The 228,114-nt window shown below is 51.5% G+C and overlaps 10 protein-coding genes, 1 long non-coding RNA gene and 1 pseudogene across 20 annotated transcripts; 7 read left to right on the top strand and 5 right to left on the bottom strand.

Moving 5' to 3' along the window:
* The first annotated feature begins 2,650 nt into the window (after positions 1-2,650).
* LOC131199499 (olfactory receptor 52K1-like) lies at positions 2,651-5,390 on the top strand (annotated as a pseudogene).
* A 473-nt stretch (positions 5,391-5,863) lies between these two features.
* On the bottom strand, positions 5,864-24,150 carry RRM1 (ribonucleotide reductase catalytic subunit M1). Its single transcript, XM_058185259.1, has 19 exons — positions 24,022-24,150; positions 22,816-22,904; positions 21,845-22,022; positions 21,151-21,251; positions 20,283-20,342; positions 19,245-19,284; positions 16,829-16,991; positions 15,612-15,753; positions 15,372-15,455; positions 14,544-14,705; positions 13,683-13,762; positions 12,575-12,776; positions 11,824-11,973; positions 10,805-11,026; positions 10,205-10,281; positions 9,938-10,073; positions 9,214-9,309; positions 7,834-8,022; positions 5,864-7,399 (listed from the first exon to the last, which is right to left on the bottom strand). Exons 1-19 carry the CDS (start codon positions 24,038-24,040, stop codon positions 7,217-7,219), a joined length of 2,373 nt encoding a protein of 790 aa, XP_058041242.1. The 5' UTR covers positions 24,041-24,150; the 3' UTR covers positions 5,864-7,216.
* Positions 24,151-26,250: 2,100 nt separating this feature from the next.
* On the top strand, positions 26,251-41,530 carry LOC131199466 (sodium-dependent proline transporter-like). The gene is made up of 15 exons (XM_058185260.1): positions 26,251-26,350; positions 29,780-30,014; positions 32,046-32,177; positions 32,593-32,747; positions 32,924-32,976; positions 33,834-33,972; positions 34,127-34,261; positions 35,101-35,204; positions 35,418-35,542; positions 35,888-36,000; positions 36,694-36,828; positions 37,767-37,866; positions 38,908-39,026; positions 39,156-39,329; positions 40,062-41,530. The coding sequence occupies exons 1-15, from the start codon at positions 26,315-26,317 to the stop codon at positions 40,212-40,214; spliced, it is 1,908 nt and encodes a 635-aa protein (XP_058041243.1). The 5' UTR covers positions 26,251-26,314; the 3' UTR covers positions 40,215-41,530.
* Positions 41,531-41,657: 127 nt separating this feature from the next.
* STIM1 (stromal interaction molecule 1) lies at positions 41,658-112,704 on the bottom strand. 4 transcript variants are annotated; one of them, XM_058185255.1, is made up of 13 exons: positions 112,412-112,704; positions 82,103-82,233; positions 71,919-72,033; positions 66,740-66,851; positions 64,479-64,594; positions 53,893-54,070; positions 51,492-51,669; positions 50,439-50,606; positions 48,468-48,568; positions 45,974-46,212; positions 44,967-45,047; positions 43,381-43,765; positions 41,658-42,649 (listed from the first exon to the last, which is right to left on the bottom strand). In XM_058185255.1, exons 1-13 carry the CDS (start codon positions 112,539-112,541, stop codon positions 42,157-42,159), a joined length of 2,427 nt encoding a protein of 808 aa, XP_058041238.1. In that variant the 5' UTR covers positions 112,542-112,704; the 3' UTR covers positions 41,658-42,156. The 4 variants fall into 4 exon arrangements, with proteins under 4 accessions (XP_058041238.1, XP_058041240.1, XP_058041239.1 ...); XM_058185257.1 differs by having other exon boundaries at positions 43,696-43,765; positions 112,412-112,702; XM_058185256.1 differs by lacking the exon at positions 44,967-45,047 and having other exon boundaries at positions 112,412-112,703.
* On the top strand, positions 95,157-96,892 carry LOC131199500 (uncharacterized). The gene is made up of 2 exons (XR_009155348.1): positions 95,157-96,233; positions 96,693-96,892. It is a non-coding gene; the product is annotated as an uncharacterized LOC131199500 (long non-coding RNA).
* A 1,898-nt stretch (positions 112,705-114,602) lies between the features above and the next one.
* Positions 114,603-131,149, top strand: RHOG (ras homolog family member G). 4 transcript variants are annotated; one of them, XM_058185300.1, is made up of 3 exons: positions 114,603-114,757; positions 125,696-125,925; positions 128,509-131,149. In XM_058185300.1, the coding sequence occupies exon 3, from the start codon at positions 128,544-128,546 to the stop codon at positions 129,117-129,119; it is 576 nt and encodes a 191-aa protein (XP_058041283.1). In that variant the 5' UTR covers positions 114,603-114,757; positions 125,696-125,925; positions 128,509-128,543; the 3' UTR covers positions 129,120-131,149. The 4 variants fall into 4 exon arrangements, with proteins under 4 accessions (XP_058041283.1, XP_058041285.1, XP_058041282.1 ...); XM_058185299.1 differs by lacking the exon at positions 114,603-114,757 and adding an exon at positions 115,201-115,407; XM_058185302.1 differs by lacking the exons at positions 114,603-114,757; positions 125,696-125,925 and adding an exon at positions 115,194-115,407.
* Positions 131,150-133,277: 2,128 nt separating this feature from the next.
* On the bottom strand, positions 133,278-144,365 carry PGAP2 (post-GPI attachment to proteins 2). Its single transcript, XM_058185291.1, has 5 exons — positions 143,976-144,365; positions 143,633-143,885; positions 142,070-142,176; positions 135,539-135,647; positions 133,278-134,511 (listed from the first exon to the last, which is right to left on the bottom strand). The coding sequence occupies exons 1-5, from the start codon at positions 144,144-144,146 to the stop codon at positions 134,381-134,383; spliced, it is 771 nt and encodes a 256-aa protein (XP_058041274.1). The 5' UTR covers positions 144,147-144,365; the 3' UTR covers positions 133,278-134,380.
* Positions 144,366-144,532: 167 nt separating this feature from the next.
* On the top strand, positions 144,533-178,410 carry LOC131199460 (nuclear pore complex protein Nup98-Nup96-like). 3 transcript variants are annotated; one of them, XM_058185249.1, is made up of 27 exons: positions 144,533-144,799; positions 148,746-148,848; positions 149,787-149,888; positions 149,989-150,168; positions 151,963-152,102; positions 153,607-153,714; positions 154,667-154,850; positions 155,253-155,413; positions 156,148-156,285; positions 157,059-157,143; positions 159,947-160,039; positions 161,801-161,941; positions 162,150-162,283; positions 162,833-163,020; positions 164,108-164,224; positions 166,707-167,002; positions 168,442-168,555; positions 169,569-169,707; positions 170,367-170,544; positions 170,957-171,106; positions 171,967-172,143; positions 172,468-172,630; positions 173,397-173,820; positions 174,950-175,173; positions 176,367-176,636; positions 177,845-178,002; positions 178,090-178,410. In XM_058185249.1, exons 2-27 carry the CDS (start codon positions 148,773-148,775, stop codon positions 178,393-178,395), a joined length of 4,446 nt encoding a protein of 1,481 aa, XP_058041232.1. In that variant the 5' UTR covers positions 144,533-144,799; positions 148,746-148,772; the 3' UTR covers positions 178,396-178,410. The 3 variants fall into 3 exon arrangements, with proteins under 3 accessions (XP_058041232.1, XP_058041234.1, XP_058041233.1); XM_058185250.1 differs by lacking the exon at positions 144,533-144,799 and adding an exon at positions 145,032-145,188; XM_058185251.1 differs by lacking the exon at positions 159,947-160,039 and having other exon boundaries at positions 144,534-144,799.
* Positions 178,411-181,224: 2,814 nt separating this feature from the next.
* LOC131199475 (nuclear pore complex protein Nup98-Nup96-like) lies at positions 181,225-185,437 on the top strand. The gene is made up of 5 exons (XM_058185272.1): positions 181,225-181,535; positions 182,691-182,932; positions 183,054-183,208; positions 183,327-183,438; positions 184,479-185,437. Exons 1-5 carry the CDS (start codon positions 181,264-181,266, stop codon positions 184,694-184,696), a joined length of 999 nt encoding a protein of 332 aa, XP_058041255.1. The 5' UTR covers positions 181,225-181,263; the 3' UTR covers positions 184,697-185,437.
* A 1,690-nt stretch (positions 185,438-187,127) lies between these two features.
* On the top strand, positions 187,128-203,399 carry CHRNA10 (cholinergic receptor nicotinic alpha 10 subunit). Its single transcript, XM_058185015.1, has 6 exons — positions 187,128-187,169; positions 190,298-190,531; positions 192,375-192,529; positions 200,054-200,586; positions 202,811-203,038; positions 203,093-203,399. The coding sequence occupies exons 1-6, from the start codon at positions 187,128-187,130 to the stop codon at positions 203,344-203,346; spliced, it is 1,446 nt and encodes a 481-aa protein (XP_058040998.1). The 3' UTR covers positions 203,347-203,399.
* Positions 203,400-204,988: 1,589 nt separating this feature from the next.
* ART1 (ADP-ribosyltransferase 1) lies at positions 204,989-212,069 on the bottom strand. Of its 2 annotated transcripts, none has more exons than XM_058185281.1 (5): positions 211,963-212,069; positions 210,778-210,855; positions 209,038-209,782; positions 207,943-207,981; positions 204,989-206,002 (listed from the first exon to the last, which is right to left on the bottom strand). In XM_058185281.1, exons 2-5 carry the CDS (start codon positions 210,844-210,846, stop codon positions 205,899-205,901), a joined length of 957 nt encoding a protein of 318 aa, XP_058041264.1. In that variant the 5' UTR covers positions 210,847-210,855; positions 211,963-212,069; the 3' UTR covers positions 204,989-205,898. The 2 variants fall into 2 exon arrangements, with proteins under 2 accessions (XP_058041264.1, XP_058041265.1); XM_058185282.1 differs by having other exon boundaries at positions 210,668-210,855; positions 211,963-212,033.
* A 1,630-nt stretch (positions 212,070-213,699) lies between these two features.
* On the bottom strand, positions 213,700-227,432 carry LOC131199462 (short transient receptor potential channel 2-like). Its single transcript, XM_058185253.1, has 13 exons — positions 227,137-227,432; positions 224,959-225,651; positions 224,047-224,259; positions 222,730-222,894; positions 221,447-221,621; positions 220,454-220,657; positions 219,029-219,191; positions 218,700-218,792; positions 217,810-218,002; positions 217,030-217,157; positions 216,583-216,652; positions 215,690-215,822; positions 213,700-214,745 (listed from the first exon to the last, which is right to left on the bottom strand). Exons 1-13 carry the CDS (start codon positions 227,161-227,163, stop codon positions 214,288-214,290), a joined length of 2,715 nt encoding a protein of 904 aa, XP_058041236.1. The 5' UTR covers positions 227,164-227,432; the 3' UTR covers positions 213,700-214,287.
* Between the last annotated feature and the right edge of the window lie 682 nt (positions 227,433-228,114).

The raw sequence follows: 228,114 nt of genomic DNA, 5'->3' as shown, positions 1-228,114 counted from the left end.
ACCTTCCGCCGCGAGTTGAAGACATACCTATTTATTCGCGCAGGACTGGCATAGAAATTTTTAGTAGTTTTTAATATTTGGATTTAAATTTTATGGGGTTTTATGGTTTTATATGGATTTTAATTTGGCCTTATATTTAATAAGTTTTTTAATTATTGTTTTATTGTGCACTTTTTATTGTTTTATTTGGCTGTGAACCGCCCTGAGTCCTTCGGGAGAAGGGCGGTATAAAAATCTAATAAATGAAAATGAATGTTAGAATAGCTGGAAGAGACCTTGGAGGTCTTCTAGTCCAACCCCCTGCTTAAGCAGGAGACTCTATACCATTTCAGACCAGTGGCTGTCTTAAAAACCTCCAGTGATGGAGTGCCCACGATTTCTGAAGGCAACTCCTGTTCCACTGGTTAATTGTCCTCACGGTTAGGAAGTTTTTCCTTAAACTTGTCTTACTCTTAACCTAGGTTGATTTTATGTGGAATAACAGCCCAGAAAATGAATGAGTAACTGGATTAAGTGCAAGAAAGGAGACCACATCGGGGTTTTTTTTAGCAAGCAGGATCCTATGACCATGACTGAGGGCAGAATTACAGCTGGAAGTCATTGTGGTCATTAAGCAGGTCCCCAGGTGACGAAACTGACCTTACAACATTTTTGCTGCAGTTGTTAACTTCCTGCGATGGAATTTCATTTGCCTCCACAACATCTGGAGGCAACTTCCATTCCACTGATGAGTTCTTACTGTCAAGAAATTTCTTCTTAATTCTAGGTTGGGTCTAGGTTTATTTGCTTTTATGTTGGTTTTTTTTAAGGGACTACCCCAAAAAAGAGGTCAACTTATGGTCCAAAGCAGCAGAGGGCAGGACAAGAAGCAATGGATGGAAACTAAGCAAGGAGAGAACCAATTTAGCATTAAGGAGAAATTTTCTGACAGTGAGAACAATTAACCAATGGAAGGGCTTGCCACAAGAAATTGTGAGTGCTCCCTCACTGGAGGTTTTGAAGAAGAGATTGGGCAGCTATTAGACTGAAATGGCATAAGGGCTGCTGCTTGAGCAAGAGGTCAGACTAGAAGACCTCCAAGGTCCCTTCCAGTTCTGTTATTCTGTTTTCCACACATGCCCATAACAGACCTTGAATTTCCTCCCAGAAAAGATGGCCCGTCCTGCTTTCCGCATAGGTCCCACCTCAGGAGCCCTCATTACCACAGACTCCGAACAGAAGTCAGAGAGGGGGGGGGGAGCGGCCACCTGGGAGGCAGGCAGCGAGGAAGGCACCAGGGAGACAACAAAGTTGAAAGACATCCAGAAAAGTTTTCTCCAACAAATTAGGGCCCAAAGGAGAGGCTGGACCAGTGGGCCTCAGGGATGGTGGCAACGGTGGCAATTGTTGCGCCAGCCCTGGGCGGCTCTGCGGGATCGTCCATCTCATTACAGCTAATAGGCCTCTGGGCTCCGTGTGGCTCTCGGGAGGGGGGAAGGCTCTTTGCTTTGTCCAGGGATGGGAGTTTAAACAAGGGAAGCCACAGGGGGAAACCAGAGTTGGTTGCCCTTCCAGAAACTCTGCCTGCAGGAGTGAAGTCAGGCCCCGTCCTGTGTGCCAGGCCCACCTAGGGAGGAAGAGTCTCCCTCTGTAAGGAACTAGATACAGAGAGTCCTCGACTGATGACCGCAATTGAGCCCAAAAGTTCCCTTGCTAAGCTAGATGAGTCTTCAGTGAGTTTTGCTCCAATTTATGACCTTTCTGCCCACAGTTGCTAAGTGAATCACCGCCGTTCTTAAGCTAATTACATGGTTGTTACGCGAGTCTGGCTTCCTCATTAACTTTGCTTGCCAGATAGTCATGTGACCCCGGGACACTCCAACCGTCGTATGTATGAGCCAGTTGCCAGGCCTCTGAATTTTGATCACGTGACCAGGATGCTGCTGCAACGGTCATAAGTCACTTTTTAAAGTGCTGTTGTAACTTTGAACGATCACTAAATGAATGGTTGTAAGTCGAGGACTACCGATATACCAAAGTTATTCTACCTGCAGGCTTTTCGTGTTGACCTGAGAGCCAGCTCCAGTGAAAGGCCTCTTAGAAGACCATCGCAAAATGCAAAGAGGGCTCCCCTCCCCACCACAGGTGTCCCTCTGGGGAAAGGGGCTCTAAGACAGGGGTCTCCAACCTTGGTCCCTTCAAGACTTGCGGACTTCAATCCCCAGAGTCCCTCAGAAGGGACCAAGGTTGGAGACCCCTGCCCTAAGACGTGGGGGTGGGGGTTCTGCTGCCTTCCTCCTGCTGGCCATCACAGCCCCATGGAGCTCCAGGTTCAGACTGGAGAGGCCCTCAGGCTTGGCAAGGCAGCTCCTGGTGCTGATGATCCAAGAGAAGACTTCAGGCATTGGAGCTTAGGCAGAAGGAAGGCAGTTGGCGTGGCTCGGCCTCTCTCGGACCTTGGTGAGTAGATGCTAAGTGTTCGCTGGGAGGTTTCAGGACCTGAATGGGGGAAACTGGCAGGGAGGGGAGGCTGCTGGCCAAGAATCCTTCTTGTAGGCATCCGGTTCTCTAAGATTTATTCTTTGAGGGGCATTTCCGCCCTATCTAGCTGGCTTCCCTGGGCCCATTTCTTGAAGTGGCCCAGCCCCAGTTACCTGAGCAAATGCTGAACACTGCAATTCCAGGAGACCAAAAGGAACCAACCCCCACACAGACCAAGCCTTTTATTTTTAAAAAATCTGGAACGTAATGACTAAAGAGATAACAGAGTTGGAAGGGACCTTGGAGTTCTTCTAGTCCAACCCCCTGCTCAAGCAGGAGACCCTACACCATACATTGTAAGCCGCCCTGAGTCTTCGGAGAAGGGCGGGGTATAAATGTAAACAAACAAACAAAAAAATTCAGACAATAGGTTGTCCAATCCCTTCTTAAAAGCCCCCAGTATTGGTGCACTCATAACTTCTGGAGGGAAACTGTTCCACTGGTTGATTGTTCTGTCAGGAAATTTCCCCTTAATTCCAGGTTGCTTCTCCTCTTGATTAGTTTCCATCCTGTTTCTTGTCCTGCCTTCAGGCTCTTTGGGGAATAGGCTGAGCCCCTCTTCTCTGTGACAGACCATCCTGTACTAGTAGACTGCTAACATGTCCCCCCCCCAGTCCTTTTCTTCATTAGAATTCCGTTTCCTCAATTGTTTATCCTGCGGTTTAGCCTCCAGATCCCTGATGGCCCTTGTGGCTCATCTCGGCTCACCTTTCTGGAGTCTCAACACCTTTTCTCTTCCTTCCACTGAAGTCCTGACCTCATTTGACTCAATGCAGTTTCCATCCTGCATTAAGGGTTCATATATTCTCCATTATCCTTTCTCAGCTATCCCTTGTTTTCTTAGCAGGTAAGGGACTTCCTCACGTAACAATCCAGATAAGTCCAAATTTCTGCTCAGAGAAGGAATCCATAGAATGGTATTTAGGAAAAGTTGCAGGCAGCCCTCACAATCAGAGATATTTTCCAAGATATATTCAATCTCGGAATACTGATCAAGTCCTTATTAGGGTCCTTGGTGCTGGCTGAGCTTGGTGGTTTTCATAATCCACTTGGTGGATCAGTGCTAGAAGGGAGTTTGGGTTTATGGAGAGGAGGAGGAGGCGGCGGCGGCGGAGGACTGTGGGATCACTTCAGGTCCTTGTTCTGCAAGGCTTTACCCAACTTGGGATTGACCAAAAGGCAACGGTTCTTTTCAGACTCAAGACACATCATCCATCTGAGGTCCATCAACCTGCCAGCTATGGGAGCAGAGATGCAGAAGAGCACAGCCAACGTGTCCTACGTGGAATTCACCCTCGTCCCATTCCCAGGTCTCCAGGAGCTCCGGCCCTTCCTCGCCATTCCTTTCTTCTGCCTGTTTCTCTTCATTGTGGCCACCAACTGCATCGTGATCTACACGGTGAAGACGGAGGAGAGCCTCCACTCTCCCATGTGCCTGCTCATCGCCTTGCTCTTGACGATCAACCTCTTTGGGACTTTTGCCATTTTCCCCAGAATGCTCTTCAGCCTGGTGCTCCCTGCCAGCCACATCTCCCTGACCGGGAGCAAATGTTCTTCCTTTACTTCACGATCCTCCTAGACTGCAACGTTCTTCTGATGATGGCTCTAGATCGGTTCCTGGCCATTTGCCACCCGCTGCGCTATGCAGAACTCATGACCATCAAAGTCCTCAGATTCTTGATGCTCCTCTCCTTGCTGAGAAGTCTTGGTACTGTTGGACCAGTGGTGTTGTGTCTCGCTCGCTCCCCCTGCCGCAGCCGGGCCCCTCTTATCTCCTGCCGGACGCTGATAGTTCGGAAGAATGTCCTGGCATGCCTCCAGCCTCCAGCCCTGGCACCATGCCCGGACAGGCCGAGCAAGACGAAGGGCCTGACGTGCCTTCAGCCCCCAGTCCTGGCACCATGCCCAGGCAAACGGAGCAACTAAACCCCTCCCCCACAGCATGTGAGCCTGAAGAATGTGAAGCCAGTCATGAGCTCAGATTACCAACAGCTGGAGGCTGGCGAGATCCTTGCTTCCGGAGAATTGAGAGGCGACGTCAGCAAAAAGAAGGGAGGGGCAGGCCTGGATAAGTGCTGAGTCATGGAGCCACACCCCATGGCCTATATAAAGGATCTGCTTTCTGGCATTCTCTGAGTCAGGCAGTCTAACTTGGATTGCTGAAGTCACTTCCTGGTCTCCTGCCTGCCCTAAGAACTCTGATAGGACTTTGGCAGAGCTGCAGAGGCACGCTTGATACGGACTTCCCCGACCCGGCCGTCAGCGGAGGAGTGGGACACGACAAGTGGTGGCCTTGGCCTCCCAGGTGCAGTTCTGCCGTTCAAGTGTCATCAGCCATTTTGCCTGTGAATACACGGCCGTCATGAGGTTGTCCTGCAGCAATATCTCCGTGAACAAGAGGGCAGGGATTACCATAAGGTGCTTTGACTTTCTCTTTGACCTCAGCCTCCTCCTGGGTTCCTACAGCCGTATTGTCCACACGGCTCTGAAGATCAGCTCTGGCAACGTCCGTCACAAAGTCTTCCACACTTGTGGCACCCACTGGATCGTGATTGCCATCAGATACTCCTCTCGCCTCTCTTCATCCGTCGTCTTCCGACTGGCCAAATCGGCCTCGCAGGATGTCCACAACCTCATCAGTGCAACCTACCTGCTCTTCCCCTGGACCCTCCACCCTTTGATCTACGGTGTGAGAACCAGAGATCAGAGCCAGTCTCCTGAAACTTTTCCAGAAAAACAAACTCTCTGGGCTTCCCAAATCTGGGTGAGTTACCCAAAATTGCATACCAGTGGTTTTTCTTTGGTGTGGTGACAAACAACCCATGACCCTCCCCAACAGGGACAGTGGACTTTGACCCGTTTCTAAAATATCTCCAAAAATATCTCAAAGTATTTCTATTAAGATGAAACAGAATAAAATGAGCAACAGTAATTTGCTGAAATGACATCTATTAAATTTATTTGCCACCCCTCTCATTTCAAACAATTCTGTGCTCCTTGCAGCCTAACTCAATGCCCAGTGCTAGGAGAGGGAGGGGGGACAGTGGGGTCCTCAGTGCTCTCTGAGCTTGGATGTTTTCTTGCAGACGTTTCATTACCAAACAAGGTAACATCATCAGCGCGTGGGTCAAATAAGTGCCCTCTTCTCTCTTTTATTTTGTAACACCTTGCCTTTTGTTTTCCATCTTCCTGCTCAAGAATATTCTTTCAGGTACGTTTCTTCTCAGATCTGACAAATAGGATTCCAGTGGTGTGGGAGACGGCAGGTCCTTGCCCAGAAGCTCCCGTCTTCCCCCAGGGCTGGCCGGGTCCAAGGGGCAGCCTGTTCTTTGCTTTCAGAGATCTGTGGTTACTTACCATCTGGCCCTAAAACCTCTGTTGCTTCTCATACGGACTATTTGAACCTAAACAAAGTTGAAAGCAAACTCAAGACTGGACTTTTTAAGATCCACTGAATCCTGTGCACCAGTTACAGAATTGGAAGGGACCTTGGAGGTCTTCTAGTCCAACCTCCTGCCCAAGTTGGAGACCCTACACCAAGAGTGTTCAACCTTGGAAACTTTAAGACTTGTGGACTTCATCTCCCAGAATTGCCCAGCCAGCAGAGCTGGCTGGGGAATTCTGGGAGCTGAAGTCCACAAGCCTTAAAATGACCAAGGCTGGATACCTCTGTCCTATACCATTCCGGGGGAAATGGCTGACCAGTTTCTTCTTCCAAATCTTCAGTGTTAGAGCACCCACAACTTCTGGAGACAAGCTGTTCCACTGATTGTTCTCACTATCAAGAAATTTCTCCTTAGTTCTACGTCGTTTCTGGCCTTGGTAAGTTTCCATTCATTGCTTCTTGTCCTGCCTGCTTTGGAGAATAGGCTGAGCCCCCTCTTCTCTTCTCTTCTCAAATATTGGGAGGCAGCTAGTTCATCTAGGACTTCTGCCAAAAGGGCATTCAAAGTGATCTACCAGCGAATGTACGCAAAGGTCTCAAAGACGGTCCTTTAATCCTCCCACTGGAGTCTTTATTGATGTATTCGACAAGCCTCAAGGATTCAGGTCTACATGCAGAGTAGCCGAATACAATAAATAGTCAAAACGGAAGCCATGGATTATGTTAGAAAACTACACAGTGAAGTCAAAGAACATCCTTTGGTTCAATCCCAGCAGCCCAGCCTGGCAACCGAGTACAGTCGGGATCTTAACGGAGCAAAGTTTTCCAAGGATTTGTGACTAGGCAGAGAGGGAGAAATTGTCCTAAGAACTGATTTCTTCCCCAAAGAGGGAGCCAGGGAGACATGGAAAAGGGCGGACTGGAAGGGGCAGCAGACCCTCAGAAGGGGTCCCAAAATGGAGGAAGGAGGTCAGGCACAAGATGTGATTGTCAAGGCAGCTCAGGCTCGGCACGGCTGAACCTGCCTCCCTGGGGGTGAATAAGGAACAGCCCCTCACACAGCTACTCAAGAGCACTTACAGATTCTGGCTACAGCTGTTGGACCCCCAGTTCTTCCCTTCCCCCTCCCCCTTGACCTAATCCCCCAAATCCTACCTTGGCCGTTTTACAAGGGAAGGCAAGTGCAGGATGGTTACCCGATTCCCTGCAGGCACAGCACCATGGCCTGGCAGCCCTGCAGAGTGACCTAGAGCTTCCTAACCTAGCTGGGGAGGGGGGGCTGGGGGAGGTGGAAGGAGGCCCAGGGTCTCCTTAAGACCCACACATCAGGCACTCATCCCGGTTCTCCAGGGAGCAGACCATGGCCGCCGTGTTCCTCTCCTTCTCCTCCTCTTCCTTGGAGGTCTTCTCCTTCAGCTTCTCCTTGTTGAGGGTGAACTGGATGGGGTTGGCCGCCGGCTTGGTCCGCAGGTAGTACATCCCCGTCTTCAGGCCCTGTGGGAGGCAAGTGCACACCAGCTCAAAGACCCAAGGCCTCGGCCTCAGATGGAGGCATCCAGGCTAGAAAGCAGGAGGCCGTGAGTTTTAGTCCTGCCTTAGGCACGAAAGCCAGCTGGGCGATTTTGGACTCATCATCAGGAGACTAGGAGTTCTAGTCCTGTCTTAGGCACGAAAGCTGGTTTAGTGACTTTGAGCCAATCAGGAGGAGACTGGGAGTTCTAGTCCCGCCTTAGGCATGAGAGCAGGCCTGATGGTGCCCAGGTTCAGCTAGTTGCTCTTCCTCTCTGAGCCGGGTTACTTTCTTGCAGATGTTTCATGACCCAACTAGGGAACAGCATCAATGCTGTTATACAGTTGGTGGAGATGCCTGTTCAGAGGGGGGCAGTTAGCTACAGGAGGTGCCCTAAGAATCTGCCCTCCCCGCTCACCTGTTTCCAGCCGTAGAAGTGCATACTGGTCAGCTTGCCGTAGTTGGGCTCCGCAATGTGGATGTTGAGAGACTGGCTCTGGTCGATGAAGGCCCCTCGGTCAGCTGCCATCTTCAGGATGGTCTTCTGCGAGATCTCCCACACCGTCTTGTAGAGCTGCTTCAAGTCCTCGGGAATCTCCGGGATATTCTGGAAGGCAGAAAAGCAACAGGATGAGTCTCTCTCGGGGCTGTTGAGAGCTGGTAGAAAGCTCGGCTCAAACCAGACAGAGCAAGAAATCCCAGCAGCCTCTCTGCAGGAAGCCAGGGAGAGAAAATCTGGCACAAAGGCGTTTTTAGCCTGGGCAACCAAGGAGGAATGTCTTTTTTTTTTTTAATTATTGATTGAATTTCTGCACTGCCTATCTCAATTTAGTGACTGGGCAGTTTACTCTATCATTGCAACCAGCCTGCCTTCCACTGACGACTTGTACGCTGCACGAGCCAAAAAAGAGGCTGAGAAAATATCTGCAGACCCCTCACATCCTGGACACAAACTGTTTCAATTTCTCCCCTCTGGACCCACTATAGGGCATTGCACACACGGGGATAGTTTCTCCCCCAGGCCATCACTCTGCTAAACACCTAATTTCCACAGTACTGTCTTATGCCCAAGGATATTCAACCATGTTGAGTGGCTGTCTTATTTTTTATCCTTCTCATCTGTTCCACTGCCTTCTCTTATTGATATCATCATCATCATCATCATCATCATCATTATTATTACTACTACTTTGTTGCTTTGCATGTACACTGAGAGCTTCTGCACTGGAGAGAAATTCCTCCTGTGTTTAATCACACACAAATAAAGAATTCTATTCAATGAAGAATTCTATCTTAAGATCACATCAATACATGAATAAGAGCACAGATTAAAAACAGGACAGGTTAAACCTTACAAGTAAACATGGAAATAAATTAAAAATATAAGCCCTGCATTAAAGGGTCACTCTAACGAAGCTCAGATGAGCCCTGATGCCAAAGCTGGTCTTTAGCACACCTACACCAGACTTCACACAGCCGTTGAGGAAACTCACAAGCCTCGACAGGAACAAACACAATTGAGCTGTGGTCTGCATTTTTTGTCTGCTGCACAACAGCCCTGCACTGTGCAACCTACACAACACCCCTGGATAAGGGAAAGACAATTCCACAAGAAAACAGTGCTGGATGAGGTTTGAGGTGTAAGGGGACCGTTTCCTTGCAGAATCGTGTATCATTTCCATGATGCAACTGGGGGTGAGCTCAGCTGTGCCCCACAGGTAGCAGCTCTGGGCAGAGCAGAAAAACGGACAGGGCTCCTGACCAGCGCAGGGGACCCAGGATCATCAGCTGGACATACCTGGATGGAGCCGCTGAAGGCGATGATCTGGTTCTTCATCTCCTCGTTCCACAGGCCCCTCTCGGTCAGGTCCTTCAGCAAGTGGGGGTTCACTATCTGCAAACCCAAAACCCCAGCAGTCACTTGTAGGTACCTTAGGCGCCCCCTTTCAGCCCACCCACAGCCCATGTCCGCTGCCCTTCCTACGTCGCCACACAGGCCCTTCTCTGATGGAGGCAGCCGGTTTTTGCTGCAGGCAGTCCTCGACTTATGACCATTCTTTAGTGACCACTGGAAGTTTCAACAGCGTTGAAAAAAAGGAACTGGCAACCAGACACAGGATCAAAATTTCAGTGCCTGGCAACCCCCCAGCTGCAGAACATCCCCAGAGGTCATGGGAAATACCCTCTGTGGCTTTTCCAGCCGGCTTCCCACAAGAGAGGTCAATGGGGGGGGGGGAAAGAAGACTGGATTCGCTTAACATAATTCACAACAACCATGTCCAAAAAGGTCAGAAAATCAGGTGCAGTCCACTTAACACACACACACCGTTGTTTAACAATTCTTAGAACTTCTGACCAGTTGTGGTCGTTGTTCAACCTGCTGCATTCTGCACGCAGCAGCCTCCAAGCCCTAATTACATGATGGCCGTGTCCTTTATCCTCTTTGCGACACCAGGACCCTCCCCACAGCTCTGGGCCCGGGGCCCCCTCCCTCCTTCCAAGGCTCTCAGGACAGCCCTTACCTGAAACTCCCCTGAGAGAACCCGGCGGGTGTAGATGTTGCTGGTGTAGGGCTCCACGGACTCATTGTTCCCCAAAATCTGAGCCGTGGAAGCTGTGGGCATCGGGGCCACCAGGAGACTGTTCCTGACTCCATACCTGGAAGAGACGGGCAGGAGAAACGGGGGGCTGACGGGGCCCAGCAGGCACCAAGGGCATCCCAGGAAAGGGGCAGGAGCACATCGCCTCTGCAGTAGGAGGGGGAGGCGGGAGGAGGGTCTTGTACTCACTGTGCGATTTTGGCCTTCAGAGCGCTCCAGTCCCAAAGGCCCGTGGGGGTCACGTCCCACATGTCATACTGAAGGATCTGTGGGAGGGAAGGCAGCTCCCTTCATTCCGGAACAAGCCAGCTCACCCACACGCTCCCACCCCACTCCCACAGAGCAGCGCCTGCCTCTTGCCCAAGGGAAGCTAAGAGGGAGGGGTCTGCCGGTCTGACTGGACACTGCAGATTCTCTGGGTTTGAAAAGAAAGATAAACCCGCTTTCTGAGCTTGGCTGTTTTCCTGCAGACATTTCATGATCCAACTAGGTAACATCACCAGTGTTGCTGCTGCTGATAGCACCGATTACATTCCCTAGTAGGGAATGTAAGGTCTGCAGGAAGACAGCCAAGCTCAGAGAGCACCGAGGAACCCCACTGAATCCAGGTTCTTCAGAAATCTGAATTCCCCGTTCAAAGCTCACCGATGAAGGAACCAAGTAAGAGAGACAAAATGCCTCTTTTCAGTGGGACTCTGGGGTGAAGAAGCTCATCAGCCTTAAAAGCAGCCTCCTGCAGCCTCACAGACCCAAACCCCCCCACCCCGTCCGAAGCCCCCTTCCACTTACTCCTCTGCTGACCGGGCTGCCCTGGTAGGTCTCGTAGGGCCCCTCTTCCCTGGCGAGCTGGCAGCTGGCCTCCAGGGCCCAGTAATAGATGGTCTCGAAGATCTGCTGGTTGAGCAGCTGGGCCTCGGGGCTCTCGAAGGGGAACCTCATGAGGATGAAGGCGTCGGCCAGGCCCTGCACCCCAATGCCAATGGGGCGGTGGCGCTTGTTGGAGGTCTCGGCCTGGAGACGTGAGGAGGAAGAAAAGGCGGGGAGGCTCGTGAGGATCTCCAGCTCATCTCCACCCTCCTTGCCTCTTGCCCTAAACGTTGTAATCTGAGGGGAGCGAGGAAGCCGGTCTTCTCCGTGGCAGCCCCTGACGTCTGCCCCCTGACGTCTGGCGGACTTCCAGCCTTTGGGCCTTCCGTGAGGCCTCAAAGACCAGCGCTTCCCCCAAGCGCTGGAAGAGGATTTCAGGGTAGTAGGTTGCCCTGGAGGCCCGTGGAGATTATTCTCAGCAAACCAGGCCATGGTTGTCCCAAAACTGCTTTTTTTCCCAAGAGGCAACTGGACTTTCTTTGTTTTTCTTTGAAGGCGTTTCGCTTCTCCTCCAGGAAGCTTCTTCAGCTCTGCAAGGAATATCAGTCCTTCCCTTCCCCACCATCCAGTCAGAGCTGAAGAAGCTTCTTGGATGAGAAGCCAAACGTCTTCAAAAGGATAAAACCAGGAAGTCCCGTTGCCTCTTGAAAGAGAAGCACCTTTGGGTTGCCCTGGATTGGCCCCTGGTTTTTTACTGTTTTACTGGGTTGACTTTTAGTTTCAAAATGATTCAATATTGTTTTTAATTTTTGATGAGGAGCCACCCAGGGTTGGTTGAAAGATGGGCAGCTCTATAAAGGCTTCAGATGAATAAATCTGCTGGGGATTTCCTGAGAACCAACTGGCGCCTGTTTTCCCTGCGTCTACACTGTGGGCACCTCGCTTAATGACCGTCACGACATGCGACCCAGCCCGGGTGCCCCCTCCTGGCCCCCACGTACCTCTGCCACCGGGTAGTGGTTGATGTCGATGATCTTGTTCAGGTTCCGGACAATGACCTTGGTGACCTCGGCCAGCCTCTGGAAGTCGTAGGTGTGCTCTGGCGTCACGTACATGTTCAGGGCTATGGAGGCCAGGTTGCAGACGGCAACCTGGAAAGTGCAAGCAGAGAGAGGCTCCGCTCACGGGAGGGAACGCCACACAAGCCTCCTCCTCCTCCTCCTGCCGCCTGGAGACCCCCACCGCAACCGGAGCCCAGCCCTTGGACCTCCCAGTGTCCAGATTCTGAGCTCTGGCCCAGGTAGTGGGTCCAACAATTTATTTCCCTTCATGTGGGTCCACTGCACTTAAACTCCTACCAAACTACGTTGGTCAATGCCCAGCTCCTCGAGGAACCTAAAGGACTGTGGGAAGAGGAGGGGACTCCCTGTCTTGCTTCTCCCTCTCTCAAAGGAAGGCTTTCCCCACTCACAGCTGCTGGCCCCACCCTCAAGTTCTTGGCCAGGGAATGAATTCATGAGCTTTGTGATAAGAGTGTCCTAAGATCCCTTTCTGGGTGCCTGGACGCCCTTCTGGGTTTGGCTGAAAGGGACAGGGGAGGGGAGGAAGGAGAGGAGAGGAGGAAGGGAAAGGAGGCGAGGGAAGAGCAGGGCAGGAGGGAAAGAAGTGGAAGTGGAGAGCACAGGAAGGGAAGGGGAGGAAGAGGGGTGGAAGGAGGAAGAGGAGCAGGAACAGGAGGAGGAGGCAGCCCACCTCATCTTTGCTGGTGTACTCCACAATCTCGGTGCAGAGGTTGCTGCACTTGATGGTGCCCAGGTTCTGCTGGTTGCTCTTCCGGTTACAGGAGTCCTTGTAGAGCATGTAGGGCGTCCCCGTCTCCGTCTGAGATTCGATGATGGCGTACCAGAGCTGCTGGGCCTTCACCACTTTGCGCACCCGGCCTTGCTTCTCGTAGCTGGAGGGACAAGTGCAGGGCTTCCAGGACCTTCCCCCCGGCCTCAGCCCAAACACACAACCGGCTCCCCAGCGAGAGCGAAGGGTGTGCTGAGGACCTATGCCAGATGGGCCGAGTTGGGAGACACCTCCCCTACTCTCTTCCAGGCCCAGTTCAGGCAGCTGTAAGAAGCCTCATTCAGCTAGTGCCTACTAATGGACTTCGCTGGTTTGATGTCCTTATTGTCCAACTTCTGTTCCACCACAGCCAAGTAACTCTCAGCTGCTTATCCAGAAAACAGGAGAGTTGAACACTCCTCTGGCCCCATGATACCTGCCCCACTCTCCTCCATCTGGGGGCACCTGCTCCCAACACAAAGCATCCACCTTCCACCCAAGCCCACCGGTCAGGCCCCTCAATCACCTCCAGCATGGGGATAACTAGCAATCCCACCCACCTCCACCAAATGCAAATCCTCAGCCCCCAAGAGCTTCCCCAGTAGTGGCCCTGCAGCCCAGGGTCCGTCCCCCCCCCCACGTCCCCTCTCAACCTGTTGGATGGAGCCCCTGGGAGACCCCGAAGGACAGGGGGAAAAGCTTTACGGATGTCTTCCAGAACTGGAGGACTTCTTCAGACAATCCCACCATCTCTTCTTCCACATAGAATCCTTTCTATTTTGGGTTAAGTAACCATTTGACATTTATTGCTGCATTTGTTGAACTACCTCTGGGTGGCTTCTCAACACAGAGGACTTTACAAATATGGTTACATTTAGTTTCATCCAACACCAGGGTGGCTTCCTTGGGAAATCCCTGGTGCCGAGGGATTGACGAATGCTAATTTTCTGATGCAAATGCATCCCAAAACCTCCTGCAGAAACCCTGCCGGTTCCATTTTGCACCTCCCAGCCCAGCCAGTCCTTCCTACCTTTCGTAGAGCCGCTCAAACTCTTCTCCCCAGACCTCATCCAGACCGGGACATTCGTTTGGGCACATCAGGGACCAGTCCTGTTGAAGGAGGGGCAAAGCTCAACTCTGGTGGACTGGAGACCCCTCCCAGAAGAGACTCACCCTACGAGACTCTCCTGCTGCAGCCCAGGGGACCCTCCTGCCCTCGAGGAAGGCGAAGGGCCCACATCTAATTGTTCTCCCTGTCAGGAAATTTTTCCTTATTTCCAGGCTGGCTCTCCCTCTGACCAGCTCCCACCTGTGGCTTCTCGTCCTGGGTGGGTGGGCCGAGAGTGAAGGACTAGCCCAAAGTCACCCAGCTGGCTTTCGTGCCCAAGGCAGGGCTACCACCCACCCGATTTGACCACCTTTTGTGCAACAGTCATTAAGTGAACACTAAAGTCATAAAGCAAACCCACTGTTCACTATGGGATGTTTTCACTGAAAGGGTAAGATGAAGTCTGGTGGCCCGGCAAATGTGGGCAGCTATTCAGCACCTGGCATGCAGCCATGACCATGAGGGAAGGGCCACCGGTACCAGATTGTGAGTACTTTGGGGCGGGGTCAACGGAACTTTGGACGGTCGCTAATTAAACAGTCGTAAATCAAGGACTACCTCTACGCTTTTTTTGCAGATTAACCAAATGTGTTAATAACAACCATAAACAGATGTTCATGAAAGGCAGAGCATCTGATTCAATTCAAGATGAGACCACAACAATAAGCCTGACCCCTTCGAGGCCACAGATGTCAGCCTTCAGTTTTGCTGTGCAGCCAGTTTCAGGTCACAGAGGGCCCTCCCCTCCCCCCACCCAGCTGACTCAGCCGCGATCCCTGTTACCTGATTGGTCTCCACCCGTTTCATGAAGAGGTCCGGGATCCAGAGCGCGAAGAAAAGGTCCCGAGCCCTCTGCTCCTCCTTCCCGGTGTTCTTCTTCAAGTCGAGAAACTCAAAGATGTCGAAGTGCCAGGGCTCCAGATAGATGGCAAAGGCCCCGGGTCTCTGTGGGGAAGAGCAGGACAAAACCCCCTTCAGCCCTGGCTGCGTTTCTGGGGCCTCTTTCCAAACCCTTGGAGATCTTCTAGTCCAGCCCCTGCTCAAGCAGGAGACAAGTGCCTGTCCAGCCTCTTCTTAAAAGCCTCCGGTGCTGGAGCACCCACAACTTCTGGTGGCAAGCCATTCCACTGGTTAATTGTTCTCACTGTCAGGAAGTCTCTCCTTAGTTCTAAGTTGCTTCTCTCTTTGATCAGACTCCATCCGTTGCTTCCTGTCCTGCCTTCTAGTGTTTTTGGAGAATAAATTGACCCCCTCTTCTTTGTGGCAGCCCCTCAAATATTGGAAGGTTGCTATCATGTCTCCCCTAGTCCTTCTTTTCATTAAAGTAGCCATGTCCAGTTCCAGCAACCACTTCTGCAGATGTTTTAGCCTCCAGCCCCCTAATCCTCTTTATTGCTCTTCTCTGCGCTTTGCTGAGAGACATCAAGACCCTGGCCAGAGACAAGCCCTCCCTTTAGAGTGGGGGTCTCCAACCTTGGCAACTTTTAAGATTTGTGCACTTCAACTCCCAGAATTCCTCAGCAGCTATAGCTTTAAACTATGCAATCATCTCCCATGCGTGTTCTTGACCACACATGTCTCCGCCAGTGCCCTCGGGAGAAGACCACCTACCTTATTTCCCCCTTGGTCCACATAGCGAGCCGTGTTGTTGTAGACCCTCAACATGGGGACCAGCCCGTTGGAGTTGCCATTGGTCTGAAAAATCAAAAAGATTGGAGAGAGTGAACGAGATCCATCTGTGCTGCTCCTTAGCCAGGGAGAAAGGCTCCCTCAGAGGCAGCATCAGTTGCCATCCCGAGCATCCCTTGGGGGCCCGCAGGAATTCGCGTGGGCTGCCCATAGCAGACACACCCCAGCAATGTAGCTGCCGGTGGCCCGGATGCAGCTGACGGCCACCCCGATCCCCCCCGCGGACTTGGAGATGAGCGCGCAGTGCTTCAGCGTGTCATAGATGCCCTCGATGCTGTCGTCCTTCATGCACAGGAGGAAGCAGCTGGAGGGGAAGAAAAGGCAGATTTGCAGGCTCCGGTACGGCATGGTCGCCTCCAAACCCTGAGCTCTGGATGTTTTTTCCCAGCAAGAGGGCTGCGCTTCCAAACCCAAATCGAACTGCTTAGGCAATCTTGGCAGATTGTTTGTTTGTTTGTATGCCAAGACCACTAGACACAGGGACAGTGTCTTCCCTTGTGCCATAACTCTGCTGAACCCCCAACTCTCAGCAGATAAAATACAATGACTGCTAAGTTTTTTGTCTAACACTAACCCACGGGGCATGGCTGCAGGATTGTTATCCCTTTTATTATTATTTTTTGCTTCCACCTATTGGCTGTATGCTTTATTATTATTATCGTATTCTGTTGTTTTCAAATACACTGAGAGCTTGTGTACCGGAGACAAATTCCTTGTATAGCTAACCACACTTGGCCAAATAAAGTATTATGTCTCTTTTAGCAATTAAGGCCTTTCCTAATCAAACTAACTTTGATAAATTTCCTAAGGTCACAATTACAAGTTACCTTGACCTTTACAAGTGATTGCAGATTACAAGAGCCCTGGTGGCCCAGGGGTTAGAGTGCAGGATGGAAGGCTGACTCTGCCCACTGCCACCAGTTCGATCCTGACTGGCTCAAGGTTGATTCAGCCTTCCATCCTTCCGAGGTCAGTAAAATGAGGACCCAGATTGTTGGGGGCAACAAGCTGACTGTAAAACACTTAGAGGGGGCTATAAAGCACTCTGTATATAAGTCTAAGCACTAGCGTTAAGTGCTATTACAACAGGACCCAAGGCAATCACTGAAAAAGTCCTTTAATCATTCTTCGCTGCTGCTCTCAAGATGCCGGAATCGGATTACCATCCCCAAATCTGGCTTTGACCACATGAGCTGCGGAAGGAAGGGAGCTACTACAGCTACAGAAGGAAGGAAGGAAGGGAGCTACTCCCCTCCTTCCGGGAGGCTCTAAGCCACCAGAAGCAGCCGCCAGGTTCTTTGACCTTCCAAGCTGCTTGGCTTCAGCAGCTCTTCCCCCAATGAATGCTCAGACAGCCATTCAGCCCACCCACCCCTTACCTGGAGAGCTGAGGGCGATTGGTGCCGGCGTTGAAGAGGGTGGGGGAAGCATGGGTGAACCACTTCTCGGACAGGAGATTGTAGGTCTCAATGGCCGCCTCAATGTCATTCTTGTGGATCCCCACCGAGACCCTCATCAGCATGTGCTGGGGACGCTCGGCCACTGCAGGCAGGGGGGCAGACAAGGGAGACGGCTTTCAAGGGGGGCAGAGAGACGTTGCGACGGTTACATGTTTGGTTAGGTGGAGAGAGACCTCTCCCCACACTTACAGGTAGTCCTTGGTTTACAACTGCTTGTTTAGTGACTGTCCGGTTACAATGGAGCCCCCAGAAGGTACTTATGATCCGGTTCCGAAGTTCCAAGGACACACATCCCGCAGTCATGTTATGTTACATTTGTGGCACTCGGCAACCAGACCCAATTTACAGCTGTTTGCAAATCCCATGACCACAATTTGTGCTGTTTTTGCTGCAAACCAGCACTTACTTCTGGATTTGGGCAAAAATGCTCCGTAGTGAACAATGGATTCACTTAACGACTGTGGCATTCGTTTAATGACCGTTGCAATTTATTTAACCACCACTCCACACAAAAAGATCTTAAAATCAGGTTGCTCGCATGTTGACCCACTTTACAACTGTTGAGACTTACAACCCAAATGGGCAGGCCCCGTTATGGTCATAAGTTGAGGACTGGCTGCATTTCACCTGATTTGGGTGCCTTTTGAGGCCACAGATAAGAAAACTGATGCAAACACTGCTCTGAGGATGCAAAAAAACCACCCCACACGCCAGTGAGCGATGGGGTGAGGTGAGCCTCTGGGGCAGCCAAGAGTTAAAGGGTCCCTTTGGAGCTGCCCAGAGGAGCCACAGAAGAGAAAGGAGAGCTTCCAGAAGGGCAGGGAGGTTCCTCCTCCGAAGAGGCTGAGGCCTGACCAGGGAATAAGGACAAAACATTCGTGTGAGTCCGCTTGAGGAGGGTCCTTAAAACGGACCTTGCCTAAATCGAGGCTAAAACATATGAAGAACGGTGGCAGGAACTGGGCCTGGCTAGTCTAGGGAAGAGAAGAACCAGGGGAGACATGATACCAGTGGTCCAATATTTGAGGGGCTGCCACAGGGAGGAGGAAGGGGGTCAAGCTATTTTCCAAAGCACCCGAAGGCCAGACAAGGAACAATGGATGGAAACAGACCAAGGAGAGATTCAACCTGGAAATAAGGAGCAATTTTCTGACAGAGAGAACAACCAATGGAACAGAAGTTGCCTTCAGAAATTGTGGGAGCTTTCAAGAAGAGCCTGGACAGCCATCTGTCAGAAATGGTGTAAGGTGTCCTGCTTGGGTGGGAGGTTGGACTAGATGATCTACAAAGTCCCTTCTGACTCTTATTCTGTTAAATGAGTCTAAAACCTGGTATTATCAATACTTCTACCCATTGATTTACCACAATTTGTTCACTGACTATTCAAAGTTACAACAGCACCGAAAAAAGTGACTTACGACTGGTCCTCACCCTTATGACCGTTGTAGCATCCCCACAAGTTGCGCAACTGAAATTTGGGAGCTTTGTCCCCCACATGTATTTAACATGGTTATATACTGTATTTTAATTGTATTTATTTATTATTTATTTATTTATTTATTTTATACTGTATTTTAATTGTATTTATTGTATCATTGTGTATTTTAATTGGCTGTGAACCGCCCTGAGTCCTTCGGGAGAAGGGCGGTATAAAAATTTAAATAATAAATAAATAGGGCCATGAGTGACCTTCCCAGTCAGCCTCTGACAGGCAAAGTCAACAGGGGAAGCCAGATTCGCTTAACGACCATATGCCTCGCTTAACAACTGCAGTGATTCCAATGACTATGGCCAAAAAGTGGTGAAATTGGGTGTGACTCACTTAACAATCCCTTCCTTAGCAACAGATATTATGGCCTCAATTGTGGTCCTAAGCCAAGGACTACCTTCACGAGGGATGCATCCACCAGGTTGGGAGGAGAGCTGAGCTAGCCCGTTTCAGAGAATTTCAGAAGCTCAGCAGAACCTATTTCAGATGTTACAAAAAGGCAGAGAGTTTCATGAATTGCAGTTCAGCAGGCGTAAATGGCCAACTGGGCAGAGTCAGCAGGGGAGGCAGGTTGGCTACGAGGGTCCCATGGGAGAGAGCCCACCGCTACCTAGTCGAATAGGCAGGCAGGTCAAACTGGTGCATGGAAAGCCCATTGTGTTTTTTGAGAAACGTTTTGAGGAATCTGAGTTCAACAATTTCTCGCTTGGTGGTTTCTTGGAAGAGTCACTTTGATATCTGGCACTTCTAAAAGGGCTGCTCCACTCCTGATTTTTTTGCCAAGTTTTATCAAAAGTTCAAAAAAGTTAAGAACCATTGTACAAAGAATTGAGCCATTGTACAAACCTTTAGAATTGATTTTCAGAAGATAGGAACGCTCCAGGGTCTGAAAGGTTTTTAAAAAATCAGGATCACCAAGGGACAATGAAATAATACAACCATTTATCACCAACAACATACTTTAAATCTATTGCCATCCCCAAATGTGCCTGCAATGACTGCCCCACATCCTCTGCCCACCCACCGACCACCTACCTCCTGGTGGCCTGGACCCAGCAGAGCCCAAAAGGAGGCGCCTTTAAAGCTCTACTTAAGGCACCCGGCAGCCCCTGTGCTCTTTTTCGGCCTAGAAAAGCTCTTTCCAGATGCATTTCCTCAACTGTACCCCCTCCCACCAAAAAAAAAACACCCGTAAAACTAGGCTTATAAATCCTTTTTTTCTAGCAAGGATGGACGGCTGCATAAATGGTTACGTGAACCGCCCTGTTGGCTGGTACACCAACAATGTTCACCAGTAAGTAACTGGAACTATCAACCTCGATTCTACTGTATTTATCCTACTTAGAATGATCAACCCCCTGGTTTGGAAAGAAGGTAAAAGAAAGATAAAAGGAAAGGAGGAAAGGAGAAAGAAAAGAAGTAAGGGAGGGAGGGGGGAATCCTTTATACATAAGGAAAAATGTCCTGATGGTAAAACCGTCGAGAAAAGAAGGGTCTCCCTAGAGAGGTTGCGAGTTCTCCACCTTTGGAGGTTTTGAAGAAGAGGCTAGATAACCTCTGGTTATGGAGGACTTAAATAGTTTTCCTGCATGTTACATAGAGTTGGACTAGATGATCTTCAAGTTCCCATCTACAACTCCATGATTCTTCCAACTATCCTCTCTCTAGGCTAGAAAGCAGGAGACCAAGAGTTCAAGGCCCACCCGAAAGCCAGCTAGATGAATTTAGGCCAATCCCTCCTTCTTAGCCCAACCCACCTCAGAGTGGTTGTTTTGGGTGTGAAACATGGAGAAGGAAGGAGTATTGTGTATTTTCACCCCCTTGAGTTATTTGTAAATATAACAGAGGACACGATACAAGTAAATAAATAAAGTTTCACCTTACCTTAAAGCCAAAATAATTGTAGGAAAAATCCCGATCATAGATTATTGCAGAGTTCAGTCGCTGCAGAAAAAAACAACAGGTCATCAGATTCGACATTGAGACTGTTTGGCCCTCAGCCAGCCTGAGCTCAAATATGCAGCAAACTTGTTCATAAATACGCTAAAATTCAAAGGGTCGTGGGGGGTGGATGGGTGGGGAATCTAATCTGACTCCTGAGTGGCAAACGGCTTTTGATCATCTCTGAGTGGGAGAATGCCTCCTGGCTTCCAGACTCTGTGTCGCTGCTCTTGGAGCGTTTGCCAGGCCTATGCAAACAAATGAAGACCCCTTAAGGAGCCCTAAGGAACCCAGAGCCTGTCTGGTGCCAGAACTGGACGCAAGGCCTTGTCAGAAGAGCAACACCAGAGGAAATGTCGGGATCTCAAAAAAGAGGCACCAACCCCAAAGACCATGGCAAGATCAGTCTGTCCCATCTCAAGACTAGAATCCCCCAGCACTAGGACCTGTTTCTCCAAAAGAAGCAGATATTTATAGCTCAGGGTTGAACTGGGGAGGGGGGTCCTTGGCACTCTCTGAGCTGGGCTGCTTTTCTGCAGACCCAACTAGGGAACATCGTCAGTGCTAGAGGGAGTGGGGGTTGCTCTCTCAACAGCCTAAGCAAAGAACCACCAAGAACACTCCCACCAACACTGACGGGGCAATCCCCTGGACCTAAACACAGAGCAAATCCCCTCCTCTTCTGGCAATGACGATGTTCCCTAGTTGGGTCATGAAACATCTGCAAGAAAGCCACCCAGCTCGGAGAGCCCCAGGGACCCTACCTTTGTCTCCACCTGCCTAAAAGAAGTTTTATTCAATCAGCACGTACATCCTTGTTGGCTTGTACAATGTCCAAGGTTTCTTTGGAGATCATGGGCGAATGCTTGCTGTTGTGTGGATTCACGTAGTTATAAAGGTCTTCCATCACATCTGGAAAGCAACAAAGGCACAACAGATCACAGCACGGCCATATTAGCCGTGGCAGAAGGAAGGCAAACCTATATGGCAGTCCAGATGCAGAGGGTCCGTTTTCTACTTATCCATCTTTCTGTTCAGAGCCAGTCAGCATTCAGATTAATTCACTTCTTCCTGAATACAGGTAGACCTCAAGCTATGACTGGTTGCTTAGTAAACATTCAAAATCACAGCAAAGAGCTAGAGCGATTTTCCACAAAATTGCCTTCTCAGTGATGGCACCGGTCAGGTTAGAAAAGCCCAGCTGATTCTTTGTTTTGGCAGGTGGACAGAGACTGCTTCATTGCAGCACACCTCTTAGTGTCTCTTAAGAGCATCTTAAATGACCTATTAATCTTTGCATCAGTTATTATTTTATTGCATACTTTTAGCTTCTTATAGTATACAACAGTTCACTTAGTGAGCATTCAAAGTTACAACAGCAGTGAAAAAAGTGACTTACAATCACCTTTCACACTTACAACTGTTGCAGCATCCCCACAGTCATGTGATCAAAATTAAAATATAGTAACAACATAGTGTCCCCACCCCTCCCTGCAAGCACTCACCGCTAAAGACTTTCTTCGTTTCTTTGTGCAGGTTGGAGACTGCAATCCGTGCGGCCAGGATGGCGTAGTCGGGGTACTTGGTTGTGAGAGTGGCTGCAGTCTCAGCCGCCAGTGTGTCCAGTTCGACCGTGGTCACCCCACTGTACAGACCCTGGATCACCTTCATGGTGATCTGAGCCTGGCCAAAACAAAAGAACTCTTATTCATGGCAAATTGATTTCCTAGCGTGTAGCCTTTTAGCAGCCTACAAAATCTTCCTCTGGAGCCACCCTGAAACATAGTGCAGTGATCCTCGACTCACAACTATTTATTTAGTGACCATTCCAAGTTATAAATGCACTAAAAAAAGGTGACTTATGACCGGCCTTCAAACATACCATTGCCACATCCCAATGGTCACATGATCAAAATTAATCTACCTACCTATTTCTCTACCTATCATCCATTTCAGTATCTATATCTCTATCATCTACTTTTCTATCTATTTCTCTATCCATCTATTTCTATTTCTCTATTTGCCTGCCTGCCTACCTACCTATCAAATTATGTGTCTGCGTTGGGCAGCTGTATAAATTTGTCAAATAAATAAAAGTCTGAGTAATGATTAAGGCCATAAGCTAATGAGGGGATGGTTTCACACCTATAAAGGTATCCTTCATCCCTCCCAGCTGATCCAAGCCACACCGAAGAGCAGATGTCCATCTAAATAAGAAATAATCAGACAGACTCTGGTGGCAAACTAATCCCTTCGTCTCAGTATTATTAAGAGTGTTTTATCTAGGATAAATCTAGGAAATCTAGGATAGGAAAATATTTTTTTTTGGGGGGGGGGGGGTGTTATTTTTTATTTATTTATTTCATTTCTATGCCACAAATCTGAGAGTCAGGGCTCCCCTTGCTTTCCCACCAGGCCTCACAGCAGCCTCTTCCCAGCAAGGGTTCTCAGACGGGGAAGCCGAAAAGAAACTCACAGGATCCACGAAATCCAAATTGAGGCCGTAGCAGAGCTTCTGGATCCGGGAGGTGATCTTGTCGAACATAACCCGCTCGTGGCGGCCATCTGCCAGGGTGGAAAGGGACAGGCGTGAAATCGTTGGGAGTGGAAAGGGGAGTTGAGGCAGAGGAGCAGAGGGGGGAGAAGAGGGCAGGAGGACCCCCAAGTCTACACCACATTCCCTTGTTCATAATGGCTGTGGGGGGCTGAACAGGAGGGAGCCACACTCCTGCCCCCTCCCACTCTTTGGAGACAAGCCCCCCCCCCCCGGAGTTACAGGAACTCTTAAGGCCAGCAGACCTGGATGGGCCACCTCAAGCCTTCCCCCATCTTAATGCATCTTGGCCCTGCCTTCTGGTCAAGCCTTTCCCTCTTCTAGGAGTTTCTGGGGGGGCTGAACTTAGGGAAGGGCTTGGGGGTCTTGAGACAGAGGAGGAGGGGGCTCACTCCTTCTCCTTCCATTGGACTTTGGGAACAGGCTGCCCCCCACCCAGGAGACCCCCGTGAAGCCCCCCTCAAGTCCTGCCCCCCCATCTGGAAGACCTCGGCCCAGCTGGTCAAGCCTTGTCCTCTCCCTGGGGGGAGCTCTGCACGAGGGAGATGCAGCCCCCTCAACTCGGGGCTCCGGGGGTCTTGAGGTAGAGGAGGAGGGGGCCCCTTCCTTGCACTTTGGGGAACAGGCTGCCCCCCCCTTCGAGGGTCACAGAACAGACCCCTGGGTGCCCCCCCTTCCCTCCCCCGCCTAGAGCACCTGGCCCTGCTAGACAGGCCGAAGTCCGCCTGGTGAAGCCTTTCGCTCTTCCAGGGGCTGGGGGGGGGGGCTGCAGGAGGGAGATGCAGCCCCCCCAACCGGGGGGGGGGGTTCAAGGCCCGGAGGGGGCGCCTGAGGGGCTGTGGGGGGTGCAGGCCTGACTTTGCGGGAGGAAGGAAGGTTGAGGGGGAAGAAAGACCCCCATAATTTGCCAGGCACGAGGAGGCTCCCCCAAAGACGGTTTTGGGGGGCCCACCCCATCTCGCAGGGCTGGTGTCCCCTCGCCTTAAAAGTACCAACGGGGGGGGGCTCGCTGCCCCCCGACGTCTGGGATGGGGAGGCCGGGACCCCCGGCACAAGGGACCCGCTGGGGGACTACAAAACCCATCGCCCTCCGACTAGCGAGTGCCCGGGACCGTTGGGGCGGCTCACCTCGCTTGACGACGTGCATGGTGCCGGGCCGGACGAGAAGCTCCGCAGCCGCCTCAGCCGATCGCCCGCCAGACGCTTTCCCGCCAGCGCCGCGGCCCCGCCCCGCGTGACGCCGACTCTGCCATCTTGGACGCGGGCCCGGCCGCCCCAACAGCGGAGTTTGCCCCGCACAAAGATGGCGGATGACGGGGAACCGCCCTCCGGACTTGCGCGTGCGCAGCGCCGGGCTGGAAGCCCCGTCAAGCCCGGCTGGGAAGGCGGGAAAGAGGCGCCGGCTCCGCTGCTTCTCCAAGACTGCGGCGCAGTCAGTCCGCGACAGCGCCACCTGCGGGGCACCCCGGCCAGCGCCCCGACCTTTTCGCCGGACCGCTTTCTCCCGCCGCTGGCAGGGGGGAGACCCCAAACGCAGCCCGGACCCCGCGGGGGGGGGGGCGCTGCACCCCGGTTGCTTTCAGGAGCCCTGAAAGCGGCTCCCCACATTCAGGATGCTGGCAGAGCCCCTTTTCACTCCCTCCGGCTTCCCTGTCCACAACTGCCATCCTAACTTATTCCGTGGCAGCTTCTCCGAGACCAGCTCAAACAGGGTGACCGGCACAACAGCCAACAATGCGGCAGCAGAAGAAGCCCACCCGGGAACAATGAAAATCTATCAGGGCAACAACCGACACAGAGCAGATAGTGGAGGGCTGTAGTCGGATGGGGGATCCCTCCAGAGAAAGGGGTCCGGTATCAATCAGCATAGGTCTGGAAGGGACCTTGGAGGTCTTCTAGTCCAACCCCCTGCTCAAGCAGGAGACCCTACAAGGAAAGGCAGGACCCGAGTTCACCGGGTGATAAGGAGACTCTGGGGAAGGAATCTGGAAAGGCCCTTCTGCGGGGAGCTTGTGGGGTCGGCAGTCGTCCTTGGAAGGAGTGGCCCCTCCAGTAACCCCGTCCTGGGCCGTCCAGGGCTTGAAAGGAGTAACCAGCATCCTCAATCACACCCGCAGCGGCTTGGGAGCCAGGGCAGCTGGCGGAGCAGCTGGTTATGTTGGCACAATGAGCCATGCCATACCTGCCCTGATGGCTGCATTCTGGGCCAGCCGAAGTTCTGGGTGGTCTTCAAGGGCAGCCCCACAGGCAGGGCATGGCAACGGACCCCTTGAAAGGCAGGAATGAGCCTCCATGAACAGAGTCGCCCCAGGCCAGAAATGGGGGCCGCTGACATGTGGGTCCCTGATGCTCTCTGAGCTTGGCTGTTTCCCTGTATTATCAGCGCTAGAAGGGAGTGGGATTTGTAAGGGGGGGGGAGGAGGAGGAGGACTGTGGGGTCCTCTGAGCTTGGTTGTTTTCTTGCAGACGTTTCATGTCCCAACTAGGGAACATCATCAGTGCTAGAAGGGAGGAGGGTTTGCTCTCCGTTCGTGTACAAGTGACTTTCTCTCTTGTCAGTGTTGGAGGAAGTGCTGTTTTCTCCTTGGTGGTTGCTAAAGGAGCTGCTGGGGGGAGGGGGGGGCGCGTTGGAGTTAAGGAATTAACGCCTGAAGCTCCTTCTGGGTCTTGTGCAACAAAAGCAGCGCCTTCTGCCCGTCCCCCTCCCCCCAATTCCACGCGCGGACTTTGCGTCCCCCTCGCAGCCTCCGCCGGGGCCCCCTCCTCCGTCGGTTCTGGGGCTGCAAAAGGCCCTTCCCGGCCAGCAAAGATCCCATCCGGACCAGGCGGCGCTGGGACCCCCTGCTGCCACGCGCCCCAGAAGCGGCTCTCTTGCGCTGAGCTGCGCTTTAGGGCGGACAGCGATCCCTCGAAAGCCCCCAGGTTGGTCCTCCCCGCTAGTCCGGATGCAGAGGGCCGCTCCCCGCCCGGCCTTTGCCCCTGCTGGTCCCGGGGAAGCCGCTCCTCCAGCCCAAAAGTGAATAGAATAGAGCTGGAAGGGGCCTTGGAGGTCTTCGAGTCCAGCCCCCTGCTCAAGCAGGAGAACCGAAACTAGTTCAGATAAGAGGCTGTCTAGTTTCTTCTTCGAAACCTCCAGTGATGGAGCCCCAGCCAGTCCAGGCATCTCGTGAACCGGCGCGGACGATCCCGCGCGCGTCTTGCAACCTCCCCGCGGGAGAGGCGAGGGGCGCGGGCGACTTTGGGGGCACTTCCCGCGAGGCGAGCCCGACTGGAGTATGGCGGGCGGGGCGGGCAGAGCCTGCCGGGGCGGGCCAGGTGAGCGGCGGGTGGGGCCAGGTGCGTTGCCGGCCGGCCTATCTGGCCCCGCCTCGCCCGCCTGGCTGGCTGAACTGCCGGAACTGGAGCGAGTTGGCGGTGCCTGATGGACCCTCCGGTTGCTCCTACTGCTGCCAGCCCGGTGAGTGGGGTGGGGGGAGAGGGTGGCTTCGGCTCAGCCCGCCCTGAGCCTACCCAATAGGGTGGTTGTTGGGGCAGCCCGGCGGCTCAGCCGTTCCTCCGGCAATTTTGGTTGGGGGGGGGGGGGTCCTCCTCCCCGGAGAGCGGCATCCTTTTGCCCAGCCGCGGTGGGGCAGCTCAGCCCCCTGGAAATAGGGAAGGCTCCGAGCCGGGCGGTTGACAGAGAAGAGCCGGGCTGGGCCCGACGCTGCTGGGAGGGGAGTCACCCGATCGGATCGTTGTTAGGAAGAGCCGGTGGGCAGGTGGGTCCCGGTACTTCAAGGTGCGAATGCAACCGCGGCTGAGCAGGTTGCTCCGAGGTGCTCCGCTGGGAAAAGGGAGAAAAGGAAAGCGATTCCCTCCCCCTCCCCAGCCTGGATTGGCGCCCAAATTCACACTGGGGTGTCCAACTATAGGAATCGCTCTCTACACTGCCCAGCCAGAGAAACCAGCTCCTTTCTTAAGCAGCGGGTTGGACTAGAGGACCTCCAAGGTCCCTTCCGACTCTTAGTCTGTGATTCTGGAGCTTTTGGAAAAATAGCAGAAACTGCTATTTTTCAGTCAGATGGCCAGGACAGGGTCTCCCGCTTGGGAGGGCTCTGGGCAATGACCTTTCCGAGGTCATCAGGCAGGCATGTCCCACCCAGGGCCAGCTACCTAATGTGGCCACACAAGATTGAAAACTTTTAGAATTATTATGTGATTTATATACATTTACTATGTTGTATATTTTATATGTGTGGCCCAAGCCGATTCCCCTTCGCTCAGCGCAGCCCAGGGAAGCCAAAAGAACGGACACCCATTATAATCCGTGCATTTTACTTTGGTTATTAATTTTGGTGTTTGCTTTTTTTCCTGTTAAGAAAATGGCTGTTCCAAGCCCTTCGCCAGAGAAAGACACATTTTCTTCTGCCCCAAAGCAAAACTGGGACCTGCAGCCAAGGAAGGGGGTCACTGGGGGGGGGGAAGGGGGGAGGCCGTTTGGGCCTATGGGCTCCCCAGGAGCAGCGAGGGAGTGGGGGGGTCAGGCCAAGTCCCGGACGAGGAGTTGCAAGAGCTGCATTCAAAACCATCCAGGTTAAAATCCTTTTAGGCGCCTTTGAGACCTTTAGGAGAAATGGGCTTCTGCTCTTCTAGCTTTTAAAATACGGGTGGTCCTCAACTTATGACCACAACTGAGCCCAAACTTGCTGAGCAAGAAAGTTGTTAAGTGAGTTTTGCCCCATTTTACAACCTTTCTTGCCACAGTTGCTGAGTGAATCATTGCAATTGTTAAATTAGGAACCTGGTTGTGAAGTGAATCCGGCTTCCCAACGGACTTTGCTTGTCAGAAGGTCACAAAAAGGGATCACGTGACCCCAGGACTCTGCACCCGTCATAAATCTGAGTCCGCTCCATCCCCATAGCTGAGGGGAATCCTTCTCTTGCCCGCAAAGCCCATTCTGACGTGCCACTGATGGGCAGCCCCTGCAGGGTCTCCTTCCTGCGCCAGCAACAGCCCGGAGGGTCCCGTCCTGTCGGGCCGAGAGGGGCGCAGGGAGGGGAGGGGCCAAAGAAAGGGGAGAGCAAGGCCGGGCTCAGAGTTTTTGGATTTCCTCGACTTACAACATCCGTTTAGCGACCGTTCAGACTTACAAAGGCACTGGGAAAAGTGACTTACAACTGGTCCTCACACTTATGACCATCACAGCATCCCCATGGTCACGCGATCAAAATTCGAGCGTTTGGCAACTGGCGTGGATTTAGGACGGCTGCAGCGTCCTGGGGTCAAGTGACCCCCGTTTACAACTTTCCCAACAAGCAAAGTCAAGGGGGGGGGAACCGGACTCACTTAAAGACTGCCTGATTCACTTAACAACTGCAGTGCTTCACTTAACAACCATGTCAAAAAAGTGTCATAAAATAAGGCACGACTCCCTTAACAACAGCCTCATTTAGCAATGGAAATTCTGATCCCAACTTTGGCCGTAAGTCGAGGACTGCCGGAATTTGACCCCCCCCCACCTGCTATTTTTCTTTGTACTTGGCCTCCGGCTCCTTCTGCCTGCCCTCCCTGGGAGCAGCCGTGGAAGGAAGGAGAAGCTCCGTCCTTTGAGGTCTTCGAGAAAGACAGGGTGGGACTCCTGCCTTGGGCTGGACTAGAGGACCTCCAAGGTCCCTTCCGGCCCTAGGATTCAATGTGTATGAAGGGGTGGAGAATTTTGTTTCTGGGGCGCTTCTCTTCACAGCTCCCAATTCACACACATCTACAGATAGTCCTCGACTTACAACCATTCATTTAGTGACTGTTCAAAGTTACAAGAGCACTGAAAAAAGCGACTTGTGACCATTTTTCCCACTTACGACTGTTGCAGCATCCCCACTGTCACGTGATCAAAATGGAGACCCTTGGCAATTGACTCATATTTATGACGGTTGCAGTGTCCCAGGGTCACGTGATTCCCACTTGCGACCTTTGGCAAGCAATGGAGGAAGCCACATTCTCTTTACCACCGCGTTACTAACTTAATAACTGCAGGAATTCACTTAATAACTTTGGCAATACAGGTCGTAAAATGGGACAGAACTCACTTAACTGTCTTGCTTCCTCAAAACTTGTCTTCTGTGGCTCAGAATTTCAGCAACAGGAAAGTTGGGCTCCATTGCGATCGTAAGTCGAGGACTCGCTGTACAGGAATTTCAGGAGAAAAGGGCCAAAACTCACCTGGGGCATTTCTCTCTCGTGCTGGTCAGGCAGGCAGAAGACCAGGCTGACCAACCTGAGCAAGGCAAAGCAGGGAAGCTCTGAAGGAAGAAATGCCTTCCAAATGCGCCTTCCAGTTTTGGAGACACCAAGTGGTGAAGGCGCCAGCAATAGCAATAGACTTATATACCGCTTCAGTGCTTTTACAGCCCTCTCTAAGCAGTTTACAGAGTCAGCCTCTTGCCCCCAACAGTCTGGGTCCTCATTTTACCCACCTCGGAAGGACGGAAGGACGGAAGGCTGAGTCAACCTGGAGCCTGGTGGGATTTGAACTGCCAAATTGCAGGCAGCCGGCAGTCAGCAGAGGTAGCCTGTAGTACTGCACTCTAACCACTGCACCACTGCTGCTCAGAACTTCTCCTGGTTTTTAGCCTGGTTGTAGTTCCTCTTTAGGCTCTAAGCCAGTTGGGTGACCTTGGGCCAGTCCCTCCCTCTCAGCCCGAAGAAGGCGGCAAGGGTAAGCTCCTTCTGAACAACCAATTCAAGGGAATTGCAGGGTCTGCTCAATTTCCAGGGATCAGCACTAACTCATCCACCCCCTCAACCAGGGTTTCTCAACTTTAAAAACTTGAAGAAGTGTGGATTTCCCCAGCCAGCAAATAGCAGTTATGCTTCTGATTAGCATTGTCTTCTCTCCTTCGGTTGCAGGGCAGAGTCGCCCAGCTGAGCGGGGCTGGCCTGGAGGGATTCTGCCTGCCGGCCACCATCCTGCCCCCGATGCAGCCGTCTTTCCTGGTGGCAGGTGCCACACGGGCCCCCGAGCCCATCCAACCGCGGGAGACGTGGGGAGGGAAGTACGAATTCCTGCTTTCCTGCCTGGGATACTGCGTGGGGCTGGGGAATGTGTGGAGGTTCCCGTATCTCTGCTATCGCAACGGAGGCGGTGAGTGGACGTCCCATCCGCTTCCCTCCTTAGCAGGGGCCCATATTTCTTTCTCTGTCTCAATTTGCATTAAAATTCCCCTCCTCCTTTGGGTGGAAAAACAGCCTCTGGGTCATCCCAGATGTGCTTTTTTCAAGAGGCAACTGGACTTTCGGGTTTTTCTTTGAAGCTCTGAGCTGAAGAAGCTTCTTGGATGAGAAGTGAAGTGTCTGGGAAAGCTATCCAATTTTTTCATTTCTTTGCCAGCTGCTCTGAATTTGCCAAGCAAGCAAATTTGCTGATGTTATCTTTTTCCTCTTAATTAATGTTAATGTAGATTGTTCCATTTCCTTTTTGTTGTCCTACAGAGCTTATAGCCTCCCTTCCTTTCACTCAAGAGAGACACATTACATCTCCAATGAGAGTCTTTTGCCTTAAACTTTGGTTATTGTTCTACTCCCGCCTTTCCTATCATCACTGCAAACCCTGAGCAGGTGTGGGTGCCACCAGCATCCTTCACAACTACTGTGTTTCTCCAAGCTCTGTTCTTAAGAGAAGCTAACAAAGTAGAATATTTGCAGCTGGGTTGAAATGAGGGGCCCTTGATGCTCTCTGAGCTGGGTGGTTTTCTTGCAGACATTTCATGACCCAACTAGGGAAAGTCATCAGTTCTATGACGAGTGCTGTTGATGTCACCTAGCAATGAAACATCTTCAAGAAAACCACCCAGCTCAGAGAGCAGCAAGGATCCATCATGAAGAGAAGTTTCTTGTTCTTCAGAAGGTTGGATGGTTGGACACCTTTCTCCTTAAGACATTCCACATTGGGGCAAGAGCCACACAGTCAAAGCACGGCTGGCCTCATAAAGCTGCTCCTTGCATCCTCCCCCCTTGAGCTACCTGGCATTAATCCTCCGATTCTCCTGCCCTTTCCTTGGCTTCTTCTCTCTCTCTTTGTCTCCCCGGAACGGCTCTTAACAAGCTGTTAAGCCAAGCTTGCATGTGTGAGCAATTAGGGTGTGTGTGAGCAATTAGTGCAATGGTTCAACAACTTGCCCATTCGGTAGCATCTCCCTTTTTCTGCCTAGGCATGTACACAGCCATCCTTCCCTGCCTAAGGACGCCTCCCACCCCATCCCTTATCATTAGACGGTTGCCCTGAGAATGGGGTCAACAGCAGGCTTTTCCTCTGCATTCCAAAAGGGGGCGCTGTGGCACTGAGCAATCACCCAAGAGCAAAATCCATTTTGGGGAAGGAGAAGATCCAGGGAGGGGCCCAAGTGCCAAAGGCCTTTTACACCAGGGACCTCCAAACTTGGCAACTTGTGGACTTCAACTCCCAGAATTTCCCACCCAGCTGGGACTCCTGGGAGTTGAAGCCCACAAGTCTTCCAAGTTGCCAAATTTGGAGGGCCCTGTTTTAAACCATCCACCCTGTTACCCAGGTCTTCAAAAAGTCTTTTGTTCCTACTTTTGGGCTGAGCTCTTGCAACAAATTGCATTGTGGGGGGGGGGGACAAACTTTGTACTTAGAAATGTGGAGCCATTTCACATCTTTATGTCTGTATCATTATTCTCCCCTCCTCCCTCCAAAAAAAAACCCCCACCCATAAAATGATGGGAAATCATGGAAGTGATTCCATCCTTGTTGAGGTTGAGGTTGAGCTAAGAGGGTCACGGTGAAGTCTCACTAGAGGAGCCATGTTGGTCCTGATGGGTCGGTAGGTCTTCCCTCTGTTGATTTGGGTTCGATCCCTGGTCCAGGCTGCTTTCCTCAAGCCCTCATTGCTACAAGCACCAAAAGGGCCATTTTGGCTCCCAGGCAGCTTCTATAGCGAGTGGGAATCCATTCTCAAGGGGGTGGCGAGTCCAGGGCTGGTGGGTTTGTAGGGAGGAGGAAGAGGAGGAGGACTGTGAGGTCCTTAGTGCTCTTGTTTTCTGGCAGAGGTTTCATGACCCAACTAGCGAACTTCATCAGTGCTAGAAGGGGGGAGGAGGAGGAGTGCCCGTGTTGTCTATGAAGGGCCACACCTGCGCTGCGTTCTCTTCTTAGGGGTGTTTCTGATTCCCTACACCATCATGCTGGTCTTCACGGGCCTGCCTCTCTTCTTGATGGAGCTCAGCCTTGGCCAATATGGGGCCACCGGAGCCATCAGCGTCTGGAAGTGCTGCCCCCTCTTGAAAGGTAAGCCCCTCGGGGGCCTTTGCCTTCCAGGGCAGCAGGGCCAAGAAGCCATCGAGCCCCAGTGGAGAGCCCCCTCAATCCACGTGGGGCATCTGGGGTGTGGGTGGGGGGCCAGATGGCAGCTGGAGAGGAAAGGGTCCTTTTAGGGCCCTTTCTCGTTGTTTCCTGAGGAGGAGCCTCTCTTGCTGATGAGCGTCGTGACTCGTAAGCGGGAGACCCCCAACTCAGCTTCTGTTCCTGCTTGTGGTGGACCCCTGGGCTGCTTCTGGGGAGCCTGGGGTTGCCCACCAGCAACCTCTGCCCTTCTGCCGGGGCCCAACAGCAATGCCCTCCACCCTCTGGGGGAAAGGTACCCCCAACTGGGGAAGGGGAGCCATGGAACCAAGCTGGTTGACCTCCCCCACTCCCTGCACAGGGATTGGGGTCGGGATGTTGGTGGTCTCCTCGCTGGTCTCCCTCTACTACAACGTCATCATCGCCTGGACCTTCTACTACTTGAGCATGTCCTTCCAGAGCCCCCTGCCCTGGTCCTGCGACGCCCCACACAACCGCCCCCTCTGCCAGGCTCAGGTACCGGCTGTGTCCCATGTGGGGAGGAAGAGCAGGAGGGGCAGCAGGGCGTCCTCGGGGCTCCACATGCCGGACCTCCTCTCTGGCCAAGGAGAGTGGAGTAGCCGGCCGGCCAGCCGGCCCTGAAAGACCCGGGGAGGCCCTGCGCCCCACAAGGGTCTCTTCTTGCCTTTCAGAACGGGACTTTGGTGAGCAGCCACCCAGCCAGCGCCAGCGAGGTCTTCTGGAAGTGAGTCTCCTTGGTTGGGAGGATGGAACCCCTGGGGGAGGTGGGTCAGCCTGGGGAAGCAGGGAATGGGGGGCCGCAGGCCTGGCCTCAGCTCAGCCTCTTCAGCTGGAGCTTCTCCAACCTGCAAGCACAGCTCATGGCACAGACAGATGTACTCACACAGATACATGCAAGAGGGCAAAAGTAAGAGGTTGGTCAGAGACACCCCCCCCCCTCGTGTGGCTGCTTTGTCAGCAAAGAAACCGGGCTGGGTATGGCGGGAGGGAGGGGGACTGACTCTTCCTGCTCTCCCGTCCCCCCCCCACACACAAGGGACTGGCTGGGCCTCCTTAGCAAAATCCCTCCCGTTTCCTGGTTCCTGCCAGGGGGAGGGGTGGGGGGGATGCTCATTTTGTATAGGCTTGGAGAACTGCAGGAAGTCCTTGACTTACGACCATAACGGAGTCCAAAATTTCTATTGTTGTTAACTGAATTTTGTCCCATTTTACAGCCTTTCTGGCCATAGTTGTTAAGTGAACCACTGTGGTTGCTAACTTCCTAACACATTAAGCATCCAGTGAATCCGGTTTCCCCTCATGGTCAGAAGGTCACAAAAGGGGATCACGTGACCCCCGGGAACTCTGCGACCGTCATAAATACGAGTCAGTTGCCAAGCGTCTGAATTTTGATGTGCAAGTATTAAAAACGGTCATAAGTTTTCACTGCCTTTGCAACTTCAAACGGTCACTAAGTGAACCGTTGTAAGTGAAGGACTTCCTGTATTTGCACCCTCTGATGGGTGGGGAAGGGTCCGGGGGGGGGGGGCAGGGCCCCTTCCTGCCCATCAGCCGCCCTCCCTTCCCCTCTTCTGCTTCCAGCCAGCGGGTGCTGGGCGTGGTGCACAGCTCCGGCCTGGGTGAGCCTGGCCCCGTGAGGGGGTCCCTGGCGCTGTGCCTGCTGCTGGCCTGGGCCCTCCTCTTCCTCTGCACCCTGAAGGGCATCCGCAGCTCGGGCAAGGTGAGCGAGTCTGGGCAGGGGGGCTGGGGCTGCTCTGGGCCGGGGGGGGACAGCGTGGGGAGCCCCTCCCTGGCCTCACCCTGGGGGCCCAGCTGGGCTCCAGCTGGGGCCGGGGTGCTTCTCCCTCTCAGCCGCCCAGCCGTCTCTCCGGCAGATTGTGTACTTCACCGCCACGTTCCCCTACGTGGTCATCGTGGTGTTGATCATCCGGGGAGCCACGCTGGAGGGCTCCATCGAGGGCGTCCGCTTCTATCTCTCCGCCGACTGGAGCCGCCTGCACAGCGCCCAGGTGCAGAATCGCCTTCTCCAACCGTGTGTGTGCGTGTGTATGTAAGGATGCTGGTCCTGCTTTCTTGCAAGTGGAAGGCCTGGGGTCTTCAGCAGGAACTGAGCGAGGGGGGTCAGGTGTGCATGTGGGGCTCTTTGTTCTACCTCCAGCCCTCTCAGGGAAGGCTGAGGGGCCAGAGGGGAAGGAAGCCCAACCCTTGGTAGGCAGTCCCATCCAGGGCAGCACACGGCGGGCGGGCGGGTGGATTGCCACCTTAGCTAAGCCAGGGTGGTCTTAACCGTGTCTGGTGGGACAAACACCCAAGATTTCAAGAGCAAACCATCCGTGTGCATTTACAAACCACCAAAGCCTCCCAAGGGTGTGACTGCACTCTCTGGCCTGCTTTGCAGATGGCGTCAAGCCATGGTTTGACTAACAATGGTTTAAAAGAGAATATCTGTAGCTCAGGGTTAGGGTCCTTGGTGCTCTCCCAGCTTGGCGGTTTTCTTGCAAACATTTCATGACTCAACTAGGGAACATCAGCACCACTATCATTATTAGCACTGATGAGTTGACCCTAGTCGGCTCACGAAACAACCCAGCTCAGAGAGCACCAGGGACCCCACAGATCTTGGTGATGGTTTTTGAGTAACCCATGAGTAGCTGAGCTCAGACGCTCTGGAGCCAGAATTAAGTCTTCCGCGTTTCTGCAGGCAACAGCTGTGCCTTACACGTTGTGCCGATGCTTCTAGTAACAAGGCTGTTTATTAACTGGTGCTGGTAAATGGGGTTGCAAGTTGAGAGGTCCCCTTGGGGAGAAAGCCAGGCCCAGAACGTCTCTTTCCCCCTCCTTGGAGAAGGTCTGGAATGACGCAGCCTCGCAGATCTTCTACTCGCTGGGCATCGGCTTCGGGGGGCTGCTCTCCATGGCTTCCTACAACAAGTTTGACAACAACGTGATCAGGTGAGGCACCTGTACACCGACCGGCCCCATGGGGAAAAGGAGGGGCTTTGGGGGGTCTCCACGTCAGGTGTCACAACCTCTTTCTGCTGTGGGAAACTTCCGGGGGTGAGGAAGAGAAAGCCCTTGTGGTGTCAACGCAGGACCCGCAGCCTAGAAGACAGCCGGCCGCCCCCTTGTTCAGCTCCACAAGCTCCCCCCTCTCTCTGCCCACAGGGACACGCTGGTGATTGGCATCGGGAATTGCTGCACCAGCTTCTTCGCAGGCTTTGCCATTTTCTCCGTCCTTGGGCACATGGCCTGGCGGAAGAAGGTCTCGGTCGGAAGGGTGGCAGATTCAGGTACGGAGGCTGTTGGGAAGCCCCCTTTGGCTGGGCCACCGGTCGACTCTCGAAGGCTTTGAGATCTCAGGACCATCTTGGAACCCTTGCATGGTCCTCAAGACGGGCTCGACGGTGGGCCGGAGAGCAAAGGCCGTTTTGGCACCTCTGGGAAGGGTAGGGAGAGCAGACCATTTAGAGAAGAGGGGCTGAGCAGGGTAGCACTGGGTGAAGAAGAGCCTCACCAAGACCTCCACAGCTCCTCTCCAACTCCCAGCTCCGTTTCGCCTGCCACCGTGCCCAGGTTCCGCCAAAGCAGACGGGGTGGGGGTGGGGGCTTTGAGCGACCTCTGGCTCTTTCCTCAGGACCTGGACTGGCTTTCGTGGCCTACCCTGAAGCCCTGGCTCTGCTACCCGGCTCCTTCTTCTGGTCCATCCTGTTCTTCCTGATGCTCCTCGCCCTCGGGGTGGACACACTGGTGAGTGGCAGCCGGCCGGGGCCCTTTTAGAGACTGGGGGCTGCATAAGGGGAGGGGGAGGTAAGAGCCCCCACCAAGAGCAGCAGCGGCTTCTGCTGCAATCTGACCCAACTAGCCCCTTCAGGTCTATTGCAGGAAGGTCTCTGTCTGAAGCAAACATCTGGGCCACTGAGGTGGTTTTTAAAACAAGAAAGCTTCTTGGTTGCCTTCCTTCCTTCCTTCCTTCCTTCCTTCCTTCCTTCCTTCCTTCCTTCCTTCCATTTTTACTTTTTCTTTCCTTCCTTTCTTTCCTTTCTTTTTTTCTTTCTCTCTCTCTCTCTCCCCCACCCTTCCTTCTCCCATTCTTTCCTTTTTCACTTCCTTCCATTTTTCAAATCAAGGAACCTCTGCACTGTTGGCAATAGCGAAACAGTCATGTAAAAAAAGCAGGAAATATAACTTAAATCCCAGCGCCATCCCCATTTTGGGCTGAATGTGAAAAGGCTGCTTCCTTGTCCTCTTGCCCTTCCATTGGCTGCACCGTTGGGCCCATGCCGGGTCCGTCTCCTGGCCTCGACCGCCTGCTCCCTTGTCCACTGCCAGAGGGTGCTGAGCTTCCGAGGGGAGGGGGAGGCTCAGGGTTTGGGGAGGGGGGAGCTTTATTTTCCCCGGCAGAGCCACTGATGCTCTCCTGCCTGCCTGCCTGCCTGTCAGTTTGGAAACATGGAGGGCATCACAACGGCTGTGATGGACGAGTTCCCGTCCCTGCGCAGCTGGAGGCGCAAAGTCCTGTTCCTGGGAGGTCTTTGCTTGGCCTTCTACCTGCTGGGCCTCCTCTTGATCACAGAGGTGAGCGTGCGTGTGTGCATTTAAGCACCCCGTCTTTTCCCCACCTTCATTATTACAACATACTTCCTGTTTTGGGTTGGCAAGAGCCTCTGACTTGTTACAGTTGTAGTCCTCGACTTACAACAGTTCAGTTAGTGACCGTTCAAAGTCACAAGGGCAGTTTAAACGGTCACACTTACAACCGTTGCATCTCCAAAGCCACTGGATCAAAATTCAGGTGCTTGCCGACTGACTCGTATTTATGACGGTCAGTGCCCCCGGGTCACGTGATCACTTTTTGCGACCTTCCGACAGGCAAAGTCAACGGGGGAAGCCGGATTCACTGAACGACCGTGTGAGCCACTGCCATGATTCACTTGACAACTGTGGCAAAATGGGGCAAAATTAACTGAACAACTGTCTCACTTAGCAATGGAAGTTTTGGGCTCAATTGTGGTCGTAAATTGAGGACTACCTGTTCCGTAATCCAAGCCATCTTGCCTCTGGCTGTAAGAGGCATTGAACGAGGGTCCCCCCCCCCGGTGGGTGGCCTAAAGCAGGCCACCACATCAAGCCACCGTTTGCAGGAGCCATCTGAACGGACGGGCTTTGTTCCCTGAACGATGATGCCAGATTTGGATGCTCTGTGGTGTAACCTTTGTTGTACCGACTGAGCCCAGCATTAGGGATTACGTAGTTCTGGTCAGGCATCATCACCTCGTAAGGCAGCTGAAGGGTCCTTTGCGAACCCTCCGCCTTGCAGCCTCCTGTGCTCTGCAGGGGCCCAGGGGTGGCTTTGGGGACCCTTGCAAACCCGCTCAGGTGGAAGTCCGGCCTCTGAATTGGGGAGGAGGAGCCCCCCCCTGCAGCCCCCGGAAGGCGAGCAGCAGACCGACTGGGGAGGCCCAGGCCAGTTCCGCCCAGTTTGGTGCCAGGCATTTGTGGCTTTCCTCTTGCAGGGTGGCATATACTGGTTCACCCTCATCGATGCCTACAGCACCAGCTTCGGCCTCATCATCGTGGCTCTCTTCATGTGCCTTGGGGTCGCCTTCTTCTACGGTGAGTCCGTGCGGGGCGAGCAGGCTCTGCCAGGCAGGCAGTGGCTTTCGAGGGAGGGCTCTTCCTGTGGGACTGCCTGGCAGTGGGGCGCCGTATCCGTCTTCACCACTAACCAGTGTCAGTGGTTTGTTCATGTGCAAAGGATCTTTGGTCTTGGTCAGGTCAGGCTTCCCTTCCCTCATTCACTCCATCGAGCATTGTGGATTCTCTTGCAGACGTTTCATGACCCAAGTAGGGAACATCATCAGTGCTAGAAGAGGAGGGGGGTTGCAGGGAGGAGGAGGACAATGACTATGGGACCATTGGTGCCCTCTGAGCCAGGTTGCAGATGTTTCATTATCCAGCGGGGCAACATCATCAGTGCTGGAAGGGAGAGGGGTTTGTCCTCTCTCTTTCTCTCCTTTTTCCCCTTTAAGGCCAGGTTTCCCAACCTTCACATCTAATCTATGGACCTCAACGCCCAGAATTCCCCAGATAGCCATGAATGATAGAGTTGGAAGGGACCAGAAGGATCCCCTAATCCAGTATTTCTAAACCTTGACAGCTTTTAACGCCTGTGGACTTCAACTCCCAGAATTCCTGGCTAGGGAATACTGGGAGTTGAAGTCTTCAGTTTTATTTTATTTTTATTTTATTTATTTTTATTTATTTATTGTCAAACACACCAATATATATAAGTGTAAGCATGAAATAACCATACGAATTGGATACAACCAAAGGGAACATAAGGACAAGAACGGTAGGCACGCTGGTGCTCTTATGCACGCCCCTTTTCCAGAATTGGAAAAACCCTGCACTAACATCTGCTGGGCTGCTTCCTAAATTAATCTGGACGGACACAGCTTGATTTCAGAAAATACTAAGGACGGCAATTGCTTCCTCTTTCGCCCTGGATCAAAACAACCAGGCAGTGGCTGTGCGCAACATACTGTCCTCTGGCCGAGAGGCGGTGTGGATGCCTGAAAGGAAAGCCCAAACTAGGGGTGTGACTGGCAAAGGTGCTTCCCCACAGTTGTGCGCAATCCGTTCCTTTTTCTGCAGGGGTGGACCAGTTTTGCCGAGACATCGTCGACATGATCCAGCAGTGCCCACCCTGGTGCAGCCAGCTGGTGCCGTACTTCAAGGCCTGCTGGGTGATCTTCACACCAGGGATGTTGCTGGTAGGCCAGGCGGGGGCTTTGCGGTCTTCCTGCCCCCCCCCCCCCCGCAGCTCTTCTGAGGAGAGTCTGGGCAGCCATGGATAGCCTCCCACCCCTTGGCCATCCTTGTCCGCTCTGCTCCCTTCGCAGTTCATTCTCTTCTACATCTTCCTGGACCTGTCGGGCACCACGCTGCACTACGGAGCATACCGGTTCCCACAGTGGGGCCAGGCGCTGGGCATCTGCATGGGGGTGCTGAGCTGCATTCAGATTCCGCTTTGGGCTGGCATTGCCCTCTGCAAGGAGTCCGGGACGCTGGTTGCTGTGAGTCGGGGAAGAGAGCCCAGTGGGTCGCGGGAAGGGCCGCTGGTAGGGAAGACTTCCCGTCTCTCACCTGCAGGACAGGGAGGGAGCCGAGTTGGGCAGGGCTCCAGGTGTGTTCATCCTGTACCGCAGCTGAGGACCCCAAGGAGAAGCCTTGCTGCACAATCTAGTCAGTCGGTCACCGGGACCAAAGGTTTATTCTTCCAAGCTTTTGGGATCATGCTGGAGCGCATCGCCATTGCACTCCTGGCCTCATCAGCCCACATCCTCTGCAATACAGGCCGACCTTGCAGGGCTGTCAAGAGGATTTCCCCGATGGCAGAGCTGCTCCCCAGAGACCATCTTAAGTGGCAGGCTTGCCTCTTTTCTGGATGTTTTGGTCTGGGGTGAGCTGTTGCTCAAGCCACCCTCCGATTCTTTGGTTCACAGGGTAGATTCCGAGGGGTGGCAAGACGCCTTCAGTGTAGAGTTGCTGACATGAGGGGGCTGGGGGCAGCTTTGCACCCCTTCTGAAGTCCTTGGGTTGTAGGGTGGAGAAGAACGGTCATAAAACGGACCAAGCTTCCAGGAAGCAGACATACTGTTCTGGCTGTGTGGGGCAGCCCTTGGGGAGCCCCACGCCCTCTGGCCTCTCCCGGCGTACGTTCGCCTGGGACCTTTCCTGGTGATACCCGTGATGGCGGAGGGGGGCAGTTGGAGCTGTGTCCAGAGTCTCCTGTTCTGTCGTCACAGCGCTTCAGGAAAGCCATCCGTCCTCTGAGTTCCTGGCGTTCTGCCAGCAGCCGTGAGCTGCCCCACCAGGTCGTCGACGTTCCCTACACTGTCAACTTGACGGACAGCGACTTCGCAGGAGGTTGGCAATTGCCAGATCGCAGGGAGGCCTGATGCTGCTGCCAACGCAGGAGGAGGCATCTATGCCGGTCCACTTACGGCATGGACCCAACCAGCCATTTTGCCGTCCTTTGGAGGGGATTGCGATAAAAGCAACACTGCAGGAGAGATGCTGCTGCCACTGCTGGCTGGCAGGGCCGGCCTTGAGGCTGCTGGTGCCCCCACGCCCTCCCCCCAAGAAAAGCCCAGGGGCCGGGCCAGAGCCGTCGCTGCTCCACTCCCCAATCAGGCCATGACTCTTGGCTCCGGTGTCTTTTCAGGGCAGCTCTGCCCCATCTCCGAAATCAAAGAGGCCACTCTCCACTGGTGCTTTGCTGCCCTGTGGATCTCCCCCTCACCCACCCGGAGTATGGGAAGTCCTCAACTTAAGACCACAATTGAGCCCAAAGCAAGACAGATGTTAAGTGAGTTTTGCCCAATTTACCACCTTTCCTGATGAATTGTTAAGTGAATCACTGCAGTTTTTAACTTAGTAACACGGACGTTAAGTGAATCTGGCGTCCCCATCGACTTTTGCTTTTCAGAAGGTTGCAAAAGGGGATCACGTGACCCCGGGATACGGTGGCCGTCATAAATACACGCATTGTCCAAATTTTGATCATGTGACCGTGGGGGATGCCGCAACTGTCCTAAGTGTGAGAAGCAGTCATAAGTCACTTTTTTTCAGTGCTGTTGTAACTTCACTCATATACTGCATGGCTGTCAGTCGAGGACTTCCTATATGCCTTCTCCACTTTCCCTACATTCGGCTCACCTGGTGCCTCCTTTCCACCTTGGCAGGAGGTGCCCTGGCCTGGCTCAGCCTCCTGCAGTGCCTTTTGTGCAGCAGCACAAGACAGAGCGTCAACACAGCCGAGTTACAGAAGGACCGAGGACAGGAATGTCCATGGACAATGGGCACTTTGGGCTGACACCTCTGGATGGACATAATGCCCTCCCCCCATTTTTTTAAAGGGTCTTCTCACGGTGCTCCCTGTGCCCACCCAGGCTGCAGTACACATGAAGACTCTACACAATCTTGCCAAGTGTGCCCTCCCTCCTCCCCAGACGTTATAGAGCACCGCCTTTTGTAAAGGGCAGTGGGGAGAACCAAACTCGAAGGAGCATTTTTAGAGGACCTTCTGGAAACCAGACAAATAAACCTGTTGTGCCTGCGTGGAAAGGGCCGGGAGCCGTTGCGTGTGCTGCGTGTTGTATCCCCAGGCTGGCTTCCCTGCTGGGGAATCTGGGCTCTTTGGCATGGGATGTTCTCCTGGCTAGTGACGGAGAGTTCCGCCGGCTGAGAAGGCAGGAGCCTTGCCTAGGAAAACATCCCCGGGCCCTTAAGAGAAAAGAAAGGCCTTCTCCTCATTGGGGCCCCGGGCTGAGCTGGAGGGGGGGAAACGGTGCTTCTGGCCGCCCTCGCAGCCATCCCAGAATGACACCACACAGGCAACCTTATTAAAATAGTCTACATGCTTTATTAGATTCAAAACAGTTTTACGAAAAGCAGCTGGCTGGCCCAAGGAGCTGCCCCCCTTCGTTGCCTGGGCAGCCCCCCTGCAGCCTTGCTGGCCAGATGGCCGCCTTCCTCCTTGCCCTGAGACCAGCGAGACGGGCTCACGTGTGGCTGCTCTGGGCGGTCCAGGGTGCAGCAAGGACCCCGAGGCGTTGCCATCCTGTATTCGGCTGCACCAAGCAGCCACGAGAGCCGTGAAGCTTTGGTTCTGCTCTCGAGGGAAGGCTGTGGTCCAGGGGCGCCTGTTGGGGTTCCCCTGCTCTGACCGCACGGGGGGGAGCAGCGGGCAGAAGGGGGGCAGCGGGTGCAAGCCATGCGCAGCCAAGCAGGGCACTCTGGCCCCAGGAGGCCCCCCAGCAAAGAGCGTCTCTGTCACCACCAGGCGTTCCAGTGGAGGGCAGCCAAGGGCAGCTTGCCCAGTCCTTCCATGTCCTCCGGCTACTTCCGGGGCTTCTTAAAGATCTTAAGCGGGAACTTCTTCTTCCCAGGGCCTGAGTCAGTCTCCTCGCCTGTGGAGCCACTGTCCTCCTCGCCCGCCGCGCCCGTCTTCTTGGCCGCCAGGTGTGGGATACGGCTGTTTGCCTTGCCAGACAGGAGGGAGAGCCCGGTGCGGCCATTGGCAGGCGGCGAGGGGGTGTCGGGCTCAGTGGAGCTGGGGCTGTGTGACCGAGAGGAATCCCCTGAACGGGCCCCCACCGGCCCCAGCTCCCCCAGGCTGGCCGCCTTCTCCAGCCCCCCGTAGTGGTTGAGCGGGGCCACCTTCTTCATTGTTAGCGGGGTCTCCGACTCGACAGGCTCCGTTTGGTGCTGCTGCTGTTCCTCAACCGGTTTGTTCAGCAGGGCGGGGCGCAGCTTGGGCATGGAAATGGCTGCCCGTGGGAGGTCGCTCAGGTGTGGGATGGAGGAATCCGAGTCCGAGTGGGCCAGGTCCCTGGAGTGGGGGGAGGTGAGAAGACGTGAGTTTGTGAGCCTGGAAAGAATCGAACCCATGCACCTACATTCAGTGGCACACAGAAGCAGCTGCCTTCCGATGCCCACCCCCCATTTCTTCACAGACTGAACCAAGGCCAGCAAGCAATTTTCCTCCATGCCACCTTCAAAGACACCCCCCACCCGCAAGTAGGCTGATGCACAGAGGCGGCTGCAAGCAGGTGGGTGGGGATGGGAGGGGGTGGAATCCGAATCCCACCAAAGAGTCCTGGGGGAGGAGTCTCTGGATGGGAGGGGCATTTGCCTCTTCCAAAGGGTGCATCTGCCTGCAGACCGATAGCAGAGAATGCCGCAGCCCTTTGCAGCCCCCTTGGAGCCCACCTTGATGAAGGGCTGCTGGAGACGCTCTGGAAGGGCCTCACTCTCATACAGAGTGCTGGGAGGGGCATATAAATGCTACTGCTGTCCTTCATCCGCCCCAGGCAAATGGCCAAGCAGAGCGGCCTCAGCAGAAGCCAGGCCACACAAACCGGTGGACACAAGCCGTCCACAGCACTTTGAGCACAGCAAACACAACCACACTCCAACCCAGGGGTCAAGGTAGCTCACGGTGCAGTTAGTGGGTTTCCTGGGAAGTCACAGCAGGCACCACACCCCGTGCAGCGGCTGCCGACAACTGGCCAAAGGTTAGGCGAGGGAGCATGTGCCGAGGCAGAGCGGACAGGACGGTACCCTGAGCTCTCCGTCTGGCCGTGCGTCCCCGAGGTGACATCGGGAGGGGGCAGGTTGGGCAAGGCATCCATCTGCAGGATGTAGGAGGAGGTGGTGTGGTGGTAGAGGATGGGCAGCCCATGGCAGGGGGGAGCGGAGGGCGCTCCGTGGCCGGCCGAGGAGGAGGAGGAGTAAGGCGGAGATGTTGGGACGTCGATGCTGCTGCCGCCACCGGTGAGGCTGGGCATTCGGCGCAGAGTGACCCTGCCGGGCAGGTAATGTACCAGCGGTCCCGATTCCCCCTGGCAGGGGGCCTGCTGGTGACTCTCTACCAACCTCTGCGATCCCAAGGAATGCTGGGGGTCCACCAGGCGCTGACGAACAACGCTGCTTGGCAAGGTGGGAGCTGGCGAGAGAGAAGGGAACAAGGGCCAGTTAGGGCGAAAGAGGCTGCACCAGATGGCGCTTGTCCAGGAGGCGCTTCCTTCATTTCGGTCTTGCCGGGAGGGAGGAAGGGAGGGAGAGCGGGAGGGCGGACAGGGTTGGGGGGCATCAGAGGCTGTCCTGCTTTCCCCCTAAGCCTTCCCTGTTTCTTCTCCCACTCCCTGTGACACAAACAACCAAGGAGGAGGACGAGGTGAGCTTTTCCCCAGTCCGGCTGAAGCACACAAGACAGTGTGGCTTCCCCCTCAATTGCCCACTACCTGTCGGCCCCAGCCCCATGGTGCCTGGGGAGATGCCCAAGGCTGATGGCTGGGCCCGAAGGGGCATGCAAACGGGACGCAAGAAGTTACTTGGTGCACAAAAGATCCGAGGAAGAATCAGGCCCTGCTGCGAAGCGAAGAACCAGGAAACAGCCGGTAAGGGGGGACCTTTCAGCACCATCTTCCCCTGACCCCAGCCCTCCCCCTTCAAATTGCCCCTCCCAATGCCTGTCTCTGGGGAAGACAAAGTCTGGGGGCCCTCCTGCACTTCTTCCCTACACCGTGATAATTTGGAGTGGGAAAATCTGCTGGCAAGGAAGATCTCTTCAAAGGAGGTCCTGGTGGGAGCTAGAAGAAGAGCCTTCTCCATGGGGTCTCCCTCCCGGTGTGACATCAACCCTGCAGAGACAAGACTGGCTCCCATCTTGACCCTCTTCCACACAGCACTGAAAACCTGGCTCTGCCAGCTGGCCTGGGGACCCCAGAGTGGGGAATTCTGGGAGTTGAAGTCCACAAGTCTTAAAGCTGCCAAGGTTAAAGACCCCTGCTCTAAAGGCAAGAAAAGCAGGAGGGGGTGGGGTGGACCCCCTTTCTCTCCCTGCCCCTATCCTGGCAAAAAAAACCTATGTGAATATGGACGTCTATTCATGGGAAGGAAGGCTGCCCCCCATCCCGCCCCTCTGCTCTGCTTTTAGGGCTTCTCTCCTGCAGCGGTTCTTCGTTCTGATGGGCACCGCCCTCCGGGAGGGGTCGACAGAGAGAGGCAGCAAGGGGGTGAGGGTTAGTGGCTGTGCTAGAAAGGAGAACCGCCCAGACAGGGGGCAGGAAGAGGGGCTCGGCTGCAGCGGCCGGTGGAGTTTAGTCTGGTGGGTGAAAGCGAATCCAAGATAAGAAGGCTCAAACCGGGGTGCTTCCAGAAGGCCTGGTCGTCCGAGCTGGGGGCGGAGCGGTCACTCCACTGGCGCCCCAAAAGCAAGGCCACGTCTGGCGTCAGCAAGGAGGGCAGGCGGGGAGAGAGAAAGCGTCATTGGCATCCATGTCTGGGAAGGGCGGGGGGGGGGGCTCAGCAACCAGATATCCCCCTCGAAGGGGTCTCTGCCAGAAGACCCCTGGGCCTTCCTGCCCCCCCCCCCCAGCCTGGGCCCTGGAGAAAAAGGCGGGGCCTTCCCGGGTCAGGACCTCAAGGAGGGCTTTTGTCTCCACCCCCTCGGCTTCTCTGGGGCCCTCCCCAGCCTCCCAGGGCAGATCCAAAGGGCTTCCAGTGCCAAGATGACCAGCCTCGCCTCTACCCCAAGACCCCTCCTCTCTGTGACCCACGGCAGGTGCCCAGCTGAATTGGGTACTGAGAAAAGCACTCTGTAGATGCTCAGAGGCACTGCTGGGGTTAAGCACGAGGGAGTCAAGGCTGGCACCTTTGCTGCTTTTCTCAGAGCAAGACAAAGCACAGCTAGTCCTCGGCTTACGACCGTTCAATTAGTGACTGTCCGAAGTTACATCCCTAACAATAGTGACTTATGACCATTTTTCACACTTACGACCGTTGCAGCCTTCCCCGTGGTCACATGATCAAAATCTGGCTGCTTGGCAACCTACTCACATTTATGATGGCCGTAGTGTCCCTGGGACCCCGTGATCCCCTTTTGTGACCTTCTGATAAGCAAAGTCGACGGGGAAGCCAGATTCACTTAAAGACCGTGCGACTAATTTAACAAATGCAACGATTCACTTAGCAACTGTGGCAACAATGGTCATAAAATGGGTCATAATCCATTTAAGAACTGCCTCACTTAGAAGTTTTGGGCTCAACCGTGGTTGTAATTCGAGGACTAGCTGCGAACTTCTTCCACTGAAGATGAGGATGGGTGTTTGGGGAGGGAGGGTCGGGGGGTCCGAGGCCCGCCCCCACCTACACTGCATGGACATGGGGGAGACCATCTCTTCGTCCAGGTCGTCCACGTCGTCGGTCATGATGAAGTGGGAGGTATTGGGGCGTGGGGGCCCCCCCATCCAGCTGGGGTCGATGTTGAGGGCCGTCACCAGCGTGGGGATCCCGGGGTTGCTGACGATCTGGAAGCCGCACAGCAGCTCAATCTGCTGCCAGCGGTGGAGCCGTTCTCGCAGGGCGGCCGTCACCTCGCTCAGCGCCTGCCTGCAGGAGGAGGGGCAGGGGGAGAGGGGAGAGTCAGGGGGTCTGTGGAGACAGGGGGGGGGGTCCCCCCTGGCAACACCACAGCTAGACCTCCACTTGCAACTGTTCGTTTAGTGAATGTTCAAGGTTACAACGGCACTGAAACAAAGGGACTTAAGACCGGTCCTCACAGTTACGACCACTACAGTATCCCTTGGATGTTGATCACAACTGGCAACCGACCTGTACTTATGATGGCTGCATGGTCACGAAATTGAACAAAAATCACTTAACAAGCCTCTCACTTAGTACCAGAAATTTTGGGCTCAATTGTGGACCTACAGTATTTACCACGGTTACCATCAGCAACAGTGACAGAGTTGGAAGGGTCCGCGGAGGTCATCTAGTCCAACTCCCTGCTCACACAGGAGACCTATACTAGGGATTTGAACCACCGAACTGCCAACCTTTCTGATCGACACGTTCAGTGCCTCAGCCACTGAGCTACCTAGTCAGGTTGTGTTGTGTCTCGCCCGCTCCCCCTGTCCTGGCATGCCTCCAGCCCCCAGCCCTGGCACCATGCCCGGACAGGCCGAACAAACAAACCTCCCTCCGATAGCATGTGCAGCTGACTGTTGGAGGCGAGTTATTGGCCCCAAAGGATAGGGTGCGCAACTTAGGTGTCCTCCTGGATGAGCGGCTGTCGTTTGAAGACCATTTGACGGCCGTCTCCAGGGGGGCCTTCCACCAGGTCCGCCTGGTTCGGCAGTTGCGCCCCTTCCTTGATCGGGATGCCTTGTGCACAGTCACTCATGCACTCGTTACCTCTCGCTTGGATTATTGTAATGCTCTCTACATGGGGCTCCCCTTAAGGTGCACCCGAAGGCTTCAGCTAGTCCAGAATGCAGCTGCGCGGGTGATAGAGGAGGATCTCGTACCTCCCACGTAACACCCCTCCCGCGCAGACTGCACTGGCTACCTGTCGCCGGGTGCACTTTAAGGTTTTGGTTATGACCTTTAAAGCGCCCATGGCTTAGGGCCTGGGTACTTACGGGACCGCCTACTGTTACCATATGCCTCCCACCGACCCGCACGCCTCACAGAGAGGGACTTCTCAGGTGCCGTCCGCCAAGCAATGTCGGCTGGCGGCCCCAGGAAGGTCCTTCTGTGGGGCTCCCACACTCTGGAACGAACTTCCCGGTTTACGCCAAATACCTGACCTTCGGACCTTTCGCGAACTGAAGACGATCTTTTATTCGCTGGGCTGGCTTAAATTTTATGGATTGTATAGTTTTATTATTAATTTTAAACGGGGTTTTAATTTCTATATATTTTAAAATTTTAGGCAAATTATAATAAGTTTTTTAATTTTGCATTTTATAGATTATTGTCTTGTCTGTTTTTATTTGCCTGTACACCGCCCTGAGTCCTTCGGGAGAAGGGCGGTATAAAAATCAAATAAATGAAATGAAATGAAAAATGTGCGTCTGAAGCCAGCCACGGGCTGAGATTACCAACAGCTGGAGATGAAACGATGCAATGGATAGACCCACGCTTCCGGAGAATGGAGAGGCGACGTCAGCAAAAGGAAGGGAGGGGCAGGCCTGGATAAGTCCTGAGTCATGGAGCCACACCCCATGGCCTATATAAAGGATCTGCTTTCTGGCATTCTCTGAGTCAGGCAAAGTCTAACTTGGATTGCTGAAGTCACTTCCTGGTCTCCTGCCTGCCTTCAGAACTCTGATAGGACTTTGGCAGAGCTGCAGAGGCACGCCTGATACGGACTTCCCCGACCCGGCCGTCAGCGGAGGAGTGGGACATGACAGGTTGCCACATCCCAGGGTCCCATGGGCGCCCCTGCAACCTTCCCAGCTGCTTCCGACGTGAATGGGTGGAAGCTGGATTCGCTTAATGACCACGTCAAACAATTGCAACGATTCGCTTAGTAACTGTAGCAAGCTACATAAAATCAGGCATGACTCACTAAGCTGTGAGCAGCTTAGCAACGGAAATTTTGGTCCCAACTGTGGTCATAAGTCAAGGACTACCCATCCCAGAGGGGCCCCTCTGTGCAGCCTCAAGCAGCCCAGCTGAAATGAAGCTCCCCACCAGACACCCCCTCCCCTTCCAGGTATCGCTGCAGACTCCTGAATGGAGAGTGGGGGGGGGCGTCTCTCTCTTTGGGCTCCCCTGCTGAACACAGGACACCCCCCCACCGCAAAGGCTGATGGGAAGGGGGCGGGAGGAGAGGGGGGGTGCCTGTGGCACAAACTCACTTGGCGGTCAAAATCTTATGGTCCACATCGTCCAGGGAGGAGCTGTGGGCCACGTGGAAGGTCCCAAACAGGGTGTTGCGTTTCTTCTTGATTTTTTCCGCCTGGAGGGGAGAACCAAGAGGGGGGTCGGGTGGCGTCAGCGCTGGGGAGGTGCAGCAAGATACCCCTCCCCCTCCGAGCTCCCCCTTTCAATCAACTGGTTGTAACTTGATCTGCTGGGAATTCTGCCTTCTATCGATCAATCAATCAGAATAGAGATGGAAGTGACCTTGGAGGTCTTCTAGTCCAGCCCCCTGGTCGAGCAGGAGACCCTATACCTGGGCCTCTGTGGCTCAGACTGGTAAGACAGTCTGTTATTAACAGCAGCTGCCTGCATTTACTGCAGGTTAAGTCCCACCAGGCCCAAGGTTGACTCAGCCTTCCATCCTTTATAAGGTAGGTAAAATGAGGACCCAGATTGGGGGCAATAAAAGTTGACTTTGTATATAATATACAAATGGATGAAGACTATTGCTTAACACAGTGTAAGCCGCCCTGAGTCTTTGGAGAAGGGCGGGATATAAATGCAAATTAAAAAAAAATTCAGACAGGTGGCTGCCCAGTCTTCTCTTAAAAACCTCCAGTGGTGAAGCACCCACAATTTCTGGTGGCAAGCTGTTCCACTGTTTAATTTTCATGAAGTTTCTCCCTAGTTCCATGTTGCTTCTCTCCTTGGTTAGTTTCCCTCCGTTGCTTCTTGTCCTGCCTTCAGGGGCTTTGGAGGACAGGTTGAGCCCCCACTTCTTGGGGGCAGCCCCTCAAATGTTGGAATGCTGCCATCATGCCCTCCCCCCCCCTCCAGTCCTTCTTTTCTCTAGACTGGCCATTCCAGTTCCTGCAAGTGTTCTTCCCCCTCTTTTCTCAGTCCCCCCCATGTTGGGGGGGAGTTTCTCTTAAGGAGGTCCATCTGGCAGGACCAGGAAGAAGGGCCTTCTCCACGGTGGCTCCCTCCCTGCTATTTGAAGAACCCATTTCTTCATTCCTCCCCCCTCCCTTCAGACAGACAGAGGCCCCGTGGTGGCAATGGGGAGCTGCTAGGGGCTCCGCCCCTTCTTCATCTTCCCACTACTGGGATCCCTGCTTTGCAGCCTCTACAAAGATTCTTTCCGCTCACTGCAGAATGGAAAAAGTAAAATGGAGAAGGTTCTAGCTAAGGAAGGAAAACCACACGGTGCTCCCTTTGGAGGAAGATGGGACAGGTTCAAGCGCTACTGCCTGGCCCCAAGCCCAGAATGGCAGGTGCCGATTCTTCCAAGCCCTTCGTTTTTCACACCCACAGACAGAATCTTGCCAGACTGAAGCGTTTCCTATCTGATCTACAATACACTCTGGGAACTAGTAAGGAGGAGCTGCCTTCACCCTCTTTCTCTCACACAAAATATCCAGGCCGAGTTGTCTCTTTAATTTTCTTGAATGAAACCCCTCCCTCCTGGGGATGCCCCTCCTACCTACACTCCATCACATCCATACAGGTAGTCCTCAACTTATTCGTTTAGTGACCATTTAAAGTTGCAACGGCCCTGAAAAAGTGACTTATGACTGGCCTCACACTTAGAACCCACACAGCATCACAGTGGTCACGTGATCAAAATTTGAGTGCTTGGCAACCGGCACGTGTACAACAGTTGCAAAGCTCCTGGGGTGGTGCGATCGCCCCTTGCGACCTTGCCAGGCAGCTTCCAGCCAACAAAGTCAGTGGGGGGAGTTGGATTCACTTAATGACCGCATGATTCAATTAACCACCATGGCCAAAACGATATGAAATCAGCTGGGATTCACTGAATGACCACCTCGATTAATAACAGAAATTCTGGTCCCGACTGTGGTCCTAAGCGGAGGGCTGCCTGTGTATCAGTTGCCAAGATTGGGAGGCCACTCCCTGCTGTATGTGAGTGGTTGGAAAGGGATGCGGGGGGCCACCCCGGCACTCACCCCCTCTTTGGCCAGGAGCAGCTGCTTCTCCGCATTCTGTTTCTTGACGTTGTAGTACTGCACCTCCACCTCGTGGGTCAGCTGCAGCCACTTCTGGAGGGTGTTGGGGGCTGCCCAGCTGCTGTGGGACTCCAGCTCCTTCTCCGCATTCCGGAGGGCCATGCGCACCTGGGGGGCGGGGAGACAGCACAAGGGCCCCAGCAGGGCTTCAGAGGGCAGAGAGAGCGCACGTGCACACACACATATACCGGGCAACACTCTGGAGCAGGGGTCTCCAACCTTGGCAACTTTAAGACTTGTAGCTAAGCTGGCTGAGGAATTCTGGGAGCTGAAGTCCACAGGTCTTACAGTTGCCAAGGTTGGAGACCCTGGTCTGGAGAGAAGAGCAAGAGCAGCCGTGTTGAGGCTTGACGCTCCAGGGCCTTGACAAGGGGGAAAGCCGAAGGCTCCGCGCAGCCCCAGAGACAGCTCAGGGTTGAGGCCAGTCCGGAAGGTGGCAGGTCAAGGGTCATTGTCCAGAAGTAGGAGGTTCAGGGACCAAGAAAAGAGAATATTTGCAGCCGGGGGTTGTAATGAAGGGCCCTTGGCTCTCTCTCTATTTGGTGGTTTTCTTATAGACATTTCATGACCCAACTAGGGAACAGCATCAGTGCTGGAAGGGAGGAAGGTTTGCAAGAGAGGAGGAGGAGGAGGTCGATGACTGTGGGGTCCTTAGTGCTCTCCGAGCCTGGTGGCTTTCTTATAGACATTTCATGACCCAACTAGGGAACATCATCAGTGCTAGAAGGCAGTGGGGTTTGCAGGGAGGAGGAGGAGCCCTGTGTGGGGGGGATCCTTGGTGCTCTCTCAGCTCGGTTGTTTTCTTGCAGACGTTTCATGACCTGACCAGGTAACACCTTCAGCACTATAATCATCATCATCATTAGCACTGATGCTGTCACCTAATCAGCATGAAACGACAGAAACTTAGGAAACGACAGAGCTTCGAGAGCACAGCCCAGGTGCCCAGTAGGGGCCATCCCTTCCAACCCCCCCCCCAGCCCCCAGGCGTACCTGCTCCAGTTCCTGCTCGGCATACTTCTGCCTGCTGAGCTCATTCTCGGTGCCTTCGCGCAGCTCCCGGAGCCGATGGGCCTCTTGCTTGGCGATGCTGATCTCATCCTGCAGCCTCTTCTCCAGGGAGACCTTCTCCACCTCCACCGAGCGATGCTCCTCCTGGGCCTTCTGCAGCCTGAGGAATAGACGGGTGTGTGTGTGTGTGTGTGAAATGTGGGGAGGGAGGGGGCAGGCCCTCCTGGCTGATGAGAGCAGGGCCGAGCGGGATCTGGAGGGAGGGCAGAAGGGACGGAGGCCTCCTGAAGTGGAGGAGGAGAGCAGCAGGAAGGGTGAAGGAGGAGATCCCGGGGAGAACCTGGAGAGCCAGGGCAAAGGAGGAAGCTGGGCTGGGAGGGACCATCTCAGGAATCCTTTGGAGATCTTCTGGAACCTCCTTCCTTTGGTTTCAGGGCAGCCTCCTCTAGCAGAAGGGTCTCACAGGAGGGTGGAGAACCTCCTGGGCGGAGGATGTGGGGCAGGAGGGGGACCCCCTCTCACTCCGAGGCTGCCGGAGGGACAATTAGAAGAGAAGGGCAGAGTTGGAAGGGACCTTGGAGGTCTTCTAGTCCACTTCATCCAGCTGCCATTCTGCCAAGGAGAACTTTCTTCAAACCGCCCGAGGGCCAAGGCTGACGCAACTGCACCTCCTCTGAGTGACTGACGTTTCAAGGGCACTGAAGAAAGGGACTAATGACAGTTTTTCACGCTTACGACCATTGCAGCACCCCTGGGGCCACCTGATCAAAATTCAGACCCTCGGCAACTGGTTCATTTTTATGACGGTCACGTGATCCCCTTTGGCGACCTTCTGACAAGCAAAGTCAATGGGGGAGCCAGATTCACTTAACAACCGGGTTTCTAACTTGACAACTGCAGTGGTTCACTTAACAACTGTGGCCACGAAGGTCATGAAATGAGACAAAACTCACTTAAAAACTGTCTCGCTCAGCAACAGAAATTTTGGGGTCAATTGTGATCATAAGTCGAGGACTATCTGTATGAACACACAGACGCACACAAGTGTAAAGCAACAGCCAACCTCCGCACAGTTTTATGTGCCCGTTCTTAGTTTGGGCAACTCTGCCGGACGAGACCGATTGGAGCAAATGTCCCAATGAAGAAATGCTCCCAGCCGAGGAGGGACCCGTCTAGGGGGTTGCCTGGGGGGGTCTCCCAGTCCTGCCACCTGATGGAGGCCACAGCTTCCCGGTGATCCCATTGGCCGGGCAGAAAAAGGTCTGGGGGCAGAAGGGGAGGGGTCCCCTAGACAAGCAAGCTGTTTGATCCAGTTTTTGTTTCAGAATTGAGATTGAGGCTTAATTTTCCCTTCTCACAATTGCTGGAAAGTGAGAGGGAGCAGCTGAAGCCCCAGAAAACCCACTTCAAGCAGGGCATAATCAGACTGTGGAACTCCCTACCACTGGAAGACAAGAGGAGAAGAGGCTTTTCAATAGGACTCGTGAATGCATTAAAATAACCGTACAAGAGAGTTGGGAGGGACCTTGGAGGTCTTCTAGCCCAACCCTCTGCTCAATGGCTGCCCAATCTCTTCTTAAAGGCCTCCAGGGCTGGAGCAGCCACAGCTACCCCCCTACAGCTGCTAGAAACACCGTAAGGAAGAATCCACCGCTTAGGAGGGAGACCCTCGTTTTCTCTTTGAGATTCTCTTTGGTGCTGCCAAGAAAAAACAAGACACGGAGGAAGGTGGACAGGCAGGTCCTCCATAAAGGGGGTAAATGAGTTTGGAGACCTCTTCAGGAACCCCACGCAGACGCCTAAAGGCAGGACCACCCAAGGGGGCCAGAGAGAGAGAGAGAGAAAATCCTAAGCACCACCCAGAGACCGTCAGGAAGTTTCAAAGACTCCTTGGAGATCGGTAGGTCCAGAGATCAGCCCAAGTAATGCCTGCAAGGCTCCCAGGCTACGGAACTGGCAGGTGATCTCTCTCAATCCAGGTGGAAGACCGTAGTTTCCACCAGCCCCAGGACACTGTCTTGGGTCAGGGGTGGGCAACTAGGGTGACTTTGCAACCCATGGACTTCAACTTCCGGAATTTCTGAGCCAAACCCCTGCAAGAAAACCACCAAGCTCAGCGGGTATTTAAAAAACCCTTTCTCCCGTTATTGATCACATCTCTCCTGGCAGCATCTCTTGGGGATGTGCTGGAGCAAGTACAAGCAAAATAAAAAATGGGCTCCCTGACATACACGGAGGCCCACCACACTCACCCTGTGGGGAATTCCTCCAATGTTTCTCAAGGGAGCCGAAGCGCATGCAGACTTCACCCGAGTGCACAGAGGGAGGGAAGGAGGGAGATCAGCCCCTGTCTCCAGCTGGAAGGAGGAACCGGCCCACCCACCTTTCCTGGAGGTCGTGGAGACTCTGCTCAGCCCTGTGAAGGCCTTCGAGGTCCTTCATCATCTTCTTCATGTGCTCTTTGGAGTAGCGGTTCTGGATGTAAGCAAACCAGCAGCCTCCCACGCCAATCACAATGGACACCACCAGCATGAAGTCTTTCAAGTGGTTATGACGGGTCACTGGGGAAACAGAACAGAAGTGGAAGAGCAGTCAACACGGAGACCCGCCCAGCTCCTTTCCTTCCCCTCCTCAGCCGGCTTTGATCTGATCTGGAGGCCAACGCCCCACTGGGCTTCCAGATTCCAGGGGAGGGGAGAGGAATTCTCAGATCAGGGATACTCGTCTCTCCTGGAAGCGTTCAACGCAAATGTCTGAATGGGCCAGAACGGGCAGGCAGAATAAGCAAGCCTGCCTCTTCATGAGGGTCTCCCTGCAGCACCAGAGATCTAAGTAACGTAACGGAATCACAGAGTTGGAAGGGACCTCGGAGGTCTGCTAGTCCAACCCCTTGCTCAAGCAGGAGACCCTATGCCATTTCAGACAAGGGCTGTCCAGTCTCTTCTTAAAAACCCCCAGGGACGGAGCACTAGGCCTTGTAGCCTTGCTTGGGGGACATTTGGGCCCTCATAACCGTGGGGCTGGCTGTCCCCATGAACACCCAACCCCTCAACTCTATTAACAATCCACCATCTTGGAACTGTAGTTCTGTTCTATTCTAGAATTTTTTATAAAATGGTTTTATAATTTAATTTTTTTAAAATCTTAAATTATTCTAATTTTCAAGTTTAATTTTATCAGTTACGTTGTACGCCACGGAGGATCCCTCTCTGAGGGATACGGGCAGGTGAGAAATATGAAATATAAATAAATACATATCTTTGACCCCAAACACTTCTGTCAAAACCCTTCACAATTTCTGGACGCTATCAACACCCCCACCCGCTTCTTCTCTGACCCCCTGGGGCTTGGCTGTGACTCCTAAGCCATCTTCAGACATGCAGCTCCACAGGTGAATTTTCAGGGCTCCCCCTTTGGGTTTTGGAGAACTACAGGTGTGTGGCTTTAGCTGAATTAAAAGCAGCCACAGCAACTCCAGAGGTCATGCGAGTTTTGGCCAAGGCCCTCAAGAAGTCAGAAAGCCTCACAGGTGTCAATCAGGAAGGAGTATCTCCATGAAGAGATGGGTTGCAAATAAATTTAATCAATAAAATAAACTTACAGCCATGGGTTTGGAAGTAGCCAAAAGTTTAGAAAGAGATTGGGAATGTTTTCAGTTTGCAGCTAGATAAAAATCTCTGCAGAAAGAAAGGAAGGAGATGTTCTTCTCAGAAAGAAAGAAGTTATTGTTCTTTCAGCAATCAACCTTTGGACCAAGTCATAGGGAGCTATTTCTTCTTCATTCAGCCGCCTTATTCTTAATGAAGCAGGATAATCGCCTTCCTTCGGCAGCTTCAGGATTTCGTTTTCCTGGAGGGGTGTGTTCTGTTTCCCTTCCCCCAATACTCCCAGCAAAGAGTCCGTCAGAGGCCTTCCTTTTTTTTTTTCCCTTTTATTTACATAGATACATGTCCTGGCCACGTCTACCCACGGGCCTGCCAAGTTTCTGGAGATAACGAGGAAATTATAGATAAGGCCAGAATTACTCACGAATATATTCTTTCCTCCATTGAAATAGTTAGCCGCCAATTCATTGCTTTGTCCAAGACAAAAACCAGGAAGTCCGCCTCCTATTTATAGTCTCTGCAGATGTCACTGCATGACAATTATGACTTGGCTTTGTCCCAACTCTTCCGCTGCTGCGCGGCGACGTCACGTGCTTGCATCGCTCAAAACTGTTCTTGGGCGTTGCCAAATCAGAAGAAGGCTCCATGGAATCAGGCTGTGCGGCCTCCTCCTCCCTTTGAGTGGGTGCCAGGGAGGGAAAGGGCTCAAGAGAAACAGGGCTTGCCAGGTCTTCTCCCTCACTTTCTGAATCATCCAAGTCCAGGAGTCTGGGTCCAGGAACCTGGGTCACAACACTATCCCTCACCGCAGGGCCCTTCCCCCGGGGCTGACGATTGGGATGCGGTCGGGCTGGGTTCTGCTCATGGAAGGCCTGCACCAGGTCAGAGGCATGAACGTCGGAGGCATCTACCCAGGAAAAATCAGTCCCGTATCCCTTCCACGCGATCAAATATTGGAAACGACCCTTCAGCCAGCGGGAGTCTCGTACGCTGTGGGCTTCGTATTCCTCCGACCCGTCCTCGGCGAAAGTGACGGGTGCTGTTGGGCACTGAAGGGGACTCGGTGTGGCCTCAGGAACCAGAAGGGACCGGTAAAAGACGGGGTGGATCCGCATGGATCGTGGCAGGGTCAGTCGGTAGGCTACCGGGTTGATGACTGCCTCGACAGGGAACGGGCCGATGAATCAGTGGTCCAACTTCTTTACCGGGAGGTCGGACGGGAGGTGTTTGGTGGAGAGCCAGCGGGGGCGTTGCCCGTCGGGAGCGGTCGGCGGGCCGTTTGTAGTCCTCCTTTGCCCGATTCAGCTGCTGACGTACCAACTGTTGGACCGCATGCAATTCCGTCAGGAAGGTCTGCGTTTCGGGAACAGGAGAGTCCGGTGGTGCCAGAGGGAAGAGCCGCGGATGGTACCCCACATTGGCAAAGAACGGGGTCATCTGAGTAGAGGTGTGCTGAGAGTTGTTAAAAGCAAACTCCACCAGGGACAGGTAATCGGCCCAGTTGTCCTGTTGCTGGTTGATGAAGCAACGGAGATACTGTTCCAGTATACCGATGACCTTCTCTGTACCCCCGTCGGCTCCGGATGGTGCGATGACGACAGACACACCTGCACCTCCAACGCGGCCATCAGGCTCTTCCAGAAGCGAGCTGTGAACTGAACTCCGCGGTCCGAAACCACCCTGTCCGGTAGACCATGGAGGCGGAAGATGTGCTGCAGAAAGAGGCGGGCGTTTTGCGGCTGTGGGCAGTCAGCGGCATGGGATGAAGTGTGCCATCTTGGTGAGCATGTCCACCACCACCAGCACCGTGGTGAACCCAGAGGACGGCAGGTCTGTCAGGAAATCCATAGAGATCGCCCCAGGGTCTGTCGGGTGTCGGCAAGGGTTGGAGGAGCCGGGAGGGGCCCCGTGGCGGTCTTGGCTTGCCGGCACGCATAGGATGTCACGTAGGCATGTATATCATGCCGCGGGGCCACCAAAAGGTCCGTGTCACCAGGTGGAGGTCTTGAAGAACCCAAAATGTCCTGCTGCAGGGTTGTCGTGGCACTGGGTCATGACGAGGGCTCGGAGTGGTCCTGTGGGCATATAATCGCCCCACTTGAGTAAGTCCTCCTCCAAGGTCCAAGGAGGCGTGGGGCCACCTCCGCTCTCCTTTGCTGCGACCAGGCGTCCTGGCGCTGCGCCTCGCACCTGGGCCCGCAAGTCCACTGGCTCCGTGCTGCGGCCAAGGCTTCTGCCGGCAGCACTGTCCGTGGAGGAAGGGGTCCTTGGCGCAGAGGTACTCTGGCTTCGGGACAGGGCATCCGCCCTCCGGTTGTGACCGCTGGGAATGTAGGTCACGCGGAAGTTGAACCGGGCAAAACAACGACCACGGATCTGCCGCTGGTTAACTTCCGAGCTGTGGTGAGGTGCTCGAGATTCCGATGGTCGTTCGGACCTCCACCTGATGTCGGGCCCCCTCAGATGGTGTCGCCAAGCCTCGAATGCAGCCTTGATAGCCAGCAACTCTTTTTCCCAGATAGTGTAGTTGCGCTCGGAAGGTTGAGTTTCCGGGAGTAGTAAGCGCGGGGAAAAAGTGTGCCACCATTCGTCGGAGCCTGTAGCAGCACCGCTCCCAGAGCCACATTGGACGCGTCGTTTCCACCACAAAAGGCGGGCGGGTCGGGATGCCTCAGGGACGGGTTCCGTGAAGAAGGCTTTCTTGAGGGCTGTGAATGCTTCTTGCTGCGGGGACCCCACGGAATGCAACCTTCTTCCTGAGGAGCTGGGTAAGTGGAGCTGTCAGTGTGGCGAAGCCGGGATGAAGGTCCGGTAGTAGTTGGCGAAGCCCAGTAGGCGCTGAACATCCTTCACCCGACGAGGGCTTCCCAGCTACACAAAGCTTCTACTTTACATGGGTCCATGGCTGTGCCTCGGGCGAGATGATATGCCGAGGAATTCTATGGAAGTCCGGAAGAAGACGCATTTCTCCAGCCGCATTGAGTTGTTGCTCCATAGCGTTGCAGAACCAGACTGGCGTGTCGAAGGTGGCTTTCCTGGACCGGGAGTAAATCAGGATGTCGTCGGTAGATAACCACGAACCGATCCAACATGTCTCGGACCACGTCGTTCATGAAGTGCTGAAAAACGGCAGGAGCATTGGTCAACCCAAATGGCATGACAGTGTATTCGTAGTGTCCGTATCGGGTGCCGAATGCCGTCTTCCATTCGTCTCCTTCGTATCCGCACCAGGTTGTAGGCCCCGGAGATCGAGCTTGGTGAAGATCGTGGCCTCCGCAACCTTTCCAGTAGCTCCGGGATGGCGGCGGGGGTAGCGATTCCGCACCGTAATGGCGTTTAGCGGCGGTAATCACAGCATAGCGCAAGTCCCTGTCTTCTTCTTCACAAAGAGGACCGGGGCCGAGAGAGGGACTTTGAAGGCGGATGAACCCTCGGGCCAGGTTTTTGTCCAGGAAGTCCCTGAGGCGGCCAACTCGGGCTCCGACATGGAATACAGGCGTCCCACAGGCAGTGGTGCGTTGGGCAGAAGGTCACGGGCAATCGTGGGGCCGATGCGGGGTAGTCGGTCCACCTCCTTCTCGCTGAACACGTCGGCGAAGTCCGTCAGCTCAGGAGGCAAGGTGATGGCAGCAGTGGGGACGTTCTGGCCGGCACAGGTGTGGCGGATGTGATCGACGCACTGCAGACTCGGGAAAGAGATGGCGTTCCGCGACCAGACCACCTGAGGATCGTGGGTCCGAAGCCAGGCCAACCCAAGGACCAAGGGAAAATGAAGGTCCACAGTGACATAAAACTGGATCGTCTCCTCATGGTCCCCAATAGCCAGGCACAAAGGCTGGGTGGCAAATTTAATGGGGCCGGACACCAGTTCTCGTCCATCAATTGTCTCTACCCGCATCGGAGGGTCCACCGGAACCACGGGGACCGCAAACTGGGTCACAAAGGCCTGGTCCATAAAGTTTGTTGTGGCCCCTGGGTCCACCAGCGCATGCGCCTGGGGCCCGTCCGACTGGTTCCCCAACCATATCCCTGTGTCCAGAATCAGATGCCGAGGGGCCCAGAGTCTACTTCCATAGCGTCAGTGGGGGCTTAGTACGTGCCCGACCTAGGGTTTCCCAGTCGGGCCTGCTCCGTTCGATTGGTCACGCTGTGATTCGGGGACGGCGTCGTGCCCCGCTTTCTGGGGCAAGAAGCGGAGTGGCGGGCTCCCCACAGTACAGGCACAATCCCCTTGGCGCCTCGGTTCCGCTCCTGGGCTGTTAGGCGAGGTCTGGCGCTCCCAACTCCATGGGCTCTTCCATGGCGGTTACAAAGCGTGGGCGACCCTGGGTGCTGGTGGTGCAGGAAGTGGGGTGCAGATGTCGACGGAGGGTCCCGGGGTGCGGCGGGACGGTCGCCGTGCAGACGGGCATCGAGGCGGAGACAAAGGGCACCAAGTTGTCGAGGGTCCGCGGGCGCCCACGCCGGGCCAGCTCGTCTTGCAATTCCTCTGAGAGTCCCTCCTGAACGCGCCCACCAGCGCTGCATCATTCCAGTCAGAGTCCTGGCACAAAAGACGAAATTCGCGATGTACTCCTGCAGGGGCGTTTCTTGACGGAGTTCCTTAAGGCGCCTGGTTGCCGCCAGCATTCGAACGGGTCCTCATACATGGTGCGAGGTGCTGCCAAAACGCTGTTGGTCCGCCAGCAGGGGCTGTCCTGGAGCAAGAGGGGCGTGGCCCATCGAGCAGCCGAGCCGGAAAGAAGGTTAATCACGAAGGCCACCTTAGCCCGGTCGTCTGGGAAATCCTCTGGCCTCATAGCCATGTAGAGCTGGCACTGTCCCAAGAAGGTCGGGAACATCTCAGGCTGCCCAGAAAACTTATCCGGCACGGTTATCGGGCACTTGCGACGAGGAGGAGGAGTGGGAGGATGGGGGGGGACTGCAGGCACATTCCTGGCAGCAAGTTGGCCTGCCAAGTGAGCCACTTGCTGCTGGAGCTGTTGATTAGCCGCTTGTAGCTGCTCTAACTGCTGCTGTACCTGCTGCTGGTCCATCTTTGGTGGAAGATGTTTTAGTCAGGTCTTGGACAAAATGTTCTGTTTCCCTTCCCCCAATACTCCCAGCAAAGAGTCCGTCAGAGGCCTTCCTTTTTTTTCCCTTTTATTTACATAGATACATGTCCTGGCCACGTCTACCCACGGGCCTGCCAAGTTTCTGGAGATAACGAGGAAATTATAGATAAGGCCAGAATTACTCACGAATATATTCTTCCCTCCATTGAAATAGTTAGCTCGCGCCAATTCATTAGCTCGCGCCAACTCATTACTTTGTCCAAGACAAAAAACCAGGAAGTCCCGCCTCCTATTTATAGTCTCTGCAGATGTCACTGCATGACAATTATGACTTGGCTTTGTCCCAACTCTTCCGCTGCTGCGCACGGCGATTACGTCTACGTGACCTTGCATCGCTCCAAAACTGTTCTTGGGGCGTTGCCAAATCAGAAGGAGGCTCCATGGAATCAGGCTGTGCCGGCCCCTCCCCATCCCTTTGAGTGGGTGCCAGGGAGGGAAAGGGCTCAAGAGAAGCAGGGCTGGCCAGGTCTTCTCCCTCACTTTCTGAATCATCCGAGTCCAGGAGTCCGGGTCCAGGAACCTGGGTCACAACAGGGTGTGTGTGTGTGCAGAAGCCCCCAGGGATTCTTCAGGCCTTAAAGAGGATCCGCTGGTGCCCGAGGAGATCTGTATGAGCTCGGCCCACATCTGGTGACCCACAATCGGATTCCTCAGGCAGCAACCTCTGTGCTAAATCTGCAGGGCTCTAGCGATGCAAATACAGGCTGGGCCAACCTGGAGATCAGGTGCCGCATGGCAGGGATGTTGGAGCAAACCCCAAGGAAGAAGAATGGACCTTTTTGATGCATCTTCAGGACCGTTTCCAAAGGGTTGCTCAGGGTTGAGCCAGGAAACCATTGAATAGCATCTTCCAACTGTCCAGGCCCTTCCCTTTAGACCTGAAGCCAGGTGGGCTCATCATGCAGGTTCTTCCACCAGGCAGGGCAAAGCTCCCTTAGGTGGGTGGGTTCTCCGCAGAGGGAGAGGCACCTGCCAGAGCCAGGTCCTGTCACGGGGCTCCAAGAATCACAGAGCTGGAAGGGACCTTGGAGGTCTTCTAGTCCAACCCCCTTCCCCAAGGCAGGAGACCTTATACCATTCTGGACAATCTTTTCTTGAAGACAAGAATGTTCCAATGATGGAACAGCCATCACTTCTGCTGAAGGCAAGTCATTCCATTGATTGATTGTTCTCACTGATGGGAAATTGCTCCTTTCTTCTCTCCATGATGAGTTTCCATCCGTTGCTTCTTGTTCTGTCCAAAGCCTTTCGTAGAACCCTATGGCTGGAAGGGACCTTGGAGGTCTTCTAGTCCAACCCCCGCCCAAGGCAGGAGACCTTATGGCATCCCAGACAAATGGCCGTCCAATCTTTTCTTAAAGACCTCCAATGACGGAGCGCCCGCCACTCCTGGAGGAAAGCTGTTCTGTTCAATAATCAGGAAATTTCTCCTTCGTTCCAGGTAGGACCTCCTCCTGACAGTCTTCCACCTGTTGCTTCTTGTTCACATGTTGTGAAACACACACACAATATGAGAGAAGGTTCCCAAGAAGCAGCCCAGCCCTCGGCTTGCCAGCTTGCTGGGACCAGTTTCAACTCCTCCTCACAATGGAGCAACCTCCGTCAAAGGCGGCCGATGTAAGCTCAGCCGGGGAAGATGGACGCCTTCCTTCCTGGCTTGTGGCCGAGCAGAGGAAACCCCAAGGAGGAGGAAGCGGCTCCGACTGACCTTCCGTGAAGGAGCATCTGAAGCAGAGATGCTCACCTAGGTTGGGTCTCCGTCTGGCGAGAGTCCTGGAGTTTTGCTCTGCTCCGCTGGAGTCCTTTGTGAAAGTACGCCTGCTTTTGCCAAGGGTGCCAGGGCGCCAGGCCGTTAGACAGGCAGTCCTCGACATATGAAGGACTGCAATTGAGCCCAACCTTTCTGTTGCTAAGCCAGGCACTTGTTAATAAGTGAGTTTTGCCCCAATGTACGCCCTCTTTTGCCACAGAGTGTAAGCGAAGTTGTTAAGTGGATCTGGCTTCCCCACTGATGTTGCTTCTCAGAAGATGAGAAAAGATGACGTGACTCTGGGATGCTGCAACCGTGGTTAGATACATGCCAGCAGCCAGGTGCCCAAATTCTGATCACACAACCAGTTCTTTCTTTCTTTCTTTCTTTCTTTCTTTCTTTCTTTCTTTCTTTCTTTCTTTCTTTCTTTCTCTTTCTTTCTTTTCCTTCCTTCCTTCCTTCCTTCCTTCCTTCCTTCCTTCCTTCCTTCCTTCCTTCCTTCCTTCCTTCCTTCCTTCCTTTCTAGAAACTGTTGATGTAGATCAGGGGTGTCAAACTCAATTTTATTGAGGTCCACATCAGGGCTGTGGTTGACTTTGGGGGGGGGAGGCAGTGGTGGGGCGTGGCCAACTGGGTGGGTGTTGCCAGCTTGATACCACTCCCCAAACTGCTGGCCTGATACTTCCTCTTCGCATTGGGTAGACCAGGCCGAACCAATGAGGGCCGGCCTCTTACATTTTCCAGAATGGCCCCACGGGTCGGATCCGGCCACATCGCTGGCCTTGAGTTTGACACCCCTGATGTAGATAGCTAGAACAGTGTTTCCCAGCACAGGGCCCTTTAAGACGTGTGGACTTCAACTCCCAGATTCCCCAGGCCAGCTGGGAGAATTCTGGAAGTCCACACGTCTTAAAGGGCCCTGTGTTGGGAAACGCTGGTGTAGAGAACCGAGATGAAATGCTCCAGCTAAAACAGCAAATAAACACATGAAACAAAAAAGAAAGGACCAAGACATCCACTCATATTTTAAACAGATCGTGAAAGCAGTGAAGGACTCATAAGCCATTGTATACACAACCCCACAAGGAGAGGAATCCCTCGGCATTAGAAGAATATACAGTAACTATCCCATTAGAGCAGGGGTCTCCAACCTTGGCAACTTTAAGCCTGGCGGACTTCAACTCCCAGAATTCCCCAGCCAGCATTAGAGGGCTCTCTGTCCTTCCTCTAAACTATTCCTTTAAATCTACAAACACACACACACACACACACACAAACACACAGAAAGACACTAAATTAAGTCTGAAAGCATCAAATATGCCGTGAATGAGTTCCAACGGATTAGATTGCCCGTCCTTTTCTCAAAAGCCATAAAGAAGAAACTCCACCCTCACCAGTCCTGTTTACTTCTGTACTGATGGCCTCATGATGATAAAATAGAAAAAACACACAGGAAAAACGTGAGTTCCAACACAAATACAAAGACACACCTCAGATAATGCAACTAGGAAACAAAACAAGAGCGAAATTCCCGTTGCGTTTACAGGTAATCCTTGATTTACGCCACAATTTCTGTTGCTAAGAAAAGCAATTGTGAGTTTTGCCTCATTTTATGATCTTTCTTAACACCATTAAGTGAATCAGTACACTTATTAAGTTAGTGACGCCATTGACTTTGCTTGTCTGAAGGCCACGAAAGGGAATCGCGTGACCCTGGGACTCTGCGACCGTCGTAAATATGAACCAGTTGCCCAAGCATCTCAATTTTGATCCCATGACCCTGGGGATGCTGCAGCGGTGGTGAAAGTGTGCAAAACGGTCACTTTTTTCAGTGCCTTTGTAGCTTCGGTCACTAAACGAATGGTTGTTAAGTCGAGGACTCCCTGAATAGGGGGTTTAGTCAAAACCAGCTTCGTAGCTCCCTCCCTTAACTGCAGGATAGGCAGTGTGTAAATTTAATCAATAAAATCAATCAATCAATAAGAACTCCGAGCCACAGGTTGTCCTTGACTTACAACTGGAACGAAGCCTGCCTGTCACTCTCGCAGGTCCTTGACGGCCGTAAAATTTTCGCAACCTTTTTTGCAAAAGGCAGAAACCCTGTTTGCCACCTAATTGCGTTCACAGCTGGGCCCGTCCCCAAGACAAAGAGGTCCCACCACGGAGGGGCAGCCTTCAATCGTTTTCTCCTCCCCCTCCCCCACCCCAGCCAACACAGAAGAGTCACAGCGGGGCTGCAAACCTCAAAGAGTTGTGATCACACTCACAACCGGTCACACTTCCTCAGAAATGCCTCAGCCAAGCCACAAGGAGGGAGGTCACACTGCTTCAGGGCTGCTGGGAAATCTTTGCCAGCCTTCCAAGGGCTTGAACTAACGTTCCCACAGCTCTTTGGCCTGCTTAGCTCAGGATGATGGGAGTGAAAGTCCAATTCCCCCCTACACACACACACACTCCCCATCTGCCTTCTAGCACCCTGGGACCCTGGAGGGTCACTCACGGAGAGGCGGGCCGAAGAGCACGGTGTCCAAGGCTTTCAGCTGCAGCTTCTGCCGGTGGCTCCTGTCGGTCATCTTCAGAACCGTCCCTGTCATGGTGGCGTTGGTGATGGCCAACCTGGAAGGAAGAATGAGAGAGTTGTGGGAAGGTCAGACTGAAGTTTCCCTCAACAGAATCCGCTCAAAAGAATATCTGTAGCTCAGGGTTCAACTGTGGGGGGGCCTGGTAAGCTTGGTGGTTTTCTTGCAGATATTTCATTACTCAACTAGGTGACATCATCGGTGCTAGAAGGAGGGGGGGTTTCCAGAGATAAGGAGGAGGACTGTGGGGTCCTTGGTGCTCTCTGAGTTTGGTGCTTTTCTTGCACACGTTCCATGACCAAACTAAATAACATAATCAGTGCTAGCGGATTTTGTAGAACCAGTTGAGCCATGAACGTTCTACGCAACCTTCTAGCACTGATGATGTTACCTAGTTCGGCCATGAAACAACTGCAAGAAAACCACTAAGCTCAGAGAGCACCAAGGACCCCCAGAGGATCCGCTCAGGTGCGCTGCTGGTCACAGGAACAAGATTAGAAGCAGTTTCCTGGTTCTTCTCAAGGTCTTGAAGGCAACATCTGAATGGACTTCATAACACAGGAAAGGTCCACGCTGGGGTCTGTGCAGAGTTGCCAAATCCAAGACCTCCAGCACCTCAACTGCATGGAAGAGAGAAGACAGGTGGGGACGTAACGATGGAGGAGATGCAGATCCAGCCAAGCCGGTGTGGCTTCCCGCTGGATAACCTCCCTCACTAGGAAAGGAGAGTGGTCCGAGGCAGGGCAATTATTTTCCAGGGGGAGTTGGCTGAACCAAAGGCAGCCTTGGGGCTCCAGACCACACCCCAACCCTGCCAGATCTTCTGCAGTCAACTGGTCTTGAAGGCACCTTCTCAACTGATGGGCCTGAAGATGTCGTGGCTTCTTTCGGGAATGGAGAGCAGCAGGTTGCAGGACTCCCCCTGAGAACCTCCAGCCTATCCCCTTTCCTGTAGGATAAGGGTGTCCAATCTTGGCAACTAAGACGTGTGGACTTCAAGTCCCAGAATTCCCCAGCCAGCAGGATACCCCCTGCTATAGCAAAAGAGGCTTTTTCCTTGCCCTTCTTGGCAATCGCACCCACCGTGCAGCAGTGCCCACCCGACTTTCTCAGTCTGTTCCCTTCCATTGTGCAAATCCCCAACGGAAGTCTGGAAACAAGAGATTCTGGGACAGGCGTGCAAGTAAATTTTGCACGTTTCATGTTCCTTTATGAAGTTTAATCGATCTCACTGGGGGTTTCTGTGCTCCAAAGCTCCTTTAACCTCCAAGCCTCCTTTTCTTCTTTCTCAGATCCAGGAAAAGCAGGACTTCATAAGAGGCTCCAAGAGGGGCCAAAGGTAAGGAATTCTGCATTACGTATGAAAAGATCACACAAATTTTGGGGAATTCGATTTTTTTTTAAATCCATCCACCCAAGGATCAAGGTTTGTTTTATATGGGATAACACCAGATAGAAAAAAACAAATCTTGTTTACTTTCATATCCAACTGTATTTGCTTTTGGTATTTATAGAGACTTAGTATTGTTGCTGCACTAAAGGAACAGCCCTGATCTGGAAAATGAACGGCACATTTCTCGGCAAAGGGAACTTCCTTGGGCAGCCACAGGAAAGGCCAAGGGTTCAAACTCTACACGTGGGCAACCACGGACAAAAACCAGCAAAAGAAGGGAAAATAAATAAATAAATAAATAAATAAATAAATAAATAAATAAATAAATAAATAAATAAATAAATAAATAAATAAATAAATAAATAAATAAAAGCCAGTCAGTCCAATGCTTAAGGGGCTGGTCCGGAAACCCGGAGACGGAGAGTTCTAGTCCCGCCTTAGGTAGGAGAGCTGGCTGGGAGACTTTGGGCCAGTCGCACTCTCTCAGTCCAGCCCACCTCACAAGGCTGTTGTTGTGGGAAAATAGGCGGAAGAAAGTTGGATATCTTTGTCGCCTGGAGCCATTTGTAAAAATAATAAAGCTGCGATAAAAAAATAAATGAAATAAAAGTAGCACTGGTTCGAAAAGAGAAAAAAAATCATGGTTGTTTTGAGAAGCAGCCGGGGGTCTCTCAGGAGTACCAGCATCCTCCCAAAAACCCCGTCTCCCCCAAAGCCACAACTCCCCAATCTCCCCCCGTCTCTGGGTCCCGACGTCCTGAATCCTGGGCCACGGAGGGGCAGGCTGACCTGGGCATGGCATGGCCCGTGAGCTGAAGCTTCCGGAAGGTCTCTTCATACTGGGGGAGCTCCACGTAGGTGATCAGCCACTGCACCACCTCCTCCACCGTCCAGTTGTAGACTGCAGAAGAAGCCGAGAGAGAGGGAGAGAGAGAGAGACAAAGTTTTTCCACTTCCTGCCGTCCCTCGGCTGAAGCCCCCAATTCTCACAGTGGTGCCTATGGTCTATGTGCTTTTACCAACCATGTAGTAGTATGGCTGTAATATTATTATTGTTATTATTTATCCTTTCTATTATCTTTTTTACTGTCCTCTGATTGATATGATGATGATGATGATGATGATGATGGTGATGATGATGGTAATTATTCTCTTGCTTTGTGTGTACACTGAGAGCTGCTGCGTGAGAGACAAATTCCTTGGGTGTCCAATCACACTCGGCCAAATAAAGTATTCAACTGACACCCAGAGTGATGCACAACCTGGCGGGACCTTCGGAGTCCATGAAAGAAGGGGGCCTAGAGAAGGGGACACCACCGGGCAGGCCCCTAACCAGAGTCAAGAGGGCCATTGTGCCCCATGAGGAGAGATCTGCCCCCCACCTCTTGGCAAGATTGGTTCTGCCCACTGGCCTGGGGTCTCCACGGGAGGGTGTGCCATGCTGGGAGGTGTTGGTGGTTTAAGGGAAGATTCTATCTTCACCCTGCCGTATATTGGCTTCTTCGTATCTTTGTTAATTTTAATGGCAATACTTAATGTTGGGATGTTCTCAGAGCTTGGTTGTTTCCTTGCAGACGTTTCATTAACAATCTAGTCCAGGGGTCTGCAAACTTGGCTCTTTTAAAGACTTGTGGACTTCAACTCCCAGAGTCCCTCAGCCAGCAAAGCTGAAGTCCACAAGTCTTAAAGGGACCAAGGTTGGAGACCCCTGATCTAGGTAACATCATCACCCTAACTGTAGCAAAGAAAGGAAAGGAAAGGGAAGGGAAAGGAAAGGGGGAGGGAGGGAGGGAAGGAAGGAAGGAAGGAAGGAAAGAAGGAGCAGATTGCCACTGACACCTTGGAGATCTTTTTTCAAGAGCCTTGGGGGAGGGGGGGGGCTTGCGGGGGTCTCCCATCCCAGACGGCATTAATTTGGATCACTGCCTTGTTCAGCTCTGCTCTGTAATGGCTTGCTGTGAAAGTATGTCGATGTATAAATTCCTTTCTATTCAAATGAACAATGCAGGTGCTGCATCACTGGAGGTTTTCAAGGAGAGACTAGACAACCGTTTGCCTGAAATGGGATAGGTCTGGATCTCCTGCTTGAGCAGGGGGTTGGACTAGAAGACCTCCGAGGTCCCTTTCAACTCTCGCATTCTATGTTCTAGAAAAGCAGGTTGGACCCCAAGAGTCAGGGCAGCCTCACCCCAAGGAGAGGAATCGGGAAAGGGCCGATACTGCAGATAGTCCTCAACTTACAACAGTTCGTTTAGCGACCATTCAAAGTTACAACCGCACTGAAAAGGGTGGCTTATGAACGTTTTTCACACTTACGACCGTTGCAGCATCCCCATGATCACGTAATTGACATTCTGATGCTTGGCAACTGATTCATATTTATGACGGTCACAGCATCCTGGGGTCATGTGATCCCCTTTTGCGACCTTCTGATTTAATTAACAACCAAGTTGCTAACTTATCATCAACTGCAGTGATTCACTTAACAAACATGGCAAGAAAGGTCATAAAATGGGACAAAACTCACTTAACAAACGTCTCCCTTAGCGACATAAATTTTGGGCTGAATTGTGGTCGTAAGTCAAGGACTGCCAGTTTTTCTGCCCAGCGGGGCAGAGCCTGGGAGGTTGACTGCCCCTTTCTGACCTTGTCATAAAATAAACAAGCATTTGTAACTAATTTGGGGAGGAAAATAAACCTAAGAATAAACGGAGCAGCTGCCTTTCAAGGCCCACAACTGCCTTTGTTTACTTTTCTAATTGTGCAGCTCATTTAGAAAGGAAAAGTCCCAGGTTCCAAAGGCTGCCTTCCAAAGTGAATGCTGTGCTCATTCACAGACACACACAAACACACACACCCTTCCCAACACGAGAGAGAGAGAGAGAGAGGGGGAGGGAGGGAGGCTTTGCCCAGTCCCTTTGCTGATCTTCTTGCTGGAAGGATGAATGCCTGGGGGCGGGGGGGGAGAGAAAGGGCTTTCCAGCTGTTCTGCCCCCTCTGGCACAGCTGGACAGAGGCTACGAGGGCTTCCGAGGAGGAGGAGGAGGAGGAGGAGGAGGAGGAGGAGGAGGAGGAGCTGAGCTTTGGCAGAAAGAGCAGAATGATGGGGCTGCCCAGCTGCCAGTCAGCCGAGGGGTCACTGGTCACTCTCTTAGAACTGCTCTGGCCAGGCAGATCTACTCAGGCGGGGCTTAGGAGGCCAGCTCTAGGGCTGAGCTGCTGGGGGCCTCACCTGCCTCGGTCACCAGGCTCAGAGAAGCAAAGACCTTCCCCCTTCGGTCCTCCTAAGGTCTCTATAAACACATGAAATTCACCTTCACGAAGGAAATTGGGGGGTGGGTGAGATTGCTGGGCTGGATCGGTACCAAGATCTACATCACCCAGCAAAGTCCACCCACCCACCACGAGGAACAGGGAGCACTCTGGGAGCACAAAACATCCACCTGTCTATCCATCCATCCATCCCTCCATCCATATCTATCTATCTATCTATCTATCTATCTATCTATCTATCTATCTATCTATCTATCTATCTATCTATCTATCTATCTATCTATCCATCCATCCATCCATCCATCCATCCATCCGTCTAATTTCTATATTTGCCCATCTTAGTCAATGACTAAAACAAACTTTCTTCAGATATTGGAAGAGTGATATCATCTCCCCCCCCCGCGTCCTTCTTTTCATTAAACTAGACTTAAGACCCAATTCCTGCAAACCCTTCTTCTTCTCCTTCTCCTTCTCCTTCTCCTTCTTCAGATGCTTCAGCCTAGGGTCCCCTTTGGCCATCTTGGTTGCCCTCCTCTGCCCTCCCTCCAGGGCTTCAGCATCCTTCCTGTAACGTGCTGACAGGAGAGGCCCTGGAGCAGACGGCTGCAAGCCGCCTTAGAGCCCCCCCCCCCCAGATAACAGGTTGCTCCAGCGGCGCCTGGCACTTGACAAAAGGAAGACAAAACAGGATAAGGGAAGAGTGTTGGCCGAGAGCAGCCGTGTTATCTAAGGAAGCTCTCAGCACCCATGTCAGCCTGACGCCTGCATGGAGGAGGGCTTGCTCTTTGTTCCTGGAGGGCCTCCCTCTGTCTTCAGAAGCCCCTGGGCACGGTGCCTGGTCCAGGGAAGCCTGACCGGCTGGGTTGGGCAGAAAAAAGCCACCCCAGGACTTGCCCGATGCAAAAGAACTTATCTGTGGAACAGATTTTGAAATTCTCAGAGGTCTCACTGAAGAGGGAGCCTCTCCCCTGATGCTCACAGTCCTTTTGGCATCACCAGAAATGATGGGGAGGGGGTGCCCTAATGAAAGGGCCACCCCTAGGAGAGACCCCTTCTCCTCCTCTGTCCAGGCTCAGCCCCTCCCCTCTGCTCTGCATGAATCTCTCACCAGGGGCCCCTAACTCTAAAGCTGCGGGACAGAGCCAGCCTCCGTGGCCAGAGGAAGAGAGACCCCCCCAGCCCTCCTCAATCCCCTCACTCCTATCTACACCCCCCAGCCAGCTGCTCCTGTGCTTCCTCTGGCAGCGGGTCTCCAACCTTGGCAACTTTAAGACCTGGAACTCCCAGAATTCCTCAGCCCCCTGTGGAGTTGGAGTCCACAGGTCTTCAAGTTGCCAGGGTTGGAGACCCCAAGTTTCTCGGCCTGTCCATCTCCACTAAGAAGACCCCCAAAAGATCTTGAAAAATATTTGTTATTGGCACGTTCTTCCCTGTTGCCCAGCCAGCTGTGTTGCCAAACCGTTGAAAAAAACACAACCACCTCCCAATGCAATTGCCCAAAGTTTCAAAACAAACAGTTGTGTGATGAACGGAAACAAGTCAGGCTGTCCTGCAAGAGGTTCCCTCGAGGGAGGAGAGAAGCGGGTCTGGAGGAGGCAGAAGCAGCTGCTGGGGAAACAGAGTCAGAAAGGAGGAAGAAGTAGAGGAAGCCAAGGCCCAGGAGAGGGAGGGAGCAGGAGGAGGGCAGGGGGCAAAGGGCGGGCAGGAGTTGAGAGTGACCTCCCTGTAGGAAGTTGCCTCCTGCATCTCATCAGCTGGAGAGAAACTTTCTCTCCATGGACTCTTCTCTGCTGCCAATTCATTTTCATTTTGACCGTTAATAGTTGAGATTCTTGTAGAGAGCCTAAACTTTATATTCATTTGAACTGCCCAGATTTCCTAATTTTCCCACGCGCTTGACGTGGGTTTCTCTTTCTGCAGAGACCAAACTGGGTAAGTAGAAGAGAGTATCTGCAGCTCAGGGTTGAACTGTGGGGTCCTTGGTGCTCCCTAAGCTTAGCGGTTTTCTTGAAGACGCTTCGTGACCCAAACTAGGCATTGCCAGTGCCTATGGTGTCATAAATCACATTCACACACCATTCAAAGAGACAACAAAAAGCTACAAAGGAAACAAAAGGACCAGAACAAATCCTTTCCAGCAGCCCACAACCAGAAAAGCAGGGATTAACACCAGACAACAGTCCTCATGAAGGAATGATGAAAGAGAAACCACACCCACGCTACTGTATATAAGCAAGATTAAACCCCATTCCATTCTAGCACTGATGTTGGGTCATGAACAAAGCTCAGAGATCACAAAGAACCCCACAGTCCTCCTCCTCCTCGCCACACACACCCTCCTAACACTGATGAAGTTTCCAAGTTGGGTCATGAAATGTCTGCAAGAAAACCACCCAAACTCAAGAGAGCAGCAAGGGCCCCACAGCCAAAGTGGGTGCTAAGCTTGAGTGGTCACAGGTTGCCAGAGGTCTGTCTTGAGTAGACAAGCAAAACCCCTAGAAAGCTTTCTTGTGTGGCCCTGGAACCATTCCTGTCCATTGACCTTTCTTGGGGGGGGGTGGACTCTCCCTCTCTTCTCTTGCCCCTTCTCAGCCCTTCACTGGGGCCCTGGGGGCCAAGCAGCCCTTCCTGAAGCCAAGAGATTGTGAGTTCCCAGCCAGCCGCCCCCTGAGCTGCGGGTGCCCTCTGGGCTTACCTTCCGACACCTTCCAGGCTTTCCAAAGATCTTCCACGCTAATGAGCTTGTCCTCCCCGTGGAAGGTGCTGTGCTTGATGGTCGGGTCGTGGTAATTCAGGTCTTCCCGCAGGAACTGGGAAAGAAAGACAAAGGCGAGGTCAGGTCTGCCATCTTCAGGGGCTTCACTTCAGGGGCATCCTGCCATAAATTGCAAGGGAGAAGGAAGGAATTGGCGGTAGTAACAACATCTGGGCCCGGGAAGCGGAAGACAATCGGTGGGAGGGGTGACACACTGGTGAGAACCAGAGGTGCCAAATCGGAATAAACCATCCAACAAGGACCCCTGGCCTGGGGACTGAATGCGAAGCTGCATGGAGAGGTGCCGTGCTCCGAGCTGTTCCCAAAGCTGTTCCTAAAGGCATCCTGAGGGATTGGTTGAGGGAGGGAGGGGCAGGGAAAGGGAAAAAAGTGTAACTTTTGCATGGGAATATTTAGATCTAGCTTCACTTTCGCTGCAACCACTTAACTTTACTAAAGGAACCTATCACTTCAATCAAATGGAGTCCAGAGTCTTTCGTTCCTAAATGTCTAAGTCAAGGCAGGTGTGACAGGCAGAGTCAACCATTTACATCCCTCCTGGCGAAGGACAGCCCTCGCAAAGCTTCTTGCCAACCGGAGGCTGGAGGCTGGATCAGGGCCAGAGCAGGGCCAAGGTCCTTCCTGGTTATTATGCAAATGGCTTTCAGCAAAACATTGGAAGGGCTGCCGTTGTTAGCCTGTGTCTTCCCACCTGCTTCCTGCAGGAGACCCGCCTGCCCCATGACAGCCAACTCTGCCGGGCGGGGTGGGGAAGCATCCACCCGTCTCATTCCCCTGCGTCCTTTTGCTGCTTCTGCCCTTGCCAACAGCTATCACGGCTCAGCAGCCTTGCAAGAAAGGACTGGTACAAGACAAACAAGCGAGCCTATCTGGAATGGTCTAGGCAGGTCTCCTGCTCGAGCAGGGGGTTGGACTAGATGACCTCCAAGGTCCCTTCCAACTCTGTCATCCTGTAATTCTATTATTCCAGGAGGGACTTCCATCACTGAGGGAGGGGCCACCCCAGAAAAAGTTCTGCCCACAAACTGAGTCTTTTTTGTGCCGGTGGGCACAAAGTTGTCAGAAGTTGTGGCTGCTCCATCACTGGAGTTTTTTTAAGAAGAGACTGAACGACCATTTGTCCGGGATGGTCTAGGATTTCCATACTTGAGCAGGGGGTGGGTGTAGAAGAGCCCCAAGGCCCCTTTCAAGCTAATCATGTGGGTACAAGATGGAGAAGTTGGGGGGGAAAGGACCGGACCACCTACATGGGTAAGTGGGCTGATGACCTCATGTTCCGTCCAATGGGATGATCTTATGAGAGGGATGGGTGGAGACGTAAGAAGAGCCAATAGAAGAGAGTCTTTGCAGATCAGGGTTGAGCTCTCTGAGCTCTGTGGCTTTCTTGCAGGCGTTTCATGGCCCAACTAGGGAACATCATCAGCGTTAAGAGGGGACGGGGCTTGTGGAGCGATAGAGGAGAACTGTGGGTGTCTTGCAGGTATTTCATGACCTAACTGGGTAACATCATCAGTGCTAGAGGGTTTGCTCTCATTTTATACACGTGGCTCAGTGTTGGCAGGAGAGTTCTTGGTGCCTCCTTGTTGTTGTTTATTGCTCGTCTGAGTTGGTAGTTTCCTGACTGAAGGAACACTGGCAGGGAAGCCACTTGTATATAAAGAGAGAGCAAACCCTTCTCCCATTCAGGTGGCTGGGGAATCCTGGGAGTTGAAGTCCACCAGAGTTGCCAAGATTGGACAGCCCTGCTCTAGAGCTCTATCTGGCCATCCTCAGGCGAAAGCTGTCACAATCTGGGGAGATTCCTGTATTACAGGCAGAAAATAATAAAGTTGCTCATTTGAACTCTACCTGTGTGCACCTGGTTGTTTGCACCTCACGCGAGTTGCCCGAGGGCTTTAGGCTCAAGGGGCCGAGTTGAAAACTGGGATGCCCACCAGAGACAGACACAAGGCATTTAGTGGCTGTGCCTTTTAAGCAAACCTCATTACAAAGACATTTGCATGTTTTTAAAAAAGCACTCAGAAAGCAGTAAAAAAAAAAAAAAACTGAGGCAGGAGATGTGTGACACCATTTCCTGCTGCTTATCACCACTCCCAAACTCTTGGACTTGAAAAAAAAGCAAAGTCAAATTGAGAGTGTCAAAAACAAAACAAAAAAACCCCATTTTTTTCCCCCCTGAAATGAGCCAGCAAGCCACAAGCACTGGAGGGTGCTGTGTTTACAACCACAGCAATAAAGGGAACAAAAGAGTGGGTTGGAGAAATACAGCAGCTCATTGCAGCAGAAATCTCCCAGGACTGAACACACACAAGAGCCACTGGTGGGGCTTGAGAGATCCTTTCCTAGCGGACGATCAATCGCTCAGACAGCAGACAGGAGTGTGCGGCAGCAGCCAAAAAAGCTAATACAACAATCCTTGCTGTATAAACAGAGGCATAGAATCAAAATCACGTGAAGTGTTAGTACCGCTTTATAAAGCTTTAGTAAGGCCACACCTGGAATGCTGCATCCAGTTTTGGTCCCCACATCACAAAAAAGATGTTGAGACTTTGGAAAAAGTGCAGAGAAGAGCAACCAGGATGATTAAAGGCCTGGAGACGAAAACATATGAAGAACCCTTGCAGGATTTGGGTTTGGCCAGTCTAGAGAAAAGAAGGACTAAGGGTACAGTGATACCAGTGTTCCAATATTTGAGGGGCTGCCCCAAAGAAGAGGGGGTCAGTTTATTTTCCAAAGCACCAGAAGGCAGGACAAGAAAAGATGGAAACTTATCAAGGATGGAAGCAACCTGGAACTAAGAAGAAATTTCCTGGCAGGGAGAACAATCAACCAGTGGAACGGAAGTTGCCTTTAGAAGTTGTGGGAGCTCCATCACTGGAGGCTTTTAAGAAGAAACTGGACAGACGCTTGTCTGAAATGACAGAGGGTCTCCTGCTTGAGCGAGGGGGGGCGAGGGGGGAGGTGTGTGTGTGGACTAGAAGACCTCCAAGTTCCCTTCCAACTCTGTTATTCTATGTTCTAGGATGGACCTTATGGGGAAATGTCTGGGGGAAGGGGCATGCCTTGGGCAGGAGCTGGACTAGAAGACCTCCAAGGTCCCTTCCAGCTCTATTCTATTCCAATTCCTTCTCTGACCGGTTGGCCCTCCAAAAAGCCCCCTGTGGAGTTCCAGGCCCTAGGAACAGCGATGGAGACAATCCTGGCCGTGCAGTGACCTTTGCAGAGAGCCAAGGCCAGGGTTTTAAGCAGAGAGAAAGGCGAGAAGGTTAGAGATGAAACCTCTCAAGACGGTCCAAGATCACGGAAGGCTCCGCTTAAGCCCTGCAGCCAAGCCAGGGGGGCAAACCTGCTTCCCTGCAGCTCCCCCTCCCCAGCATAGCCCGTGACCTCCACCCAGAGCCGGGAATGTCAGCCTGACCCTCCATGCAGCTTGCAGCAGCCCTGATCTCCCCCAGGGAAGCAGGCAGAGGAACCAGCTGCTGCTGGGTATATTTAGCTCGGGAAAGAAAATGATCCCTCCTGCCAGGCCGCAAAGTCCAGCTTCCAAGGGCCCCAGGAAGAGGTGGCGGCCAGGCGGAGCTGCTGGGGGTGGTGTGGGGGTCTTCTGGGAAGCCAGGAGTCCAGGGGCTGCTAAGGCACCTGCAGGGGGAGGAGGAGGAGCCCCAGCTTTCCCCAAAGTCCAGACCAGGAGACAACCAAATAGGCTGTGCCTTCCTTCCTTCCTTAGTTCCTTCTTTCTCCCGCCTTCCCTTCTTCCTCCTTCCTCCCTCCTTCCTGGCACAGCTCAATCAAGAGTTCCAGTTCTAAGATTAAAAGACAACATTACTTAAAAATTCCAGTCTGGTTATCAACTATTGAAGCATTCTCACATTCAATAACATTTAGAAAGTAAGGAACAAATTGTTAGATATAGAAGAATTACTGAATGAAAAGGGTGAACTTAAATCTATGCAAGAATTAGAAGTACAAGGTATAAAGATGAATTGGTTTTCTTACTTGCAAATACATTCTAGATACGACAAAGATTTTAAGACAGAAGGTTTTTATAATAATTTGACTAACTTAGCTAAAATCTTAACAGGCACTGATGAAAATGTAATTAAAAAAATATACGGATATTTATTAGAGGTTAAATTGGAAGAAGAACAAGTTAAAGAAACAATGATTGCTTGGGGGGGGGGGAAATTTGGGCATGGGATTGATCTAGAGAAATGGCAAAAGTTGTGGTTGCAAAACTATAAAATGACAATGTCAACAGCATATAAAGAGAATTTGTATAAGATGTTTTACAGGTGGCATCTACCCACGACAAGAATAGCCAGAATGTTCAAGAATAAATCCAAAAAATGTTGGAAATGTCATCAGATACCGGGCTCATATTACCATATGTGGTGGACGTGAGTAGAAGCTAAAAGATATTGGACTAAAATCCACACGTGGCTGGAAAAAATGATAAAAAAGCATATAGACTTTAAACCAGAGGTTTTCTTATTGGGGATTATACCTGAAACATATAATAGAGAATTGAGGTATCTGATTGTGAATGTAGTAACTGCGGCTAGAATGGTGTTTGCTAAAAACTGGAAAAATGAGAATGAAATTATTAAGAAAATAATGGAATGTGCAGAAATGAGTAAATTGACATTTGAAATTAGAGAACAGGAAGATAAACAATATTATAAGATATGGGACTTATTTTATCAATGTTTAGATAAAAAAATATGGTAATGAAGTTTGGCAGAGGTCTTAACAATACAAGAATTCTGAAAATATACAAAATATAACACAAAGTTATACTATGATAGGATTGATTCAGGATGATGAAATAAATGACACAATATAGGCTAACCAAAATTTTGAGAGCATTTTGTATGAAGTGAGGGAAGAAATAGCCATAGTTAAGTAAATGAGCAATAAGGTAAAAATAATTGGGTACATATTAAAATGATAAAATGTGAAATTAGGTAATCTACAAATTATGAATATGGTGAAAATGCACAAAAGATTTGTAACCAACCAACACACTGTTTGTATGTACAACTGAAGATGATGCTATGTTTTTACATTTGTTTGTTTAAAAATAAAGAAAAACTTGGAAAAAAGAAAAGAAAAAAAAAGAGTTCCAGTTCTTAGTAGGAAACCCTGAGTGTGGCCGTTTGGCCCCCCCGCCCACCCACCCAGAGGGAGGGCCCACCTCCACGTGGCATTCTCCTGCTTCCTATCTCAACATACTGAAACAACTCACTACTGAGCTGTCACAAAATCAGAAATAATTAAAGTGTGCATAAATTTTGAAAAGGGAAGGAGGAAAAAGCATTGATTCCCCTGTAAGATGCCCTGCGGAAAAGCCTGAGGGAGGAGCAAGTGGAGACTTATAAACAAGGAGCTCGGATCCTGCAAAATCACCGCACAGGCTGCAGGTCTCCAGGCTGGCCGCACAGGAGACGACCCACCCACTCGGCTTAGAGCCACTTTAAGACCTCTGGACTTCAACTCCCAGAATTCCCCAGCCCAGCCATGGCTGGATAAAAGGCCTTTCCTCTTTCGTAACGCAAGGACCTTCCTTCTCCACACCTTTTAAGTAACCTGGCAAAACGATGGTTTCATAGACAAAAAGTGGCCTGGGGATAAAAGGAGAGGGAAAACTGGGTTCTGAAGACGGAAGGGTCTCCTTAACGACGTGACGGACAGGAGAAAACCGATCTTGGAGGAGAGGATTTGGAGAGAGGCTCAAATTGGATCTTGGAAGAGGTCCTGAGGACTATATTAAGACGGCAGCTGAGGAGCCCATCAACTTCGCATGAGTGACATGTGTGTATGCGCGCGCGCGCGCACACACACACACACACACACACACACACACACACACACAGAGCCATGGCTACGAAAGGCCTTTTATTGGTGATGGATGGATGGATGGAAGGATGGAAGGAAGGAAGGAAGGAAGGAAGGAAGGAAGGAAGGAAGGAAGGAAGGAAGGAAGGAAGGAAGGAAGGAAGGATGGAAGGGAGAGAGGGAGGGAGGGAGGGAACGAAGGATGGAAGGGAGGGAGGGAGGGAAGAAAGGAAGGATGGAAGGAAGGAAAAGGAAAGGAAGAAGGGACGGAAAGAAGGAAGGAAAGGAAGAAGGGGACGGAAAGAAGGGAGGGAGGGAGGGAGGGAGGAAGGAAGGAAGGAAGGAAGGAAGGAAGGAAGGAAGGAGACAGGAGGGAGGGAGGCCAGCCCCCTTTGAGACACCATCTGCAGTGGTGCATTTGAAGGAAGCGATCATCTCCATTGGCCAGTCCTACTTTTTAAAATCTAGAAACGGCTGGTGTTTCTTGAGAAGCCATCAACCCCGAAGGGCACTGACAGAAGGGAACCTGAGGGCTGAACTGAGGGCTCCCTGGGGCTCCCTGAGCTTGGCTGTTTCAGGGCCCATCAGTGCTAGGAGGGAGGGGGGGTTGGGGAGAGGCGGGGGAGGGCTGTAGGGTCTCTGGTGCTCTCTGAGCTTGGTGGTTTTCTTGCAGGAGCATCATTAATGCTAGAAGGGAGGGGCGTTTGCAGGGAGGAGGAGGAGGAGGAGGAGGAAGAAGAAGGCAGCTAGCAATAAGCCCAGAGAGCACCACGAACCCCACATGAGGGACGTTCTGTCTTCTCCTCATAAGTCTCCTTCCTCTTAGCCATCCATTCTAGAAAGGGGATGTTTTGCCTGGAGACCCTCCAGGTCTCTTCTTTTTCCCCTGTGGGAGCCCCCTGGAGCCCCAGCCTCCCCGGCCTAACCCCGCTGGAGACCCAGACCACAATCCGGACCCCCCACGGCTCTTTCTGGGCCGGGACCAGAAGCGGCTCCTGCCCAAGAGAAGATCTGGAGGCGTCCTGGAGCCATCCTGGGAGAGTCCCCGGCCGCAGGGCCCTTGGCTCCAGGCTGGGCTCCGAGGCCAGTCATGGCCGTGACCGAGAGGACTTCCGGAATCAGGGGAGCCGGGACTGGACGCTAACAAGCACCTGTCATCCGCCCACACAGGGAAGAGAGGCAGCCTGCCCGGCTCTCCTCTTGAAAGGGGGCAGCTGACCAGGGGAGGAGGGCTGGCCTCTCTCCAGCCCTAAATTCTCAGCTCCCACTCCAGTGCGGGGAGAAATGGTCAGCGGCCTGTTATGGCCACCCTTCCCTGGACAACCAGCAAGGCCCTGAAGGCCCACCAGGCTTCTCCTTCTCCTTCCTGCTTTCCTCCTTGCCTCTGTTGGGGGCGGCCACCTGCCCTCACCCCCCATCTGCCATTCAAGCCCCAGCAGGATGGAATTAACCCCGTCCTGCCGGGCTTCTTTCCTCCCACTGAGAAAGCTCTGTGCACCATGGGTGAGGGAGTCCTTCTTGCCAGCCGGCTGGTGGGCTCGTTTTGAAGTCATCCCGGCCACAGTTGTCACCAAAGCTCCTTTTTTCCAAAAGACAACTGGACTTTTCTTGGGTTTTTCTTTCTTTTGAAAACGTTCCGCTTCTCATCCAAGGAGCCCCCCACCCCACCCCCACTCAAGCAGGAGACCCTCTACCCTTTTGGACAAATGGCTGTCCAGTCCCTTCTTAAAGGCCTCAACCTTATTCTACCCAGGAGACCCCCACAAAAGACTCTCTCTGCCTTGGAGACCCCCAGCTCCTTCTCTGAGTGTATATCAATGGCAAGCTTAGCTGTGCCCAAGAGAAGGCGATTCCTCTGGGAAACTGCCCTCCAGCCACTTGAGGAGACCGGGAGGGGGGAGAAACATACGTGCAGCACCTCTCCCCCCCCCCCCCGGGGAGAAAACACACGCTCCAGCAGGCAAGGGCTTGTTGCCATGAAATGCCTTGCCAGGCCAGAAGGCAGAACCGGAAGGGCAGGTTTAAAGGCACCAGGCGCTCTGCTGACGCACCTGGGAGGAACAGGACTGGAAATTGCTCTCCCAGCCCTTGGCCAAGCTTTCAGCAAAGAGAACCAAACCTAAATATAGACTCCGGAGTTGGGAGAGTCCATTTAAGCCAACATGTCTCCCTGCCTGATTTAGTGCGCAAATTCAAAATGAAAGCATCCCGGATTGATGGCTGCCAACCGAGAGTTTCGTCACATCCCGCAAAAACGAAATCAAAAGCTCCTTTGCGCATCGGTTCCACAGCTGAGCTGCTCTAACGGAGGGGTGGGGCCATCCTCCGAGGCCCTGCGCTTGACCCTCTGCTCTGCCATGCCCTTCCGAGGGTCTTTTCTCCTCTTGTTTCCAGACCCACAAGCATTTATCCTCTCGGTCATCGATGACGTTCCCTAGTTGGGTCATGAAATGTTTGCAAGTTCAAAGAGCTCCACGGACCTCACAGTCCTCCTCCTCCTCCTCTCTTCGCCTTCTCCTTCCTCCACTCTGCAAACTCCACTCCCTTCCAGCACTGATGATGTTCCCTAGGTGGGTCATGAGACGTCTGCAAGAAAACAACCAAGCTCCGAGAGCACTAAGGACCCTCACAGTTCAACCCTGAGCTGCAAATATTCTTTACGATGGATATCATACGTCTTTTCACCTACGTGAAATCTTCAGCACTGGATGCAGCACTTCAAACACCAATGACGAATAGATGGGATTCTCTCTCAACCTTTGCAACTTTAAGACGTGTGGACTTCAACTCCCAGAATTCCCCAGACAGCCATGCTGGGAACTAAACCCCACCCACCTGAAAGTTGCCAGGGTTGACAAAGGCTGCTCTGGGTTGCCTTGTTTTGCCTTCCTTGCAAAAGAAGAGCAACTTTGATGGAAGTAACGTTTGTTTTAGAAATGGGTGAAGAGGGATAAACAAAGAATTTCCAGGAGAGTGTGAAACGTATTAAAATTAAAAGCAATGAAAAAGCAAATGCTTTTGGGATGAAATGCAGTACAAGAGAGTTGGGAGGGACCCTGGAGGTCATCTAATCCTACCTTCGGCTCAAGGAGAAAAACCTATGCCATTTCAGACGAACGGCCTTCCAATCTCTTCTTGAAAACTTCCAGTATAGGAAATGATATGGATGTATGAGCTTTTATGTAAGTCAGCATGACTCTGCACAAGGACGCTTTCTAAAGGTGTAAAGAGGCTGAGAAACTATACTGAGCAAATGTGGCATTTGGTATTTTATGGAGGCTCTTCTTAAGTGAATCGACTGGTCCTCGAGGGATCAAGAGGGAGCCTGGTTTTTCCACACTGCTTTCCTGCTCTCCCCTGCAAGGGGTGCCAGCCGCCGGGTGGAAAGAGCCGCTGAATTGCCACTTCCTGAGAGGGAATGCAGCAGGTGGCCAGGCGGAAGAGGATTGTCTTGTTGGCTTAGAGAGGTCAACATTTTCCATGTGGAGACCAGAGCAGGGCAGGACAGGCGAGGCTGAGCCCCAGCCCCAGTTGGGAATGGCAAGCCGAGTGTGCAGAGATACCCCAGGATCACCATTTCCAAGATTCTCAAATCAGAAAGAATCCATAAAAACTCAATGTCTGGTTTGGCACTGCAACCAAACAGGACAGGCACATACTTCAACGGATAATTAGGACTGCAGGAAAAAAACATGGCAGCCAGCCTGCCTTCCAATGAACGATCCAGAAAGAGGGCTGAGGAAATATCTGCAGGCCCCTCACGTCCTGGATGTAAACTGTTTCAGCTTCTCCCCTTGGGACCCCGCTATAGGGCCCTGAATGCCAAAACCACCGGACATAAAGGTTTTTTCCTCCGTGTCGTCCCTCTGCTGAATGCTTAATTCCCACAGCACCCTCTCATTTCCCATCTTCCCTACTATCCTCCTCCCACTGGAATTTTACGATCTATCAGTTGTTGTTTGTAACTTCTGATTAATGATTGTAACTATGATTTATGCTCTTTGACCTATCACTTGCTTTTTATATGTACTCTGTGAACTTCTGCACCAGAGACAAATTCCTTGAGTGTCCAATTATACTTGGCCAATAAAGAATTCTATCTCTATTCTCTATTCTCTATTCTGGTCCCTTATCCCAGAAGCAGACCAGATTCTGTTTGCCAGCTTCCGCTGAGCACCTCCCGGCCCATCCATCTAACCTGGCTCACCTAAAAGGGAGCTACCCACGAAGCAAGCGGGGAAGGGGACGCATCCCAGAGGAGCCCTCACCTCATCGCTCTCCTCCACATCCACGTTGCCATTCGCATCGTCGTCCATCTGTTTATGGATGCTGCGCACGGCTTCGAAGCTAAGCTGCTCGTCCTCATCGTGGCACAGGGGCCGGTCGATGCGGCAGAACTCTGGGGGGGGGAGGGGGGAGAGTTAGAAACACCTGGGAAAAGTGAAAGGACCCCCAAATCGAGGGTCAAGTATTTGTATTTTTAATAGTATTTTATTTGTACAGGTAGTCCTCAAGTTACGATCACAATTGAGCCCAAAATTTATGTTGCTAAATGAGACAGTTGTAAAGGCCCCATTTTGCAACCTTTCTTGCCACATTTGTTAAGTGAATCACTGCAGTTGTTAAGTTAGTAACATGGTCATTAAGTGAATCTGGCTTCCAGCCCAGAATCTGAGCAGCCCGTCAAGGGCCCTCCCTCTTCTCGGGTTTCAGACCCGCATTTCCTCAGGACCCCCTCCAACTCAAACACACACACTGCCGGCTGGCAGGGCTTCAACCTGGACCCCTGCAATGCCTCCCCTCCCCTCCCCTCCCCTCCGCTCAGCCTCCGAGCTCTGCCAGCTGAGTGTGCAAAGCCAAAAGCGCCCAGATGAGTCAGAGGCTACGAACGCCGCCCACCTCCTGCCCGCGCAGGTGCCAGCGGAAGACCGGCTCAGCCGGGTGAGTCACCCTGGGCACGCTCGAAGGAGCAGGGGGAGGAAGCGTGGCCGGGGCAGCTGCAGGTGGCTGATTCTCCCGAAACTGCAGAAGCCGCTCACAACTGGATGCCCTGGGGGGCCACCGAAGGACTCCGCTTGCCAATCGCTCCTGCAGCCGGCCGACAATAATCTGGCAAGTCTGAAAGTACAATTCTCCCACCGTCACTTTTGCGGCCTGCTTAGTTAGCGTATGGCATGCCATGCTTGGCCTTGCCATACGCAGCTAGTCCTCCACTTACGACCACAACTGAGCCCAAAGGTTTGGTTGCTAAGCGAAACAGTGGTTGTGAGGTTTGCCTCATTTTTACGACCTTTCTCGCCACGGTTGTTAAGTGAATCTGGCTTCCCCATTGACTCTGCTGGTCAGAAGGTCACAAAACAGGATCGAGTGACCCCGGGAAACCGCGAGGGTCATAAGTTGCCAAGGGTCTGAATTTTGATCACGGGACGGTGGGGATGCTGCAACGGCCATAAGCCGCTTTCTTAGTGCCCTTGTGGTTTGAAGCCGAAGCCGAAGCCTTCCTGTAAAGGGTCCTGGGCAGGGGTCCCCAACGGGTGGGCTGTGAGGGGTGTGCAACAGGGCTGCGGACACGGCCGGCAACCATGTACACCCATATGCATCCTCACTTACATGAGCAGTGGGTTAGCACACACGTACTCCACTTAAGTGAGCTGCAGATGTGCGTGCAAGCCACGGACACAAATAGAGCTGCCCACATGCACGCTTGCTGTCCACTCATGCAGAACCATCCCCCTCTCCCCCACCCCCACTGGTCCGCAAAGCCGGAAACTTTGGGGAACTCTGGTCTGGAGGATAAAGCCTAGGAAGAACGGTTGTAGGAATTGGGTAGGTCGAGTCTAACGAAGAGAAGGACGAGGGGTGACACAATAGCAGTCTTCCCGTATCTGAGGCCTTGCCACAGGGAGGGGGAAGAGGGCCCCCCTCTTCTCCAAAGCCCCTGAAGAAGCAACAGATGGAAACGCATCAAGGAGAGAAGCAACCTGGAATTAAGGAGAAACTTCCAGACAGTGAGGACAATTAACCGGTGGGACTTCTTGCCTCCAGAAAGTTGTGGCGCTCCACAACACTAGAAGTTTTAAAAAAGAGATTGGACAACCATTTGACCGGATGGAATAAAGTCTCCTGCCTTGAGCAGAGGGTTGGCTAGAAGACCTTCAAGTTCCCTTCCAGCCCTAGGATTTTACGCTCATAAAGATGCCAAGTTAAAAATGCCACTGGAGGTAAAGCAGAGAAACAACTAAGGATCAACATCACAATGAATCCAAATGGCAAATTTGCTGTACGTGCCCATAAATACGTACGGCTGCTCCAGGAAGCATCAGAGACCCCCCCCCTCCCTGAGCCCACCCTCTGAATTGTTTTATGTATTCCACAGGAGGCTGGGCTGCTAGGGATGACGGAAGAGGCTGGCTGGGAAAGGCCAACTGACTTGAGGCCAGCCAAAGCAGGAGCAAGGCTGCCTTCGTGTCTCCTAGGGGGAAAATGCCAGCCTCACCCAGCGTGCACCATGCCAACGTCAGAAACCGCTGGAGCAAAGCCAGGCATTCTCCTTTGCGTTATCAGGAAGGGGCACAAAGGAAGGCCACTTCCCTGGACAGCCTCAAGTGCCCCCTGACTGGCTAAACGGCTCCGCAGGAACCATCTGGAGAAGGAAGGCAGGCCGAGAAAGAAACAGGCCGGACGGTGGGCACAACCACACTTCGAACACGAAGATTCCTACTTTGCGGTTATTTTTCCCAGCACCGTTCTTCTGGCAAGCATCCGACTCAAGCAAGCCGGCCTGGCTCTCCCCAACTGCGGGTGTAACGGGTAGCGTGTCTTCATACCGATTTGCACAGGACACTGTTGTTTTTGCAGAGGGCGGTTACAACATACGAAGAACGGTTGCAGGAATTGGGTATGCCTCGTTTAATGAAAATAAGGACTGGGGGTCTTCCACAGAGAAGAGGGGCGGTCAACATATTCTCCAAAGCCCCCGAAGGCAGCAGAAGCAGCAACGGATGGAAGTTGACCAAGGAAAGAAGCAACCTGGAACTAAGGAGGAATGTCCTGACAAGTAACCAGTGGAATGGCTGGACTCCAGAAGTTGTGAGTGCTCCATTCCTGGAGGTTTTCAAGAAGGGATTGGACCACCCGTTTAAAATAGAATAGAAAAACACAGCTGGAAGGGAGCGTGGAGGCCTTCTAGTCTAGTCCAAAGCCTTCTTCTTGCAGGAAACCCTAGACCATTCCAGACAAATGGTTGTTCAACATCTTCTTAAAAACCTCCAGTCTTGAAGCCTTCACAACTTCTGGAAGCAACTTCTGTTCCACTGGTTAATTGTTCTCACTGTCAGGAAATTTCTCCTTGGTTCTAGGCTGCTTCTCTCTTTGGTTAGTTGATTTGTCTGAAATGGTCTAGTGGTTTCCTGCTTGAGGTGAAGGTTGGATCAGAAGACCTCTCCCACACATATAAAAAAGCACAGCTACACTGAAGCGAAGTGTCCCATGCACACATTAAGTGTCCAATTCCCACCCACCCCCCCGCCAATCCCTTCCTCACTGAACAGCTTCCCCTCCTAACCTAGAACGGTTCTTGCTTGCTTGCCCTCCTCCTCCTCCTCATTTATTTATTTAAACCAGTGACAGTTAGTCCTCGACACATTGGAGCCCCAAATCTGTTTGCTAAATATGACATTTGTTAAGGGAGTTTTCTTCTGCCCCATTTTACAACCTCTCTTGGCCCGATTGACTTGGCTCGTCAGGTCGCAAAAGGGGAATCACTTGACCCTGGGACGGTGCGACCATCATAAATATGAGTCAGTTGCCAAGCATCTGAATTTGGATCACGTGATCCCAGGGATGCTGCAACGGTCACAAGTATCATGTCAGTTTTTTCAGTGCTGTTATAATTTTAAACAGTCACTAAACATACCGTTGTATGTCGAGGACTAGCTGTCTAGTCCGTGTAGTGCTAGGGAGGCTCCGTCCTTGCTCTCTTGCTGCCCACCAGACCTCCTGAGCTCCGCTGCCTCTTTGCCCTGTGGGGAGGAGACCCTCCCCCTCCCGGATACCACACTAGCCAGGCAACCATCTCCAATCAGTCTCAACCCCCCAACCTGAAGGCCCCCCTCTTCTGAGCAGACTTTTCCCAAGTTATTAAAAACTGGAATCTGTTGGAAAGGCATTAGCGTATGCATTGACACCCAGTTCCCATTTGCATGTTTTATCTGAAGCTATCACTTGTTTACTTTACATAATTGTTATTCTTGTTAATGTTATTTATTTAAATTTATTGACGCCTATTTCCAGTGGACTCTGGACTCCTATTTCTGTTATGGATAATAGAATAACAGAGTTGGAAGGGACCTCGGAGGTCTTCTAGTCCAACCCACTGTTGAAGCAGGAGACCCAATGCCATTCTGGACAAGTGACTGTCCAGCCTCTTCTTAAAAACCTCCAGTGATGGAGCACTCACAACTTCTGCAGGCAACTTCTGTTCCACCGGTAATCGTCCTCACTGTCAGGAATTTTCTCCTTAGTTCCAGCTTGCTTCTCTCCTTGATGAGTTTCCATCCGTTGCTTCTTGTTCTACCCTCAGGTGCTTTGGAGAATAGCTTGACTCCCTCTTCTTTGGGGCAACCCCTGAGATTTTGGAAGACTGCTATCATGTCTCCCCTAGTCCTTCTTTTCATTAAACTAGACATACCGAGTTCTTGCAACCGTTCTTCATATGTTTTAGCCTCCAGTCCCCTCATCATCTTTGTTGCTCTTCTCTGCACTCTTTCTAGAGTCTCAGCATCTTTTTTAGATGCTTTGTTGCATTTCCATAATTTTCTGTATATCAGCAAGAGCCACTCCTGAATGCAGCATATACAAGACAGACAAGTTTCTGCCTTCGGAATCCTGTCCAAATATTGGCCCAAAATACTGGTGGAGGGAAAGCCACAGGAGAAAGGAGCTCCTCACTCTCTGCTCCAAGCTTATGAGTCCTCCAAAGGCATCCAGACGGACCTTGGGCCCAGCCAGGCTCTTGTGTTCTTACTCAAAGATCTCTAATCTTGGCAACTTTAAGACTTATAGACTTCCAACAGTTGAAGTCCACAAGTCTTAAATATCTATGGAGGTTCCCAGCCATTCCAGAGGTGCTTTTTCAAGAGGCAACTGGAATTTTTTTCCCTTAAAGACATTTCATTTCTCATCCAAGAAGCTTCTTCGGTTCTGACTGAAAGGTGGAAGATGGAAAGATTTATATTCCTCGCAGTCATCTGGTCTTTTGTGCTCCTTCTGAGAGCCATTGAGGCTGCTTGGAGATTTATCCAAGAAGGTTCCACACCCATTTGCACTATTCAGGTCACAGAGAGACCTCTAAGTGGCCTCAACAATTCTCAGAGAGAGCGCTAACCCCCAGAGGACTGCATGGAATATAAATCCTTCCACCCTCCACCATTCAATCAGAATTGAAGAAGGCAAATATCTTCAAGGAAAAACAATCCAGTTGCCTTTTGGGACAGAAGCTTGGAGCCCCCTGTTCTTAATGGTGAGAGCTCTAGAGAGGGTGATTGGAAAACCTGATCTTACAGTGTACATGAGAATGCAAAACCCCGATGCACTTTTGCAACTTCACATGGAGGGGTGGGTGGGTGGGTGGAAAGTCATAGCAGGGGGAAAATAATAATAATAAAAAGAAAACCTTTGGTGAGTCAACACCTCCTAGCATGCACAGCCTACGCCAGAATTCAAAAGCATGAAGCGTTCAAACCATTTTGAAGACAATGAACAGTAGAAATTCGCCCATTAAGAACTGATGGAGCTAGCAGATATGGCCAAATTAACCGGCTTAATCGGAGAAAAGAACATATCTAGTTTTGTTCCTACCTGGAAACCTAGACTCGGGGAAAAAAATGAAATTGTTATCTGGGATTTGCTAGTTAGATCAATTTGAAACGAGAGAAATCACATGACTGTGGGGATGCAGCAGCCGTCGTAAATGCGAGGACAGGCAAAAGTCACTTTTTTTCAGTCCCTTTGTAACGGTCCCTAAATGGACAGTTGTAAGTTGAGGACCCTCAAATTGCATGCACCGTGAGGAGGGAACAAGAGCAGGAAAGAATAAGGAGCCTGAAAATTTGGGACAGCTTTCCCAAGGCTGTCCGTGATGAGGCTGGACATGAGCACCACTGGAGGACAAACAGTCTCCGATGCTTCATATTTTGGCAAGCAGGGAAAGGGGCCGGCGGCGCTAAGAGAAACACGGTCCGGCCCAAAACTTTGTGGAGCTGCATTCCTGGGATAGTTGCAAAGTGCTTGAACCTTTCCCCAAGGCTCTTTAAAAAATGGGGGTGTTTAGGGTTCTTCCCTCTTTGTACTGGGGGTCCCAGCAGCAGGAGAATCAAGAAGGACCCATCAGGCTTTGTGCCCACCAGCAGCCCAGCCTGCTCAGGAACCGGCCCGGATCCTATTGAGCCATCCGGGTTGTTGGGATTTTGCAAATTTCATGTTATCTGCTTGCTTTCCTGGTGGCTGAGTTGTTGCCAACCCCCTTAAAACAGAGACAGCTGTCAGAAATCATGTTAAGTCTGTCTGTCTGTCTTTCTTTCTTTCTTTCTTTCTTTCTTTCTTTCTTTCTTTCTCTCTCTCTCTCTCTCTCCTTCCCTCCTTCTTCCTTCCTTCCTTTCTCTTTCTTTCTCTCTCTCTCTCTCTCTTTCCTTCCTTCCTTCCTTCGCCTTTATTACTTTTATAAATAACTCAATGCAACAGACACAAAATTTCTTTCTTTCCTCCACAACAACCTTGTGAGGTGGGTTGAAGTGAGCATCACTGGACCAAAGTCACCCAGGTTGCTTTCATGCCTAAGATGGGACTAGAACTCTCCGTCTCCTGGTTTCTACCCCACTGCCCTAACCACTAGGCAAACCTGTTTCTCCATTTTGCTGTGCCATCTTCCTCGGTGGGCCAGCCCCTCCTGGCCTCCAGGTCTCTTCACCCCACAAGCCAAGTTCAAAGCTCATCCCAGGAGCTGCGTCTCCTCAACAGCGGCACCAACTGAGCAAAATCTGGCCAGAAACTCTGTTTTCTCTTATTTATAGTTCTGTATTTGTTGGGAGATTTATAGAAGTCTATTAATAGCCCAACACAAAACTATGCGGCCTTCTTGACACAGGCAGAAAGGCGCTGGGGATAAAAATGTGCAGCCTCCTCCAGGCTCTGGGCATGAGCGGAGTCCCTGGGGGGGGGGATCTGCCAGCCCAGGCACCCCCTCGCCTTGGGAATCACACCAGCCACCACAACACACAACGCCCGGCCTGTGCAAGGGACGCATCTCAGGCCAAGCGGGCTCCACCAAGGCAAACGGCTGCAGAGAAAGGCTGCCACAGGCCGGGCTGGCAGATCCCGGTTTGAGATGGGGGACCCGGGCAGACCAAGAAACCAGTTCTGCACCTGGTGGGAATTGCCCTCCTTCTGGCCCTGCCTGCACTGACAGGGCATTCCGTCTGCATATAAATAGAGAGCAAGCCCCTCTCCCTTGAGCACTGAGGATGTTCCCCAGTTGGGTCATGAAACCTCTGCAAGCGAACAACCAAGCTCAGAGACCACCAAGGACCCCACAGCTCCACCCTGAGCTGCAAATACTCTCTTGTATTGGTCACCCTCAACCGTTCCTGCTAAATGGCACGAGGGACAGCCAGGCTGTTGGATGCTTTGCCAACCACTGGTTTGCTTCCGGGGACAATTGCCCCTGCCTGGCCCAGTGCCAGCCTTCTGGCGGCAGAGCACAGATGTCATTTGTGGGCCAGCCAGCGCCCCCACCCCCCGCTGTCCCCAGCTCTGCTATTCTTGTATTGCAGATGGACGGCCATGGACTCCGTTCTCAGGACCAAATCATCTAGGAGAGGCAAGGTGGGTGGAGCCAGTTTGAGGGGCAGCCCTGAGCTGAGACCGCCCCACCTTCCCCTCCCTGCTCCCTGTTCCTCCTCCACCTTCCCGGCTGGGGGGCTCTGAATATCCCCGCCTGCCAGGCATCCTCCAGAACAGCCTGACTGGGAGATTCCCAGGCAGCCCTGAAGGAACCTGGTGAGAAACGGGAGGCCTCTGACTCTGGCAGCTATAAACATCCCCAAAGAGGCTCCCTCCAGATGGGTCCGATTAACTTCTGGCTCCCGAATCACCAGGTTTCTATTCCGATATAGCGGAAGGACGGAGAGCGTCCAGTTGCAGAAGGCTGCTCTGATCGGACCTCGGCATCTGGGTTTGGGAAACCAAGAAGGGTTGTAGCTATTACATACCCATACTTATATATTGTATAATTATTTCATGCTTATGCTTATATATACTGTGTGACAAAATAAAATAAATAAAATCAAGAAAAAACTCTCTCTCTCTCCTCATCCACCCACCCACCCATGTCTGTCTGTCTGTCTGTCTGTATCAATCAGATTTATATGGCGCCCCCACTCTCTCTCAGTCAGTTTGGGCATGTTAAAAACAATATTCCTATAATATTCCTATCCATTCTCCGCCCACCTGCCAAGGTCTTCTCCAAACCCCAACCTCATGGCCTGTTGTGTCCGAGGCCCAAGTAGTGATTACCAACACAATTCAGTCCCGAACAAACTTATTTTATTAAAACAGCTGAGAATTAATCCATTCTCAGGTTAGTACAAAACAAATTCTTCATAAACAGTTCTTGGGCCTTATCACCAACCTTTGTTGTCTTTGGCAACCTGCCAAAGGCTTTTCTTGGCAAAAACCCCACAAAGTTCAAGATGCTGACAAGAAGCACTGGAATCAATGTTGCTCTTCTACAAAAAACCCAACGGCTTGTTGCTGCTCTTTTAAGCCTCATGGGAGTGGCCAATCATCTTCAGGCCTTACTCCTGAGTCGTCCTTTTTTCTTCAGCTACTCTTGCCTTCTGGCAGCTCTTCTCATGTGTGCAATAGGAACAGGCTCCTCCTGTTCCTCTGCCTGTCTGCTGTCTACCTCTGGAGGCTCTGGAGTCTGTGCATCGCTCCCAGATGGGCCTGGTCCCATCTCTGCCTCTGATGCAAAGCCCTCATCTGGGTCTTCCCTGACTCCAGGACTGGCCCATCGTCCTCCCCAGCCTCCTCACTGTCTGATTCCACTGCCGCCCGTGACCCCTGCCCATCTCCCAGCCCTGGGCCAAAAGCGGAGGCGTGAAGGCGATGACCTCGGTGGCCTCAGGATGGGGGTCACAGGCCTCCTCTAGCTGCACAAGCCCCAGCCTCTGTTTGGACTGTGTCCCAAGCGGGGAGTGGCAGCAGCGGCCAAGGCAGCCTAGAAACACAGCGAAGGAGAACTAACATCCTGGGGCTTCTTCTGCCCCCACCCGGGTGGGGAACCTCTGGTGAGCTGCATTCCCTGGTGGGGAGGCAGCCAGGAGGGACAGGGTGGGGCCCACGAGCGAGAGGAAGGACCCGGCTACCTCTTCGCTCTAACCAAAGTGGAACTGCTGGGAGACTCGAGGCAAGGTTGGGGTGCTTGCTTCCTGCACAATCTCCGCACTTAATTCCAGGAAATTCATCTGCAGCACCAAAACCATAGGAGCTCTTCCTGACGGCTGGTCCAAGACAAACAGGTGGGAAAGAGACGCCCTTCCCAGAGAAAAAGCCTCCCAGCGGAGAAGAGAACCGTCTCCTGCTACGTGTTTTAACTGCTACACACATACACACCCCAAAGTCCTGGCAGTGCCTCTGCACACAAAAACGCTCCCAACGTCCTTTCGGCCACCGCGTCAGGGACACAAAGCAAGGATGGCCACAGGAAGGGCAGGATTAAGAAGTCGGCAAGTAGATTTTGAGCTACCGGAATTCCCAGAGGAAAACTGCCAGAAATTCATCCATCACTCGAGGTGTTCAAGAAGGGACTGGACAACCATTTGTCTGAAGAACAATTAACCAGTGGAAGGGCTTCTTCCCTCCAGAAGTTGTGGCTGCTCCATCCCGGGCGGTTTTTATGAAGAGACTGGACAGCCACTTGTCTTAAATAATAGGGTCTCCTGCTTGAACAGGGGGTTGGGCTAGAAGACCTCCAAGGGTCCTTCCAGCTCTATTCTGATTGACTGAGTCATTGATTGATTGATTGATTGGTTGGTTGGTTGGTTGATTGATTCCTTGGGGAAGACCAAGGTCCAAACGGGGAGGGTGAGAAGGCGGTGTAGCCATTCACAAGGCATGGCTGATTTGGGCCAGAGGTTTTCTTTAATGTTGGGTGGTAAACATATATTAGAAGAATAAGTTTATCTGCCTCCTAGCAACCAGTAATGCAGACACCGGGATGAACCCATTCAAGTCGTGCAGCCTGCTACCGTCCTGGCTGAGGGACGGGGTCTTTTTCCTGGCAAGAGGGTCTCCCCCACCCACCCCTCCATCCATGACTGCCACAAATGAAGCAGTAAGAAGAGGGTAGTCAAGAGCAGGGGTCTCCAACTTTGGCAACTTTAAGCCTGGCAGACTTCAGATGGCTAGGGAATTCTGGGACTTGAAGTCCGCCAGGCTTAAAGTTGCCAAGGTTGGAGACCCCTGGTTTAGAGAAAAGCTGGAGAAATCAACATGCATTCTAGGTTCTGTCCTGGAAAGACCAACTTGGGAACTGGGCCAAAATCCCTTTCAAGGAGGAACCCTAGATAAGGGAGCACGGCAAGGGGGCAGGGTCCGGTGGGAAGGAGAAGAACGGGTGCCAAGTTGCAGGCACTTGGAGGTCTTCTAGTCCAGCCCTCTGCTCAAGCAGGAGAGCCTGACCTATCCCATTTCAGAGCAATGGTTGCCCAGTACTTGTACCGTAAAACGTTGCGGGTTAGAGACCCTAAGTAAGAGCAGGCAAATGGCCAGTTCTTGTGTTTTCTATTCCATCATCCTTCTCTGAAGGTTTTTCTAAGATCAGATCAGTGGTGAAATTCAAAAATTTTCCCTACGGGTTGTGTGGGCGTGGCTTGGTGGTCATGTGACCGGGGAACACCAACTATACACTTTACACAAAAATAACACAAAAGCTACACAACTGACTCACACACAATGCAAAAGCAGCTGGACTTCACACAAAATGGCCCCTACAACAAACAGGAACCTCACAGAGTCACAGAGAGCTCAAAAACAAACTATCACACTAAACACAAAAATACCAGTTTGGGTAATAGGTAGTAAAAAAATGCTTTAAAAAGTAAAAAAAAAAGTTCTGTGGCATAGCTAATTGTCACAGCTGATCATTGGAACCTTTTTTTTTTAACTTTTTTTAAGTACCTATTCACCCAAACTGGTAGTAAAAAATGCTTAAAAAAAAAAGAAAAAAAAAGTTCCGACAATCAGCTGTGCCCCTCAATCATTGGAACTCTTTTTTTTTTTTTACTTTTTAAAGCATTTTTTTTTTACCAACCCAGTAGCATTTCCCCCCTGGATCAGATGAATGGCTGGCAGCTGCCTCCAAAGAGCATCTCGGCATTTCTTCAATAGACAAAATGTCCTTTACAAGCCTTAACCCCATCAGGGCAGCCAAGGCTGATCCAGCCCCATTTCTGAGCAGGTTGAAACCAAGAAGCCTTTGTCCTTGGCTGACCGGGGCAGGTGAAGGCAGGTGAAAGCAGGATACACGGAGGAAAACCCCGAGTTAAGTTGGCTCTGCCTTTGGTCCTGGATCAAGCGACCTTCTGACCAGCAAGAATCAACGGGGAAGCCAGATTCACTTAACAACCCTGTGACTAACTTAGCAACTGCAGTCATTCACTGAACGACGGTGGCAAGAAAGGTGGAAAAATGGGGCAAACCTCTTGCTTGGCAACCTAAACTTTGGGCTGGATTGCGGCCATAAGTCAAGGACTGCCTGTAGAGGGGAACTGTCTTAAGATCAGCATCAAAAACGTCCACAGCTCTTGAATTATTCAACCAAAACTATATCAGACCTCCTCATGTCTGCACAGTAAAAGGAAATAGATTTCTTTGCTGGAGACGGAACCAGGACCCTGCTTTCTCCAAATGCACATTTTTGGCCATGGCTGAAAGCATTAAAATTCTGGGAAGAAGCCATCCAGACCTATGGATTGGACTTTGAGAGAGGGTGTAACGTTTGGCAGCCTCTTGATCAATATGCCTCTTTCTGAGCATGGAGACTGAGGGCCGAATGGCCGGAGGGGATCCCAGCAGCTCCTTTGGCTACCAAGGGAAAATAAACAGTGGATGGGAAATCTCCTGTCATGAACATCCAAGGGACAGGGGATTACCTTGCTCTAAAACTGTTGTGTAAAACTTTGTCTATATATACACAAACACAACCCAGACATATATAAAATTCTTCTTCCTCATCTTCTTCTCCTTCCTTTCTGTTCCTTCTCCTCTTCCTCTTCTCCTCCTTCCCTATTTTTCCTCCTCCTTTTCTTCTTCCTCCTCCTTCCTCCTCTTCCTTCCCTTTTTCTTTCTTGCTTTTTCTCCTCCTTTTCCTCTTCTTCTTCTCTTCTCCTCCTTCTTTTCCTCCTCCCCCTTCTTCTATTCCTCCTCCTCTTCCTCCTTTTCTCCTCCTCCTTCTCTTCTTTTCCTCCCTCCCCCTTCCCTCTTCCTCTTCTTCCAGGGCTCGGCCGGCCTCCTTCTGGCTTCGCCCTTCAATGCTCTGGCAGCAACTGGGGATTATCGGCCCCACCATCAGTCCCTGCTGAACAGCACTTGGCACAGCCAGAGTGTTGCTGTGGAAGCCGAGGGAACCAGGGAGGCCTCCAGCAGATTCGGAAAGGGAAAAATAATTCTTCCGCATTCAAGCTCTGCCCCCACAGGACTCTAGCTCAGACCATGTCGGTCCTTCCCCCCCGGCTATAAGGAGACATCTCTATGGTCCACCAAATATTCAAATCAGAATATTAGAATAATTAACAAGAGTTGGAAGGGACCTTGGAGGTCATCTAGTCCAACCCCCTACTCAAACTTATATCATCCTGGTCAAATGGCTGTCTAGCCTCTTCTTAAAAACCTCCAATGATGGTGCACCCACAACTTCTGAAGGCAAGCCCTTCCACTGCTTGATCGTTTCCACCATCAGGAAATTTCTCCTAAGGATGTCCTGTACTTAAGAGTTGTAGAATCCTTGGGCTTCAGGTCTTCCGGTCCAAGCCCTACCAAGGTCAGGGATCCTTAGACCATCCTGACACAACTGCATAAGACTGAGCTGAATGGCCATGAGTGATCAAAAATCCTCCAGCGGAGAATTGAATAAATGGTTTCCCAAGCATTTAGGCAAATTTGTGCAAGAGAAGGCATCAACCAAGTCTATTAAAGGCTACCAGCTGGGCCAAGGAGGTCACCAGACCCTTGAGCCTCAGTGGTGGAAGGTCAAAGTCTTCTCCTCATGCTGGGCCTAAAAAGACTTCTGTGGATTGGGTGAATCTTTAGCCCCATGTTCCTCAATCTCAGGAACTGTAAGAATGGCGTTGCATTCTCCAAGAATGGAGAAGCAGTGCTCTTTGGGGAATTCGGGCACTTGAAGTCTACCCATCTAACGTAGCTGAGCTTGAGAAAGCTTGTTTTACCCGTTATTTCTTACAATTTTTCAGACTTCAATATTCAGGTCCCTGACCAATGCCCATGCTAACCAATCAATCAGAATACAGCTGGAAGGGACCTCAGAGGTCATCTAGTCCAACTCCCTCCACAAGCAAGAGAATCTATACCGTTCTAGACAAGTGACTGTCCAGTCTCTTCTTGAAGACCTCCAGTGATGGAGCTTCCACAATTTCTGGTGGCAAGCAGTTCCACTGGCTAATTGTTCTCACTGTTAGGAATGTTCTCCTTAGTTCCAGCTTCCTTCTCTCCTTGATGAGTTTCCACCCGTTGCTTCTCATCCTGCCTTCAGGTGCTTTGGAAAATAAGTGGAGCCTCTCTTCTTTGGGGCAGCCCCTCAAATGTTGGAATATTGCTATCAGCTGCTTCTTTTTCATTAAACCAGACACCCCAATTCCAGCAACTGTTCTTCCTATGTTTTAATCTCCAGGCCTTTAATCATCCTACTCTCTGGTTCCTAATTTACGGAAACTATAATTAAAAAGAGTGAGGCTGGGTGGACTCCTCCTGGCACAAGGCACCCGAATGTGTTCCTTCCAATGGGCAGAGAAGCAGTGGGAGGCAGGTCCCCTCAAGCTTTCCCACTGGGAGGGGAGCAGAGATCCAGAGGCCTCCCTCCGGGAAAGGCTTCCTGCCCCAAAGAGCCCATTTCCTTGCCAATGTTATTTGCTGCTCCGTTGGGATGGAAACACAACCGGTTCCTGTCCAAGACCGAAGGGAAAGGGCTGCCCCAGACAAGAGGGCTCATTTCCTGGATTAGCATATATTCTACTATATTCCTAACAATAGTAATCCCTTTCGTTCTCTTCTGTGGGAATGACAAAGCAGAAAGGTCCAGCAGAGTTTCTAAGAGAGATCACTGGGGTAATATTTATCTTATCCTATCTATATCGGTTCTCTCTCTCTCTCTCTCTTTCTCCCTCTCATCTCTCCCTAGAGCTCATCTCTGTCTGTCTGTCTGTCTCTACTTTTTTTATACCTTTATTTTTCTTTCTCTATCCCTCTTAATCTATCTCTCATTCATATCTATTTATTTAACCTTTTTTTAAAATTTCTCTCTCTTTCCCTATCTATATCTATGTATCTGTCTCTCTTTCATTTTTATCTATGTATCTATTTAGCTATCTTTCTTTCTTTTTCTTTCTTTCTTTCTCTCATCTCTCATCCATCCATCCACCCACCTGTGCATATCTGTCAGTCTATCTGATCACTAATATCTACTTACTTACCCATCCATCTTCTATATCCATCTCTCTCTCTCCCTCCCTCCTTCTCTCGCTTATCTATCTCTAATTTTAAAACCGTCTTGTATCTCCTCCACAGAGGGACTTTGGGCGGCATACAGGTGAAATCTCAAATCATAAAGCCATAATATAAAATTTAAAAGGCAAGGATGAACTAAAAAACAGTTTGAAAGTTAATTAAAAGGAACATTAAACATGTTCCCTGCAGGGACCCCAAGGGTGCCTTCCTCCAAAGGAGGCCCAGATGCTCTGGGCAGGGAAAGGTCTCCGCACTGACTTTCCAGCACTCCACGAAGCAACAGCAGCTCCAGCTGGGCACAGCCACGGCCAAGGCCACTGGCAGCCGGGCAGCCTTTGGTGGTGGCAGGGGGAGCACGCCGGAGCCAGGGACCAGCCAACACAAAGGATCCACCTTTTCCTCTCCTGCCCAAAAGGTAAAAACATTTTCCTGACTGCAGAGAACCTTCAAACTTTGCCGGCTGCTCAGGCTGCCCGAGGGGCCAGAGGAGAGTCCGAGCCATTGAGGAAGAAGAAGGCAGCCACGGTCAAGAGCCTCCCCTCTTTCTTGGGGCCCAGACAAAGGAAATCCCCAACGACCAGCTCAACTGGAGAAGCTTCCTGGATGAGAAGGGAGCCGTTCCCAAGGAAAAAAACCAAGAAAGCGAGAGTTGGAAGAAGTTACAACTATCCCTGTTGGGAAGAATAGCGGCTATAAAAATGAATGTTTTGCCCAGGTTTCTATTTTTGTTTCAAATGATACCGGTGCTTAAGAATGACACCAAATTACAGGAATGGCAAAAGGGAGTTAATAACTTTGTATGGATGGGCAAAAAGCCAAGAATAAAATTAAAAATAATGCAGGATATAAGGGAAAGGGGGGGTCTTAAAATGCCTAATTTAAAATTGTATTATGAAGCAGTTGTTTTATCATTAATTACTGATTGGATTAATTTGACTGAGGAAAGAGTTTTGAATATAGAAGGTTATGGTTTGTTATATGGGTGGCATGCTTATTTATTATATGATAAGAAAGTAGATAAAATATTTAAAAATAATATAATTAGAAATGCATTATTGAGGGTCTGGAGGAAATATCAATATAAATTAGATGGAAAGATTCCAATATGGGCAATCCCGAGACACATGATAGAAAATATAAATATATATCAAAAGATGGAGGTAGTTACCTATAAAGAACTTTTGTATGGAAAAGGGGGAATTACAATTAAAATCCAGAGAAAAGATGGGGGAAGAAGGGAAAAATTATACATGGTTCCAATATGGACAATTACAAGCTAGATGGAAACTAGATCAAAAAATAGGTGTTAAGCAAACTGAGGATAATTTGTTAAAACAAATGAGAGATCAAGGCCAACAGCATATTAAGAGGTTGTATAATGTATTAGTAGAAATAGACTCAGAGACTGAACTGGTTAAGGATTGTATGATTAAGTGGGCACAAAATTTTCAGCAACCAATAATGTTGGAAACTTGGGAAAGAATTTGGGTGAGGAATGTTAAATTTACACAAGCGCAAAATATGAGAGAAATTTTTATAAGATGTTTTATAGATGGCATTTAGACCCCAAAAAGTTGTCATGTATGTATCCTAATGTACAGGCTAAATGTTGGAGATGCGATTGTGAAGATGCCACTTATTACCATATATGGTGGACTTGTAAAAAAGTTAAAGCATTTTGGATTAAAGTATGGTGGATCATGCAGAATATTTTGAAAAAGAAGATTAAGTTTACCCCGCAGTTCTTTTTACTAGGAATAATTATGGATTGTACAGCTATAGAGACTAAATTGATTTTGAACTTAATAACAGCCGCAAGACTTTTGATTGCTCAATATTGGAAGAAAGAAGAATTACCTACAATTGAAGAATGGACACTTAAAGTATCAAATCTGGCAGAAATGGCAAAATCTCTGCTTATTTGAAAGACTATACACAAGAAAAATATATTTTAGAATGGAAAATGTGGATTGATTATATTCAAAATAAGTATCAGATAAAAAAATATCGAATAGCATATGAGTAAATTTAGGAAATATTTTGTATTAGATATATTTTTGAAGGAGAGGGGAATTGAGAGTGTGATTAAGTGTGGAGAGACTAGAGATTATAATTTAGGAATTATTTTAGATTATGATTGTTAGTTTTGATACCCTGCCTTTTGTTCTGGGAAGTCGGGGTGGGGGGGGGTATGGGGAGGGAATTGGGGGTTGAGGCTAGAGATGGAGTGATGGTTAATGTACAGGGATTAATGAAGATGTATAAATATAATTAATGTAGGGTCGGGTCTGCCCAGTTACCATTTTAGAACGGTGGGGAGGGAGAAAAGAGAGAGTAGGAGGTAGGAAAGAGGAGAAGAGGAAGGAAGAGGGGTAGAAGAGGGAGAAGGAGTGTAGGGTGGAGGGAGGAGAGGATGTAGATAAGAGAAGGAGAGGAAGGTTTGGAAAGAAGGCAGAAGAGGGAAGAGAGTTAAAAAGGGGGGTGGTGACTGGGCAAGCCCGACTAATTGTATATAATTGTACATTGGATGAATTATTTGTTATGATTGTAAAAATAAAACTTTTTTATATATAAAAAAAAAAGAAAAAAACCAAGAAAGCCTAGTTGCCTTTTGGAAAAAACACCTTTGGGACCACCATGAATCGGAGGATGGAGCAGCTGCTTCTTCAGCAATGTGTCTGGGTGCTGGATGCCAGGCTCCCACAGCCAACCAACAGCCTTGCAGCTAATGGCTCTTGAAACACTCGGCTGGATGCTGTCACTCGAAGAGAGAAGGTTCCAGAAGGGTGAACTTATGGGCCGTGGAGCAGAGGATTTCTGGGCTGGAAGGCCTGGCCAGGTCTCCCCTCTCTGGGAGATTTGGGGAGAAATTCCTGCAAACTGGCAGGAGAAGGAATTTGTTCCTTTGGCTTCACTCTTGCACTCCACACTCGGCTGTGTGCAGTGTGCTGAGCCACATCTGTGGAAAGCCATCATCAGTTAGGGCCACACAAACAGGCAAAGTCATAAACTGGGTATATAAACACGAAGGATGATGGCTTAGCTCTCTTCTCAGGGGAGAAAGGGATCCAAAAACTGGGTTCTTTTAGGAATTAATAACTAGGAAGAAGAAGACAACGATTGAGGGAACTGGGGATGTCCAGCCTAGAGAAGGACTGGGGGTGAGATGATAGCTGGTTTTCAATATCTGAGGGGTTGCCCCAAAGAAGAGGGGGTCCACCTCTTCTCCAAAGACATCAGGACACAAAATAACGGATGGAGACCAGTCCAGGAGAGAAGCAACCTGGAATTAAGGAGAAACTTCCTAACAGTGAGGACAATTAACCAGTGGAATGACTTGCCTTCAGAAGTTGTAAATGCTCAATCCCTGGAGGTTTTTAAGAAGAGATTGGACAGCCACCTGTCTGAAATGGGATAGAGTCTCCTGCTCCAGCAGGGGGGTTGGACTAGAAGACCTCCGAGGTCCCTTCCAACCTATTATTCTATTTTCTATGAAGCTCTCCCTCCCTGTGACTATGTCTTCAACCACGTGGTCCTGCAACGGCCTCCCTCTTTGGCTCACCAGGCCATAAGGCACGGTGCCCTTGGGTGAGTAGCTCAGCAGGCACCCACCTTCCTGGCATCAGCTCTGGCCAACCGCCATTCCTGCCTTCTTCACCTGCCAGTGAAGAGTCATAACTGCATCAGCTCTTTCCAGCTCATGACGTGTGCCCTGACCGGATAGTCACCAGTTCTTGCACCCAGTTCTTCTGAAGACTTTTACTGGGGCAAGAACCTCTGTGTGTGTGTGTGTGTAGAGACAGAGAGAGAGAGAGAATCTTTGCATGCTGTTCTTTCCCAGCGCCTGGCAATCGTGCAGTTGGAAATGCCTTAATCCAGCCGGCCCCAGTTCCAGCCGGCCCCTCTTCCCAGCATTCCCAACCGGCCCTGCCTGGTGCCTCCTGCAGGGACCGACCAGGGTCAGCCCTTCCGTTCTCCCGGGGTTATTTATGAGCAGAGAAACACGAAGCCCAGCAGGGATTTTCAGAATCAACCCTCTCCAAGGGGATTAAACCTTCTGCTATCGCCACTAAGTTATTCAACCGGTAGAGACTCTAATGGCCAGCAACGGAAGGAATGTGGAGGCTGACCACGAAGAGGCTAAAGAGGGGCGAAAATGCAGCAGCGCCTTGGAACCAAACCAGCTCATAATCCGAGAATGGCCAAACCAGCAAAGAGAGATGTGCTAATCGGGGGGCAGCTTTCCGCAGCCAGGTCCTTTCCTAATGTCGGATTTCCAGACCACCTGGCCTAAACCATGGTTGGCTCTGAGCCAACAGTCAACAGGGTTCGGCCTTACTTGCTTCCAAGAGTATGAAAATGAATCAATCAGAATAGAGCTGGAAGGGACCTTGGAGATCTTCTAGTCCAACCCCCTGTTCAAGCAGGAGACCCTCTACCGTTGCAAACCAGTGGCTGTCTAGCCTCCTCTTGAAGGCCTCCAGGGACGAAGCGTTGGGCAGGAGGACCACAACAGCGTCTCTTCCTTACTTAGTACTGAAGGGAACATATATACTAAAATACTAGAATTAGTAGGAAACTTGCTAATGATATTTGATGTCTTGGTCTCTTGTTTGTATAATTGCACATGGTAAATATCTGTTTCCCATAACACTGACATATATATATTGTGCCCTTTTGTGGTTAGAACATAAATATGCCATCATGGATGGTTATGGAGGTCACACTGACTAAATTCCTGAATTGTTACTGATACCTCATCCCACCAATGACAGTCTCTGGAAATTGTCAGAGTCCATCATTTGATCTCTCCCCACCCCACTCTGGCTGAGAACGTGTATGTCATCCTCCAGGAAATCAAGTGGTAATTAAGAAGACAAATGGAAAAGATAACACCACAGAAAGAAGTCAGATTACATACACTGACCCTTACTATTGTGTGACCTGATGTAAATCCAGAAGTTAGTTTACATTCACTGACTTATACTATGGGAACATGCAAACCAGATTCCAGAATACGCAGATGCCAGAGTTGAGGATTTATGACTTTTTGGATATAAGAGGACATCGCTTTCTGTCATAAGTTCGTAGTTCTTCCTTGCATGTATGTATGCACCATTATGTGTTTGGAACAGCTAACCATTTAAGCTTGATCAAGATTAAATGCTATTTTACTCAAGCCTCTGTTTAAGTCTCTTGATTGGCAGGTATGAGCTTAGACATATTAATAAATGGACTTTACAGTACAAATAGATATACAATAGTACAGGTAGCCCTCGACTTACAACTGTTCATTTAGTGACCACCACCCTGATCACGTGATCAAAATTCAGGTGCTTGGCAGCTGACTCGTATTTATGACGGTTGTAGTGTCCCGGGGTCACAGGATCCCCTTTGGCAACCTTCTGACGAACAAAATCAACAGGGAAGCCAGATTCATTTAACAACCGGGTTATCAACTGGAGGGATACACTTAACAACCGTGCCAAGAAAGGTCACAAAATGAGGCAAAAATTCACTTGACAGGAATTTTGGGCTCAATTGTGGTTGTAAGTTGAGGGCTCCCTGTACTACAATATAGTTCTATTTATACTGACTGCCAGCAGTTGGGCAGTTGAATCCTGATCGGCTCCAGGCTAACTCAGCCTTCTATCCTCCCAAGGTGGATAAAGTGAGGACCCTGACTGTTTGGGGGGGGGGGGCTGTAGGCTGACTCCGTCAATCGCTCCGAGAGGCCTGTGAAAGCACCGTGAAGCAGCAGCATCCCAGTCCAAGCGCTGCTGCTACCCCACACGCTGTAACACAACAGTTTGGAAGAGAACGACTCCCAGATTCCCAAAGTGTGGCTCACCGCCTTCTTCTTCACCCAAGACTTCTAAAAAAATCCCCTCTTGATGATCCAGTGAAAGTCGGTTTCTTCCTAAAAACATTCCCCTCCGTTCTCACGATTGGCCATTATCACCCCTTTCTCTCCCCTTGGTTTTTCTTGACAGTCGGGACAATTAAGGGGATTGTTTTAACACACAGTGTTGCTTTTTACACAGAACGTACCATACAATCTGGGCAGAACCAGAGATGCTATAATCAGGGACGGAGTTTCGGAACAGCCCGACTCACTTCAGGGTCCCTGGGAGGCCTGGGGGGGGGGGCGCAAGCAAGCCTTCTGTGGGGAACCATCTGCCCCACTCACTCCCAAAAGCAACCAAGCAGCAGAAATTACCCAGAAATTCCTCCTCCTGTCAACTGCCCTCGGCTGCTGGCCAGCAGCGGCGGTTATGGAAGACAACATCCACAAGATATCAACTGGCATAGAATTTTAGATTTTATATGGTTTTAATTTTTAATGGGTTTTATTGTTTTAAATATATTTTAATCTGAGCCAAATTGAATAAGTTTTTTAAATAGTATTTTATCTTGTATTTATATTGCTGTTCTGTTTTATCTGGCTGTAAACCGCCCTGAGTCCTTCAGGAGAAGGGCGGTATAAAAATCTAAATAAATAAATAAATAAAATAAATCAAGCAAGCAAGCAAAAACAGCAGATGGCAAAGAAAAAAAAACATCCTTATTTAACAACACTCTCACCAACACTGACAGGGCGAGCCACTTGTGTATAAACAGAGAGCAAACCACCCTTCCTTCTAGCACTGATGCTGTTCCCTAGTTGGGCCATGAAACGCCTGCAAGGAAACCACCAAGTTTAGAGAGCCCCAAGGACCTCACAGTCCTCCTCCTCCTCCCCTTCCTCCCTGCAAGCACTGATGATATTATCTAGTTCAGGGGTCTCCAACCTTGGTTCCTTTAAGACTTTAAGCAAAGCTGGCTGAGGAACTCTGAGAGTTGAAGTCCACAAGTCTTAAAAGGGACCAAGGTTGGAGACCCCTGATCTAGTTGGGCCATGAAACCTCTGCAAGGAAACAAAAAAGCTCAGACAATATAAATTTTCTAGCAAACAAACGAACAAACACCAGGGACCCACAGTCCTCCTCCTCCTCCTCCCCCCTCCACTATGCAAACCCAAGTTCCTTCTAGCACCAATTCTTGCTTCCTTAGAGAGAAGCAAGGAACCCACAGTACCTCCTCCTCCTCCTCCACTCCACAAACTCCACTCTTTTCCAGCACTGGTGATGTTGCCTAGATGGGTCACAAAACGCCTGCAAGCAAAGAAGAGCACCAAGGACCCCACAGCTCAGCCCTAAGCTACCAATGTTCTCTTCTCTTGGTGGGCATCTGCCTCGCTGGACGAACACGGGGACCCCATGGGAAGACTGCCCCGCCCTGGGCAACCCTTCCTCCGTGGTCCCTGCTAACCAAGTCCCAAGGCAGAGATGCCTCCTGGGTCTTCTCCTCCCACCCAGTCCTGGCCCTCACCCTCACTGCCTTCCGCCCACCTGCGCTCTCTGCCTTGGGGGAAAGGGCAGAAAGCACATCACATTTTCATTCATCTCTCTCTCTATACATATATATATTTTCTGAAACAGGAGGCTGGGAGTAATAAATACATCATTTTGGTGCTAGAAAACTATCTCCCAGAAGGTCAGGGGAAAAATGATAAAAGACTCTTTTGAAAGGCTGGAAGCCTTATATGGACTTTTTGCTGAAAGAAGAAAAGACCGGAGGGGCTGATTTATGGATTTGGGGACTGAAAAGGTTAAGGAAGGCGGAGAAAGTGTCCGATGGCAATTCCTGGAGGGAAAGGAAGGCAGAAGCCAAAATTTTAGCCTCTCCTTTTCCCCACTTTTCTTTCTTCGTATTTTCTTTCTTATTCCACTTTCCCTTGTTGTACTTTTATTACACTGCGAAAGTCTAATATCTATATTAGACCAAGGTAATGCTTTCATCCTTTTATTAGCCACCTTATTTCTAGCTGGAAGCCACCTTGTGAGATATACAGAGTAGTCCTTGAGTCCAAAATTTCCTAAACTGCCCCTTCCTCTTGATTTATGGGAGAGGTTTCCTTCCCTGTTTTATTACTTTATTGGTCCCCACTCTCTCTAGGAAAACAGAAGTAACCTGAGCTCCATTACCTACACGTACTAACTTGTGGTCCTTACCTATAAACATGCACCCATTCGTCTCTCCCGCCCTCCACAGATGTATAAATAGGAGTCCATCCCTTTGCTGGGCAGGGGCCGCTTTTCCGCATTCTTTGGAGAGAGCCCCACCAGCACCTGCTAGCTGATAAACACGGCCCTGGGAATCAACCCTCCCAGCACTGCTGAGGTCACCTACTTGGATGATGGAAACTCTGCAAGTCAAACAGCCGAGGGGAACTGCCTACTACAGTATCTCAGCAGAAGGATCATCGGTCCCTCAAGCCTGTGGGGGCTCTGGGGCTCTCTCAGCCTGGTGGCTTTCTTGCAGACCTTTCATTTCCAAGCTGGGCAACATCGGAATGAAACATCTGCAAGAAAACCACCAAGCTTAGAGAGCACCAAAGGCCCCATAGTCCTCCTTCCTCCCTCCCTCCCTCCCTCCCTCCCTCCTTCCTTCCTTCCTTCCTCTCCTCCTCCCCCCCTTCTCTTTGTCCTCCTCTTCCTCCTCTCTGCAAATCCCCCTCCGTTCTAGCGATGTTACCTAATTGGATCCTAAAACATCTGCAAGAAAACAACCAAGCTCTGAGAGCACCAAGGAGTCTTCCTCCTCCTCCTCCTCCTCCTCTCCACAAACCCCATCCATCCCTAGCACTGATGGTGTTCCCTAGTTGGGTTATGAAACATCTGCAAAAAAACCTACGAAGCTCAGAGAGCACCAAGGACCTCACTATCCTCCACCTCCACCTGTGTAGCACTGACAATGTTACCTAGTTAGGTAATGAAACGCCTTCAAGAAAACCAAGCTGAGAGACCACTAGGAGCTCAGAGTTTAACCCTGAGTAACAAATATTCCCTTCATGCCATCAGCAGCAGAGCATCCAGCCAGGTTGGGCCCCGCCCTGTGCTTGCAACGGTCCTGCTCCTTCCTCTCCAGCCACGTCCAGGTTGGTCTGCCTCTGTCTGTCGAGTCAGAAGCAGCCCCTGCAAAGCCCCCCCCCCTCCCCGGCCTTAGGCTGTACGGAACTGCTGGGAAGGCTCTGAGGGGAGGGGCTCAGGGCACCCGGTCCCAGGGCTCTCTTTCGCCACCTTGACCGGTCCTTAAGTCCTCACACGGGCTGGACAAGGATGAAGAAGCCGAAACTCAATCCCAACAAGACACGGGAGCAGTTGGCGAAGAGGAAATTGGCCGGATTAAGTTCCTTCTGAAGGAGCAGATGGGCGTCTCTGAAGTCACCTTGACCCAGAACCGTCTCTGGTGGTCCAAGCAGGAGGAGGTTGGCGTAATCAGTGTGTGTGTGTGTGATTGTGATCCTGACCTGGCTGGCCTTGGGAACAGATACAGGCAGTCCTGGACTTACAACCGTTCCTTTAGTGACCATTACAACGGCACTAAAAAAAGCAAGCCATGGCTATTTTTCACACTTATGACCGTTGCAGCATCCTCACGATTTACATTTGGATGCTTGACAACTGACTCACACTTATGACGGATGCAGTGCCCTGGGACCACGTGATCCCCTTTTGTGACCTTCTGTCAAGCAAAGTCAATGTGGAAGCCAGATTCACTTAATGACCATGTGACTAACTTAGCAACTGCAGTGATTCACTTAAGAAATGTGGCAAGAAAACTCATCAAATGGGGCAAAACTGACTTAAAAAGTGTCTCATTTAGCAACGTAAATTCTGGGCTCCACTGTGGTTGTAAATCAAGGAGCCCCTGTACATAAACTACTGAATGGCTCTGGAGGTTCTCCATCCTCCAGGTCATAGTTGTCCCAAAAAGTGGTTTTTTTAAGAGGCAACTGGAATTTCTGGTTTTTCTTTGAAGGCGTTTCGCTTCTCATCCAGGAAGCTTCTTCAGCTCTGCAAGGAGTATCAATCCTTCCCTTCCCCACCATCCAGTCAGAGCTGAAGAAGCTTCTTGGATGAGAAGCCAAACGTCCTCAAAGAAAAACCAGGAAGTCGAGTTGCCTCCTGAAAAAGCATCTTTGGGGCATAAATTCCTGACCTCTGCTCCGTTCTGAGCTACTGACCCTGGCTACCAAAGGGTTTTCACCTTTTTCCAAGCACCCCAATAAGCCACGTCTGGCACCCGGTGCCTTCTTCCACACTGGAGTTACTGCTCATGAAATAAAAGGCTGACTTAAATCTCCCCCAAAGCCTGCGAGCTGCGCAGCAAGTGGCCTAACTCAGATCCGAGATGGCCGGGATGGGGTGGGGGGGTGGACGGGGGCTCCTCCGAATTTGGAGAGCAGAGCCCACCGAGAGGCAAGCGGCTGTAACTCTCTCCTGTTGTGCAGCGAAACATGATCGGCACTTTTCTTGAAAGAGAATCCGTTCTAGATTAGATAGAATGAAATTTGCCCTGAAGCTGTATGGAGGATTTGGGACGTCAGCAGTCAGCAGCCTCTGACTCGACTGTCCTTGGGGAAGGGAGGGGCTGTTCTCCCCAACAAAAAAGGCTGTGGGGGGGACGGACGGACACAGGAGCGGGGGGGGGGTCTTCCGAGCTCAGCTGTTACTTGATTAACAGGGGATCCAGGCAGGAGGTACGTGACCCCTAAAAGGCAGAAACTGGCTAAGCACTGCAAGGACTCCTCTTCCATTTGTCTTCCACTTGCAGTGAATTTTAATGTTTTAACTTTAACGCCCAAGGGCTTCAAATGCTTTTAAGCTTTTAATTGTTACATATTATGATTTATGTCAATTGACACAGGTAGTATTTAACTTACAACAGTTCATTTAGTGACCTTTCGAAGCTGCAACGGCACTGAAAATTGTGACTTATGACTGTTGTTCACACTTATGACCGTTGTCATGTGATCAAAATTCAGACATTTGGCAAGTGGTTCATATTTATGATGTCTGCAGTGTCCCAGGGGTCACGTGATCCCCTTTTGCAACCTTCTGACAAGCAAAGTCAATGGGGAAACCAGATTCACTTAATAACCGTATTACTAACTTAAAAATTGCAGTGATTCACTTAACAACTGTGGCAAGGAAGTTCATAAAATAAAGCAAAACTCACTTAACAACTGTCTCTTAGCATCAGAAATTTTGGGCTCAATTGTGATTGGAAGTCAAGGATTACCTGTATTGAGAGGTGCAACATATAAAACAAACATGAAAGAAAAAAGGAAGAAAGAGTGAGAGAGAGAGAGAGAGAGAGAGAAGAAAGGAAGGAAAGGAAAGGAAAGGAAAGGAAAGGGAAAAAACGACAGACAAACAAACATTGCAGCAGAATTCTAGATATATTCAGAATTACCAAGGGAGCTTATTCCCAGCTAAACGGGTATTAAGACTACAGCCTAAATTTCCATGGATTTGCATACATTTGAACAAGCAGACCCATCTACGTTGTGGGTACAAACCAGATGATGGGATTGACTTTTAATAGCCCAGAATTAACAATTTAGACAAGTTAGATCCCCAAAAGACACAGGCAGTCATTCACCCTCCTCCTTCCCTCGCTCAGATGTGGCACCAGCAACTCCAAAAAGCTGAGACAGAAGCCAAAATATCAGAACTAGTCAGGATTTTACAGATTCTTGGGATTTTTGTCACTTACAGCTCTTGTTTGGACTGCTCTTAAGGCTGGCCCAGAGAGAAAGAAACGGGTTCCCCCCAATGGTGGCTTCACAAGTGTTGCCTGAGGTGTGATTCTGTATCACAGGTGGGGAACTGGGGCCCCTTTGTGACTTATGGGTTTCAATCCCCAGACTTCCTGAGCCAGTCATCGTTGGGCACTTGGCGAATGGCATGTAGTTATGACGGTCGCAACATCCTGGGATCACGCGATCCCTTTTTGCGAGCTTCCAACCAGCAAATGTACACTGAGAGCATATGCACCAAGACAAATTCCTTGTGTGTCCAATCACACTTGGCCAATAAAAATTCTGTTCTATTCTATTCTATTCTATTCTATTCTATTCTATTCTATTCTATTCTATTCTATTCTATTCTATTCTATTCTATTCTCAACAGGGAAGTCAGATTTATTAAACAACTGTGTGTTACTAACTTAACATCTGCACTGATTGCCTTAACAACTGTGGCACGAAAGGTCATAAAATGGGACAGAACTCCCTTAACAACTGTCTGGCTTAGCAACAGAAATTTTGGGCTCAATTGTAGTCATAAGTCTAGGACTACCTGTATAAGGGCCAGGGGACCTTCTGCCTGGACTACTGCAACGCTCTCTACATGGGGCTTCCCTTGAAGGGCATCCGGAGGCTACAGTTAGTCCAGAATGCGGCTGCGCGGGTGATAGATGGAGCCCCTCGTGGCTCCCGCATAACACCCATCCTGCGCAGGCTGCACTGGCTACCTGTGGCCTTCCGGGTGCGCTTCAAGGTTTTGGTGACCACCTTTAAAGCGCTCCATGGCATAGGGCCGGGTTATCTACGGGACCGCCTACTGCGACCAGATACCTCTCACCGACCCGTGCGCTCTCACAGAGAGGGACTCCTCAGGGTGCCGTCAGCTAGGCAGTGTCGTCTGGCGACGCCCAGGGGAAGGGCCTTCTCTGTCGGGGCTCCGCCTCTGGAACGAGCTCCCCCCAGGACTCCGTCAACTTCCGGACCTTCGAACCTTCCGTCGCGAGCTCAAGACACATTTATTCATCTGTGCAGGACTGGCTTAGATTTTAAATTTACAGGGGTTTTAAATTTATTTTAATATTTATATTTTTATTTTTAATAATAGGGCATTGGAATAAGTTTTTTAAAGATTATTTTAATTTTGTATATTGATGTTTTATATGCCTGTGAACCGCCCTGAGTCCTTTGGGAGATAGGGCGGTATATAAATTTAAATAATAAAATAAATAATAATAAAATAAATAATTCCTTCAGCAGGGGGTTGGACTAGAGCAAGGGTCCCCAACCTTCGGACCTCAGGGATCACTAAATTCATAATTTTAAATCCCATGGACCACTAATATGATCTGCCCAATGACTGGCTGGGTGGGCGTGACTAGGGGGTCATGTGACTGGGTGGGCATGGCCAATTTGATGTCACTCATGTCAAGGGGCGCCTTGCCGGCCTCTACTCCCCCCTCCCCCCTGTCCCAGCCACTCCTCGCCTGCCCGCCCGGGCTCCTTACGGCCCCAACAAGAAGCAGTTGTTGGAGCTAAGCAGCCACCACAAGAAAAAGTTGGCAAAATAGCTGGCTCAGTTCCAATTGGATTTGACCGAGGAGGCTCAGCAGAAGCACCTCACTGAGGACTAGGAGCATAGGCTTTCCAAGCAGAGGGAAGACCTGCGGGAGTGCAAGGCCAGGTACCGGCACCTGGAGGCTCAGCAGGCTGAGATGATCAGCCAGTTCCAGGCCATGACGCAGTCCCACTGGAACGAGGTCCTCCGGCTCCTTGCTACCAGTGGTGCTTCCCTCCAGCCTTCGGCCAAAGCCACACACCAGGAGGCTGAAGCAGACCCAAGTTGGCATTTCTTTCCCCCTCTGACCCACAGAAAAAGACCCCGAAGGGGGAAACTCTCTGTACCAACACATGCATTCATTGCACTTATCCAGCCCAGGGGCCATAGTTGGGAGAACTCCTGATTAGTGCAATATAAAAACGCAAATAATTTTTCCGCGGATCACCAAAATTTTCTCACAGACCAGCAGTTGGTGACGCTGGATAGAGGACCTCCAAGGTCCGTTCAAGCTCTAGGGTTCCATGTTCTATCATTTGCCAGCCTGGTTAAAGGAAGTGCACAATTCCCATGTTAATAGAATAGAATAGAATAGAATAGAATAGAATAGAATAGAATAGAATAGAATAGAATAGAATAGAATAGAATAGAATAGAATAGAATTTTTATTAGCCAAGTATGATTGGACACACAAGGAATTTGTCTTGGTGCAAAGGGTCTCAGTGTACAATTCCAGTGAACTCTGGGGCACTACCAAATTGTGGCTAACAACACATACAACTTCACAGTAATAGGTGAGCCTGCCCAGCTTCAGATAAGTAGGAGAGACCACACGCTTAAGTCCCAAAGCCCGCTTGGTGAGAACCCACAGAGGAGCCACCTCCGTGGCTGCTCTGGGCTTTGGAACTCCCTGCCAAGAGGGGTTAGGCTTGGCACGCTTCCTCTCCATTATCCTTTCTTGGCAGAGAAACGTGTTTGGATTCCTGCTCTGCGTTGGCAGGGGCAGCTCTGCCTTATGCCACGTTCTTCTAACCGTGCTCTGAAGACGGTCTGAACTTTGGAGCCCCACCGCTTGCCGGAAAGCAGGCAGATCAATTCAATAAAGGAATCCCAGGTCTCTGCATGGTTGCAATGAAGACACAGCCCACAAGGGTGCTTAAAACGGGGGTCTCCAAAGTTGGCAACTTTTAAGGCTTGGGGACTTTGGCTGGCTGAGGAATTCTGGGAGTTGAAGTCCCCCACGTTTGGAGAGCCGCCTTTGGAGAGCTCTTGCTGAAATAACATCTGTTTCCCATCCTGAATCCAGCCGGCCCTTCCTGTTTCTGTCACCACAAATCCCACGCGAACCTCATGACCAGAGGACCTTCTGCGTCACTTGCCGGCCACGACTACCAACACGAAGGGCTCCGTTCAACGGCACGCATGCCAGAAGACCGACCCACCGTTGGTCCATCTCTTTCTCTCTTTGCGGTTAACCCCTCTGGCTTTCTCTCTCTCAGGGCCAGGACTTCTGCATGGGCTGCCGGGCTCCAAGCCAGCACCCGGCCCATTTGGGGCCTGGCCTGGGCAGGTAACTCCACCCAAAGGCGGCCGGCACCTGCTCGCCCTGCAAAGGGCAGGAAAGGTCCAAACGATCAGAGCCCCTCGGCAGCAGAGCCGGGAACAGGTGTGTGTGTGTGTGTGTGTGTTAGGCAGATGGAGGGAGGGCCACACAGGCTGCAAATGGACCAACAGCCGCACACAGCGTGGCAGCGCCTTGCACCAGGAGCCTCCCTTTCCCAGAGGCTTTCCGGCCCCGCACAGAAGTTTTCAACGAGGCAACTTCTCCTCTCGCCCAGCAGAAACAACGCCCCGCACAGCTCCGTCTGGCAGCCTCTGAAGGCCGCCGGGGCTTTCGGAAGCTTCCCAGCAGGAAAAAGGGGTCCCCCAAAAAGTGGCCTTGACCGCGGAAGGCCAGAGGCGCGCAGGAAGGCGCCCAGCGGGGAAGGCGCAGCGCTCCAGGCGAGCGAGCGGACCGACGGCGGCACCGGCCTTTCCCGCGGCAATTGCGAGCGCGGACTCGGGCCGGGCAGAGCGCAGGTTGTGGCCGCTGCGTTTCCAGGGGCAGCGGAGCAGCGGCCTTTGGGGCGCCAGAGGCATCTGGGGAGGGACCCTCCGCCCCGCCCGCCCCCAGCGATGCACCTGATGCAGCCGCCCCGATGGAAGGAAGGAAGGAAGGAACGCGGGCGGGCGATGCAACTCAGGGCGACGGGTGCGACCCTTGCAAGCGGCTCTTGGCCGGCACCCACGGCCCGCTCTCCGCGTGCAGCAGCCGAGTCCTGCCCGGCCCCCGGGATCCCCCAGCCGGACGCCCGAACCGCCTTCCAGAGGGGCAGACCTCGACTCCCAGGATTCCCTGCCTGCACGGGGGATTCTGGGCATTGGAGTCGCCCCTGCAGGCGGGGGATCCTTCCTTAACTGGCCCTGGAGTCAGTCATGAATTAGGGGCTTCTGGGCATGGGAGTCACCCACGGAAGGAGGGGATTCTGGGCGGTGGAGTCCAGTCCCAAACTCAGGGAGGGCCCCTCCCCCCTCCCCCCCCGGGCTCACCTTCCAGCGTGGCCTCGTCCAGGTGCGCGGCGGGGGGCGGCGGGGAGCCGGGGGGGCCCTCCGCGGGGCCCGGCGGCGGCAGGACGAGGCCGCAGAGCAGCCCCAGGGCGATGCGGCCCCACAGCGCCATGTCGCCGGGTCACCTCCGCTCCCGCATCGGCAGGCCCGGCCCGGCCTCGGGGCGGCAGGTGGCAGCTCGTCCGGTGCACCTCCGGCCAGGTGAGCCCCTCCCGGAAGCGGCGCGCCCTCCGCCGAACTCCCCCGCCCGCTCGCGTGGTCCGTCCCCTCCTCCCCCCGCGGCGCCGAATGGTCTCTCCCGCCCGGCGCTCGCGCACCAAGTCCGGGCAGGCGCCAGGGGCGTGGCCGGCCCCGCCCCTTCGGCTCCGCCGGCCAATCACCACACGGCTCGGGCGCGGAGAGAGAGCGCCAGGCCGGCAGCGGCCCCTAGCGGCGGAAGGAGTCGAGGCGCGGACGCACGTGGAGATGCCTGTGCGGAGCCCTCCGGCGTGGGAATCTCCGGCTCCTGTTCCGCCGATCGCGGCTCCCTCCTCCTCCTCCTCCTCCTTCCTTCTCAAGGAGCGCTTGGACGCGCGTCGTAAGCTTCGCACGATGCGCACAGCCTGTGGGCACGTAGGCTGGACTAGTTAGGGGCTGAATGGACGGATGGGGAAACACACACGCCGTTCTCCCCTCCCTGCCCGGCCTTCTTTCCTAAATTAACCGAATTTCCCACTATTAAAGTCCGTACAACGCGAGTATCCAACTTCGGCAACTTTAAGACTTGTGGATTTCAACTCTCAGAATTCCCCAAAGCTGGCTGGGAAATTCTGGGAGTTGAAGTTGTCAAAGTTGAGCATGCATGCAAAAAAACCTGGAGCAAAAATGGGCTTTCCAGGCGCCGTCCGGCGGCGCGAAAAGAACGCCGCTTTTCTTTCCCCTCTGCCGGGGAAAACCCCACGGAGGACCCGCCCCGCGTGATGGTGGCTCGGAATAAGGAAGTCCCGGAGCTGCCTTTCGGCTGCTTTGCTCCAAATGTTAGTTGCTCTCCTTCACTGCCCTTCCCCGGCCTGGAGCTTCCCTTCGCCCCCCGCTGCAATCCGGCCGGCCGGGCTCCCGTCTTGCCCCAGTCGTCGCAGGCTTCTTGCAGCCCTGGCGGCGGCTTGCTTGAGAAATGAAAGGTTTTAAAGATGTATTTTGTTAACGAGGGAAAAAACGTATCTCCAAAGAAAAACAAGGGCGATGTGTACGTTTTTACAGCTTTGCAGGTCGATGACGTGTTGCAGAATATTTCCAAGAAAGAGCTGAACAGGTATTTCAAGGAATCGCCTGGAGGTGATCTACCTGTGTAAGCAACACGGTTGACCCCCCTCTTCTTTGGGGCAGCCTGTCAAATACTGGAAAACTGCTATCATGTCATCCCTCCCCCTTATCTTCATTAGACTACACATACCCAGTTCCTACCAACCATTCTTCCTATGCTTTCCCCTCCAAACCTTTTATCATCTTTGTTGCTCCTCTCTGTACACTTTCTAAAGTCTCACATTTTTTTGTTTTTAAAACATTTCCGTAACTGCCCATCTTTCGGCCAACCCACACCACCCTCTCCATTTATTTGTACCCATTTACTATGTTCATATTTTTGTTTATATTTCTTACACCTCTTATCTTTTACATGTTTGACAAACTAAATAAATAAAATAAACCCTGGACGGCTCCCAAGCAAAGATTAAAAGACATATAAAATTATTTTCAAAACTATAAAACACAACCAGTTAAAGCATAAAACATGAAAACCAACAAACACTTGGCACCCATCACTGCTAAGGTTCCAACCTCTGGTCATCTCCCAGCACTTGGGGGAAAGCCCCGTCTTTAAGGCCTTAAAGGAAGAGGCCGAACTTGGGGACGGGGTGGGGAGAAGTGGTCTATGGGGCGGGGACTGCCACGGAAAAGGCACCTTCCCAGCTCCCATCAGATGGCAATATTTAGGGGAAGGGACTAGGAATGTGCCCACCCTCTCTGGCCAGATAGGTCTGGCCCACGTCCTTAGGGAAAAGCAGCCCTACAGGTAGCCTGGCCCTATAAGATGTGGGGCTTCGAAAGTGCTGAGGCTGGGAAATCCCTGCAGCAGGACTAAGTGTGTCGGGGGGAGGCCAAATGACTAGCTCTGCAGGCGCCTCCCGTAGGAAGCGGGGCTCCTCGATTCGGGGACCCCCAGCTGAAGGCTCGGGATAGCGCCCTGCAGGCGAGGCTTCTCTGCGCTGGCGGGGCGTCTGTGCCTCGTGCCGGCAAAGCAGTCGCTAGACTGGAGCCGCCCGTCACGAAGCCGGCGGCAACGCAAACAACGTAAGCCCCCTGCAAAGGCCGAAAGCCCCGGGAAGAGGAAAGGCCAGCAGCGTGCGGAATAACAGATTAACAGAGTTGGAAGCGACCTTGGAGGTCATCTAGTCTAACCCCCAACAGAGCCGGGCCGGGCCGCGCGGCGGGAGGGAAGGGACGCGCCGCTTCCCCAGCCTTGGCCTGCAGAGCGGGGAGGCTGCTCCTTGCGCCCCAGCCAGGCGGAGGGAGGGAAGGAGGCGCGATCCGTTCCCCCGCCTCCTTCCAGAGACCCCGACGGGGCAAGGCGGGCAGCAGCCCCGCTTGGCTTGCCTTGCTTTTAAGGGATGGGGGGGCAACTTCTCTGGAGGCGGCAGAGACTTTGGCTCACCCAGCCCAGCCCAGCCCAGCCCAGCCCGTGGGGCATAGAATCCCGGGAGCCCCGAAGCCAAGACGGGGCCGGGTGGCGGGGCGTCTCCGCCTGCCGCCGTTCCGCCCCGAGCCCGGTAGCTCCCCTCCTTCCTTCCCTCCCTGCCCGGGGCGGAGGCGGCGGGAAAGTTCCCCGTCGGTGGGGCGCCCCGCCTCGCGCACTTCCTCCGGCCGCGCACACTTCCTCTTGCGCGCCGCCCGGGAGCATCGCTGCCGCCGCCCGCCCGCTCGCTCGCTCGCCATGAGCCCAGGTGGGTCTCGCCTCGCCCGCCGCGCTGCCCCCGCAGGCCGGCCGGGACCCCCGCGCCCGCCTCCTGCCTGGCGCCCCGGGCGGGGACGGAGCCGAGCGCGCCTGCCGGCCCGGCCAGCGCAGCAGCTGCGCCTCCTTGGCCCGGGCTCCTAAGGACAGGCGGTGGAGGGAGGTGGCCGTCAGGGCCCTCCATCGTGGCTCCCCCCCCTCCCCGGCCGCCCTTGAAGGGGCCGCTTTCCACCGGCTCAGAAAGGGGGGGGGGTCCCGGAGGACACCGGCCCCCTTCATGCGCGCCCGTCCTTGGCGGAGGGTCGCCGGGGCGCTTTGCTTCTCCCGGAGAAGCCGCTTCATTCTGAGCTCTGAATCTAACCCCGTTGGAGCCCAATCGTGGCTTAGGCGGCCCCGGACTTGGCGCCCCCGGGATCGCCCACCGCCCGCCTTTGGAGCCGCTCGGATGAGGAAGGCAGCCGGGCACTGAAAGCCCCCTCCGTCCGTCCTCCCCACTTGAGTTGCGGTAGACTGGCCTGGCGCAGGGAGGCTCGATTCCTGCTCCAAAGCGACGCCCTTACCCACCTTTATTTGGGGCGTAAATACAAAGGTTGCGCCTCTTTCCTTTGAGGGTCCCCTTCCGCCTCCGGACTCGCTCTTTCCCGGCAGAACGAGGGGGGCCGAGGGTGGAGCCGCGGTGGAAGAGCCCCTTTCTTGGGCGGGCTGGCAATGGCAGGTGGGAGGCCAAGCCGGGAGGTGAGATTCAGAGGGGAGGGAGGCCGCCTCTTTCGACCGGAGCAGGAGTTGAATTAGGACTCTCAAATCCCAAAGGCGCCCAAAATCTGGTCATCCTCCCATGATACAGGATCTGATGGGGCTGAGGGATATTGGGGGGAGGGACCCGCTTGCAGGGATGCTGCTTTAGTGGAGCAGCTTTGGACTTCAGAAAGCGCCCCCCCCCAGCAGCTGGAAGCAATTGGGGAGGGGGGAAAGCTACAGCATAACAGAGTTGGAAGGAACCTTGGAGGTCTTCTAGTCTAACCCCCTGCTCAAGCAGGAGATCCTGTTCCATTTCAGACAAAAAGGTGCCCCCACCTCTCCGTTTCCATATTACTCTGTTCCCATATAGGGAAATTGGGGGCAAGGGGGGGTCACATCTAGGCTGGTGCCTTCCTCCCAGCCCCCCTCCATTTCCCAGTGTGGATGGTGCCCTTTAGCTCTTCCTGGGCCCCTGAAGGAGGATGGGCAGCAGAGTCTCACAGAATGTGGGAGGTTTCCCTCCCCGTTTAACCATGCTGGCTAGATGCTGGCTAACCTTTGCCTTTTCCTAAGACATCCTCCCTTCACAACCCCCCCCCCGCCACAAACTGAAAATGCTGAGTTGCGTTTTCCATCCCTCTTTGGGGAGGCTGCCTGTCAAAGCCCGAAGTTCCTTTTCTGGACTTCCCCATAGCTGAGACCCACTGTCTGGAGGGGCCTCCTTCCTCCTGCTTGGGAGACAGGTTCTCATGGCTGCCCGTTTGCTTCACGCCTGCCTCACCCAGGGAGGAATCAAAGTCCTGGGGTCCCTTGCAGTATCCCACAAAGATGGGGGGGGTCCCTTCTGAGAATCTCTCTCCAGTGTTTGTGGGTGGGTGGGCTAGTGGTATCATTGAAAGAGTGCAAAGAAGAGCAACAATGATGATGAGGGGACTGGAGGCTAAAACATGCGATGAACGGTTGCAGGAACTGGGCAGGTCTAGTCTAGTGAAGAGAAGGACCAGGGGAGACAGGATAGCAGCCTTCCAATATTTGAGGGGCTGCTACAGAGAGGAGGAAGGGGGTCAAGCTATTCTCCAAAGCACCCGAAGGCCAGACAAGGGATAATGGATGGAAACTGACCAAGGAGAGATTCAACCTGGAAATAAGGAGGAATTTTCTGACAGGGAGGACAATCAACCCATGGAACAGAAGTTGCCTTCGGAAGTTGTGGGAGCTTCATCCCTGGAGGCTTTCAAGAAGAGACTGGACTGCCACATGTCAGAAATGGTGTAGAGTCTCCTGCTTGGGCAGGGGTTAGACTAGAGGACCTCCAAGGTCCCTTCCACCTCTGTTATTCTGTTCTTGTTCTGCTCAGAATTGATGCATGATATATTAACCTACTCCATTGCACCGCTGTAGAGTTGTCACAATGCCTGCGATGTGGGACAGACCACTGAGATGAGACTGGTATGGTTTTCTGTAGTGCCAATCCAGAGAGAAAGAGATGCCCCCCTCCTCTCATGTAACTCATGTGGGGCCCCTCTTTTCTGCCCCCATCCATCCCCAGTTGCCATATCCAGCCTATCTCCCCAATGTGTCCTCTCAGTCAACCAGCAAAATTCCCTGCAGACTCAGAGTGCCAAAAGGCCTGGGGTCAAGTTGGAGGGGGGGACACAACAGACCAGTGAGTTGCAAAACCAGCCTTGGTTAGTTAGCAATCTGGCTCAGCTCACCCCTCCTGCAAAGGGCTCTTCAGCTGGGATTCCAGGCTTCAGATTACAGATTATCAGAGTTGGAAGGGACCTTGCAGGTCATCTAGTCCAACCCCCTGCTCGAGCAGGAGACCCTACTACACCATTTCTGACAAATGGCTTCCCAGCTTGGGAAAATGGACCCCTCTTGGATGGCACCGTTAGTGGATTGTTTTAGGGTCTTTTTTGCCACAGTTGTTAACTGTGTAACACAGTTGTTCAATTAGTAACATGGTTGTTAAGCGAATCTCCCTTCCTCACTGACTGCTTGTCAGAAGGTCACAAAAAGGGATCATATGACCCCGGGATACTGCGACCGTCATAAATATGAGTCAGTTCCCACGCTTCTGAATTTGGATCCCGTGACCCTGGGATTCCTGCAACAGACATAAGTGTGAAAACGATCCCATGTCAGTTTTTTCAGTGCCATCGTCACTTTGAATGGTCACTAAATGAACTGTTGTAAGTCGAGGTCTACCTGTATCTCTTCACCAAGAACATTTGTGGCGTTTCCCGCTGTGACTTGCAAGCCACTTTCCCTGCTCCCGCTCGCTTTGTGTATACCCGGCCCTGCTTCGTTTTTAAAAGGTCCTGTAAAACAGATCAATATCCAGCAAAACAGCCGGATTCTCTGTCAACGAAAGCCATAAAAAGAGCTGATGTCATTATCAGGATGGAGTGACCTTCTCTGTCCTGAAGGCCCTCGGCTGCCTCCTCCTCTCCATCCTCCACCTCTCCTTTCCTCCTCTCTTTTTCTCCTTTCTTCCTCATCTCCTCCTTTCTTCCTTCTCCTCTTCCTCCTCCTTTTGTTCTCCTCCTCCTTCAGGAAGCCCCCGCCTGGCAGGATCCTCCTTCCATCCTAACTCCTGAACCCGAGGCCCGCATTTATCCCAGCCTCAAATGGCCCGTCCTGATTCTAGCTAAACTGGGAAGAGAACGAAGACTGCTGCTTGTGACTTCCAAGCCTTGGATGTCAGCAGCCCAAAGAGCTGCTTGATATGGGAATTCCAGCACAGGGGGGTCGGGGGGGGACAGCTTTGTGTCCCTGGCTGGCCCCACGCACGTTCCCTTCCCCCCCCCAGCTCCCCCATAATGGAGTCTTGCAGATTTGGGCCCTGGGGGCTCTGGGCTCTGTAAATGGTTTGTAAATCCTCGGTTATAACTTAGGGTAGCATCCTTCTCCTGGGGAGGGAAGGGGCTTTGGGGGGGGATGCCCAGTGCATTCAGGCACCCCCAGGGCTGCCCCCATGGGAACAAAACGGGGTCTTGACTGGTTTGGTTGCCTTTAGCAACTCAGATTTCTTGGGGCCAAAAACCGCCCGGATCCCCCTTTGCTCAGAGTCTGAGCGCTGTGTTTGGCTGTGGGAGCGGATGGTCAAGGATTGGGGCAGCTGTCCATGCTTTGAGGGGTGCCACCTGAAGGTCAAAGGTTGTGCTCGGGATCCCAAAGTAATTGCAGTGTTTAAGAGGCAGAAAGGAGGGGATGATTCAGCACAAGACCAAACGACTTTCCTCTGTGCAATGAAGGGAAAAAAGACCCTGGTGGGTTTTGGCCCCAGACTTACTGGCTCCTGTTTGACATGTGGGGGGGGAGAATGTCTGTGGTTATCGGGGAAAGGCCCAGGGGACACCCCCCCCCCTCTCTCTGCCTGAAAAAGGTGGCTGGGCACCTGGATTAGTCCCGAGCAGCTTTGGGGGTCTCCTTCCCCAGGCTCAGGAGGCCTCCTGCCAAGTTCTCCCCTTGGGCTTGCCAGGAGAATTGGGTCCGAGGAGGAGGAAGATTGTGGGGTCCTCGGTGCTGTCTGAGCTTGGCTATTTTCTTGCAAACATTTAATTACCTGACTGGGGAACATCATCAGTGCTGAAGGGAGTGGGATTTGCTCTCTGCTGATATACGAATGGGTTGCCCTGTCAGTGTTGGGAGGGGGTGTTCTTGGTCTTTCTTTGGTTAGGTTGTTGAGAGAGCAAGACCCCTCCCTTCTAGCACTGATGATGTTTCCTAGTTGGGTCATGAAAGGTCTGCAGGAAAACAATCACGCTGAAAGGGGGAGGAGGAGGAGGAGGAGGCTGTGGCCTCGTTGGTGCTCCCTGCCCTGGGCTCTTGTCTTGGGGACGTTTCATGACCCAACTAGGTAACATCATCAGTGATAGGCTGAGCTTGGAACCCAGAAACTGCCAATCAGTCCGGAGAAGAGCTGGCCTCTGCCACTCCGGGAGGGGAAGCTGCGTAGCCACCACATTTGCGTGGCCCCAAAGGTGTGGCAAGAGAGAAGGGGCTGTTCGTCTTGCGCCATGTCAAACAGATCCTGATGACTCAGGTTCCTGGCAAGGGAAGACAAAGGCGTTTGTGTGTGTGGGGCTCGGCCCCCTTTGCATAGCATTTGCACATAGCTGCAGCCTTTGCGTAAGGGGGAGGGGGCAGAGGAGGAACCGCCCTAAAGGCAGGCGGGGATCCCAGAATTGAGAATTGCAGCACTTTTTCAGGGACCCTCGTTCACACCCTCTCCCCACAACAGGCCTTCTGCCATGGGTTGCCTGAGCTCATCTAGTCCAACCCATCATTCCACCAGCATTGGTGTTCAGCACCTTCGAAAGCCTCCACCTTCACCCTGGGCCGGCTGTGCCACCCCTTCAGAGCTCATGAAAGGATCTGGGGAAGCTTGTTGATCTCTGAGCTTGATTATTTTCATGCAGACATTTCATGACCCAAATAGGTGATATCATCAGTGCTGGAAGGGAGGAGGTTTGGTTTCTCCTTTACAGCATTGATGTTACCGAGCTGGGTCATGAAATGTCTGCAAGAAAACAACCAACCTCAGAGCGCACCAAGGATCTTCCTCTTCCTCCTTCTCCTCTCTTTGAGATTGTTTTCTTACAGACATTTCATGACCCAACTAGGTAACATCAACCGTGCTAGAAGGGAGAAACCAAACCCCACTTCCTTCAAGCATTGATGGTGTTACTTAGCTGGGTCATGAAACTTTTGCAAGAAAATAGCCAACCCCAGAGAGCACCAAGGACCTTCTCCTCCTATCCATAACCCTTCCTCCCTTATAGCACTGATGAGATTACCTAGTTGGGTCTGCCAAAAACCAGCCCAGCTCAGAGGGCACCAAGGACCCCACAGTTCACTCCTGAGCTACAATGTTCTCTTCTATTCCTGCCAAGGATTCTTCTAGGGGTTCTCTGTGAGACCCCCAAACTTGCAGAGATATTGGAAGCAGCCTGGCTTGGCCACTCTGGGCTCCGGCCTCATTTCTGCTAAGCATTCAGAGAAGCCGGCACTGTTGGTGAAGTTGGGCAAGAGACTCTGAGCCACTCCGGAAGCAGACTCGGGCAGGGCCTCCTGGGGGTGGGGGGGAGGGTCCTGCACGTGCATTGCAAAAGCGCCTCTTGGCTGCACCACCCGGGAAGAAGTCGGGAGTCATGAGCTCCCTGCACAGGAAGAGGAAGGGATGGTGAGGCGTTGGGCTGAGACTTTGGCCGGCCCTGGAGATTTGGAGAAAGGAAGGCTCTGCTCTGGCCTGGAGCAGGCAGGCCTTTATGGGGAAGGGGGCTCCTCCAGAGCCCACCCTAGAAGGAATTGGGATCTGCCAGGGATCGAGTGCTGGCAGGTGGCAGGAAGATCTGCCCTCCCCCCCTCCATGGCATCTGGGGACACTGAGTCACAGGGAGGAGGTCAGGTTCAAACTGAAAACGAGTCAGCGGGGCATCAGGCACTATTAAATTGGTTAATTGATGAAATTTACATCACCTCAATCCAACTGGACGCTGGCCCCCCTTGCAATATCGGGGTGTAAGTAGTCCTCGACTTACAACCATTCATTTAGTGACCGGATGAAATTACAATGGCACTGAAAAAAGGATTTAGGACCGGACTTATGGTTTGAGTTCCGTGCAACCATTTCGTCACCATTCGAGGAGACGTCGTCAGTGAGCTTTGAGTTGTGTTCATCTGTCTGAGCACCGGCCTTTCGGTGCCTTTTGATGGGATGCCAATCGGTGCCTCTTGTTTGTTCTGAATCATGGATTGATTTCGGACAGACGAGCACAATTCAAAGCGCACCGACGTCTCCTCAAATGGCGACGAAATGTGGGCACGACTCTCTTAACCACCACCTTGCTTAGCAGCAGGAATTCTGGTCTCCGTTGTGGTTGTAAGTCAAGGACTCCCTGTATAGGAAATAGTAATGGAGAGCAGACCGTAAAAGCCGAGTCCTCCCATGGCCATCAGCCCTGAAAAGGTGGCTCCTAACTGCCTGGAGGGACACGGGGGGGGGGGGAGCTCTCTAGCCCCAGGTCACTCTGTGCATGGACAGCAGCCCAACCCTCAATGCAGAGCGCGCCTTCTGTCCAGAGCAGAGCCTCTCTCTATATTTACAGAATAAGAATTGGAGGTCCTCTAGTCCAACCCTCTGCTCAAGCAGGAGACCCTGCAGCATGTCAGACGAGGGGCTGTCCAGTCTCTTCTTCAAAACCTCCAGTGATGCAGGACCCAAACTTCTGGAGGGAAGCAGTTCCACTGGTTAAATTTCTCCTTAGTTCTAAGTTGCTTCTCTCCTTGATTAGTTTCCACCCGTTGCTTCTGGTCCTGCCCGCTGGTGCTTTGCAGAATAGGTGGGAAACCCCCCCCCTTCTTCTTTGTGGCAGCCCCTCAAATACTGGAAGACTGCTATCATGCCTCCCTTAGTCCTTCTTTTCATCAAACTAGATATTCCCAGTTCCTGCATCCGTTCTTCATGTTTTAGCCTCTAGTCCCCTCATCCTCTTTGTTGCTCTTCTCTGCACTCTTTCTAGAGTCTCCACAACCTTTTTTATATCACGATGAACAAAGTTGGATGCAGAATTCCAAGTGTGGCCTTTCCAAGGCCTTGTTACCACTTCCCTTGATCTTGACTCTCTCTGTCTGTTGATGCAGCCTAGGATTGGCCTTTTTGGCAGCTGCTGGCTCATAATTAAAGGATTGTCCACTGGGACTCCCAGACCCCTCTCCCAGTTACTACTACTGAGCCAGGTACCACATATACGGTATCTGTACTACACCGAATAGACTACAAGCCTTCGGTTTTTCATGCCCAAGTGTAAATCCTGACTTTTCTCACCACTGAGAAAAGGATCCCCGGGCCCAGTGCTTCAAGGAGGGCTCCCTCCTTCGCCAATGATGGGTGGATGGGTGTGGTGGTGGTGGTGGTGGGGGGGCTTCCATTTTGATTTCCTGCCTGGGGCACCAAGCCGTCTTCAGCTGCCCCAGTGTGGCTGGCTTCCTGTTTAGATTTCTGCAAGCTGCTCTTCACTTCCGCTTCTTTCTCTCAGCGAGGAGGAGCACCACGCCCGCCCTTGGGCCCTTCCTCCGCAGATGTGATGGGAGGGGGTGGGGGGAGCAACTGGGGGGTGTCCTCCCTCCCTCCCTCTTTGGGGCCCAAAGGTTGAGTATGAGAGCGTGTCACTGGTAGCCCCTCTTCTGACTTTCCCAATGAATAAAAAGCAGAAGTTTTTGTGAAGAGCGACTTGTTCCATGAGAAGCTGCCTCTCCCCAAAACTTTGGCCTTTTAGTAAAATATACAGGTAGTCCTTGAGTTACGACTGTAATTGAGCACAAAATTTCCATTGGTAATTGAGACAGTTGTTGGGTGAGTTTTGCGCCATTTTACGACCTTTCTTGCCACATGGTTGTTAAGGGAATCCGGCTTCCCTCATTGACTTTGCTTGGGAGAAGGTTGCAAAAGGGGATCCTGTGACCCTGGGACACTGCGACCGTCATAAATACGAGTCAGTTTCCAAGCGGTTGGATTTGGAGTTGTGGGGATGCTGTAATGGTCATTAGTGTGAAAAATGGTCCCCTTTTCCAATTGTAACTTTGAACAGTCCCTAAATGAAAGACTGTAAATCGAGGACTTCTGAAGTTGTTGAGAAATGGGCCTCCTAGAGGTCTGCTGCTGTCTTGTCCCATAGCGCCAGTAGAGGGAAGGAATGGCCCCACCATGCTCAGCAGCCTTTCCGTGAGAGACAGACTGGGGAGGGAAGCCTGAGCTCTCAGCCCAGAGCAGCCTGTGGACCCCCCCGGGGTTATGGGGAGCTGGTGCAAGTGGGGTGTTCGGGAAAGCAAAGCCCCACCGACTCTTCTTCCTAGAAATAGAGACTCTGGCACTTCTCTTGGCTGAAGGCAACCGAGAAGGCCCAGGGGGGACATGAGAGCAGCCTTCCAGTATTTGAGGGGTTGCCACATAGAAGAGGGGCTCCACCTATCCTCCAAAGCCCCTGAAGGCAGGACAAGAAGCAACGGATGGAAACTAATCAAGGAGAGAAGAAACCTGGAACTGAGGAGAAACTTCCTAACAGGGAGGACAATTAACCTGTCGTGTCCCCCTCCCCCTCCCCCTCTGACGGCCGGGTCTGGGAAGTCTGTCTCAAGCGTGGCCACGAAGCTTCTGCAGCTTTGCCAAATTCCTGTCAGAGTTCTCAGGGCAGGCAGGAATCCAAGGCGTGACTTCAGCAACCAGATGAGACTTTGCCTGACTCAAGGAATGCCAGAAAGCAGATCCTTTATATAGGCCATGGGGTGTGGCTCCATGACTCAGCAGTTATCCAGGCCTGCCCCTCCCTTCCTTTTGCTGACGTTGCCTCTCCATTCTCCAGAAGCGGGGATCCGTCCACTGTGACTTTCCGTCCTCCTGGTCTGCTACCGGCAATTCTAGCACGTGGCTGGCTTCATGCTCACACGCTGTAGGAGGGAGGTTTGCTTGCTCATTCTGTCCGGGCATGGTGCCAGGGCTGGGGGCTGGAGGCATGCCAGGCCGTTCCTCTTCATTATCAGACTCTGGCTCAGATAGCAGGAGATGGGAGGGGCCCAGCTGCGGAGAGGAGGGCGGGCAAGGCACAACATAACCAGTGGAACAGCTGGCCACCAGAAGTGGGTGCTCCAAGACTGGAGGTTTTCAAGGAGCCTGGACGGTCATTTGTCCAGAATGGTATAAGGTCTCCTGCTTGAGCAGGGGGTTGACTAGAAGACCTCCAACGTCCCTTCCAACTCTGTTACTCTATAAAATCCTGTGAATTCTGGTCTTCCGATGGTGCTGCCATCCCTACTGTGACTAAGTCCAGCCATCTTCCTGCTGTTTCTCTTCCTCTTCGTCTTCCTTCCACCTTTGCCACCCTTAGAGGCTTCAGCCTTAGGGAGCTGCGTCTTCACATCCTTTATAGGAAGTGGGGTCATTTGAACTTGGTCATTGATGCTCAAAGGAGATCTCTGGGTTGATTTAATTTGGTTTGTTTTCTTGGCTGACCCTTCCTCCCTTCTCCCCACCCCTTCATTCCTCCCTCCCTCCTTCCCCTTCCTTCCCTCCCTCCCTCCTTCCCCTCCCTTTCCTCCTCCCTCCTCCCATCCCCTTCGTTCGTCCCTCCCTCCCTCCTCCCATCCCTTCCTCCTTCCCCTTCCTTCCCTCCCTCCTTCTCTCTCCCTCCCTTCCTTCCCTGTATCTAGTCATCCAACAAGAACTAACCATCAGCCCCCCAACATTTCCAGAGACATAAATCACTTCCCACAAGTCCTGTGGCACCTTGAAAGCGCACCAATTCATGTGAGAACAGCTAAAGTGATGGCCCCCATCCTCCACCCAGCTTGTAAAAGTCTTACGCTTTAAGCTTTAACCGTCAATTTACTGTAAAACTGTCAGCTCAGACAAACGACACCTCCTGGGAACGCTTACAAATTGATTTCGCATCGCCCACCAAGGCCTGCCACGACAATTCACAGGGAAAGAAAAAGATGACAAAAGCTTTTGCACGTTGTTCTTTTTTTGTTGCAATTAGGAAAGCTTTCTGCAAACGGATTGCGTGAATTTGGCTGCTTTTGAAGGAAGGAGGCTGGGAGGGAGAAAAGAGCTGATCATCAGAAAAGAGCTGATGTAGTTCCCATCTTCAAAAGAGGGAAAAAAACAGATCCAGGAAACTACATACCTATCAGCCTGATCTCGATACCAGGGAAGATTCTGGAAAAGATAATCAAGCAACGAATCACCGAACACCTAGAAGCAAACAAGGTAATAACCAAAAGCCAACATGGGTTTGTCAAAAACAGATCATGCCAGACTAATCTCATTGCATTCTTTGACAAAGTGACAAAATTAGCAGACCAGAGGAATGCTGTCGATATAATTTACTTGGACTTCAGTAAAGCATTTGATAAAGTACACCATAACCTACTACTAGATAAAGTAGAAAAATGTGGGTTAGACAGCACCACCACCAGATGGATTCTTAACTGGCTGACCAACCGCACTCAACGTGTAGTCCTCAACGGAACTACATCCACATGGAGGGAAGTATGCAGTGGAGTACCCCAAGGCTCTGTTTTAGGCCCAGTACTCTTCAACATCTTCATCAATGACTTGGACGAGGGGATAGATGGGGAACTCATCAAATTTGCAGATGACACCAAGCTGGCAGGAATAGCCAACACTCCAGAAGATAGGCTCAAGATACAGAAAGATCTTGACAGATTGAACATTGGGCGCTATCTAACAAAATGAAATTCAACAGTGAAAAAAGTAAGGTTCTACATTTAGGCCAAAAAAACAAAATATACAGGTACCGGATATATGGTATCTTGCTCAATAGTAGTAACTGTGAGAGAGATCTTGGAGTCCTAGTGGACAACCATTTAGATATGAACCAGCAGTGTGCGGCAGCTGCTAAAAAAGCCAACACAGTTCTGGGCTGCATAAACAGAGGGATAGAATCAAAATCACGTGAAGTGTTAATACCACTTTATAATGCCTTGGTAAGGCCACACTTGGACTATTGCATTCAGTTTTGGTCGCCGTGATGTAAAAAAGATGTTGAGATTCTAGAAAGTGCAGAGAAGAGCAACAAAGATGATTAGGGGACTGGAGGCCAAAACATATGAAGAACGGTTGCAGGAACTGGGTATGTCTACTTTAATGAAAAGAAGGACTAGGGGAGACATGATAGCAGCCTTCCAATATCTCAGGGGTTGCCACAAAGAAGAGGGAGTCAGGCTCTTCTCCAAAGCATCTGAGGGTAGAATAAGAAGCAATGGGTGGAAACTGATCAAGGAGAGAAGCAACCTAGAACTAAGGAGAAATTTCCTGACAGAACAATTAATAAGTGGAACAACTTGCCTGCAGAAGTTGTGAATGCTCCAACACTGGAAATTTTTAAGAAAATGTTGGATAGCCATTTGTCTGAAATGGTGTAGGGTTTCCTGCCTGGGCAGGGGGTTGGACTAGAAGACCTCCAAGGTCCCTTCCAACTCTGTTATTCTGTTATGTTATGAGGGCTGCCATCGAGCTGCACAATCTTCCGTTGCTTTGAGAAGAGTCCCTGGGGTGGGCACACCAGGAAAAGCTGGATCAGGCCGCTGTCCAAAATCCAGGAGAGCCGCTTTCAAGATGGACTGGATAGGCTGAGCGAGAACTGATCTGCCATCTCAGTCTAAAGCCAAGTTATCCAACCTTGGCCACTTTTAAGGCTAGGGGACTTCAACTCCCAGAATCCCCCAGCCAACATAACTCAGGGACCAGCTTGGGGTCTCCAAATCCAGCAACTTTTAAGACTTGTGGACTTCAATTCCCAGAATCTCCCAGCCAGCTTTGGGTTGGAGTCCAATTCTGGGAGTTGGAAGTCCACAAGTCTTAAAGTTGCCAAGATTGGACACTGCTGGTCTAACAGTTTGCGGCCACCCCCCCTTTTTTTTTTGGATTTATATCCCGCCCTTCTCCGAAGACTCAGGGCAGCTTTACACTATGTCAGGCAATAGTCTTCATCCATTTGTATAGTATATACAAAGTCAACTTATTGCCCCCCAACAATCTGGGTCCTCATTTTACCTACCTTATAAAGGATGGAAGGCTGAGTCAACCTTGGGCCTGGTGGGACTTGAACCTGCAATATTGCAAGCAGTTGATGTTAATAATAGGCTGCATTAGCCTGTTGCGCCACTAGAGGCCCTTGAATAGATGCCTAGAGATCAGTGGGCAGCCCTGGGCATGGCGGTCATGAGCATTTTTGGTGCCTCCAGGGAGGCAGAGATGAAGAGCAGAGCAAGTCGGGAGGGGCTGTCAGAAATGGTGTAAGGTCTCCTGCTTGGCCGGGGGGGTTGGACTAGATGACCTATAAGGTCCCTTCCGTTAATCTGTAATTTGATGGGGTCACTCACATATATGCAGATAGTCCTCGATTTACGACCGCCAAAATTTACGTTGCTAGGTGAGAAATTTGTTAAATGAGCTTTGCTCCATTTTGAGACTTTCCTTGCCACCGTTCTTAAATGAATCACTGCCGTGGTTGAGTTAGCCACACGGTTGCTAAGTGAATCCGGCTTCCCCATCAACTTCGATCGTCAGAAGGTCGCAAAAGGGAATCCACATGGCCCCTGTGATTGTCATAAATATGAGTCATTTGCTGAGTGTCCAAATTTTGATCACGGGATTGCTGCAACGGTCGTAAGTGTGAAAAACGATCCCAAGTGCCTTTTTTCAGTGCTCTTGTTAACCGCGAATGGTCACTGAAGGTTGTAAATCAAGGACTACCTGTACACACCCACCCCTGTATTCTCCGCCAGCCTCTTCCCAGCGTTTCCCGTTTTTCTGGTTCTCCCGCAGGTCGCTGAGACGGACAGCCCCGGAGAGCCGCCGCAATGCAGAGCATCAAATGCGTGGTGGTGGGCGACGGGGCGGTGGGCAAGACCTGCCTGCTCATCTGCTACACCACCAACGCCTTCCCCAACGAGTACATCCCCACCGTCTTCGACAACTACAGCGCCCAGAACACGGTCGACGGCCGGACCATCAACCTGAACTTGTGGGACACGGCCGGCCAGGAGGAATACGACCGGCTGCGCACCCTCTCCTACCCGCAGACCAACGTCTTCATCATCTGCTTCGCCATCGCCAGCCCACCCTCCTACGAGAACGTCAAGCACAAGTGGTACCCGGAGGTCTGCCACCACTGCCCCGACGTGCCCGTCCTCCTGGTGGGCACCAAGAAAGACCTGCGCAACAACCCGGAGGCCCTGAAGAAGTTGAAGGAACAGAACCAGCTGCCTGTCACCCCCCAGCAGGGCGCCGCCCTTGCCAAGCAGATCCACGCCGTCAAGTACCTGGAGTGCTCGGCCCTCAACCAGGAGGGCATCAAGGAGGTCTTCACCGAAGCCGTCCGGGCTGTCCTCAACCCGGCCCCACCCAAACCCAAGAAGGCCTGCCGGCTGCTTTGAAGGGGGCCCCCCCCTGCCCTCTGCTTATGCCCAGGCGCGCCCTCTCTGCTTGCCCAAACTCTGCTTCCTAGGAAGGCTCAAGGACCAGCCTGCTTGGAGTGCCCGCTCGGGCACGGAGCCTTTTCCCCCAAGGGGGAGCAAAGGCCCGGGTGACTGGTCCTCCACTTACGACCAGACTTCCCTTGGCTAAGAAGTGTGGACGCTAAATAACCTTATTTTGGGGGGCTTTTTTTTGCCACAGTTGTTAAGCAACAGGTACAGCACTTAGCCTTATATTCCACCCCATAGGGCTTTATAATAGTCTGGGGGACGTTTTACAGAGCCAGCGTTATTTAACAAACAAAATAATAGCGTTGGAAGGGACCTTGGAGGTCTTCTAGTCCAACCCGCTGCTCAAGAGGAGACCCAAAATCTGGGTCTTCATTTGACCGACCTCAGAAGGATGGGAGGCTGAGTCAGCCTTGAGCCGGTCAGGATCGAACTCCTGGCAGTGGGCAGAGTCAGCCTGCAATGCTGCACTCTAACCACTGGGCCACCAGGGCTCCACGGTTAAGTGAATCACTGCTGTTCAACGAATCAGGCAGTCGTTAAGCGAATCTGGCGTCCCCCATTGACTTTGCTTGTCAGAAGCCAGCTGAGAAAGTCACGTGACCCCGGGATGCCACAACTGCCTTAAATACACACCAGTGGCCAAGTGCCCGGATTTGGATCAGGCGGCCATGGGGATGCTGGAGTGGTCGTAAGAACAAGGACTGGTCATTAGTCACTTTTTACAGTGCTGTTGCAACTTTGGTCACTAAACGAACGGTGGTAGGTAGAGGACCCCCATCTTTGCAAAGCTTCCTGTTTCCTGGAGGGGATCAAGAAGAGGCGCCCAGAGGCGCTTCTCCAAGAGGCAACTGGACTTTCTTGGGTTTTCCTTGAAGACGTTTCACTGCTTCTCCTCCGAGAAGCTTCATTGGAGCCGTAGTGAAGCATCTACACAGAAGGAAACCACGGACGGTCCAGCTGCCTTTTGGAGAAGCATCTTTGGGGCAACCAGGAACCTCCAGAGACGAAGAAGATGTGCCTCTCCCTGCTCTTCCCGGGCAGAGGTGCCAAGCGATCCACTCTCTCTCGCTCCTGTGACCGCTTGGCAGAAAATCCGCCCCAGGAGAGGGAGGGTGAAGCGGAAGGCAGAGACCTGCCCCGGTCCCTCGCACTCGGTGCCGCCCAGCCGAAGGGTCCCTCAGACTGCAGAGGGAGGCCAGGAGGGCCTTGCAGAATCAAAACATGGCAGAGTTTTGGCAGCTGCCAAGCGAGATGCCCCTTTGGCTGCCTCCTCCTCCTCCTCCTCCTCTTCCACATCCTGTTTACAAAGGAAACGCTCCTCCGTTTTCAGGGCCGGCCGTTCTGCGCTTCCACTGTTTTCCTTTTGCGAAGACTCTGCATGGGCTTTCTACTCCCACGACTCTCCTCCGCCGATGGGTTGGCAGCCTGGGCCTTTTCTCCTTCGCCTTTCACTGCCAGAAGTAATGGGGCATCTCCTGAGCATGTCGAGAGAGATTCCTTCCACGCTGTCACCGAAGACAGCCGGGTTCTGCACACGCTTTGTGTCGAGTGGAAGAAAGAGGATACGCCGGAAGACCCCAAATCCAGACTCTTCCCACCCCCCTTAGTTCAACCACAGCCTCTCTTGGGTTCCTTGGCATGGCCTGGCCATTGGTCGGCTGGGTTCCACCGTCCTAGGGACTAGCAACTTGCTGGAATGGCTTGGAAGTCAGGATTCTCCATGCTCAGGTAGCCTTTCGGACGTTGTGGCTCACAGCCCTCCAGGAGTTTTCTTAATCAGAAAGAGCTCCGGGGGTCTCGCTGCCCAACAGAGGCTTCCTCCTCTTTTTGTCCAGCTCAGCACGTTCTGGAGCAGCGGCCTCGTCAGCCTTTGGCCTGGAAGACTTGGGGGGGTGGGGGGCTCACCCTGTGGTGATTTTCCTGCACCAGGGTCTTTTTGTCACACACACACAAACACCCCCAATAAAGGTGGCAACTTCCCACATGTCTTTCAGGCTCCTTCTCAGGCTGGTGTGGGGCCTGTGTTACCCAGGGGTGTCGGACAACTTAATGCGAGGTAACTATACTCTAGACCTTGCCCTCTCTTGATATTATTAGCAATAATATCCATAATAATGCAGCAGTAGTAATATATGAATAATAATAGAGTTCTCTTGCGGCCAATTGTCCCATTGCATTGCCCAGCTCTGCACGTGGTCTGGCCAGCTGCAAGGACAGAGGTGGCCCAGTCAGCCAAAGCCACTAATTTTGCTTCTGTGATGCGAGTGAGTGAGGGCTTCAGCCGGGGCTCTGGGTCAGTGGAGGTTCCATCAAGGCTCCTCCTCTGGGGCTTTGATGAAGACTCCAGAGTCTCCTAGCCTTTTCTAAATGCCCCCCGGAAAAGGACGGCTGGCTGGCGTTTTATGGATTGACTGAGAGAGGCTGGCCAGTGCAGGATGGCCCAAAGGATTGGGGGAGGGGGAGGGGCAGCACCTGTAATACTTTTCCAAGGTCCAAAACAAGGTTGAACCACCACTCAATGGTGTCATCTGGAGGCTTTGCTCCACAACGTTGGTGACTTTCATCTACTGGAAGGTGGATTTTGAACTCGGGACCACGTAGGTCTCCTCTCAAAACTGGAGGAGGAGGAGGAGAAAGAACTCAAGATCCTCGTCTTGATGGTCTATGCCAGGGGTCTCCAACCTTGGCAGCTTTAAGACTTGTGGACTTCAACTCCCAGAATTCCTGTGAGCTGGCTGAGGAACTCTGGGAGTTGAAGTCCACAAGTCTTAAAAGTTGCCAGATTTGAGGCCTCTGGTCCATGCTGAGATGGGGCAGTGCTTTTTTTTCAAAGGGGGTAAGACCGTGTGGGACGGTTTGGTTCCCCTCCACTGCAGACAGAACCAGATCCGAACAAGGCTGGAAAGCGGCTCTCAGCTTCCCAGCCTGGAGAAGCTGCGCCTCTCGGGCCCCACCATCTCTACCTTCAGGCTGGCTCCAGTTGGTCTCCCACCGGTCAAGCTAGCCAGCCCAGAGCGTCCTACCAGCTCTGTGCAAAGACCACCAGCAAAGGAGCATTCCCCCTGCATCATGTGGCGGTCTGTTCCAATGGCCAACAGTTCTTGCATTCATGAAACTCTTTGCGATGTCTCGCCTGATCTTTTAGTGTCACAGGTAGTTCTTGGCTTATGACCACAACTGATGCCAAAATTTACGTTGCTAAAGGAGACATTTGTTAAGTGAATTTTGCCCCATTTTATGACCTTTCTTGCCACAGTTGTTGGTCGTTAAGTGAATCTGGCTTCCCCATTGACTTTGCTTGGAGGTCACAAAAGGGGATCACGTGACACCTCCTCCCCCAGGACACTATGACCGTCATAAATATGAACCAATTGCTAAGCGTCCGAATTTTGATCACGTGACCCCAGGGATGTTGCAACGGTCAGTGTGAGAGCTGGTCATAAGTCACTGTTGCAACTTCAGTCACTAAATGAACTGTTGTAAGTCAAAGACTACCTGTAATTTGTTGCCTCCACTTGCCCCCGAGGCCAGACCTTCTGGAGGTACCTGAAGAGGGCGCTCATCTCTCTCCTTGGGGGTCTCTTGCGCAGGCTGGATACATCGCTGCCACTGTCCCCCATGGGACTCAGGTCTCCAGCCCCTCTGGATGTCCTCCGATTCCTCCCGGTCCCCTCTTGGGAAGCCTGATGCCCAGCGCTGAACCCAGCATTGCCAACGGGGCCAGACCAACCCAGACTGGAGCAGGGTCTCCCAACCGGGGCCTCTTAAGACTTCAACTCCCAGAATTCCCTAGCCTGTCACAAGTGATAGAGTTGCAAGGGACCAGAAGGACCCCTTTCTCCAGTGTTTCTCAGCCTGGGCAACTTTGAGGCACATGGACCTCAAGTCCCAGGATTCCCTAGCCAGGTTTCCTCAAATGGGGGGGTGGGGGGGAAGGCACAATTCACACACACCTCTTCCATTTTTCCAGATGCTTCCTTGGCTGTAAAAAGCAATGAGTGGCTGCAGACCAAGAGAGGGAGGAGGGATGGACGGTGAAAGATTGGAGCCAAAAAGGACACCCACCTCCCCTCCCCCCGCATCCCCTCTAAAACCACGCAGAGAACTCGCCTTTTAAAAAAATACTCAGTGCTTTATTTTGTGGGGAAAGTAAAAAGTAGATGAAAATACATTATCTGCTAATGCAAATTTTTCTGCCCAGAGATGGGAGGAAGAGGTCCGAGTGTCCGAAGGCCCTGACCTTCAGAGGGAGCATTTGGACTCAGGGCTAGCCTCCCTGCCTTCTTCGTGGGGCAGCTGCTTGGCTCAGCCTTGCTTCTCCTGACTGTCCCAAGCAGGAACTGGAAGGAGGGGGGGGGCTTGGAGCCGAGAAAGGCATGACCCCCCCCCCCCGGAGCGAATCCCTCTTTTTCTCTCCTGGGCTATTTGCCCCCCACATCCACAGAAAGAACTGGACCTTGTCCAGCCTCCTTTCGGCCCAAATCGTTCAGCAGAGCCTCTCCTTCAGCCATGGTTCAAGTCCGTTTTGGTCACCGCACAGCAGCACGCACACCCTCCCTGATTCTTGATCTTTGGTGCGGGGGCACAACACACACTTTGAACCTCTCCCCAGACTTCCACCTCTCAGGAAGGAAAAAGAGCCAAAGCAGGGAGGTTAACACTGTCAAAGCACAGCAGCCCTCCCTTCCCCCTGCCTGGGGGGAGAGGGGGGATGGGGATCTCAGGACCAAAGCTAAAAACCGAGGGGAGCGAGGGGGGGTCTCAAGCCCCTCCTGCCCATTTGTTTCACCTCCAGGACCCAACCGGGGCCGTCCCCTTCCTTAAGGACAGCAAAACTCCCAACGGGGGACCCCTCCCTGTGGCCGAAGGAGGCCAGCCACCACTCCCCCAGCAGGGAGCAATTCCCATGGAAAGGGAGGTGACCCCGCCCCCACCAACCTGGAGCTTAAAGGTCCCCCCTCCCTAGAGGGCAGCAGCACCCATGGCGGCCTCCAACGTCCTTTGGAGAGGGGCCTCCACCCCTGAAGCCAGGGGCTGCAGGTGGGGAGGGTGGGATTGGGGGTGGAAGAGTCCTTCCCTGGGGGGCTCCTTCTCTGCTTCAGCGCTCAAGGATGGCAGAGCCACCCCAAAGTCCCCCCCTTTCCAAAGCAGCAGCGTGGTTCCCCCCCCCATGAAGAGGTTCCTCCACCAGCTGGCCGGCCGGTTCCCGGCTAGAAGCGCTTGTCCTCGGGCTGGGAGCTGACCACCAGCTCCTTGTTGCCAAAGTCCCACCAGGCGGTCATGTGGAAGGCCATGTTGGACAGGACCACCAGGTACTCCAGGAAGGCGAAAACCGTGTACACTGCAAGAGGAAGCAGATGCAGGACATGGAATCCTAAGGCTGGAAGGGACCTCAGAGGTCTTCTAGTCTGTCCCTGGCTGGGGGATCCTGGGAGTCCCACAAGTCTTAAAGCTGCCACGGTTGAGAACCTGATCTAAGCTTTTCAATTTGCCCATCGGAAGTGGACTTGGGTACCACATAAAGTACAGGTCTATACATTTGGCCACTTTTAAAGACCTGTGGACTTCAACTCCCAGAATCCCCAGCCAGCATGAGAAATACTGGACAAGGTAACCCTTCTGGTCCCTTCCAACTCTATCATTTACGGCTAGCTGGGGAATTCTGGGAATTGAAGTTCCACAAGTCTTAAAGCTGCCAAGTTTGGAGACCCCCGATATGAAGCAAAATCCACAATGCCTGGGATATTCTGGTCCACATCAGGAAGACCGTTTGCACTCAACAGCTGCATCTGCATCTCATCCCTTCCAGCAGCCAAGAGTGTTCCTGGCCATGCGCAAAAAACTCCCCGTGTGGCTTTCAGGGGTCTAAAGCTGAACTTCTGAACCTGGGCTTCACGGACCAAAAGTCCAAGTTTATTTTCAATAATCGGCCACGGAAAGTTGGCTTTTAACTCAATAAAATATGTGGGCAAATAAGGAGCGATGGGTCTCTGGGCTCCCAAATGGTGTGCTGACTATAATAAATCTCACTACTTAAAATGATTTATGCCTCCAAAAAGGTATTCGGTCGGATTTAATGGGCCAATAATGAAGGGCCGATATGACACGTTTGTTCCTTTGAATGTTTTGGAACGCCATTTGAGCGCAATTCATTTCCTTTGCCATACCGACCACTAGATCCCTGCGTTTAAGTCCCTTGGTCCGAGGAGGGACCAGAGGTTTGGCCTGACTCTCAGAGGGGTCCCAGGCACAAAAAATGGGGTGAGAGACCCCCGGTCTAAAGGCTTCAGCTGCTATCGGAAGGGAGGGGAAAGCAGAGAGCAGGACAGGGGAACCGAGAGGAGAAGGGGGCCGGGGGGGGGGCTTACCTCCAGCCTCACAATACCAGTTGTGACGCAAGTAGAAGCAGACGGCCACCAGGAAGGTGAGCAGGTTGAAGAGGAAAAGCCACCATTTCCACTTGTAGGACTTGCGCTCCTGCGGAAAGAGACCAGCATGACTTCCCCTGGACCCCACCCCCCTTGAGCCCCTCCCCAGCCCCCCACCCTCTGCTTCTACCCGAGGCCAAGGCTCAAGGAAGCCCCCCGCCCTGGGACACCCACAGGGCAAAGTATCCGGGGGTCCCTCTTTCCTCCTTTACAAGCAGAAAGGAAAGCATAGCTGAGTTGTTGCTGTTGTTTTTTGTGGCTACCTCAATTGTGATTCCTCCATATCTGGCAATACTGAGACTGTCAGAGCTGAAGACCCTAATTTTTACAAAAAGCCCCCCGGCCTGGAACTGCCTACAGGCAGGTAGTTGGCAACCCACCACCACAACTGAGCCCAACGTTTCTGCCGTTAAATGAGACATTTGCCTCGTTTTACCACCTTTCTTGCCTTAGTTGTTAAGTGAACCACTGCAGTCACGTGGTTGTTAAGTGAATCCGGCTTCCCCACTGACTTTGCTTGCCAGAAGGTCACAAAAAGGGGATCACGTGACCCCTGGACGCTGCGACTGTCATAGGTACATGCCAGTTGCCAAGCCTCTGAATTTGAATCACGTGACTGCAGGGATGCTACAATGGTTGTAAGTGTGAAAAGTGGTCATAAGTCACTTTCATTTAGTGCCGTTGTAACTTTGGTCACTCAACAGACCGTTGTAAGTCAAGGACTCTCTGTAATAACGGAAACGAAAGTCTCTCTACTTCTTTGCAAAATCCACGTAATGCCGGGGGCTTCAGGAGGAGCGGAAGAGGGTCATTGCTGAGGTCAGGAGTGGGGGGTCCTGGAGAACATTCTGCCTCTCCTCCTGACCAGGCCCTTGGGGTCATTCCAGGCAGATTTCCAGAAACTCACCTCCCACCCACCCAAACTGGGAACTACCTAGTTGCTTCCCTGGCCGCTCGGTGGAAAACTGCTGAACCGTTCCCCCTCCCCAAACGGTGTACAGGAGAAATATCCTGTTCCAGAAAAAAACAGCTTTTGTCCAGCTGTGCTGTTTACTCCTCTGCCCTGCTGGTCAGCTTTGCAGATGCATCTGGTAGGACCCCCTCAATGCAGGACTAGAAAGGTCTCTGGCCTCACCCAGCTCTGCCCCTGCCCTGGAACCTCAGCTGCTGGGCCAAAGCACTGCATACCATCCTAGGGCTGGAAGAGGCAGAATCACAGAGTTGGAAGGGACCTTGGAGGTCTTCCAGTCCAAGCTGGGCTTCCTGGCCAAGGCAGGAGACCTTATATAGTCCCAGGGAAAAAGCTGTCCTGTCTTTTCTTGAAAGCCTCCAGTGATGAAGCACCCACAACTTCTGGTGGCAAGCCGTTCCACTGGTTAATTGTTCTCACTGGCAGGAAGTTTCTCCCTAGTTCCAGGTTGTTTCTCTCCTTGGTTAGTTTCCATCTGTTGCTTCTTGTCCTGCCTTCAGTGTTTTGGAGAACAGGTGGACCCCCCCCCCATCTTCCTTGTGGCAGCCCCTCAAATACTGGAAGATGCTATCACGTCACCCCCTCCTCCTCCTTTTCATGAAACTACACATACCCAATTCCTGCAACCATTCTTCATGGATTTTAGCCTCCATTGCCCTAATCATCTTTGTAGCTCTCCTCTGCGCTCCTCCTAAGGCCTCAGCATCTGAAGAACATCTTTATCTAAACCTCCTTTACAGCCAATGGAACAGGCTGGCCAAGGTCAACTCAAGCCCTACCGCAGCCAGAGCAAATTCTGAAGAGCTTAGATACAGAAGTAGACATCATCCTTCGATTAGCTGCCTGACTCAGCTAACTTGAGACAAACAAATGCAACCAGGGTGGTTTTGCAAAGGTTTTACTTAGCGCAGACGGGGTGGGGAGGGGGGGAGCATCGGTGACCCTGAGAAACAGCTCCTGGTAGCATCACATGCACAGGCTACAAATAGCCGATGGGGCTGTTTCACTTTGAGAAAGTTTGCAGAAGGAACTGCACTCTGGATGCGACTGAGAGAGGTTGAGAAAGTCCCCAATAGATCCTTTATCTTTAGAAAACTCTTGTCCCCGCTGAGGCCCCAAGAGCTGATGCTGCAAGCCCCAGTCTATGTCAGATGCAAAGGCAGCTATTCTCCCTTTGGGAATTTCCTCAAGCAAAACACCCACTTCTGAAAGAAGAGCAAAAACACCCGTGCAAAAGCCGGGCTAAGCAGGGCGGGCAAAAGTATGAGAGAGCAGACAATCTGCCCCCAAAACCTCAGTCCCCAAACGGCCTGGCAGGAGGAGGAATCTGCTGGCCCCTCTTCCGACTCCAGAGGGTCTTGGTCAAAGGCCTCAGATTTTGTCAGCTGCAGCAGAATAAAAGGCGGGTGAAAGGGAAGAGGGGCTGCTAGACGGACACCCATTCACAGGTACAAGCAGAGCCGCCTTGAAAATCCTCCTGGTTATTAGGTATACATACCTACACATTGTCCTCAATTTATGACAACTGAGCCCAAAATTTATGTTGCTAAGTAAGAGATTCGGTGAGTTCTGCCCAATTTTATGACCTTTCTTTCTACAGTTGTTGTTGGCCGTTCAGTGAATCCGGCTTCCCCATTGACTTTGCTTGTCAGGAGGTCACAAAAGGGGATCGCGTGACTCCGGGACACCGCAACCGTCATAAATACCTGCCAGTTGCCAAGCCTCTGAATTTTGATCATGTGACCATGGAGAAGCCGGAACAGTCATAAGTGTGAAAAACGGCCGTAAGTCCCTTTTTTCAGTGCCGTTGTAACTTTGAACAGTCCCTAAATGAACTGTTGTAAGTTGAGGACTACCTGTTCGTGGATTGAGGCCAACTTTCTGAAAGAACCACCCCCCCCCATCCCCCAAGTCTCCCTCGGGCTCCTTCGGCTGGGCACGGATCCATAGGATCGGGCCCCAGGCTTTGAAGTGGGCGGGGCTGGGTGCAGCTCAGGTCCCACTGAGGACCACAAACAAGCTGCGATGTGAAAGTTCGCTCAGGAAGTGGCAGATGGGAACCGGTAACCGCTGCGCTTGTGCCGGCTGTGTGCAAACCCTCCTTCATGGGGGCAGAGAAGCCCAGACGGAGCCCCTCCCTCCAGCACTCCCAACTTCCGCCTCCCTCACTATGGCTGAGAGAGAGAGAGAGAGAGAAAGAGAGAGGGAGAGAGAGAGAGAGAGAGACTATACCGGAGAGAAGGACTCGGGTGGGGGGGCAGGGATGGGGGACAGGAGAGGAGCCGTCCTGTATCTGAGGGGCTGCCCCAAAGAAGAGGGGATCATGCCTCGTTCTCCAAAGCACCAGAAGGCAGGACAAGAGGCAACGGCTGGAAACTCATCAGGGGAAGAATATTCAGCCTAGAACGAAGGAGAAACTTCCTGACAGGGAGGACAATTCACCAGTGGAACGGCTGGCCTCCAGAATAGAATAGAATTTTTATTGGCCAAGTGTGATTGGACACACAAGGAATTTGTCTTGGTGCATCTGCTCTCAGTGTACATAAAAGAGAAGATACGTTCATCAAGGTACAACATTTACAACACAATTGATGGTCAATATATCAATATAAATCATAAGGATTGCCAGCAACAAGTTATAGTCATCCAGTCAGAAGTTGTGGGGGCTCCATCCCTGGAGGCTTTTCAGAAGAGACGGGACAGCCACTTGTCCAGAATGGTCTAGGGCAGTGATTCCCAAACTGTGAGCCGCGGCTCCCCAGGGAGCCGCGCTATCGTCATGGGGGCGCCACGGAATATCTGCGCCCGCTGGGTCCGGCGCTGATGCGCCATTTCTGGGGCGTCTGGTGCGCATGCGCAGTTGCAGGTCGGATTTCCGGGGAGCCGCGGGCGCGTCTGGTGCGCATGCGCAGTTGCAGGTCGGATTTCCGGGGGAGCCGCGGGCGAAAAAGATTGGGAACCTCTGGTCTAGGGGCTCCCGCTAGAACAGGGGTCAGACTACAGGACCTCCAAGGTCCCTTCCGACTCACGGTAGTCATTCAGTACTCTCCCTGGCCTCACAGAAAAGAATTCACCACCATCACAGCCCCACCATTTGCTTCCCACATCGTCTGCACAGCCGTATCTCTAGAGTCACCCTGGCTGCCCTCAACGCTGCAGCCCCTTTGCCATCAAGGCCAAAGGAGGGGGGGGGACAAGGACCGCAGGGTCGCACTTAGCTTGCCACGGAGACGGCCTTGAAGCCGATTTCAGGCAGGAGGAGATCCTCCCTTCATAGAATGCTAGGGCCGGAAGGGACCTCGGGGGTCTTCTGATCCAAGGCAGGAGTCCTTATGCCACCCTGGACAAATGACGGCCTGCTGGTTCTGCCTTAAAGGGAGGGAGCGCTAACAAGAGAGTCACCGTGATGCCTCCCTTACTCAGAGGACTTCTGTTACGCGGCCGCTTTCCAGCGGGCATGTTTCCACGCCTACCTCGAAGGGCTGGCAGCAGTAACTAGTTGGATATCTCTGGGATAAAACCCTGTAAGGTGGAGCAACCTCCTGCTCCAGAGCCACCCTTATTCAGAGCAGACGGGTGGGTGCCTTTGGTCTCCTGCAGGGAGGCCGGGCTGCTGGGAAGCGAGGCTCCTCAGCCCTAGGGCTGGCTGGAGGGGAGGCTTCGCTCACAGGGCTGGGGGTCAGGCAGACACCCTACACCAGGGCTGCCCAACTTTCTTGTAGCCTTCAACTCCCTTCTGGCTAGGGGATTCTGGGGATTGAAGTCCACAAGTCTTAAAGTGGCCCAAGACACCTCTGCCCTAAACCTGTTGGGGCCTCAACACCCCCTCCCCCCCTCTTCCCCAATTCAGCTCTGCCCCCACACCCAGTAAAACCAGGCTCCAGGAGCCGCAGGTGCAGAAAGCAAGCAAGCCAAGCCAGGAAAACTGCCCCCTGGTGGCCCAGGAGCATCCTTTCCCTCCCGCAGCCAGCAGAATCAGCCGCCAAAGGCCAAGTTTCGGTTCTACAGCCTCCTCCCAGAGCCACTTCCTAGTAAGCAGCCCCCAAACACAGGCAGGAGACCAGAGGTGGGGGCGGAGGGCGCTGAAGGGCTTCTCGTACCCGGCAGATGCCGGTTCAAAGAACATGCCAGGGATAAAGCTAAGCGGTGGGGTTCTTGGTCTTCTCTCAGCTTGTTGGTTTTCTCGCAGACGTTTCATTACCATATTAGGTGGCATCATCAGTGCTAGCTAGAGGATTGGTAATAAAAATATCTGCAAGAAAACCACCGGGCTCAGAGAAGACCAAGAACCTCACAGTTGTTGTCATCGTCCTCATCCTCCCTACCCCCAACTCCAGCAAACCCCACTCCCTGCTAACACGGGTGACGTTCCCTAGTTGGGTCATGAAACGCCTGCCACAAAACAACTAACCTCTTCCTCCTCCTCCTTTCCACAAACCCCCCCTCCCTTCTAGCACTGCCGACGTTCCCTAGTTGGGCACTGAAACGCTGCAAGAAAGCCACCAAGCTCAGAGAGCAGCAGGGACCCCCACGGTTCAGCCCTGAAGTACAAATATTCTCTTCTGTAGGCAAAAGTCGGCAGCATGGTGCCAAAGTTCATTGGAGACCTACACCCCCCTCCCTGCCACACCAGGCAACTAAACCAATTGCGTGTCCAAAAACACACCTGGGCCTTCTGAAAGGGAACCTTGAAGTCAGCTCTGCCCCTTCCCCGGCTCTTGCTTTCCGGAAGCCTCAGTCCCTGTTTTGCTCGATTTTCTACAGAGAGTCAGAGGTTGGCAGCAGGGGCAGCGGCAACTTTGGCTGAGGGCCTATTGGAAGGAACTCTCCCCGCTTCAGAGCCAGTTTCTTCCAAGGATAAATACCGCACCCTCCCCACTTGGGATGAATCAGATACCGCCGGGCCCTTTGTGAAACTCACAGCCTGGGACAACGGATGCCTTTCCCCTCCAGCAGCTTCCCTCAATGAGTCTGAGCAAAACCTGTTTCACCAGACTGGGCATTGCAAGCGCCTCTTCGCAGGAGGAGGCACAGAGCGACCGCCAAAACAGCCCCTCCCAACAAAAGGAGGCCCAAGAACCTGCTGGCTATGTGGCTTCTAACTGGCGCAGGGTCACCAGAGGACACAGCCTTTTTAACCTCACGTTCTGCATCTGGCAGGCACAGCCTTAAAATCCAACCTACATCAGAGCTGCCACCTCACAGGCCGGTTCGTCATGAACCCTGGAGGGAGGCTGGAAGGGAGGGCCGAGGCTTGGGGTGGGTGGGTGGGAAGTGCAACTGAACTGGGAGAAGAGTTGTCTGTGGGAACTGATGGTTTCCAAGGTCATTTGCCTGTGAACAGAAATCCCCACACTTAAGAGGGACCGTTTCCAAAAGCATCTCTTTTAAAACCGACTGGACAGTGAGAGACAAACAATGGGAAGGGGCTAAGGGGGAGAGTTAACTGCTCGGCCACTTGGCGGCCCAAAGGAGAAGGCACCAGGGTGGGGCATTCTTACCTCGGGACTGATGGCATGCTTCTTGGTTAGCCGCCAGAGTAGGCAGGTCAGGAACATGTGTCCGAGGGCCGAGACGATGAAGAGGCCGAAGGCATGTTGGTGGAAGACTGCAGGGGAGACAAGGAGGAAAGAAATGATTGTTTGGGGGAGGCAGGAAGAAGGAAACGGAGAGGGAGGGGGGGTGATGATGGGGAGAGAAGAGTCCTTCGGGAGATAGGGCGGTATATAAATTTGATAAATAAATAAATAAAATAAATAAGAACAGGACTGGGGGGGGGAAGACAGAGCGAGAGAATGGGGGAGGTGACAGCCAGGGCCGAAGAGAAAGGAGAGGGAGGGAGGGAGGGAGGACATTTAGGAGGGAAGAGAAGGGGGCAGGGATGATGGTGAGGAGGGTGTAATGACTCCCCTGGATGTGTCCCCAGTTATCTCTCCAGATGTCAGCTTGGAGGAGGACAAACCAGTCCCGGGCATGTCAGGAGGGGTGTTGCTCAATGGCTCCGAGCATCCGTCTGAGAGGGATTTGGCCGAAGTGCAGCTGCAGCAGGACAGCCCTGAGGCTTCAGGTGGGGAAAGCACGCAGATGGAGCCGGTCAGCGATGAGGAAGAGGAGCTGCCTTCTGCCCCCGATCCAAGAACACGCAAGGCAGAGAAGGTTACCGCTTCGGACAGGAAGCAGGTGCAGAGAGTGGTAAGGATGGCAGAGAAGATGATTGGCAGTTCATGTCCAGGACGTGGCCTATAAGTGAGGCTTGACCGGAGTCTGCAGGAATGTCTGGGATGCTCACCATCCTCTTCACAACCCGTTTTCCTTGTTACCTTCTGGGAGGGGCCTTCGTGGTAGCCGAAGCAGAAAACATCCAAATTTGGCCACAGTTTTGTTCCGTATAGCATCAACCTTTTGAACTCTCTCTTCAATATGTATTCAAGAAAGGGCCGGGATAGCTCAGGCTGTTAAGAAGCCTGTTATTAGAACACAGCAGCCTGCAATTACTGCAGGTTCTAGTCCCACCAGGCCCAAGGTTGACTCAGCCTTCCATCCTTTATAAGGTAGGTAAAATGAGGACCCAGATTGTTGGGGGGGCAATAAGTTGACTTTGTAAAAAATATACAAATAGAATGAGACTATTGCCTTACACACTGTAAGCCGCCCTGAGTCTTCGGAGAAGGGCGGGATATAAATGTAAACAAAAACAAAAAAAAGATGGACAGGGATTAATACGTACTAGGTATACATACAGCATGGGGGTGTGTGCGTGTTATGTGTACACTTTCGGGAGCAGGTAACAGAATTTTATTTCAACGGGTGTGCCAGTGTGCCCAGAGTAGAACATGGCCCGCCCTTCTTCCTTTCTCCAAAGAGGGGAGGGAGGGAGGGAGGGGGAGGGTCGTGCCCTTACACCCCTGCATGTGGGGAGTGGGTGTGTGAGAGGGGGGGGGTGGCAGCATAGAGGGATGAGACTGAGGGGGCAGAAGGAAGGAAGGGGGTTGGAAGAGGGATGGGGGAGAGGAGACGGGTCAGGCAGGGCGGGGAGGAAGGAAGGGAGGGCGGGGGTCGCTTACCGTGGTTCTCGGCGGAGGAGACGTAGGTGAGCAGGAGCAGCCCCAGGTTCTCGGACGCGGACAGGGCCAGGACGGCGTGGCAGAGGCGGGGGTAGCGCGGGTGCGGGCAGGGGCAGCCCCGGTAGTGGCGCCAGTAGGCCGAGGCCACCAGCAGCCGCGGCGCCGAGTGGAGGGCGATGCAGAGGCGCCACACGTAGCGCTCGGGCGTGGAGGCCCCGATGGCGGCGCTCAGCGACGGCAGGTAGTTGGGCACCTGGAGGGGGGGAGGGGGAGGGGAGGGGGAGGGGGCTCAGCGTGGGGGGGGTCCTCCTCCCCCCTCCCCCCCTCCCCGCCCGGGACTTACGCCGCAGTGCGTGGCCGTGGCCTCCGGGAAGTGGAAGAGCAGCGCCCAGCCCAGGCAGAAGAGGAAGCCGCCCAGCGGGCAGCAGACCGTCCCCGCCGCCAGCGTGGTGAAGCGCACCCGCAGCAGCGCCCCGTCCCGCTCGCGCTCCAGCGGCAGCGCCACCTGCAACATCCCGAGCCTCACCTGCGCCGCACTACGACTCCCGGCAGCCTCCGCAGCCGCGCCGCCGCCCGGGGATGCCGGGAAGCGTAGTTCCCGGGCGCCGCCTCGCGGCTGCTATGGAAACGCGCCGCGCCCGCTTAGGCTCCGCCCACTAAACGGGACTCTCCGCGAAGCCGCCGTACCCCACCCCGGCAACAGGGGGCTCGGTTCCCCAGCCAATCGAAGCGTCCCAGGACGCTCTGTGGCGACGGACGTCAGGAGGGACGGCGCGGCGGATTGGAGACGAGGCGACGTTGGGGTGGGTTTAGGACTCGGCCAATAGAAAGCCGGCGCGAGGCGCCGACGTCGGGGGAATGGAGCGCCAATGGGACCTTCCGGGTAAAGGGCAGCGCGGAGCGACCAATCGGAAGCCTCGCCGCCCTGACGTCCCGAGCGTCGAGCGTGCGTGTATGACGCAGTTTCGCAGCTGCCGCCACCCCCCCCCCGTCGCGACCCGTCGAGCGGCTGAGGCGGGTATCGTGGGAGGCGGAGCAGCCGCCGCCGCCCTCCGGCTCTCCGTCGCAAGAGACGCCGCTGCGAGCGAGCGCTAAGCCGGGCCGCGGGCCCAACGCCGCCCTTCCCGTCTCCCTCGTCGGGAGGCCCAGCCTGGAGGAGAAGCGGCGGTGAGTGGGGGAGGGGCCGGGGGCTACTGGGAGGGGGAAGGAGGGGCCGCGTGGTGGGGGGCCGACTGGGCGGGGCCTTTCCGTCACGTGGCGGGCGGCCGAGGGGAGCGCACGTGCGGCGGGGGGGGGCGGGCGCCTTTCAGTCCGCGCTCCCGGCGGTCGTTCACGTGAGCGGCGGGGGAGCCGCGGCTGCGTTCACGGGCCCCGGAGGTCAGGGGCGCCAGGACCCCCCCCGTCTGGGACAACTCGCCAGGGCCAAGGCGCCGCGGGACCAGAGTTACCCGAATGCCAAAGAAACGCTGGAACAGAACCGTTCAAGAAAGGGGCCAAAGGAAACGTTCATGTACCTATATTTAAACCGGGAAATTGAACGGAGAAATTGCCTGGCGGTGAGTCGGCTGTGGCGACTTGTCCCATTCCCCTCCCCGCCGCCCAGTGGAGCTGGCCGGGGGAATTTCCCGGGAAGGGAGCCGGACGCCGAGCGGACCGTCCTTGGACGTGGTTTCCGGGCAGCTCCCCTGCTTGGAAGGCGGAGGAGGCGGGAGAGGAATCCCCAGAGCCTCCACGGAGCTTCTCCGCCATCCGGGCCCTGGCTGTCCCGAAGGTGCTTTTTCCAAAAGGCAACTGGGCTTGGTTTTCCCTTGAAGACGTTTCCCTTCTCTCCCAGAAGCTCCTTCGTTTCTGACTGGATGGTGGAGGATGGAAGGATTTATAGTCCTTGCAGCCCTCTGGCTGTTGACACTCTGTCCCAGAGGCCGCTGGAGGGTTATCTGCACTCTTGGGGTCACCGGAATCAAAGTGCAAATGGGTGTGGAACCTTTTTGGTTGTAAACAGGAGGTAGGTGGTGTCTGTCTCCTCTCCTCTGTGGAGGGAGAGGATGGGCTCTTTGAAACCCTAGAAAGGTGACCCTGAGGACACAGATGAATTTCCAAGTGGCCTCAAGGACTCTCAGAAAGCGGCTAATGACCAGATGACTGCAAAGACCATGAATGAAGATTCTTGAATGAGAAGCGAAACTCTTCAAGGAAAAACCTTACACAATGTAAGCCGCCCTGAGTCTTCGGAGAAGGGCGGGATATAAATGTAAATAAAAAAAAAACAAAGTCCAGTTTCCTCTTGAAAAAGCTCCTTTGGGACAGCAGAGTCTACATTCATCAACAGTTGGTTGGTCAACTGCAATTACTGCAGGTTCGAGCCCGGCCCAAGGTTGACTCAGCCTTCCATCCTTTATAAGGTAGGTAAAATGAGGACCCAGATTGTTGGGGGGGCAATAAGTTGACTTTGTAAAAATATACAAATAGAATGAGACTATTGCCTTATACACTGTAAGCCGCCCTGAGTCTTCGGAGAAGGGCGGGGTATAAATGTAAAAACAAAACAAAAAAAACAAAAACTCAGGACACAGCTGGAGAGCTTCAAACAATGCGTGTGGATATGGGTTGGTTCATGTGTCACGCTGGTAGATGAAGCTGAGAAATCTTTTAGCTAGGCTAGGAGTTTCTTCATTAAATTATAAGCCACAATTTCATGGCTTTCAAGGTTAAAAGCAATAAAACTATAGAAATACATTCATACATACATATATACACACACACACATGCCTGCATCCCGTGGATGGGGCTTTACTTGTTTGCAAGGACGATTTCTGGCATGCTGCAGACTGGTGTTGGTCATGGTGGGGGGGGGGGACCCTGTTCCACAGGCCAGGAGTTGATGTGAGTGATGTGAGAATAAAACAATTTATTTCTGCAGAGTATAGCACTTTAATTTTGCTATAGGTTTATATGCCATACCACGTGTTAATCAGTTAATAATCTTATATAAATAAAATAAGGGGGTAGAAAGGCAACTAGCAATTCTGGGATAAATTTTCCTATTCCAAGAAATAATCACAGCCTGTGTACAGGAGGAATTGTAAATCATCCCTTCTCAGAGATGCCATAATCAGTTTTAATTGCTTTCCTAAATTGCATTAATTTTGGGGCAAAGCAAATTGACCCTTGCTAATCATCAGTAAACTCTTACTAGATGTCAATGGCCTGTTGGAGTTGAATTTTTTGCACTTGTCTGTTTGCTGAGATTAAAATAGAAGCCAGCATTTCCATGCTGTAATAGGACCAGTTAAAATTTTCTTTCTAAGGGAAACTAGGAAAACCAGAAGCTTCTAGTTTATTCTATGTAGAAAGCCTAGGTATAAAATACGTTTGGCTGCTTCTACTTGGTTAATGGGCTAATTGGGTTGGGAAGAATCAGGCCCAGTCTGCTCCATTGTGCCTTATAAAGGCATTTTCTAATAGCATCTGGATGGCCCCACCGGGCATGGGGAGGTCTTTCAAATATGGTTGGCTGAGATTTTGGAGAAGCATTGTGCAGGGGAAGTTGACAACACTAATAAAAATGAGACTTAAAGCTGCTTGCATCATCATACAACGTAAGAGATTGGCATGTAGGTCTCTTTCCGTCTTGAGTCTAGAAGAGAAGTATTTGTGACATTCTGGAAATACTTTTGCCCTAAAGAGATTGTGCATGTCATTTCATAATGATAGTGTATGTCATTTATTTATGAATGTAATACTCAGGATTGGTCACCAAGACCAGTGGTTTAGTCTTCCCAGCTTCCAGACTCATACTGGAGTCCATTCTCCAAGAACTTGCAGAGGGTGTGCTTTGGACTGTTCTGTCTGTGGTATTTATTTATTTATTTATTTATTTATTTATTTATTTATTTAGATTTTTATACCGCCCTTCTCCCGAAGGACTCAGGGCGGTGTACAGCCAAAGTATAAAAACAACACAATGTACAATTAAAACAAAACCTTAAAACAAACATGATCCATAAATGGCCGAAATTAAAACAATCAAATTTAAAAACCCTTAAAATTTATAAATAATAACCCCGATTAAAATTGTTTAGAATTAAAAGTTTAGGATTAAAAATTTAAGCCAGGCCCGCTTGAATAAACAAATGCGTTTTCAGCTCACGGCGAAAGGTCCGAAGGTCGGGTAATTGGTACAAACCAGGGGGAAGTTCGTTCCAAAGGGCAGGAGCTCCTACAGAGAAGGCCCTTCCCCTGGGGGCCGCCAGCCGACATTGCTTGGCGGACGGCACCCTGAGAAGGCCCTCTCTGTGTGAGCGTACAGGTCGGTGGGAGGCATAAGGTAACAGCAGGCGGTCCCGTAAGTACCCGGGCCCTAAGCCATGGAGCGCTTTAAAGGTGGTAACCAAAACCTTATATGGTGCCTGTTGTATGTGGCTTTTAGATGTTGATTGGGGTGTTGGTGGCTGGCTATTAAGTTGTTGGCTGTTGTTTCCTTGTACTTCCAAGCTCTCCCCTCCTAAATACTTGACAAGCTGGTGGTAGATCAGCACTCTTGTTGACTGAGGAGGGAGCATTTCCCAGGCTTCAGTCAACTGTCTTTGTGCCTGCTCATCCAACAATCTTAGTGGCTGCAAAATTCGATGTATATCCTTGTTTATTGCAATGTGAGACTACCAATTTAATGCTTGTGTTTAACAATTCCTTTTATTTTTAATAATAGTACCCTATGATCATTATTTCCAAGACCCTCATCAGTCCGTTATTTTATGCTTTCATGAATCTGAGCCACACACAGATTGAGCAGTTTTGTCCTCTCAAATAGCATTTTTCTCTTATACTTTAAGATGTCCAACATTTTTTTTCATCCATCTTGCTTCACATATATTCATGACATTAATCCATCATTTTCTTATGTGGCCCAATTTTCTGAGTTCAAAAGATACATTGAAATATAAACTAACCACGTAGCCAGGGCTTGTACAGTGCCCCCTCAGTTGAAATGGAATCAGCTTACAACTCTTTGGCCATTGATGGCAAGATGACCAGTTAGTAATTTGCTAATTTATCAGTTTCTGGGGGGGAAACAACCTGAGTTTGTCTAAAGTTTTTATTTCTTCTTTTTTAGGTTTTGAGACATTGAAATAACTTCAACATGTTTAATAAATCTTTTGGAACGCCTTTTGGCGGCAACACAGGGGGATTTGGGACAACTTCAACTTTTGGACAGAGTAAGTGACTGAGAATGGAGGGATGTTTTGGCCCAGATGGGTACTTCCAGGCAGAAATCTTTTCCCTCCTAGCATGTCTATCTTTGAATGATGGTTTGAAGTTTTAATTCTGTGTTTAACCACCTGTCTGATGGAAATCCTTAAACAACATACTTTAAATTTTAATGGTATGTTATCTTTGTGAACTACATAGAGAATAATATTGTTTGGCATTCTTACATAGAATATAGAACATTTTCTTTACAGGTGGTCCTCAACTTACAGCAGTTTGTTTAGTGAACATTCAGAGTTACAACAGCACTGAAAAAAGCCACTTATGCCCATTTTTTCACACTTACAACCATTGAAGCATGGTCCCATGGTCACATGATCAGAGTTTGGCTGTATGGCAACTGGTTCATATTTTATGACGGTTGCCGTGTCCTGGAGTCAAGTGATCCCCTTTTGTGACCGTCTGACAAGCAAAATCAACGGGGAAGCCAGATTCGCTTAACAAGTACCTTGCTATCTTAAGAATTGCAGTGATTCACTTAACAATTGTGGCATGAAAGGTGGTAAAACTGGACAAAGCTCACTTCACAACTGTCTTGCTTAGCAATGAAAGTTTTGGGCTCAGTTGAGGTCGTAAGTTGAGGACTATTTGTATAATGTGAATATGGACAGGATGGAACTGAGTTAAAAGCTTTTTATTTAACATTCCGTTTTTTAAATGTAAGCCCTCCAAACGTTTGCCCATCAAGTGCACTTTTTAATGATCACATAATTATCACTGGAGCCTCAGTGTTCAGAAAGATGGGGCTTGCAAACCCACCCTCCGCTATTTAAAAAAACAAAAACTTGCACTCTGGCCTGAAAGTGGTTTCCGCTTTCTGCCGCTCATCCACGGCCATGACAGCAGCTGAACTTCAACCCTTTTGTACCCCTCCCCTGCTTTGCAGATACTGGCTTTGGGGCGACCAGCGGAGGAGCCTTTGGGACGTCAGCCTTCGGATCCAATAACAATGCCGGAGGACTCTTCGGTAGCACTCAGACCAAGCCAGGTACACAGATTTCCTCTCCCCCCCCCCCTGCCTTTTGTGCCCTCCCCAGTCCCCCTTCTGCTGATCAGTGCCTGATCAGAGGGCTTCTTTTTGGTTTCAGGAGGGCTGTTTGGGGCAAGTACTTTCAGCCAGCCAGCCACGTCGTCCACTAGTACCGGTTTTGGTTTCGGCACGTCAACTGGAACTTCCAGCGGCCTATTCGGGACCGCAAGCACAGGGGGAGGCCTCTTCTCCACCCAAAGCAATGCCTTCGCCCAGAACAAGCCGGTGGGGTTCGGCAGTGAGTATGGAGCTTGGGAATGCCGTCTGCATGGTGCCATTTCCGCTTTGTAGCCCTGAGCGAAAGAGGCCCCTCTTCCAAATCCTGAGCACCTTTGAGGGAAGAGAAAGTGAGGTTTGTAAGGTTCACAGAGCTTGTGTGTCAGGCACAAGGAACAACGGCAACACCCTGAGCTGATCAGAGAAGGTGGCTTTTTTAATTTGCTTGTGGCCTATTTACAAGAATCTTGCCCGACTAGCGCCACTCCCTTGGGAACAACCAGATGAAGGCTCTGAGGATTTTAGGGTTAACCAGTCTCTTCCCCCCCCACTCCGGCTGCAGATGCCACCACATCCTGATTGCAAACTCAGCTTTCCAACACTAGTAAAATAAAAATAGGTGAACCAGGGCATGAACGGAAGAACCTGTTTGGTTAAGGAGTCAAAATCAGTGCACTTAGAAATATAAACCGAAATATTGTAAAACATCCCTTCCTCTTCCCTTCCCACTTTTGATCCCCGTTGCAAGGGAGGTTCAGCCTCCTGCTGAATTCTCTGCCCCTTTAATTCTGTTTATGCTCTTGTGGCCAGCAGGTACAGAAAGGACTCTGTTCAATCAGTCAGAGAACTTGACCTTGAACAAATGCTTAAATAGTCCTGCAAGACAGACAATAATAATAATAATAATAACAACCTGCTCACAACCGGTTTTTAAGGCCAGCTTTCGTGGAGCACTGTCAGCAGGGACACACGGCTTTTCTGTCAAAGGTTTAATTACAAGCTGAAGCCTTAGCTTTGGTCATACCCTGAAGTATTTTCCCATTCTTTCAGCTTGTATGTGGTATTTTCACAAAGTTCATAGTGACGCAAAGTGACTTGAGCTTGAAGAACATGCATTGATAATCTTATTAATCAAGAAGGGTTTGTTTATCATGTTTAGAAACTGCCCACTTGCCTCTCGGAGGTGTACAGATCAAATGCTAAAAGCATAAAAACCGAATATAAAAATTTAAAGTAGAAGAAAGAATAGTTAAAATTTGATATTAAAAGTTAACTAAAAAGTGAAGAGAGGGACTTCAAGGGCATTAATCAGTCCGACTCTGTGCTCTCCTAATATTCTCCTAAAACTCTTGGGGGATTTAATTTTTAAAGATTTCGGGATTTAGAACAGGGCTGTTGACAGCTGCCCGCTGTCAATCAGAATGCTGTTTCCCAGAGACAGATTGGATAGATTGAGGGAAGGGGTAGGTCAGCCCTCGTGCAAAGAAGCCGCTCAGACCTCTGCTGAGAGCCACTGGTCCTTCCCTGCAGTTTGGGTGGGACGAAGCGTCAGCAAGAGGAGGAATAAAACAGCCTTTCCCTCTTTCCCTTCTCCACCCTGTTCCCTTTGGGCCCCAAAACCCCGGGGCATCTACATCCGCTAAGGAGGCTTTTTGGAAGGCAGAATCCCTGCTGGATAATGGAATTCTTAGCAAAAATGGAACCATTTCCCCTCCCCCCCCAACTCCCTGCAGTGGACAGAAAAGGTGGCCCTCCTCTCTCCCTGTGTTCTTGCTCTCCCCCCCATCTCCCCCCTCTCCCCGTCCCTGAATAAAAGACCCCGGCCTCTCTTAATCTCTGGTTGTGGGTGGAAGGGGGTGCTTATTCATCCCTGCCCAGGCTGATCCATGACCCAGTTCTCCTTGATTTGAAACGTTGTATAAGTTCTCTCTGCTTTCTATCAGGTATTCATGGTGTATAAAAACAAAGGTTTAGTTTTATTTAGTTTTGACATATTTGGACAGGGCTTTTATTTATTTTTATTTTTATTTTACAGATTTTGGGACAAGCACCAGCAGTGGAGGGTTGTTTGGCACCACTAACACAGCCTCCAACCCATTTGGGGGCACATCGGGCTCTCTTTTTGGGGCTACAAGCTTTTCCACCGTCCCTACTGGCACCACGATTAAGTTCAATGTAAGTCCTGTTCACGGGCACTTTTAACGAATTTCAGCTTTCCTACCAGAGTCCCTTTCCTTCTTGATGCCCTTCACTGCCATCGATAAGAGAGCAAGAAGACTTCCTATTTATCACAATTCCCTCTCAGACATCTTCCCTTCCACATAGGCCAGCATAACAATATTTAATTTATGGTTAGAAAGTTCTTGTCAAGATGTCTTTCAGGAAGTATGCTGGGGAATCTGGATTAATTTTGCTGCTCTGCCCGATACTGAATGTTGTAAATGGTTCTATTTGTGTGTAAATTATTTGAAGAAGGGAGACCAAGAATAACAGCTGTGCTTCTCATTGTGGGATTCTTGGTGATCTCTGAACTTGGTGGTTTTCTTCCAGACATTTCATGACCCTATTAGGGAACCTCATCAGTGCTGGAAGTGGGTGGGTTTTATGGAATGGAGGAGAAAGACTTTGGGTCCTTGATGCTCTCTGAGCTTGGTGGTTTGTTTCTTCCAGGCGTTTCATGACCCAACTAGGTAACATCAGTGAAGGAAGTGTGGGGTTTGATGTCTTGTTTATATACTAGTGGCTTGTCCTATCAGTGTTGGGAGTTTTTCAGTGGTTCCTTAATGGGGTGTTGTTTGCTGCTTGATTGTTGGTCTAGATTAATGTAGATCTCTGCTTAGCTGGGTATTGATTGCTGGAGAGGAGGCAAGCCACTGTATATAAACAAACCCCACTCCTTTCTAGAACTGATGATGTTACCTAGTTGGGTCATGAAACGTCTACAAGAAAACCACCAAACTCAGAAAGCACAAAGGACCCCACAGTTCAACCCTGAGCTACAGATACTCTCTTCAACTGATGCTGCTCATCTCTTGAGGAATGGCACTATGACAAAGTGTTCTTCACGTATAGAAACTCACATCAAACATCAAACCAAGGCAGGATGAGAGGCAGTTCTCTGAATAAGACCTTGGAAAACTGCTGCCGGCCAGTGCCTATTGCCCTGAGTCCAGTGCACCCCCCATATTCTGCCTTGGCCTCTGGTGAGAAAGAGGAAGGGGGCGGTGGTGCTTCATCGGCATTGCTTTAGGTAGGGCAGAGGCCCCTTTAAGGGGTGGATGGAATCGCCATTCTTGAGGGTTCTGTAGCAGTTGATGGAGTAGAAGATGGCGAGATCAGCTAAACGGGGGGTCTTGGGCCTCTGCAGAGGGGGGAGCTGGAGCTTTCCCGCTCACATTCCGTCTGAAGGGGCAGCAGCAGACAGAGCCAGAACCATGAAGGCTGCCTTCCAGGTAGGAAAAGCAGAACTCGGAACAGACCAGCACAGCAAGGCAAGGGGCATCCAGAGGGCAAATTCAGTGACCCTCAGAAAGGCAACCTAGGCCTGCAGGCTGACTAGTACCCTAGCAGGATTTCCTGGATCTCAGATCAGCTCTTGGAAGCCCACAAGGCACCACCAGTACGTGGCTCCTTCCAGGACTTGCATTTTCAGTGAATGCCTTTATCATTTCTCTTCCAGGCACCAACTGGTACGGACACCATGGTCAAATCTGGCGTCAGCACCAACATCAGCACCAAGCATCAGTGCATCACTGCTATGAAGGAGTATGAAAGCAAATCACTCGAGGTCAGTGTGAGCTGGAGGCCTCGGGTGGTCACAGAGAAGAGGAAGGGGAGGGGTTAGCCTCTTCTCCAAAGCACCGGAAGGCAGGACAAGGAGCAACAGATGGAAGCTAAATCAAGGAGAGAAGCAACCTAGAACTCGGGAGGAATTTCCTGACAGTGAGAACAATTAGTCAGTGGAATGACTTGCCTCCAGAGGTTCTGGGAACTCCATCGCTGGAGGTTTTCCAGAAGAGACTGGGCAGCCACTTGTCTGGAATGGTATAGGGTGTTCTGCTTGAGCAGAGGGTTGGATTGAAGACCTCCAGCCCTATGATTCTATGATCCACCCATTTTAAATCTGGGGAATTCTGGGAGGCCTAACCTAGAAATAAGAATTTCCTGACAGCGAGAACAGTTAACCAGAGGAACGGCTTGCTTTTCAAGCACGGGTGTCAAACTCGCGGTGTCACATTGCCATCACGTGACGTTTTGTGACTTTTCTCCCCTTAGTGGAGCCGGGGTGGGCGTGGCCTGCGCATGACGCATCCGGCCCGCAGGCTGCCAGATTGACACTTTTGCTTTATAAGTTTCGGGTGCTCCATCACTGGAGGTTTTCAAGAAGAAATTGGGTAGCCATTTGTCTGAAATGTTATAGGGTCTCTTGCTCAAGCAGGGGGTTGGTCTAGAAGACCTCCAAGGTCCCTTCCAACTCTGATATTCTGTATTCTCCTTCAATAAAGCCCAGTTGGAGGAATTCACACAACTCTTCAGTCCCTTTCTAGCTTAGCTGCACCTTGCTGAGTGTCGGAACAGCCGTGTGGGGTTGGAAGCCCTTCCCTTTGAGAGCAGCGTCCCCTCCTCCTTTCCAGAAACCCCCCCTCGCCCTGCACTCAAAGGCTGCCTCTCCTACTTTTGGAAAGTCCGAGCCTGGGGAAGATGACCCTCTTTGTGCTCATTCCATGTTTCTCCTTCAGGAGCTCCGTTTGGAAGACTACCAGGCCAACAGGAAAGGCCCCACCAACCCAGTGGGAGCTGGAGCCACACCAGGCTTGTTTGGATCGTCAACCGCTACATCCAGCACGGCCACAGGACTCTTCGGCTCCTCCACCACCAACACAGGATTTTCGTATGGGGCAAATAAAACAGCGTTTGGAACCAGTAAGTATCCATGGACTGGTCTCGCTGCGGCCAAGCTGGTAAAAAAACCACTGGCAACTTCAGTGCTGTTGCTACAGTCTTTGGTATGACAGGTTTCCCAACCTTGGGCACTTCAGCTCACAGAACTGGGAATTCTGGGAGTTGAAGTCCACCCGTCTTAAAGTGCAAAGTTAGGAAATCCTTCCCTACGTGAAGTGTATCCGTCTATCACTGTATTGATAGCGTGTCATCCCAAACCACCAGGTAATTTCTTCCAGCAGCTTCTGGCAGAGTTTAAAAAGCAAAGGGGAGAGCAACCCAGCGGTGCTGCCGTTTGAAGCCCCACACCCTCTGGGTGCTTCGAACTCAGAGCTGGTTCCAGGAGAGGATTGTAAAAAGTAAGCGATGTCGTCTGTGTTGCAGGTACCACCGGTTTTGGGACAGGAACCGGAAGTCTCTTTGGTTCGACTCAGCCGACGCCCAGCCTCTTCAATAAACCTTTTGGTCAGCCCACCACCGCCCCAAACACAGGTTTCTCATTCACCAACACCAGCACCCTTGGACAGCCCAACACAAACACGATGGTGAGGAGGAGGGTCATGCTGGGAAGCTCTTAAGTGTGGTATGATGACTTCTCGCTTCAGACGCGCCTTTCTGGGACACTCCTGGCTGTCACATCTTTTACTGAACTCTTGAAGAATAGTTCAGACCTTCACGTTTGCCTTCAGTCATGGGATAGCTCATTGGGACCGATAGACAAGAATATTTGTAGCTCAGGGTTGAATTTTGGGGATCCTTGCTGCTCTCTGAGCTTGGTGGTTTTCTTGCAGACGTTTCATGACCGAACTAGGGAACTTCATCAGTATTGACGATGTTCCCTAGTTGGGTTATAAAGTGTCTTCAAGAAAATCATCAAACTCAACATTGCACCACACAGTCGTCCTTTTGTCTCCGCAATGCTCCTCCATCCTAGCACTGATGATATTCTCTAGTTGGGTCCTGAAACATCTGCAAGAAAACCATCAAGCTCAGAGAGCCCCAAGGAGTCCCAAAATTCAACCCTGAGCCTATTTCATTTGTCTGAAATGATAAAAAGTCTCCTGCTTAAGCAGGGAGCTGGACTACAAGACCTCCAAGATCCCTCCCAACTCAGTTATCCCATAAATTCTTCTAGAATTGTTTAGCTTCTGCCCAGTTCAACTGAGTCAGCTGAAGCCCCAGCAGAGTTGGTTCCTGTGGAGGTTTTCCTGGTCTCCCTCGCCTGCTCTGGGATCCTTTGCAAAAGTTCTCTGTCTCACACGTTGCCTCTCCTTCCCAGGGCTTGTTTGGAGCTGCCCAGCCCACGCAGACCGGAAGCCTTTTTGGCACAGCAGCCAATACCAACACAGCAGCTGCCTTTGGAACAGGAACCGGACTCTTTGGGCAGCCCAACACCGGCTTTGGTGTTGGTGGCTCGGTACGTGAATTGACCCTTTAGTTTTCTGGAAGCTGCGGTTCTCGGGTAAAAAACTTAGTTTTGCAGGCAGGCAATATTCCTCTAGTAGGGTCACCTGTAGAAGTGATCCAGGTTAGCCAAAGACCTTCCCAGCAGCTTTTATGGCAGGAGGTGTCCTTGCCTGCAATTCCATTGCAAATTTTAAGACACAGTGGTAAATAAATGTGGACTAGATTCCCAGCTAGGACAAGACTAGCTGGGCCGGGATAGCTCAGGCAATAGAGAAGCCTGTTATTAGAACACAAAACCTGCAATTACTGCAGGTTCGAGCCCGGCCCAAGGTTGACTCAGCCTTCCACCCTTTATAAGGTAGGTAAAATGAGGACCCAGATTGTTGGGGGGGCAATAAGTTGACTTTGTAAAAATATACAAATAGAATGAGACTATTGCCTTTTACATTGTAAGCCGCCCTGAGTCTTCGGAGAAGGGCGGGATATAAATGTAAACAAACAAAAAAAAAAGACTGCCCATCCCCCTGCATTGCTTGCCCCGTGTGTGCAAAGGGGCTTCTCTTGGGACCTGTGCCTACTAGGCTGGCCCAAAACTAGACCACCTCCCTTCCTTCCTTTAGGGAGTTTTTGGGCAGAAAGAAAGGGCAGCCGTCCTGCGGGAGAGAGCAGTTTTTTGCCTTCTTTCCAGATCGCTTTTTGTGTCTGCAAATTGCAAAAAAGACATGCTCTTTCTGGGTGCTTGCATTTGTAAAAATTACACAATGGTCTTGTTTTTGTTTTCAGTCTCTCTTTAGTAACAAGCCTGCTGGCTTCGGCACCACGACCACCAGCGCACCCTCATTCGGGACGACAACAACTGGACTTTTCGGTAAGCAACAGAATAGTGTTCTCTGGAGGTGTTTTGGTCTGTTGTGTGTTTGGCCAGTTGGAACACAGAGGCAGAATTGGAGGGAAGCAGGGACAGGCGGCTATGACAACTTTACAAGCTGTGGACTCCAACAACCAAATTCTGGGAGTTAAAGTCCACAAGTCTTAAAAGTTGTCGTAGTTTCCCACCCTTGAACTGAAGAGTCCCCAGTCACCAAGGATCTTCTGATCTGGAATTTTAGGCAGGATTTTTGCCTTTCTGACTGTGTGTCGAGAATAGTGGCCGTGGCTCTGATCAGGAATCTTCTTTTCCCAACCTGGGTGGGTGAGCTTCTTTAATCGCCTCACCGCTTGTAGGCTAAGAGTTTTGGCAGGTATATATCGACATATAAGGCACTCCTTGACTTGCAACAGTTCGTTTAGTGATCAAAGTTACAACAGCACTGAAATAAGTGACTTACGATTGTTTTTCACACTTAATGACCCTTGTAGCCCCTCAGTGGTCACATGATCAAAAAATTCAGATGCTTGACAACTGGCTCGTATTTATGAAAATTAGCAGCATCCCAGGATCACATGACCCCCTTTTGTGACCTGTGAACAACTGTAACTAACTAAACAACTGCAGGGATTAACTTAATAACTATGGCAAGAAAGGTCACAAAATGGGACAAAACTCACTCAATATATGTCGGGCTTAGCAACAGAATTTTTGGGCTAAATTGTGATCGTAAGTCAAGGACTACCTGTACCGAAGGGCTCTGCACTATCGTGTTTTTCTGAAAATAAGACCCTGTTTTATTTATTTTTTTAACTCCTGAAATAAGTGCTTGGCCTTATTACCATGCGCTCAAAAGCCGATTGGACTTATTATCAGGGGATGTCTTATTTTGGGGGAAACAAGGTAGGGTGAGCAGACTGTTGGGCCACTTGCAGCTCTCTTCATTTGTATGTCTGGAGTCAAGTTTCCTGAAACTGGACCTGAAAGTCAGCAAAAAGGATGTTGTGGCCTGTCAGCCGCCAGCCCTTCCAACAGCCAAATCAGAGGAGGAGGAGGAGGAGGGGGCGTGGGAGTCAGGCTCGCCATCCAGGCAACTCAAGAGCTCCGAGGGGGAAGAGGGAATGGAGCTGGCAGAGAGAGAAGGGGGGGGAGGGGGGGGAGAGACTGGACTGCCCGTCAGCCCTCAGGTGGAGAGTCAACAGCCCCCAGAACTGGAGGTGGCTGATGAGGAAGAGGAAGAAGAGCTGGGCCCAATGCCTGACGCACGGATGCGCAGAAGGCAGAGGAGAGGAGAGCAGTGGAAATCTATGGGCCGGTCCTTGTGATGGAAGAGCCACAAGTGCTAGCGAAATACACCACCCTAGCTCTGGGGATCAAAGGCAGGGGGCGCAAATGGATAGATGTGGCAGACAACTAAACTATTTATGTCCCTGCCAGACAGACTTGTTAGCCCGCTGAGAGGGAGAAAGAGACTTTTTGTTGGGGCTGCCAGCATTCCTAATTAAAGGAATCTTTGAGTTCACTTCAGAGGGTTTGTCATGTTTGGGGAGCTGGGTCAGAACAAAGGTCCTTGGAGCCTTGTGGGCTTTTTTTTTTTTTTTTGGTTAAACAAGGACCAGGGAATCCCTGCTGGGTGATAGGCCATCCCTGCGCCATGTTGTCTGTGCCAGGGCTATAGGGGTGGCACTCGCAAAGGATAGGGCGGGTTAGAACCTGCATTTGATTGGATCCCGGTTTAAATATTATTTCTTGAATTTACAGACGCAAACATCATACGTTGCAGGTCAGACTTGCCACCATAATTGAACTCAGAACGGTGGTCAGCAGTCACTGGAATCCTTAAGGGGGTCACTATGAGGCCGCAGCCCAATTTTATGACCGTTTTTATGGCAATCCACAGTCATTAAGCAAATCCAGTTTACGCAGAGGATGGATTTTGCTGGAAGTGGGAAGTAAATACTAGAAACCAGGGGAAAAAATTCAAAATCCTGGTTGTTGCATGACTGCCAGATGCTACAAACAGCCGTAAAGGTGAATCACTTGCCAAATGCAATCATACGACCAGTGTGTGTGTGGGGTGGGTGTATATGTGGCTGTTATAACTCAGGGCATAAGCAGCTTGGGTGTGTGTGTGATCCATTGTAACCTTAAATGGTTGACAAGTGACTGTTTGTAAGTCAAGGACGACCTGTGTAGGTGATGCAACTTATAACCGTTCTTTTAGTGACTGAAGTTATAACAGCACTGAAAAAGTGACGACTGAGGACCGTTTTTCACATGTATGACCGTTGCAGCATCCCCAGGGTCACGTGACCAAAATTCAGACGCATGGCAACTGACTCACATTTATGACGGTTGCGGTGTCACGGAATCCTCTTTGCAATCTTCTGACAAGCCAAGTCAGCGGAGGAACCACTTAACATCCGTGTTTCTGAATTTACAACTCCAGCAATTCACTTAACAAATGTGGCAAGAAAAGTCGTAAAATGGGGCAAAACTCACTTAACAACTGTCTCACTTTGCAACAAATTTTGGGCTCAATTATGGTTGTAAGTCAAGGACTGCCTGTAATTTTCTTGTCATCTATTTAATAGTTTCCCCTTTCATCATGCTGAAAATTGCCCTGGAGGCCAACCTTGTCCTTGTGGCCCAGATATAGACCTGTGGCCTCACATTTGGGTCTTCTGAAGAAGACTTGGCCAAAGGTTGCCTGGTTTTCAGCCTCCCAAGAGGCAGGCCCAGAACATCAGCAGATGTTCTGGTGGAAGCTCAGAGAAAGCCACCAACCCTCCTTCTCTCCTAGGGTTCAATGCAAACACCACAGGAAACAGCCTCTTTGGAAACAAGCCTGCAACCGGGGCTCTGGGTCCAGGCCTCGGGGCGGGATTTGGGACAGGTAAGATCGGGGAGCTACCAGCCTGGGGTATTTAACCTTCGTTCCTTCGAGAAAGTTCAGCCAGGAATCGGGATTCCGTAGAGATTCACTGAGCAAAGCACATTTGTTATGAAATATTGGTAGCCTCAGACCATCGTTCTCTCCATGGTCAGATTTTTCATCTATTATTACTACTACCTATACATTTGTCCGAATTGTCCCAAAAGTGCTTCTTCAAGTGGCAACTGGATTTTCTTTGTTTTGCCTTGAAGGCGTTTCACTTCTCATCCAAGAAGGTTCTTCAGTTCTGACTAAATGGTGGGGAATGAAGGATTTATATTCCTTGCATTGAGCTGGTCGTTAGCGCTCTCTCTGAGACTCCTTGAGGCCACTTGGAGGGTTATCTGTGCCCTCGGGGTCCCCCAAATCAGAGTGCAAATGGGTGTGGAGCCTTCTTGGAACTGCTAAAATGACTGTGTTGTAAGCAGGAGACAGGTGGTGTCGTAGCCCTTCCCCTCCTTCTGGTGAGAGAGGGCTGTTCGGTCTTAGTGTAGATAGTCTCTTTGAAACCCTGAAAAGGTGGCCCTGAGGGCACAGATAAACCACCAAGTGGCCTCAACAACTCTCCACGAGAGAACTGCAAGGAATATAATCTTTCCATCCTTCACTATTCAGTCAAAACTCTTGAATGAGAAGTGAGACGTCTTTAGGTAAAACATAGAATGTCCAGTTGCCTCTTGAAAAAGCACTTTTGTGACAACCATGACCTGGATGACCAAGAATCTCCACAGACATTTGTTCCAATTCTTATTTTGTTCCATTTTACTGAAACAGAGATTTAAAAGCCAGTTTCTGTTACTTAAGGCCAAAATACAGTTTCAGCAGAATCAACAGATGATTTGAAACCAATTATGATCGTTGTGATGGATTCCTTGACAGTAATTATGTCTTAGCACTTAGCTGACAGCCTGGCTGTCTATTGATTCATCTGTGGGGATTATAAAAGCCCCCTCCACCCCCCACCCTGCTCGGTCAGTGAATCTAGAGGGGCAAAAAGAGGACCTTGATGGGGATATGGAAAAGCCACTGAGGAACTGAAAGGGCCTGGAACATTTGTAAGTCCAGAAGATCCAGATAACAGCCTCAGCTGCCTCAGTGGGCACCTCCCTAATTTGCTGAGACAGGAAGAGGAGGAGGAGAAACAGCAGAACAATCAGACTTGCCGGATTATGTTATTAGAGCCAATCTGAATAAAAGCAGTTTTAGTCTTCCTGTGGGGTTGATTGCATGGTCAGCTACAGCTAGTGAAGTGAAAGTAATGAAAGCACTTGGACTTATATACCGCCCCATAGTGCTTTACATCACTCTCTGGGAGATTTATAATGTAGCGTTATTTGCAAGTTGTCCCCAAGAATCTGGGTCCTCATTTGACGAACCCCGGGAGGACGGAAGGCTGAGTCAACTTTGAGCTGGTCAGGATCAAACTTTAGGTTATGGGCAGAGTCAGCCTGCAATGCTGCATTTTAACCACTGCACCACCAGTGGTTATATTACGGATGTAACTCCACAGAGAAGGTTGCCAGGTTTAATTCTGTCTCTTTTTTAAAAAGAAGTCCGACCAAGCCATCATTGGCCAATAGAAGCATTTTTCCAAGAGCATCTTAAGACCCTCCTTGTTTCTTTCCAGACTGTTTCAGGAAGGTGTGAATGCCTTGGCGGTTGCTGGTTGATCACAGTCTTTTCTCTCCACCCCCCTTCTCTTTCCCTCCCCTCATTCTGCAGCCCTTAATCCAGGGCAGAATTCACTCTTTGGCAGCACCCAGCCCAAGCTTGGGGGCACGCTCGGGACGGGAGCCTTTGGTGCCCCTGGATTTAACACATCAACCGCCACGTTGGGTTTCGGAGCTCCACAGCCTGCTGTGGGTAAGTTGCTCATGCCCCTGTAGGGCACCCTCCACACCTCCTCCTCCTGGCATGCTTGACACACCTGGAAGTGGACTGCCAGCTGTTTATTTCCCCCCATCAGCGCTGTCAGTCTCTGCAGCTATCGGAGGAGGCGGCCTTTGCCCCATCCTGTTGAGCAGCCTATGTGGGGCCAGCAGGCTCATCCTTGCCTTCCTTTTCCCCTCAGCCCTGACGGATCCCAACGTCTCTGCGGCCCAGCAGGCCGTTCTGCAGCAGCACCTCAACAGCTTGACCTACTCGCCCTTCGGGGACTCGCCTCTCTTCCGAAACCCCATGTCTGACCCAAAGAAGAAGGAGGAGGTAAGGAGAGGAGGAGGGGTTGTCTCTGGAAAGACACCTGGGGCAGAACCAGGAGGCTGGGATCTCGTGACCCCACCTAACAACTTTTGGAGAGGGAATAGTCTTCACACACGCACGGCGGGGGGCGGGGGGGGGAGAGACCTTTCTTGCCAGCCATCATTACGGCAGGGAGCCAAACATGACTGGAGGTAACACCAGGAATGTATTTCTTTTATTGATTGCACACATTTTTGAACTGCCCATCACCCCAAGAGGGGTAGATAGGTGATAGACAGACAGACAGATGTTACGCAGACCAAGAGATAGGTGATTGACAATAGATAAATCGATTGATAGATGTTAGGTGATAGATGAGCAGGTAGGCAGACGGATAAAACACCTGAACAGAACAGTGGCTTCATTTGTTGAGGGAGTGAGCAGTGAGTCAACTGTTTAAAACTCTAGAAGGGCCAGCCCACCATTGCTCAGGCCCAGCCAGAGGAATAATTCGTCTTGAGTTAAGAGAGGACAGTCATCCCCACATTGTAACGATTGTTCCTTTTTTTCCAGAGGCTGAAACCAACCAACCCGGCAGCCCAGAAGGCACTGACCACCCCGACACATTACAAACTGACTCCCCGCCCGGCAACTCGTGTGCGCCCCAAAGCTTTGCAGACAAGCGGCTCCTCCAAATCCCACCTTTTTGATGGTTTGGATGACGATGAGCCTTCTCTGACCAATGGGGCCTTCATGCCCAAGTTAGTAGGGTGATTGTATCCACTTCTGATTCAGGGTTGCTGTAGACCAGGGGTGCCCAACTTCAGCAACTTTAAAACCTGTGGACTTCAACTCCCAGAATTCTGGGAGTTGAAGTCCTCAGGTCTTAAAAAAGTTGCCATGATTGGACACACCTGTATTAGACTTGAGAATGCCCTAAACAGTCTGGCTTTGGATCCCAGGCATTAGCACCTAGGCAACTTCTTCGACTTTTCTCAAGCTTCATGGCTGATCCTAGGACAGCTATTGTAACTGTCCTTCTTGGGTTTATAGGAATTCCTGGCTGGTGGGAGATTGAGAACTCTTCTGGGCTTTCTTATCCTTCTCTTATTGAACTTCTTCAGTTCTCGAGAAGATTCCTCTCTAGTTGAGCTGGCATGGATTTTCTTTTCTATGTTTAATCTGATGCTCAGAATAAGTAACCACAAATTAGAAGAGAGGAATTCAGGTGGATGACTTTCTTCTCTGTGGGGTCCTTGGTGCTCTCTAAGCGACCAACTAGGTAACATCATCAGTGCTGGAAGGAAGCGGGATTTGTGGAGAGGAGAGGAAGGAGGAGGAGCAGTAGCAGCACTGTGGAGTCCTTGGTGCTCTCTGAGCTGAGTTGTTTTCCTGGAGATATTTCATTACCCAACGAGGTGATGTCCTCAGCAGTGAGGATATTACTTAGTTGAGTCATGAAACATCTGCAAGAAAACCACCCATTCAGAGAGCAGCAACGATCGCATAATAGTTCTCCTCCTCTCCGCAAACTCTTTCTCCCCCCACCCCTCCAACTAACCCTGATGATGTTCTCTAGTTGGGTCATGAAATGCCTCCCAAGAAAACAGCCCAGTTCAGAGAGAACCAAGGAGCCCACAGTTCAGACCTGAGCTACAAATGTTCTCACCTACATCAGGACTTTCTCCTTTTTAGGCCCCTCGCCTTCTGCGAAAAGAGAACCACAATAGTAGTGATCTCAGCTGGAATTGAGTGCGAGGGGGAGGCCGGACTCCACTGGGAGCTATTCCCTGCTTTGGCTTCCCAGGACAACCTCACAGAGCGTCGCTCTCTCTCTCTCCCCCCCAGGAAGAGCATTAAGAAGCTGGTTTTGAAGAACCTCAACAGCGGCAGCCTCTTCTCTCCCGGCGGTGCTGAAGTGGATGACATTGCCTCGCCTTCCATCTATCCTGAGAATGGGGATCGGTACGTCTGCCCACCCCGCCCCATCTCTGCCCGGTTCCTTTATGTCATGAGCAGAAGTCAGTTACTAAAAAGAGCTCCAGCTGCAGTTCGACCATTTGCAGTTCTCCTAGCTACAGTATGAGGCTGGAAGTGCTGTGTCCTAATTTCTGGCTGAGTGCTTCATCTTCCCTTGGAAGGATTCCTTGTGTTGGCGTGGTGAGATAGTAGCTCCTGTGCAAAGAGCTGCTGGGTGTTGCAGCCCTACAGGAACCCTCTTACCCCCATCACATCAGCCCATCCCAGGCAGGGAAGGCATGTTGCAGACCCCATCAGTTAAAGAATTCGGAGAGCTGGGGTCCAGGAAAAGAGTCTTCTCGGCCATTTCCCCTGCCCTGTGGAATATCATCCTAACCCCCGGGAGGTGGGTAGACCAGTGGTGAAATCTGAACCGGTTTGCTACTGGTTTGGTGGCTGCACATGTGCACTGCGCAACAAGTACACACTCACCACGCAGTACGCACCAAAAGGAGGCTTGGGAAGGTAAGTAGAAGTGAGTGGGATTTAGTTTAGTTAGAAAGGAGGATCTAGCAAAGCTAAACCTCACTGCACAGCTGATCATCAGAAATACCAGTTTGGAGGAAACTACCGGTTCGCCCGGCCTTCTGAAAAAGGGGTTAAGACCAGTGGTGGGATTCAAATAATTTAGCAACCGGTTCTCTGCCCTAATGATTTCTTCCAACAACCAGTTCATCAAACTGCTCAGAAAGTTAACATCCGGTTCTCCCGAAGTGGTGCGAACTGGCTGAATCCCTCCACTGGTTAAGACGTGGCTTTGTGACCTCATTGAGGAGCTCAAAGGAGCACGTGGGGTTCCTAAGCACCCTGAAGGGTTTCGCTCTGCCTTTAAATCACTTTAATGTTGAATTTGAACTATCCTTTTTCTTATTTAACTCTTATATATATACTTTTTATGTGTTGTGTCTTGCCCGCTCTCACAGCAGCCGGGGCCGCCTTATCTGCTCCCGAACCCGGAGGAATGTATGCCTCCCGGCCCCAGTCCTGGCTCCATGCCCAGACAAGCTGAAGAGGAGGGGGCACCTCCCGGTCCCAGCCCTGGCTCCATGCCCAAGCAGGCTGCAGAGGAGGGAGCACCCCCCAGCCCCAGTCCTGGCTCCATGCCCAAGCAAACGGAGCAGCTAGACCCCTCCCCCTCCTCCACAGCATGTGAGCCTGAGGAAAGTTTATTTCCAACAGCTGCTGATTGGAGTGACCCTCGCATCAGAAGACTGGATAGGCGGAGGCAATAGAAGGAAGGGAGGGGCAGGCCTTAATGAGTGCTGAGTCATGGAGCCACACCCCATGGCCTATATAAAGGATCTGCTTTCTGGCAGTCTCTGAGTCAGGCAAAGTCGAACTTATCTTGCTGAAGTCACTTTCTGGTCTCTTGCCTGCTCTGAGGACTTTGCTAGGACTTTGGGCAGAGCTGCAGAGGCAAGCCTGATTCGGATTTCCCTGACCCGGCCGTCAGCGGAGGAGTGGGACACGACATTATGCTTTAATACAGTGCTTCTCAACCTTGATGGCTTTAATATGGGTGGACTTCAACTCCCAGAATTCTTCAGCCAGCATGGCTAGCTAGAGAATGCTGAGAGTTGAAGTCCGCACATTTTAGAGCTTCCAAGGTTCAGAAACATTGTTTTAATATTTTATTTGTACACTGCCCAAAGTCCCTGTGTGGGGAGGTTGGTGATTTCTGAACTTATTTATTTATTTGTTAAGAAAACGTATATTTTGGATGTATGAAGAACTGTGGGGGCGCAGTGGTTAGAATGCAGCACTGCAGGTTGACTGCCCGTAGTCTAGAGTTCGATCCTGAGCAGCTCAGGGTTGACTCCGCCTTCCACCTTCTGAGGTGGGTAAAATGAGGACCCAGATTGTTGTGGGTTATATCACCACCACCACCCCACCACCCCGGATTAAATAAATAAGGGCAAGGCATGCCAGTCTGAGCTCCTTAGCAGGAAGAATTGCAGCCCGAGATCTAAGGGAAGACCACTGACCCTGAGCCTGTGGTCCCCATTCTGGACCATATTCCCCGCTCAGAACATCACTGCCATCGCCAGATAACTGGGAATTGTGTGTTCTGCAGCAAAGGGGCTGGAAAGGCAGCTCACACCACTTGCTCTCTTAGGGAGATGGATACACCAGGGATATCCAACTTTGGCAACTTTAAGACCTTTAAGAATTCTGGGAGTTGGTATCCACAGGTCCGCATAGCACAGTTGGCTGGGGAATTCTGGGAGTTGAAGTTGCCACGATTGAACAGCCTGGCTTACACTCTAGATCTGCCATCCTCCTATCCAAGAGGCATTGTCTGAGACGGAAATCCAAGGCCGGCGAAATCCTCTCTCTTCCTCGTGGGAGGCGTGGCAGAGTAACTTCCTGTAGAAACGATGGTTTCCGCCTGCCTGCTTGCCTTTCTTTGACCGTGTCTCCTCTTCAGGTTGGGTAGTGAGAACCATAGACAGGACGAGGAGCAGGAAGACGACAGCTACTCCCGGGAAATGTCCAGGTTCTTAGCCAACGCCATTACCAAGCCCCTCCCCCAGACTCCAGAGAACGCCTCACACAAGCATCACAACAACAGTGTGGACGACACCCTCATGGCCCTGAATGTGCGGCCAGCCCTGCGGAACGGGCTGGAAAACAGCCTGGAGGAAGCTTCCTACCACGAGGAGTCCCTGCAGGAGGACCTGGACAAGGAGAGCGAAGAGCAGCTCCATCCCACCCATCCGGCAGGTGAGGTCAACGTTCTTGCGGGGTTTGACTGGATGTCCTTTCCTTGGTTCACTCAGATGGAGTGTTTATTATTATATTTTATTTTTATCCCGCCTTTCTCTTTTTGTAAACAATTCAAAGCAGCATAACGTAGTTAATACTTCTTCCTCCTTCTCCTTTTCCTCCCAACAATAAGATTGTGGAGTGAGTTGGGCTGAGAGGGTGATTGGCCCAAGGTCATCCAGCAGCTTTTGTGCCTGAGTCGGGACTACAACTCACCGTCTCCTGGCAATTGGCCTAAAGTCTACCCAGTAGGCTTTCATGTTTAAGACGAGACTAGAACTCACCATCTCCTGGAGATTGGCCCAGAATCACCCAGCTGGCTTTCGTACCTAAGACAGGACTAGAACTTCCAGTCTCCCAGTGATTGGCCCAAAGTCACCCAGCCGGCTTTCATGCCTCAGGCAGGACTAGAACTCACCAGCTCCTAGTTTCTAGCCTGGTGCCTTAACCACTAGGCCAGATGGGTGTTTAGTGGAATAGAAACAATGGCTTTCTGGGAAGCAGTCATTGGCCTTGCCCTCCCGTGTGACTCTCTCATTGTTTGGATGGTGCCTTTTCCAAAAGGGACAAAATCAAACGGTTAAATTTCAGATCTTCCTTTAAAAAAAAACCATGCTCTGGGTCACCCAGCTGTGGCTGTCAGAAGGCCAGTTTCCCGTACTGGCAAGCCAGCCAGTGAACTTGTCATTACTCCTGGAAAATGCCCTTCTCCCAGGCCCCCTCCATGGCCTCCTCCCCCGAAGCTGCAGCAGAATCTCGGCTGGCAGATCATTAGAGCAGGCGGCCTTGGAACCAGATGCAGCCAGGGCAAAACTTTTGTCTGTCAAAAATCCAGAAAATGCTTAACTTAACTCTGCTGGTCTCCCTCCCTTCCTCTCCCTTTTACACTCACACACACACACAAACAAAAGAGAAACGTTCTTTACTTATTTATTGCATATGATGATGATATCCACTTAGTCACATTTGACTCTGCGATTGTCCAGGCCAGGTGGTCTCTCCACGTCTTCTGATCTTGCACTGCTTCTTTGAATTGTTCTGAGCTCTGGCTGGTGTCAGCTTTTGATGGCATTATTATATGTAAAGAATTACATATTTATATATTTAAAATACAGTCATGTAGTACTGTGTATAGGGAGATCTCAAACGATTACTACAATAGAACAGAAGTAAAACAAACTCGTTTTCAGAGCGTTGGGGAATAGTTGTTGTCGGGTGTTGCTGAATGCTGGCCTACACCCAAAATGCCATGCCATGTCACCATTGGCAGGTGTGTCATGTATGTTCTCCATCTCTGCCTTATAGGCGTGTCCCGTGTTTTGCTAATGTGCTCAGAGACTGCATTGCTGTGTGTGGTTTTGGGAGCGGGATCCTCACTCAAATTTTGATTTTTCCAGGAATTGTCTTGACGCGAGTGGGCTACTACACCATTCCCTCCCTGGAGGAGCTAGCCAGAATGACCAGTGACACGGGAGAGTGCATCGTGACCGACTTCACTGTCGGCCGTAAAGGTGAGAGGACAGGAACTGCTTCTGCCAGGGTTGTCCCTGAGGTCAGCTCACCTGTTAGTCTGGCTGAGATGCCTTCAGCCTTACTGACTCCTTAGCTTTCTAAAGTACAGGTAGTCCTCGCCTTACAACCGTTTGCTTAGTCACCATTTGAAGTTACAAAAAGGCACTGAAAAATGACTTAATGGCCGTTTTTCACACTTAGGACCGTTGCAGCACCCCCGTGGTCATGTGATCGAAATTCAGGCACTTGACAACTGACTCATATTTATGACGGTCGCAGTGTCCTGGGGTCACATGATGACCTTTTGCGACTTTCTGACAAGCAAAGTCAATGGGAAAGCCGGATTCATTTAACGCCCAGATTACTGATTTAACAAGTGCAGTGATTCTCTTAACAACTGTGGCAAGAAAGTTTGTAAAATGGGGCAATATTCACTTAACAGCAACAACATAAATTTTAGACTCCATTGGGGTTGTAGGTCGAGGACTACCTGTATTGAACAGTAGACAGTTTGCATTTCAAGGTTGATGCAAGTTTTTCATAAAACTCTTTATTCCTTTCTGAAATAAAGGAGGGGAAGGCAATGGAACCCCGTTTTCCTAGAATCATTAGAGCAAAAAATGGCACCCTTAAGAAATCCACAACCTCTAAAGCTGTTCTCCCGGGCAATTCCTTTTGGTGCCTGTGTAGCCATTTATGTGTCAGGTGAAGGAGAATCATCCGTAAGGTTGAATAAATCTCATTGACATTTATTCAAGCCTATAAACGAAAATCCAGTCAACTAACAGCAGAAGTTGGCGCTCGATATGGGTCAGTGAAATTCACGGGCGGAGGGCTGAGCTTGGATCTCTTGTGGCAACGCAGCGATTCCAAACTGATCACACGTTTCACTCCACCCCCCATCTCTGCCTCCTCTTCTCCTGCAATTTGTGCCCAGCCCTTGATGCTTGTTGAGTGACTTCATGAGGTGGTCCAGGGTGGCCGGTTAACTGGGGTCCTCCGTTCTCCTTAGGCTACGGCTCCATCTACTTTGAGGGCGAGGTCAATCTGACCAACGTGAACCTGGATGAGATCGTGCACATCCGCAGGAAAGAGGTCATAGTCTACCCAGATGATGAATTGAAGCCCCCCATCGGGGAGGGCTTGAACAGGTGATGCCATTGGGGAGGGGAGGCTTCAGATATTCACTTCATTAAATTTACATGCCACCTGTCTCACCACCAAGCGGCTCTAGGTGGCTTACAGCAAGATAAAAACGACAATATAAAACACTAAAATGATGTCATGTTAAAATGAACCGATAGCTAATAAAGGACGTAATTTACATGTGGCCCTCAACTTACAACAGTTCATTTAGTTATGAGGGCACTGAAAAAAAAGTAATCAATGACTGTTTAACCAATGACACTGATGACCATTGCAGTCTCCCCGTGGTCACATGATCAAAATTCAAACTTGACTCATATTTATGACGGTTGCAGTGTCTTGGGGCCATGCGATTCCCTTTGGCGACCTTCTGGCAAGCAGAGTCAGTGGGGAAGCCGGATTCACTTTTAACAACCGTCTTATTCACTCAACAACTGCAGTGATTCATTTAACAACTGTGGCAAGAAAGGTCATACAGTGGGGCAAAGCTCACTTATGCTCAGCAACATAAATTTTGGGTCAGTTGTCATAATTTGAAGATTACCTATCCAGTGGAGGCGGCAGAGGCCGCCCTGCTGTGTATACACACGCACACTCACGCCACACACACACGCACCTCTTAGATGTCTTCATTTCAAGCCTCCCAACTTCCTCTTTTGAGCAGGCGAGCCGAAGTCACCTTGGATGGAGTTTGGCCCACGGACAAAACCTCGCGCTCCTTGATCAAGAGCCCAGAACGGCTGACAGACATGAACTACGAAGGCCGACTGGAAGCCGTCTCTCGGAAACAGGGAGCCCAGTTTAAGGAGTACCGCCCCGAAACTGGTTCATGGGTATTCAAGGTGACCTCCTCTTCTGACAGATAAAGTGGGAGCAGGTGCTGTGGAGTCCCTGTTCTTTTTAGAAATCATATAAGGAACAGGTGGAAGAAGAGCTTCAGTCACATGTGAAAACATATATTTTTGGGGGCACTTGAACTGGGGGGCGGGTTGCAAAGAGGAGGAGGACGATTGTGGGGTCCTTGGTGCTCTCTGAGCTTGGTGGTTTTCTTGCAGACGTTTCACGACCCAACTAGGTAACGGTGCTATTACAGTGGTAATGAAAGTGCTAATAAAAACACATTGCTGTTTGCTGTTATTGAATCTTCAGAGGGTGAAGGAAGATCAGGAATTGGTGGGCAGGAGGTTGTTTTCACGCGAGAATAACCTGCTCTTGATCTTCTGATTTGTAAAATACAACTTTTTCTCCATCCAGGTGGCCCACTTCTCAAAGTACGGCCTGCAAGACTCCGATGAGGAAGATGAGGACAACGTAGCCAAAGTGGAGGCTAAGAAGCTAAAAACCGCTCAGGTGCCCCTGCCAGGCCAGCCGATGTCTCAGCAAATGGCTGCACCTCCTTCCAAGGTAGGGGGGAAAAAATCAATGCCCTCTTAAAATTGCCAGTTGAAATTTTGCTCCTGCATAAAGCAAAGTATGCCAACACAAACAGGTTGGAAATGGGTTCTCTCGGGGTGATCCTGTCACTTTCCCCCCTTTGCACCCCAAGGGGCCTTTGCTGTGGGTGCTGAAGGGTGGAGGCAAGACTGGGAAATGGTCTGCCACGCCCAGCATCTTCTGTAAAAGGTGCAGCAGACGCATCCTTAGGATAACTTCATCCCCTTTTCCACACTCTCATCACCTGAACAGGATCTTGACATTCAGATGAAATGAAAGTGACTCTCAGACCTGCCCCCATCCAATAAAACCTCATGGGTAATAGAAGTAGAAATGAGGAGCTGGGAAAACATTATGTAAGCAATTGACCCAGACAATACACTGTTCACAAAGCACTTGTGTATGTTAAATGAAAACTATTTAAAAAAAAATGAAAGACCTGCCCCGATCCGATCCCTTAGGAGGAAGGAAAAGTTTTCAACTCCATTGGGTTAAAGCAAAGGGTTCTTTTACTAGGGACGTTGGTTGCAGTCAAGTCAGGACAGCTCTGAAATTTCCCACGCTTGCTAGATACAAAAATAAAAGTGTAGGTTTGCCCCCGGCCCTTCCCTCCACCCCACCCCGTGGCCCGTCCGATTCTGGCTAGCTGGGACTCGCCAAGATGTTTTGAGAACATCTAAGCACTGCACCACCACCACAGCTCAGAATACATACATACATACATACCTATTTTCTTTGGAGAGGGGCATCAACATTTCATGTTTCATGTCTGCCAGCGTGTTCAAAGAAAAAGTGATAACGAAGGTTACCTTCTCCCTTGACTCTCGCAGAGCCCTGAGGCTGACCGTCTGGGGAAGGGGGTCGAATTTGACAGTGACATGGCAGACATCACCCAAGACCTGCTTCCTGAGTCCATGGCGGAAGAGAATCTGGTGGAAGAACAGGAGCCGGTGCCGGCCTCGACCCATATTGCGTCCTCCCTGGACATCAACCCTCACACGCTGCAGGTGAGTTCTCCACCAGGTGCCCCAAACTCTGCCTCCAAACGGCTTCGATTTCCTACAGAAAGTTCCTTTTAAAGTGGGATTCCTCCACACTCATTTCCCCTTTGGCTTTGGCTTTTATCCAGGGAAAATTAGAATGCTTTATTTAAAATACCTACACCTGATATACCACCATAAATGTTAAAGCAGCCACTGGTTTAAAACTTACAATAAGGAAGAGAAACCCACAGAGTTAAAAGCCGGATGGGATGGTATAAGGGGTTGGACTAGAAGTCCTCCGAGGTCCCTCCCAGCTCTCAGAATCTATGTTCTGTATCTTCTTTGCAGATCATGAAGGCTTCTTTGCTGGCAGACGAGGAAGAACCGGACTGGATGACGGATCCCCAGTTTGGCAAGGCAGCTGCAGAGATGGACCCTTCGCAAGAGACCTGCTCTCCGAGGATTCCCATCTCCTCCTCCTCCTTACGAGGATGGAAAAGCCGCCCCCCAGGTACGGCCAGCAACCCCTAGAGAAAAAAAAACCCAAGCGCAGAGCGTCACGGATCCCACAGTTCAATCCTGAGCTACCAAGATTCTCCTTCAAGAGAGAACGGGAAAGGGCTACTTTTGGTGTCAGGGATGTGTGCATTGCACCGGTACCGTAGGAAAAGCAGGACGTGCTACTTAACAGACCAGAGAAAGCCCCAAGGAGGGCTTTTGAAAGAGCACCTTGTCAGTTGCAAGCGGGACTGGAAATCACTTGGAGGCCAGACAGCTCCTGCCCCAGAGCCTGGTTGCGACTGCTGGGCCTCCTAATCCGTGTCCTGCTCTGAGGGAACCAGCAGGGTGCCTGGAGATGCCCTTTGGCCGTCGGCCCTTCCCATCAGGAGCAATACAGTAGATGAGGGCGCTTTCTAGGACTGCCTCTTTGAGCCTGCCGGTGGGTGGGGTGGGGAGGTGGGCTTCGTTCATGAGCATAGGGCTAGCCCCTTGGGGTGGAATCTCCAGTTAGAGTGTGGGGAGGTGGGAAGAGCCTGGCTAGCTTAAGAGACCTTGCGCAGCAGGCCTGACCACCCGCAGAATCCCCATGTCCCCTTACCTGGCGGTTCCCAAGGGAATGCGGTCAGTCTGGCGAGATTCTTGTCAACAGGCAAGCAGCAATAAAGAAGCAAATCTGGTCAGCTCCCCACGGTCCCGTTTGGAAGAGGCAGCTGCCAGGATCCGCTTCTGCTCCTGTTTTTTTAAGCTTTCCTTTTGACTTTCCTCGCTGTTTGCAGGTAGCAGGCTGCTGCAGTCAAGACTGTCCACCGGTTCTTTCCTGCTCCCAAACGCCTCCCTCCAGGACCGCTGCAGTCCGAGGACTTCCTCACTGGGCGGGGTTTTGCCTGCCCCGCCTTGGGCTGCTCTTTCTCCCCTGGCCTCTGCCTTCGTCATGCCACACTCGGCTCCTGAAATGCCCCTGAAAACCGTGGGCGTCCGCAGGCAGCCAGGCCTGGTTCCCCTGAAGAAATCGATTGCCTATGGGAAAGGACGGCTGCTGAAGGACATGGCCCTCTTCGTGGGACGCTCCTTCCGGGTGGGCTGGGGGCCCAACTGGGTTTTGGCCCACGGCGGAGACCGCTTGAGCCCCCTGAGTGAGCCGGAAGATCACGGGGAGGTCACGGAATACGGATTCTTGCCAGCTCCCGTGGCACCAAAGCAGTACGTCATTGCTCTGTAATCCTGAGGGTGGGAGGGGTTCTAGGGGAAAGTGCCTCCCCCCTTCCCAGTATAGCCAGTAGGGACCCTCAGGGCGCTCACCTCAATCCAAGTGGCTTTTGGGCCGTTCCATTCTCTGCTGTCTCAGGGGTCTCCAACCTTGGCAACTTTAACCCTGAGGGACTTCAACTCCCAGAATTCCCCAGCCAGCTTTGCCAGGGTCAGAGACTCCTGCTCTGCTGGGCCTTTGGGGGGAATTGTGGGGCAACGTGAACTGATGAACCCTGGGAAAGAGAAGGGAGCCCCCTCCTCCTTTTCCTCAGGCTCTGCCGAGAGGGAGGGTACAAGAGAGACCTGGCCTCCTCAGTTCCCTGCCCTGGCCTGCCCTTGGTGGCGGTTGCAGCTCTCTCCACGTAGTCCTCGGCTTAACAACAGTTCATTTAGTGACCGTTCAAAAAAAAGTGACTTATGACCATTTTCCAGACTTAACAACCATTGCAGCCTTCCCATGGTCACATAATCCAAATTCAGAGGCTTGGCAACTGGTTCCTATTTATGATGGTCGCAGCGCCGCTGGGCTCAGCTGGTCCCTTTTGGCAGCCTCCTGACCAGCAAATTCACTTAACAACTATGGAAGATAGGTCATAAAATGGAGCAATGGACAGCTGCCTCACTTAACAACTGACATTTTGGGCTCAGTTGTCATAAATCGAGGACTACCTGCAGTAGGAGCAGCACTGCAACGAAGCGGAAGGCTCCGCCAGGGGTCTTCCCCGCCTCCAAGGCTTTATTCCACTCGGAGTAGCCAAAGAAGCCCACCATTGAACCGAAAGAAAAGCCTTCGACCCTCACAGGCCCCAGCCTGATGCCCTGCCTTTTGGGGAGGGGGCTAAAGTGATGCACTGGTACCCAAACACTCTTCTCAAAGGGCTGCTTTTTACTCCCCTTGGAAAGCAGATTAAGAGCGGGGTGGGGCTGGGGTCTGAACTTCCAAGCAGCATCGCTAAGCGTCTCTCTGCACAGGATAGAGTTTGTCCATCCGCCCCCTAAATTCTCTGCAGCAGCAAGGGAAGGATGGGGGCGGGGGCAGCCATGGATCCTCCAACTCCTGTCTTCCTGATAACCTCCCCAGGGTCTCCGAGTCCCCCTTCAAGGTCCACCTGGAGAAGCTGACCTTGGACGGCAAGCAGACCGACCGCGTCTACCTCCTCCCGTTGGAGATCAAGCTGAAGCACAGCACCGTCCACCTGGATGACCCCTGCCCCTTCCTGGCCCCCAACCCCGGCGTGGCAACCATCCATGAATATGCCGCCTGGGCCTCGGAGGTGTCGGAAGACGCAGAAGAAGAAGAAGAAGGTGAGGGGTTGGTAAAGAAGGTGAAGGAGCAGTGGGAGGACTCTGGGATGGCCCCTGCGGCCAGGATCGTCCCCTCCCGGGAGCTGCAGGGGTGGGAGGCAGCAAGGCCAAGGAGGACGCTGGGCCTCCTTCCTGGCTATGGCCCCGAGAACAAGGGCCATCTGCCAAGGGCTCAGGAGTTCTTTCCCACAGAAGACCAACCGGTCCCTCTTCCAAGTCCTGTAGAACGGCGAGCCCCAATCTTTCGGGCTCCGTTGAACAGCAGTGGAGGGCGGGGAGGGAGAGGGGATGGCTTTGTGCACACGCCCAACACTTGTGCAAATGGCGCTTCGACCACCACTCGCACAACCTGGTTCCCCAGACCGGGAGTTGTGGAACACAAGGAAGATGGCCTTGATGCAGATACATGAGCTCGGTTGCCCAGGAGAAACGGGCCATTAAACCCAGAGAACAATCGGCAGGTGGCATTTGATTGCGTGGCCTGAGTGGCATCGTCCTGGCAAGGCTCCGTCTGAGCTGCTGCTGCTGAAAGCCACCCAGGCTTCTCTCCTGGTTTCCTTGGCCCTGGAGCTGTCCGTCAAGGTCATGGTCCCTCCTCCTAGATGGGCAGCTGGGGGGTCGTCTGCTTTCAGCCAGTCCTTATTTCGGGGATCAGCAAGAAGCTCGAAAAAGCCAAGGGGGGCTTGGAGGGGGGGGGGGAAGCAGGGTCCAACTGAATCCAGCTCCCAGGGAGAAGTACAGGTAGTCCTCGACTTACGACCACAGTTCAGCCCAGATTTTTCCGTTGCTAAGCAAGGCAGTTGATAAGTGAGTTTTGCCCCATTTTATAACTTCTCTTCCCACTATTGTTAAGTGAGTCACTGCGGTCGTTAGTTGTGGTTAACTGAATCTGGCTTCCCCGTGGACGTCGCAAAAGGGGATCACATGGACGCTGCGACCGTCATAAGTATAAACCGGTTGGTTTAAGCATCTGAATTTTGGTCAGGTGACCAGTGGGGATGCTGCAACGGTCGTAAGTGTGAAAAAATGGCCTTATTTCAGTGCCACTGTAACTTCGAACTGTCACTAAATGAATTGTTGTAAGTCGAGGACTGCCTGCAAAATCTCCCAGAGGGAAGGGAGCGTCTGGTCACGGGGGTGGCCAGACGGGGGTACCAGTGACTGACTGACGGCCGTTGCCGCTCTCTCCGCAGCGGTGGTGAGGGTCTGGGGCCTGGTCTGGCGCTTGTGCGAGGCACTGTGGGGCCGCCTGAAAGAGCTGGAGGGGCGCCTGGAGGAGCCCGACGAGTATGGGCTGCTGCTGGAGCGCCGGAGGGCCTTCTCCCACTGGCTCTCCCGGACGGCGGCCGAGCGGATCCAAGAGGAGGTCTCGCTCCGGCAGAACGACAGCCCCGCCGAGGCCGTCTTCAGCTACCTCACCGGGAAGCAGATCGGCAACGCCTGCCGCCTGGCTCAGCAGTCTGGTAAGGCTCCATGCCCGTTTTTGGCCTTGGAGGTGGGGTGCGGGGGGGCAGAAATAGCCAGCCAAGGGCTCCAGGCTCCCAGCAGGACCCAGGAAGCCTACCCACCTCACAGCGTTTTAAATGCTGCCCAGAGAAGCCTGAACTTTTGGGAAGGGAGGAATAGCACGTTGGAGGTGGCTGATGGAATAGGGAACACCCCACCTCCTCCCTGGGGGCCCCTTGCTCCCTCCCTCTCCGTCCTGCTAAGCGCTATTGCTGTATGCCAAGCCGTCAAATGACTCAGCATTTTGTAAAGCTCTAAGTTGCTTGACAGCATGTCATATAAATTTCATAACTTGCAACTCCGTAAAAACCACGTACAGAAGGATAAAACGTCAGTCAATGGCAAAAGGCAGCTTTACCTGGAACAGCTTAGATTTTGTGGCGAGATCAACCATCCACACCTGCCTGTCTCAGATCCTTGGGAAGGACTCGATAGGCAGACAAAATGCCAAATCCAGTCTGAACCTCTGACAGGCTGTGTGATAAGCATTAAAATAAACTGAGGTTAAATAAGTTTTAAAACCCCAGAATACTACGGGTGAAGGTAGGGTGACCAGCCACCTCCAAAGTAGAGCATGCCCAGGTTTCAAGACCAAGAGGGGCCAGAGATTCCGGAGGGTGAGAGCCAGCTGATGGGGTCTGCAGCAGAGCCCTTCTGCCGGCCTGGGTGGGGCCGAGATGGTTCCTGGTGGGGGATTGCATGCAGCAGCATCCAGGTAAACTGTCTACGGAGGTTCTCCATCCGCCAGGTCATGGCTCTCCTAAAGGTGCTTTTTTTCTAAAACCAACTAGACTTTACTTGGTTTTTTTCCTTTGAAAACCGTTTTGCTTTCATCCAAGAAGCTTGAGAACTTCTCCAGAACTGAAGAAGCTTCTTGGATGAGAAGCGAAACATTTTCAAGGGAAAAAACCAAGAAAGCCCAGTTGCCTTTTGGAAAAGCACCTTTGGGATATCCAGGTGAAGGTACGCCAGCCTTCCTGCATGCCAGGCTCCCCCCCTCCCCCGCCCCTCTTTCCTGGTCTCCACCAAGCAGGAGACTCTAGAGGGTCATCTCAGCTCTTCTGGGTAAGAGAAGGAGCAGCCACTTTTGAAGGTGACGTCCTCAGAGCTGGCTGGTATGACGGGCTCCAGGAGCTCTCGGATGCTGACGGTTCTTCCATTGCAGGGGATCTCCGCCTGTCTCTGCTCCTCTCCCAGCTGGTGGGGAGCCAGGAGGTCCGGGAGCTGCTGGCCCTGCAGTTGGCCGACTGGCATCAGCTCCAAGCAGACAGCTTCATCCAGGACGAGCGGCTGCGCATTTTCTGCCTCCTGGCTGGCAAACCGGTGAGTCATGTGGCGCTTGCTTTCTTCCCCAGCTGCTTGCTGCTGTGGCTGTTGTCCCTTTTTCAGCCTTTGGTGTCCCTGCTCCAGGTGTGGCAGTTATCCGAGAAGAGAACCATCAACGTTTGTTCCCAACTGGACTGGAAGCGCTCTCTCGGGGTCCACCTGTGGTACCTGCTGCCTTCGACGGCCCCCCTTTCGAAGGCCCTCAGCATGTACGAAGCTGCATTCCAGGTAGGTAGCCGTTGGGGACGCCCAGGGCAGCAGGGCAGCCTGGAGTGGAAACCTCCACCTGAATTGGGAAGAGAGCGCTCCCGGCAAGGGAATAATGGGCTCGGCCTTTCTCTGGCCCAGGAGGGTCCTTTGGGAGAGCTTTGGCCGCTCTTCTTCACTTGATGCCCTCCAAAAGGGCTAGACGTGGGTGGTTTTAAAATGGGGTGTGTATGTTTGTATGTATGTATGTGTGTGTATAGATATATATATATATATATATATATATATATATTTGTTTTCTGAGGTTTTCATGGGTGTTTGTATGTAGGTCTTTGGTTGTTCGAGTTTTCTCCTGTGTAAAATTGGAAGTGTCTTGGCGACGTTTCGACGAAGTCTCATTCGTCATCTTCAGGCTTCAGCTTCGTGCTTCTGGGAGCAATGTGTGATCGCAGCTGTTTCTTCCTTCCTTTCTTCCTGTGACTTTAAAGTGTTGGACCAGGGAAGAGGAACCAACTTCTTCCCTGGTCCAACACTTTAAAGTCACAGGACATGATATTGACTTTAAAAAGACCAGAACTATCGCCAAAACTGAACACTTTAACAACAGAATAATCAGAGAAGCCATTGAGATAGAAAAACGCCCACATAGCATGAACAAACGAGATGATACCTCCCGCCTACCAGCCATTTGGAAACCCGCCCTTATTGACAAACGAGTCCTTAACACGAGGAATGACACCAGACCCACACTCACGAGGTCCACACAGGATGTCACCACTGCACATCCACCCAGAAAGCAGACCCAAACCCACACCGATCATGAAGCACGACCAAGGACCAGAAGCCAGACCGCAGCTGCAACATTAGCCATTTCAAACCCCTCCAATCCATACATGCAGCAGACTGACACCCACTATGAAGATGTAGCACGACCACAAAGCCAAACAACAGCTATGCAGCTCACCAGCTCAAATTCCCCTGCAACACAGACTAAACTGAGCACAACCAAGCCCCCACCCAAACAGGACACACCCCCAGCCAATCAGAGCACAAAAAAAACCCCATCCAATCAGAGCACAGCCAAGCTCCCACCCAATCAGTTCAAACCCCCACTAGCAGTTAAAAGGAAGAAACAGCTGCGATCACACATTGCTCCCAGAAGCACGAAGCTGAAGCCTGAAGATGACGAATGAGACTTTGTCGAAACGTTGCCAAGACACTTCCAATTTTACACGGGAGAAAACTCGAACAACCAAAGACCTACATATATATATATATATATATTTGTTTTCTGAGGTTTTCGCGGGTGTTTGACCTACATATATATATAAAGACCTACATGTATATAGAGAGAGAGGTGGGGGGGATTAGAAACAGGTGAAGAGATGAGGGAGGGAGGGAGAATAGAAATGAGAGTTAGAGAAAAGTGGGAGAGAGAGATAATAGATAGCAGAACAAGGGATAGAAAGGACCTTGGAGGTCTTCTAGTTCAACCCCCTGCTCAAACAGAATGGAGAAAGAGGTAGGGAGAAAGAATAGATGGAGGAGAGAGACAGAGAGAGAGAAAAAGGGCCGGGATAGCTCAGGCTACAGAGAAGCCTGTTATTAGAACACAGCAGCCTGCAATTACTGCAGGTTCGAGCCCGGCCCAAGGTTGACTCAGCCTTCCATCCTTTATAAGGTAGGTAAAATGAGGACCCAGATTGTTGGGGGGGCAATAAGTTGACTTTGTAAAAATATACAAATAGAATGAGACTATTGCCCTATACATTGTAAGCCGCCCTGAGTCTTCGGAGAAGGGTGGGATATAAATGTAAACAAAAAAAAATTTTTTATACACACACACACACACACACACTCAGAGGGAGGGGAGGCACTAGTGTTTTCATTGAACACTGCCCCCAAAACATGGATGCTTGTGACGGGGGGGGCGGGGAGTCTATTGGCCAGAATGGAGGGTTCCCATGGAGCTTTGTTGAGGGACGGGGAAAGGAGGATGAGGCTTCCGTATAGCTGGAGAAGGCCTGGCTGGAGCTCTGGGGAGGTAACATAACATCAGAGTTGGAAGGGACCTTGGAGGCCTTCTAGTCCAACCCCCTGCCCAGGCAGGAAACCCTACACCATCTCAGTCAGATGGTGATCCAACATTTTCTTAAAAATTTCCAGTGTTGGAGCATTCACAACTTCTGAAGGCAAGTTGTTCCACTTATTAATTGTTCTAACTGTCAGGAAATTTCTCCTTAGTTCTAAGTTGCTTCTTTCCTTGATCAGTTTCCACCCATTGCTTCTTGTTCTACCCTCAGGTGCTCTGGAGAACAGCCCGACTCCCACTTCTCTGTGGCAGCCCTCTTTATTTCCCTCTTCCTTCTCCCTTGGTTGCCTTGATTTCCTGTGGTCCCCAGTCCTATTTAAATTCTAAAACAAATTCTATTTGTCTTTGACTTCTGGTCACTACCTGGACTAGTCCCTGCCGTGGTGGCTCGGGAATTCTGGGAGTTGAAGTCCACCAATTGTAAAGAGGCCATAGTTGCCCAGCCCTGCCCTAAAGCAAGAATAAAGCTCCCCATTTCTAAACTGGAGCTTTAAGCACTACACCCTCATTCCAAATTCAGCTCTCCTTAATTCTCACCCAGCTCCTTGGCTCAACAGCCCAGAGAAGCTCCACTTTTTGCAGATTTGCAAAGGGGGGGGAGGGGTGGCTTTCATTCTCCACAAACAGTAATACTTCCTGTCTTTGAGGACTCCGTGGTGCCCTCTGAGCTGGTTGCTTTTCTTGCAGATGTTCCGTTGGCCAAACATCATTGTTCCGTTGGTAACATCATCAGTGCTAGGCAAACCCTCCTATCGCTGATGAATGTCTGCAGACAAACCAGCCAGCTCAGAGGGCACCAGGGACCCAACAGTTCAAGGCAGAGCCAGAGATGTAACAAGTAGCAGAGTTGGAAGGGACCTTGGAGGTCATCTAGTCGAACCCTCTGCTCACGCAGGAGACCTATACTAGGGATTCGAACCACCGAACCGCTCCCTTTGAAGGACTAGGTGGTGCCAGGCATGCAGTGGCCCCAGCATAGCCAGGAGATTGACTTGGGCTTCCCTTGCAGGTGCTACGACTTACATGAACTGCTGGACCCCCGCAGCATCACTGCAGACCCCTTGGACCACCGTCTCAGCTGGCACCTGTGGGAAGCACTCCGGGCCTTGAATTACACCCACCTGTCGGAGCAGTGCCAGGGGGTGCTGAACGCCAGCTATGCAGCCCAGCTGGAGAGGGAGGGGCTGTGGGAGTGGGCCATCTTCGTCCTGCTTCACACCTCCAATGCTCAGTGAGTGATCGAACTCTGCGGCCACCCTCGGCCAGAACCAGTCACTCTGAATCGGCCTCAATTATTTCTTGGTCTGCTTGTAAAGAAATGGGAGGGACTTTCCTAGACAACAGGAGTCCTTGACTTACAACCACAATTGAGCCCAGAATTTCTGTTGCTAAGAAAGAATTGTGAATGTTGGCTTATTTTATGACCTTTCCTGCAAGAGTGGTGAAGGGAGTGTGGGCTCCCCCTTGACTTTGCTTCTTAGAAGGTCGCAAAAAGGGATCATGTGACCGTCATAAATACGAATATTTATGGGCCAGTTGCCAAGCCTCTGAATTTTGATCATGTGACCATGGGGATGCTGCAACGGTTGTAACTGAGAGAAACGGTCATAACTCAATTTTTTCAATGCTGCTGGAACGTCAAAATGGTCATTAAATGAATGATAATAAGTTGTGGGCTACCTGTGATTGAAAGAGGCACCCTGTGGCTTTGGGGGAAATGGCTCCACGCTATTTTAAACGCATATAAGAATTCTGCTTTGAGGCTAGAATCTTTGAAATTATAAATTTCTCTTTAACCATGAGAAAGCGCTGAGCTGTCGGGCGGTTTCTTTGCAGACATTTCATTTCACCAACCTAGGTCACCATCATCATCAGTGCCAGTAAGGAGAGAGGTTTGCTCTCGGTTTATATTCTAGCGGTTGGCCGTTTCCTGTTGAATTGTGTGTCACTTCCTTGACTGGGGTATCACTGACTGGATTGTTGGTCCAAAATTAAACTTGGGGTTAATGTCTGCTCATCTGGGAGCTGATTGCTGGTGGAGGTCTTATTTGTTCCCTTTTGGGCTGGTGACGGTCTCTTTTGCGTAGTGCATAGATACTGTTTACCTCTATGTGTCTGTTGATGGCTAGCTTGTCGAGTGCCAGGCTTCTAGCATTTTTGGACTTGGTCTGGAAGGGGAACATCAGACCAACAGCCAAGTAAACCATACTCCAATCAAGGAACTGCCACGGATGACGTGACCTAGTTTGGGTCATGAAACATCTGCAAGAAAACCACCTGGCTTAGAGACGACCTCATTTCACCCCTGAGCTGTCCTTTTGGAGAAGGCTGCCCTTTTGTGGACAGCCGCTTGACCGTCCTCCCCCACCTTCCATTCCTTCCCCAGAACGCGGGAAAGAGCCGTGCGGGAGCTGCTGAACCGTCACTGCAAGCTGCTGGAGTTGCCAGAGTCCAGGGACAAGGAGGCCTTCCTGACTCAGAAGCTGTGCATCCCCCCGGAGTGGATCTACGAGGCAAAGGCTTTGTGGGCCCGGAGGGAGGGGGACAAGACTCGCGAGGCCCTCTACCTCTTCAAGGCCGGCCACTGGAACCAGTGCCACCAGCTGGTGGTCAGGCACTTGGCTTCTGGTAAGCAGTCACACACACACACTCCCGCCGGTTGCTCTCCATGGGGCCGAAGCCCCCGCTAACAGGAGAGGCAGGCAGGCAGACCCCTGCCCATTCTTCTCTTCTCCCCACTTCCTCGCAGACGCCATCATTAATGAGAATTACACCTACCTGAAGGGATTCTTGGAAGACCTGGCCAGTCCCGAGCGCTGCAGCCTCATTCAGTGTTGGGACACTGCTGGGCTGGTTTTCTTGGACTACCTCCAGGTCATTGAGATGGTCAGCAGGATTCAGCAGGTAAGGTGGCCGCCGGGACGTTGCCCCCCAGGGTGGGGGTGTTGACCCTCTGAAAGCGTCCAGTGGCAGGGCCGCCATCGGCTGCTGACTCCCTTCCCTTCCCCTGGTTTGTCTCCAGCTGGACTGCACCGGCTACGAGCTGGAGGAGATCCACTCCAAAGTGATCTCCCTCTGCGGCAGGATAGAGTTGGTCCAGTGTCACAGTGCCAAGGACAGGCTGGCTCAGTCGGGTAAGGCCGGGCATGGCTCTCAGCACCACCTGGGGGATGAGGGGACAATGCTGCTGCAGTGGGGCGCAGGGTTCATGTCTCAAGCCATCAGGCAGAACCCAGCACCGGGCAAGGGCCTTATGGGGGGGGGGCGTTAAAATATGGCTGCAGGTGCATCTTTTCTCCAGTCCAAGAGAGAAGCTGCTTGGTCAACAGGGGACCCCCACAGCTTCTCCCCTGAAGAGGCCACCCAGGGCTTTGCACAGAGTATTAGAGGAGGGGAGCACATGGCAGCCAATTTACTCCCTAAAAGGTCCACATTTTACCACTATCCCCCCCTCCCCATCTATAAAATGGAAACAAACCTGGGGCTTTCACCACCCCCACCCCTCCCCGCTACTCGATGGCCAAATGGGGTTCCTCCCTGTGCGCTTGGCCTCCTGCAGCCTCCAGAGTCCCCCCTCCCCAAAGGCCCACTCTGAGTAAGGAATGTTTAGCGCAGAGAAGTCCCTGGGGGGGAATCTTTGTACTAGACTAGTTAAGCACACAGTTCACTTGGAGCTGGGGTTCTGTGGGTTTTAATGTTTAAACCGGCTGAGTTTTATAGCTTTAATATAATTGTATCCGTCTTTTAATTTAGGATTGGATCTGCCCACAGCGGGTTGAAAGAAGGGTGTCTAAATATTGTGGATGGTTGGAGAGATAATAAATGATAAACAGATGATAGATAGGTGATAGACAGGTGTGAGAGAGAGATTAGATATAGATACAGACCAGACAGAGGATGGATGGATGGATGGATGATGGGCAGACAGGCAGAGGCCTCCCTTCTGGCTGCTCTCCATCCTCTTGGAGTGGTTCTTCCTGTGCCTGGTCCAGGCAGGGTCCTCTCTTCCCCTGGGAAATGACCCAGACTCCAGGGGTCCAAGCGTCCAGCTCTCTTGCAGACCCTTCGGTCCCTGCTCTCTCAATGGACCTGTAGCAGGCAGGTAGAGAGCCCTGGGGCCTTCCCTGCCTCTGGACTGACCGGCTGCCTCGTGCTTTCTCCCCCCCACCTCCAGAAATGGCCAAGCGCAACGCAGACATCCTCCGTGTGGTGCTGAGCTTGCAGCACCCTCTGGACTCGGCCCCCAGCACCACCCCCGACGTGCAGAGGGTCCCCCTGCGCCTGCTGGCCCCCCACATCAGCCGGCTCCCCATGCCGGAAGACTATGCGCTGGAGGAACTCCGCGGGCTGACCCAGTCCTACCTTCGGGAACTGATGGTGGTGGCCCAGTGATGAAGCCGCCCTGCTTGCGAGTTGGGGGTCCTGCTGCACCATCGGGCGCCCCTTTGGACCCAGTGGGGGGTACAGGAGGCAGCCTGCCTTCCTGCTTTTGGGGGGAGCACGGCTACCGCCATCTTGCTTGCGAGGGAGGGAGGGAGGGAGGGAGGGAGGGGTGCAGGAAGCCTGTGGTGGGACCCCCGTGAGCTCTCCCTCCCCTCCCAGCCGCTTTGTGGTCTCAATAAAGTCTGCTGCTGCAGAACCCCGCAGTGGTGAGGACCGCTCCCCCTGGTCTGGTGTTTGGCAGGCGGAAGAAGAGAGGGCAGCAACAGCAGCGGCCGAGACCCTTCCTCGGCTGAAATCGTTGTGTGTAAATAGTCCTTGATTCAGCTGAGCTCTGCCTGGAGACTTGGTCAGGGAGGGGGGGACGGGGTGGCCCTGGAGGGAGGGGGCTCAGTGGCCGTCACAGCAGCAGCATCTTTTCATGATGGCCCCCTCCCCATCGGTTGGCCCAAGCAGAGAAGTCATTGGCTTTCGCCCAGGGCTGGAGAGGCTGGGGAAGGCCCCCTTTGAAGACCCTCCCCCCAGCAAGGTGGTCTCTCTCTCTTGGGGCCAGGGCAGCCCCTGAGGAGGGGGACAGTCAGCCGGCTCTTCTGTCCACTGGTGGGGAGGGGGTCTGTGCACTCACCATGTGCCCAGGAGACCGGCTTTACCCTTTGCACAATCTCGGGGTCTTGCAAGGAGACATGTCGGGGGGGGGGGCTGCAGCTGGATCAGGGAGGGAGGGAGGGGGGCTGTGTGCATGTGTGCTTGACTGCGTGTTTTGAGGGGAGGTGCCAGAAAAGTCGTTACGCATGAAGATTATGTAAAGGTTTTTATTAAAAAGTATAAATAAATGATCCAAATTATTTTCTTGTCTGTTTTTCTGGAAATACTTTCTACAAAAAAATAAAATGTTTATAGCATTTTTCTGATTGTCTCTTTCTTCCTTTTGTATCTTCCATGGGCATTTTTTTTTTGTGGGGGGTGGCATTCTCAGGATCCCACCTATAACTTTTAACCAGAGGCAGGAGCCAACCGTTGCAATTCATTTTCTTTAAGAATTTTATTAGGCTCCAAAACTAAAAAAAAAATAAGGTACAAAATTACAATACAAAGGAAAAAGTGAGGGAGGGGGCGTCAACAGGGAAAGTTTAAAGCCCCCCCAATCAAAATAATATAGGAAAACTTCCAATTCTCTTCAATATGGGTGCAGTTATAGGATAAAATATTCTTGTTTTAGTTTTTAAAAAGAAAACTTGCATATCAATGTATATCATAGTCTTAATCTAAATAAAACACATCTCATAAATGCATCATAATATCAATTACACAAATTCAAATATTACTAAGTATTTCTATAATCAAATGATGTTATCCATTAAAACTTGTCCAATTTGGGGATTCTGTGGGCCAGGTGTCCACCTCTTCCGATCCTGCCCTCCTTCCTTGAGTGTAATCAAATATCTCTAATAAGTATATTCATATTGTTATCTACTTAACCATACAATCCTTAACATATTCATCTTCTTGATTCATTCTCATTAACAGTTTTATGGTTAGAGTCGTCTGGCGAGACAGCAGCAAATACATTCAGTAAAAAGACAATTTATATCCATTAGCAATAAGATATCATTAGGACAAAATCAGTCCTTCCATCTGTGAAAACGAAATTCTTTTTTGTTTCAAATCTTCCAAAAGTTCAAGAGCATAAAGACCAAATATTTGGATCAATTCTGCCACATCTGGAAATACAAGGACATTTCTGCAGCAGGCGGCTTCCATAACAACAGCACTTGGTAGTTTTTAGAAGGGTGACTATTTGCTGGAGGGAAAATGGCAAAAATGTCCTCAGATTTATGGGACTTTTAGCTACGGTTTGCAAAGTGACCTGCTTGCACATAATGCTAGGTCAAGCATAAACAATTTAGTGTTAACATGCAAACTGGAAAAGCAAACTCAGAACTAGGTCAGTCTCAATATTTTTTATTTTTATTTATCAAAATACCTAGTTCAAGGCAGACTGAAGTTTTTTGCTGCTGTAAATCTGTTGATTCACTAAGGACTTTTATTCTTTCAGCCATCTCCTACTGAACTACTGTTCGACCACCGCTTGGGATTTGCCTATAAGCTCAATATTTCTTTAATATGATCTGTTCAAAATTGGTTTACTTCTCTTTAATCAGTAGCAGTTTGTTCAGTGGGATGCACACGCTACTTCCAACCAAATGCAGGGAAATTAAATGAGTTTATTCTAAATATTGGAATGAGTCTCGTTGCTACGATAAATATATTTGAGAACTCCGTGGCTCTTTCTACTTACCTTTTGCATTTTTCTAGAGATTTTTTTAAGTTTTAAATTTTTGTTTACTTGTTTTCAACCTCTTCTGCTCCCTTTCTCAATGCCATGCATCTCCCCTTGCTGGAGTTCTGTTTCCACCTGGCTGAGGTAAGGAAAGTCCATCCAGGTCTGGCACGCGACCTGCAGCCCTTGGAGAAATTCTGCGTCTGCAAAGAGACCTTCTTTCTTCTGCAGCAAGGCAGCTCACGTATCTGCACATAACCTCACGAGCATCTCCAGGCGAGGAGACCTAAAATGCCCCGGGCAGTTTGGTGGGGCCAGTTCCTCTCTCCAGCTGCTTCTTGGTGGGCATGAACATGTCACAGACTCCTGGGTTTTGCACCATCCTGCTTCTTGGGATCGCCCTGGGATTCTTCGGGATGCCAGGTAGGGCACTGGGCCTGACGAAAGAGGGATTGTGCGAATGGGTGGTTTTATCAGCTCAGCAATGCAATCCTTGTGGCCCTCGGGTGGCTCTCTTGAAGGACGTTCTGGCTAATTGGGGTCCTTGACATCCAACATCTCTGGAGTTCCAGATCCTAACAGAGTTAGAGGGATCTTTGCCCTTCCCTCAAGGATGGCAGGTAGGATCCCCCAGTCCAGCACCTCTGCCTTTGCCTTTAGCTCCATGTTTCCAGCGACACAAGAAAAGGGGCCTCTTAGCATTTCCATGGCAAGGCGGCTTGGGAAGGGCCATCAGCTAAATTGCAATTCTATCAGCCCAGCCAGGATAAGCAGGGCTAGTAATTGGAATTGGTGTCTCTTGATCTGTAAGCGAACCTTACAAGATGTCACCAGAAGTCCCCGACAGTGGAAACAGGACACCTGTCATTAAACTTTCAAACCAGGGAAGGGACAGCTCTGCATTTGGCAGATTGAACCAAGGAGGAGGTGGGTGCCGATGGCGAAGAGGGAAGGAGTCAGTACCAGGAAGGCAGTGGTGAAGAGCGGTGGGCTCTCGGTTCAAAACTGACTTTTCTTGAGGGGTTCCTGAGGGGCCCCTAGGTCCTTGGTGTGGCCTCAACATGTAGATGTGTTCTTACAAGCTAGGTCACATCACCAGTGCCTGCAGAATGGCCTAATAATGAAATATCTGCAGAAGAGCATCCAAGAACTAAACAAATTCTGCAAGAGCCACAAAGACCTCATTTCTCCATGCTTGCTTCTTTATCTTTGATCTTTCATTGGTTTTATTGATCTAGGTGTCCTAATGGACAACCAATGAAGTATGAGCCAGCTGTGTGCTGCAGCTTCCAAAAAAGCCAATGCAGTCCTAGCCTTCATCAACCCAGGGATAGTATCAAGATCAAGAGAGGGGAAAGTATTGCGCTGCACTGCAATAGTGGGGCCACACTTGGAATCCCACATCCAGTTCTGGTCCCCACAATACAAAAAAGAATGCAGAGAAGAGCAACGATCAGTGGGTTGGAGGCTAAATAGTGTGATGGACGCTGGAGGGAACTAGTAGTATCAAGCTTATCAGAGAGAAGGATCAGGGGATGACATGATAGCAGTCTTCCAATATTTGAGGGGCTGTCACAAAGAGGATGGGAGCTCAATCTATTCTCCAAAGCACCTGAGGGTAGAACAAGAAACAATAGATGGAAACTAATCAAGGAGAGAAGCAACCTAGAACTAAGGAGATGTTTCCTGACAGTGAGGACAATTAACCAGTTTAAATTGCCTCTGGAAGTTGTGAGTGCTCCATCGCTGGAGTTTCAAGAAAACTGGTTTTCAAAAAAAGCTTGGACAATCATTTGTCCAGGATGATATAAGGTCTCCTGCCTTGAGCAGAGGGTTAGACTAGAAGACCTCCAGAGTCCCTTTTAAGCCTAGGGTTCTATGAGTCCCTCCACCAGGTTTAATTTAAAAGCATCCTTCCCTTTCAGGCCAGGAGTTGGAGGGGAGAAACGGCTTCTGGGGCTCCTAAAACCCAAATTGAAGAGGGAGCAACAGCTTGACCTTGTGCCAAGACCGATCCCCGGAGCCCGTCTTTCGATGACCAGAAACTCCTGATTTAAACCTCTAAAACCATTTCCTTGCCCATCTTCAGTCTGGTGAGCCTTGCAACACTGCAAAGGGCGCCACGGTGAATTTCCATGTGAGCATTAATCCACCCAGAGCCCTCCTTTCATGTGATGTCAGTTCGCTTTAATTAGAGTCCTTCATTTGGCAGAGTGAGCGCTGGCCCAGGGCCAAGGATCCGAGTCCCATAAAGAAGAGAGAAGCTTAGCAGATGGCCAACTGCTGGCACCTGTGCCTGGGCCCGAATCCACGTACGCTCAGAGAATGGACTCACCTGGGAGGGGTGAGACTGGCCAGCAAGTGACCTTCTCCAAAACTATCCCTATCTATTCCCAAAGGTATCTCCAACCCTGAAACAATGCAAAAAAGCAGGAACTGCTGCATTAACTGAGGGATGGAATCCAGATCACCTGCAGTGTTACTGCCGCCTTGTAAGGTTTGGTAAGGCCACACTTGGAATATTTGCATCCAGTTTTGGTCATCACAATATAAAAAAGATGCTGAGACTCTGGAAAAAGTGCAGAGAAGAGCAACAAAGATGATCAGGGGATTGGAGGCTAAAACATACGAAGAACGGTTGCAGGAATTGGGTTTATGTAGTGTAGGGAAAAGAAAGACTAGGGGTGACATGATACCTGTAAGCCGCCCAGAGTTATACTGTGGTAAAATGGGCAGCCAATAAATAGGGATAGAGAGAGAGGGAGGGAGGGAGAGAGAGAGAGGCAGGGGGGAGGGGGCACCTATTCTCCAAAAGCCCCTGAAGGCAGGACAAGAAGCAATGGATGAAAACTAATCCAAGAGAGAAGCAACCTGGATTTAAGGAACAGTTTCCTGACAGTGAGGACAATTAAGCAGAGGAACAACCAACACTGGAGGTTTTCAAAAACAGACTGGACAACCATGTGATCGGGATGGTATAAGATGGTCTCCTGCCTTGAGTAAGGGGTTGGACTAGAAGACCTCCAAGGTCCCTCCAACTCTGTTATTCTTAACAACCGCTGAAATTCCAGAAGTATCAGAAGACCCATCCTTTCTTCTACAGCCTCCGTCGTCATCTCTCAACCCTCCCAACTTACTCAACCATCCAAACCCTGGTGCCCTTCACAAGTTAACATCTTGTTAAGGGGAGACCGGCTGTAAACCATGGCTACAGAGAGGGAGGGACTCCAAGGATGGGCTGCTGCCATTTTGTGTGGCTGTTCTAATTTGAGGGAGGCTGGGAGAAGGGGGCAGCGAGCCCCCTCTGTCTTGCCCCTCTTGGGCTTCCCTTGGTCCTTTCCTCCACCGTTCTCTCAACAGGCTGCTCAGGAGCTCCAGGCAAGGTGGCCCACCAACTGCTGCACCAGCTCTTTGCCAATTACTCCAGCGCTCTGCGGCCAGCAGAGGACACGGAGCAGGCCCTCAACGTCACCCTTCAGGTCACCCTCTCCCAGATCATAGACATGGTAAGGGCAAAGCGGGGTGGGGGGGTGGAACGCACCATTTCAAGATTGGGGTCTGGTGAGAATCGGGGATACAGTAGTCCTCGACTCATGTCCACCATTGCACCCCAGGTTTCTTTTTTTTTAAAAAGAAAAATTTATTTTTCCACAACAAAAAAAGAAAAAAAATCATTCACATCAAACAATTTCAATATGCTGAAGGGGTGTTTACATATCTTATTGTGCAATCTCAAAATACACGTCTCTTTCATAAATATATCTTCTTTTCTAACATAGTTTCCTGTCTAACCAGTTATAGAATAAATTCCATATTTTATAATATTGTTTATCATCTTGGTCATTGCACCCCAGATTTCTGTTGCTAAGCAAGACAGTAGTTAAGGGAGCTTTGCCCCACTGTGCAGCCTTTGTTGCTGCAGTTGTTAAGTTGGGAACCTGGTTGTTAAGTGAATCTGGACTTGGCTTGTCAGAAGGTCACAAAAGGGCATCAACATCGAACCTCAACTTTTTATTTGAAAATTTAAAAATACAAGAATAATGCCCCCCAAAAAGGTGGATCACGCGACCCCACAACCGTCATAAATATGAGTCAGTTGCCAAGCCTCCAAATTTTGATCATGTGACCGGGGGGGTGCAACGGTTGTGTGAAAAACAGCAGTAAGTCACTTTTTTCAGTGGCTTTGTAACTTTGAACGGTCACTTTGAATGGTCACTAAACAAACTATTTTAATTCAAGGACCACCTGTAAAAGACCCTCTGTGTTGTCTCTCCATCTTCTTCTGGGTCTGTCTGTTCTTTGATTTTTTTCCTCTTTTCACTTGGTGGCCGTCTCCAGGAGAGCTTTTTACCAGGTTCACCTGGTCCGCCAGTTGCGCCCCTTTCTAGACCGGGATGCCTTATGCACGGTCACTCACGCCCTCGTCACTTCTCGCCTGGACTACTGTAACGCTCTCTACATGGGGCTCCCCTTGAGGTGCACCCGGAGACTTCAGTTGGTTCAGAATGCAGCCGCGCGGGTGATAGAGGGAGCCCCTCGTGGCTCCCATATAACACCGATCCTGCGCAGGCTGCACTGGCTACCTGTGGTTTTCCGAGTGCACTTCAAGGTGCTGGTTACCACCTTTAAAGCGCTCCATGGCATAGGACCGGGATATCTTCGGGACCGCCTTCTGTTACCACATGCCTCCCACCGCCCGGTGCGCTCCCATAGAGAGGGTCTCCTCAGGGTGCTGTCAGCCAAACAGTGTCGGCTGGCGATCCCCAGGGGGAGAGCCTTCTCTGTGGGGGCACCTACCCTCTGGAATGAGCTTCCCCCAGGACTTCGACAACTTCCTGACCTCCGGACCTTTCGCCGCGAGCTGAAGACATATCTATTCTTTCAAGCAGGACTGGCTTAAATAGGGTTTTTAAACATGGATTTTATTGGGGTTTATTTTATATTTTGTATTGTATTTTAAATTTAGGCTATATTGAATAAGTTTTTTAAATAGTGTTTTTATTGTAATGTATCATTTTATCTGCCTGTTCACCACCCTGAGTCCTTCGGGAGAAGGGCGGTATAAAAATTAAATTATTATTATTATTATTATTATTATTATTATTATTATTATTATTATTATTATTATTATTATTATTATTATTATTATTATTATTATTATTATTGTACAGACCTTACATGGCACGGAACCCCAAGACTATCCTTACCCTATTATTCTATCTGATCCCTCAGCAGCTGCAGAATAAGAGATGCGGCTTTAAGGCCAGTCTCGGTCTCTCTCAGAGCTACCTGCAAAATCCCAGGGCCCTTTCTCCAGGGGCAGCCTTTAGTTTTTCCCTTCTGTTCCAGGACGAGAGGAACCAAATCTTGACTGCTTACCTGTGGATCCGGCAGGTCTGGGTGGATGCTTACCTAAGATGGAACAAGGAAGACTACGGGGGCATTGACAGCATCCAGATTCCCAGCAGCTACGTGTGGAGACCCGACATTGTCCTTTACAACAAGTAAGTGACCGAGGACAGGGGCCGAAGTGTGGGAAGGGATTCCCTACGGAGGAGGTGAAATGGCCCTGGAGAAGGACAAGGCAGAGCGGTTGGGGGGGGCATCCGAGAGTGGGCAGGGAGGTTCCTGTAATGTATTACTGTAAGTTTTGGCGGGAGTTTTAGGCGGGAAATATCTCGGTTCTGATTGGATGCAGCCTCAGGCTGAAGTGTATATAAGGAGAGGTTTTTCTCCAGAGTTTTGCTGGGTCACACTATATTAAAGAGCTGTTGTCACTAACCTGGTCTCCTGCCTCGTCAATACCCAAACTTAACATTGGCGACGAGGATGGGATCTTGAGGCAGAGCACCAGAACAGAGCTGAACTCACTACGAGAATCAAACCCAGCAAGGTGACGGCCATTGCAGCAATGACCGGCTACACGCCACCCACTCCGTTTGACCCTGCCCAGGAGACATGGGGAATATATATGACCCGTTTGAAAGTTTCCTGGAGGCAAACGAGCTACAGGAGTCTCCGACAACCGCAAACGGGCTTACTTCATAAGCCACTGTGGGTCAGCAGTCATCGCCGTCGCAGAAGCCCTAGCGAGCCAACACCGCTACACTCCGTATCGTGGCAGACCCTTCAGACCCTCCTGAAGAATCACTACGCACCAGCCCCGTCCAAATCGTTCGGATGCGAGTTTGGGGAGCGAGGCAACAAGAAGGCGAGTCTATCAGCGACTACATGGCAGCCCTGAGACAAGCCTCCAAGCATTGGGAGTACCGCGATCTGGACGAAGAGCTGCTGGAACAACTTATACGGGGGGTCAGAGACATCCGTTTGTGGGGGCGGGTGCTAGGCAAGAGCAACCTGACATTGGCAAACGCTCAGGACGAAGCCAGACCCCATGAGATGTCCAACCATGCAGCAGACACCTTACAAAAGCGACTCACGCCGATGGCGGGCGCAAAGCCGAGCGCAGTCCACCACGAAGAAACCTATCGTGAGTCAACCAGCGAAGAGGAGGAAGAAATCCACTACACGGAAAATCGACAAGGAAGACCCGGAGGAATGCGGAAGTTGCGGGCGACATCAGCGCCAAAGATGTAAGTTCAGGGACGCCATTTGCGGCGGTGTGAAAGGAAGGGCACCTGGCTCAAGTCTGCCGAGCACCCCAACCTTCCCGAAAATTCAAATCGCCAATCAGAGCGGCTCTGAGTCAGAGATGCAAACCCCACATTCCGAAATTTCAAACCAGCCAATCAGAGCGCGAGATCGGCGAGGCGACCGCGATTGGCCAGGAAAGAAAGAGCGCGAAGTCAAACCGAATGACTGTTACCATAGACCACGCAGCTACCCGCATCAAGAAAAGATCTTCACAAACCCGACAATTGAAGGCGTACCGTGCCGACTGGAAGTAGACACAGGATCAGCTATCACAATCATGTCCTGGGACACTTTTGTGAAAGCCTTGCCACACATCGCAGCGCAAGCTACAGAAACAACGGCCCGGGTGCAGGATTACCAGGGCAACCGCATCCCTGTTCGAGGGACAACGACCGTCGAGGTCAAGTACGGGACATACGAAAAGACCCTGCCCATCACGTTAGTCGAGGGAACCTTGCCAAGCTTGCTGGGGCTAGACTGGTTCCGGGCGTTGGGAATGGGGTGACTGGCGCCCACCGGAGCGGATGCAACCTGCAAAACGCCCTAATGGAGGAATTCGCAGACGATTCGAGGACCGTTTAGGCAAGTACAAGGGACCCCTATCTCCTTCAATTTAGACCCCAAATAGCTCCCATTAGGTTAAAGGCAAGGAGGGTTCCTTTGCACTCAAACCTAAAATCGACAAAGAGTTAGATAAATTAGTCAGCCAGGGATACTAGTGCCAGTTGACCATGCCAAATGGGAGACGCCAATCGTCACCCTATAAAACCAGACGGGTCCATAAGGATTTGCGCTGATTACAAGGCTACTTTGAACAAAGCATTGCAAAAGAGCGCCTACCCAGTTCCAGTAGTGCAACACTTATTGCACTCACTAGGACACGGACAAGTCTTCGCCAAATTAGACTTGGCACAAGCGTACCAACAGCTACCCGTAGATGCTAGCACAGCTGAGGCCCAGACCATTGTAACGCACCGGGTGCCTTTAAGTGCACCCGTTACAGTTCGGGTGAGTGTGGCCCGGGCTATTCAAAATTTGATGGGCGGCTCCTACAAGGGTTACCGAGTCGTACCCTATTTCGATGATGTGTTGGTATCAGGGGAAGATTTAAGAGAACTGGGGAAGCGATTAAGGAAAGTTTTGGCCATTTTTAGTTCGGCAGGATTAAAAGTCAAAGCAAGCAAGTGTCAGATAGGGGTCGAATCTGTTGAATTTTGGGCTATAGAATAGACAAAAAGGATTCACCCACTGAGAGCAAAGTCAAGCGATAAAGAGAGCCCCAGCACCCAAAAACAAGACAGAACTCCAGGCTTTCCTGGGTCTGGTAAACTTTACGCCGTGTTTTTAAAAGACAAGGCAACCGTTGCTGAACCGCTGCATAAATTGCTTGGAAAAACACTGTTTGGTCGTGGGGAAGTCAGAGAATAGGGCATTTGAGGCAGTAAAAGTTTGCTATCAAGCGATAGCCTGTTAATACAATACAACAACAGACTGCCGTTAGTATTGGTTTGTGATGCGTCCCCTATGGAGTAGGAGCTGTACTTAGCCACAGACTCCCAAACGGCACTGAAGCCCCTATAGCGTTCTATTCACGAACGATGTCCCGGCTGAAAGGAATTACAGCCAGCTAGATAGGAGGCTCTCGCAATAGTGTCAGGGGTGAAAAATTTCACGAATACGTTTTGGGCGAGATTTCGAAATTGTTACTGATCACAGACCGCTATTGGGGTTACTGGCTGGCGACCGCCCAACGCCAGTAGCACTCTCACCTAGACTGACCAGATGGACTATTTTTTTGACCGCATACTCCTACAAGCTGCAGCATCGGCCTGGAAAGGAGCTGGGGCATGCGGACGCATTGAGCAGATGCCCATTGCCAGGGGAAATCGAGGACCCCACCCCGGGCACACCCGTTCTACTAATTGACTCTTTGGACTCGGGGCCAGTCACATCGCAGGAAGTGGCTCGGCCTCCTACCGGACGTTGTTTTAAGGACTGTAATCAGTTGGGTTCAAGGGATGGCCGCTACCGGGCTTAACGTTTCAAGGAATTTGTAAAGAAAAAAGGGGAATTGTCTGTGCAAGGGGGGTGCCTGCTCTGGGGGGATAGGGTGGTAGTTCCAGAGAAGCTGAGAAAAAAAGTTCTGGAACTCCTGCATGAGGGTCACCCAGGAATTGTGAGGATGAAGGGTTTGGCTAGGAGCTATGTCTGGTGGCCCCTAATGGACAGGGAAATCAGTGACAGGGTTGGCCGATGCCAAGTATGTCAGGAATCCAGACCACTACCACCCACGGCCCCAGTTTTGGAGTGGGAGAAACCCCAAGGCCCTTGGTCCCGCATACACATTGATTTTGCCGCCCTTCCACGGCCAAACATTTCTAATTGTGGTGGATGCATTCTCCAAATGGCTGGAGATCATCCTAATGAAATCCACAACCGCGGGAGCTGTCATCTCAGCACTAAAACACCTTTTCGCCACGCACGGGCTACCGGACACCCTCGTGTCCGATAACGGCCCACAGTTCACCGCAGCATTATTTGAAGGGTACCTGGCTGAAGAGGGCATCCGACATGCCCTCTCAGCGCCGTTCCACCCTGCGTCGAACGGCCTTGCTGAACGCTTTGTCCGGAGTGCGAAAGAAGCGCTATCACGAAGCGGCCCGGCGATTGGCAGGCACAAATCGACGCATTCCTAACCGTCCAACACAGGACCCCTGTGTGGCCACCGCCGCAGCCCAGCCGAGCTATTAATGGGCGGAAGCTACGGTGCCCGCTAGACCGGCTACACCGAACTACGACAGGACGGGTTCAAAACAAAACCAGATAGAATCCGAGAGTTAAACATAGGAGACTCAGTGTGGGCACATAATTACAGCGACGGCCCTAACTGGAAGAGGGGATAGTCATAGACAAACGGGCCCCAAATCTTATCTAGTGGAACTAGACGATGGCAGAATCTGGGCGCCACATAGATCAATTAAGAAACAGATTGAGCGATAAGGCAGAATTAGGCGAGAACAGCCCTGACTATGATTTAATTAACCCCACAGCTGACTGGAGCCAAGAACAAACAGAAAGCGTAAGCAAAGAACCAAACAGAGACTTATCTGAGTCAGGCGAGGTCCAGCGACACCCTCCGGTCCCTCTAGAGGACAGCAGGTCCGAGCCGGCGAATAATCCAGGGCCGGATGGCCGGGAGGAGGAGCTCAGAGGAACGAAAAGTCCCTCCGCCAAGCTCGACTCAACTCCAGAAAGTGAACTGCGCAGGTCCGGGAGAGTCAGGAGACGCCCCACGTACCTGCAGGACTACGTAGAGAAGTAATATGCAAATATTGGCAAAGTGCCTTCTGGGAGGGAAGGAGTGTAATGTATTACTGTAAGTTTTGGCGGGAGTTTTAGGCGGGAAATATCTCGGTTCTGATTGGATGCAGCCTCAGGCTGAAGTGTATATAAGGAGAGGTTTTTCTCCAGAGTTTTGCTGGGTCACACTATATTAAAGAGCTGTTGTCACTAACCTGGTCTCCTGCCTCGTCAATACCCAAACTTAACAGTTCCCTCTGAGCCATGAGGTCCTCGGATGAGCATCTGTTGTGTCTGCGCCCTCTGAGCCAGGCCCCCTGCCAGAAAGTGACTTGGAAAGTGAGGGGGAAGGGCCATCAGGAGTTACCTCTGGAGCGCCGGCTCCTCTGGCTCAGCTCCAGGAGCCAGAGGCAGGCCAGGTGGAGGAGATAATGAGGCCTCCGTCCCCTGACTCTTTCCCCCCCCAGGCCACGCCTCCAGACCTGGCTTATGGCAATCAGGCCTGGCTGGACCCTAGGTTTTGTAGGCAGGAGAGGCAGGAACAACAGAAGCAGGGGTGGGGCAGGCCTAGGAAGTGCTGAGTCATGGAGCCACACCCCACAGGATATAAAACCAGCAAGGGCTGCTATGCCTCTTCGTAGCAGGCAAATCAACTGCTTAACTAGAGCTGAAGTACTGTTTGTTCCTGGGTGACTCATCGGCATCAAGGGAGATAACAGAGTCATTTGGCAGATGCTCGCTAGTTTGCTGCCAGAGCTGATAGTGCCGGCTAATTAAGCCATCGCTCAGACAGAGGCGAGGGGGGACAGAACACCATTCTTCCCTGTCAAGGTTGCAGCAAGGATAAAACTTTTCATACCTTTTCCTAAAGGGGCTTTTTTTTCAACAGTCAGCTGGACTTTCTTCTGTTTTTTTCTTTGAAGATGTTTCTATTCTCCTCCAAGAAGCTTCTTCAGCTCTGATTGGATGGTGGGGAATGGAAGGATTGATGCTCCTTGCAGACAGCTGGTCATTTGCATCCTTTGAGAGGGTCCTTGAGGCCACTTGGAGGTTTGTCTGTGTCCTCAGGGTCACCTGAGTGGTGCAAATGGGTGTGGGGAGCCTTCTTGGCTGCAGGATGTTTTCTGCCCTGCATCTCTTCACTGTTCAAGACGGGTGCAGGCTGTTGGGGAGGAGTCTGTCTTCTCTGCATCTCAAACTGAAGCGCAAATGGTTCCTGAAGTCTGCAATTTTTCCGGAAATCTGTTCATATTCCTGCAACATTTGAAGGATGAGGGTTCCTTGAGGACACAGAGAAGACTCCAAGTGGGTCAACAACTCTCTCAAAGGATGCAAACAACCAGCTGTCTGCAAGGAGCATCAATCCTTCCATTCCCCATCATCCAGTCAGAGCTGAAGAACCATCTTGGATGAGGAGTGAAATGTCTTCAAAAGAAAGAACAAGAAAATCCAGTTGCCTCCTGAAAAAGCACCTAGGAAATTCCTCCTTAGATCCAGGTTGCTTCTCTCCTTGATTAGTTTCCACCCTTTGCTTCTTGTCCTGCCCTCAGGGGCTTTGAAGAACAGGTGGTCCTCCTCATCTTTGGGGCAGCCCCTCAAATACTCATGACCTGGATGAGCGACAGACTCCATAGACATTTTGATAGGATTATTAACCCTAAGCAAAGGCAGCTTGAAGGGCCTTGAGATGGAGATTAGGGGAGATGGGCACCGCAGAAATATGATGAACAAATAGTAAACAGAAGAAATACATGAAATGAGAACCACGAGGTCAGATGGATCCCTGAAAGGGGATGGGGCTCAGTCCCGATCTATTAGTCATGACAACTCAGTCGGAGCTCCAGGCTCAAGGCCGGCCAGCCAAGGCTTGTAGGCCTCTTTCGTAAGAAGCTCCTTTGGAAACAGAGACCTGGGCTAAATTCAAATTTGGGCTGCATTAGCTTGGCTTACCCGTTTATGAAGCATTCCAAGCCATCTGGCTGTGTGCTAGGTGAGGGATCCTTGGTGCTCCCTGAGCTGGGTGGTTTTCTTGAAGACATTTCATGATCCAAACAAGGTAGCATCATCAATGCACTGAAGACGTTCCCTAGTTGGGACATGAAACAGCTTCAAGAAAACCATCAAGGTCAGAGAGCAACAGGGACTTCTTATTTTAACCCTGAGCTACAAATACTCTGTTTTATCTGGGTTACATAGCGGGACTCAGATAGAAGGAGATCCACTTGACCAGTCCTGAAAAATATCCGTTGACTTTGCTTGTTGGAAAGTTGCAAAAGAGGATCACATCACCCTGGGACACTGCCACCATCATAAATACAGGCCAGGCATCTGGATTTTGCTCACGTGGCCATAGGGATGCTGCTATGGTTGTGGGTTAAACGATCATAAATCACTTTTTTCGGTGCCGTTGTAACTCTGAATGGTCACTAAATGAATGTTGTAAGTCAAGGACTACCTGTACCTTTGTGGGGCACAGAGCGACCTAGTCCTTTCCTCAGATTGCTGGAAGGGAAGAGCACCAGCCAACCAGAAGGTCCCGGTCTCCACACTCAACTGCAGGGTTTCTTTTGGCTGCCTTGCCGGTCAATGTCTTTGGAGATTATTCTCCGTCCTCCAGGTGCTTTTTCCCAGAGGCAGCTGGGCTTTCTGGTTTTTCCTTGAAGATGTTTCACTTCTCATCCAAGAATCCTTCCATTCCCCACCATCCAGACAGAGCTGAATGACTGGGTGGGCTGGACATTAACATTTGAACTACTATAAGTCCATGTATTTGCCATGGGCTAAATAAAAATAGTCAGAGCTGAAGATGAGAAGCCAAATGTCTCCCAAGAAAGAAAGTTCAGCTGCCTCTTGGGAAAAGCACCTTTGGGACTTTCTCAGATGTGGTGCCTTCTAAGTGGCAGCTCCTCTAAGCAGGTGAGAGGCTCAGCCTCCAGGATGCAGGAGGGCCACTCGAGTTCCCACCGTTTCTCGAAGCCCAGTGGATGCTTCGTCCCTTCCCAGACTGGGCGGAAAGAGGCCCACGGTCTCTACCCCATCCCAACCTGATCCCTGTCCTCTCCTTGCTCCCCAAGTGCCGATGACCAGTTCACCAGCTCCATGGAGACCAACGTGGTGATCCGTTGTGACGGGCAGATCAGGTGGGACTCCCCGGCCATTACCAAGAGCTCCTGCAAGGTGGACGTCTCCTATTTCCCCTTTGATGGGCAGCAGTGTCCCCTGACCTTTGGCTCCTGGACCTACAACGGCAACCAGATTGACCTTCTCAGCATGCAAGAGACGGGAGACCTGACGGACTTTGTGGAGAACGTGGAGTGGGAAGTGCTGGGGATGCCGGCCAAGAGGAACGTCATCACTTACGGCTGCTGCTCGGAACCTTATCCAGATGTCACCTACACACTGCTGCTGAGACGGAGGGCCTCCTTCTACGTCTTCAACCTTCTGTTGCCCTGCATCATGATCTCCTTCCTAGCCCCCCTGGGCTTCTACCTTCCGGCAGACTCAGGCGAGAAGGTGTCCCTGGGGGTGACCGTCCTTCTGGCCCTGACGGTCTTCCAACTGCTTGTGGCTGAAAGCATGCCACCCTCCGAGAACGTGCCCCTGATTGGTGAGTAGAGAGCCAAGGTCCCACTTGTAGATCCTGCCATCATCCCGTTCCCACACAGAAAAATATGCTGACCTGGATGTCTGGAGATCTACATCATGGTTGTCCCAAAAGTGCTTTTCCAAAAAAGTTAGGGTTTCACTATGTCTAGTTTAATGAAAAGAAAGACTAGGGGAGACATGATAGCAGTGTTCCAATATTTGAGGGGCTGCCACAAAGAAGATTTGGGGGTCAAGCTATTCTCCAGAGCACTGAAGGCAGGACAAGAAGCAACAGGTGGAAACTCACCAAGGAGAGAAGCAACCTGGAACTAAGGAGGAATTTCCTGACAGGGAGGACGATTAACCAGTGGAAAAGAAGTTGACTGCAGAAGTTGTGAAGGTTCCAACACTGGAAGCTTTTAAGAAGACATTGGACAACCATTTGTCTGAAATGGTGTAGGGTTTCCTGTCTGAGCAGGAGGTTGGATTAGAAGACCTCCAAGGTCCCTTCCAACTCTGTTATTCTGTTAAGGCAACCGGACTTTCCTGGATTTTAGTCCTTGAAAATGTTTCACTTTTTATCCAAGAAGCTTCTAACAGTTAGAAGCTTCTTGGATCAGAAGCAAAACATTTTCACAGAGAAAGCCAAGAAAGTTCAGTTGCCTTTTGGGAAAGCACCTTTGAGACAACCATGACCTGGAAATGCAATGGACCCCACCAAGGATTAGTCAGAAGCCTAATATGGCCAGATATGGAGGCCGTCTGTTCTGCACCCGTGGCCCATTGCCTTGATAGACTGAGAGTTTGTTTGAGCACATGGTTAGCCAAGGGGGGCAGTAGCCACGGGGAATGACCCTCGCCATCTGCAGTGCAGCCGTGGTGACACATGGTGGGGATAGCCTTCACCTTTCATGGTGCCACAGATTCTTTTATACAGATCCAGGATCGTATGCTCCAAAAAACTAACACAACTCCATTTGAATGCAGTATAAAAGAATTGGAAGGGACTTTGGAGATCTTCTAGTCCAACCCACTGTTGAAGCAGGAGCCCCTATGCCCGTGATGGCGAACCTATGGCACGCGTGCCACAGATGGCACATGAAACCATATCTGTGGGCACATGAGCGTTCCTAGCTCAGTTCCATCACACATGCATGCGCCGGCCAGCTGATTTTGGGGTCTTCCGGGACCACCGGAAGTCAGGAAACAGGCTGTTTCTGGCCTCCGGAGGGCCTCAGGGGGGTGGGAGAGGCTGTTTTTGCCCTCCCCAGGCTCCAAGAAAGCCTCTAGAGCCTGGGGAGGGCGGAAAAAGAGCCTACCGGGCCCATCGGTAACCTTTTTGCCATCATGTACCAAAAGCAGGGGGAGTGCAAGAGGGTCACGTAGGGAGTGAGGGGGCGCGGAGGGGCATTGAATTATGGGTGTGGGCACACACGAGCATGACCCGCCCGCGCTCCCCCCCGCTTTTGGCACGCAATGACAAAAAGATTAGCCATCACTGCCCTATGCCATTCCGGACAAGTGGCTGTCCGGTCTCTTCTTAAAAGCCTTCAGTGATGAAGAACCCACAACCTCTGGAGAGAAGCCGTTCCACCGATTAATTGTTCTCAGTGTTAGGATGTCTGTAGAGATTCTCAGTCATCCAGGACATGGTTGTCCCAAAGGTGTTTGCCTCCTGAAAAAGCACCTTTGGCACAACTGTGACCTGGAGGACTGAGCATTTCTACAGACCTTTAGCTATACAATGTGGGATGAAGACCCTTTAAGGGTGTGGGAGGAGGAATGGATTTCCAGAGGAAAAAATTGCAGACTGCAGGAAGCATTTGCACCACTCAGGTGATCCTGAAGACACAGATAAATCTCCAAGGGCTTCAAGGACCCTCTAAAAGGATGCAACTGACCAGCTGTCTGCAAGGATTATAAATCCTTCTATTCCCCATCACCATCCAGCCAGAGCTGAAGAAGCTTCTTGGATGAGAAGCGAAATGCCTTCAAAGAAAAAAACAAGAAAGTCCAGTTGCCTCTTGAAAAGGCACCTTTGGGTCCCTGTTAGGAAGTTTCTCCTTAGTTCTAAGTTGCTTCTCTCCTTGATTAGTTTCCAACCATTGTTTCTTGTCCTGCCTTCTGGTGCTTTGGACAATAATTTGACCCCCTCCTCTCTGGGGCAGCCCCTCAAATATTGGAAGATACCATCATCCCCCCTTTTCATTCATTCATTTCATTCCTTCCTTTCCCCCAATCTCCAGGGAAGTACTACATCGCCACCATGACGATGATCACAGCCTCCACCGCCTTGACCATCTTTATCATGAACCTCCACCACTGTAGCCCCGGGGCCAGGCCCGTCCCCAGGTGGGCCCGCAAGTTCATTCTGCGGTACATGGCCCGCATCTTCTTCGTCTATGAAATTGGGGACAGCTGCAAGAGCACCCCGCAGGAGCTGGACCCACTCCCCCAAGTCCAGAGGGCCAACGGTGAGGAATCCATGAGGGGAGGACCCCCTCCTTGGGAGGCCACACTGTTCCAAGGGCCTGGACCTCTTCCTAAGGAGGCGGAGCCTGAGGAACAACCGCCTTGCCCCAGAAAGAGATGTTGGTGCCACCAGGAGAGCATCCTTCAGAATGTGGACTACATCGCCAACTGCTTCCGAGAGCAGAAGGCTGCTTCCAGACGGATGGGGGAGTGGAAGAAGGTGGCCAAGGTGATGGACCGCTTCTTCATGTGGACCTTCTTTGCTATGGTGGCCATCATGAGCGTCCTGGTCATGGGCCAAGCTGTGTGATGCACGGCACCCATTGTGTGGCAGGGAAAGGCAAAGGAGGACCCACACAATTGGAAGGTTGGGAGCATGTGGGACTTTAGGTGTGAGTGAGTGGAGGGGTGGGGGGGTGGCCAACAGCTGTCAGTGTGAAGAACCAGGAGCACTCACCAAGTTCATCGCACAGAAGAGTTTATTGTTGTTGACTATACCCAGGAATCTGGTCAACTAACGGTTAAGAGGGTCAACAGAATTCACTGTGGCTGTGCAAAGATTCTAAACTGATGACATGTTTGACCCCCATCTTCCAACTCAGCCTGCTCAGCTCCTACAACAGCCTTTCAGCAGCATTCCAAGCCTGGTGAATCGTGCAGCCCCTCCTGCCTGTTGTCTGGAGTTTTAGGAGCATCTGGAAAGAAGCCCTGATGAGCTGAAGGGAACTCTGATATCCCCTTGGGCTGTGGTGCTGGTTCACAGGGCGCAGACACATGGAGTTGCAAAACAGGGATTGGTGGCATGGCACTTCAGCTCCTGCACAGGGCTGGTTCCAGCCAGCTAAGAGATTCAATCTTTGGTAACATACAAAGAATTCCTGTCCAGCTCTCGGTTCCTTTGGAGGCTGGCTGAGGAGAGACAGGAAGAAATGACTGCCGTGGATGACTATGTCCATGGATTATGGAAGAGAATCTCTGTAACTCAGCATTGAAACGTGGAGCCCTTGGTGCTCTCTGAACTTGGCTGTTTTCTTGAAGACATTTCATGACCCAACTAGGGAACATCACCAGTGCTAGCAGAGCACATCCATGAACAGCAACTACCATAGCCATCGGAAGGCATCATGAAATCTTAATTGCACAAGAGACAGACTTAACCAAAGTTTCAGTTGGAAAACTGTGAGCATCCAAAACCAGACCAAGTTAAAAAATGCGAGAGAATTCCTAGAAGCCTGGTGCTCAGATAAATTGGCCACAATAGGCACAGAGAGATGCACAACATCTACATGCCATTGGAAAGAAAATACAGAATGACAGAATTGGAAGGGATCTTGGAGGTCTTCTAGTCCAACCCCCTGCCCAGGCAGGAGACCCTATGCCATTTCAGACAAATGGTTGTTCAATCTCTTCCAGAGTTGAAGCACCCACAACTTCTGGAGGGAAGCCATTCCACAGGTTAATTTTTCACACAGTCAGAAAATTTCTCCTCAGTTCCAGGTTGCTTCTCTCCTTGATTAGTTTCCATCCATTGCTTCTTGTCCTGCCTTCAGGGGCTTTGGAGAATAGGTGGAGCCCCTCCTCATCTTCAAAAAACCAAGAAGGAAACAAAAAACCCAAAACGGCTCCTTGCAAGCAATCAGCACCCAGATGAGCAGAGATTAACACTAGACCAACAATCAAGAAGTAAACAACACCCCAATCAGGGAACTATCAACTTAACAAACAATCAGTAAACAGCCTAATCCAGAAACCACCAAGAGCATCCCACCAACATCGGCAGGAAAAGCAAAGAGCAAATCTATCTCCCTTCTAGCACTGATGATGTTACCAAGTTGGGTCATGAAACGTCTGCAAGGAAATAACACAGCTCAGAAACCATAAAAAACTCCACAGTCCACCACCTCCTCCTCCTCCTCCTCTTCCTCCTCTTTTTCCTCCTCCTTCCCATCTCCGCAAGCCCCCCCTCCCTTCCCAGCACTGATCATTTTATCTCATTGGGTCAAGAAGTGTCCACAAGAAAACAACCGAGCTCAGAGAGCGCCACATCTCCCAGTAAATCTCCCTGAGTTATCTGTGATTGAATTCACACAACACCTGGGACCAGGTCTGTTAAAAGGCTTGCCTTTTCCAGGTGCCATTCCATTCCACTCCACTCCATTCCAGGCTGGCTGATTATTTTGGGCTTCATTGAATTTCCAAATGTGGGAAATGGGTTAATTCTGTAACCAAGTCAAGTCTGCAGTACAAGTTTTGTGCCGGTCAGAGAGAGAGAGACTGGCTTTGGGGGACCGTTCCAGCAGATGCAGTGTTTCTTCACACTAGCATCCTGCCAACCTATCACGCGATGTCAGTTCTCCTTTATAGACTTTGGGTGATCATGCTAAATTCCTTCCAGACCTGGCCACTGTGATAGACAGAGTCATTTTGGAGATGATCATCTGAAGTTTCTTCTAGGAACAATTCTGACGTTTCATGATTGCCTCTTCTGAAGGCAGAGAGTTCTCCCTTTCCTAATTTGCACAACTGAAGCTTGAAAGCAGCGATGTCCAGCCTCAGCAACTTTAAGACCTGTGGACTTCCACTCCCAGAATTCCCCAACCAGCATGCCCAGGTTGAGAACCACTGGACTTGGTGATCTTTCTGGTCCCTTCCAACTCTATCATTCATGACTGGCTGGGGAATTCTGGAAGTTGAAGTCCACAAGTCTCCAAAAGTTGCCGAAGTTGGACATCCCTCATTTAGTAAAATCGAGCAAGGAAGCGCCACCTCTTGGCCCACGGAGGCCCTGCCAACTGGCCTCTTCTGCTGCTGCTGTTGTGGCACCCTCAGAAAAGGGAGGGGAGACCCTCCCCAGCTGTTAAATCACAGGAGTCCCGGAGGTCCAAGGAGCCCCACAGCAAGGAGAGGACCCCAGAGGAGGAGGAGTGGGGCTCGGTCTTCAGGGGAGAAAGGGCTCCAGCCTCCACCTGCCCAGAGAAAGGAAGACAAGTTGGCTCCTATCCAGACGATGCCCCCTGCCTGCCCACCTGCCCTCTGCCGCTCTGCCCCACAGCCAAAGTCAATGAAAGCCCCCCCCCCCACGAGACCTCCATCCTAAGCAGCCTCTGCCCCTAATTCCAGCCCCCTTCCAAGGACAGCCTTCAGGGATGTGAAATCTTTTTTGCTTCACCCCCAGCTCTTGTAGGGCCTGATGGGTGTGGAGGGCGGGAGGGGGCAGACCCTTCCCCAATCCCTATAGTCAGGGATTGGCCGGTTCTTCTCCAGACCTGCTTGGCCCCCAACCATTCCCTTCCTGCCTCTGCTGACTGATCTGGCCAGGCTTCCAACAAGGTAGAGGAGGTGTAACAGGGAGAAGGAGGCGTGGCTTATGCTTTTGTGCCAGTTTCTCCATGCCAGTCAGTTTCAGTCACTTTCACTCTTATCTTCCTCCCTTGAAATAAGAATCCATCTCGGTTCTCACTGGCCTCATCATCCCTCTGCCCTATGGCTTCCCAGGTGTTTCTTTATCCAGGAGGTTTTAGGGGACATGGGGGTGATGAAGAGGGGATACCACCCCTGAGTTCCCCAGACAGAGTCCTGAAGTCCATCCATCCCATTCCCGCTGAGTACCTGATGGTTAATGTCTTCCCTGTGATTGATGATCTACCAAATGGGAGGATACCTGTTTTGACCTGTTGGCCACCGGCCCCCCCAGCAGCTGAATTGGAGGAGGAGGAGGAGGAGGAGGAGAAGCGTGGCAGTCAGGCTCAGCATCAAGGAAACCTGGGAGCTCCGAGGGGGAAGAGGGGATGGAGCTGGCAGAGAGAGAGAGAGACGGAGGCGGCGCCTGGGCCATCCATCAGCCCTCAGGTGGAGAGTCAACAGCCCCCAGAACTGGAGGTGGCTGATGAGGAAGAGGAGGAAGAGCTGGGCCCAATGCCTGATGCATGGATGCACAGAAGGCAAAGGAGAGGAGAGCAGTGGAAATCTATGGGCCGGTCCTTGTGATGGAAGAGCCATCACTGCTAGCAAAGCCTGTTGTGCTTCGCTCGCCCCCCCACCCCCCCCACCGCAGCTGGACCCCTCTCATCTCCTGCTATCTCAGCCAGAGACTGATAGTGCTGAAGAATGTCCTGGCATGCCTCCAGCCCCCAGCCCTGGCAAGCAAACAAACCTCCCTCCGATAGCATGTGCGCTTGAAGCCAGCCACGAGCTGGGATTACTGGCAGCTGGGGACGAAACGATGCAATGGATAGATCCACGCTTCCGGAGAATGGAGAGGCGACGTCAGCAAAAGGAAGGGAGGGGCAGGCCTGGATAAGTGCTGAGTCATGGAGCCACACCCCATGGCCTATATAAGGGATCTGCTTTCTGGTATTCTCTGAGTCAGGCAAAGTCTAACTTGGATTGCTGAAGTCACCTCCTGGTCTCCTGCCTGCCCTGAGAACTCTGACAGAACTTTGGCAAAGCTGCAGAGGCTTTGCAGGCACGCTTGATACGGACTTCCCCGACCCGGCCGTCAGAGGAGGAGTGGGACACGACAAAGCCCCACCCTAGCTCTGGGGATAAAAGGCAGGGGGCGCAGATGGATAGATCTGGCAGAGAACTATTCATCTCCCTGCCTGACAGACTTGTTAGCCTTCGTTGAGAGAGAAACCTTTTGCCGGGGCTGCTGGCGCTCCTAATAAAGGAATCCTTGATTTCAATAGAGAGGGTTTGTCGTGTTTGGGGAGCTGGGTCAGAACAATGCCAGTCGCTGTCTCACTCCCAGATCAGGGCAATGCCCTGGGACAGAGTCTTGGGAGAGATGCCCACAGCGATGAGAGAAACGGGGCAATTTGGGGTGAGGAAGGGATGGGGAAGTGGGGGCTCCTGCAGTGGCGGTGGGAGCCCCAGGCGAGGAATTCAATCAGCCGCTTTCACTCACCTGACTTGAAGAGGCATTTCTGCATCTTGCACTTTTTTTCTGCAAACGGAAAAGAAATTTGAGAGTGAAAACAGAACCGATTACTGGTCTTACTGGGAACATTTGCATATCACCAGAGGATTCTGGGGGAGCAAAGAGGAGCAGCAGAGAAGTGGGGTTTACCTACATCGTCCCACAGGTCCTTTTTTTTTTTTTGTCTTCTTTTCTTCAAAAGGCAATTGGATTTCCTTGGGTTTTTTTCTTTGAAAACATTTCGCTTCTCATCCAAGAAGCTTCTTCAGTTCTAACTTCAGTTTTGGAAAAAGCACCTTTGGGACAACCATGACCTGGATGACTGAGACTCTCCTTAGAGATTTCCCTACCTGGATTAGGTATATTTAGCCTAATGAGGAGAAGGACTAGGTAGAATAACAGAATAACGGGATAACCTCCTGTTCTTCTGACCTGCATCCTCTGCAGAGCCCCTGGGGAGTGAAATACAGGAAGGCCAGTGGTGGGTTTCTACTGGTTCACCCCGGTTCGAGCAATCCGGTAGAGGCGATGGTGGGCTGAGAGCGAACCGGTTTGCTCCGATTGTCAGCTGGGCCCTCCCACCTGCCCCTGCGCTATACCTACCTATATTCCTTTGTTTGTAGCCCAGCTGATAGGCGCTGCAGAGTGGATTGCTGCATCTCAGTGCTTGCATGGAGCAATTAATTAATTGAGAGTAAGTCCCATTAAGATCAGGAGATCAGGCCGGGATAGCTCAGGCAATAGAGAAGCCTGTTATTAGAACACAAAGCCTGCAATTACTGCAGGTTCGAGCCCGGCCCAAGGTTGACTCAGCCTTCCACCCTTTATAAGGTAGGTAAAATGAGGACCCAGATTGTTGGGGGGGCAATAAGTTGACTTTGTAAAAAATATACAAATAGAATGAGACTATTGCCTTATACATTGTAAGCCGCCCTGAGTCTTCAGAGAAGGGCGGGGTATAAATGTAAACAAAAAAAAAAGATGTGGAGAGACCACCTGGCCCAGAGGATCGCCAAGGGTCAGACATGACTGAATGGATATCATCATCATCACCATCTATTTATCTGGTGTTTTAGCGGTTACCTTTCACAAACACACAGTTGTAGATGCTGTCGTCTTCAAGCGAGAGAAGATGGATGAAGTTGGTCTCTTGGCCCTTGGTGAAGTTGACCACCTTGAACTTCTCAAAGGGAGGGATGAGGACCTCTTCCTCGCCCGGGAAGAAGGAATAATTCTTGATGTTGACCCCGTAGCAGGTCTCAATGGTGAAGAAGCTGTCTTTGCCAAAGCGCAGAGCGCTCTCGTTGCTCCGTGAGGATGAGGTGAATTGTCCAAAGCGGACCAGCTTGGCGCGCTCGGAAGTGAAGCGGATGTTCCTGACGCCCCGATAGACCTTGTGGCATCGAGGCTCAGCGGTGATGCTCAGGAGGTGAAGGGCTCGCGTCAAGAGAAAGTGGAAGGCCTTGAAATGGAAGTGGTTGAGGTAGTCGTCTCTGTTGCGCCCAGCTTCCCTCACAGCTGCGTTGAAGTCCTTGTGGAAGCGGCCTTGGATGGTGTAGGCCATGAGGGCGATGGCGTACTCTGGTTTCAGGGCGGAGAACTCTGAGAAAGAGGCCTTTTTCTCCTTCCACATGGAGGCCGCCTCTGCCCAGGCATCGGCGTAGATTCTGTTGGTGGCAAACTCTGTGCGGTTCAGCTCCGCCACTTCTGCTTCCATCAACTCCACGCAACCCTTGTATTGGTCATCGAAAGACGTCAAGGCCATGTTGAGAAGCACCTCCTTGACAGAGAAGAGGTCTCTCCTCATTTTGAGGGGGAAAGCAAAGACCTGAAGCAGGAGAAGAACATGAATGGGCAGAAGGCCTCAGATAGGATTGGTTCATAAGGTTATTTTGTAAACTTGACTCTACTGAATTCAATGTTTTTAATAGGAGAAGAGAAGAGAAGAGAAGAGAAGAGAAGAGAAGAGAAGAGAAGAGAAGAGAAGAGAAGAGAAGAAGAGAGAAACATTGGTGTAGCCCAGTGGTAGTCAACCTGGTCCCTACCGCCCACTACTGGGCATTCCAGCTTTCATGGTGGGCGGTAAGGGTTTTGTCCGATACTGAAGCACTCTCCTTTTTTTAAATTTAATTGACTTTTTTAAAAAATTTCATAGCATTATTTAAAAACATTTTCATTAGGTTTTCATAAAATTTCCCATGATAATTTAAATTTCTGAAAATATACCATTTGTATCGCCCACGCATAAGTTTAGTTCATGTTACGTAAGTGAAACTAAATGGTGCTATATTGCGACCGCAAACAAAAGAGCCTCGTCCCAGAATAGCTCGTGCATCTCCCTCCACACCGCCCAGCTGCAGCAGACAAGCAGAGCTGGTATCTGGCCCCACCCCACCCCCCAAACCCAATCCACGATGTGCGAGAGGCATACACAGATGACAATACACTTTATAAATCATCATTACTGTGGAACCGGTGGGCAGTTAGAAAAATTTACTACTAACAGAGATACAAAAGTGGGCGGTAGGTATAAAAAGGTTGACTACCCCTGGTGTAGAGTCACCCAAGGTCCCTCTCCATGACTGAAAGGGAATGTGAATCCAAATCTCCCCACTTTTAGATTCAAATCTTCATTACAACATCATGGTGGGTGATTTAAAAAATTCTACCCTGAACTTTGCCTGGTGGATTGTTCCTGAGGACCTCAAAGTACCTGCATAGTTTCAGTTGGCCTGATAAAAGTGTTGCTTCATTATGGATTTTGGAAGAGTTACATTTCAGGACTTTTGTTGGCACTTGACGTTGGAAGCTTCCCCTTCATACCTGAATGTTCCCCAGAAGCAGCCACATCAAACATAGCACCAGAGATGCTGGGAAGCACAGACGCCTCATTCTTCACTCCTTTCAAAGCAAAACAGAGAGATTATCACTCCTGTTATTCCTGCCTTCAGATGCCAAAACAGAACAGAAAAGAATCAGAGTTGGAAGGGACCTTGGAGGTCTTCTAGTCCAACCCCCTGCTCAAGCAGGAAACCCCAGACCATTTCACACATGTGGCTGTCCAGTCTCTTCCTCACAACCTCCAGCGATGGAGCAGCCACAACTTCTGGAGGGAAGCCCTTCCACTTGTTAATTGTTCTCACTGTGAGGGAATTTCCCCTTCTTTCTGGATTGGTTTTCTGCTTGATTAGTTTCCGTCCATTACTTCTGTCCTCAGGTGCTTTGGAGAATAGGTGGACCCCCTTCTTTGGGGCAGCCCCTCAGATACTGGAACACTGCCATCATGTCACCTCTGGTCCTTCTTTTCATTAAACTAGACATCCCCAATTCCAGCCATCGTTCTTCATATATTTTAGGTAAGTGTGACCTTACCAAGTGTGGCATTATAAAGTGGTACTAACACTTCACGTGATCTTGATTCTCTGTGACATAGAAAAGAGATCTGGGTGCTTATAGATCTCTTTCAGGGTGTCCCTTCCCACCCATCCCTGACTCTTGATCCCCACCCCCCACAGATCCTCTTGAGCTGCAGGGATTCTTCTCCCATTAAACTAAGCAGGACCGGAAGAAAAGCAGAAACGAAAATTCTCAGTTTCCCCCTGAAAAAACAAGGAAAAGTCAGGAGGGATTTATTTTTTACTGGAATTAGGGGTTTAATGCAGGTGAGCCATCCACCTTTGGCAGGTACTGTACTGTCTAGACTCAAAGAGCCACAACTCTTTTGTTTGCAATTTGTGAAATTTTCTCTAAGTAAGCATGGCAAATATGGGCTGCCTTCAAGAAAATGGCCTCCAGGTTCACCCCGAGGCAAGATGGGTGTAAATTAAGTCAATAAATATTCACATGGAGGCCGCTGAGTAATTCTGCCAAATACCAAAATGTGGCTTTCCTAATCTCTCGCCAACTCCTGCTCAGAGGCAGGTAGAAGATCTTCCAGCCTGAGGAGAAGAAGAATTGAAGAGTTTTCAGGGTGGCCCAAACTGGGATTAAGGAAGGGGAGATGTTTACCTCTCTCTGTACAGGCAGGGAACGATGGGCTATGTGGCTACGTCCCCTTTCCTTCTTCCAGCCCTTTGCCTGCCTCCTCGCTGGCTCTTCTCAGCTGTGGGAGGCCGTCAATGTGACAGGTGGGCAGTCAGAAGGTGCTTTTTATAGACCCTGCTGGAAACCCTTGTTCCCCCCCCCCAGGGTTATTTATACCCAGTGGTGTGGTACACAAGGACATCTGGAGTAACACTGACTTTCAAAACAAGGGAAAGAAGGAGGCCGGAAGTCTCTCTTGAAGAACAAGGCAGCTTAGTCCCCCCACCTGCTCCAAACGGTTGCCCAACAGATCTGGACAGACACGGGGGGGGGGGGCAGGCACGATGGGAGTTTAATCTATGTGGATTTTCCATTTGTATTATATCCTCAGCTGAAGGACTCACTGTTATGGTTGGATAGACTCCTCCAACATCTGGTGCAAATGCCATTAGGAAAGGATTCCCATTTCCAGAACATTTTATTGGAGGGTCCTTGGTGCTTTTTCCTTGGAGGAGAAGGAGAAGGAGGAGGAGAGGAGGAGGAAGGAGAAGGAGAAAGAGAAAGAGGAGGAGAAGGAGAAGAAGGAGGAGAAGGAGAAAGAGAAGGAGAAGGAGAAGGAGAAGGAGAAGGAGAAGGAGAATTGTAGGGTCCTTGATGGTCTCTGAGCTTGGTGTTTTTCTTGAAGACGTTTCATGACCCAACTAGGTAACCACATCAATGCTGATGGCTATGGGTTTTGCCCCCTGCTTATATACTGTAGTTTGGCCTGACAGTGTTGATCAGGGGGTGGTTTTCTCCTTTATGGTTTCTTGAGTAGAATATTGTTTTCTGCTTGATTGTTTGTCTGGAGTTAATCCCTGTTTATCTGGATGTGGGTTGCTGAAGAGGATCTGTTCTGGTCTTTTTTTTTCCTTCTTAACTTCTTTATTGTCTTTTTGGAATGGTGTGTAATTGTGCTTTATCTCTGTGTGATGTGTGATTTGTCTGAATGACAAGCCTCCAGGAATTTGCTAGCATTTTTGAATTTGGCTCAATCTAATCTACTAATTATTTTCAAGATGAATCCATCACAGTCTTTCACCATCAAACTGCATGTACCTCCATTTTCCCATATCAGTGGAAATCTTAATTTGTAATCCTGTCGCCACAATACAGAATAACAGCATCACAGAGTTGGAAGGGACCTTGGAGGTCTTCTAGTCCAACTATCTGCTCAAGCTGGAGGCCCTGTGCTATTTTAAATGGCTGTCCAGTCTCTTATTGAAAGCCTCCAATGATGAAGCACCCACAACTTCTGGTGGCAAGCTGTTCCACTGGTTGATTGTCTTCACTATTAGGAAGTTTCTCCTTTAATTCCAGGTTGCTTCTCTCCTTGATTAATTCTCATCCATCAATCTTCCTTCAGCTGTTTTGTAGTGTCTTCTTTGGGGCAGCCCCTCAAATACTGGAAGACTGCTATCACGTCTCCCCTAGTCCTTCTTTTCATGAAACTAAACATCCCCAATTCCAGCAACCGTTCTTCATATGTTTTAGCCTCCAGTCCCCTGATCATCTTTGCTGCTCTTCTCTGCACCTTTCTAGAGTCTCAACATTTTTTTATATTGTGGTGACCGGAACTGGATATATAACATGTAAATAGGAAACCTTATTGCACTGCACAAAAGAATAAAAGAGGCACCCAAAACAGGTGAATATTTGGTATTTATTTGTTTGTTTGTTTTTGTTTGTTTATTTATTATTTTCAAGGCAACTGAGCGGCTTACAGCTTACAGCAAGATCAGTGAGATGAGCAAGGCTCAGCAGAGAGCAGTTGTTTTAGAATAGAATTTTATTGGCCAAGTGTGATTGGACACACAAGGAATTTGTCTTGGTGCATATGCTCTCAGTGTACATAAAAGAAAAGGTATCTTCATCAAGGTTTACAACACAATTACATTTACAACACAATTGATGGTCAATATATCAATATAAATCATAAGGATTGTTTGCTGGAGATTCTCCCAAACCGACCTTCCTCCTTCTTTTCTTTCAGAAGCAAGAAAACCTTGTGCCATAATAAACTGCAAGAACGCAACTTCTTCTTCTAAGTGCATTTGCAAGAATAGCACAATTTCCTACGGAGGCGTCCCAGTGCTGCCCAAGAGGGCACCCACCCCTTTTTGGGCACCCCAGGGAAACCTCTGGGAAGGGGTCTGGATTGTGTGCCCCCCCCAAAGGAAGCATGTGGCTTCTGTGGTGGTCTGAGAGGGGCCACGGCTGTCCTTTGCAAGACGTGAGAGCTGGGGAAGAGCCCTCCTGCTGAATGGCGGCTCAGGATTCTGGTGCCTGCCCTGCCCTGTCTTCTGTCTCCTCTTGAGGCTTAGCCTCAGGAATGCCCGGCTCGGCCTCCTCCTCCTCCTCCTCCTCCTCCTCAGTCCGCATCACGTCCCCCACCTCCTCCTCCACCTCGACCCCCGTTTCACCCTCTGCCTGGCCCCCTGCTTGGCCTGGCTTCTCCTCTCGAAGCAACGGCAGCGCGCCCTCCATGACGAGGGGCACGTCCTGGTGGACCACCACTTCCACGGGGGAGCCCTGGCCGTCGCCCCCCACCTCGGGCTCGTAGTTCTGGAAGCTGTTGCGCACCTTCATGATGTATTTGCGCAGGACGCTGGCCCCGTCCAGGGGGTTGCTGGCCACCCCGCTGGTGGCCACCGATTGCCGGAGGTGCTTCATCTCCGTGTAGAGACGCATCACCGACTTGTTCAACTCGGTCAGGCGGTTCCCCAGATCTGAAAGGGGGAGAAGGAGAGAGCTCACCGAAGAAGGTCCAGGCTTCGTCTCCCAGCCCCCCAGCCCCCTCCCCTCCGTCTTCATGAGACTATGTATGGACACCCAGAGAGTCACGGTCAGGGGTTCCTCTGCCAAGAACCTTTCGGTCGGAGGCACGGAGGGAGGAAGGGACGTTTCTCCCAGGCTTGGGGACCACGAAGAAAGGTAGTCCTTGGCTTACAATCACAATTGAGACCAAAATTTCTGCAATTAAGCAAGACCGTTGTTAAGTGAATCACTGCAGTTGCTAAGTGAGTCACACAGTTATTAAGTGAATCTGGCTTTCCTTTGCCTATCAGAAGGTCACAAAAGGGGATGCAGCCGTCATAAATTTGAGTCAGTTGCCAAGTGTCTGAATTTTGATCACGTGACCCGAGGGATGCTGCAGCAGTGTGAAAAATGGCCATAAGTCCCTCCTTCCGGTGCTGTTGTAACTTCAGACAGTCACTAAATAAATTGCTGGAAGTCAAGGACTAGCTGTCACCCCGTGGGCTCAGTGCCTGGGGCAGCCACATTTGGAGCAGGCTGGGGGGCCTGGAGGGGCTGCAGACTGTAGACCTGAGCCCGCGCAGAGGGGCCGGCCCCCAGGAAAAGTGGGGAGGAGATGCTCCAATGGAGCAAGCAAGGATGAAGGCTGCTGGCTGGGCAGGTGGGGGTTCCCATGGGGTCCCCCCATTCCCCTCACACCTGCTGTGCAACCCATCTTGTATGGTGCCTGTGGGTCTTCTCTGGAAAAGGATCGGGTCCCTGGCCCCACCCCTGGAGAAGCAGTCTTACTTCTCTGGAGGCTTCCAAGAAAGGATTAGCAGCCTTTCCTCTGGTCTCCAGCCTTGGGCAGAGGGTTGGACTAGACCAGGGGTCCCCAACCCCCTGGGCAGCAGCCAGGTGCCAGGCCGCCCCTCACCTTTCCTCCGGCTTTCCTCCAGCTCCCGCCTGGCCGTGTCGATGTAGCGCTGCACCAGAGCTTTCAGCACCTGGCGCTGATAAGACAGGCGGGTTTCGGTCCGGGCTCCCCCTTCTTCCACCGAGGGATTGCTCTGGGAAGCAAGAGGGCATTGCCATCTTATTGGTTTGACACCCAGGAAGCAAGCTAGAAATACAGCCAGGAGCTCTGGATTCTATATAAATTCTGTAAATTGCATAACGATTCCCCCTGAGTTGCAATCTTTCCTGTTTGCTAAACTTTAGTATTATCTAACTTATTCAAATTTACACAAAGCAAAACACATTAGTAGTTTGTGGGGTTCTTGGTGGTCTTTGAACTTGGTTGTTTTCTTGTTGAGTGTTGTTTGCTCTCTGTTTATATATAAGCAGCTCCCCTCCCTTCTAGCACAGATGATGTTCTCTAGTTGGGTCATGAAACGTCTGGAAAGAAAACCACTCAGTTCAGAGAGCACCAAGGACCCCACTCTCCTCCTCCTCTCCTCCTCCTCCTCCTCTTCTCCACCAACCACCCTCCCCTCTAGCACTGATGATGCTCCCTAGATGGATGATGAAATGTCTGAAAGAAAAGAACGAGGGTCAGAGAGCACCAAGGACCCCACTCTCCTCCTCCTCCTCCTCCTCCTCCTCTTCTCCACCAACCACCCTCCCCTCTAGCATTGATAATGTTTCTTAGTTGGGTCCTGAAATGTCTGCAAGGAAAATCACCAACCTCAGCCAGGACCCCCCAGTTCAACCGTGAGCTATAAATATTCTCTTTTATTGGTAAGGTAGTTAGTTTAAAGGTTAAGTGGGACCCTCCTGTCAAAGCCCAGAAGGCAGCGAATCTTCGGAAACTCTTCAAGGGGAACTTACAATGGTGTTGATTGGGGGATATTTCTGACTCTTCTTTGATTTGCGACAGCACAGGAAGCGAAAGGTGCCCCTAAAAAGTGACCAATCAGGAGAGAAGTTAGCAAGGAAGCTTCTGAGGCAGACCAAGAAAGTGGTTTCATTGCACACTTGGGGTGGCCCAAAGGACCCCCAGGATGGTTGGTCGCTTCCCCTTTCCATGAGGCCAATGGGGGGGGGACACTCTTAACCCCAGAGGCCCCCAGAGGTTCTGCCTACAGTGACCCAAGTGGGCTTTCACAAGGCCCCCTCCTCCCCAGGGCTCCGTGAGGAACACCTGGCTGTGCTAGAATCAAGCGTGCAAGTTGAGCCCCGTGGCTTGCAGCCCAATGGACTCCCTGCCCTCTGGGGGGACGTGGGGCAGGGGACCGCTTGAGAGGAGCGGGCCGGCCTCTTCCGCGTCCCCCACACCTGATGGCGTAGAAGATGGACTTGGGCGTCGGGATGATGTTGAAGGGAACTGGCAAGGTTAAACCTTCCCTGAAGAAGGACAGGTAAAGTTTTGAGCGGGCAAATTTCCACTCTACGTCAGCATCATTCTGTGGAAGAAGAAGGAGGGGAGATGCCCGTCAATAAATGAGACATGGGGGAGGAGAACCTGTCAGTTTTTAACAGACTAATGGAAGGAACCTTGAAGGTCTTCTAGTCCACCCCCTGCTCAAGCAGGAGACCCTACCATTTAAAATAACAGAATCACAGAGCTGGCAGGGACCTTGGAAGTCTTCTAGTCCAGAGGTCTCCAACCTTGGCAACTTTAAGCCTGGAGGACTTCAACTCCTGGACCTGGAGGACTTCAGCTCCTCCAGGATCTGGAGGACTTCAACTCCTAGAATTCTGGGAGTTGAAGTCCTCCAGGCTTAAAGTTGCCAAGGTTGGAGACCCCTGGACTAGTCCAACCCCCTGCTCAAGCAGGAAACCTTATAACATTTCAGACAAACAGTTGTTTAACTTCTTCTTAAAAACCTCCAATGTTGAAGCCCCCACAGCTTCCGGAGGGAAGAGGTTCCACTCTTTTAAATTTACTTTTCAGCCTCCAGCCAGAGAGAATTCTTTATGTTTAATGTTAGATCTGAATTCTCAGCCAACGTGGCCTTTGCTGGGAATTCAGAGAGCTGAAGTCCAACTATTCGGCTCCCTGTGTTCCCCTCAATAAAGTCCAGTCCCTCTCCAACATCCCTGAGGAAGACTTGCCTCGATCTTCTGGAAAGAGTTGGTGATCATGGCAATGAGCATGTTGAGCAGGACGACCACCATGACAATGGTGAAGACGCCGTAGAGCACCCGGCCCACCAGCTCAGCCACGAAGAACTGGGGCATGTCCACCACGTTGTGTTCCTCCATCCCCATCATCGTCCAGAAGAGGAACTGGAAGGTCTCATTGAAGCTACACGAGATAAGGGTTATCAGGTGGAACCAGTTCAGAACTTTGGAGGTCCACGGTTCCATCTCCCCATAAGCCCATGTGAGAAACCAGCAGTGCTGCCCCCACGACCGAGCCAAGGGGACGTCCCTCCTAAGGACAAAGGACCTGGAGAGCTTCATTCTCCCAACACAGCCAAGGATGGATCTAGGAAATGGCCTCCTGAGCTTGGGCAGAGGGCAGAGATCTCCAGCACACCAGGTGGCTGGCTGAAGGGTCCTGGGTGAACCAGGAGACCAAAGTTTAAATCCCACTGAATGAACTTTGGGAGGGGTCCTAGGCCAACCCCTTCCTCCTTTGGCTTCTCTTAATAGTTGTTGTGAGGTAATTAGAGGTAAAGGTACAGATGAATAGATGAGATAGATGATAAGATGAGATGATAGATAGATAGATAGCTGTAGATATAGATATAATATAGAGATATGATTAGAGTGATGATAGAGATGGAGAGACAGAGAGATAAATAAAAAGGAAGAATCTGATGAAGAAAGATGGACCTGCCCCATTCCTTCCTTCCTTCCTTCCTTCCTTCCTTCCTTCCTTCCTTCCTTCCACTGAACTTCTTCCTCCTTCAAGGACCCTCCTGGTCTGCTTGGGCTTCAGCACGGTGGCTTGATCCTGGTGATCCCACCCAGTCATGGACTCCCCTCCCCAGACCCACCTTCCCAGACGCTCCGATTCCTGATAATGGACATAGATGTTGTTCATGCCACACAGGAAAGCTGTCAGGATGATCATCATGATGAACATGAATCTGAGAAGAAGCCAAGAGGAGATCAGAGCCAAAGGAGGTGCCCTCCGCCGCCTTCTTCCCCAAACCCAGGCAGGGTCTGCGGTGCCATTCCTCTCCCAGGGTCCCGCACCACCTTGCCCAAGGATCCCTTCTAGGAGGCCTTCTCCAGGTTGGGGAAACATCTCAAGAGCTTTCTATATCCTCCTCAGACTACAGCAGGGGACCCGAGTCAGAGGAAGGTCTCCTGGTGCCCGTACCGAATCATGTCATCAATCATCTTCCCAATGGAAATCTGGAGCGTCCCCAAGGTCTCGTGGGCAGGGAGGATGTAGGCCAGGCGCGTGAAGCTCAGCATGCTGGTGACAGCAAAGAGCACCTCGGCCATGAACTGGGGGTCTTCAGTGTGCCACTCCGGCCGCTCTGCGGAAGAAGGAAGGTTAGACACAGGCTGACCGTCGGGATCTATTTGCTCAATTTGGTCCAAGGTGGGCTCCAGTCTGAAGCCCTAAACGTCTCCTGGCTCAGCTCTCTTGATGCAGCCCTAGCCCTCCAAGACAGGGACAGCTTCAAGATCACAGGAAGGGACAGGACGGCTCCGTACTGGCACTAGTGAGGCCATACTTGGAGTACTGCATCCAATTCTGGTCACCACAATACAAAAAAGATGTTGAGACTCTGGAAAGAGTGCAGAAAAGAGCAACAAAGAGGATTAGGGGACTGGAGGCTAAAACATACGAAAAACGGTTGCAGGAACTGGACATGGCTAGTTTAATGAAAAGAAGGACCAGGGATGACATGATAGCAGTCTTCCAATATTTGAGGGGCTGCCACAAAGAAGAGGGGGTCAATTTATTCTCCAAAGCACCAGAAAGGAAGACAAGAAGCAATGGATGGAAACTAACCAAGGAGAGAAGCAACTTAGAACTAAGGCGAAACATCCTGACAGTGAGGACAATTAACCAGGGGAATGGTTTGCCTCCAGAAGTTGTGGGTGCTCCATCACTGGAGGTTTTCAAGAAGAGATTGGTCAGCCGTTTGTCCAGCATGGTCTAGGGTCTCCTGCTTGGGTGGGGGATTGGATTAGAAACCTCCAAGTCCCTTCCAGCCCTATTAGTCTATGCTCTAAAAATGGATCTTCCCAGATATTAAGGTCAGTAAGAAGACCCCTCCCCTGAAAGATGTGCAGGCCTTCCAGGATCCCTTTGTGAGACACACTGGAGACACCCGTCCCATCCTTGATGTTCTTCTCTCCAAGCTCCACATTGCATCCCCTTGTTCTGAGGCACAACTTAAGCTCTTGGTTTGGAGTGATGTGTGGGTGTGGGAAGACCTGGAGACCTTCAAGAACTGGATTTGGCCACAGATCTTTCTGCTTTCGTAATTAGAATCCTACTTTTCCTCTTCCACTCAGTTTCTTCCGGAGCTCAGTAGAGGATTTGACAAGAACTCCAATGTCCACCTTTAAGTTTGTGAGATTTATCCCTTGCGCTTCCTCTAAGCCAGGGGTATCCAACCTTGGCTACTTGAAGACCTGTGGACTTTAGCTATGCTGGCTGAGGAATTCTGGGAGCTGAAGTCCATACAACTTCAAGTTGCTAAGGTTGGACATCCTTGCTCTAGGCCGAATGGCAGACTCACAATTCTACCCAACAACATCAACTCCCCTGAGTCAACCAACTCACTAGCTTGGGTATAATAGTAGCACTCTGGAGTAGAAGCCTGGATGTCCAAGCAGAAAACCTGCCCTTTGAGGTAGACCAGCAACCTGAGCACAAAGGAAGCCAAGTACATGCTGAGGATGACAATGTCCAGGAAGTTCCACCAGTCAAGCAGGTAGCTGCGCAGCCCTTCGATCCAGACCTCCTTGCACTCGAACCAGAAGAAGCCTGGAAGAACAACAGTTGTTATGATGGGAAGCCTCCAAAGTACTCTGTGGGCGTCACCACCAACAAGGCAACTGGACCGCTGGAGGCCCTGCCAGGTCTTCTCCACCAGGCAAACCCAAAGCCTCTTCTCTGCATCTTCAACCAGGTTGGGTCTGAAAGAGCAGGCTGGCTTCCATCGGTCCAAAATCTCCCACCTTCCAATTCCAGTCTCCCACAAAGCCCTACAATCTTCCAAACGGCCCTCACCCTCTACCCCCTTCCTCCTCATTGAGTTCTCTTCAATCCTGTCCTGTCCTGAATGTAACTGGTCCTCTCTTGTAGCCAGGTGGAGGCTGTTAAACAGGTGAAGCCATTTCTCAGCCAGGACAGCATCCAGAACAACACCCACCTCAACATTGGCAGCTGAGGAAACCCATCTGATTCCTCCTCCTCCTCCTCCTCCTCCTCCTCCTCCTCCTCCTCCTCCTCCTCCTCCTCCTCCTCCTCCTCTTTCTCCTTCTCCTCTGTTTTTTCTTCCCTGTTTTCCTCCTCCTCCTTTCCCTCCTCCTCCTCCTCCCCCCTCCACTGGTGGTGACACCAACAATGAGAGTAAAGGATGTGATGGACAGATAGACGGTGATGAGGAAGTGATGCCAGGCCAGGCTGTCCAGCCACAAATGTCCTTCACTTTCAGGTCTCCCGTTTTCCTCAGGAGAATCGAGAAGGTGCCCAGGACAATTTCCAGGAAGCAGCCCAACCGGTGCAGAAGGAGCAGGCACCCCTCCCTTCCCTCTCCCCTCACCCACCTACCTGTCACCCAGATCATGTGAAGGGACGTCTCCCACATGCTCTGGTTCCGCCCCTTGAAGGAATCGTGGTGGTGCTCCAGGATCAGGGACTCCACCAGCAGGAAGACCAAGAACCAGACGTAGGAGGCTGAATGCAGCAGGAATTTGATCACCGGGATTTTCAGCATTTTGCCAACCTGTCAGCAACAAAGGAAGCAACCGGAAGGCGGTCACCCCGTGTTTTCAAAAGCGGGGGGGAAGCATCACTGAGGCTCCTCCTGGTTGCTCAAACTCTTCACCATTCAAGGCAACCATTATGACTCAACCTTCAATCCTTCCCTGGTCGGTAAAATGAGGACCCAGATTGCTGGGAGCAATATGCTGACTTTGTAAACGGCTTAGAGAGGGCTGGAAAGCACTATAAAGGTATATAAGTCTAAGTGCTATAGGAGAAGAGCCGAATGCTGGGAACGATTGAGGGCAAAAGAAGAAGGGGACGACGGAGAACGAGGTGGCTGGATGGAGTCACTGAAGCAGGAGGCATGAGTTTAAATGGACTCCACAGGATGATAGAGGACAGGAAGGCCTGAACGAACGTTGTCCATGGGGTCGCGATGGGTCGGACACGACTTAGCAACTAACAACAACAAGCTATTGCTAGGGTGGAATTCATTGTTGAAATATATTAGTATTCAGCCAGTAGATGGCAGTGTTTACAAGTCTGGATCTATGGTATATACTCTATGTTCTTTTGTTCTAAGTAGTTTCCTGTTACAGTTATATAGTTGAGTAGTAAAGCACATGGTGACTGTACACCATTCAAGGCAACCACCAGTTAAGCTCCAAAGGTCCTTTTTCAAGAGGCAACTGGGTTTCGTTGAAGATGTTTTGCTTCTCATCCAAGAAGCTTCTTCAACTCTTGGGTGAGAAATGGAACGTCTTCAAAGGAAAAACAGAAAGTCCTGCTGCCTCTTGAAAAAACACCTTTGGGACAAACATGGCCTGGATGCCTGAGAATCTCTATAGACACCAGCTCAGCCTTCTCCAGATGATGCCCAAGGTATGTCAGAACTCTGAATCCTAGCATTCCTGGCCAAAATGGCCACTGGCTAGGAATGCTGGGATTTGCAGTCCCGACACCGTCGCAGCGAGCTGACTCCTGGGTTTCAAAGAGCAGGGCAGATACCAGGGGCAATATCATCCGCTGGGTGTTTCACATCCAAGCTGTTCAGAGAAGCTGCAGATGCCATCCAACCCCTCTCCCTCCCACGCTCGCTTGGTCAATCTGGAAGTCCAGGGACCCACCTTGGATTTGGGGGCGAAGAAGTAGGTCAGGGACAGGAAGGGCATGGCCAGGAAGATGGAGAAGGAGATGAAGACCTTCCAGAGGCTTTTGCTGCCCCGCCAGCTGGGCAGGCTCCCACACCAGATGGACGACAGGACTTGCTGGCAGACGGGATGAGCCACAAACTGAGCCGGGAGGGGAAGATGGGAAGGAAGGAAGGAAGGAAGGAGAGAGTCAGCTCCGGCGCCTGGTTTCCAGCTGGATGCACCCCACGGATTCCAGAAGCAAATACACAATAACAGAGTTGGAAGGGACCTTGGAGGTCTTCTAGTCCAACCCCCTGCTTGAGCAGGAGATCCAACAGTCCCAACATCATATCTGTGGAGTTCAAAGCCAGATGAAACCTTTTCCTGGGTAATATGGCTAGACCCCTTCCATCCATCCTGACCCCATTGCATGGCATTACAACACACACTGAGCTTGGTTGTTTTCTTGCAGATGTTTCATGACCCAATTGGGTAACATCATCAGTGTTAGGGTTATAATGTAATACAAAACATAGCACTGAAGATGTTCCCTAGTTGGGTCATGAAATGTCTGCAAGAAAACCACCAAGTTCAGAGAGCACCAAGGGCCCCACAGTCATTGTCTTCCTCCTCCTCCTTCTCCTCCTCCTCCTCCTCCTCCTCCTCCTCCTCCTCCTCCCCCTCCCCCTCCCCGTCCCAGATCCTACTCCATTCTAGCACTGAAGATCAGTGGTGAAATTCAAATTTTTTTACTACTGGTTCTGTGGGCGTGGTTTGGTGGGCATAGCTTGGTGGGTGTGGCAGGAAAGGATACTGCAAAATCCCCATTCCCTCCCCACTCTGGGACCAGCCAGAGGTGGCATTTGCCGGTTCTCCGAACTGCTCAAAATTTCCGCTACTGGTTCTCCAGAACCTGTCAGAACCTGCTGGATTTCACCCCTGCTGAAGGTGTTGTGGGTTGTGATCATTGTGACCTAAGAGCAGCAAATGAATATGAATCTGAGACCTCCCCCACCTCTCCTCCCTCCCTCTTAAATATTCTTTAATTTAATGAATAATCTTCAAATCTATAACTTTTAAAAAGCTGGGAACAGGGAAATGAAATGGGAATGAAAAGAAATATTCTAAACAGAAATTCCCTCTCGGAGTTGTGCAGCCATCGTTAGTTTCCCCGGTATTTCTCAAATTTCCTCGTTCTTCTTTTAAAAAAAGAAAAAAAGTGCAGCGTAGTATAAAATAGAAATCGAGAGGAAGGCAGAGGACCTGCTCCCTCCCTCCCTGCCTCCAGCTCTCTCCCTCCAGCCCCCTCACCCGTTTCTGGTTGTAGTTGACTGCCAGTCGGAGCCTGGCCAAGTTGGGGATGCCCTCCTCAAAGGCCTGGTCATCCACCCCGTCATCCTCATCGTCCACCTCGTCTTCCCCCAGCTCGTTCAGGATGGCCGTCACCTCACTCTGGTTGCGGCACATGCCCAGGAGCTCAAAGGCAAACTCCTGGCACAGGTCCTCCAGCGCCAGGTAATCTGGCTGGATCAGAAGATAGGGAGAAGGCACATGAGCAAGCCTCCAGGGGCTCCCCTCCCCCCACGTCCCACTGCTCTGCTGCCGTACGTCATTACAACTCCCCTCCCTTCTAGCACTGATGGCGTTCCCTAGTTGGGTCATGAAACGTCTGCAAGAAAACAACCAAGCTCACCCCAACCGAGCAGGTCTCCTCCTCCTCCTCCTCCTCTCCACAACCCCCCGCCTTCCTCCTAGCACTGGGGATGCCAATGGAGATTCTCAGTCTTTTGTGTCATGGCTGTCCCAAAGGTGCTTTTTCAATAGGCAACTGGACTTTCTGGTTTTTCTTTGAAAACATTTCACTTCTCATCCAAGAAGAAGCTGAAGAAGCTTCTTGGATGAGAAGCGAAACGTCGTCAGAGAAAAACCAGAAAGTCCAGTTGCCCCTTGAAAAAGCACCTTTGGGATAGCACTGGTGATGTTCCCTAGTTAAGTCACGAAGCTCAGAAAGCATAAAGAACCCACAGTTCCCTGTTCTTTGTTAGAGTTAGATAATGGTCAAAGGAATTCAAGAGGGCTGACTTAGTTTGCTTGTGGCTACGCAGAGATTCTAGGCTGATACCTCATTTAACTCCACCACCACCACCCCCGGTTCTGCCACTCCTTCTCCTACAAGGAATAATGGCTCAGCAACTCCCCACAGCGGCCCTCCCAACGACAGACCTTGAACTCGGGTTCCTTCTTGGAGAGCCATTTGAGCTCCCGGCTGAGTTTGAAGGCGGTCAACATGGGGTCCTCGCTGGCGATGGAGAGGTAGGCCCGGCTGGCGATGCCTTTGTAGGTGTTGATGCGGGAGAGCGAGAACTTGAGCAGGTCAAACTTCCGCCCGTTGGAGCACTCCAAGCAGGCGCAGGAGACCTTGTGTGGCCGAGAAATGGTGTGGCCCTTCTTCATCAGCATCTCCACGATCTCGTAGAGGTCCTTCTCACAAGCCAAGGTGAGAGGGGTCACCCCGGGGGCGAAACGGGAGTTGTCGATGGAGTTATCGAAGAAGGCCATGGAGAAGGATTTGATGTCCATCTTCAGTCCCTTCTCTTGGTCCAGCCGATCCAGGAGCTGCTTGACCACGCCAGGCTGGTTGGTGTCCACTGCCACCAGGAGGGCCTCGTGGACCTGCCGGAAATCAAACTTCACGTAGCGCAACAAGGTCTTGGTGATCTCCGCCCCGCCAGTGCGGATGGCCAAGTTGAGAGCCTCACGCCAGGCCCGATCCTCGCTTTCGTCCAGCTGCCGCAAGATCCCGTCACTGACGTGCAACATCTGCTGGATCTTAACCAGCTGCCCGTCTTGGATGGCAGCCAGGAGGCCCTCGGGAAACTTCAGCTTCTTGTTGACGATTTCCTTCCAGTTGGACGGCTAAAAGAAAGACGGGAAGGCCCTTCGTTGCATCAGAATAAAAAGATTTGGATGGATTCATGCTGCAGTCATTAGAGATCCCATCGGTGTGGGTTCCAGTGGATCCCAAGAACCATTGGGGGAGGGCAGTGATTAGAGTGCAGTATTGCGAGCAAACCCTACCCACAACCTGGAGTTTGATCCTGGGGAGCCTCAAGGTTGACTCAGCCTTCCATCCTTCTCAGGTCGGCCAAATAAGGACCCAGATTGTTGGGGGCAACAGATTGTAACAGATTAACAGAGTTGGAAGGGACTTTATAGGTCATCGTCCAACCCCCAACCCCCGCTCAAGTAGGAGACCCTACACCATTTCTGACAAATGGCAGTCCAATCTCTTCTTGAAAGTCTCAAGTGCTGAAGCTCCCACAACTTCCGAAGGCAACTTCTGTTCCATCGGTTGATTGTTCTATAGCAACAGGCTGACTCTGTACAGTAAGAGGGCTGGAAAGCATGGGGAAGTGGTATATAAGTCTACGTGCTGTTGCTATTGCGAAGGAAGGAAGGAAGGAAGGAAGGAAGGAAGGAAGGAAGGAAGGAAGGAAGGAAGGAAGGAAGGAAGGAAGGAAGGAAGGAAGGAAGGAAAATGAGGATTCAGGTTGTTGGGGGCAAGAGTCTGACTCTGTAAACCGATTAGAGAGGGCTGTAAAACACTGTGAAGCAGTAGATAAGTCCATTGCTATGGCTATGGCTATCCCTCCCAGGTCTGTTTTATGTTTTAATTGGTTCTGTTTTAATACTTTTTTACAATGATGTTATATGTCTTGATCTTGGATTGGGAGCCGCCCAGAGTTGGTTAAAGATGGGAGGCTACATAAATGTTTCAAATAAACAAATGTACATATACATAAACATAAACATATGCACTTTCTGTGCCATTTCTCTCCCCCTCCCCCATCTCTCCCCCACCTAGCCCCTTGCAGGCATCTCCGGGGCCCAGCAGGGAAGCTGAGCCCTCTTTGGGGGTGGGGCAGTTGTTTGCAGAGGAAATTGGGGTGCCTGAGCGGACAAGGTTGAGCAACCAGCTCGGACCCCTCGCCTTTCTTCTGCTTTCCAAGGGGGGGAAGCCTTCCGCTTCTCTTTTGGGAAAGACCCCTGGTGGGTGGGTGGGTGTTCGTGCGTGGGGTTTTTTTTTGGGGGGGGGGGGCTGCAGGACCTCCCGGAGGATGCCCGACCGCCTTTGGCAAAAGCGAGGGTCTGAAGAAGCGTGCCCAACGGCTCGTCTGTAAAAAAAAAGTGAGGTGACCCGTGTTGGGAAGGGGTGGCCTCACGGGGAAGGGACCACGGGCTGCAATGATGGCAGCGGGGCGCGAGGGAGCCAGGGAGGACGTCGTGGCCCCTTCGCCCCGGCCTGGGGTGGGCTGGGGGCTTCCAGCCGACGATGCCGAGAGAGCTCAGCCCTCCCACCCGGGACGGCCCTCCGGGAGACTGCGGCCCCCCAGCACTTACCGAGATGCCCTCGTACTCCGTCGCCATCGCGCCCTCCCCGCAGAGGCTGGCCGGGGGGCTCCGGGCCCCTCCCGCCAAGCGCCCCTTCCCCGCGACTCAGTGAAGCTTCTCCGCCATCAGCACCGCCGCTGTCCGCTCCCCGCGCTCGGCCTGAGCTGCCCCGACGGCCGCCGGGCTTGTTTTTCCTGCGCCGGGAGGAGCCCCGGAGCCCACCTGCCAACCCCCGGGGGGGCCGGGTTGCCACAAGGACGCCCCGGGCGGCGGCATCTCCGGGGATGGAGGCACAGGTGGCTGCTGGTGGCAGCCTGGCCCTTCCACCGCCAGCCTCCAGGATGGCATCGGAGCGCCGGTTCTTGTGCCAACTGCCCTCGGAGGCAGGATTTTTTAAGGGGTGGGGGGTCCCAAAAGATTTCCTTTCGAAATAAGATGGGCCCATGGTCCAAGAGGAGTTTGCAGGCAAGGCTGGATGGTCAGGATAAGCCTTCCTCCTCTTCAGAAATCACTTCCAGGAAAAGCTTAAATGTCTTTTTAGCCCTTTAGGGCTCCTTGGTGCTCTCTGAGCTGGATGGTTTTCTTGCAGATGTTTCATTACCTAAATAGGTAACATCATCAGTGCTAGAAGGGAAGGGGTTGGGGGAGGAGGAGGAGAATAATGGGGTCCTTGGTGCTCTCTTGAGCTTGGTTGTTTTCTTGCAGACATTTATTACACAAACTAGGTAATATCATCAGCTAGCATCATCTCTAGCACTGATAATGTTCCCTGGTTGGGTTATCAAACATCTGTCAGAAAACAACCCAACTCAGAGAGCACCAAGGACCCCATAATCCTCCTCCTCCTCTTCATAAACTCCTCTCCCTTGTAGCACTGATGATGTTCCCTAGTTGGGTCATGAAATGTCTGCAAGAAAACAAACCAACTCAGACAGCACCAAGGACCCTTCATTCCAACCCTGAGCTGCACATTTTTTATTAAAACGT

This window comes from Ahaetulla prasina, chromosome 5 (assembly GCF_028640845.1).
Source record: "Ahaetulla prasina isolate Xishuangbanna chromosome 5, ASM2864084v1, whole genome shotgun sequence".
Lineage (NCBI taxonomy): Eukaryota > Metazoa > Chordata > Lepidosauria > Squamata > Colubridae > Ahaetulla > Ahaetulla prasina.
The sequence above is the reverse complement of the archived record's forward strand: the minus strand, read 5'-3'. Positions and strand labels throughout refer to the sequence as shown.

Excerpts from the sequence above, each read along its gene's own strand:
- RRM1 (XM_058185259.1), bottom strand. Across the intron at positions 21,252-21,844 it reads AACGAAGAAAGTCTTTAGCG|ATGTGATGGAAGACCTTTAT; the intron begins GTGAGTGCTTGC and ends GTTGCTTTCCAG. Across the intron at positions 15,456-15,611 it reads CCGGCAGCTACATTGCTGGG|ACCAATGGCAACTCCAACGG; the intron begins GTGTGTCTGCTA and ends TTGATTTTTCAG.
- LOC131199466 (XM_058185260.1), top strand. The coding sequence starts at position 26,315 with ATGGACCCTCCGGTTGCTCCTACTGCTGCCAGCCCG. Across the intron at positions 33,973-34,126 it reads GCATCCGCAGCTCGGGCAAG|ATTGTGTACTTCACCGCCAC; the intron begins GTGAGCGAGTCT and ends TCTCTCCGGCAG. Across the intron at positions 35,543-35,887 it reads CGGAAGGGTGGCAGATTCAG|GACCTGGACTGGCTTTCGTG; the intron begins GTACGGAGGCTG and ends CTCTTTCCTCAG.
- STIM1 (XM_058185255.1), bottom strand. The coding sequence starts at position 112,541 with ATGGCGCTGTGGGGCCGCATCGCCCTGGGGCTGCTCTGCGGCCTCGTC. Across the intron at positions 66,852-71,918 it reads AGCCTGGAAGGTGTCGGAAG|TCTACAACTGGACGGTGGAG; the intron begins GTAAGCCCAGAG and ends CTTCTTCTGCAG. Across the intron at positions 43,766-44,966 it reads GGCCTTCTGGAAGCACCCCG|CTCCCACCTTGCCAAGCAGC; the intron begins GTTTGAGCCTTC and ends CTCTCTCGCCAG.
- RHOG (XM_058185300.1), top strand. The coding sequence starts at position 128,544 with ATGCAGAGCATCAAATGCGTGGTGGTGGGCGACGGGGCGGTGGGCAAG.
- PGAP2 (XM_058185291.1), bottom strand. The coding sequence starts at position 144,146 with ATGTTGCAGGTGGCGCTGCCGCTGGAGCGCGAGCGGGACGGGGCGCTG. Across the intron at positions 143,886-143,975 it reads CCACGGCCACGCACTGCGGC|GTGCCCAACTACCTGCCGTC; the intron begins GTAAGTCCCGGG and ends CCCCCCCTCCAG. Across the intron at positions 135,648-142,069 it reads AGCATGCCATCAGTCCCGAG|GAGCGCAAGTCCTACAAGTG; the intron begins GTAAGAATGCCC and ends CTCTTTCCGCAG.
- LOC131199460 (XM_058185249.1), top strand. The coding sequence starts at position 148,773 with ATGTTTAATAAATCTTTTGGAACGCCTTTTGGCGGCAACACAGGGGGA. Across the intron at positions 172,144-172,467 it reads TCAACCCTCACACGCTGCAG|ATCATGAAGGCTTCTTTGCT; the intron begins GTGAGTTCTCCA and ends TCTTCTTTGCAG. Across the intron at positions 173,821-174,949 it reads GCTCCCGTGGCACCAAAGCA|GGTCTCCGAGTCCCCCTTCA; the intron begins GTACGTCATTGC and ends TAACCTCCCCAG.
- LOC131199475 (XM_058185272.1), top strand. The coding sequence starts at position 181,264 with ATGCAGTGGCCCCAGCATAGCCAGGAGATTGACTTGGGCTTCCCTTGC. Across the intron at positions 183,209-183,326 it reads TGGTCAGCAGGATTCAGCAG|CTGGACTGCACCGGCTACGA; the intron begins GTAAGGTGGCCG and ends GTTTGTCTCCAG. Across the intron at positions 183,439-184,478 it reads GGACAGGCTGGCTCAGTCGG|AAATGGCCAAGCGCAACGCA; the intron begins GTAAGGCCGGGC and ends CCCCACCTCCAG.
- CHRNA10 (XM_058185015.1), top strand. The coding sequence starts at position 187,128 with ATGCATCTCCCCTTGCTGGAGTTCTGTTTCCACCTGGCTGAG. Across the intron at positions 190,532-192,374 it reads TCTCCCAGATCATAGACATG|GACGAGAGGAACCAAATCTT; the intron begins GTAAGGGCAAAG and ends CTTCTGTTCCAG. Across the intron at positions 200,587-202,810 it reads CGAGAACGTGCCCCTGATTG|GGAAGTACTACATCGCCACC; the intron begins GTGAGTAGAGAG and ends CCCAATCTCCAG.
- ART1 (XM_058185281.1), bottom strand. The coding sequence starts at position 210,846 with ATGAGGCGTCTGTGCTTCCCAGCATCTCTGGTGCTATGTTTGATGTGG. Across the intron at positions 207,982-209,037 it reads CAACTGTGTGTTTGTGAAAG|AAAAAAAGTGCAAGATGCAG; the intron begins GTAACCGCTAAA and ends TTCCGTTTGCAG. Across the intron at positions 206,003-207,942 it reads GAAATGCCTCTTCAAGTCAG|GTGGAGGCTGGAGCCCTTTC; the intron begins GTGAGTGAAAGC and ends TTCTCTGGGCAG.
- LOC131199462 (XM_058185253.1), bottom strand. The coding sequence starts at position 227,163 with ATGGCGACGGAGTACGAGGGCATCTCG. Across the intron at positions 220,658-221,446 it reads TCACATGATCTGGGTGACAG|GCTTCTTCTGGTTCGAGTGC; the intron begins GTAGGTGGGTGA and ends TTGTTCTTCCAG. Across the intron at positions 219,192-220,453 it reads CTACTATTATACCCAAGCTA|AGCGGCCGGAGTGGCACACT; the intron begins GTGAGTTGGTTG and ends CTTCTTCCGCAG.